The 288,358-nt window shown below is 34.9% G+C and overlaps 12 protein-coding genes across 18 annotated transcripts in view; 4 read left to right on the top strand and 8 right to left on the bottom strand.

Moving 5' to 3' along the window:
- LOC127863463 (N-alpha-acetyltransferase 50-like) overlaps nucleotides 1-724 on the bottom strand; it is an 8,860-nt gene extending 8,136 nt beyond the window's left edge. The window contains exon 1 of the mRNA XM_052402996.1: nucleotides 570-724. Coding sequence (XP_052258956.1) covers nucleotides 570-577 — 8 coding nt within the window. The 5' untranslated portion in view covers nucleotides 578-724. The remainder of the gene's footprint in view (nucleotides 1-569) is intronic.
- A 46-nt stretch (nucleotides 725-770) lies between these two features.
- LOC127863465 (G patch domain-containing protein 4-like) lies at nucleotides 771-10,149 on the top strand. Its single transcript, XM_052402998.1, has 7 exons — nucleotides 771-832; nucleotides 3,767-3,840; nucleotides 4,129-4,221; nucleotides 6,013-6,108; nucleotides 6,389-6,483; nucleotides 8,715-8,768; nucleotides 9,383-10,149. The coding sequence occupies exons 1-7, from the start codon at nucleotides 787-789 to the stop codon at nucleotides 10,023-10,025; spliced, it is 1,101 nt and encodes a 366-aa protein (XP_052258958.1). The 5' UTR covers nucleotides 771-786; the 3' UTR covers nucleotides 10,026-10,149.
- Nucleotides 10,150-19,339: 9,190 nt separating this feature from the next.
- On the bottom strand, nucleotides 19,340-23,729 carry LOC127863471 (collagen alpha-1(XII) chain-like). Its single transcript, XM_052403013.1, has 5 exons — nucleotides 23,518-23,729; nucleotides 23,091-23,170; nucleotides 22,658-22,732; nucleotides 22,083-22,287; nucleotides 19,340-21,856 (listed from the first exon to the last, which is right to left on the bottom strand). The coding sequence occupies exons 1-5, from the start codon at nucleotides 23,687-23,689 to the stop codon at nucleotides 21,300-21,302; spliced, it is 1,089 nt and encodes a 362-aa protein (XP_052258973.1). The 5' UTR covers nucleotides 23,690-23,729; the 3' UTR covers nucleotides 19,340-21,299.
- Nucleotides 23,730-35,617: 11,888 nt separating this feature from the next.
- Nucleotides 35,618-39,124, top strand: LOC127863480 (uncharacterized). Its single transcript, XM_052403028.1, has 6 exons — nucleotides 35,618-35,772; nucleotides 36,017-36,169; nucleotides 36,790-36,869; nucleotides 37,727-37,801; nucleotides 38,068-38,206; nucleotides 38,485-39,124. Exons 1-6 carry the CDS (start codon nucleotides 35,751-35,753, stop codon nucleotides 39,045-39,047), a joined length of 1,032 nt encoding a protein of 343 aa, XP_052258988.1. The 5' UTR covers nucleotides 35,618-35,750; the 3' UTR covers nucleotides 39,048-39,124.
- A 5,398-nt stretch (nucleotides 39,125-44,522) lies between these two features.
- LOC127863464 (pro-epidermal growth factor-like) lies at nucleotides 44,523-55,059 on the bottom strand. Its single transcript, XM_052402997.1, has 10 exons — nucleotides 54,932-55,059; nucleotides 54,620-54,804; nucleotides 53,854-53,994; nucleotides 53,241-53,360; nucleotides 52,052-52,127; nucleotides 51,660-51,715; nucleotides 50,572-50,656; nucleotides 49,351-49,591; nucleotides 48,754-48,792; nucleotides 44,523-46,784 (listed from the first exon to the last, which is right to left on the bottom strand). The coding sequence occupies exons 2-10, from the start codon at nucleotides 54,765-54,767 to the stop codon at nucleotides 46,644-46,646; spliced, it is 1,047 nt and encodes a 348-aa protein (XP_052258957.1). The 5' UTR covers nucleotides 54,768-54,804; nucleotides 54,932-55,059; the 3' UTR covers nucleotides 44,523-46,643.
- Nucleotides 55,060-56,821: 1,762 nt separating this feature from the next.
- LOC127863472 (mucin-like protein) lies at nucleotides 56,822-80,978 on the bottom strand. 2 transcript variants are annotated; one of them, XM_052403014.1, is made up of 30 exons: nucleotides 79,854-80,978; nucleotides 77,744-78,121; nucleotides 77,039-77,158; nucleotides 73,185-73,313; nucleotides 71,824-71,952; nucleotides 71,209-71,574; nucleotides 70,706-70,819; nucleotides 70,000-70,113; nucleotides 69,485-69,598; nucleotides 69,170-69,283; nucleotides 68,499-68,621; nucleotides 67,330-67,443; nucleotides 66,837-66,956; nucleotides 65,974-66,095; nucleotides 65,487-65,701; nucleotides 65,291-65,369; nucleotides 64,789-64,987; nucleotides 64,167-64,335; nucleotides 62,776-62,868; nucleotides 62,426-62,601; nucleotides 61,991-62,084; nucleotides 61,707-61,785; nucleotides 60,244-60,444; nucleotides 59,909-60,080; nucleotides 59,126-59,425; nucleotides 58,582-58,737; nucleotides 57,982-58,170; nucleotides 57,557-57,721; nucleotides 57,252-57,371; nucleotides 56,822-57,084 (listed from the first exon to the last, which is right to left on the bottom strand). In XM_052403014.1, exons 1-30 carry the CDS (start codon nucleotides 80,050-80,052, stop codon nucleotides 56,858-56,860), a joined length of 4,890 nt encoding a protein of 1,629 aa, XP_052258974.1. In that variant the 5' UTR covers nucleotides 80,053-80,978; the 3' UTR covers nucleotides 56,822-56,857. The 2 variants fall into 2 exon arrangements, with proteins under 2 accessions (XP_052258974.1, XP_052258975.1); XM_052403015.1 differs by lacking the exons at nucleotides 77,039-77,158; nucleotides 77,744-78,121 and having other exon boundaries at nucleotides 79,854-80,900.
- A 28,880-nt stretch (nucleotides 80,979-109,858) lies between these two features.
- LOC127863449 (titin-like) lies at nucleotides 109,859-151,283 on the bottom strand. The gene is made up of 13 exons (XM_052402977.1): nucleotides 151,247-151,283; nucleotides 149,908-150,009; nucleotides 148,712-148,981; nucleotides 147,908-148,045; nucleotides 115,024-115,185; nucleotides 114,326-114,595; nucleotides 113,803-113,940; nucleotides 112,917-113,078; nucleotides 112,259-112,528; nucleotides 111,908-112,045; nucleotides 111,389-111,553; nucleotides 111,132-111,266; nucleotides 109,859-110,569 (listed from the first exon to the last, which is right to left on the bottom strand). Exons 1-13 carry the CDS (start codon nucleotides 151,281-151,283, stop codon nucleotides 110,490-110,492), a joined length of 2,067 nt encoding a protein of 688 aa, XP_052258937.1. The 3' UTR covers nucleotides 109,859-110,489.
- On the bottom strand, nucleotides 133,692-144,908 carry LOC127863470 (uncharacterized). 2 transcript variants are annotated; one of them, XM_052403011.1, is made up of 8 exons: nucleotides 144,641-144,908; nucleotides 143,149-143,280; nucleotides 142,868-143,028; nucleotides 142,509-142,635; nucleotides 142,007-142,063; nucleotides 136,910-136,937; nucleotides 134,243-134,289; nucleotides 133,692-134,073 (listed from the first exon to the last, which is right to left on the bottom strand). In XM_052403011.1, the coding sequence occupies exons 1-8, from the start codon at nucleotides 144,885-144,887 to the stop codon at nucleotides 134,006-134,008; spliced, it is 867 nt and encodes a 288-aa protein (XP_052258971.1). In that variant the 5' UTR covers nucleotides 144,888-144,908; the 3' UTR covers nucleotides 133,692-134,005. The 2 variants fall into 2 exon arrangements, with proteins under 2 accessions (XP_052258971.1, XP_052258972.1); XM_052403012.1 differs by lacking the exon at nucleotides 134,243-134,289 and having other exon boundaries at nucleotides 134,026-134,073.
- Nucleotides 151,284-171,903: 20,620 nt separating the features above from the next.
- Nucleotides 171,904-191,373, bottom strand: LOC127863469 (titin-like). Its single transcript, XM_052403009.1, has 13 exons — nucleotides 191,252-191,373; nucleotides 185,038-185,262; nucleotides 184,487-184,759; nucleotides 183,893-184,161; nucleotides 183,567-183,704; nucleotides 183,214-183,375; nucleotides 182,754-183,023; nucleotides 181,932-182,069; nucleotides 181,361-181,525; nucleotides 179,628-179,897; nucleotides 177,888-178,007; nucleotides 177,374-177,430; nucleotides 171,904-172,688 (listed from the first exon to the last, which is right to left on the bottom strand). The coding sequence occupies exons 4-13, from the start codon at nucleotides 183,942-183,944 to the stop codon at nucleotides 172,594-172,596; spliced, it is 1,467 nt and encodes a 488-aa protein (XP_052258969.1). The 5' UTR covers nucleotides 183,945-184,161; nucleotides 184,487-184,759; nucleotides 185,038-185,262; nucleotides 191,252-191,373; the 3' UTR covers nucleotides 171,904-172,593.
- A 1,202-nt stretch (nucleotides 191,374-192,575) lies between these two features.
- On the bottom strand, nucleotides 192,576-287,919 carry LOC127863458 (uncharacterized). Its single transcript, XM_052402990.1, has 23 exons — nucleotides 287,845-287,919; nucleotides 214,028-214,098; nucleotides 213,534-213,640; nucleotides 209,858-209,947; nucleotides 209,280-209,420; nucleotides 208,813-208,928; nucleotides 207,479-207,579; nucleotides 205,804-205,895; nucleotides 204,969-205,084; nucleotides 204,209-204,333; nucleotides 202,305-202,397; nucleotides 201,520-201,692; nucleotides 201,139-201,234; nucleotides 200,254-200,382; nucleotides 199,181-199,324; nucleotides 198,636-198,720; nucleotides 197,859-197,971; nucleotides 196,867-197,023; nucleotides 196,503-196,634; nucleotides 195,347-195,523; nucleotides 193,511-193,744; nucleotides 193,250-193,363; nucleotides 192,576-192,845 (listed from the first exon to the last, which is right to left on the bottom strand). The coding sequence occupies exons 2-23, from the start codon at nucleotides 214,077-214,079 to the stop codon at nucleotides 192,715-192,717; spliced, it is 2,718 nt and encodes a 905-aa protein (XP_052258950.1). The 5' UTR covers nucleotides 214,080-214,098; nucleotides 287,845-287,919; the 3' UTR covers nucleotides 192,576-192,714.
- LOC127863459 (uncharacterized) lies at nucleotides 225,131-233,815 on the top strand. Of its 4 annotated transcripts, none has more exons than XM_052402991.1 (9): nucleotides 225,134-225,499; nucleotides 226,001-226,116; nucleotides 227,512-227,636; nucleotides 227,897-227,989; nucleotides 229,504-229,676; nucleotides 231,213-231,308; nucleotides 232,055-232,183; nucleotides 232,350-232,856; nucleotides 233,509-233,815. In XM_052402991.1, the coding sequence occupies exons 2-8, from the start codon at nucleotides 226,013-226,015 to the stop codon at nucleotides 232,521-232,523; spliced, it is 894 nt and encodes a 297-aa protein (XP_052258951.1). In that variant the 5' UTR covers nucleotides 225,134-225,499; nucleotides 226,001-226,012; the 3' UTR covers nucleotides 232,524-232,856; nucleotides 233,509-233,815. The 4 variants fall into 4 exon arrangements, with proteins under 4 accessions (XP_052258953.1, XP_052258951.1, XP_052258952.1 ...); XM_052402992.1 differs by having other exon boundaries at nucleotides 232,350-232,879; XM_052402994.1 differs by having other exon boundaries at nucleotides 232,339-232,856.
- LOC127863457 (uncharacterized) lies at nucleotides 245,642-273,762 on the top strand. 2 transcript variants are annotated; one of them, XM_052402989.1, is made up of 23 exons: nucleotides 245,642-246,293; nucleotides 247,339-247,406; nucleotides 247,849-247,955; nucleotides 249,763-249,852; nucleotides 250,466-250,609; nucleotides 250,848-250,963; nucleotides 251,356-251,456; nucleotides 258,824-258,915; nucleotides 259,182-259,297; nucleotides 261,769-261,893; nucleotides 262,588-262,680; nucleotides 264,325-264,497; nucleotides 265,419-265,514; nucleotides 266,961-267,089; nucleotides 267,393-267,536; nucleotides 268,000-268,084; nucleotides 268,478-268,590; nucleotides 270,774-270,930; nucleotides 271,157-271,288; nucleotides 272,146-272,322; nucleotides 272,534-272,767; nucleotides 272,991-273,104; nucleotides 273,508-273,762. In XM_052402989.1, the coding sequence occupies exons 1-23, from the start codon at nucleotides 246,115-246,117 to the stop codon at nucleotides 273,636-273,638; spliced, it is 2,916 nt and encodes a 971-aa protein (XP_052258949.1). In that variant the 5' UTR covers nucleotides 245,642-246,114; the 3' UTR covers nucleotides 273,639-273,762. The 2 variants fall into 2 exon arrangements, with proteins under 2 accessions (XP_052258949.1, XP_052258948.1); XM_052402988.1 differs by having other exon boundaries at nucleotides 245,644-246,293; nucleotides 247,336-247,406.
- Nucleotides 287,920-288,358: the final 439 nt, after the last annotated feature.

The following is a 288,358-nucleotide window of genomic DNA, read 5'->3' as shown; positions in this document are numbered from 1 at the left end:
ATATTTCCAATTAAACTGCCACCCAGATTCTGGGCGGCGAGTTTCTATGGAAAATCGGGTTGTTAGTTGCAACTCCCAGCGACCAGGAGGGTCCATAAATAATATACGGGAGTTGTATTATTGCAACTATATTTCAGTCATTTAATTATCCGAAATCTGTGAGTGCATTTTGAAGTTTTTGTGGTCCTTCTGAGACTGAAGCTGCATTATGTGCGGATCCCGAGTGTGTCGAACCATTCAATTTCCTTCCTAATAACTCTAAACTAACAAAAGTTGGGACAAGTGTGTTCTTATGTTGTGGGGGGGAGGATGAAGCCGGAGTAACCAAAGTTAACATAACCTATCCGGCATGGTGACCACTAACCAAACTCATATGCTTCCAAGATCGGGGTTAGACCCCGGTAACCTTAGTGTCTATCGCGTAAACAAACCACTACGCCAACCGGACAACCTTTATCCGAACTTTGCGGAGCTATCCGAAATTTATATGACACAGTAGAATTCCAAAGCGTACTGCTGACAAACAATATCAATTATTTATAGAAATACATATGGAAGCGATAACAAACCTTGTCATTTCGTTTGCAATTTGGATTTTTCAAGTACAGTACCAAAGAAACGAAAAATGTGCCAATTCAGGATCGCTTTGTAGCCAAATAAAGGTTGCCTCCCTTGACACCGCTTGTCGTCGAGGTCGAGAGGCGCTCTTAAAAAGCGTCTGTCATGATCGACAAGAAAACGTGGTTGGACCAACCAGGGACCTATTGTATAGGTCCCTGGACCAACATGGATTTTGCTGAAAGACAGCTCCAGAAACACGGCTGGCAAGCTGGTAAATATGATAATTTTTTGAATTAATCTCACAGGTGATCCCATAACTTATACTGCCATCAAATGATGTTGTTTTGTTATTGAAATAAGTTATCACATTTCTGAACTTCATTATTTTGCTCACTTTAGACAGGACTCTATGACAATCCATTTGACATTTAAGTTTTATATAATAATAAGTCATTAAATGATCGATTAATATTTGTAGAATGATGGTATTACTGTAATTTTGGATTTATAAGCAATTGAACAGAAAAATGTACTTATATTTTCAATCTATTCACAAAAAAATCAAGAGGATCCATTAGTTGCAATAATTCAACTATCAGCTTTATAACCCAATGGGTTGCTGATAGTTGCAATGCGCTCTGTCTTGGCCATAGGTGCAAAATGTTATCAACAATGCAAGGTTTAAGGAACACTGCAAGAACTTATACAAGTTTCCCTATCTAAACCACAATCTCATCCAAATGGTACCATTAAAGCAAGAAATAATTGATTTTATTGACTTAGGTTTTGTTTTGTACGCTGTATCCGCCATATTGGAAAATTGACCCAATATTGGTTAGGTCACAGTACACCAATATTTTGCACGTCGGGTTATGTGCTCCAGCCTATAAAGTCGATAACGATGTGGTATTCGATACAGAATACACTGTTTCAAATTTAAACATAAACATGTCAGCGAGAAAAGTGTGTTGAAACATCGTCGTGTTTTTATAGGGTGCATGCAAAGGATGACATCCGTAGGTTGCCATTCAGGTAAATTTAACATGTTTATGAAGTTTATTCATTATTTTCCTCAATTTGTCTCGAACGACGTCTGTTTAGTGAAGCGCGCGGATTCGCTGCGCTGAACTGCACCCATGTTTATGAAGGGGTGCATATGGACTGCCAAAGCCGCCATAGCAAAAATAATCAAAGGCTCTGCATGGGCAGTGTTTTTTTTCACTTATAGGGGAATGGTGGCGGGGCCCGTCCAAAGGGGAAAAAATGCGTCGTTTTTTAGGAAAAGGGGAAAATTAAAAATTCACTCTTTTATATGTAATATTTATTATATGAATACACATGTTTGTATGAATATAATATTCACAGCAGAATGTCTGTCCTTTTTCTGAAATATATATCAATGATTTTTTCAACATTAGTTTCAGACAGTTCAGCCTTCATGCACAGTCTCAGTTTTCTTAGCCATTTTGAGTCGAATTGAGTTTTTTTTAAATCGATTAAATGGCAAATTTGAGCATTTTTTATCAATAAAATGGACCAAATTGGAATGTTTTTATCAACAAATATTGACACAATATAGATACATCAGGCCTTTTCCTGGCCATTTTGGGAGAAAAATGCAATTCATGTGAAAAGTCCACTGATTTGGAAAAAACTAATCTAATTTAATATAACACTTTATAATAATTAAAAATCATATAAATTTTAGTTATATACTTTGTTAGTTATTTATGAAATAAATTTGAGATATATTTGTCAGGATAATGAAACAGTTCTTTCTAAAAAAAAAAAAAACAATTTTTTTTTTTTTTACTTCTGGAGGGGATTTTTTTACAAAATGGGGGAAAAATTTATACTCTTTTTTGAGGGGAATGGGGCCGAATATCGGCCCCGAAATTGCCATAAAAAAACACTGCTGGGAGTCCGTTTATATGGACTAGAGGATCCATCCATCAATTCAATAAACACATTTATCAGTTAGTTCGTTGAATTTGAAAAAATGGCAGTTGTTTGCAGACATAATAGATGGTGAGGAAGTTGTATTTCATAAGCTTTAAACTTCTCATTTATTAGACCGTCACTAAAATAATCCCAGACATCATGATCTGCCTTCAGTGGATTTATGAATAGAAGATCCCTCCATGACTTCCATATACCGCAATTACTCGTAAGTTTTATTAGATAAAAAAATATTCAAAAATTATAGGTGTTCGAATATTTAGAGACAAAAATTAATGCAATAAATCAATGTTCAATAATTTTCTTGTGATTAATTCTTCTTTTCTGTTTGATAAATAAATAAATAGGACATAAAAAACAGAAAACATACTGCTTTCTTAACCCTTGACCCCTTGGATAGGTATTTTGACACATTTGTAGTCACTTAGAAAGTTTAATTTAATTAAGGACTTACTATACACGGTGCTTATCAGTGGCCTTGCTGTCAAAATGCAGCCTCTTTGTTCATTCTTGGCTGCCTCTCTGTTATAAAGTGACAGTGAATGTGACAGTCGATTATCCATTTTCTTGTTTATGACAGAGAGGCAGCCAAGAATGAACAGAGAGGCTGCATGTTGACAGCAAGGCCACCGATATGCATCTACACCGTGCTATATTCAAGTTTTAAAGGTTTCATTTCCAACCCTTAGATACTGATGAGCAGCAAACAGCATAAAACTAAACAGACTGAGAGTTACTCGCAGGCTGTTCTGGTTTTATGCTGGGTGCAGAAGCCATTTTCACTTTGCTTCTTATGGGGGAAAGGGTTAAATGGACGACACTGTTTCAAATGCTGTTGGGTGAATCCATTACTTCTACCGGTATTCATGATCATTACATGGTTATTTACCCAATAAAGCGAATGTAATGGTTCATTGCCCTCAGGCATGCATCTGTCAGGTTTTATGACCGTAATCCGGTTATAAAAATCCATGATAGAAGTGTCACAAGATGAGCGAAAACAGGGCCGAAGTCTGTAGAATAGTGTAGTAAAATATGCTGTCTGAAAATTTAGAGACATAAATTATGGATGAAAACCCGTATGGCCGAAAATTAAGTCACAAAAAATATTTTGTTTGGCTAAAAAAGAGGGCGTCCAAAAACTTAGAGTGTCCGAAAAAATAGAGTATTTCGGTAGTCATTTAAAGTCCTGGATTAGCCCGGTAGACTGCCCAGGACAAGGCTGATATTATTTTTTTTGGTTTAGGTGATGGTCTTGGAAAAGAAAAGACTGGGATAAAAGAAGCCATCAAAGTGAAAATCAAAAATGACAACAGAGGGGTAAATAGTTTAATTTAAGTGTTCATACTTTTACCCCAACTGCATATGGAAGGTGCAAGAACTAAACGAAGTATAGAAATAAGATTGCAAAGATTTAATACTTTTGACCTATTAAAATTCATCTCTTGTATACAAGTGCACTGTAATACTTTTTTGTAACTGACATTTTCTGTTAGTTCAATTTCCAAAATAAATGGCAGGTAAAATTATTCTGTTGGTAAATCATGATCATTAAATTTGGTGTATTTGATTAAGGTCTTAATCCCAATCATTCTAATCTGTTCACAGGTTGGGCATGATTCGGGTCGAGAGTTCACCTACCACTGGTGGGACCACGTGTTTAACAAGACAGCAGACAACATACAGATACAGGAGTCCAAGGTTATTCTAGTTCAAATAAGTACTGCACACATCAGTTGTCCTATTAGCACATGGTTGGTACTTCTCAACTTGAATGCAATAGTTTGCTGATGACTCAAAGTAAGGTTGAAACCTTTACACACTAAAAAAACAGGCGGGCGTATTCTGACTCATGTGGTCATTGGCCTTCACTTAGGCCGGAGAAATGAGGCCTGGGGTGGGGGGATTTTTTTACAAGGAATGCCTTGTCATGGTAAATTAAAGAATATTTTTAATTTACCTCAGGTATTTAATATAGAGTAATTTGTATCCTTATTCTTAACAACTAATACAATTATAGTAAACCATTTCAATATTTGATGAACTGAAACAAACACATTGGGGACACTGGTTTGTTATTTATATTTTTTTTTAAGATGGATTTTTTATTGAGGGGAAAATATATATTTAAGCAGGTGGAATAAGGAAAAAATTTGGCCCCTGAATGGATTAACATATGCCCTGCCCTCAGTTACGCCAGTCAATTTTCCATCGAGCCTAAGACCACCCAAAATTGAAAATACTGGAACATGCACTTTGGGAAAAAATAAAAAGCTTTAAATTGCAGCAATTAACATTTTAGCTCACCTGAGCACAACGTGCTCATGGTGAGCTTTTGTGATCGCCTTTTGTCCGTTGTGCGACGTCAACATTTGCCTTGTTCACTCTCTAGAGGCAACATTTATTGTCCAATCTTCATGAAATTTGGTCAGAAAATTGGTTTCAATTTTATCTAAGTTGAGTTCGAAAATGGTTACGTTTGCTTGAAAAACATGGCTGCCAAGGGGCAGGGCATTTTTCCTTATATGGCTATAATAAAATCTTGTTAACACTCTAGAGGCCACATTTATTGTCCGATCTTCATGAAACTTGCTCAGAAGATTTGTCCCACTGATATCTTTGATGAGTTCAAAAATGGTAACCTTTGCTTGAAAAACATGGCTGCCAAGGGGCGGGGCATTTTTCCTTATATGGCTATACATGTATAATGCTATAGTAAAATCTTGTTAACACTCTAGAGGCCACATTTATTGTCCAATCTTAATGAAACTTGGTCAGAAGATTCATCCCAATAATATCTTAGACGAGTTCGAAAATATGCTGGTTGGTTGAAAAACATGGTCGCCAGGGGGCGGGGCATTTTTCCTTATATGGCTATAGTAAAACCTTGTTAACACTCTAGAGGCCACATTTATTTTCCGATCTTCGTGAAACTTGGTCAGAAGATTTGTCCCAATAATATCTTGTTATCTCAGGTGAGCGACTTCGGGCCTTTCAGTCCCTCTTGTTTTAAATGAGTATAACATTACATCAGATGTATTTTGGTGTCCTCACTGAATGCTCCTTCTGTTCCAAACGACCTCATAAACTTTGCAATACACACTAAGTATATATGTTGTAATAATGAAATTATTTTTTAAGGTGCAGTATTGTTTATTGTCATAGTTTTAACAAGAATATAAATGACTAGTGAAAATATTGTATCTTATACAGATTTTAAAATGTTTAGCAGACAGATGGTAACATACAAAGCATGTATAAATATTATTTGTATTAGTCAAATTTTTATGCATCTAAGACTGTTTGTCTTGTATATTTTCAGGTAACATAATAAAATATCTAAAATTAAATCATTTTAGTTTCATAAATGGTTTTCCTAGATGTTAGATGTTAGAAGCTTTGGCATAGACAATTTGGAAGCATTTTTGGTATATAACTCAAATTTCAATATGTTACTGACGTGCTATTCCTCACTCGTGTGTAATGTTTCAGGATGGTGTTGAAATCAAGAACAATAACACCACTGGTACCCAAGCCAAGGCCAAGCCACTTGCTGACAAGTCCATGTTGTATGGACAGTTTGTTAAGGTAACATAGTGAAGGATCGAAATTTGAAAAAAATGTTATTTTTGCAGTTTAGTGTCCATATAGTAAGCCCTTTTTATTTTGCAAAAAACGAATAACTTAATGTCTTAAGCAATTTTGACTTTAATTTTAAGGTATTATACATATGAGCATTATGAGGAAGATGTCAGTGTAACAAAACTGTGATGTCTTTTCAATGTGTCACCACACATAAATATCGTTTGTTGATCAGGGTCTATACAAGCCATTCACAAACTTTGGCAATTATTACACTTTGTTGCAGGGTGCCACACTGAGTGATGGTAGGGAGAACAAGCCGGAGGGCCATGTGTCAGAGAACAGTGAGGATGAGGAGGAGATACATCAGCCCTGCCTCGTGTAAGTCTTGCCTAGATGTCACACCTGTTGGCAAACTAGTACTCATGAAGTGTGACAAAAAAGAGTTGCTTATGTGACGATTTCAGTTTTTTGTTTGTTCAAGTGCACTTACTTTCAAAATGTTATCATCAAGACAAAGATAAATGACTCAATGCAAAACTGTTTTGAAATTGCAATGGTAAAAACTGTGATTTATGTAAGGGGGTTAAGAAATACTTTTAATGCCCCCAGATCGAATGATCAGGGGGTATATTGTTTTTGGCCTGTCTGTCTGTCTGTCTGTCATTGTATGTGTGTGCCCGTCCCAAAACTTTAACCTTGCTCATAAAATGTAAACTCTTTGGTATATGTTCTTTGAACTTCACATGTGCATGTATCTCATTGAGATGTACAAACATGGTTTGAGGTCACTAGGTCAAAGGTCAAGGTCACCTTTACATTCAAATTACAACCTTGTTTCTAATTTTTTTAAATATTACATTGAATTAGTCAATGGCAAACTGTTTAAGAGTTGCAAATGTCAGATATTCAGTTTTATATCAATCAAATGGTACTTTTTATGCACCCGATAGGGTGGCACATAGCAGTCTAACTGTCAGTCAGTCTGTCCGTCCGTCCGAAAACTTTAACATTGGCCATAACTTTTTTAATATTGAAGATAGCAACTTGATATTTGGCATGCATATGCATCTCATAGAGCTGCACATTTTGAGTGGTGAAAGGTCAAGGTTATCCTTTAAGGTAAAAGGTCAAATATATGGCGTCTGTCCATGATCCGTCTGAAAACTTTCACATTGGCCATAACTTTTTCAATATTGAAGATAGCAACTTGATATTTGGCATGCATGTGTATCTCATGGAGCTGCATATTTTGAGTGGTGAAAGGTTAAGGGCATCCTTCAAGGTCAAAGGTCAAATATATGGCATCTGTCCGTCCTTCCGCAAACTTTAACATTGGCCATAACTTTTTCAATATTGAAGATAGCAACTTGATATTTGGCATGCATGTGTATCTCATGGAGCTGCACATTTGAGTGATGAAAGGTCAAGGTCATCCTTCAAGGTCAAATATATGGCTTCAAAGCGGAGCAGTAGGGGGCATTGTGTTTCTGACAAACACATCTCTTGTTAGATCATAAATTGCTCATTTTTAAGACAAAATTATATTAAACTTGCACAAAATAGTTTTGTTCCTTACTTAGTAGCCCCTCTGATTAGTGACTTAGACCTTAATTGATATAGCCATTTTGGCTTAGACCTTTATTGATAAAGCCATTTTGGCTTAGACCTTTATTGATGTGGCCATTTTGGCTTAGACCTTTATTGATATAGCCATTTGAGCTTAGACGTTTATTGATATGACTGTTTTGACATAGACCTTTATTGATATGGCTGTTTTGACTTAGACCTTTATTGATATGTCTGTTTCGACTTAGACCTTTATTCATATGGCTTTTGACTTAGACCTTTATTGAAATGGCCATTTTTGCTTCAAAATATGTCAGAATAAAAATGGTCAATTAACAAAATTATGGAGTTCTTATTCACAGGCATTAAATCATGGGAGCAAATAATGAACATGTGTAATATAACGATGAAAAGAAACACAATTCAAACTCTAATAAGAAGTTATATATGAGACGCATCATGCAATTTGTCTGTTGCTGTATGGGACCAGCATAGGTCCGCATCAACACACTGTCTGCTTTAAATTACGCAAGGCCATGTGACCTCATTAGTGGACCAGGTGGCTCCTAGAGCTAAGCTTGCTGCATATAATGGGGAGAGATCTATTTTAGTTGCCTGTTTGTACTTCGGTACTTCCTTCCTTCCATCACACTTGTTACAGTTTCTCATAGCGCCTTCAATATTTTACCGATCTCTTACATATTTGGCATGAAGGTACCTTGCATGGACCTCTCCTTTTGATGAGGTTTTAGGTCACTGGGGTCAAGGTCACTGAGGCTTATAATAGATTTTCTCAAGGTCAAACAAGGGGAGCATCCATCGTTTTCAACGATACTTGTTGCATGATGCTGCTCATGTTTGGGTGCTTAGCATTAATACTTATATGCTTATGTTAGTTAAATAAATGGACGATAATATGTTTAATAAGATAGTTCAAATGTTACTGTAAAGGCTGAAAGCTGTTGACATTTTTCTGAAGTATTTTGTATTGTTCAAGATCCTATATAGGGTGGCTGATATTTTAATTTTTGTTCTTTATTCAGACCTGACAGGGAGGAGGAAGTTTTCAAAATGTGTGGCGGTCGTACAGCTCACAAGTAAGTGATTTAATGTTTTACGAAGATATTACCAGTTAAAAGGAAAAAATAAATACATTGAAAACATGTTTTGTCCATGACTTTCGGATGATGGTGTCAATTCTCTTTTGACTTAAGTCAATAGAATTTTGTGTAGCTATAGAGATTATTCAATAGAAACCAATTACGGTTTGTCTTGTTAAGCCAAGGAAATAATGCATTGCCATGTAATTGGATTGCTATTTGGTGTCATGTAATTGCTAAATATGAACTTTGTAATTAAGGTTAATGTTTACACTACAATATCATAGTTTTTAGAAAGTTTGTCTTTTATTATCATCATTATGGCTATAATTAAATATCTTTACAACTGATTTAACCCTTTCCCACTCAGAGCCAAAGTGGAAATGGCTATGTGAAAGCAGCATAAAACCAGAACAGCATGTGAGTAACTTGCAGTGGAGTGTTCAGGTTTTATGCTGTTTGCTGCTCATCAGGCTCTTAGGGTTGAAACTGAAGCCTTTAAAATTTTAATCTAGTAAGAAAGGTCTTTAAATTAATTTAACATTCTAAGTGGTAAAGGGTAAAATAACGATTAAAATAATTCATGCTATCAATGTTGTCTCATCAATCAGGGGTGCAAGACATGGCCTGAAGCTGAATGGAAAACTGCAGAGAATTGAGGAGCAAGAGAGACTAGCCCAGCTGAAACCTGCAGAAGTTACAAATGGAAACATGATTAGGAAGAAATCTAGCAAACCAAGTAAAGAGACTTCACAAGAGATCATAGAGACAAATGCTATAGGGATGGCTGATGCAGGTAACTTTGGTATGGAACATTTTAAAGAAAAATGTGGGACAAAAACTGAAGCTGACTTCGAAAACTGTGATGAAGAAATGAAAAAGAAATCCAAGAAGAACAAGAAGTCAAAGAAAAAAGATAAGACCAAAAAGGAAGGAAGAGGATCTGTTGTTGATAATGAAGTGACAGAGTGCAAACTGGTTCATGGCAACACAGACATAATAATTAAAGATACTGACACGCAAAATAATTTGACAAACGGTAAAAAAAATGCACCTCTTGCTTGTGAACTTAGAAATGCTGATGCTGCTACTCATGTAGTGGTGGAGAATAAGAGAAAAAGAAAGAAAAAGAAGAAAGAGAAATATAATGATGATGATATTGAGGTCGAGCTTGCAAATACTTTTGGGAAAACAGAAAGTGTGGATGATGCTTCAAAGTTCAATAAATTGAAACGGAAGAAAAACCGGGAGTAAATAACAGTGAATTATTTTGACAAATAAAAAAAAGTGAATTTTTAAGATTATACGAAATAAAGTAAAGATAAATAAATTTTCTTAGAAGAGCCATCATGAGGCTACACAATGATTTTAAAGTGAATGTTTGTATTTATTTTTATTTGCTCTTTTTTATCCCCTGCCAAAGGCGGAGGGATATAGAATTGGCTTGGTCTGTCGGTTTGTCAGTTCTTCCGGCTGTCTGTCACAAAACTTCATGGCTTTATCTCAGAAACTATGTAAGATTTCAGCATGCAACTAAATGGATGTATAGATATTAATGAGGAGAAGTGCCATGCACATGAGCCATAACCCTACACTTTCTTAAATAAGAGTTATTGCCTTTTGTTTTTTATGATGTAACTGTTCAGGGCTATATCTCATAGAATTCCGGATGTTTTCCCTCCAAGACATTTTCCCCCCAAGACGTTTCCTCCCCAGACGTTTCCCCCCATTTTAGTTTTAGTGCTGACGTTCCCCCCCCCCCCCCCAATGAATTTTTAATTGTTTGGTTGAAGTATAATCTTGATTTATTATCAAAATTGTTATTTTGTTTATGAAATCTTTAATTAACTCTCTCTATAAAACATCTGTTTCAACAACATAATGTATAATGGTAGTCATCTTGCACAATTACTTAGCACATAGTAATTAATATATAATTTTTACAGAACACAATATCTATAAACCTAGTCATCATGCGCTAAAACTTAGCATCTCAGTTTCACAAACACAACATCTCTAATCCACAATGTCATGCACACCACTTTTCACAATCTAGTATCTAGTATCTCATGGTCTGCTGTAAGTTTTACCTGGTATACCGTAGCACATTCACTCAACAGTTCACTCGTTATGTCTTTGGCGTCATACCTGGCCCAGAGGTCTCTAATACTTTTCTCTATCCTTCGGCTCAGTGGCCTCACTCTCCTAGTGGATTGACCATCCCTGAGGTACCGTAACTCATACTTAACATCCTCGGCCTCTGCGCATAGTGCGGGAACCAGACGGTAGAATGTCAGGTCCTGGCCTCCTGCTTTCCTATTCAGGGAGTGGTGCCAGCCTTCAGTGCCAATGTTCGTTCTCACTCTAATCCCATACACTGACAAGGATTCAATATCGACTATTGGATGGTTCAACCACTGCTCCTCCATGTATTTAACGAACCTGGTGATCTGTTCGGAGTTAGCTCTAGCAGCCAGCAGCTGAAATGCTGGCTCGATGTTGGCGGCTGGAAGGAATGGTAGCGCTATCATGTTTCGAATGTACGTATGGATAGACGCCTTCACTATGTAGGCTGGCCTTAACCCCAGGTCCCTCACCTTGCGGCAAACAGCCTGTGTGAAGTGGAAAATACATCACTTGATGGTTGCTCCCAGAAATACCAGTCATCACAACGATTTGCGCCTTTGTTTTTCGCGTAGCCCTGAATTTCCCCGCACCGTTTGCATCGATCATCGATTTGCTTACTGGGCATACAGCTAAGACCTTCGCATTTGCAGCAGAAGTTTAGCAGTGGAGATATGTTTTGGCACCTACGACACAATATCAACAAAGTAGTGTCCACTACGGTTGGTAGCATTTCTCCCATGCATCGCTGGCAAGCAGCTTTGTGGTTTCCAGCGGTAGACTTATTTTGTCTCTCTAACCATGATTAGTAACTCCCGCTCTCCTCAACACTTGCCCTCCATCTCTCGCAAGCATCTTTGTTGTTTCCAGCGGTAGACTTATTTGGTCTCTCAAACCATGATTGGTAGCTCCCGTTCCTCAACACTTGCCCTCCATCTCTCGCAAGCTTTTCGATCAGTCATTTTGCGTGTTATTCGTTCTGTGTCAGAATGCGAAATGATTCAAACACGAGCGAGTTACCTTTTTATAGTATTCTGGTATGCAGCTCAAAAGCATATTGTGTTTCAGACAGAGCTATATCGCTACTCTTCAAAACACGAAATTAAAAAAAGTCGACAAAAGCACAAACGAGTATGCAAATAATTCAAACAATAACGTTGAGCGTTGGTATGCTGCATGTATGTGTATTTGTATCAACAAGACGAATTTTGTGGAAAATGCGGTGTAATTTATCCACAAATAGATGGTTGCTTCATGAAAAAGGTATGTGCTTTGCATTGTTAATATCACAAGTAAGTACCCATTCTATACATAGATGGTGACGTCACTACGTTATTGTCACAGTAAGACCGGTGTGTACACAATGGTAAGTACCTCCAAAATGTTATGTTGTTTCATGACAGATGAAGCAGTGTATTTTTGAATGTCAACACATCTCAGTTCTCACATCATGTAGCCCAGGCACCGTTAGAAAAAGATCTATTGAGTCTTCTATATATGTGTCGGTGCATATTTCTTGTTTATCTTCTTCAGTACTAGTTAGCGGAAAAAGCATTTCCTAATAGTGTCCAAACAATGAAGGAATCGAATTTTTTTTCTTTCATCTACATCTACATCTATGGTATACTGCTGACAATCGTTAACGATTATTATTAGCAGGCGCGTTGTCTTGAAACAGTGTTAGAATTTGTGTTAAGTGCAAATTAAAATCAGAAGGTGAAGATAGGATAAAATAAATGTAGTATACAAGGATAAAAGATAAAAACACAGTTATTATTTAGAATTTGAAGTTTGGAGGAAGCTGCTCAGCAAAGATGTTTAAGCTGGCACTTGATTGGATTGAGATAGGTAAACTGTTCCATAGGCGAATGCTCCTAGGGAAGAAAGAATTTGCATGATAGTTTGTCCTAGAATGAGGTATAAGGAAGTTCAGGTTTCTGGTCGGTATTAGATGATTGTGGTCAACATGTACAAGGTTGTGATGGATCTTGAAGATGAATGTGACTTCGCTTAGTTTGCGGCGTTGTTCAAGGGTTTGCCAGTTCAAGGAAGCTATCATGTTGGACACACTGCTGGTGTAGGTGTAATCTTGATAGATATATCTGGCAGCTGACCGTTGGACCTGTTCTACCTTATAGATAAGGTACTGTTGCCAGGGATCCCAAATTGTTGAGCAATATTCTAATTGAGGTCTTACATAGGTTTTATATGCTCTTCCTTTTACTGCTTTGTTTTTGGTTTTTATGTTGCGTTTTATAAATCTTAGGGAGTTGTTAGCTTTTGAGGTGATGTTGTTGATGTGTTTGGTCCATGTTAGATCGTTTGTTATCGTTACGCCTAGATATTTTGCGGCGTCAGTTGTTTTGAGGTCTATACCGTGAAGTTTATATTAATGGAGTATGGGCTTCCGTTTGCGAGTTATCCTAAGTACTTCGCACTTGTCTGGGTTGAACTGCATGGACCAATCTGACTCCCATTTTTCGAGGCGAGTGAGGTCATTTTGGAGTGTTTGAGCGTCAATGGAGGATTTGATAGTAAGATATAGTATGTGGTGTCGTCCGCAAATAGTCTGGTTCTGCTTTTGATATTATCAGGGAGGTCGTTTATATAGGATAGGAATAAGCAGGGCCCGAGGACTTACCCCTGGGGGACACCTGAGAGGACTGGAAGATTGTCAGAGTTTTGACCTTCAACGACGACCTGTTGGGTTCGGGCTTGTAGAAACGAGTGGATCCATGAGGTAACCTGGTCATTTATGCCTAATCTTCTAAGTTTATGGATAAGTTTATGATGATCCACCTTGTCGAACGCTTTGCTGAAGTCCATGACAACAACATCTGTTTGTTGGCCATTTTCGAGACTGTCATGGACTTCCTGTGTAAAACCAATCAGTTGTGTCTCACAGCTGTGTTTGGATCTAAAGCCGTGTTGGTAAGGGTTAAGGATGTTGTTTCTGTCATAGAAGGACATGATATTAGATGTGAGGATGTGTTCCATTAATTTTGAGGCTATGCAGGTAAGGGCTATGGGGCGATAATTACTGGGATTACATTTTGGACCTTTCTTGAAGACTGGGGCTACTACTGCATGCTTCCAGTCTTCTGGGACAATACCTGTTTTGAGCGATATCTGAAAGATATGGGTGAGGACGGGGGCTATTTCACTGTGGAGTTTTTTCAGCAGTCTTGGAGGTAGTTCATTTCTGACTTCAGCATTGATAAATCTTGTGTGCTTTCTACCTTACGAGTAACAGTATCAAATTCTCTTACTAACAGAAAAAAATTATTGCATTATTTTTTAAGTCCACTCCTGCTTTTCAATTTGTACAATGTTGTGAATTTGTCAGTGATTGTTTTTTCACTTGAATTGTCAACAAGGCCACTGATGTGTTCGATTTGTTTCTCGCACATTCTTTTGTCCTGTATTCTATAGTATTTCTTTTCTAAAGTTCTGATAATGTATCATTCAATGTAAAACAGAACTTTATTGTCTTGATCACTAAATGCAGTCTGATTTTTGTCACTATGTTTTTTCTATAATTTTCCCCATTCTTTGAATATTTCTCCAATCAAATTCATCAAGCAGTCCTGGAAGAAATTGTTTAAATAATGGTCAGTCACTGATGGGATGAAATCTTTAAGTGTTTTAATGCCTTCACTTAACACCACAGGGTCTATTCTACACATGTGCATCTTTTTGAAAAAGAACACGCACTCTTTCTACAACAGTTGAAATTTAGTTTCCTGCTAAGCATTTTTCCATTACCGACTTCATGTAATTCTAAAAAAATGCGTTTTCTTCACACTCTTAAGCTATCGCAGGGGTGCTAGAGGAACCAAATATATTGCACATAGGGTCTGTTTAAAGATTCTCTTAGCTGTTTTTAAATGCCATTGGAAATACTTGATTTAACCTTTGATTTTCAATATAATCAGAATGATGTTTGTCACTTGATGAATGTGGACCCTTTTTAAAGTCTCCAGCTGCAATGAAAATGAAACTTTCATTCAAATGAATAGTATTTGACAGATGTGTTAAAGTAGAACTGTTGTCATTATGTATATCAGTATTTTATATAATAATGCATTTTCACGTTTTGATGAACCATTGCAATAGTGTTATATTGTTTGTATATAACAACTATTAAAAACATAGGAGTCAGTCTATTCTTATGAAACATTGTAATCCATTCTTACATAATTCTGCAATTTTCATATTCTAAAAGCATATTTGTTGAGCATCACATATGATATCCTTTAGTTTAGAAACATATCATATTTATTGGTAATAGTAAAATCCCCAAAGCCTGAAAGAGAATATACCATTAAATAAACACGTACTTTAAAGCGCTTGGTTGAACGTAGTATCTCCAATTGCCTTGGTGTGGAGAAGAGGATGTGTCTTTCCCTGTCAACACGCAGGTCGGCTATGACGCAGTCTTCGCAGTTCATGTAATTTTGATTTACTTCAAACTCCAGGTCAGTTAGCTCTGACGGTCTTTGGCTCTGTCGGTGACGGTTGGCCTTCTTCTGGAATGACTCTGTTGTGGCAGGTTTGGGCGGGTACCCCTGTCGGTAAGAGCAGTCCTCAGCCTTGATTTTCACCGATATTTCCTTCTTGTACAGCAGACTTGGATTAGGGGGATGACAACATTGAACATCTCCAGTTGGAGACGGGTATTTCACCATTGGAGAAAGAGGTGTGGTGGTCATGGAGAGTCTCCTCATTAGCTTATCAAGGAAAAGGTTGGACAGGATAGGAGAGAGCAGACATCCTTGACGGACGCCCACTGATGTCCTGAATAAATCCCTCTGCTGTCGGTTGAAAAGTACTTCTTTGCTGGCGTTTTCGTAGATTTCTTGATTGACTTGCACCAGCCCTTCGTCAATGTTGAATCATATAATAACATGCCATAGGCCATCATATCAATGAAGTTGCGGAAGAGCTCACATTGGTGTTGCAGGTGTTTCTCAATGATTATTCTGCAGTTGAACATTTGTTCCACTGTGCTCTGCCCAGCTCTGAATTCACCTTCGGCCAGCGGTTCCTGTGCCTTACTTTTCATTAGCTTTTGTGATCGCTTTTTGTCCGTCGTGCGTCGTCCGTCATCCGTCGTCAACATTTTGCCTTGTGAACACTCTAGAGGCCACATTTATTGTCTGATCTTCATGAAATTTGGTCAGAACATTTGTCCCATTGATACCTCGACTGAGTTCGAAACTGGGTCATGCTGGGTCAAAAACTAGGTCACTAGGTCAAAAAAAGAAAAACCTTGTGAACACTGTAGAAGTCACATTTGATGCCACATCTTCATTTAACTTTGTCAAAATGTTTGTCTAAATGATATGTTGGTTGAGTTAAAAAATGTTTCCGGTCCGTTAAAAAACATGGCCGCCAGGGGGCTGGGCAGTATTCCTTACATGGCAATAGAGAAACCTTGTGAACACTCTAGAAGTCACAATTTGTACCCAATCATCATGAAACTTGGTCAAAACATTGGTTTCATTGATATCTCGGACGTGTTCGAAAATGGTCCAGATCAGACAAAAAACATGGCCGCCAGGGGGCGGGGCTGTTTTACTTATATGGCTATAGTAAAACCTTGTAAACACTCTAGAGGCCACATTTATTGTCCAATCTTCATGAAATTTGGTCGGAAGATTGGTCTCAATGATATCTTGGATAAGTTAGAAAATGGTTACGTTTGCTTGAAAAACATGGCTGCCAAGGGGCGGGGCATTTTTCCTTATATGGCTATATATGGCTAAAGTAAAACCTTGTGAACACTCTAGAGGCCACATTTATTGTACAATCTTCATGAAATTTGGTCAGAAGATTGGTCTCAATGATATCTTGTATGAGTTCGAAAATGGTTATGTTTGCTTGAAAAACATGGCTGCCAAGGGGCGGGGCATTTTTCCTTATATGGCTATATATGGCTATAGTAAAATCTTGTTAACACTCTAGAGGCCACATTTATTGTCCAATCTTCATGAAACTTGGTCAGAAGATTCACCCCAATAATATCTTGGACGAGTTCAAAAATGATGCTGGTTGGTTGAAAAACATGGCTGCCAGTGGGCGGGGCATTTTTCCTTATATGGCTATAGTAAAACCTTGTTAACACTGTAGAGACCACATTTATTTTCCGATCTTCATGAAACTTGGTCAGAAGATTTGTCCCAATGATATCTTGAATGAGGGCGAAAATGGTTTCGGTTGCTTAAAAAACATGGCACCAGGGGGCGGGGCATTTTTCCTAATATGGCTATATATCATGCTTTAGTAAAACCTTGTTAACACTCTAGAGGCCACATTTATTGTCCGATCATCATGAAACTTGGTCAGATGATTTGTCCCAATGATATCTTGGATGAGTTCAAAAATGGTTCCGGTTGGTGGAAAAACATGGCCGCCAAGGGGGCGTGGCATTTTTCCTTATATAGCTATAGTTAAACCTTGTTAACACTCTAGAAGCCATATTCATTGTACGATCATCATGAAACTTTGTCAGAAGATTTGTCCCAATTATATTTTGGACAAGTTCGAAAGTGGTTCCAGTTGCTTGAAAAACACGGCCACCAGTGGGCGGGGCATTTTTCCTTATATGGACTTATGAATCTTCATGAAACTTTGTCTTTATATTTGTTTAAATGATATCTTGGATGTGTATGAACATGGTTCTGGTCTGTTGAAAAACGTGGCGGCCAGGGTGTTCACTAGTCATGAAAGTTGGTAAGAACATATTGTTCTAATGACATCTTGGGCTGCACAGAAAAGGTCAGTTCCTTTGAATCTCAGGTGAGCGACTTTGGGCCTTTCAGGCACTCTTGTTTGATTAATGGTGATGCGTAGCATGACTATGTTGGGAATTCTGATTAGACTGATGTTTCGGTAAATCTCGCACAACTTGAGGTTGCCCTTTTTCCTTAGGGGTATGACCCTGCACTTTCTTAAATTATAGTTAGTACCCTTTGTTGTATTTGTATTGTGTATCTTTTTGGGGCTATATCTTATATTCGCTACAAGATTTCAATATAAAACTGCATGATTGTATAAATATCAATGAGGAGAATTGCAATGCATAAAAACAATTGCCCTACACTTATATATTTTTTAGGATTATATTATTTATCAAGGGATTTGCACCTATCCAGAAACACTTTATTTGTCGGGGGATATTAATTGAACAATCTTGCTTGTTGAACTATGACTTGATTCATTACATTTTTGATATGAAATTGTCACTTTGTATTCACTTGTTAATATATTCGCTATTGAAATAAAAGGTGTAATAATCCAGCTTTTGTCATTAAAATGGCAAAATTTCCGTTTTTACAATCCAAATGTTTTATTTTCAGTAACTACAAAGTTGTTCTATGCGTAACGGGAAATGATCTCTCAGTTTGAAATTGAAATAGCATGCCATTTTCATAAAGTGTTTTCCTTGGATACATTAATATTGTGTAGATCTGTGAAGTTAACGCATATTTTTAGAGCCAATTTTCAAGCGTGTTAAACAAGTAGTTGGCTTATGTAAGGAAGATCATAATAAGGCTCGCAGATTTAAATAGATTTCACTATACCCATATCAATCTTTGGATACTTTGTACATGGACGTACCGCGACCTTTAAACAAGTTTCTATTTATGAAATAAGTAAATGAGTTTATAAATAGATTGTAATGATACGATGTGGCGTAAAATGTGACGAAGTGCAGAGCAATAGTCCTTATAAACGGACTCCCAGAGCCTTTGATAATTGTTGCTGGAACGGCTCTGGGACCCTTTGCGTTGTAAAACTGAAAGTTGAATTATTGCAACTATGCAGAGTACATAAACCATAATTCTTCAATACTTGTATCATACGCCATTTGTTTGTGTGCGATGCAGAACTTCATTACATCTTGGTTTGAAGTAACAAATATACAACTTTTTTATTCAATATACCATGACCACTTGCTTTACTAATATATGTTGCACAAATGCACGACGTTTGCGAGAAAAAAAAATCCCACCATTGTTTTTCAATATATATATATATATATTACATGTATTTTAAGAAATATCTTTACAATAGACAAAGTATTGGTCAGCTATATGTTCAACTTTATAAAAACACCAAACGCAAAATCAAATAGTCTCCCTTCGACCAGCAAAGATCTATATACCATCGCCTCTCGTGCACTGAATTTTTTTTAAAAGTTATTCAGGCTCGATTGGTCATTGTCGGCTCGGGTACTACTTAAATGTACCCCGGGTACTCTTAAGTATACTTAATTGTACCCCGGGTACAGACAATAGACCAGTTTACGCGTACCTGAGTCTTTACACCTGGAGTACTTTGGTAGGCAAAAGAAAGACACACCCAAAGGGGAGAAATAGGGCGTGAAAGTTTAAATTCAAACTATTATATTTAGATTTTATTTTTAAACATGCCAAAAAGTTGTTTTACTGTACTGTAACAAATAAGGTTGAAAACAAGCAATAGATCTAAATAGATAAATTCTATATACATAACATATCAACATAACATATAACCATAATGGTATTTGTCTCGGTAAACTAAAACTTGGACACATTATTTAATAAACATTACAATTATTTAAATCTTATTGTTTAGATTTTATTGTTTGCATTAATCTTGAAATCGTGTAAGCCTTTGTATTTCGATGTTTAATCGGTATGATTGGTAATTGTCGGCTCGGATACTACTTACATGTACCCCGGGTACTCTTAAGTATACTTACATGTTCCCAGGGTACGGTCAATATACAAAAATGTACCCGGGAATGGAATTTTTACGCAAAATCGATCGTTGTCGGCTATTTTTTTTTAATTAATTATCTTCACATTAATGTCAATTTTCTGTTAAATGGCCTCTATATTATCGAAACTCATACTCAAAAAGCATTTTGATGCAGGTTTTTTTTTAAAGAAATGTTTGTTTAAGATAAACAATATTTATGTGTACCCGGGGTACATTTGAGTAGTACCCGAGCCAACAATGACCAATCCAGCGTTATTTAGTGTAAACTGAACATTTTCAATTTTACACGCATACGCTTTCCACGAGGATGACGTTACGTTGTAAAATCAGCATATCGTGTTCTAGAGAAACAAAGGCTTTATTCGCATTGCAATTAAAAAAAAGAGAAACTGCTTTCGTAACCTTGCTTGTTATATTCATAGTCTGTCTCCTCTGACTGATTTATCAGTTATTTGCAGCTTTATAGACATTGTAAACATTTCGTGAGTAAAAACCGTGTTTTCCTTTTTAGTTTAAGCTTATTTATTTTAGCTTGATTGCATAAGAAGTACTAACAGCTTATTTTAAACGCTCTCGAGACCGTTGCCTGGGTCTAGAAACAGCACTTGGTGTCTTTGTAAGAGATCTAAAGTACGATCCCAAAGTGGGGATCGTACTCGTGACCTTCCGGTCACTAGGCGGACACCATATCCATAACACCTTTATGAAGTTGAATCCCCACACCCCATCCCGACCTCAATTTTGTTATCTTAGTGGAATGGGGTCAGAGCAATTTGGGAGCGTCGGTCGTGTTAACCCAAACAAACAAATTGTTAAGAATGGTCAAACATGCAAACATTAAATGTTGGCTTGCGTATGCAAAAGGCAATGGGTATATTACATGAACCACTGCTTTATTTCGTCTGAATGCATGACACGTTACACTAAAACTGATTCTTGTTTAAAACAAGCGTCGAGCATTTTCGAGGGACAATGACCCATAGACCGCACATAAATCTGTTTCTTACACCCCTCTAAAACGAAATCTCGGCTGAAGAAAATGTGCGTGTGTGTTCGTGTATTAAACGGCCGGATTTAAATATAACGTTTGTAACTCACAATTTTATATCTGAGTACAGAAATTTATTACATGTCAGATGCTTAAGTTCTTGTGATTTATAATAACGATACAGTTGTAAATATTTTATAGAATCTTAAGGAGGAGCTTTAGCATATACATCTCAGAAGCTCCTTCAAACCAAACGATTCAAAAGATAAGATTTTACCAAAACATAAAAATCACTCAACGATATATTTGATTGTAATTGAATGAATGGGAGTACATGTACATAGTTGCGGTCTAGTTGGTTTTCCCCACTATGCATATGCGAATCCGTTCATATTCTTGTCGTAGAAATAATGCTTTCAATTTAATATCAATAGAGATTGTCTTCCGTGGCGAACGACTGTTTCTATATGCATATATATATAAATGCATTGTTAAGAACGACACATTTATCGTGTAATAAATATCAATGAATATATTTTAGACGATTTTTGGCGTTATATGGCAACACAAATTGAATGCATATTCTAATTCTTTCAGAAGTACACACTTAACTTTACGACAGCGAAGCACACCATATCGTTCACTAACTACTTATTAGAATTCATGCAAATTAAATTGACAACTTGGTTTTGGACGTGGTCCACATCGTCCGCTTCCTTGATGTGAAACGTGTGAAGACGGTCGGTACTCAGGTGCTGGAAAATAACGGAATTCACCTCAATGACAATCACATTTTTGCTTTTGGAGTGCAGCTCGGTTTCCAAAGCGCTAAATTCGGTTGCATCGCGGGCGCCGTCATCTGTGACAATAACAACCACGTTGGGTGCGTACGGTCTGTCGCCGCCGGCCGGTGTCAGCGCGTTGTTTACGGCGTAACGTAGCCCAGCGTTAATGTCACCGTGACCACCCCCAAACCTGACGTCGTCGATCGCCGCCACAACGTCTCCCATGGACGTGTGATCGTTTAAGGCGAACCGCTCGCGAGACGTTGTGTTGAACGTGCCGACGCCGACGTGCACACCCTGTGGGCCAACCGGAAGTCGGGTCACAACGTAGCGCATAAAGTGGATAATGTCGGACCGGTCATGGGCCGTGGACGTTGATTCGTCAATGACGAAGACGAGGTCTACTTCGCACACAGATCCTTAAAACGTACAAAAGAAAAGATAACTGATCCTCTTATACGTATTGTTATAAGCCAAACATATGCTATGAGACTGAGGAAGTGTACTATTATACTCATAAATATAACAAATGTTTTTGAAAAAATAAGGACTTATGGTACAGTGTTTGAGTTCATTATAACGATTTAAAAAAAAATTAACTTTGAAAAAATGGACTGACGCGACTGAATTCTTATCATGCCAAACCGTGATCTGTTGTTATTATCGGCGCCGTTGTCGTCGAACGCGTAGCTTTTGTCGTTGAAGGATTAGCTGTTGTCGTCGTGGATGTTGTCGTGGTCGGCTGTTGCGGGTAGTTACATAGGTCCGTATCGCAGCAGGAGACCGACAGATCTCGAGAGGCCACGTCCCGACGACCGAACGAGAAAGAGAGACCGTACCCGTCACAGACCTATGGAAAAAGACGTTAAAATGAAATTCTTCAGACTAACATAAATACTTGCTTTCTATGGTATTGCATGTTGAAACTGAGTCTGACGTCTATCATTTCGCACTTTCACGTAGAATGGAATAGAGACAATGAGGTCTTTGGCGACTTGTTAACTTTATCAAAGCTTTAAGCGTTGAAAGCTTCGTTATTTAAAAAGGAAATTATTTACAAAAAGTGCAGATTCGTTTGTAAACATACGATGTTTTTACAAGTCATCTAAGTCAAAGATTTAAGTTGCGTTGTACCTCTTAAAACGCAAAGACACGAATCTAGCCGTTTCGTAGAAATCAGATGTTTACTTGTTATATTTCGTTTCCTAGCAACTACGTACCTTCTTTTCCTCACACTTCATTTCATACTCGTTATGACCGTCGAAGAATGAGCTCAGCTGTTTCAGCATGCACACCTGAATAGAAATATTCATAACGGTTTACACAGTTTATCGTTAACGTATCTTGTTCGAATAACACAATTATCAAAATTCAAAAGCAATACTGTTTTTGTCAATAAATTAGTACCTCCCACAGGAGCCCACTTGATAAGTTACGTCACAACACAGATTTCAAACATGACTTGCTACATCAGAGTACTGCGGTTGAACTAAATAAAATATGGGATTCAAAAATAAAAGAGCACATTGAGTCGTTTATTGGTTTCCATTATTCAATTTTTTACAGGTAGGCAGGTGATGGCATTGTCCGGTTCCATATCTAACATTGCCGGGACTGAACAGTAGCCGGAAAAAAGGTTGTGAAGCTCAATACCTGCTCTTCCGCACAGAAAGTAGTTTGGTCGCATTGGTGGTAGTCGAGCGCGGTGGCGTTGCAGTCATAGCATTGTAGGGCTGAAATGCGCATGAATTGTAAATACTTTGTTCGACTAGCGTAAAAAGACGAACACGATTCGGTGACTTCTCTTGAAACGCACTTTTTAAAGATATCAAAACCCCGATGGGGAGAATAATATAAGAACGTGTACACTTGCTTCAAGTACTTACATTATTTTATGTTTGACATATTCTCATGTTTGAGGTTTCAAGTAGAAGCGGTAATTATATATATGTTTTTTTTTAAACCAATCTGTACCTTTTTCGATTGCATCGAGGTAAATATCAACATCGATCATTTAAAAAACGCAAGCAACACACAAACGAACGATTGTATGGGCGAAAGACAACCAACTAACACTCACGACAAAAGTTGCAGAATTTTGGACAAGCAGTGTGGCCTACGTTGGGATCGTCGCATATGTTCGGGTTCCTAGCGAACATGAGCTGGCAGGCCGCGGTGTCAATGTCGGCGCATGCGCAATACATACTTCCGGCCAGAAGAACACAACCGGCGACTGCGAAGTTATGGTGCATATGCAAAATTTCCGTGCAATTAATTAATTGTCCATTTAGCGAACACATTTACATTTCAATAAACGTTTAAGGTTCATGGGGGGGGGGATAAAATTCATTAAAACTTCGCTTTGGTTTTTCTTCATTGAATGTGGTACAATATGGTCAAACTATATATCATTTTAAAGCTAAAGACGGATAGAATAACATAAACACATTTTTGACAGTCAATATTTGTGTGCTTTATTCATATTTTGGTTTAAAACCAATAAATTTTTACACTAATTTACAAAATCTCAATCTAAAGTTAGGAAGGATATGCACTACCTTAAGTTGAATAAATACAAAGCTATATACATATACATATTCACAGAAAATTATTGTCATAAAACAGCAAATGAGTTTTTATTCAACTGCTTTTTTTGGATAAATATCCTAAACAAAGTTCTAAAAATAACTTAAACGTAACTACTTTTTAAAAATCCAAGTATGGTGGATAATAAGAGTCACAATTCTATTTCAAAGGCGTAACAATTTTGTTATTTACCTCTCAACCAAATTGCAAATTTTAAACCATCTCAAATCAAAATAGATTGCAGACGACATATAAAATTGTAAAGGAATATAAAGAAATTGGCAAAACGATTGATTTTATATTTCGATTCCTTCTACCCATTTTGAAAGCGTGGCCATCGCTGTGATTCGTAGAAAAACGTGCAAAACAAATCGGTCGAAACCACGTGCAGTGGTGAGAAAACCGGGTATGTGTATACACAAACCTTAGAAAACACATACTTAGTTTGACAGTTGGGTGGCAACTAGTAAAACAACTATTAACATTAATCAGCCAGAGATCTCACTAAATAATAGAAATGACCACGTAGAGATATCATCATTTACCTTATTACAAACATTTTCCAGCTGAAAATTGTCCCCCACACGTTTTTTTTAGTTTATTTGTATTGTTTTTCTGGAGCCGAAGTGCATCTCACAGAATATCCACCCAACTTTCGTTGTTTTCACTTTCGTTATTAAAAACTCCATTTAAAAAGAATTATTTCTACTTTAAGATTGTTAAAGCGATGTATTATTATATATCATCGATAGAATAGTATACCGTGATGAATTGAACAGAGTTACGTATCGATCTTTCTATCAGTCTGTAAGCGTACTATTTTATGCGCAATAATATATGTCGTGTGATTCGACAACGATTGTAAACATTGGTGAAATGCTTCTTACATAGTTATTCTTTTGAGTGTTTATGAGGTCTGATCGTGCAGTTTGCAAACATCAACGGAAAGATTACAATCCAATGCATTTGTCATCGTCAACCGTTTGGAATGGCAATTAGGCGATGAGTGGGTTTTTAGCATGTTTCTTTCTATTTTATTAATTTAAAAATGGATGCCCCCATGGTGATGAAATGACATGTGTTTGAGTTTTGATATTTCTAGATATGTAAACTTTTTTTTACTATTTAAGCGTAACTTGCCCTCGTCAATGTCGATATTATTCACTAGTTATATAATTTTCCGTCGAAATACGTGGAATAAACATGATTCAGATTTTTGAAAATAATGTATATTTTAGTGTTAAAATCGCTTTGTATTTTGATTGATTTTGTGGATGTTATGATACGTTGATGTACAAAATTGGTAGCAGTTTGAAGGAAAAACATCCTTTAAAGCATATATGTATACATTTTCCATGTGGCACTCTTCCTTTAGTCAAATTTGAGTTCAATGCTAGGGGTCCCACATTTTTCAAAATGAAGCCTCTACATGAACCTTAAAAAGGGACGATTTGTTCACGAACGTTTAAAACATAATTATACATGTAAAATATGTAAAATTGGAAGGTAAAGAACATACATTACACAAAATGAAATACAGTTAGGCGTACGCTAAGTTGACTTTAATATCTTATGCATTAGGTACCTCATGTACAGTTAGTAGTGTCTTTGAGAACAAGTGTTAAGTTGAAGAGCTTACCAAGGGCCACAACTTGCATCGGAAGAGTCATTTGTTTCAGTGTCAGAAATGTGAAAGTGCGACAAAGTAAATCGCTACTTATTTATAGTGGTATGTGAACATGACCTTTTCACGTTTTGAGCACGTTATCGCTTGTGGTGAAATGTCCCGCTTTGAGATAGGGCTTTAGAGAGCAACGTACGCACTTAGGCAAAACCGATTTTACCCTAGATTCAGCTGCATGGGCCTCATAGGGTTTTAGACTTCCTAACTAAAAAATCTATACTAATCACGTGAGGAGATCTACACTAGAAATTACTTGACGTATTAACTACTACATGAAAATAACAAAGCATTATAATTGATGTTAAATTGTTAAGTTCCATAGCAAACAAAAAGCTCAAATGCAATGTTGGTAGCTTTTTTAAAACATAAATCTTTGTCCAGCTGCCAAGAAAAAAGAAAACAAAACTATTTGCATGTTTCTGACTGTAAATTAGTGTTTAACCCATTCATGCCTAGCGTCCTGAAAAAAGGACATTGCAAACAGCGTAGACCAAGATGAGACGCCGCATAATGCGGCGTCTCATCTGGGTCTGCGCTGTTTGCTTTAAGAAATTTCTGTAAGAAATATTCTAAATATAGAAATAAATATACCAGACACCCCTACTTTTGGAAATAAATTGATCCAATTTAGAAGAATGGGACAGTCCACTGGGCATAAATGGGTTAAACAAACACAGGCTACTAAACACATACACCTTTTTGTGGCTTTACCGCTTAAATACGTGTCTTGCGGAACTTGTCGGTCAAAGGTCGTTTCTACAATAGAAATTAAAGCTTCATGCACATAACGTGTATTGACGCAACATAAACTTAGTTTACCGTGTGATATTTACACATGTATGTGTCCACATTTGTTCAACTCCTTCAAATACAGACAGGTGTTGCTATTAGTGGAATGGCTTTGCCGTTACGTACCTTAGACCAGTGGACGCGCTGTTGTAAATTTTAAACATAGATGTTCATTTTTATATGTTACAAGTATTCTTCATGGTAATTACCTGACCTAGCCAGATTCATCCGAAGGTGTTGAATCCTGGCTTATAAACACTATACCGGACATATGGGGTTTCCTCCTGACCCTCTGACCCCATTAACCTCAAACACAGCATCATTGAATATCGTAAATAAAAAAGAGAAATTAATTTTAAAAAAATCATCCCAACATTCTTGATTAAAAAAGTTATTTCGCCAGGGATGCTTCGACACACTCCAGGTCCTCATAAAGTTCAGCTCCAGGCACCCAAGGACCTCATATACATGTGCTTCATTGTTGTCTTACTAAAATGATTAATTTAAGTACGTGTAATATAAAGCAAATCGCCACGTTGTTGCTCTTATGTGCCCACCATTGATGATCAAAACCGTAGACAACTTAGCACGATCTCACGTCAGAATGAAGAGGCAACAGGGCCATGTCTTCCAAACAGGTCTAAACAGGTCTAAATTTAGCTTTATCAAGGATTCACAACAACGCTATGGTAAAATCGTAGCTATATGGGTGTCGCTTCGATACGTTTGTAATACTTTTGAAAGATTTCGATACCAAAATGAGACTTTATTGGCCTTTTGAATGTTAGATTTTGTTAGGAAAAAGATTCGAAAACATTTGGCAATATTTGGTACACTTGTTGTGCAAATGTCTATTCTTAACAAAACATTCTCTTTAAAAAATGTGTGTGTGTGTTTATAAGACTATTAGAAGATGTATTAACTGATTAACATCAACATTGTTACGAAATCTTAATGTTTTCCTATCAAAATGATGACTGAACAGATGAGATGCAAGATATTAACATGCTTGCAATTGTGCCTTCGTAGCATTGGCCTGTTACTCAGTAAATATCCGCTTTGTAAAGCATGTTGTTTTAATTTTTGGTGAAAATACATGCACATTTTAATTAAATGTCAAACTTGTGTTGAAAATGTTTTCATCCAGTATAAAAGGTAAATATGACTAGTAAGGGGCCGAAATACATGAACAAAGGGAAGATCCCCGTTTTAAGTGTACGGCATACTATAACATGTAGTATATACAAGCATGGTATTTTTGTTTGCATGAATAATTGACATTCAAATAAATTTTACCAGTGTTTGAATGATTGTTAAAGTATATTTTTTTACGGATTACATAAGCCATTACGGATTGATTAACTTATATACCATTCGATAGAGTAACAGTTGTCGATTGGATACGATCATTTCGTCGAACGTTATCTCAAAACTCAATTTTAACCAATGATTCGCACCATTCCCATACCTCATATAAAAAACTTAACAATTGCTTTATATACTGGTATAATATATATACTTATGCTTGTTTAATGAACCACCATGGTTCTAATACACTTCTGTCAATATCGTTATTCATATACGATTTGTTTACATAAATACATGTTTGCGCTTTTGAGAATACATAATCAACGTTTAGAAAATTGCCAATTAACCGATCCGTGTTAACGTACCAAAAACTGGAAAACTATCTGTTGGTGAAATCCTCTAAACGTGTCTTTAATATACATGTCATTATACAACTAATATTTGGCATGGTTCTTATCTGTGAGCTGTTATAGTCAACATCACGTACACCTCGTCTGCAAGGTACTTAATGACTGGACTATAAAGATTTAATTCGCAGAAATCATTGTCTACAAATCAAGTGTCGATTGACGATTCATATGAAGAATGAAGTTTCCTTGTCAGCGCTTATTCAACGTTCATTCAGGTAGACGTCGGTGTAAGTTTAAACGTACAAAGCAATTCCGTTGATTACATGGGAAACTACGAAACATTTTCCCAACTTTGTGCCTAATTGTTTTAAGAAGCCTTTTCACGTTTTGGTAAATTGACAAATTAAAAAAATAATATCAGATTCGCAAATTTTCGATTTAGTTATGATATTTGTGAGGAAACAGTAATACTGAACATTTACCATGCTCTACTAAAGCCATTAATATATGCATCTTTTTACAATTAAAAAACCTAACAATTATAAAGCGTTGCAAAGCGAAACGTTTGAATAATTTGGAGAGTTCTGTGAAAAGACCCCTTTAAAATTCGATGTTCTTCTGTTGAACGATATAAGGGTCACTAGAGCTTGGAATGCATTTACTTTGCTGATATAGGCAATTTTGTTCAGTGTATTAACAGGGGGAAAGAGACATGCGTATACGGGTTTAGTTGGAACTGACTTACACAACTGCGTCGTATTGTCATTTACGTTAAATATTTACCAGGGAAGCCACTTAATACTTACATTTATTTTAAATGAATAACCCCTTTCGGATTTACGGTGTTTTTTTTTCTTCCCTCGGATTTATGTTTCAAGATCGTAGACGTCGGGTCAAACAAGTAATTGAAGGAAAACCGTTCACTAATTTGTTGTTTCATTAGTTGACCTTTGAGATGTTGGATGCAAGATTAGCATTTTCTCTGCTAATGAACAGGATTGCGCATGTGTACAGTAAAATATAACATAAAACATTATCGTTTTATTTTTTCTTAATAATTAATTAATTGCCGAAATATAATTGGTTAGCCCCCTTTTATGGAAATGACTATCTTTTAAAAAACAATTTTTGACCTGAATTTCAAATGACAAACACAGCTCATACCTGTGTCAGAAGTTTTATACGAACTCCATGTCATGGATGAATTCCGCATGGTTACGAATGTATTGAAGACATTTTCAAATTTAATAGTATGTGAATATGCCCAGTGCATAACGAATTAGTTCTGTGTTGATGTGTTAAGGAATGTTTCCAGTGTGGGTAACTGTTTGCGATAGGCCAACAGGTAACAAAACGTCAAAACAGGGTCTCTAGGACAACACGGCTAGTCAGCATGAGGGTCGTGCAGCGCATGCCTGCAAATGCGGTGTAGCATACAGACACACAACAAATTTTTACAGGCACAACAAATCAAGCACTAAACGTATGTCGAAACAGTTCAAACTTTGTATCTGCATTTCATATTAATTTGTATGTTTATTGGTTTGTTTTGCCACATTCAACAGTCTTGTGAATAGTCGGATAACGGCAATCCGTTAACCTACTAACTCTTCTAAGACACATGTTAATTCGTTTATGGCAACCGCCCTGGGGCTGAGATCGGGGGCGAATTGATAAAGCTTAATTGACCAAGCTGCCACAAAATCAATCTTTCTTCGAAGCTAGAAAACCCTGCTACATATAATGTAAATAAGACTTAAACAACTACGCGTGTTATCGATGTTCCTATCAGTCGCAGTCAAATTGACGTTGAAGTACCTTCCGTGTCAAATCTCTACCAAATAATTCTCCAAAATCCTTCGATGATACCGTTCCGTGACCCCTTTGTCATTCAGGGTAACTTCCGAGGAGAACGTCTCCCCGATTAAAGAGCTGAAGGCACGAACATTGTCCCATCGTGCACGAGGCCATACAGGTACGCATTGGCATCTATAAATGATGATCTGTATTTGATAGAGTGGCTTCCAACAGCTGTTGTTTGCATCCACCGACGTATCGACTTTATACTGAAATAAAGTAGCATGTATATGTATTGATTTCATGACATGATCATCGCAATCATTGCATTAATTACCATAAGCATGATCCTATTCATTACCACAATAATCATTTTCTAGTCATCACCAATATCAGTATCATCAGAATCATCATCCTCATTATTTTCAAAATAATCATATTAATATTCATCAATACTTATTATAGGAATTAGTCTTTTCCAATCCATTGCTATAAAAAGCACACCACCAAATTATAGTTTGATTATTAAGATTAATATGCGACAGCTGTCTATCTCGCAAAGGCTGTCGAATTTTGATTCGATTTACGGCACTTATCCAGTCCTGGTCTTCGGATTTTCACCAGGTTACGTACATCTCGGTAATTTGACATTGGATCTGCATTTATTTCAACCATTATTTGCGATAAGGTTTCTTCTCTTTTGCTACTTTCAACCAACCTTCATTTGTATGCATTTCTAACCCGCTTTTCACCTCATTCTTGCTAGTATGTGTGTGCTATCTATAAACTTAACTTCCGGATGATTTTGAACCAGGCTTTTTCTGGTTTGTAAAACCAATCAATTTTTAATTAACAGTAATGTTGTCCAAATGTTCTTTTCAGACATTGTATTCACACGGTCACCTGTATTAAGCAAAAAGACGTTAAGTTCTTCCTTGGTCTACTTCGAAACCGGTTTTGCAGCCAATTCTCATAAAGTAAGGACTTTTTTCGCCTGCTAACGCCAGTCAGGGCCGCATGTTTCAACCCATCTTATTTCATATAATTTTTTGACCTTAATTTTTCCAACAGTGCACGTACTTTCAGCGGGTATAGCGTTTTAATATACCTTCTTTCATGTCGACATGATAGCAACACATACAATCATCTCTGGTGTATCGCTTTGTTTTATGTGAAGTTAAAGTCTTCAGCCTTGTCATTTAACAAAAGTAATTCAATTTCAAACGACTCTTTGCGCTCAAACAAAGATTGACCCATTTTCAAAGCCTGGCAGGTAAACATCACCACTGTCCTCGGAATTGTTTGACCGTCAAAGGTAATTTAAGCTGATTTATTCTTTAGAAACGTGTTCATCCGATTAAAAGTGAACTAACGTATTCCGAGGGTCGACTCTTGACTGTGATTATACGATTTAAAACCATTCAAAACATGAACATCCGGCACCGCCAAAATTTATATCTGAAGACTTTGGTTCAAACTTTTCCCATGTAGCCATTTTAGCACATTTTACACCATTGTGTTTGAAACTTCACATGTAGTTCAGGAATCATTTTCCAAAGAATCGCAATCCTAATCCTATCTTCCAAAACATTTTTGTTTCATCGTATCTCATTTGAGTTTGTGCACCATTTAACAACGTCAATCCTCAATAGATAAACAATACTGTCGTGTGGACATTGCTTATACACGACAAGTACAAAAAGTGTAATAGATTGTCTTCATGACCTTTCATATAAGAAGCTCTTTCACAACTGTTGGAATTAGGCTGCGTAGTCTTTATCCAGTGTCATTATTCTCTTTATTTGACATGCAGTCTTTTGTAACACATAGAAGCTGTACTTCCAAAGATTCCAGCATCGCCTTCGTTTCTGGATAATATGTCGGTATTAAAGTATTTGATGGTATTCTAGGGATAACTCTTCGAATACGTTACCGCATGCATGACCTGCTTTATTTTTTTGTCAGATTTGAATTTCTGTGTTGAAGGAGATTTGATAGATTCGTGTTCAACTGTTGAGCTGAGCAAAGTTTCAGTAAAGACTATAATATCAAAATTGTTAAGATCAGCATACAGAATATTTTTCTTGGTGAGAAAGCTCTGAACGTTGTAATGAACAAATTTTAGATTATGTGCAAATGCATCAGTTATTGAAGATGAGAAAGATGTACCCACAGATGAGGAGGACATATCAAGGGAGTTGTCGGGTCCAGGATTTCGATGGATATCGCCTCCTCTAAGAAGAAGAAATGCCAGCAATTAAACTAACTCGAACATATTCATTTGTGGAAGCCCTTTACTTTTCATAGTAAGAGAGTGGAACAAACCTATCCTCATCATGTACACTCATATGTCAGTGTACATCATGTAATGACCGGGTGCAATAAATAATTTTTGGATATCGTGCGCCCGGCCCACAAGAAGTGGAAGATTGAGTGGAGGAATATTGAGAAGAGAAGAATAACAAAAATAAAAAAAAAGTTTGGCCATGTTGATGTTTTAGAGAGATGTTAAAAACTCATTTGATAAATTTACAATGTGGGCTGTCTAAATGATACAACAAGTGAAGCTTATATTCGATGATCGCGTAGTAACATAGTAGTACAATAATCTACGCAACATGGGCTTAGTACTTAGTCAAACCGAAAAATGGCAAATTATTCGTAAATTTGAAATGAAATGGAGCGACATTGAAAAGTTCTGTTTGGTTTTGGTTGATTGGAGCTGATAAGTTTTGTCTTGGTTAATGTGTATCTTGTCCACATCCTAGTATCACGTCAATTTTACACCTGATAATCATGCACTGACCTTCATTTTTCGGTTGAAAGCGGTGTCCCTTTGGGATCATCTAAAACGGGACCCATTTAGATCGTACAACCTTTAAAGTTCGTACGACTTGAAAAAAGAAACTATTCGTACACATCATATTTAACCAAACACAGAAAGAAACATTCAAAGAATAGTCGTATATGGATTTTAAATACAAATATTTCTCTGTTTGTATGTAGAAAAGTTATTTCAGGAGTGAAACCCTGCAACGGTCACAAATTACATGGCAAACAGCTTCCGCTTAGAAATTTCGCATCGGGTAAAGCGAGATCTAGGTTTCGCAATAGGTCTGCTAACAGTTCATCCACTGCGTGCGAAAAAAATTGGAGCCGCCTACGAGCTGATGTATAGTCGAACACCTGGGAACGATAACTTTTTAAACTATAATGTTTTACAATTGCTTGAAAGTAAAGTCTAGCATGGCAGTGTGCACCTATAATTACATCATTATTTACATAAAAGTTCTTTAATGGCCTATTGACCATTTCAAGCATGCTAATATTAAAACACTCATTGTAATTTTATTAAGTCTAAGTTTATTTTGTATTCTTTAAAAGTTGGTGATTGAATAATTATACAATAATAATAGACAATACCGGTAGATAATAATCAAAACACCGAACTCAACAAATATCCTAGATCTCGCATACAGTCAGATGTTTTATTATTTAGAGACTGTAAGTTGCACGTAGCATTTGTATTACCACTTCTTATGCGTAAATTATTCTGCAATAAAAATGTTGAATAATTGTATCGAACTCTCTTTGAAGTCAATGAGAACGCACACCATAGAATGAATACTATTCTTCCGTGTTTCTATAACTCTTGTAAACTAGGATATATGGGGTGTATTACAATTATTGTGCGACATCCATTGCACTTTTATTCAATAATAGTATTTTTTTGCAAATGCATATTATCGGGTATACATAGTTGAGAACGATGAGATCCCACGTCATGTCAATGTTGCCGTTAACTCTGCAACAAGATTTGATTTGAGATTTTTAATGCCTTTTGTCCAAAAAGATGTGGACGTTTTTTTGTCGTTATAATATGCTTTGGAGAGGCAATTCAACACCAAAAGGATATTAACATGTTTAAGGACTAAAGCAGATGTGTTTTAATTGCTAAATTCGTTTATCCTTTTACAAAAAATTAATTTGCATATAACATGGCATTTTACCGTCATATGTATATTTTTAAAATTACAGTTTTTTTTATTAATTGAAATTCGGACGTAAGTTTTGTGCAGGTTTACAACTCAGTGATATAGATAAAAAATTGTTTTCAGAAAATTTCCCCAGAACATTCAAGATAAATCTGATTAATATCAAGAAAATATCGGTAACATAAAAGTTTGTGTGAAGAACTGATCGAGAGGATAGTCTTTCTATGTCACCATACCAGGGTCCTTCACATACCGAAAATAAGGTCTTCTGTATTATCTTTCCTATCTGTGTCTTCCATATAAGACACGCCAGTCTATGATAACGTGTTTCTAAATATGAAATGTTAAATTTAAGTACCGCTGTATTTATGTTCTCATTCAAGTCTTACCATCCAGAAGTACGAAAACGCTTACAATCAATAGACATCACCTTCTAAACAATGCTTGCGAACAGCTGAATCAATGCTTAAAAATTACCGAGACACTATGGGTTGACTTGTTGAAAGATTTAGTCATGAACACAGTTTTTTGTACATACATAAATTCATAAATTCATTTTTAAAATTGATAATGAACCTGCAACGACAAAATGTTTAATGGTATATACTTATAAGTAAATGAAATAAAAACATATGATATTCATGAAAGTCTCATCTTCGCAAAAATCAAGTTAAAGCGGAAAGGTTCGTCCCTGATTAGCCTGTGCTAACAACACTTTACGCACATTCATTAAACCCCCTTTTCACAGAGCGTGGCTCACATAACATTTTATTAGGCGTTGTGAGTTTCAATATGTATTAAACATTCTCGTGAATCCCAAAATTGTGGAGCTGGGTGATAGAATATTTTCGGGCCTAGTTCCATCTTCTTTATAGTGAGACCGGTGTGATACAGTGAGTACGCAAACGATATTGAAGTATCATACAATAGTTATTTGATAGGGTAAAAGTGGTTTGTTTTGATAAATATTTGCTGTAAAACACCATATCTATTTTATTTGGATTAGAATTACCAAGCCACTTTTTTGAAATTTCAAAACTTGGAACACGTCGCGATAAAGGGTTGTGTCTGTAACATTATTGTCGGTAATAAACGGCTGATGAGATAACATCAGCAAACAGTTTTGTTTTGCTAAAAAAGAGCCATTTATGTTATTAGCGTTAATCAAGCATAAAATAAAACCGCGAAAAGAGCCCCGAGGTACCCCGGCAATAATCATGTTTTGATTGCGAATAGGAAAATCCAATAGCTTGCGTATCAATTGATGAACTGCCAAACATTCAATTTTGTTTAATCTGAAATATAAGATTTTTGTGCGAGACTCGACCGAAGGCCTCACTGATATCAGAACATACAATACATGTAAGTTTATATTTGTAAAATCATTTACATGTTTATATCTGCACACCGATATAAATGAATACATGTATGGATATATCAACACTATAAGAAATATGCAACTGCTATCATTAAAATACCTAAGAAACCGATACATAGGATACATTTTAGCTGTACTTTAGTTTTTGAACAATAATCGTATGTGTGTGTATGTCAGAGTTTATGTACAGGTCATCGCCGAGCTTTCACGACTACCTTATGTGCTGACCTGCCCCTGTGACCTATCGAGGGGAAGAACAATAATAGTAGTACACACGCAGCTAATAAATACACATCAGTTACTGAATAAATTATCATAGATATAGCTGTATATAGACCTCTTATCTTGTGTACTATTTGATAAGCAATCAATAACACGATTGACCTAAATATGAGTCGTTAATTAACAGACCGACACCACTTAACCATGCGAATTAATGTTATTCTGGGTAAGAAATTTATTATTAATAATAACACAAATTATCATGCTTTATTAACTGCACTAAAACACCGCTAATGAAAGCATGTTCGCTGGTCATTCATTGACTAAGCATCTTAAAACCCACACGGTCACGGCGCTTAAATCCGTTTGTTAATTTCTCTCAACAAATGGAGATTAAATACAATAATATACACTTAAGATGCGTCACTTATGTATAATTTGTGCATTTTATTTATCTTTCCGGTATTCAGCGCTCTGCGCGGGACTGCTGCCCGGAAGTGTGTCCTGCGCATGTCAAGACATTGACCCCGCCGCATGTACTCTGTTGATGGCGGCGAACCCTAACATCTGTACGGACCCGAACATCGGCCCTACGGCCTGCCCACGGTTCTGCAAACTATGTCGTGAGTATCGCGTTCATAGATCGAATCTGAGCACAATAAAAGACCCGAATCTGCTAAGAGAAAAATAAAAGTTCTAGATCCAAATACTGAATGTGCATGCTTCAATGTTGCCATGTCCGTGCCTGTGCTCTTAGACTTGTGCCCTTGTAACAGGGCTAACTATCTCTCTGATATTTCGATGTGACTAGTATCTACATTTAAACATCTTAATTATAAAGAACCTTGATATCATTGTTATAATATTTTCTTCGCGTATTTCCATTATTGTATAGGCATTGTTTCAAATACATATTATATTTAATTAAATGATTGTTATTTCATGCCACTCTATGTAGATCGGCCATCCCTCCTACTGAACAAAGAAATCATATTTATCCCAATTACTAGTTAACTTGTTTAAAAGCTGAAATAGTTAAGGGTTTTGACATTCTTATACATCGCAAATTCATTGTCTTCACTCTTATTGGAAAGTTATTAATAAATTTAAAGAGTCAACGCATTCATCTTTGTCCAGTTAATTCTCAAAAGAACGAATACTTAATGTGTTTCGGAGGGTGACATGTGAATTTTAAAACCAAAATCGACCGAGTCAACTAAAAGTGTGTGTTGAACATTTTCAGCATTGGAGTGCTACCACTGCAACTCCACGGTCATGGACTATCACGATTGTAACACAACCATGCAGTGTCCTACAGGACAGGTTATATGGTTTATACTGTAGCTATCTATATATAGTAACACAATAACGGTGATATTTTTAAAAAATATGGATTTGAAAAAGGCGGGCATACACATAGGTGTGTCGAATATTGCTTTTCAATTTTCTGTTGCCCCAGAAACGGATATCCCTCATACTATCAATTTCCTGCGTTAATAGCGACAAAATAGACTTATGTTAACTGTATGTTTTACAAATGGGCCTTGTATGAGGAAATGACACAGAAACAATAATACAAAGATAACAAAACCTCAACATGTAAACAATGCATGTACAGAGGACGGCACAAAATGTAACGTCGTTTTTGGCGCACTTTGTGAAACAGAAATTACTTGGACAATCATAAAATTTTGTTTGTTCTAGTTAACGTTAACATTTGATTATTGATTCAAATGTTAATTTATTTTTCTATGGGATTATACATTTTAAAGGTATATACTATGTATAAGACAACAAAACTTTGGTATCCCGTTTGGGCCAACTTTCGAAGTGATTGGCCCTCTGTGTCAAAACTATTAGAGGTGTGTCCATACGGGCCCATGGCACACATCGTACAGTCGTGTAATAACCTTTAAGTATTGCAAGCAAAGTAAGAATTAATGAGCAAATATAGAAATATCACATTCTTGTTCAATGAACTTAAGCGTTAGTGCAACTCTATTTTATCACGATGTTATATCTCTATACACATCTACGCTATATACTGTTAACGCATTTTCATGTTTTTGCTTAAATATGTTATTTTTACTTAACATGTCTTGCCGGTACATTTCTAATGTCATTTTTCACGTTTTTGGTCAGCCAAAAACCAAAATTTTGTTTTGTCTCTATGGTAACAGATCTGCATGCGCAAAGAGCTGAGCTCATACTTTGACGGCCATCACGAGTATGAGATGACCTGCCAGATGAAAGAAGTAAGGACAATTCGACTACTCATAGGTTCTAGGGACCAGAATATTAATCGTATAATCATATTTATCATTTATTTTTTATGAATTGTGTAATAGTGTTAATGGGTGATTTCCATGATAGTCATTGTTCTTTTGTCGAAATCGGTGTTTATAACGAAAAAAAAAATATTTAAAAAACTACAATGACATATATGTATATAACATCGCTAAGAAAGGAGTACCGGGTAATTCTAAGATGGCAATCCACGATATCACACATTTTCTTGAAGGTATGTGATGGTGCCGGTCTCTCGTTCGGGTTTGGACGGCGGGATCTGTCGGTCTCCTGCTGTGACACAGACCTTTGTAACTACCCACAACCGCCGACGACGACAACAGCCAGAATGCCGATAACCACAACTCATCAAAGTAAATGTCTCCTAAATGTTTTAACGGTTTAAGAAATTGAATTTGTTAAAATATGAAAATAGTTGTAATATAAATGGTCACGTGATGATAAACGATCTTCTTTATAGGGGGGGGGGGGAAGCTATATTGTAGTATTTTTCTGTAAATACACATGCTACTGTCATTTTTAAAACATAAAATCATGAATTATTTATCTTCATCGATTCGTTCATGATAACAACGACTCAATTTGCCTTTTATTGGCTGAAAAATTCACTTATTTATGCTATAACTTGCAGGTACATTGTGTCACGTTGACCTCGTATTCGTAGTAGATGAATCACGAGCCATGTCACTAAGGGAAAAAGCCATCGTTACTTTTCTGCACAACATCGTCATCCGACTTCCGGTGAGCGCCGACGGCGTCCATGTCGCTGCCGGAACATTCAGTAACACCGCCCAGAACCGGTTTGATCTCACCGACCACACCACCATGCAGTCGGCACTGGCGGCCGTCGACGCCATTACTCTCAACGCTGGAAGCGGCCTATCGGCGGACTTGAACGCCGGTCTTCATTACGTCATTGACCACGCGCTCACACCCGCCGGCGGCGACCGACCGAATTCGGACAACGTCGTCGTGATCATTACGAACCATGGTACTCGGAATCAGCAGGAACTGACCGACCAAGAGACGATGCTTCACGCTATGAGCCAAAACGTGATAGCCATAGAGATTGGCGCAGCGAGGTTCGAGAATCTGAGCACTGACCGGCAGCACGAGTTCCGCCTCACTGACCCAATTCAGCTTAACCAGATCCTAAGTAGAGTGGTGAGCCTGATCTGCGCACACGGCTTGTAGTCCTAGTGGTTCCGGTTGACCAACGCGCGAATGTATCTTTAATACGATTGAACGACGCAATAAAATATGTGACACATTGTACAGAATTGTTTTCTTACTTATGGTTATTCCGATTGTTTGAATTGATATTGAATGAAGCGTTGGTTTGTATCTTTGAATGTTTCTCAACCAAACTTTTCTCAACCACTTATACGCAATCCGTCCGTTGGGATGCACATTTATATAATATATTATCATACATTAATAAGTCCAATACCAGTGTCATTGTGTGGAAGAGGGAATGTGGGGGTTGTCACATGTAAAATTTCAGGCGACTGTTACTTAAAATAGAATTACACGAACTGAATTTTCAAACTCAGTACGCACATGAATCTATAATGTGATTTTAATATGGACATTTGTTCACAAAAGGCTAATCGTCTGGTAAATGTAAAAAAAAGAAAAACATCTTAATATTGCCGTGCTATACGGATTTGGTTATGATACATTATAATTGTAAGCATATATGGCAATGTGCAGGTACTGCCCATCATTCCGTTGATAGTAGGTCGTTATGTATTAGGTACTGCCCATCCTTCGTTATCTATTTGGTAGGATGCTCCCGTATTAGATGCGATTCTGTTAAATACTTGTGATACCAAGAATGTATCATTGTAATGAGAAATGCGTTATTCTTTTTTTTTTTAATTTAAATCGACCAAATACGATCTCAATCTTTCCGATCATGTTTACATCGAGTAAAGTAACCTGCAATATTCTATATGCACACACATATTGCTTATGCACTCATCAAACGGGACTTTTTAACGAATTAATACAATTTCGGTATACATTTCAAACATTAGACAGTGCGACGTAAAGAAACAGATTTTTTGTCAAACAAAGCATCAAAAGCTACTTAATTGAAATCACATGTTCTTAATCTGATGACCATATGAAGGACATTTGTCTAACCTACTATTGGTAGCTATAATTGAGATGAACAAGAATCCAAAACTCGATATAGACACATACAGTATTTTAGTTCAAATTTTATGTTAAATACCAAATAAGAGAAAATGTACAGTCTATGCAAAAAATAAAAACACTCTGTTTAAGTCTCAATATTCAACGTACACACATTTCTGAGACAACTCTCTTTTTTATTTAGATTTGTGTTTAATAATAATGTTAAAACCAACCGTAAACAATAAAGACCTAATTTTGTGCTGGTTTCGGGTGTCCAGACTATGGTAGTTCACACAGTCAATGTCGTTCTTCTGGTCAATGCCAAGACTCTGATTGTTCTCTCATTAACTTTCGATAGCAATAATATTGTGTCATTTCGCGATGGTCAACCTTGATCTGCCCCTATTGGTTTAACTTACGCAATCATCTCAAATTCGATTAACCGTAAATTATAATATGTGACACAAAACATAGTAAAAATGTATTGCACTTTTTTATTGTATTTTACATATAAAAAATATATAAATAATTTAATGTTTAATGCTGCGTTTACACCAAGTTCCCGGCGACCACGGCAATCACGTTTCGGGCCACCATGGAGGAAACGGGATGAACGTGAGGCAACGTAGGGGAACGTAATAGCCAAACGTGACACAACGGGGTTGCCGTGGTTGCCGTGCCAAAATTTTAAACTGTCAAAAAATTTGCCACAGCAGTCATGGCGGAAATGAGAAACATGATAGAACTTGTTAAACGCAACACAACTTGACAGTACGTAGCAGGCCGTAACAGAACCCGAAAAGTGTCCGTACTCTGACGGGAATCCTTTTCATTCCCCGACATGTTAAGTTTCTATCACGTTGTGTTACGTTTTGTTACGCTTTGTCAAGTTAACCACGGCAAGCTAGGATAATTGACATGACGCCGTTTCAGTGATCACTCCGCCCACTTAATCACGTGGCTCAGCGGGAAGAAAACCTAGACAAGCTAACACCAAAATGGCTTCTTTGCCTATAGACTGCATATAGATTTACGCGATATTCCGGATGATTTTATGGACTTGTTTAACACCATATTACACTTGTAAAGGGGTTGATGCCATTAAGTTATTCTGCAAATGCAAAAAAATATACGATTAAAGAGAATATCAGCTATTTATAATGGGTAAATCGGTACATTAAACACGCTCTCAAACGCTTGCGCGCTTACCGAAATCGAACCCGTTATTACGTGTAATGGTGGTATTTGCAAAATATTAACACTTCACCGGTATTTACCCGTGTTATTAACAAAGCTATTACCGAAACATTTCCCCCCTACCCGTGTATTTGACACGAAATAGCGCTTTATAACTGGCAATTCGGTGAAGTTTTACGCGCTTTCTGACGCCGGGTGGGTACCTCAATCCCACATGTTATTGCGTATAAAAGTGATATTAATCATATTAAACATTTATCAATCACTATAATTTAAAGCGCAAAAACAACACAGTAAGTTTGGACATTGTCTGATATAAAATTAGCGTTGTACGAAATGGAATACGGTCAGGCTATTATAAATTAATAAGGCTACCAATATCAGACGCTCGCGCAGGTACCGACTTCCCCGAAGTTACCGCATTTATTGGTTAAATAATATCAGTAATAATAACTCTTTTACAATAGCATTTTTCGATACGTCTTTATTAAAATAATAACAAAATGGTTTTCACTTGTTTCTGACACACACAGAGTTTCAAGTTTGTGAAATAAATTAATGTTCTATAAAGGGGATCTCGGTAATTCTTGAAGCTTCCACTCGCTCTTGTCAAGACCGCATTGCCGCGTTGGAAATGGTATAAATTTAATTCATCTAACTTATCTTTCTGGATACCAAAATGTCAGAGTTGCATTAACCCTATTTACACCGTTTTTGCCATATTTCATTTCCGTTTTTTAATTCGAACAAAATAAACGAAACTCGTTTAAAAAATGAGATCTAGGCATTCGAGCTCCTAGTGTGGATTAAAAGCGTTTATTGGTGACACCACATGATTGCAAATGTGTAGATACCGTTTATAAGATAATATATCACATGTCACCTTCAAATAACATGTATGATGTCAATTAAGTGCATTACTATCAGAGTAATAAAACACAGCATGAATTAGGCTTCATGCTGGGTTTTATTTCTCTTTAAGTAATGCGGATGAACCTCGCTTCTGACCTAGTAACTGATAAAACTATTTTTTTTAAGTGAAATATTATGTGATAATCAGATCGATAACATAAACTATTTAAATCTGCTAGTATATCCGATAAAAATATATTATAATTGTCTTTGACAGTGTTGACGTTCAGTTGTTCGTGGTGACGACCGCATGTATTTATACATCTCTTACACTTCTCAAGATCTCTTTTCGGTTTTGGAAACGATATAAATTAAATGTCACCAACTTATCTTTCAAGATATCGATTGTCCGAGTTACATAATCCCCATTGACACAGTTTAAACATTTTTAATCGTTTTTTTTAAAGAGGAAAACAAAAGAAACTCGTTGGAATAAAAGTGAACCTAAACATGTAGCTTGTCTAGAAAATGGCGGACAGGTCGTTGCTAACGAGTGCGCCCGATTAATCGATCGCTGATTGGTGGATCAATTCTAGTGGGCGAAGCGATCATAGATAAGGCGTCATGATAGCCGTTTTGCTACGTGTTTAATCCGACCCGTTACGGTGTGTTGCGTTTTGCAAGCAGATGCGTTACGGCCAGTTGAGATGTTGTACGGTCTGAAACGATTCGCGCGGTCTGAAGCTGAGTATATAAAAGCCGTGCTTTTCAGGAAACTTTCATTTCAGTCTGAACACTCGATGAGCAAACATGCCACCAAGAAAGCGCCGAACAAAAGCTACACCCCCGCGCTGCAAACGACGTTCAAGTGGAGGAACAACCTGAAAGTACTTGCCTTCCACCAAATGCCTCAGAGTCAATGCCAGTTTCAATCCAGGTGTAAGGGAGGAGCGATACTTCGTATCTTGTCTTGAGATGACTTGAGATATCCATTCAAGGATCTCGTCGAATAGTTCTGGGCATTCCTCAGATAATTCTGAAAGGTGTTGATATCTTCGTTGCGGAGTTCCCTGGTAAGAAATGCATCAAAGTGCCCCTGCTGCTGCCTTCTAGCTTCCGATAACCATGGACGAACCCACAGGGACATTGGCCTCCTTTCTCGTCTTTTCCCGGACTTTTTTGCTTCTTTCAGCTCTTTACAATGCAAAGATTTTATTAATGCTGCAAATAAGCAGGCAAACACAAAATCATCCTCGTCGTTCACATCCATGTCACTGGATTTATTTTGTTATAATAAATAATGTTGCTTGAGAGTTTTCTTTAATACCGGGAGCACAATCGTGCCCGAAACCTCTCGGATGTCCACGTTTGATCCGTACGGTACCTTGACAGAACGTGACAAATGAATGACAAACGTGTACAACGTATCAGACCTGCATGACAAACGCAAACAACGTGTGGGAACTTAACAGAACGCATCGTACCTTGAAGCAACATTTATACATCCGTGGCAGACCGTGGATGAAAACTTAGCGCACCGTCGAAGGGCCGCGTTTTCGCTTCGACGGCACATCACGGATACCTTGCTAAACCGTGAGGAAACTTAGCACAACCTACCAAACCTTGGATTAAAGGTAAAAAATTGCAAAAGACACACGGCGCGATACGTTTCGGACAAACGGGACTGCCGTGGTCGCCGGGAACATGGTGTAAACGCAGCATAAGTAAGAAAATCCCAGTTCTTTATTCGGCTTGAATAAGGAATAAGGAACTGGTTCCGTTTTCCTTATTCAGCAGCGAATAAGGAACTGGATTATAAATAAAAACAAAGATGTTTAAATGTACAAGATTGCACTTTTATATCATATACATGTAAAATATAAGTATATGCTTTAGGTTTTGTTGATGTGAAGTTAGTATTTGAATAAGAAAATATCGGTTCGGTTTAAACAAGAATTCCTATTCAAGCGTGAAGAAGAAACATGAACATGTAACGTAATACATAAAGTAATTGTATTCGAGTTATTTTGTTTTGATTTACTTCAGAAATGTTTGCTTTTTTTTCTTTAAAACCCTGTAACAAATTTGTTACGCGTGAATAATGAATAAGGAACAGTTCCTTATTCCTTATTTGAATAAGGAATAAGGAACTAGGAAAAAGGAACCAACTTTCTCTCCATCAGAAATTTATGTTTTACTCGCTATTTAAGTATTTGAATTTATCGTGTGTTACCTTGCTGATGATTATAATCTATATGCATTTGAAGCATCAAAATGCGTTTGAACAATTATCATTGGAATTTTAGATACATGCATTATTTGTACTGGGGATATACCATTCTTCTGATAATTTAAAACGAACTCATATATTCTTTATCTAACTTTTAACGCAGTGTGAACGCGATATGACGGATTTACATATTTTTTTAAAAAATTTATCATTTGGGAAAAACAACAGATTTATAATGCAAACAAAAGTTAATTTGATCAAATTTATTGCTTTAGACTTAAAAGAAAAAGGACACATATTCTCAAGCAAAATGAAACAAAACCAAAATCCGAATAAACACAAATTCAACTCTCTTTGATTAACTGCGGAATAATTTCTTAGAAAACAACCGATACATACAGATAATTATGCATAAAGTCATATATAAAGGAGAGTGATTGTGTCGAATTGAAAATGAAACAATGCAAATAACGTTCAACTTCATTTCAAATGAATATTGTCCAGAAATACATACACGCATCAATGATTTTGATTTTCATGATAACATTGTATTTTTTCAATGCAACATTCAAAATAAAATTTTCTAAAAGAGTGCATGAAATGATTTTTAAATCACACATTTACATGGGAAAAGAACAATGTATCAAACAAAAATTAGATTACAAGCAGTCTTGTTATTAAATGCATATTAGAATCAAAAGACAAAGTCTTATATACTGTAATATAGTTAATATTAGTAATGTTTTAATGTTTTGATTGACCCATGGTATTCAATGCTCTAGTACTAGTTCTTTATTTATTATGCTCTTGCCACAAGAGTAAGGTGCATGCAAAAATACAGGAACAATTCACAACACAATTCTACCTTAATACATACATGAATATGGATATAGGCTAAGCCACATGTGAAAATAAATATGTTTTCCTTAAATATTTCACATTTTGCATGCGTCCCTTACAGAAACGTATCACAGTGTCAAAAATAGCCTATGGATAATAAAACAACAACAGCAACATAATAAATTGTCATCAATTCAGCATATACATACTTTCATACACACAATTAAAAGATTAACAATGAAACAATGTGTCAGACACAAAGGATTGTGTTCTGCAAAGTTTAAACTATTGTAACATTGTAAAATGTTTTTTTTAATGAGATATTACATATTGTTAGTATTCATGATGAAATTTAATAGTAGCAACAAGAAAAGCAAATAAAGACATTTTAATGTGCTCACAATGGTAAAAATAGATTTGATGAAACAGGTGTAAACCGTAAAGATGTTTAAACTTAACAAGTACAACCAAACCATGTTAAAAGTCCATGAAAAAATGACGTTTTAAATAATTGAAAGTTTGTGAATATTGTTATTACTTTTAAATTATACACACATTATGTGATTTTCCTGTTATGCAAACTCAATCTTAAAACAAAAAGGCACATCTGTTTGGAGTGTCCAATTTACATTTTTTTCACCTAGCACTCAATAATAATTAGAGTTCAAATACAAACGAAAAAAAAAGTGGTCAAGACATCAAAACGAAAATGTTTATACCATCAAAAGCATACTTCCAATAACAACAAATAACTCGATGAAAAAAAATCTTTACATAAGGCTGAAAAACAAAACTGAACAAAAATATCAAACATAAACTATAAAGCCCTTTTTTAATACATAAAGGGTCGTTAATCAATGAACTAAGAAGTACATAACAACGTATAATATTAATCTGTTTATGTGTATACAAAAAGTGTCGCATATGTTAATATTTCACCAAACAGGTCGGTACGTGCACTTATTGAAGATAAACGGTCAATAATTCAGTATTACATAAGGGTAACTCATTTACATGAGTAACAAATACATTTAAAATCCATCGCCCAGACTCTTTTCCGGTAACGGTGTGACAAGAATCATTGTGTACGCACATTAAAATCAGAAAAATAAAGGTTACGAGCCTTATCATGAACACGTTTTGAAATGATGAACGTATTTATGGCACACTATTTTAAATTACCAAAAGCAATTGGAAATTTGCGTCTGAGCTACTTTTCTTCGCTTTGAAAAAATATGTCCTGTGATACCTTGTGTCGGCTATTATTTCTTACAGCGAGGAATAACAATAATTATACACATAATGTCATTATACTGATCATGTGTAGGTTTATTTAAAAGAAGCAAAAAAAGTGAGTTTAGTTTATGTGTTGTTTATTTTCAAATTTGATTGAAGCATATCGGTCGCAAGAAATCCGTTTAAGTATGAGTTTTATCTAACAAAATATTGTTCAGTTTCTTTTTCTGGGATAATATATATTATATATATAGTATAATTCAACACTTAAATGGACGCACTCGATGCCACGTCTAGAAGTACTCATACGGGTTTTTGGAGGCCCTCCTCGTAGAGCTGGCGGAGGCCTCGCTGTGCACAAATGACGGGTTCTCCTTGCCTAACTCCTCCCCTTCCGGTCTTCCCTCCTCCGTCAGCGGCTTGGCCTCTCCGACCTGCAGTTGAAATGCAAATACTTTGAAGCAATTGTTAACATGTTATAGATATCATGCAAACTCATTGAAACTATTTTCAATGTTATGATATAGCATCGCATTCACAGACATGACCTGAATATTGGACTGTGATATATGTGTGTTAACATTAACAGTATCGCTTTTAATAAAATGTTTGTGTGTTTTTATGTAATATCGTACAGGAAAAGAATACATGAACAAATTATAAACTTCTTTGTGATAAAAACTATGTTCTAACAAAATCATTTTTATTAATAAAAAATCAGTATTCTGTAATGAAATGTATATATAGAATAAAACCGATCTAAATAATAATAATCACCTAATACCGTTAGAGCACGCAGAAAGTGCTCGAAGAAATATGATTATATGAAGAGATACATGTATATCATACCTCTATTTCAAATTCCTGACACATTTATTACGTTTAACCCAATAAAAGCTGAATAAAATTGTTAGAATTTATCTGTAAGTAACTGTCAACTGTTTCCGCAATTTATTTTTATCAACAATGTACGTGTATATGGAAATCTTCAAAACTATTTTTAAATACATGCACAGGGAATCTTCAAAATTATTTTTAAAGACATGTCTTGTATGTTATTATATATATCAATCTTTCGTAAAATAAAGTTCACTTTGTTGAAAACATGAAACTTGTAACCTTGTTCCTATTCGGTAGTCACAGTCAGTCTAATGATTTTTTTTTATAACTGTCAGCTATAATGTATTGCAGACATTAGGATTAAAACTTAAAGTAAACTTTCATAATGACTGAATGGAAAATTAGTAAACAGTCATGCGATAGTATCATAAACATATTGATACAGTGTTATGTGTTTATTCCCGATCGGAAGACAATTTATTGTACTTCTTAACGATGCCGACATATATTTTTCTTATACAGACCCAGACGGGCAGTATAATTTTTCATCCTATGACACAATCATACTAAAGAGGGTGACTAACAGCAAATAAGTGCTTACCGAATGGATAATGTTAAAACTGCCCAAATATTAATTGATAAGTGTAAAGCATATTATAATCCATAAATGTACAGGTTTGAATTAGTGATGGAAAAATAAATAATACTTGGCATTGTATTGTTATTTAAATAAACAAAAACACTAACACAAATACAAGTTTCAAGCTTTAGTTTTTTTTACTCTGGACATAATATGTTTTCCCAGTGTTCTCTCTCCTCACATGTTTCATTTTCTTTGAAAATAATCCGAGTCACAAAACCAAACACACGCTGGTGTAAAAAATTTGCATCAAGATTACTGTACTATAAACATATTTTTTATAGTCGAAAATGTTTAAAATTTTGAAATATAAAATGTCTTCGAAATAACTATGGAAATAATATGAAACTGTAGATAGTTTAGAATTGTTTAAGGTACAAGTAAAGCTTCATCCTTTAACAGCCATTTTATTATTCTGGTTATCAAGAAAACGCTTACACAGTTTTAAGATTGCTCGATACAAATGCTAACTTTTCTATCAACCAGCAACCAAGTTTCTTTTAACTCTATATCTGAGCTAGTAGTAAGAAAGCTCCAAAGAAAAATAATGTTCACTTGAGTTAAACATTCTGACCCAATTGTATATGGTTTGTTTTCAAATGGGTTCCGTTTAGAACAATTATCAGCGAAACTGAATTATTACTGTTGACGCTAAATAAAAATTACTAGATCTTATGGTTTGGAACTTTTTCATTTTAAGGAGCTTTTTTCGTAAACACGGGCTCTACTGGTTAAATATTCAAGTTGGCACCTCTTTGTAAGTAAGCAAAACTAAAGAACGTGTGAAAGAGGTAAGCTGATAAGATATACCAAAACAAAATAAGTAGAAAAAGTAGAGATACTATAAGACCTATCACTCTAAAACACAACTCCAAAGAAGGAGGTCTAAGTATGTTGAGAAACATGCCGAGCTACGATCTCACCATGAAGGATCCCCTGTTGCTAAGAGCATTATAGGTGTACTGCAAACACAGACAGGTAAACACATACATGCACTGGTAAACAATGATACACTATCAACCCTTAGGCTAACTCTGAAAATGCAGTAAAACGTATTCAAACACTCGACCAATTAGTATTTGCTTTTATTTCTTCGTTGATCCGATTTTGCCGGTGTACGACTAATAGAACATTTCCTATAATTTAATTTATATAAGTAACACACAACGCAGGGCCAGAAAGATATACAAGACACTCAGAAGTAGTTATGTTGTTAAGTTATGGGTGTGAACATACAATGAAGACATTCTGTATTATGACAATTCATTGTATGATGTGGCATATTCACACTACACTATGCATAATGTTTGTACTGTATGGTTGTACGGCAAGCAGGGATGGGACTAAGTCTAAATTGTAAATTGTAATTACCTTTATTCAAATAATTGTCAATACGAAATATCCGTTTGCTGTTCAAATGTGAATAATAAGGCGAGATTTTACATTTTAATAGTGACTCTGTGCTCATTACGAATACATACACGTGTTTTAATGAAATAATTGTTTAGGGTTATCATTACCTTCGCAGCTTCCTGTTCCTCGAGCAAATCATAGGCAGACTTTTGGCCAACTGGATCGTAAGCATTGGTCGTGGAAACAGCAGGGCGGGGAATGCTGAACGCGGTGGATGTATCGTCGTCAATAGGGAAGTCGTCCTTCCTCATGGGTATGGACGTTGCACGCAGGTCGTAGCGGCTGTCGTCGAAATCCATCGAAAGAGGTCGCCGGGTGTAGAAGTCACCGTTCATTGCTTTGTTGCGTCTGGACAAATGAAACCATGGTATACAGTGAGGGAAACGGAAGTTTGATGCGATGGTTATAAAATAAGAATTTATTTGTTTACGGATTGAAGGCACACTGAGAAAATACAGAACAGTAAACAAAAATTTATATTTGTATTTATACATAAATGAATAATGAATGAATATTTGTGAAAAGATGAATAAAAAAATAAATAAATATATATATATATGAATACAATACAATGTAATATATAACATTTGAATGAATATATATGCATATGAATGAATATTTTATTGATGCACAAACACTAGGAATAGTGTGCAAAAAGACCATTACTTGCGGACAAAGTAAATAGTTGATTTAGCAACACAAAATAAACACGTACTTATGTACCCCGGTATGTCGCAAATTTAAGTAATTAACCCTTTCTACACATTCATATTAAAGGGACTGTCAACTGCGATTGACGAAAAAAGAAAAGTTCTAAAATACTGTATTTTTTTCTTAAATTATTAGTTTTTATTGATTAAAATATCACGACTGGTATATTACATTATTTGAAAAAAGTTGTTAAGTTTTCATATATTCAGTATATTCGGTAATAAATTTTACTGGGTATGTCAACCAGGTAACTACCAGTTAACTATAAATAAGGCAAGTAGACTGATCATCATCGTCACGTGGTTAACCCAGGAATGCAAATTGTGCATGCGTAGTGAATTGTATATATTTTATATATAAAATGATCAATCTACTTGCGTTATTTATAGTGTGTATATCGTTATGTCACCTTTTTTCGCAATGTACTTTCGATTTCACATTGCGAAATTTTATTACCGAATATACTGAAAATATGAACTTTGTTCAAGAAATGTAATATACCAGTCGTGATATTTTAATCAATATAAACTAATAATTGTAAATATATACGGTATTTTAAAACTTCTTTTTTCGTCAATCGCGGTTGACAGTCCCTTTAAAGAAAAAAACAGTCTTACCTATACATTCCAAACACAACACACAGCAAGAGCAGGCACCCAGCCCCGAATACAGATCCCACTGCTATTGCTATTGTCCTCAACTCTACAAACACAGTACCTATTGCGTCACATAACATTAACATTGAAACTATGAAACTCTAAGAATGCCGGCTTGCGCACGGAGGGATATTACTATTGAGTCTAGTGTGAGTTTCATTATGTATATGTTTATAATAATCAACATTCTACTTTTTCTACAATCTTTATTGTTCGCATTATTCCTGGTACTTAGTCCATATAAACGGACTTCCAGAGCCTTGGGTAATTTTTGCTGGGGCGGCTTTGTTAGTCCATATGCACCCCTTAATAAGCATAACCACAGTTCTCCGCAGCTGATCAGTGCGCATCCCTAATCAGACGCATTTCGTGACAAATTAAGGAAAGTGATTAATAAACTTCAAAAACAAATTAAATTCACCTTAATTACAACCTACGGACGTTATCCTTTAGATGCATATTAAAAAGACGGCAATGTTTCAACACACTATTCTTGTTGACATTTTTATATTGAAATTTTGGAACAGTGTAAATATTCGAAAAATGTTATCGACTTAGGCTTCATCATAAATCACGATTAGCAAAAGATTGGTGTACTGCAACCTAACCGAAAGCGACAGGTTAAGTCGGCAATATTGCGACAGTTTTCAAATATGGTGGATAGAGCGTACGGAAGAAAAACGAAGTTAGTAAAAAGCAATTATTTCTTGCTTTAATGGTACCATTTGCATGAATTTGTGGTACAGACAGGATAACGGTGATACACATTTGCAGCTTTAGTGTTCCTTAGCCCTTGCTTCGGTGATCAAATTTGGAACCTTTGGAAAATAGACAGCGCCTTGCAACTCGCAGCACCCCTTAGGGTTATAAAGCTGAGAGTTGTATTATTACAACTATTCTGGTACTTTGCTACTCAGCATAATGTCCTCAATTGACACATGCCTTATATCTGTTATAAAATCATAGGTGACGTGTAAATACGATTGTGTTTATGGTGATGCCGTGTATGCGTGAATCTATTATTTTATAAATATAACTACATTACTTACTTTTAGTTTCCTGATTCTCTTCATCACAGTTTTGACCTGCCCAGTTATCCTTGCACCTATACAATTATGTTATTTTAAGGTAGTATGAACATTAAAATGTGCTACTTTTAAATTATTAATATGGCAAAGGTTCTTCTTGTTTAAGTGAAATTGTATCGTGTTATTCAGTACTATCAAACAGTTTTAATTAAAGCAAGTAAGAATATTCAACTAGTTTTTTGACACATCGTGCATATTTCTACTAATCGTTGTTCATACACAATTCGCTATATTTTTTTTTATAAATCATTCTGAAAAAAAGTCAAGCTTAATTTTTTAAATAGTGTTTAATAATCAGCACTTCAATTTAAAGAAGATGGTTATTCGATAATGTGCATAGATAAGTTTCTTACTTGCAGAGGTATTGGTTTTCCTGTTCTCCATGAATGCATTGCCCATCATTCTTGCAAGGGTTAGGCTTACATAAATCTACAATAAACAAAGCTTGTTGATTTAAATACAATAATTGTTATTGACTTGCTTTTGCCCTAATGCGTGTACACCACTTAACTCAAGTAAACGAAATTACCGAAAAATTTCGTCGAAACGTGTGTGTCCATTATCGATAACAACTGCCAAGATGCCAACAATGCTAGCTATGCTCGATTGGTCATTGTTGACACAGGTACTACTTTAAAGTACTCATGGTACTCTTTAGCATTCTACAAAGTATCCGGGTACGGGAAATATAATACAGTATAAGTTAAGTAAAATAATGTATTTTGCAGTATACTGAAGAGTACCTATGTGTACTCTTAAGTAGTATCGCAGCCGACAACGACGAATTGCGCCTCCGACGATTGGTAATTATCGGTCAAGGAACTACCTAAAAGTACACAGGGTACTCTTCAGTATACTACATAACATTCCCGGAGTATGGCCGTGTGACTTCACGCGTATTTTCCGTACCTTGGGTACACTGTAGAATACTTTAAAGTAGTACCTGAGCCGTCAACGAACAATTGAGTGCTATTTAGAAAAAAAATATGAGAACTGTTCAGAAAATTAGGTTGCTTTGCTTCAATGATTTTGCCAGAGTTATGGAAAAAAATAATGAGAGTACGCGTTTAGAAACCGATTTAATTCCGGGATATTTCTCATCTTACTTACTTACATATTTAAACTGAAGTTCAATGTAAGCTGGATTACCTTGGTGATGTATGCACTCAGCAAGGCTTATCCTTCCAAATATTTCCCAGATTTATTGGACTTACAAGATTTTAAAAGGCTACACAAAATTCCATTTTCCGTCATGGGCACAGGGGCATGGAAATGCGTATTAATTTTGTTAATTACTGCTTAATACCGGTCGTGAAATTAATGGCAGAGATTGCATTTCCGTTACTTAACAATAGTATTGAAGAGAATCCATCGCTTACAGTTTATAGTTTACTACCACCCTTCGTCGTATTAAAAGCATTTTTTTATTAGTGTTACTATTGTAAAAACGTTTCTGTTGGATAATTCGATTACATAGTTCCAATTGCATTTTGTCATGTTTGAAAAGTATCAGCGAGAAGAAATAGGATAAATGACAAGCACCAGTGCATTGACGTATTCCATCGTATTGGAAGCCTGGTTGGCAGGTACATGTGTAGGAACCCAGCGTGTTGCTGCAATTTCCTTCACAAACTTCATTACCCGGAGCACATTCATTGATATCTGCGGACCGAAAAAAAACTATTATTCGTGTTATGCTGTTACGATAAATGTAAATATGCATACATGCGGATCTACACAATTTATAAAAGGAATATTAAAATCAACTTTCTACTTTGACTAAATTAATGTACATGTACCATAACAATTCTATCACTTGAATAGATGCATTTACATAATTGAAACAGTGTCCAAGGACTGCTAAACCATACCACATACACGTGTTAACAAAAACGTTTTTGTCGTTGGAAAAAATAGTAATAAGGCGAGTTGATTCATGATACCAACGTTTAATTTTGTTTGAGTGTTTTACAGTATAAACATCTTTTTTGTCTTATTAAGAGTAAAAGAGTGAACACCATTCATTGCTAAACACTATAGTGTTTTGTTTTATGTCATAATTATTCCAATGTGCGTTGCAGTTGTGCATCATTTTCGAAACACTTAATTGTGTGAAGGAATAATGTATATGAACTCTTATACCCCTTTAACTTACCACTGCAGCTAGTATGGTAGATATTAAAGCCTTCAAATCCCTTTTTGCACTCGCAAAATTGTTTTCCGTTTTCGTATTTACAAGTTGTCGTCGATAGATCGCAATCGATAAGGCTGTGGATGCTGCAGGTTCCCACGGTTTCTTTTGTTTACAAACAAAACACAAATAAATTTAGCAACATCGGTATGTTAAATCTTGTGTATAAATAAATTTTGATTTGAATCTCATGTTATGTTTATCAGACACATTATTATAAATAGTAGTTGTCGGTGATCTGTGGATCCTGTTGTCAAGAATACCATTCATATAACATTTGTTTAAAACTAACCTCGAGTAGCCTACATAGCGCGCAAAAGCCCTCTTATCGTGTGAACCAACCAGATATGTTCTTTTACAATAGCCAGTAGGACGATGAGGATACAGTTCGCACAAGTTTAATTATGGCATATGTTCAGTTGGCATTTAAATATGGCCACATATTTGGATCAGACAACACGACATTGCACACCACAGTGCTTTACGTGTTACATTGACCTTTTAGCTTAATAGGACAGGATTTTATATGCGACATGCTATCTCAACAGCATGTACTTTTGTGGTTGGTTATTATCACATTTCTCATGAACTTATACTCCGGAAATGCTTAAACAAACTGAACGAAACACGCACGAACGCACCTACAGCCCACGCCATTATGACAGCTATATCAAGCTGCCCGCAAGCAAACTGTACACATAAATCAACTGGAAAGGTTTTTAATACTTACCAGAGAAAAGGGAAGATTGGCTATCATCCACATCTATAATAACACTTAACCGTGTTAAAATCTCATCATCTTTCCTATTATTCCACATCCCTTGAAATGTTGTATAATTTATACTGTTGAACACATACACAACAAAATGAGTGAACATTTTCTTTTTATTTTGATCTTCCGTATCTCTTCGTTTTCTGCAATCAGAAAAAAATATGTTAGTATCGAAAATTCTAGTTTATAAAAATGTTAACGTATGATTTATAAGAAGGCTCGTCGTTTGAAAAACACACAACCAATAATTCATCGTATGATATTACTTACCTCCCTGGAAGAGGCTTTATATCTACTATTTCAAATGCAGCATTCAATGTTGAAAATGTTGAATACAGCTGAAATAAATTTACGAATTTTGGTAATGGACATAACTTTCCATCAAAGTTGTAGAGTTTGATTTATCACAAATAAAAAAAGAGTACATTGAAATATGTAATTATAAAGGACAATGTTACAACCTACATGTCCTACATCTTTATCTTTTTTTATTCAATTAAATGAAGTTTTACATAGCAAACACGTATGTACAATAGCACCAAATCGAGTATAAAACACACTTACATAAATGTTAATGTCCGCTTTTATTTTGATGTCCGTGGAAAAACTTGTAGCAACGGTAAAACTTAGATTTCCTCCAAAGACGCTTGAATAACGGTCTTAAAAAAGGAAATGCATATTTATCAATTAGCATAACACCATAATGCTTATTTTATCATATACTCATTCTTAACATTGTTTACTTGTCAATAAAAAAAGACTTTTGCTTGCTAGATCGGTTGGAGAGACAATGGAATAAAAGTTCGAATAAAATGTAGTATATTTAAGACACAAACATATATAAAAAGTTGTTTTAAAACATATAATTTTAAGTTTTATATGGACATTTTCACGCATTGGTAAATTGACAAAATTGTTTTTTTTTTTATCAGATTCGCAAATTTTCGTTGTAGTTATGATATTTGCGAGGAAACAGTAATACTGAAAATTTACAATGACTTAAAATATCCATTAAATGCATCTTTGACGATTAAAAACCTGAACATTATTAAGCGTTACAAACGCGAAAGGATTGAATAATTTGCAGAGTTCTGTTGTTATCGTTATATTTTGTGACACTACGAGGATTGCTTATGTAAAGTATAAAATACATTAGTTAGTGTGTGAGCACGGATTGCCGAGTGTTTTCACGGCTAGACTTTTACTCCAAGGGTCAGTGGTTCGAGCCATGTTCATGATTACTTTTGGTTTCTTTCTTGTATTTGCTTTTGTTTTTACTTGAGCTACTAGTTTTTAGTTCCAATGTTTACATTCATCAACTTGAAGCATCGAATGACAAACTTGAAAAGGTCCCTTTAACTTTACTTCTGGTCAAGTGATCGTGATGTAATTATTACAACGTCAAATGTCATATGAAACGTCATACAACAGTTTTATTAACGCCAAAAAATGCGAGTTGCAGCTATAAGACTTTATTGTTTCTTCGCCACAATTGAGATTTATTTTACTGACCACAAGTGAATAAACAACACATTTGTTTCCACCGCTTATTATCATTTTACAAGAGTTAAACTTGAGAGTTTCACTGAAATAATGACATCATGACGTAAAAAACGAAGCAATTTCACAGTTTATAGAGAATTATTACTCTTAGTTTTTACTGTTTGAAACAGTGAATTTAGGTATTTACTTCTCTAATATAACCATCTAATCCAAATCCAAATAAAAGCATTTAATAAAGGGAATTAACCTATTCTTCCATTTATATAAACGTTATCGACCACCTCTGAGACAACCATAAATATAGGCAGCTATACTACCCAAAGTAGTTGATTGAAGAAACCTCTAAGATAAGAACATATTGTATTATAGTTTAAAATAGATTGGTTAAATGCTTAGAAAACGTTCCAGAATTATCTTTTTTTTTCTTTTTTTTTATATTGTTCTCAAAGTGATCTTCTCCAAATGTTGGAAACATACAACTACAACTTTTGTTAAAATTTTGTATTTTAGTCTACACTGTTCGTCAACACTTTTATTGTATATATGTCCTCGTGGGCTTAAATGCCTTATTGGATTGAAATAAACTGTCTGTCTGTCTGTCTGTCTGTCTGTCTGTCTGTCTGTCTGTCTGTCTGTCTGTCTGTCTGTCTGTATTTGTTCCGTAATTGATATTATATATGAAATAACATTCTATTAACTAGTATGACTAGTAGAAAGGTTCACACTCAGGCTGAATGGGAAACGCATGTTGAAGTGTATATTAGACAGAAAATCTAAATATGATATTACGGTACCTTCGGAACACATGCCATTGATATTCATGTATCCGGGCCTGCATTCGCACTTAAACGAGCCATCAGTATTTATGCATACTTGGCTTGCTAAACAGTTGTCCATTTGAAGAATGCATTCATTGATGTCTGTAAATAACATAAATATGAAATAAATTTTTCTTCGGGTGTTAATATACCTGGGTCAAATAACATTATGAATTCTATCAAACTCGTACTTTAACAGTGATTGTAATATAAGCAAAAAGCTGTCAAGTAATTACTCAAAAATTTATCTACTTATCATTTCAACATACCTTCGCAAATGGTATCATTCTTGTATTGGTATCCATTAAAACACGAACACTTGTAGGAGCCGAGCGTGTTTTCACACTTTTGAGAACACTTTTTAACATCGTCGTTGCATTCGTTAACATCTGCATTACAAAACATGGGTTTGTTAAACGTCAATAAAACTATTTGACAACCAAATATTTAAAACAAGTATTCATATGTTTCCCGAAAATAAGATTGAGAAGTTAAAGTATTTTTAAAAGGAAATATACGCACATAATTAGTTGGAAGAATAATATGAGATCATATTGTGTCATAAACATTGTACCATTGCATTTTATCCCATCGCCAGATAGTCCGTCCGGACAAGAACCGCACGTTCCGTTCGTACAAGAAACGTTGTTGTAACACATTTCGCACTTAGAAAATCTTTCGTCACAATACTGGTCGGTGACATCATCTGGACAGTTGCATTTTGCCCGGTAAAATTTTTCTGAAATGTAGAAAAAAACTGAATTTAATAGAGATGACAATGTCAAAAATACAGGCTATTACGTCTAGCTGTGAAAGTCTGTAAACTTTTTATTTGCATGTAGATTAGCACATGTGTTAAAAAATCAGAACAATTGCATCAAGTTCAGTATACGTTATTTAGCAAACTTATATTAGACAAATTAGAAGTATCAAATACAAAACAGTTGCATCTATCTCTGGCCATTTTTTATAATTAATAAATAAAAGTGCAGATATTACCTGATACCTTCCCATCTTCAAGAATGAAGTCATAGTTACATTGGAGAGAATCATTGCATCCACAGTAATAAATAATTGTCTGCAGCTCCGTATAAGCTCCCATGCTGTCCGAGGCATTGAAATTCAAGTACATGGTTTGATCTCTTAGTATCTTCACGAATTCCTTTGTCATTTTAAATGGGTTCGACCCTGTAAATTTGATCATCATCATAATCATCATCATCATCATCATCATCATCATCATCATCATCATCATCATCATCATCATCATCATCATCATCATCATCATCATCATCATCATCATCAACAACAACAACAACAACAACAACAACAACATCATCATCATCATCATCATCATCATCATCATCATCATCATCATCATCACCTTCATCTTTATCATCATCATCTTCATATCACCATCACCACCACCATCATAATAATGATCCTCCTCCTCCTCCTCATCATCATCTTTATAATTATCCTCCTCCTTCTCATCATTGTTAAAGCTATCTATACAGTCATCAACATTATCATTGACAGCAACATTAACATACAAATACAGCAACATCAGTAACCAGTTTTGTAGTTGTCGTTTTGTACCTGATTCAAACGTGCCGTTAGAGATCAGCGTTGCATGAACACCAGAATCTTTATCATCTGTCACATTTACCGTTATCTCGAGGTCTTTTCCATTAGTAATGAACACAATATTGCTGCCATTGTTTCCCACAATTTCTATAAACGGAGGATTATTTTCTGTAATAAATTACATAATCATGTTAAACAATTGTAGGAAGTATTGTACTCTTTAAAGGTTTATTTGAGAAACAGAACTAGAGTGATTGCATTAAAGCACTGATGTAATGTATTTTCGTTGATGCAACGTAGTTTTTGTTTCATTTTTGGAACAGTGCAACAAATGAAGTTTCCTTCAGTTTACATATAACCATTTAATGCGTGTTAAAAAAACTATAAGATGGAAGATACTTTCCATTAATGCTCATTAAATAAGTAATCAACTGTGAAATCGACAATTGAATTTTTTTTTTATTATTTAATAGCCCAGTTCAAGTGTTAGAATTTAATTTAATATTCGAGAAGAACAGTCACGTTTGATTTTGCTGATACTATTGTGAAAACATACGTAATTGTTGTGCTGCTTTCGTTTCAACAACGTCTGTGTTCAGAGTGTTATTTCCAAAACTTCCATCGCACGAGGCTGCAGTGTCAACTAGACAAGCCGAGTTGTTTTTACAAATATATTTAGCTTCTGTATAGTTTATTTTACCGGAACACTTATCAAAGTATTTCTCCATTTTGCTTTCGTTATTCAGCGAATCACTGATGAAATGTACAGGTTTAATTGAATTGTTGTTGTAAAAATCAAACGTTTTAGATCCGCCGTATGTTGCGTTGAACAGCGATTCAGATGCATTGATGTTCCCTGAAATCAATGAAACGACGTGGACATTCGCTTTTGTGATCAATACAATTCCTCCTCAATATATTGATATGTTAAATAATGCAGTTAATACAAAACATTGGTTTTAAGGAAACCAAACCGTAACGTTTCCATTTTTTAAAAATCAAACACACATTTGTAAAAATGAATTATATTTAAAATTCGAACTCGACACTTGCTTAGTTTCCTATAATACAAAAAACACAATAACATTACCGATGTAAAGATACACATAAAACACAGGCCAGAGCCCCGAACGGTATTAAACAATTTGTAAAAAGTTCTCGTGTCCATAGCAAAACCATATACAAAAACTATTCGAAGAAAAAGTATGGTTCGCATTTACCTTTTTGATCGATCAATACAAATCTCTTCGCATAGAAATCAGATTTTGACTTAAAAATATAATTATCGTGTTTGGAGCACAAAAGCCGCAGTGAATACAGTGAATAGTTTGCTACGTACATGATGTCCCAAACTGATACAGATCCTGTTCTGTTGCATTAAGAAGAAGTTGTCGTCCATCTCTTAGCACGTAATCGTTTTCTTTACTTCCGTCGTTATTTCCTAGCAACCCTTGTGTATTGTTACTTGTAGGCATAGTTACAACAATATCTAAAATGTCACTGATTGTAACCTGATATAGAAAAATAATAATACGATTGACGAGATAATAATGACGCTGATAATTATTATGATCATTATGATTAGAATAGATTATGCTTTAACATATATTTTATAGAACAATATAATTTGAAAATTAATTAACCAGAAGAAGAAGTGTGTAGATCTACCTGTACCTTTAAAGAAAGTTGAGATTCCAAATCGATATAAAGTGTCCCAGTATTGTTAACGTCTGAATGAATTTCGAATCCCTTCGCAGAAATATTTAGTACATTTGCCGCGCTAAATGTAGAATTGTGCTTTCCATTGATGAAAATATCAGCGTGCTTATTTGTTGTGTTCAGTACAATTATCATACTGTCGCCATCAGTGCCGTTCTGAAAGATGCAAGTAAGAAACGAGTAAATGAAAATGGACTGAAACATATATTACTGTATATGACACATTAATAATAACAGGGCTATACTTGGGGCTGCAGATTCAGAGTGCTCACGTCACGTGATGAAAAAATACCCTTAAAATTGCTACCCCATACAAAAACATTCAGACAAAAAACAAAGTAACTCGGATTTACCAAAGTGTAAGGTATTTAAAACTTCAAAGACATGACTCGGTTTTAAACTCTGTTCATTTTAAGACGCATAATGTAATTAAATGACTGTGGTGGTTTGGTGTGTTTAAGAGCGCCCAAGTACCCGATCTTTACTTTACTTTAAGTTAGTAAAAGTCTCGCAGCAGCCATGTCTTCCACGTTAACACCGTTTTTATTTAAATGTGACAACGGTACTTGAGTTTTACAGAGATGATTTGAACGAGTTAGCGATTCTTGTGTTTTTTTTTGTAAAAGGTATTGCTACGCCTTATAAAAGGATCTATGCTCAATTTTCAGAATTTTAATGTTTCTTTGTCATATCTCTCTATGTGATGTCGTTTTGGATAAAATAGCTTACACAAACATGTGTATGTTTGCATAGAACGGCCATATGTCAACCCTCTATGACTAAATTATTTCTATATCACCATAAATATACATTATTTTTGTGCATGATATACAAATCATTCTTGTATGTAATCCGCCATTTTCCCGCAAATAACTTACTTTTAAATGGATCTACCAGTATAACTTAAATATTTTGAAAAGTAATAAATAATTAAAATTTATATCAAACCCGGGGCCTCTAGAAGCAAAGGCGATTGCTCTAACCCCGCAGGCTTATCAATTAGAATGGTAGTATAAACAGTATGTCAATTTGTTTTTGTTTTATCGAGGAAAAGCGTTACAAACGTTTCATTAGTTTTTTTTTATATTAGATTTGTAATAAACAATAAAATAACATTTATTTGTTTGACAGTTTTCTCAGCAATTAGTGGTATTTGGCTTATTTGAATATTATAGATACATCTTTTTAAATTATATTACAGTTTTCAAATCATATTGCCAAAATGTGGACAAGTTCTTTATATCTCATACACGAAGCGTTTATCAGTGATAGTAAACGCAACAACACCTTTTAGAGTATTGAAAACAAAATCTATAAACTGAAAAATGTTATTTTTAAATTATATACACAATTGAATTGCAATGCTTTTTTCACAGATAATCATTTGATAATTATTTGTGTGCTGAATCATATGTTACCCGCAGTGCAAGTCCTACAAATATGGACGCGTCTGTGTTGTTATTGATGTTGTCTGTTCTTACTTGAACCTCGAAAGAACTGTAAAGGTAATTCAGAAACAAAAACATCATGTCCATATAAAAAAGCTTGCCTTTTGGTAGGTAAGCGTCTTGAAATTTCAAGATACGTTTTAATTATACTCTAAAATAAGGTATTACTGCATACAAATGCATTTCCAAAATCATGGCACGATTAAAAAAATAAAACATCATCTGTTTGTTATGACTTTCTGCAAAAAACTTACTCTTGAGACTTCACCAGAATATATTCACCCCTTCCATTAAAAGTGTACTCGGCCCCATCCAGCGTCTTTATGTGAGGGTCTCCCCACGCGGATGCTGAAACAATGGTAAATCGATAATAACAATAACAACGTTTTCGAAGCGACAACTTCTGGAATGAAATATTACTCGAAAAGAATGCATTAAAGTAAAAAGAATGGTGGACTCACGACAGTACAACGATATATTTCTTAGTTAGTTGAGAACAAAGAAATATGAATACGAGGTTTTATTTTGGAATTATAACGATATCAACACTCCATATAGGAGCAAGACATTCTTTAAACTACGCCATTAGTACATTACAATAGTGTTATACGACCTGGTATTACTCGTGAGTTGTGGGTATTAATGTTATTAATATTAATGTTATAAATTATTAAAGGTATTAATCACACCTGGAGTTGGTGGTCTGTATCTAATACAGGTGTCTGAAGGATGCACGTTGTAGAACAAGTTTTGGCAGCTCGCAAGGGAGTTTGAACAACATGCTGTGTACAAAGCTTCGAAATCGGCATTGTTTGGAATGTCCAAATACCCGCCATCACTGTACCCGATAATCAAACTGCCGAAGCTAATGAAAACAAACGTCAAGGATCACACAACCGATAGCAAAGAAATAATACTTAATTTTCTATGGGTGTATATATCAAATATGTGTTCAACCAAACTCTCGCGATATTTTAATCAGAAATTACGAGTCCGACACAATACTATACTTAAATCTTGTTATATCATAAAAACTTACCTGCTGTAATGACATCGCTGACGTACAGTATTACCAGAAATTATTTGCTGGAATCTGGATTCAAATTTGTACATACCGTCATACGTCAGATATCTGCAAACATAAATATAGTAGTTGTTTTGTCTTAACATTGAAACACGATACTCGAAAAGATACTTTATACACCCTCCAAACCAATATACTTTTTATGCTCCCCCAAAATTTATTTTGGGGGGGGAGCATATAGTCGCCGCTTCGTCTGTCCGTCCGTCCGTCCGTGCACAATTTTTGTCCGGGCTATTTCTCAGCAACTAATGACCGAAATTCAATGAAACTTTATGGGAAGCTTCACTACCAAGAGCAGATGTGCATATTATCAGCGGGTTCTTGTCGGATGATTTTTCTCAGAGTTATGGCCCTTTGAAATTTTCCATTAACTGTTCATATAGTGCAATTCTCGTCCGAGCTATTTCTCAGCAACTAATGACCGGAATTCAATGAAACTTTATGGGAAGCTTCACTACCAAGAGGTGATGTGCATGTTATTAGCGGGTTCTGGTCAGATGATTTTTCACAGAGTTATGACCCTTTGAATTTTTCCATTAACTGAACATATAGTGCAATTCTTGTCCGGACTATTTCTTAGCAACTAATGACCGGAATTCAATGAAACTTTATGAGAAGCTTCACTACCAAGAGGAGATGTGCATATTATCGGCGGGTTCTGGTCGGATGATTTTTCACAGTGTTATGGCCCTTTGAAATTTTCTATAAAAAATTTATTGTCCCCCAACTACTGTGCCCTCAAGACGTTTCCTTTTATCTGAATATATAGTGCAATAATGTGACAAAAAACCCATTGGGGAGCATCACCCGTCTCCGACGGTTTCTTGTTTGAATATAAAGTGCAATATTGTGACAAAAAAAACTATGGGGAGCATCACCCGTCTCCGACGGTTTCTTGTTACTTTTGTTGAACTAGACGGTAATCACCCTTAAAATGGTTTTACATGTATTTCCAATTTGACAATATACAAATTGACCAACTTGATAATGGTTTGCATATCCTTAAAACCACTTTGCTAAAGTAGACGGACACATATTGGAAGTCAAACAAACCATACACAATTACGAGCATTTATTCATGATAGAATGGTTTATGACATAACAGCTCTCATCAATATTGTATTGCAGATTTTTAAAAACTTACTTAAAATAATTAATGTTTGGCATTAAAAACACAAACCACCCTTATGCCTTGTTTATGTATGTAAATATGTTTTGGAACAAGTCATTTAAGATGTATTTACTCGCTCAAAATGCATGCGTGAGATGATCCGAAAAAGAGTTTTTGTTCCATTTTGTTAAATGTGTCTATTTTATTTGTACAAATAAGTCCTCCTGTTACATACCGGAAACGCCTATCTCGGATAGCTTGTTCATATCTGCACGGGCACGGTTCCGCTTGTAATCGTAAGGAATCCAGTGCTTTAATATGAATGCTTTGAATTGCATTGTAACATTTCAGTTTGGAATCCGCCGTACTGGAAGTCACATTAAACAGCCATCGTCCGTTCACTCCTGTATGTTTAAAGATTCAATATCAACGTTACATATCGATTCAGTTAATGTCGAAAAGCAAACAACAAATGTAATGGTTTATTACACTGATGATACTGCGCCACTTGAGTTATCAATTGAGAAGACTGAACAGTAAGTGATTTGATTTTCACGATTTAAATATAAACAAAAATTGCAAGGAGTTACGAAATTGATGTGTATGTATGCTCATAAGTCTAGAATACATTTGTTAACTTAAATCTCTCTGTATATGTAAGTTGAAGTTAACGATACGTATCGGAAAGTCGGAGATTCACATTATTGCAATTTTAGTATTTCATTAATGTAATTGTCATTTAAGATTTTTTTTCGTTCAAACTCATTATTAATTAGTAAAAGAACGCTATGCAGGAAAAAACTATACGAACACAAACACCCGTGTTCATGATTAGCAATAAATAGAAAGCAACGAACCTATGTTGGATTGATTATTTATGTTTGTGAAGGTTTCTGTAGTAAACCTGACATCTCCTCTTGACAAGTCCTCCGTTGAGTAACCAATGGCAACATATCTTGCAAAGCCTTTCGTCCAATTAAATAACTTCTGATCGTAGTTAAACACCATAAACGTTTGTTCATTGTCAGTGGCAACAATCACTTGAAAAACCGCCGTCTGGAAATAGTACATTGCTTAAAATGTTGATACGAAAAGGAAATAAATATTTTAATTAGAAGAATTGAATACGTTTTGTTTAGCACATTTCACATGCAGATATCAAATCTTCTTCGTTTCTTTTAATGAAGACTTGGTGTTTCTTTTTTGTCATATTTTCATCAATAAAATTAAATGAGTGTTTACATTTTCCTGCGGATTAAAATATAACCCCGTCATGTATTAATAAATTTAACGGTTTGTCCTTAGGTACTTTATTACGTCCGGACCGAAAGGTATATTACGTCACAAAGAACCACTTACCTCGTGTTTGAAGTTGCGACTGTATGGATATGGTACTGCTCCTCTCCAGGTAACAGCTATTGCCTTGGTAAAATTTGAGCTGTAATAAATCACATTCAAGTGTAAAATACGTATAAATCAAAACATTCGTTAATTCTCAGATGTGTTATTGTCAAATATTCAACACGTCAAGGATTTAGGCATCAACTGTCAATACCTGATTTTCATGGCGACCGAAATTGCTTTCAAAACAGACGTGTCTGTAATATTGTCGGATATTTCAATGAAAGAGTCTAAGTTTTGGTCAGGACCCATCTGAATATCCGCCCATAGAGGCGCAATCACTGGCATGCGAGGCCAGCTCCCGGAAGTGGAAGGCGGATAGGTGCTGCTGTGTGATCGTCCAAGTGTGAGGTACCCATTAACACTCACCTATAGGTAGATATACATTTGTTGAAGTATATGCAAATGGCTAAGGGTTTCAGTAGAATTTGTAAAATAAGTATAAATGATAGTGAAGAGACAGCATTTACATTCTTTAATACGATCGCTTACTTGATTATTAATTTTAACACACGAAGGCGTAATAGTTAAGTATTCTTGTTTTGTTTATACTTAATCAGTTATTCTGAAATATTATGAGGAAATGAAACTGGATTTACTAGTTTTAAGTGTCTTATTGATAGTGTTAAAGTAATACACACGTAAAATGTGTCGTAGAATTGGCCAAAGTAGGCTAAGCCACCATTTATGGTAAATGGGCCATATACGTTGTCATCCCCATATCGTTTTGGAGGTGAAGATGTCACGGTAATAAGAACCTCAACTGCAATAATATTAATGAAAGAGCTAAAACATGCATTTTGCAGGGTGTCTGTATTTCTTGAAATTCCCAATATACCCGTTAGTATATATTATATTATTTTATCTTATATATGATGTTACGACAACGGTTGGTATTTTGAAATATGAAAGCAGTCGTTTTAATATAAGTATATTCTGTTTAATTCCATGTGTTTAAGGTAAGTGATATAAACAAAATCAACATATTCATGATTAAAATGATAAAGTAATATTGCGAACATGTCAAAAGTTGGGCTAACTTAAGTTACACCATGTTCTCGATACAAACTGTCAAATTAATTCTGCGACGATGTAACATGTAGAGACGAAACTGAAGTAACATCATGTTATCCAGACCCACTTTATCATTAAGCGCAATAATGGGCAAATTTTCTTATTTTCATGAAAATCGGTTAATTAAGTGCACCTATCCTTTCTCTCAGCCTTTTTGTAGCATGCTCTATAAAATAACAAATTCTCGTACTATAGCAGAATGAAGAAATGTTAAGTAAAAGTAAACTGTATTATTCACAGTACTACACAGTGGCAAGTCTGGCGTCAATATCTAGGAGTGTTCTTAACTACATGTATCTATTTCTTCATCTTATGTTTTCTTAAAAAAAACTTACTTGATCGTCGATCTGCTTAGAAACCTGGTAACATTAAAATATACAACAATCTATTTACACTCCATCAAGAACCGAAGTTATCTTTTTTATCTTACAGACGCATTCGTGTCCGTCACCCCGGTAGCCGTCTAGACATTGACAGGTGTAATTGCCTTCTGTGTTGCTACAATTCGCATCTTTACTACATGGCTTGGTTGTAGAGCACTCGTCGATGTCTGTATTAAATATCTATTGTATTACTTTTTTATGACTTTAAATTAAAAAAAATCTACAGTATTTTCTTAGCCCTGTACTTTACTAAAAATGCATATGCGTATATGATATTTTATTAAAATATGTTTATTACAGATGTTTGTACTTGTTTTAGTGCATTAACCGCTTGTGTAAATGTATGACTTATATTAACTGATACTCGTTAACGGCAAACGTACACGCTATTTCAGTTTGATATTGGTTCCATTCATAACATGTTGGAACGCTGTTTAATTTATATGTAATATATAAATATGCTTCCATTATTAATGATGAGAACAAGTCAAATATGGACATACTCTTTTTTATCATTTTGAAAGTAAATAATCTCGGTACCTTGTGTACAATTGTTTCCAGTCCATCCAGGGCGGCAGAAACAGCGATATGTGCCAGGAACGTTGAAACAATCTCCATTACCACAAGTCCCATTTGTGGCACATTCATTTATATCTGTGAAGGCATAAACGAACATTATTACTCACAATAATGTACTATGCATATGGTATAATGATAAGTCAATTATGAAATGGAATTAAGCTGTTTTCAATTATTATTATCTTTACTGGAAAAATATGCATCCAGGCATATTACTTGGAAGATAGTGTAGTGGTTTAGTTCTCTTTAAGCAGACGTTCATATAATGAACCTAATTTAATTTAATGTGAAATTAGTTCTTAATAATAATGGTTACAATCTTATAGCGTTGTCTTATGTATAGTTTGTGGTGGTTTTTGCATAAACTTATTTTAATTGACTCCTTCTTAAAAGCATAAATTAAGTATTTTATTTCAACGAACACATGTGAAATAACGACTGTATAAACTTGGTCAGGTACAGGACATTTTACCTGACCTTTAGTTGTCAATATTTCGAACAAACCGATGACTTTATCTTGGATATATTGATAGCTTATCTTATTTTATAACTTATATTACATATTATTTACAAATTTACAGTGTTCCATGAACTAATTTTAATAATGCCTATTTAAAGTGAGACTGCACGATTTTGTCAAATATTAATGAATTTATATAAAATGTGTAAAAATTAATTATACATGTATTTCAATATAAATTAAAATAAATGTTAAGAAGAACATGTGTCGAAAAATACAAATAAGCCTGCTATTTAATTCTGAAATCGAAAATGTCTGTACATTCAAAATCGCCAGCATGTATATCATGTACGATGTGAATCTAAATTTAGTTTTACGGATCATTTTAATTTCCTGCAACGATAACTATTCATACGACACACGAACGCTTCGGTTATTGTAGGAACATATGTACGAAATATCTTCGTCACAATCGGCTCGGGGCGCTTATTTGTCTGCTTCATTTGATAAAATTCGTATTGAATGTATAATTTTTCTTGCCTATTTTGTGTTATTGTAACATATTTTTATCAATTTATTACAATTTAACACATATTGAAATTGTGCAGTTTCACTATCATATGAATGCTTGGTTGTGACACCAATTAAAATAGTTGCAAAACCGCCTCACCTTCGCATTTAAAACCGTCTCCTAAAAAGCCATGTCTGCAGGAGCAACTGTAATTTCCAACGGTGTCAGTACAGTCTGCATATTTATGGCAAGCGTGTGTTTTTCTTTCACATTCATTAATATCTACAATATAAAAGCAATACAATAGCGATTGTATGTTAAATATTTTCGCATTCTTCACATGTTAATTGACTTTTGATAATATTTATTTGCAATTGCAAATGTATATTAAACTTAGAGATTTGATTTTGTCTCAATATATACATGTATATACTTTGAAATGGAATTAGTCCATTTATACATTACACAAGAAATTCGGTTCAAGTCGATGTTTGACTTTATTTAAAATTGCTATGGATTTGCAATTTATTGTTGTACTATATCCTTCGTCCCTTAACAACTTATACGCGTGATGATCAAATAAAAAGCGAACCCTGTGAGATTGACACTTCGTTTTCGTGTCGACGAAGATAACAAGACTATGTGCCAATAATGTGTATGGAAACTGATGGAAACAGATAGGAATAGGGATGTTTGTATTCACTCTATCATATATCACTTTTCACAACAAAGTTGTGTTTCGTTATGCATACTCAGACAAAATACTTGTAAGAACAGACACCTTCCTGAAGAAAAACAAATACAGTTTTATGAAGTATTCAAATGCATACTTATATTACAGTTCCTTCCCTCATAGCCCGGCGCACACGTGCATGTGTAGTTGTTGACGCCGTCATTGCACGTGGACCCATTTTGACACGGATTAGAGAGGCATTCGTCAATGTCTGAATAATGAACACATGATACTGAGTTTACTTAAAAAGCAAAAAACATATGCTTTCCAAAATACTACGAAATTTTCAAATATTATTTAAAGCGTGGAATGAATAATCGCATTCACATTTCCACGTACAAATGTGTTGATCCGGACAAAACTATATACATTATAAACACAGTCTACAAATACACAAACAAGCAACACTTACTGATATCACAGTTCCCTCCAGCCCAGCCCGGTGCACACGTGCACGTGTAGTTGTTCACTCTGTCGCTGCACGCGCCTCCATTTTTGCATGGATTGCTTGCGCATTCGTTAACATCTTAAAGATATACCCATTGAATTATGAATACTTTGGTTGCAAATGAACCCACACAATGAAATTGATATTAGTTCCTAAGAAAACATATTACAAATTAATAAAATGCCTAAAATTGTGTCTTAAATTTAATAAATTATTAAAATGACAAATGGTAAGCATATGTCAATTATGTTCATATATAAACGATCACCAACACGAATTTATGTCATCTGGGTGTCAACTTGAGCACAAAAAATGGAATTGTTAACTGTTTGCACTACTTTTGTTTAAACTAAAACTATAACGGCGTTTGCCAAACGTTGGCCTTCAAACGCAAAGCTTTTTGATGCCCGGTAAACATAACACAAGTCAACAATATATCAATTTTAAGGTCTATTGAGCAGCACAAAGTGGTTTCCTACTCGTTTCGCAACGGACTCCAGTGTATCCCGCCACGCAGGAACACGTGAAGCCGTTCGTTTGATCCTGGCACGTTGCTCCATGTTGACATGGACTACTTGCACATTCGTTTATATCTATAAACATTCAAAGTGAACCACATTTAGCCCAGGTTCGCTCACATTTGCATTTATGTAAGTATACTTGGTTGTCACCATAACAAGCGGCTAAGCAGGTTTGTCCCATGTTCATATTACCACCCTCACAAAATAAGTGAACACAATTTAAAACTATAGATATCACAATAAAGCTGGCGAATGTAACATTTGTTGAACATTCAAACAGATTTATTATATTATGATAATTACATTACACATAGAAAATCTACATTCTAGGTCGTTCGAGAAATTCAAATTTGATGTTTAAGCTTGCAATATGCATTCAACGAACATTTTGATATAAAGACGCGAAACATATAAAACATAAATGAGTTCAAACACATATCTTTGCCTTCATTTTTTTAAGTTTACTTATTTTTAAGACACAAGCAAAGGATACTCAATATCATATTAATTTGACCGAGAGTCATATAGTATAACGCTTAAAAGTCTAAGACGATAACATCTATTGTCGCCTTTTGTTTAAAAACGTTTGCGCGTCGTAACTTATACTAGAGAAGATTAGATGTTAGTTAGAAATATGCAAGACGTGTTTAATATATGAACTTACCCTGATCACAGTTTTGCCCCGCCAAGCCCGGCGCACACGTGCATGTGTAGTTGTTAATGCGGTCATTGCACGTGGACCCATTTTTACACGGATTACTCGCGCATTCGTTAATGTCTAAATCAACAAAAATATGAAGTAAGAAATAGTGTACATCGATTGATGTATACATTAAATGGGCTTCTAAATGTTTATTGATATAATTTATTTTTGTAAAAGAAAAACGAAAAAAAAGGACACAATAAATCTTTAAATATTATCTTTAAGTTGGGATTGTCAAATTTAGAGCATCAAATAGATATTGTAAAAATTTAGACAATAGTTTATACTTATATATATATATGACATGATTCCATATAAGATCGATTGTGCATGTATTTATAACTAGCAATCCGGGGCTCTTACTGACTTCAAAATATAAACGCACATTCAGTAATCAGTTCTAATCATACAATGAGGCGAAAATCTATTCAAAATTTTAAGGGACGAAACGTGCTCGTCCGTACCTGTCGTTGGAGTTGGTGTTGTAACATTAGGAGACACTGTTGGAGGCAGTGATGTTGTAGTTGTGGAATTGATTGGTATGGTTGACAAAGATATTGATGGTAAGTTTGTCGAGGACACATTAGCTGCCGTGCCGGTGGTTGTTGATGTCGTCTCTATCGGTGATGTTTGCATTGTAACATTAGGAGACAATGTTGGAGGCAGTGTTGTTGTAGTTGTGGAAGTTATTGGTATGGTTGACAAAGATATTGATGGTAAGTTCGTCGAGGACACATTAGCTGCCGTGCCGGTGGTTGTTGATGCCGTCTCTATCGGCGATGTTTGAATTGAAGAGGTTGACGTGGCCGGTGAGGCAGAAGTGGAGCTCACTAAAGTGTAGTAATACAGCGTTATGTATTGCTCGCTTTTCGACTTCACAATAATAACATGCACATAATCAACTGAATATTTACTTATGATCACACTTTTTTTAATGTTTTAAACCTATGGTAAACCGTTATTAATGTTATAATTTTGGGAAATTGTGTCATAATAAAAAGTGTGTATATTAATTATAAATAAACATTAAAAACATCAGCAAGCTGTAAATTTTGATTGCTCCCCGTGCTTAAACTGACCAGTATCAATGGTGCTTGGTTCGGGCGAAGACGTTGCTGAGGTGGCCATTTGTGAAGTTGCGACCGATGAAGACGAAGAAGTGATGGACGGCGATGGGCTATAAGCTGGCGTAGATGCTGTCGTAGAACCTATTGAATCGATGAAACTGATAATGTGGCCATTGCTGGGTAGTTAATAAATGCATAATTGTAAATAAGCGTTAAATAGCATTTGTTGACGTGTTTTCTTCAAAATATATGCTTTTAATATTGCAAAGATGGCGATTGTATTACAACGCATATAATGTATACAATATATGAATGTCAGTAAAACCATTTGCAGCAACGAGCAAGTTTGCAATCTTATAACTAATACATACAATGTACCAGAGTAACTAATATTCGCATGTACATGTAATAACCGCTAATATCAAACGTAGAAATGAAGGGCAAACAAGTACGATAGTCACGGTGATGAAATGTGTAAGTGAGGGACACACGTATAAAGTTTTTATTTTTTATTTTAGAAAAATATACATTATATGAAATATTTCCTCGAGGCAGACAGGACATTTGCTAACGTGTGTGTACAAGTGTTCTAGTAAATGCATAGGCTTTGACAATACACCGGTCGGACAATGACTATTCAAATTATTCGTTATTCTAAACTTTCACTATTTTAACGAATTTTCAGTTTCTTTAAACTTAACACATGCAGAAAAAATAAATAAATAAATGTAAAGCTCCCCACTAATATTCTTGCTAAATTGCTTAGCCTTGAGTTGGTCAGCTTCTTTTGACTTGTATACATCACACAAACCTGTTATTTGTGAACTCTACACAATGAATTACAAGCTTAATATTTTAGTTTTTTTGCTGAGCCTCCTGCGTTATACATGGCAAACGTGAGCCAAATTTAAAAATTTACTACCCTCTATCACTCCATGCGGCGTCAGTAAAATATCTGATGCCGAATTAACTTGACCGACAACACATCATTTTCACGCATAACAGTTTTAACAAAGGAAAGTAATCTATCAAGTATTTAATGACATCATCGTGTGTACTTTACTGACGTAGTTTAACGTTGCTGACATAATATCTGCCCGAGAACACTTCTTTCTCCAGCATATGTTATTATAAAAATTTACAGGAGAAAAGTAACATTTACAGTATTTAAATATGTCTTCGAGTTTACTCCCCTGACATCCTTTACCGTTTCTTCCCTAACATGACAAACTCATAATACACTGTGTGAAAATACACGGTCAGTACGTAACCTGGCTAAGTCAATGAAAAACGAGCATATTATCTATAAATGTAAAGATAAAACCCCTCAGCAAACTGTAAATTTGTATAACCCCTTAATGCGTACAACTTACCAGTATCAGTGGTGCCTGGTTGGGACGAAGACGTTGCTGAGGTGGTCATTTGTGAAGCGGCGACCGATGAAGACGCAGAATTGATGGGCGGCGATGGGCTAGATGCTGGCGTAGATGTTGTCGTAGAACCTATTGAAACAATGATACTTATAATTAAGCTATTTCCGGGTAGTTTATATGTGGCTTTTTCTGTGTATGGCTTATTGTAAATTAGTTTTAGCATTTGTTGACGTGGTATCTTTCAAAATGTATTGTTTTTAATATTGCAAGTTTGTCAAAAGGACATCATTACTTTAAAAATGGCGATTGAGTAACAACGTATATCATCTACACACTATATGTATATCAGTGAAACCATTTGTTGCAAAGAGCAATCTAATAATCAATACATACACTGTGCCAGAATAAATAATAGATACTATTCGCATGTACAATCCTGCTTATATCAAACGTAGAAGTGAATTGAAAATATACTACGATAGTGTTGAACGATGTAAACAAGGGGCATAAGAATATAGTTTTATGTTTTATATTTTTAAGCTATATTAAGATAGCACATATTGAATCGGTGAATATTGGAAATTTGCTGACATGTAATACAAGTATAAGAGGAAATGCATATATGCATTTACAATACATCGTTCGGATTATGACATTCATGATGCCGAATTAATCTGAGTGAGTACACTTCTACATCGACGTAAAAACGAGAGAAAAATAAACTATCAAGTATCTAATGACGTCAACTTCCCTTCCGTCATTTGATGTTGCTGGCCTTTTGATCTTTTATCGTTTGAATCCCGTTCCAGTATGAAAACTAATGCATTCAGTATAACTGCACTTTAATATAATCATAAATAAAAGTTAGAGTCAGATTGGTGGTTGCGAACTGATGTTGCAAAGTTGGTAGCCTTAATCATATGAAACATGTATTTAGTTTAGAATATCCAAACACAAATAGTGCTGCGACAAATAGGCACTAAAACATGGTATATTGCTTGTTTGTCTTACATCAAACATAGATTTCTAAAAAGCAGCTAAATACAGTTTTATTTTATGACATCTCTTATCTTTGGGTGTGTTAAGTTTTGTGTTTTTCATTTACAATTATCTGCATTGGTATTGCATTGTTTATTTAACCCCTTAAGGATAACCCGTTCTGACATGATTTACAAGATAACAACGATTGTTCGCTAGCCAATAAGTACATTCCTTAGACTATTTCTGTATTAAGAAATGCTTACCTTCATCTGGGATGGCATTTTTGTAGTGAATGCAAATTAAGGACCAATAAAGTGGTACTTGGTGGACACTGTGTTGACTTCAACGAGTATTTAAAGATTATTAATGTCTTCTACAGACTGCTTTCTATGCAATTAAGTACATGATAAAACATCGTCATCTTAAAACTGAGATGGAAAAACAATGACAGTACAAATGACCAGGGGTTCCGCTGTCGATCGCCATTGGCGCCAAATGGCGCTAAATTTTTTAATGTGGCTCCAATTTTTTAAAAGTGGCGATTTTCAAAAAATCGGTAAAATCCTATCCGAAAATGTACTGCGAATCAAAAGCACGAGACCGAGCATTAGCGGCCAGCGTCTGTCAGTTGTAAATATTGATTTACGACGATGTAAGCGACCTACAGTGCAGAGTGATTTAGAAATCACCGAAGCGTGTAAGTGTTACAAACGGTGTTTTTACTGCTATTGTCAAGTTTTATGGGGGTTATTATCGGATTAACGGCTCCTTTATGATATTGAGCTATAAGTTAAGTAACACGGGGACAAACTGTCACGACGATCAATAATTATAATGATTATTAGGGCCGCTATTTCTTTGTTAAAATCAAAACCATGGGGCTGGCAAAAGCATTTAATTTCTCCACATCAACAAATAAAAACTTGCTTCAACAGGTATTTGTGAGCATTTCTTTTTAATAGATTCATTATTGTAATGTTCTGGGAAGGATATAAATTGATTAAGATAACAACAATTTCTGAATTAAATATAAAACATTCACTCGGTGTACTATATTTCGGATATGTTAAATTCGGACATTTAAAGATAGGGACATTTATGTGTTGGTTTGATGTTTATAGTTTGTAAAAATATGTTTTATGTTATTTCAGGCAACTAGAATGGATTGTGGCAATTATCTGGGCCTTTCTGTCAGGAAAAAGGCGTAAACAACAGTCATTTAATTGAACCTGGAAATCATCCACCACGAACAGAAAACTTGTTAACAACAGAAGCTGATGTATATCATGTCCAAACGACCAAATATAACTGTTAAACAATTTGAAGTGAGATGCTTTATTTTCTGATTCCCTTTCAAATGATGAACATTGGTGTGATTTTATGTTTAAATAATTAATTTCGAAACATTTATGCAGCATACTGTTTAATACATTGATGTTAACATTATTATATTATTTTGGTTATCTGTGTTGTTTATCAAGTTGAAAAAAATGTTATTTATATACAAATAAAGCTTATTAAGACTTATGAAGGTATGACTAATGAAGGTACTTATTGTTTTTTTTATGAAAAAACATACTTTTTAAAGTGATAATATAGTCAATGACATAAATGTAGTAAGGTTTCTTAAAATGATTGTTCTTATTAATAAGGTGGAATAACCGACAGTATTCACGCCGCGAAAAAGTGGCGACAACTTTTTTGGGGCCAGTGGAACCCCTGCAAATGACCATACATCAAGGTAATCGCGTGTAAGTGTAATATTCATCAACAAGATGACGTTCTGGTGTTGTAAGTGTAATACTCAGCAACAGTTTGGAAATACTGGTGTTAATTAATTGGCAAATGGTTTATTAGTGAGGTACCAAATAATTACACGTTTCAGAATATATTCGTTTTCATACAAACAGGAATAATTGCTGTTTACCCTATTCATTGTGAAACGCGTTTCTAATTAAAAGGTGTCTGGCTAATTCAATTCACAAACAGTTGACTACAACAGACACCAAAATGCATGCGTAATTCGAAATGGAGCAACCAAACACAATTTACCTGAAAGAAAATGGACAACTATATTCAAAAGGTCGTGGCTAAACGAGTTTCACGATGTATCTGAATTTAGTTTATATTATCTAGCAATTAACAAAGATATTTGAAATGACAACCATAAAACAATTTTCTATAAGGATTTGTTTAAAATAAATAGTAAATTGAAAGACTGACTTGTTCGTAGAATTTCCTCTTTCATCGCATTTCAACTGCATGTTGTCTTGTTGATATTGTCATTAAAGTGTTTTATTAAATAAATCAATATGTACTCTGATATAAATAAATATAATTAAAAAGGAACGAATATTTAGATTAATAAGTACAGTTCTTAAATTGATATGTCTAATAAAATATTGCATACAATTTAGAAATGAAAAAAACGCACCAGCAACAGCATTTTTTTAATTAAATGACTGGGAAAAATGAAATGTTCCAAATACTCTCATAACTATGTATTTTCATATAAATTAAGTTAATTAACATAAAATTATACATATACGCATATAGAGTATACATTAATATAATTAGTCATTCCGCACCAAAACCTTTCTTAATGACCAAAGATTACATAAAGCTTTTCAAATACACCATCTTACATAATGTTACTTAATTATATGTTGATTTTACTACAACAAATATGCGTATATGCGACTTTTTCAAGCAAAATGATATTTTAGAGGCATATGCAACGTTAACCCTAATGACATAAATACAGATGTGTTCGTGGAACGACACAATTACATACACCCATACGAAAATGCAGTATACCTGTAGAGGCTATGTGGTTGAAATAACACCCGAGGTGGGAATAGGAGGGAGGGTACCTGAGGAGGGAGAGGTTGAGGAGGGTTGATCGGTGCTTGGGATAATGGTTGACGTAGAGGTTACAGCGTATGTAGAAAAGGTGCTGCTGGTACTGTTGTCCACCGGTGCTTGTGTTGACGCTGTGGAAGGGTGGAAAGTATTTACAAATAAAGGCGTCGGTTGGGCGGAATAAATTCCATAGAAACTTATAAGATCTAAACAAACGGTCAATATCAAATACATAATTAATATGAGATAAACTTGAATCTATTTATTGAAGCTTGATTGCATCGAAAGCCTAAGGCTTCGCTTCCCTTTACTGGATAGAACCAGTACTTGGTATCTTTAACGGCCGATGTAAAGAACTTTTCTGGTCGCTAGACGGACACAATCAATATGACATTTAAAAAATATATATTTAACACTTTTCGATAATACGATTATCAAAAACAAAAATTGTAAGAAACAGATAATGTTGCAAAACGACTTGTTTAACGCGATGAAATAAGATTTGAGTGTTTAAAATTATATAATATTGATTGACCGACGAGTAAAAGAAAAGTAATTGTCGACTTCTATTAATGAGTAAGTAAGAGCTTTATCAACATCAAGTACATTTATATCAGTGTATTTGTTGCCAGTTTTTATACCACGGCATAAGCCCTGAATCTATAGTACGTTTTCCATTTTCTTCATAAACAACAGACTCCAATTATAATATATACCCATAGACGTTGGACTGATTTCAAGTGTTGTGGTGATTAAGTTATCCGACGATGATGTATCGCTTGGTGATGAGGTTATACTACTGGAGGTTGGCGTTCCGTTCACAGTTGGTGAGGTGGTACCAGACAACGTCGGTATATTCGTTGTGAGGGAGGTTGGATCAGTTGTCGATAAGTCGATGGCTGCAGTGATGGTGGATACTGTTGTATTAACTGCAGCGGATGCGGTTTCAATTGTGATGGAGGCTGTATAAGCGGAGGATGACTCTGATGCACTTGGATTTGTGCTCAACCCATCTGTCGTGCTGCTATAACTGCTACTGGAGCTTGTGGAAATACCGCTTGTGCTGTTCTCTTGTATTGAAGTGCTAGATTTTTCTAAATCACGATAAGCATACATGGGTGAATCGACAAAGGTCAAAGGATAAACGTAGGGAAACATTGTGCATGAAAGCGTCATTACATTGACATACTTAATACGATATTCACAAAGGGATGAGAGAAGGGATAAGAGAATGCGGACATTATCCAGCCTGGGAAAAAAAGCCGTGTCGTTGTTTTTGGTTTTCGGGTAGAAGGGCTCTAATATTCAAATTGAATTAATATGTATTCATAATTTGACATAAAGTGTTTGTTATGTTTATCAAAAATGACCTTATCGGATACATATAGGTTATTGGAAGTTATATCAATATGTATATACCGATATACTGAGTAGACGTTCGATTGTGAATCATTTGAAAGGCGTCCAAACCAGTGCAATTTCTAATTCGTATTTGAAAAATAATAAAAATAAAAATGGTGCATGCCCCCAAATTGTGACAGTACATTATGTTTTCAACATGACATAGGATAATTAAACAATTTGAAATAGCCGTATATAACAACTGAACAATGTAACATTAAGAAGAAGTCGGACTTTTTAAAACCACAATTTTTCCACTTTGACAAGTTACATACATAGTGGATATGAGCTAACTGTATTGAAAAACTTCCGAAGACAATTTTGTATGTCCATTAGTTTACTGGTCTTTTATTTAGTTTTATTTAGTCTTGTCGTTGCGTGTTAGTATGCCTGGTGCATTTATGCTGTGTGAAACTTTTTATCAATTAGCTACTTGTTTTAATAAAGCAGACAATTGAACTCCACGCTCGTTCAGGACACAAATTCTTGTATTTATCCACTTCTTTTATGTTAGAAAAAACACTATAAAATACAATTAATAAAACTAGGATCACCGTCTTGAAAATTCTTTAACATTGGCGGTTAAGATCACATAAAATAAACTATTTTCCGCGTTGTAGGCTGGATAAGGGATGGATAAATGCACCAGGTGAAAAAACGTTAGAGGTTATGTATTATAAAAAAACCAAACATGTTGTAATGGTGTTTTAGTCTGACCTGATAACTTGATTTTTCTGTTTCAAAACACATCGTACATCATTCATATTATCGGGTTCACAAATGTAAACAACCAACAATTTCTTTTGAGTGAAAATTTCATTACAACAAGTTAGGACTTTCCTTTCAAATAAGTCTTTTTTAATAGTAAGAATTAATTGTATTCGTCTGATATATGACGATTCTTGGTTGTGAATTTTTAAATAATCAATATTTCTTTAACGTAAATGTATGCTGTTATCAAGAGGCCTAACATTGAATTGTTGAATTGTTAAACTATGAACGTTGGTTATACGTACACAAATACTGAACTAAACCTTACAGAAGGAAATTATTTATACACAATGAAAATAACTACGGCAATGATGTTCTATATACTTGTCGTCGGATAATTGCGTATGATTGACCGTTATCAAGTAATGACTGAGACTCAAAATATATGCACATGTATTATATGGAGTCATACATGTGCTTCACACCACAGTCATCATTTTACTGTTTTGGACCAGCCGCATGTGGGCTACAAGCACAATAACCGGAAAAGAAATTTATGAAATTTAGTAACAATGTTTCGTAAATATATTAAAAATTGTTAGTGTTACAGACTAATAAACAACTTTTGCAGTAAAGTAATCCAAATGGAACGTAATGTTCCATTATAATACATTATAACAATTAATTAAAATTGCAAATCACTTGTACACTCACCTGTATAATTAAATGTTGCTGTTGAAGTTTGCGTTGTGGGTGTCGTTGTAGTGGTTGTAGTGAAGGAAGATGTTGCTGTGCCTGTTGTTGTGATTGGCGAAGACGTTGGTGAAGTTGTTGTTGTATTTTCTGCTATTATTCCATTACAAACAAACACCATTAATATCAGCAGACTGATCCTCAACCGAAATGAATACATGTTATATTTTAGTATATTAACGCGAATGTTAGTTATGGTATAAATCACACGATTACGTCTTGTTTTTAATTTAAAAGTTTAAATATGGTCAATTCCTCCACCTTCCTCTTATCAATTATAAAATGTTTATCAGAATTTCATAACGGAGTCATCACGAAACCCAACGCACGGGTAACACGAGGAGTCTGATAACAGCGACACACCTATCGTTCATACAGAAATCAAACACCTGCACCATACAAACGTTGAAATAATGTCCTTGTCAGAGGTGTGTATCTTCTTTACGTGATTTACAACTAATTTCTTCCTCGATTTTGTTCAACCTAAAGCAAATATACTTTTTTTAAACACGGATGGAATTCATATAAAAATGTAGACAATTGGCGTTCTTCAATTCATTTATTGAATACGAAATTTATTTAACGATAAAAGGAATGAACTCAAGCCAACGTGTTCACAATATCTAGATATCCACGATAACAAAATGTCCGTAATCGCAATAAGCGAAATTTACAACTATGCGTTACGCTGCCTTTGCACAAATAACTGAAACGATCTAAAGGGGAAATACGTTCCTGTGTGTTATTTCACCGATAGGTGAAATGAAAAGTTTTTGGTTTCTTTTCAAACTCGCATTAAGTATTTCGAATATAATATACATATTACGAAAAAAACTAAACAAAAACAAATCGAGCTAGATTTTTGTTGACTTAACAAGTCTAACGTCAGTATATAGATCACAATGTACCTATACATTCTTTAATGGGATGAATGTCAGATGCCCCGACGCAGAGATATGAAGAGCAGTTCAATGATAAACACTATCGCGTTCGATGCTATCTGTTTATACCAGATGTCGCATTGCTATGTTCTAATTACTTTACAATACAAACGTATTAAAATCATTGCTTTAGCGATCTGTATGTCAACTATTTACACAAGCTGACAAACAAAAACGTCTCAATGCTTAAGAGCAATGTTTTTGGACAAACATATTTTCAAATGAGTTTCCTGAAAGACAAACCTATAGAACCGTTTACCGATATATTATATCTATTATTACTTATATTATATTTTTAAGTAAAAATTTAAATTAATACCACATACACTAAAAAAGAATTATGACACAATTGTGAAAACTTGTTGAATGCGTGTTTAGAATGTTCAGTCAGGCAATCTCTCGTAAAAAAGACAGTTTGCTATTAAATAAAACAATAATTCATAAATAAGAAATAGGCGCGGTCGACATATTAGATCACACATCCTTCTCATTATCGGTTGTACCGATGCTATTCAGGTTACAGTATACTAAATAACCGTTTCATGTAGGGTTGTACTCTCTAAAAAAAATATCATAGTTGACAGGAAGGCATGTTTTACACTTTTAACTATTATTCGGGTGTTATCTTTCGGAGATAATGGTAGGGCATGAATAGGTGTTCACTATTGATTCCCTGAAATATGATAAACTTGAAGACTATAGTAAACCATTGCACTGAAAAAGGTTACATTCCACTAAGAAACGGTCGAAAAAAGTTGCAAAAACAGTCGATTTTGATTTCTGTCAAGTTCTTTCTTGCATTGTACATGACATATCTTTTTTATTGCATAAATCGATTCCGTTTAGAATGGCCTTTAAGAAAAGGTATGGTTATGGGGGTCTCTATGTGCAAAATGTTGCATTTATTTTGGCTTAAAGTTGTCGCTTTTACATTGAATTATATAGGGAAACTATTTAGTATATTCTGACCTAAATTCAGCTACTTAGCGTTATTAGGGACATGCGATAGCGTTTGAATGGTTTAAACTATTCGCTGGCCGATAAACAGCCTCATAACAATGTGTTTACACTGCAAATATTATACGGTCCATGCAATCGAAACTGTCATTAGTAGTAATAAAGTGGACTTAACCGACTTTATCATTCATCTTACACGTTTGGTCTTACAATAATTCGCAAAACTTAATTATTCTAAAGACTACCAAAAGAATATATTATTTTTATGATTTTGTGTAACTGCATTTTAATTTTGATGATGTATTTATAGTTTATCAAAAAAAATTATGATTAACAAATATAACCATGAACAATATTGGAAGGTAGTCACGCATTCGAACGTAATCATGCCTTAATTCTATAGTATGTTTATCATTTATGCAATATACTATCTAAGAATGAACGCAATACTGGTGCCTTTGCAATGTTGAAGACAGAACAATATATGTTTAATATATGATTATTAGTAACGTTAAAAGAAACGTTTACATTGTACAATACACTTAAATTGAGAATGGGGCGCGAACGTGTCATATCGTGTTATCACGATCATGAAACAAATATTGAGACAGATTGCGCCTCATGCAGAGTCAATAACACTGTTTATTATTTGACAATATCGAAACGACCAAACGCTGAATTCCAAATTCCACATGAATAGCAGATAAGAAAAGTGGCTTGATTTTATAGCAACCCTAAAATAGTTGGACCAATCAGACGCGTCGAACGTTATCAATAAAATGATAAAATGTGACCGGAGTCCATTTGTTAATATTGAAAGTTAAAGGGATAGTTTACTTAAATATGTAAACATGAATTAACATGGTATAAAACCATACAGTCTCGCTATAATTATTTATATATATTGTAGCGAGAAGAGTAGTAATTACAATTAATAATAGGATTATTATACGTAGAATTGTTGGGATGTCACCATCCTAAATCTACTTTTTATAGAGCTTGCAATGTGTTTTTCCTAAAAAACAATGAGTAGGACGAAATTGTTGAAAACAGCAAACGGCAATTATATTTATATATGACCCTATGATTGTCAAGAGATAAAAGAGATAAAGATTCATCCCTTTCATATCATATTAAATATGTGTCAATGAAGTTGTCAACCATTTCCCATTGGTCTTAAGACTTACAGTGTGTATCGAGTATCTCAAACATAAAATTCTTCTGATCGTCTTAGCCCGTCAGTCAGTTTGACATATCAGACGTTGAGATAACATCTTTTTTTTTCATGTAAAAAAACGTTCAGCAGATGCACTATTTTAGTTTTAAACCCTCGATAGGACTCTTTCATACGATATGTGTATAAATCATTGCTCAAATCAGGGGGTGAAATAACATCGTTTAAAACATGCAATAAGGAAGATATCTACTATGGAGCAATACGTGTTAACATATTTTACACTGACAGCTTCTTTGTTTGCACAATGACAGTTTTCACATTGCACCTCCTGCTTTAATAAAGAAACAAAATATGCTGCTACGTCTTAACGAAAGCATGTCATTCGTGATTTGGTATAGGTGTTTTAAACATAATACAATACTATTTATTAGAATCCGTTCCATCAGCGTCACGTCTACAGGTTTGACACAGTCCGTTTAAAAAAATACAAAGCTAATTATACAATACCAACTTTGTAATTTTCATATTGCTTATTACGATTATGTTACCTATATGTTTCATTTTTGGCTGCGTCTTTACACAATAAGATGGTTGTGATTTTTTTTTAATTAAATAATTTTAAATTATTTAATTATTATTAATTTTGGTATTTTTGAATGTATAGACAATGGTCACTTGGTCATTTGCCTTATATAAAAGACAAACGGATGTCAACGAGAATGTCTTTGCTGATAAGGTTTCTTGGGTTCCATTATTACTTCATTTTATATTTATTTGAAAAATGAACTCTATTGGTTAAATGCGGTAATGCTGATGTTTGTTACTATCAATATATTTAGGGCAAACCTTCTATTTAAATGTTAGACATATTGTCATTCAATAATTTCTCAATCGCAATGAACTACACTAAATTTATAGCAGATATTACTTTATGTGAAGGAAGAGCCTAATCAAAGAGTCGGCTTTCGTGTATGACTTAATATTTTCTTGAAGCAACCGGGTAGGATTACGAATAATCGTAAGACGATGTTTATTGAGTTTGTAATATTTTAATCGCTATAATATCGCATCAGAGATTGTTTTCTCCAACAATATGCCGGAGAAACATTTAGAATTACTTAAACCTTCGGTGAGCTTACTAACGAATTTCCTGGACAAGTCTAATAAAATATGGTATGAAATGAAAACGAGTGTCAGATCTTTTTTATCACATGCTTCTAAGTGAGAAAATTAAATAAATATTTACGCAAACATAATGATAAATCCCGAATGTTGTTTACATTTCGTGACGCCATTTGATGTTGCAACGTCATTTCAGCAAAATAACAAAATGCGATTGGTCAATTGAACGAAAACTAAGCCAATGAAAACGCTTAAAAATTATATAACACACGTGTAAGATAACAATATTCGTAATGGTTATATTACATGGGAAATATTGTCTTATCTTGAGTTTTCCTACCACTCCACATACTGAACAACAGAGCAAAAAAATGTTTTAAAATGTCGTTTAAACTTTAAGTGAACATATTTAGGACTTGATTTATGACTTTCCGGTCGAACCCATTAGGAATATTTAAATAATTATATAGAACTATGACTGGTCATCAAATTGTTTTCGTATGTACTCACATAAACTGATTATGCATAGACTTCATTCTTAGTTTAGATTGTGTGCCAACGTTGCACAAAATTTGATGCAATTTTAAGTGATTCATTCGTAGTTTTATGGGCCTTTACTGTTTGCTTTTAGGTTTTATTGTCTTGTTTATTGCTGTTTGCTGAAACAATTGATATTAAACTCATTAAGTAAACAGCTTAAATATAAACTGGCGACCAATCTAAAAGAAAAGGCTATCGTGACAATCTTTTTATGTGCCATGCCCAAAACATAAGACGTTAATTTAAAAGCATCTTAAGAAAAGCCCATGCAATAAAACCTAGCGTTCATCCACACATTACATGGGATTAAAAATACCAGTATATGAAGTTAAGTATTTTTGCATGGTTGTAAGCATAAAATACTTTTGTTTCATTTGCTACAAAGCGGTTTATTAAACACTCCTTACTATTCTTAAATACAATACTTCAGGAAAAGAATATTGCATTAACTGATTAGTTTTTTAAAATTTATTTCCATTCGCTAATTAAAGTTAGATTTTTTCTTTATAATACAGAACATCACAATTTCAGCATTAGCATCAGGTTATATTTGTTTGCTAATTCAGTATCATTTAATATGGCCCATTCACCTTAAATAAACCTGATATTTTGTTGCCACGTTGACATGAAACACAAGGTACTTGTTATCGACCTCACATGGTATTCATGTTCCAAGTTCGTTTAGGCTATTAATTATAACAACCCTGTCGATTGTTTATCAGGTAGAAAAGTGCAGTATCCACGAATAGAACACAACGATATGCATAATGCAGAGAGACGTCAGACATATAACTAACAGACCATCTGCTGCAATTCAAGCTATCTAGAATGATGATTACAGTCAGATAATTATTTCTTGAAACGGGTCTTACGAGTCGAAAGTACAAATTAGAGGATACCTTCACACTAATATCGGCTCGATACAATCTGTGCGAAGCAATTTTTTATATCAGGTTATTAGGCTTGCATATAAGTCCATGTTTGGATGTACGCGATATTACTCGGAATCGATTGAACAGTCGTAATTGGCGGTAGAAATATACCAGACTCAACAAGACAAACAATTTGATACACATATGAAGTACATTTTATAAACATTAAGCATCCAAAATCTAAAGTGTTTTTATTCTTAGCCTCATATTACACAAAGATAGGGCAGTTAATATCTATAAAACAATCTTGCAACGACCCCCCATACAAAACTATTCATATATGACATATACAGTAATGTGCTAACATTATACAATAACACGTTCATTATCATACTTTTATTCAGAATGGATTGTTTCAGAGGGTGTGGCATGGCATAAATAAAATATTAGTCATCTGTTCAAAGGATAATATCTGATAAAGAAAGCTTTCTGTATGTAATGCATTTTCACGAACACATGATATTATACAGGATTTTAGTCTTTTTGAAAAGTAGGTTTTAAATATAAATACACCACAATCTCACTCCATCATTGGCAAATAATGCATTAAACTAAATATGGTTCTCTATGTCTACTGATATGTATACTTTTATTACCACAATACAATCCTAGAAGATATAAATGCTACACACAAGTAGCAACTTTCGAGTGGCTCGAATAAAATTGAAAAATGAAATTCAAATGTTTCAATTGCCAAAAAATGATTATGCAATAAAAAATAATAAAAACGATAAACTTGTTTTGAATCAATCGGTTAGCAAAGACCTAAAAAGACAGTTTCTGTCATTTTGATACCGCACATTCTGGAAGGACATGGGCTACATGTATGCAAATAAATCGGTAAATATCAAAGAGGTTGATGCGCCTTTCAATGAATGTTATTAGTGATTGTGCGAAAGATATGAAAGATATGTATCTATTATAGACCGGCACAACCGATTAAAAGTGTACAGTGAAGGACTTATTTCTGAAAATTTAATTTGATAATGTTATCAAAATTTTTTTGTTTTATCATTTTTGAAATGCACAACTTAAATTGAAAACTGCATACAATCAAATCGTAACTCTTCTTAATTCTTCGTAACGAATTGTACGATTGACCTTTTACGCAGCTTGATATTACAATTATTATTGTCCTCATGAAGTTTGGGACATCAAGCCAATAGTAGGGAATCGTCAGTTTCAAAGCTTCTTAATAATTCATTTCCTCGTATCTATAAGCTTTTTTAGCTTATTGTATTGTCCATTTTCTCTGAAGTCTGCACTACTATGCGTGCATGTACATGTATACATAAGGCCTATTTAAGCGTTTCGACAATTTTTACCTTCTTCACAATCTGCATGAATATTCGTTCATTTCTGTGTTTGTAAAGTGACACACACATGGTAAAAATTGCATAACACAGAGGTAACGCCCATGCAATCGGACAGTGATAACTTATGTGTCGTATTATATTTCCGAAAGCACTTCATGCATTATTGACATTATCTGACTTCATATTTTAGTGTTTGTAAAGGAAGATAAAAATGTTGGACTAAACTATTCTATGTACGAAGTACACGAATAACATTAAATTGGTATTGTGTCTTTTAAAATGTTTAAGGTTATTATGTGACCATTGATGAAATTAAAGTAAGACATTTCAACCCTAGTTATTCAAGTATCACATACAGTATAACACGTGATGGTCTCTTTTTTCCGAAGATGTACAATATACAGCAAAGATACAAACATAGCACAAATACAAATGACAATCAAGGTCAATAATAAAGATTAAGTTAAATGGTACTATATATAAATACACAAATAGTTTCCGAGGGTGATTCTTAGTTATCTCAAGGGTGTACTTTATTTCTTAGATCTTTGAACGCGTCACCGTGATACCCTTGCGGTAGAACGAAAACATATTATTTAATGGTTATTATTTAAAAAAAAATAGCAAGATTTTCTCATGAGGGCTTCAACTTGAAACGCAATGTTTGCGTAGTGACTAGTTTGTACTAATTTGTAATTTATTCAGTGAATTATCAATTCGATAGTGACATTTAAGAGAAAGTAAAAAATAGATAAAAAAAATCAGACGTGGTATATGCCCAGCAGATTTATTTTAGCTTTCAAACAAAAAAAAGCCGATAAAAAGCAGTATAAAAACATTGGATTTCTTGTCAACTTTATAAACATTATAATCGGTTAGAAGTCTAATAAAAATCAGTACTTTAGAAGTGCATATAATAACAAAGTTTCACAAGTTCAATACGTTGTATACTACAAGGGCAATCACCAGACTCTAAAAATAAAGACAGCATGTGTTCACTAGTATAATCAACGCGCTGTAGGCGCTGAAGGCCTTGGGCTAGTTTTAGTGTGACGTAAAATGCATTTACGATGTTTTGTCCGAATTTCTCTCTTTGTCCGAATTTATACGGATTGACCCTAGCGGTTGAGTGCAGAAGCTCAAGGACTGTAAGACAAGTCAATAGTTGTGTATAAACTACAGTGTTCATAGACGGTGGAGGACAACAATATACTGGTTGTGGGAACCATAACCTTTTGTGCAACTCTGACAAAAACTGTCATTGTTGGCGTCAAATAAATCACTTTCAATAGCCTAAAATAGCTTTTTATTACATACTTAACAGATCAGGAAAACAGGCATACTTCCTTTGTAATGTGTATACAAAAGAAAATCCACTTAAGTCCAAGTCTCACTTTTGCTGGTAGTGCCTCGGTCCATCCCAGTTTGCTAACGCCGGTCGACCGGCGAGGAACGGGGTGATTCGTAGATTTTTTTTAACGCAGTCACACTATTTCCCGGTGCCGCCCCGGTTGAAGCCGGTCAACAGCCCAGCAGAGTCCCGGTCAACCCGGACTGGCTACGGTTTATCCCGGTGAAGCCCCGGCAGAGCCCCGGTTGTTGCCGGTAGTGCCCCGGTGAAAGCCGGCAGCGTCCCGGCAAAGCCCCGGTTGTCGCCGGTAGTGCCCCGGTTGAGCCCCTGTGAAAGCCGGCAGAGCCCCGGTATACCATAACACCGCCGGCACTCACCGTGTCTATATCGGTTTCAGACCCCGGCAGCGCTACAGCAACTCCCCTGTTTTACCCCAGTCGTCGCCGGTAATGCCCCGGCGGAGCCCCGATGAATGCCGGTGGCGTTCCGGCAGAGCGCCTGTTTTCTTATATACCGTAGCTATACCGGGACTCTAACGGCATTAACCGGGGCGTTACCGTAGCTCTGCCGGGGTCTGTATGGGCCCCGGTGGAGCTACGGTGCCGTCCCGGTTGTTCCCGTCGCCGTCCCGGTTGTTCCCGGTGCCGCGCCGGTCGTTGCCGGTCCTTCCCGCTGACTTCCGGTTCATCCGGTTAAACATTTTAATACTTTCCCGGTAGAGCCCCGGTTTTCCCCGGTTCATCCCGGTCGTCCACGATGGAGCCCCGTTTCATCCCGGTAGAGCCCCGGTTCATCCCGGTAGAGCCCGGATCACGCAAAGAGGCTCCGCCGGCATCATAGTGAGACTGGGCCTTTACCCTGATAAAGAACGGTGTACAGAGTGTGTACGTTGTCTCACGTAGAACTTTTCGCGCTCGATTTGCGCGCTCGATCTGCGCAGTCAAATATCATATCCGGTAACTTCATATATTTCCGAGAATGATCATGAATATTTTTTTTTCATTATTAAATATGCAGATGGATATTATTAAATCCTTATAAGCACGCATGACTTTACCCGTAATAAGTTTGACTGTCTATTTGTTGTCACTTGATTTAAGATTTGCGAATGTCTGCATATCGTCGTAATTAATCTTTGGTGTCGATTTCAGAATCATGTTCTATATGTGATACTGGTGAGCTTTATGTTGCGTTTTAGCGCTGATTTGACCTGCAAACACGATAATGGTTATGTTTTAAGTGTTTTTAAAAAGTAAAGAAATTGCTATGTATTACTTAATTTGTACTTAACAGAGCAGGTGTAAATTTCACTCGACAGTTACAAAATCGTAGTTATATGATAACTTATCGGGGTAATGCGATCACATTAAGGAGATCATTAATTGACACATGTATTTAAATAATTTTTTGAAGTATATCAATGATGAAACCATTGAGCATTATGTATTTACTATCAAGAGGGTATTTAACAGAAACTACCGTTTGCGTTCATACAGCATGTTGTGTATTCACTATAAAAGAACTGTTACTCGCCAGAATATAATGCCTAAAACTCGTCACATTAATGTTTACTATTTAAATACCTATAGTAATCTCTTGTTCGTAATGTTCAACTTTTTGGTCGATTAAGTTGTCAATTAAATGCCAGTGGTTTAAAGATATGGCGTTTTTATCGAGTAACTCCACAGTTATTTATTAATGTTATCTCATATCAACTTTGACAAAGTAATGCATGTGTGTCATTAAGACATATTGAGTATACCTGATAAAGAAACGTTAAACAGTTGCACCTCTTGAACTTTAGATCCCCGATATGACATCTCATTTGGATAGGAAGGCTGTTCAAATCATGGCCCAGACCTGGTGAAACTAGTTTTGTTTCACGCATTTCATGTACAATCACGTGTCCATACATTTCACTAAGTTACGACTTCTATAGTTGCGATAGAAGGAATTTTAACATCACATTGCCTGTTTCGTTGATGAAACGGAACCCCTTTGCACGATTTAATTGATTTAAGTAAATATGAATACTCTACAGGCTCTTACATTTTATTTCGTATTAGAGAGAACTTGCGAGCTATTGAAATACTGTTTAGTTTTATATTCTTAAACATTTGCAAGTGGATTTTGTATTGCTCTTTATATTCAATAAACAACATTTGCTTCATTTGAAAAGTCGGTATCAGCGTATATTATTGTTAATGTTTATTGTGACCGAGCCACCTTGTTCTATTGTGTTAACACTCGTTACAATTTTTCTCCATTTTATACATGTATGTGAAATGTTCTCTTATACTGAAGTCACAACGAACGAGTGAATGAATAATACGGAAATAGTTATTGTTTGACTAGCGGTCTCCCTGCATTTTATACTAAGATATAATAAATAATAAATTGTACGCATTTAACTTTTAAAATTTTAATCACCAGGGATTTTGCTTCCGCCGAAGCAAACTTTTGATTCGGCGGGAAAATATATTGTCTGATGCGGCAGACGTCAATGATTTCATGACGTCATTTTCACGCCAACCCGTCAAACAGACCAACAATGGTGACGAAAAAAGAGAGAGATAAGTTTTGTAGAGATCGCATTGTTAGCGACTTTTTTTTACTAATTTGATTTTCACACCTCCGTTGCGTTATCATTGAATAATAAATGAAAAAAATAATTATATTTTAGAAATGCGTTTTTTTTTCTAAAATTTGATTCATATTGGAAATATGTTCATAGCGTGAAAACTGGCCATCTCATTGCCATTTACAATTGTACCAAAAATGTCACAAAAATGACAAAAAATCAAATTTTAAGTGTTCAAAAATTTTGAAACAATATAGTTCGCTCAATATTGAAAATTTTGGCAAAATAAAAAGCTTGAGGCATGCGTTTTTTGTATGAAATCTTCCTGCGAAATTTCGTCTAGATAGAGTTATCAATGACTGAGTTATTCAAGTTTTACTTTGTGCCAACAGTATCACGTTTTTGTACAAAATCCCGACTTTCGACGTTGCAGTTGTAGTCTTTTTACGCGTATACCGTGATACGGGTCATGATGAGCGATCACAATTTATTGTATATAAATTAATTAATTGTACAGTACTTCACAAATGTACAGTGTATAGAGTACCTTGCAGTAACATAAAATAATTAAGTTCTGATTAAATAAGATGTGTTGTTCAGCGCAGAGTTGAAGATCAAATCTTAACAGATGGCGGTCCAGCTTTGTCGCAATTTAATTGAACAATACTTCTCAAACGTACAGAACAGTACCGTAACATAAAAATAGAAAGTTATGAGAAAGTGAGAATCGTTGTTAAGTACAGAGTTGAAGATCAAGTCTTAACAGAAGGCGGTACAGCTTGTCGCAATTTAATTGAGCAATACTTCTCAAACGTTCAGTACAGTAACATAAAATAATAAAGTTCTGAGGAAGTGAGATGCGTTGTTCAGCGCAGAGTTGAAAATCAAGTCTTAACAGATGGCGGTACAGCTTTGTCGCAATTTGATTGAACAATACTTCTCAAATGTACAGTACAGTAACATAAAATAAAAAAGTTACAATCTTGATGGTACAATAAAATTGTTTAGTTTAAAGGGATATGCAACAGAGTATTGAGCGTGGACGCATTTTCGGATGATTATGTTTTAAGAACATAGTAAAATTAACGCATATATTTTTTTATCCCGTAGCTATTACGTTCAATTTATTTTACAGATAAGCTCGAAATAGCAATACGGCTAGCTAACGCAAAATCTCTGAGTTTTCAAGTTTTTGGAAACGATTTAACAGAAACACTGAAATAAGATTCGATCCCGTTGATGAAATCAGAAGCGTCCACCACGGACGCGTACATGGAGACGAGCCCGGTGTCGTTCACGTGAAAGCAATGGCATGCTTCTCCTGTGATCAATGTAGTATAGGTATGTAACAGAAGAGAAAAACGCGTTACCCAGTACGGGACTTAAACCCGCGACCTCCTCCATGCAAGTTAGACACTCGAACCAACTGAGCTAATCGGGAAGCTATAATATACGACTTATATTTACATTTATAAAATATACACACTATGCCCCAACTGCTTACAGAGGGTAATTATACAGTAGTTTTACACTCTCTATTACATTCCTCTCACCTTTCTTATTAAACATATAATAATAATTATAATAAAATAATTACAACAACCTTCGACGTTTTAACTAACCAAAAGCTAATCACTCTTACGGCACCGAGAAAAAACTTGTTGCCTACCCGCGAACTGCTGCTTGAAAGTCAGGTACTCTAATCAACTGAGCTAACCGGTATACAACTCATAGTTATATTATATATGAGTCGCGTTCTGAGAAAACTGGGCATAATACATGTGCATAAAGTGTCGTCCCAGATTAGCCTGTGCAGTCCGCACAGGCTTATCAAGGACGACACTTTCCGCTTTTATGACATTTTTCGTTTAAATGAAGTCTCTTCTTAGCAAATATCCAATTTAGGCGGAAAATGTCGTCCCTATTTCTCAGAACACGACTCGTATAGAAATTGTATATATATACACAGTTATTATGCATTATAACTGTTTACAGCGGCTGATTATAACTAGTAATTATGCACTCTATTACAGGAAATTACCCTTACTGTGAAAATGAACATTTCACAGGAGAAAGCCGCAGAGTCACCATGATTCCAGAGACTGTCCGAATTCCCGACCTTGTATCAGAAGGACAAGTGGTGGCATTGTTCACTGATGATGAATTATGTGAATATTATTTAATGAAGGTAACACATCCGTTATCTAGTTCCACAAAGGTAACCAAGGGCCAGTGGGGAGCGGTAATACCACAGAACACCGAAGTGTTTACTGGGTTATACTACGACAAAGTCGGAGAAAACAGATACTCTTTGATAAGGAGTCCATACGCAATTGTTCCCGCAGCATCAATTTTATACATTTGCGCACAGATTGACAGTAGCAAAGATACAATTAAAGTGTCAGAATATCTACACACATCAATACTCGAATGCGTGAACATGTCAAAGGATGCTCGTTAAAAACTAACTGTGTGACTGTCATTTTCGTTGTAAATGCAGTTTGATAATATAACATAATATATCGAGACGTTGTCAAACGTCATGTGTTGAATTTTCGCCGAGTTGTTAATTTTTTTACGTCGTTTTCATGTTACAAAGTGTAGTCGGACTTTCTGACGTTACGTCTTAGCATTAAATGACCGTCACTTTGAAATTTACCAAATATGTCCGAAATATTCACGTCAACTTTTTAGCTCACCTTATCACACAGTGTTGATGGGGGAGCTATAAGGATACCGTGATATCAATTGACCGTCACCCTATACATGAGAACGAACACATTTTCTGTTAACGATATCTCCCTCTTATTTCTGAGACAAATTTAATCACAACTTCACAGGAATTAACTATTGGTGACCCTCGTTCAAAGTTGTTGAAATCGTTTTGGTGTATTGTATATTATAGCCACCAGAGAAGAACATAATTAGGAAAACTTCAAGAAATTTCTCTCTGAAACCACAATGTTCAGACGTCAAATTTGAGGTGTTATATCCGTTAGTAACCTATGCTTTGTCCAAATCATGCCCATGAGTCACATTATTGATATAGACTTCCAAAACAGAATAACCGTGGAATTGTTTTGTCTCTATAATCATAAAAACCAGAGGTGTAATATTTAGCATACATAATCGTATTGTGGCCTTTTATCAAGTTTGTTTAATCATGCTCCTGGTAAAAATTTCCCCGCCCTGGAATTATTTGTTTTACTTATATGTATATTTTTGTAAACAAAATCAAATGAAACAGAAATGCCGGAAAGTTTGGTATTGGACATGTCGCATCGCACGGTGGTCCTCTCCAAGATGTGTTTGAGTTATGTCCCTTTAGTCAAAATTGAACCCGCCCTGTGTTACGTGTTTCCTTTATATATTTACAGAGGTTTCTTTTTAAATTTTTCCTGTGAAACGGCAAGCCGACAGTTTTTGATTTTTCTTCAAATATCCCCAAGGGGTAAAAACTTGTCATGGGTAGGTTTAACTTGCTTCCCATATAGTTATAGTGGCATACATTAAAACATTAATTTTTATCAACATGATAATACGTTGAAAAACAATGCTTTTAAACGCATGATAAGCTTGTTATAATCACCAACGTATTAGTTTTCTAATGTACATATTGAAATGTTACCGTGAAAGGTTTATTTGCGTGTTTTGTATGAATTCAATGTATATTCCGTGTTTTTTAAATATAAATATTTCATGTAAAAGGTTGCTCATACGCACACATTAAAGTCTTTTTTAATTGTTAATTATATAATAATGAACCTATAATAGTAATTATATTATGGCTGATTTAAATATGCCAAGCTAAATGTATGTTTGCAACTATATTTATGATAATTGCGTTTCAAAATAAACCTATAGACGCATAAATGTTTTGTGTTAACAATGTACTCATACGTTTTTCACTTGAGCGTTTGGCATGCTGGTTGTTATTGTGAAACCTTGAACCATCTGAATCATATCCTACAGTGTAATTGTTACCGCACGGACATAAAACATGGTATGATAGTTATCATCATGGATTCTATTCACGTGTAAAACTCGTGCAAGGATGTTAAGTATCGTAACACCGCTTAAATGCGCAGTTATTGTATACTACGCACACATATTTATGATACATGTACGATATAGTGATGTTCCTAGCACACACGATATTGCAATTCGAGCAGTAACCGTGTATTCAGATATTTGTATCAGAAAGCTTTATAGTAAAAAATACTTAGCCAATATATTAACTATGTCATCAATTATAAAACAATTTATTAGTTGGACGCGTTAGCGGCCAGCTAAATTTACAGAGCATATTTTGCAAATCAGTATGTGCTTAGAAGCCTTAAGTACGGCAAGAACCACAGCTCACTCTGCAAGGGACGATTACCGCTGCCTGTCTGCAGCAGACGACAAATGATTCTGCTCTAGCAGTGAGTGTATATACCCTCTAGCAGTGAGTTTATATACCAGCTTGTAAGTCGACATTGGCCAGTCTAGTGTTTATTATTGAAATCTGTACATATTGGCTGCTTTCAGGGAAAACGGGGCTTAATGCACGTAAAATAAGATTAACATGTACACACTGATTAGCCTGTGTAATGCGCACACGCTAATCAAGGATGACAACAGCGAACAACTGCAGTGACTTCAGCGCTTTGATTGACCTAAGCATTTGTTCGTGTTCCCTTTAAAATTGAATAATTTGCTGTGGTGAAATAGATGCTTATTTTCATGTGTGAAACCCAAAACAAGTGTTTTCATATTAGATTGAAAGATATATTCACATTGTAACACGTTTCTTGTCATTGTTGAATGCAAAACAAATTGTTTAGCGCGGATGTTACATGCATGGCATATGAGTCATTTAGTTAAAACACAATATCTGCTAAAGAACACGCTCGTTTAGTACTTTATGGACTGTCACAGACGATACGCCCTGCGATTTGATATGGAGATGCACGTATTTAATTCATATTAAATACTATTTAAACACAATGCATGAGTTATCAATGCAGCAACAGTAAATGAAACCTTATTATTTTAGCTTAGATAAGCAACCAACTGCAATAACATGAGAGATATAGACATGCTCAACAACACGACATAAACGTTCATATTAAAGGAACATTTAAACATATAATTGCCTATTAAAAATGTAATAAAAGCGAGCACATGAATATAAAATTGTAGAGTCAATTTTATTTTCTCCATTAACATCAGGTTATAATATTTGTTTTCTAATTCAGTATCATTTAATATGGCCCCTTCACCTTACATAAACCTGATATATTGTTGCCACGTTGACATGAAACACATGGAACATGTTATCGAACTGACATTGTAGTCATGTTTCAAGTTCGTTTAAGGCTATTAATTATATCAACCCTGTCGATTGTTTATCAGGTAGAAAAGTGCAGTATTCACGAATAGAACACAACGATATGCATAATGCAGATAGACTTCAGACATCTAACTAACACACCATCTGCTGCAATTCAAGCTATCTAGAATGATGATTACAGTCAGATATAGCTTTAAACGGGTCTTTTGAGTCGAAAGTACAAATTAAGTGAGTCAAGTTTATACGCGGCAAAATGCTGAAATCTTATGTTACCTTTACGCTAATATCGGCTCGATACAATCTGCGTGATGCAATCGCTTTTATCAGGTTATTAGGCATGTATATAAGCCTATGCGTGTACGCGATATTACTCGGAATCGATTGCATAGTCGTAATTGGCGGTAGAAATATACCAGACTCAACAAGACAAACAATTGGATACAAATATGAAGTACATTTCATAAACATTAAGCATCCAAAATCTAAAGTGTTTTTATTCTTAGCCTCATTGGCATATCACACAAAGATAGGGCAGTTAATATCTATAAAACAATCTTGCAACAAAACCCCCATACACAAATATTAATATATGACATATTAAGTAATGTGCTCACATTATGCAATAACACGTTCATTATCATCCTTTTATTCAGAATAGTGTGTCTCAGAGGGTGTGGAATTAATATCATATTAGTCATCTGTTCAAAAGATAATATCTATACAAAGCTTTCTGTACGTAATGCATTTTTACGAACACATTGCGAAACGCCTTAAATTTGTATATGATTTTTTTTACAGGATTTTACTTTTTTTTTAAAGTAGTATTTAAATATACATACACGGCAATCTCAATCCATCATTGGCAAATAAGGTATTAAACTAAATATGATTTTCCGCGTCCACTTATATGTTTACTTTTATTACCACAATACAATCTTAGAGGATATAAATGCCACACACAAGTAGCATGATAAATCCAACAAAAACACATATTTTTCTTTCCTTTTTTATCAACGTTTCGGCTTACGCCTTCATCAGGATAATACAAATAATAACAGAACGCGGATGTTACGTCATTGACTTAACGTACATTAAAATGCGGGAAAATGTACGTCAATAAAATGAACGTTAATTAAATTAAGCTTAACTTTCGGATTCAAGAATACACAATTTCCTATAAAATTATATATAAAAATACTAATAGGAAAAAACAAAAGTAAGCTTAATTAAATTGAAGAGCTAGTCTTTTATGTTAAAAAGAACTTTGTTATTCATACCATTAGGGTGTAATGTTTTAAGTCTATGTATATAGTAAGTTTCTTTACATAGACGATATATGTTGTTATTAACAACATCAATTGGCATAAAGGAAAAGTCATTTGCGCTGTGGTGATCTTCATTAAAATGTGATGCGACCAAAGTTGAAAATTCAGGGTTAGAAAAGTTTCTTATGTCAAATCGATGACTGTTCATTCTTTTTGACACCGGTTGCATGGTTTGTCCAACGTACTGTTTCTTACACTGTTTACATGTAATGAGGTATATTACATCTTTAGATGCACAATTCATATTCTTCTGTAAATTAAATTGCTCGCCTGTTACTGTACTTTTAAATTTTTCTCCAACGTGTATGGATTTACAATGGGAGCAACGTGTTCTTCCACAGGCACTGGACGCACGTGAACTGTTCAAACTGTTCGTAAACTGAGCACGTGTAATGAAGTTTCCTATATTATTAGGCCTTTTAAACGCCAGTATGGGCTTATAAGTTTCATGCACACTTTTCACTTCTTCTTTCTGTGACAGGTTAAGTAAGTCCCAATACTTGTTTATTGCGGCTCCTATGTTTGGCAATGACGGATTATATTCCATTGTAAATGGGATAACTTTTGTTTTTGCTTTATTGCAGGACTGTAATGCGTCTTCTTGAGATAGGGCAGAAACTTTTTCAAATGCACAATCGATAATTTTTTCCGGATAATCTCGCTCTTTGAAATGATGCTTGAGGTCTTGAAGTGACGATTTAAAACTGTTGTCATCCGATATAATACGTCTATATCGCTTCGCCTGACTGTATGGTATTCCGTCCTTACACTGTTTAGGGTGGCATGACGTATAGTCAAGATATTGGTGGTTATTGGTCTCCTTTATGTGTATATCTGTTTGAAGTGTTAAGTCGTCATTAATAGAAACAGCCACATCGAGAAAAGACACGATTTTCTTAGAAGCAGAATACGTAAACTTCATGTTGGGGTGAAAACGGTTTAATGCTTCAATAAACAATTCAAGCTTCTCTAAAGAGTGGTCCCAAATCATAAATATATCATTTTTACACACAAGTAGCAACTTTCGAGTGGCTCGAATAAGATTGAAAAATGAAATTCAAATGTTTCAATTGCCAAAAAATGATCGTTCAAATCGTGTATGCAATAAAAAAAAAATTGTTTTGTATTTATCGGTTATAAAAGACCTAAAAAACAGTATCTGTTATTTTGATACCGCACATTTGGGAAGGGCACGGGCTACATGTATGCCAATAAATCGGTAAATATAAATGAGGTTGTTGCGCCCTTCAATGAATGTCATTACTGATTGTGCGAAAGATATGAAAGGTATTTATTATAGATCAGCACAACCGATTAAAAGTTATCAGCGAAGGACTTATTTCTGAAAATTTAATTTGATAATGTTATCAAACAATTTTGTTTTATCATTATTGCTGCAATGCAAAACTTAAATTGAAAACTGCATAAGGCGCGCTTAAATCAAATCGTAACTCTTCTTAATTCTTCGTATCGAATTGTACTACTGACCTTTTACGCAGCTTGAAATTACAATTACTATTGTCCACGTGAAGTTTGGGACATCAAGCCCATAGTAGGGTATCGTCCGTTTCCAAGCTTCTTAATAATTCATTTCCTCCTATCTATCACGCTTTTTTTTAGCTTATTGTATTGTCAATTTTCTCTGAACTCTGCTCTACTATGCGTACATTTACATGTATACATAAGGCCTATTTAAGCGTTTCGCCAATTTTTACCTTCTTCACAATCTGCATGCATATTCGTTCATTTCCGTGTTTGTAAAGTGACACACACATGTTAAAAATTGCAAAACACAGTAGAAAAGAGGTAACGCCCATGCAATCGGACAGTGATAAGTTATTTGTAGTATTTTATTTCCGAAAGCACTTCCTGCATTATTGACATTATCTGACTTTTTATTTTAGTGTTTGTACAGGAAGATACAATTTTTGGACTAAACTATTTTATGTACGAAGTACGTTTGTAACATTATATCGGTGTTGAGTCTTTTAAAATGTTTAAGGTTATTCTTCTGTGACCATTAATGAAATTAAAGTAATTAAGTTCAACCCTAGTTATTCAAGTATCACATACACTACAACACGTGAAGTTTTTTTTTCCGAAGATGTACATGCTACAGCAACGATACAAACATAGAACAAATACAAATGACTTTCAAGGTCAATAATAAAGATTATGTTAAATGGTACCATATATAAATACACAAATAGTTTCCGAGAGTGACCCTTAGTTATCTCAAGGGTGTACTTTATTTCGTAGATTTTTACACACGTCACCGTGATACCCTTTCGGTAGAACGAAAACATGTTATTTAATGGTTTTGATTAAAAAATAGCGGTGTTTTCTTATGAGGGCTTCAACTTGAAACGCAATGTTTGCGTAGTGACTAGTTTGTACTAATTTGTAATTTATTCAGTAAATTATCAATTCGATAGTGACAATTAAGAGAAAGTAAAAAATAGATTAAAAAATCAGACGTGGTATAAGCCTGGCAGATTTATTTTAGCTTTAAAAAGCCGATAAAAAGCAGTATTAAAACATTGGATTTCCTGTCAACTTTATCAACATTATAATCGGTGTGACTTCTCATAAAAAGCAGTACTTAAGAAGTCCATATAATAACAAAGTTTCACAAGTTCAACTTGTATTATCTATTTAAAAAATCGTAACATACTCACTTGTCAATTGAAATCTCGACTTCCTTTCGTGGACAATGTGCTTAAGAAATGAGAAATAATAGACTTCTTTGATTTGATATCTTGTTAAATCATATACACGGTGTAAGTCGGGGTAAGACCTGAGAAGGCGTGATATAAAGTAAATAGAGATACGTAATTTTGTTTTGGCCTATTTGATTCATGTGACTTTCATAAAAAAGAGAAATTTGTCTTATTAGAACGGTCATCCATCCGAAGAGAATTGAAAACACAGTTACACATGTTAAAACATTTTCTTGAAAATATACCTTCTTTCTTATTCACCACCGCATGCAATTTACCACAGCGACGATTATGATAATCAATGTGTGACCGACAACCACTTCTGTCACTCCCCGACAATCTCGGCAGTCTGGCTGGCTTGGGCTTTGGTAGATAATTTTGCAACATTGCACTGAAAGTTGTTATTATTTTACACACCGTATACTCATATATGGCTAAAATTGCGACCTACTTAATAATATTTCCTTAATATTTGCAATGAAACGGTGCACAAGCGTAACCTTCTGTATAGAATATAAGTGAAGTTAGTAAAGAACTTGGCGTTGGTTGAGCGCATCAATAGGGTTATTAAACTTCTTTGTTTAGATTTCGCCAACATTTCCGTCGGTGTTGTATTTTATATTGTCTGGTAGCACTTCGAAATCGAGTAGCTCACCAATAAAAAAAAGTAAACAGTGTATATATCACCGAACAAAATTACTGCAAATGTTTGAACTTCGCCATATCACTGTTTATTTGACTGATTTAAACGCACTCAAGTATGGTGTCAAATTTTTTATTTGCTACAAAGTTCTCTGAGAGGTCACAGCGACTTCCAAGTGTCAACCACTTGAGAGGTCACAGTGACTTCCAAGTGTCATCCGCTTGAGAGGTCACAGCGACTTTCAAGTGTCACCCGCTTGAGAGGTCACAGTGACTTCCAAGTGTCAACCGCATAAGAGGTCATAGTGACTTCCAAGTGTCATCCGTTCGAAAGGTAACAATGACTCCAAAGTGTCATCCGCTTGAGAGGTCATAGTGACTTTCAAGTGTCATTCGCAAGAGAGGTCAAAGTGAATTTCAAAGTGTCAACCGCATAAGAGGTCACAGTTACTTCCACGTGTCATCCGCATGAGAAGTCACAGTGACTTCCATGTGTCATCAGCTTAAGAGGTCACAGTGACTTTTAATTGTCATCCGTTCGAGAGGTCACAGTGACTTTAAAGTTTCATCCGCTTGAGATGTCATAGTGACTTCAAAGTGTGATCCGCATTGATAGGTCACAGTGACTACCAAGTGTCAACCACTTGATAGGTTACAGTGACTACCAAGTGTCATTCGCTCGAGAGGTTACAGTGACTCAAAGTGTCAACCGCATGAGAGGTCACAGTGACTTCCGAGTGTCGTCCGCTTGAGAGGTCATAGTGACTTCCAAGTGTAAACCGCATTGAGAGGTCACATTGACTTTCAAGTGTCATCCGCTTGAGAAGTCACAGTGACTTCCAAGTGTAATCCGCATTGAGAGGTCACAGTGACTTCCAAGTGTCATCCGCTTGAGAGGTAACAGTGACATCAAAGTTTCATCCGCTTGACAGGTAATAGTGACTTTCAAGTGTCATTCGCATGAGAGGTCAAAGTGAATTTCAAAGTGTCAACCGCAAAAAAGGTCACAGTGACTTTCACGTGTCATCTGCATGAGAGGTCACTGTGACTTCCAAGTGTCATCCGCTTTAGAGGTCACAGTGACTTCCAAGTGTCATCCGTTCGAGAGGTCACAGTGACTTCAAAGTTTTATCCGCTTGAGAGGTCATAGTGACTTCAAAGTGTGATCCGCATTGAAAGGTAACAGTGACTTTCAATTGTCATCCGCTTTAGAGGTCACAGTGACTTCCAACTGTCATCCGTTCGAGAGGTCACAGTGACTTCAAAGTTTCATCCGCTTGAGAGGTTATAGTGACTTCAAAGTGTGATCCGCATTGAGAGGTCACAGTGACTACCAAGTGTAAACCACATGAGAGGACAAGTGACTACCAAGTGTCATCCGCTTGAGAGGTAACAGTGACTTCTAAGTGTCAACCGCATGAGAGGTCACAGTGACCTACAAGTGTCGTCCGCATGAGAGGTCGCAATGACTTCCAAGTGTCAACCGCATGAGAGGTCAAAGTGACTTCCGAGTGTCGTCCGCTTGAGAGTGTCATCCGCTGGAGTGGTCACAATGCCTTATATGTGTCGTCCGCATGAGAGGTCACAGTTATTTCCAAGTGTCATCCGATTGAGTGGTCACAATTCCCTTCAGGTTTCATCAGCATGAGAGGTCACAGGGACTTCCAAGTGTCATCCTCATGAGTGGTCACAATGCCTTCCAAGTATCATCCTCATGAGAGGTCATACGGTCTTCCAAGTTTCATCCGCATGAGAGGTCACAGGGACTTCCAAGTGTCATCCACATGAGAGGTCAGAGGGACTTCCAAGTGTCATCCGCATGAGAGGTCACATTGACATCTAAGTGTCATCCGCATGAGAGGTCACATTAACTTCCAAGTGGCATCCACATGAGAGGTTACATTGACTTCCAAGTGCCATTTGCTTGAGAGGTCACAGTGACTTGAAAGTGTCATCCGCATGAGAGGTCACATTGACTTGCAAGTGTCATCCGCATGAGAGGTCACAGGGACTTCCAAGTGTCATCCTCATGAGAGGTCACAATGCCTTCCAAGTATCATCCGCATGAGAGGTCATAGGGACTTCCAAGTGTCATCCGCATGAGAGGTCACAGGGACTTCCAAGTGTCATCCACATGGGAGGTCAGAGGGACTTCCAAGTGTCATCTGCATGAGAGGTCATAGGGACTTCCAAGTGTCATCCGCATGAGAGGTAACATGGACTTCCAAGTGTCATCCGCATGAGAGGTCCCAGGGACTTCCAAGTGTCATCCTCACGAGTGGTCACAATGCCTTCCACGTGTCATCCGCTTGAGAGGTCATAGGGACTTCCAAGTGTCATCCGCATGAGAGGTCACATTGACTTTCTAGTGTCAACCTCTTGAGCAGTCCCAGGGACTTCCAAGTGTCTTCCGCTGGAGAGGTAACATTTCCTTCAAAGTGTCATCCGCATGAGAGGTCACATTGACTTCCAAGTGTCATCCGCTTGAGAGTACGATTGACTTCCAAGTGTTATCTTCTTGAGAGGTCAGAGGGACTTCCAAGTGTCAACCGCATGAGAGTTCACAGTGACTTCTAAGTGTCATCCGCATGAGAGGTCACATTTACTTCCAAGTGGCATCCACATGAGAGGTCACAGTGACTTCCAAGTGTCATCCGCTTGAGAGGTCTTAGTGACTTCAAAGTGTCATCCGTATGAGAGGTCACATTGACTTGCAAGTGTCATCCGCATGAGAGGTCACAGGGAAATCCAAGTGTCATCCGCCTGAGAGGACACAGGGACTTCCAAGTGTCATCCGCTTAAGAGGTCCCATTGACTTCTAAGTATTATCCTCTTGGCAGTCACTGTGACCTCTCAGGCGGATAACACTTGGAAGACATTGAGACCACTCAAGCAGATGACACTTGGAAGTCTCTGTGACCATTCAAGCGGATGACACTTGGAAGTCACTGTGACTTCTCAAGCGGATGACACATGGAAGTCACTGTGACCTCTCATGCGGATGACACTTGAAAGTCAATGTTACTTCTTTACAAAGTTGGCATCAGCGAATAGGATTGTTAATGTTTACTATGACTGAGACACTTTGTTCCATTCTGTAAACACTCATCATTTTTTTTCCATGGTATATGTGACACTTTCTCTTATTCTGAAGTCACAACGAACGATCGAAGTTAGTAATACGGAAATAATTATTGTTTGACTAGTGGTCTCCCTGCATTTTATACTAAGATTTTTCAATAATTCATTTTACACATTGAACTTTCCAAATTTTGATCACAAGGGAACTAGAAAATGACAGTGTAGATTTTCCCACTTTAATTATGTTGACTAAGATTAGATTTTCCCACTTTAATTATGTTGACTAAGATTAATATGAACTTTAATGTTGGTACATGTATATTCATATTTAATTATTATTTTAATATGGAAAGGGGTATTAATTCATAACCATTTAAATGGTAAGCCTTTTAACCTGCCTATTGAAGGGATCTTTTCAAGGTTATGTAAATTGACGAAATTGAAAAAAGTTGTTTCAGATTCGCTCATTTTCGTTTTAGTTATGATATTTTTGAGATAACAGTATTACTGAACATTAACCATAGTCCAATATAGCCATTATATGTATTTTTTGGCGATTTGAAAACCTAAAAATTATAAAGCGTTGCAACGCGAAACGATTGAATAAATTGAAGAGTTCTGTTGTTGTCGTTTAAATTTACGAAACTTCGAAGATTGCTTATATAAGATATAACATACTTGAACTGCGTATGCCCGGCGGAAAAGCCGAGAGGGCTATCGGTTTTTACTTCAGACTTACTCCAGGACTCCGGGGGTCACTGGTTCGAGTCCTGGTACCGGCTACTTTTTTCCTTTTTTTATTTTTATTCTTGATTTTTTACTGGAGCTTTTAAGATCCAATGTTTACATTTATCAATATAAAGCATTTAATGAAAAACGTCAAAATATGCCAAAATCTGTGAAAAGGCCCCTTAAATATATGCGTGTTCTATATACAGGCAAATTATATGTTTTGACATGCTTGTTGTCTTATCTTGGTTCGTTGCACGTTTTGTCGTTATATTTACGCCTGAAATAATACATTTTATGAATATTTTATTCCACTTAAATGCAACTGCAGTACTGAACGAAACAGCAGTGATAAACGACGTTTCCAATACGTCTTCTAATTTTATACAACTTCAGCGTGACAAAAGGCATGAAAATGCATCTAGATGCATCGGACGGCTGTGTTAAGGAATTAAAACTGTATTGTACATGGTGTTTATTTATTTAATTACCGTGACTTTGAACTTTACCAAACTTGTCCAAAAAATTGATCAAAACCAAAACAAGATAGCAGTCCCATTATGTGACACCTAAGTAAAGAGGCTTACCAATAGAGATGTCGGGTTCGAATGCCGCGACAGGGCCTTTTTTGTCAACTTTTTAGCTAACATTATCACATAGTACTGATCAATTGACCGTCACCCCATGCGTGAGAAGCGAAAAGTTTTTTCTATTAACGATTTCTCCCTCTAATATCCGTGACAAATTTAAACACAACTTCACAGGAATGATCTATTGGTGACCCTCGTTGAAAGAACTCTCTGAAACCACAGTGTTCAGACGTCAATATTTGAGGCGTAATATCCGTTTATAACCTCTGCACTGTCCAAATCATGCCCAGGAGTCACTTTATTGATGTAGACTTCCAAAACATAATAACTGTAAAATTGTTTTGTATCTATACGCATAATACCCAGAGGTGTAATATTTAGCATTTATAATCGTAGTGTGGCCCTTCATCAAGTTTTTTTTAAATCATGCTCCTGGTAAAAAATTCCCCGCCCTGGAGTTTTTTGTTTTAGCTATTTGTATATTTTGTTAAAACAAAATCAAAGGAAACAGAAATGCCGAAAGGTTTGGTATTGGACATATCGTATCGCATGGGGTCCTTTACAAGATGTGTTTGCGTTATGTCCCTTAAATCAAAATTGGCCCCGCCAACATGATAATACGCTGAAACATATTGCTTTTAAACGCACGGTAAGCTTGTCATAATCACCAACGTATAAGTTTTATAATGTAAATATTGAAATGTTTCCGTCAATGGTTTAATGGCGTTTTCTGGTTGAATTCAATGTTTATTCTGTGTTTTTCTTTATATAAATATTTCATGTAAAAGGTTGCTCATATACACAGATCCTTTTTGAATTGTATATTATATAATAATGTACCTATAATAGTAATTATATTATGGCTTAATTAAATAGGTAAAGCTTAATGTATGTTTGCAACTATATTTATTATTATTGTGTATTATAAAGAAACTATGTTTTGTGTCAACATTATATTCATACGTTGTTCACTTTAGCGTTTGTCATGCTAGATGTCTTGGTAAACCTTAAAACATTTTAAACATATGCTAAAATGTAATTGTTACCACAAGGACATACAACATGGTATGATTGTTATCATCATGCATTTCTTATCACGTGTAAACCTCGTGCAAGGATGTTTAGTAAGGTAACAACGCTCAAATGCGCAGTTATTGTATACTAAACTAGCGCATATATAATACATGTACACTCTAGTTATGTTCCTCACACACACGATATTGCAATTCGAGCAGTAATCGTGTAATCAGATATTTGTATCAGACAGCTTTATAGTAAAAAATATTTATCCAATATGTCAAATATGTCGTCAATTTTAAAACAATTTATTGATCTAAGCATTTGTTCGTGTTCCCTTTTACATTGAATAATTTTCTGAGGTGAAAACGATATGAAAACGCATGTTTTTAATTCATATTAAATACGATTTTAACACAATGCATGGGTTCCTATTGCAGCAAAAAAAATGAAGCTTAATAATTTAAGATTAGATAAGCAACCAACTGCTATTCTTAAGCAATAACATGAGAGACATAGATATGCTCAACAAGACGACATAAACGTAAATATTAAAGGAACATTTAAACATATATTTGCCTTTTAAAAATAATGTAATTAAAGCAAGTACATGTATATAAAATTGTAGAGTCAATTTTATTTTCTACATCATAAACCAATATATTAAACCAAACAAGGGATAAATAAAATGCATAAACTATTGTATACTGGTTCAATATATCAAATGCTGTTTACTTCAATGAACATAAAAGTCCAAGTTTACGCTCATCCTTAAACTACGGAATATTAATAGTGACACCGTGGTTACACATTAAAATCCAAAGGGCGACAATACGATAGTGAGATAGTACGATGGCGATACTGCGATAGAACGATGGCGAAAATGCGACAACGCGATAGTACGATGACGACAATTTTACAGTGCGACAATACGATGTCGACAGTGCGATAGTGCGACGGCAATCAACGTACTATCGCGTTATCGTACTGTCGTCACCGTATTATCGCATTGTCGCCATCGTACTATCGCATTGTCGCCATCGTATTTTCGCATAGTCGTCATCGTATTATCGCATTGTCGCCATCGTACTATCTCATTGTCGCCCTCTGGATTTTAATGTGTAACCACGATGGCACTAACGGTATTCCGTAGTTTAAGGATGAGCGTAAACTTTGTTCTTTTAATTTCATTTAACGTGGTATTTTTTGTGTTTAAAAAGATCGTAAATACTCGCCGTATATCGAAAATAAAGAGCTCATGTATAATTATATGGATATAAACAAATGTACCCATGATATTCCCGAGCAAACCCCTTAACATATTTTATACTGCATTTTCAACTAATCGCACGATTTGCAAATAATTTTAACGCAATCAATCGTAAAATAGAAAATACTCATGATCTCTAGCGTTGTTAACCCTATTAAATCAAATGCGTATCGTTCGAGAGCAAAACGTCAATCTGCATCCAATACAAAATAAAAGTATGATTTACAATAACTGAATTGTATTTTTAATGAATTTCATAAATGCACGTGTATTCACATAGCGACGTAGATACCAACGCGTTTCATCGTATAATATGTTAGTTTGCTGAAGAAACAAAATTGTGTCGTTAAAACACTTAAGCAGAGAGTATTAGTTCTGTTTAGAAACTGTTTTACGGCAGCAGCTACCAATTAAGTGTAGCCCTTTAAGTGCAGGAATGTCATGTTGTACCTTTTTAACGTGTTTACTATATATAATAGATAAGCGTTTTTTCAGCCAGTGTATGAACTATCTTAAAAGTAACGCATACTGTTTTAATTAATTGACTTATACAACAGTTTATTTCCAGTCGAAATGCAGGAACAAAAGCTTATCAATTCTTAAAAATAAAAATAGTGTAGTATATATACCACAATCGAACACATATTTTGTGCGTTGCTACATTCTTTCAAAGAACTGAAATTAAAATAATACAAAGGGAAATAAATCTTACTTACAGTGAACTTTGGACTGTATCAAGTTGAATGATTAAAATAGAATATAAATGATTTCAGTGGCAAAATAGTATTAACTACATATAAGAACCGACTTTGATTTCGTTTAATTGCTGTTAAACGACCACATAACAACTGACAGCGCACTGTTGTGAATGGTCTATGTATCATGTATGTCGGGACTTGAATGAGATAATGCCAAGGTTGAGATTGCGGCCTTCAATGTAGAATAATGACTGGATGTAAGATATTAATAATATTGGTCAATTATGAACACGAAAAACCAACAGTGAATCAAGATAGGATTGATTTCCGAAAAATTGACGATTACGTTATCTGACCTGTTTATTGTTTCTCAATAGCTGAAGTGCTAAACAAAATATGAAAAAATAAAAAATAACACTTCCTAGGACAATAACGAAAAGTCTTCTTTACTTAACAAATAAGCCAATAGTCTTGAACCGGAATGTTCTAAACTTTCTGAAAGCCTCACTAATTTGCACTTTCAAAAATAACCTATGATATTTTTTATTTCAAATTCACATACCGTGTCAACATATATTATTACTTGAAACTGCTATTGGCTCAACTGGGGATTGGATTTTTTCTTTTTTTCCCCATTTTTTTAAAGAGGCATACCAACTGTTGATCTACCACGAGCTTAACAATCTTATTAAACAGTACAAAGCTAGGGCATTATGGTTTGACTGAATTCCGAGGAAATTGCGTCACTGATCAGGTTTTCTGGAATGAGTGGTCGTTTTATCACTCCCATGTAAGCGAATCTTTTGTTATCAATCTCACATCCGCATGGCCATTCGTTTGTTGATTGCCGAGTTTGAAAAAGTGGACTATTGCCAAACACGAGGTATAAGTATTATAACCTACTAGGCAGGGGTTAGCAAGTAGAATGAGGCGTTTTATAATTTAGTGTATATTATTTCCGTAGTATATGTCGTACATTTGATATCAATTCATTTTTCCTCTCAATACTGCAGTGTTAACAACGTAGGACACTAGACACATTTTTTATCAAATCAGCGGCATACCATTCGTGATAAAAACACGTTGCCGATGTAGGAACAATTATTTAACATATTGTTCAAACATCTTTTGTGACCACAACGGCACTTTTTATAAAATATTTATTTACTTGCTTAATGAACGATCACAGTAATGACAACATTTGATATTCAATATTAACAGAGGATAGCAAAACGATTACAGCGATTACACAGATTACATAGAGGATATTTGTTGGATTCGGTGGATTATCGATTTTAATTCACGAGTGATCATAGAAAATAATATTTTCACGAGTGGCGCAGCCACGAGTGAAAATATATATTTTCTATGATCACGAGTGAATTAAAATCGATAATCCATCGAATCCAACAAATTTTCTTTTTATTTTATGCTTTATTTCACAGTTTATATACATTGTTAAAGAGTTTAACTAAAGAATTTCGTTGGGAACATGACGTCATTTCGTCAAAAAAATGACGTCATTTAACATAAACAGTGAAAATTATCGATAATTTTCACTGATAATTTTCATTGTTTGAAACAGTGAAATTATCAGTTTTAATTCACTGATATTTCTCTATAAACCACCGGAAAGCATAAAATAAAAACTGATACACAATCCCATATAACTTAAAACCTTTGATTCGCATTAAGGTCAATTAAAAGGACCACCCTTTAAATCAAAATACACAATATGTTTCATCACGAAATGGCATTTTTTCGTAGCTATTTGTGGTTCGTTATTTAATCAGTATGTAATCAATTCAATGCAAACGATAAAGTTGTAAATGATAACAATGATATCTTCACGGCGCATACTTATGCTATAAATAATACATAAAGCAGGGATAAAAGCAGTATTAAACTATTTCGTTGCTTGGCAACGTGGTAGCTATAATTATCGATAATTTAATAACAGGTAAAAGCTTAACTTTTGAATTTCATGCAAATATAGTGTTACTTCACCAAATCAATATATGTTCTGCAGGTCGCGCACATTAGCATTGTACGTTAATTTAAACGTGTTTACCTCAACGACTGAAGTATTACCTTGTATAAACATATATTCAATTATTTGAATTTAATGAGCTAATGGCTTCATGCCTAAATCATTATTTCAATGCAAACGATGTAAAATTGCAAAAAATGGAATTAGAAGAATTTCCGTCCGATTAAAAAACGTTATGCTTGAAGGACCCAGGTGAAGTTTTCCGAGGTGAAGCACTCTGTCCTTACTTTTCCGAAACCGAAGCATCATCGTATCTGTACCTGTGTGGCTCTGCCAACACTGTCTGCTGATTGAGTGGCTCATCTGTATTAAACCAAACACATAGTCAGTGTAAACATTACATGTTATGGTATAGGTTTAATTTATCAAATATGTTACATAGGATTGCTTTTGAAAGCAGTACGAACGTCTTCGTTTAGTTTATTTTATATAAAGAACCGATGCATGATAGTTCCGTCTGAGAATGAAACAGCTTTTATTTAAAGTATGTTTTACATAATCCCTTGCCCACTTGCAAAAATAATTTGTACAGTTGCATCAATTAATGCCCCTTTGAATATGGCACCCTCCTAATACAAATTGGATTCCCACTCTTGAAGTGTTCGCAACATTTCTCAAGACACTATTTACTGGTTTTACCCAGGAAACGTACTCAGGAGTCTGTTATTTTAAGATGTAGGCTTTTGATTTAATCGAACGTGAATAAGTACGTTTTTAGTCATTATATCATTGTAAATGTATGTACACATAAATCGGAACGTCCCCTTTGTACTTGTAATAAGACATACTATCGCATTTTCAGGAAAATCCTAATGGCAGCTTCTTTTGATATTATACGGCAGCTTCTTTTAAAATAATAATATACCTTCTTCATCTGGCTTTCTCCATCGCACACACTTGACGAAGAAGATGATGATGATCAGTATGAGACCTGCCACTCCACCTGCTACGCCTCCGGCTATCTCGGCAGTCTTGTTGACTGGGGCTTTAGTAGGGGATGCTGAAAATAAGACATAAACAGGTAATATGTCATCTCATTTATCTATGATTGAAGATATGTCTTATCGGATTTTTTTCTTTTTATGTGCTCAACATTGAAAAAAGTGAATGAAAAAGAGAAACCTTCTGTAGAAAAGGTCAGATTTCCAGTAGAGTTGGTAGGCCCCTTCAAATTGTTTGATTGCATCATTATGGTGTATTTTTCTGCTTCTCGTAGACCTTGCAACGTGCATGTTTGCATATCGCCACCCGTACCGTTGGTGTTGTCCGATATATTGCCGAAAAGCACTGTAAGCATTTAGAACCTTACTTAACTTGTACAAATTGCACTTAATATATAAAATTAAATGGAACATAATTCATCAGTAAAAGACATAGCACATGTGTATATGACTTTTTATTTGTCTATATATAATCAAATTAAACATGAAAATAGGTTCCTCAAGTATTTCAGCGTGTTTACCTTGTGCTCAAGAGTTCTCATATATGTAACAGTGACTTCCATGTGACGTCCGCTTGAGCAACTTAAGGTATTCGTGTTTTTATTCCATTAAAACATCTTTCTAAATATATAAATAATTTAAGGAGAAATTTCGATAAATCATTTATAGCGCACACAACTCAAATCCTACATCAATATACCTGTCCATACGCCTTCATTGATTTGAACAATTGCGAATTTCTGCGTACTGTTGTAATTAAACCCTGGTTGGAAGTTTAGAATAGCGGTACTGTCTGTGATATCAGTGATATTTAAGTGGCTTATTGGTGCTGGTGGACCTGCAATATCAAAGATGGTCATGTTCAAGGATTTATTAAAATACAAAAAAGATATTGACATATATTGAATTAGTACTTGAAGAGCCAGTGTAAAGTGAACAGCACTTCTTCCTCGACAATATCAAATTCACACATTCACTAACATATTTATATGAATGAAAAATGTAAATCATACCAATGATAATACCGTAATTGTGGAGTATAAGAACCTACCGTCTGCCTTAATACGGAATTTGTGTGTATACACCCCGTAAGAATTGTTCATCGTCAAAATATAGTCCCCAAAACTCGGCACATCAATGGCTCCTATCTCAATGCTCGTGGTCATCCCCGTTTCTTTATGATTTATTTTCTTGTTGTCATGTGTCCATAAAATGGTTGGATCCGGGTTCGCCAACCATTTAAGCGTAAATGTTGTTGTTTCACCTAGTCTGGGGGAAGTTGTATCGTTAAACGGCATGCCGGGGTCAGGTATAGGCTCACCTAAGAATTAATTAAACACCATGCATGTCTTTTCGTCAAAAGCTATGTTTTTAATACTTATGAATATGTCGAAAACGTCATTATACTTTAAAGTTCGCAGGACAAACTCCTCTCATCTAGCAGGATTTTTTATTTGTAACTTTGTAATAATTTAATCACTGCTATTGTCTTCGAAAATAGCAACTTAACATATGGTTTAAATAAAAAAATGAAAAAGTTAAACAAATATTTAGATAAGACAATATTAATGTTTCAATCATTAACATCCAGCATCCACGTGACTTGTTATGGCGGCTGTTATTTTGATACGAACTATGCTAGGAAACCAGTTGAATCTCGAAACTTGTTAGAAGGTTGATAGATTAGTTTGTACTAAGACTTAGCCTACCGAAAGTTGTGAATGATAAGAACTCCGTTGCGTCAGTAGCCCCTCTCGCGTTTATTGACCTGACAGTTATATTGAAGAATGTTCTGGGTGAAAGGTTATTTAACACCAGCTGAAGCTGCTTGCCACCAGGATCACTACTGTTGTCGGGTACTTTCGTTAGAACTAAAACAGTAAAATGGAAGCGCTGCAATTATAAATAAGCATCGAAACAATATACAAACAAGAATATTCAAATCCAAAAATTGTGATAATTAAAAAAAGATATGTAAAGAAAAAAGTAAGTTAGTGTTAGTTTATCTATCACGATGAATAATATTCATTGCTAAAGGTTCACATTAAGATTCATTATACAAGATAATTACATTAATACAATTGCCTGTATGCAATCAACTTAAATTTGAAAAAGAAACACACATATTTTTCTTGGAAAAAAATCGTATTTGTTATGTATAGTAATAATACAATTAACATATGAAAAAGAACAATGATAAATGCATAAAATAAATAAAAATATTGTACATTTTGCCACAAATTAAATGACGTGTGATAAAAAAAAATTCATTACGACAAATTATTTTTAGCGCTTTAACGAAACGACGCGTTTTATAATATGTGTTGCAAAACAAATATTATGCTTATATGTCTTATGCACCAATCTGCACAAAATGTTGGATATTTGTCAATAGTGTTCATGGCTTTGGGTTTACATGAATCAGTTTTCACTGTATACAACAACAGTATTTTAAATGTTTGCAACTTTAATATGCGATGGTGGTCTGGTTCCCTTTCTTCTCTGACAAGACATATGATTGAATGTAATGTGTAAAACACAATGTTACATAATGTAGCATGTATGATTTTTACATTAATAAATATATACACTTACTTTCAATAATCCCTTCTGAATAGTTATAAACCATAAACGTCTGATTACTTTCATAATCAAAGCCGGTCAACAATGATAATATTAAAGATGAATTTTTAATGTCCGTAATAACAAGTTTGGAAACTGGATCCGGAGGACCTGAAAATATAAGTGATATTAAGTCAACTGTGAATGTCAGTCTTCATGTTTTATATTATTATTGATTATATAGTAAAATCATATATGTCCTTTGTGAACAAGTACATTGATGTGATTATAAACTTAATAATACGTGCATAATACGTGATAATACGTGTTTGTTATTATTTAAAAATACAACTCATCTGTAACTCTTAATTTCAATAGTATTGTAAAACATCGGTCTCACCCTTAAACATATATTTGTCAAGTTAATTTGAATCATGGAGGCGCATACGTGTTCATAGAAAACTACACGTATATCAAGATAAGAAATAATGTATGCAATTTTCAGCACGATTACGAATAAGACAAATACTAAAGTAATTTATGTCAATTTTCTTACCGTCTGCAACCAAAACATACGTGTAGACGCTTCTACCCACTTTGTTGCTCATTATCAGAGTATAGTTTCCAAAATCCTCTGCGCTTATGTCGCTTATTGTAACCGTACTGGTAGAGTTTTCGTCCGAGCTGTTCAATCGGACTCCCTTGTGTTCCCAAATAAATACAGGTGTAGGATTTCCAACAGCATGCATAACCAGATGTATTGTCTCTTTTGTTCTTGGAGTAAATTTCAGTTTTGTTGGACTGTTTGGGTCCATTTTCGGCGTTTCTGATTAAATTGGAAAATGAATGACCCGAACAAATAAAACGATATAAAACCAATTTTACTTTTTACAATATATTCTCATATGTTTAAGGTTTCCCATATTTGTTTTTATTGTTTAGTCAAGTGTAATTCTGCATAGTATTTGCGAGATGGTTCATATTTTATAGCTAATAGTGATAAAAATAATCAAACATGCTGAAATTAAAAAGAAATGCGCAAGACATTCTTACTTTTTTATATTTAAGTATGATCATTGACGAGTTTTAAATATCGTCTATCAGTTAATTTGTTTTTTTTTTGCTTTCATTGTTGTTGTTTTCTAAAATTATTTTTAATTCCAGTCAAGAACACAGCATCATAATAATATTGCATCGAGAATAAATTAGAATAATTGTATATTCATCATTTGCTTGATAAAATAACTTCAGTACCGTATGTAATAAATTGCAGGTAGTTGTTTACGGGAGAACTGCCGTTTTTGTTCATCGAAAAAATTGTAAGATTGTATTCCGTCCCCTCGTCCAAACCATCGATGGTTTTTGTGACGGTTGTGTTTCCTTGATCTTCAGACGTATCAGGATATGACTTGAAATCTGTCATAGTGGTAAATTAATTTAAAAAGTACAACATTGGACTAGAATAATTTGCGTATTTGATAAATTGTGTTAATTTAATTCAACTCAGGTAGCATGTATGTCATACAGCAAGTGCATGCTCTACTAAAACAATACTTTCCCGAGGTTATCATTGTTTGTATGGATAACGAAGACATTAGGTTAACATGTTTAACTAGCTGTAATTTGTATAGTATGCCGTTGTTGAAATTGTTTCTGGGTGATAAAACTTACGTGTTCCTTATTATTGTCTATTCTGTCATTTTTATTAGATTTTAATCGTAGCCATGATGGCATACTATTCGAGCCTTTAACTAACCTTTTATTTTACCCTCAACTATTCTACCAATAACAAAGGTCTGTGTGTCGTTGTAATCATAGCCCGTTACCCAGGACAACGTTACATTTGTCGCGCCGATGTCTACAACAACGAAATTCTTGGGACTCTCCGGAGGTCCTGGAATTATTATGGTGATATTTTTATGAATGTTAATTTTTTATAATTGAAAAACTAAAACGAGTTGAATTAAAAAGAAAAGTTACCGTAATTACTCTATGTTTTCGGACACTTAAAAATAATAAAAAAATTTCGTGTCCGTAAACTTAGATACGAAAGATATTCACAAAATACATGTGTCCGAAAACTTAGAGTCGAAAATTGAAGTGTCCGAAAATAGCGCCAATTATATCAACGACTACCGGTAATAGCACGCGCTTGTAAAATACCATGCCGTATAGTACAAATTACAGTTATATATGTTTGCACTGCATTTTAAATAATTTTAAATGCTTAATTTTTTGACAGAAAGTTACTACAAGGTTGTACTTTGACCAACGAGTTCCAAGATGAGCGTTTGATGTAACGATACTCGCTAGTATGAACCTGAATTAACGAAATAAAAAAGCAAACTATAAATTATTTGTTTGTTCATTTCCTATAGTTGTTGTCGAACAGCTTCCATTGCTCGTAAAACTTGCAATCCTGAGTGCATCACACTTTGAAGCGTTTAGTATTTTCCACAGTTATTTTACTGAGAAGTGGGAGTACCATTACGGTAGATAATTGAACTGTTTATTGGCACTACCCCCGGTAATTGTCATAACGCTTATGCTTTCGGGCGAAACCATTGTTTAATACCGGTTTACAAGGTTATTTACCCAATAACGCACATGTAATGGTCCGTTGCACTCAGGCATGCACCTGCCATGTTTTATGATGTTAATCTGGTTGTAAAACCCCATGATTGAAGTGTCATTAGATATCAATAACAGGACCGAAATTTGGTAAAATAGCGCTGTAAAATATACTGTCCGAAAACTTAGAGACATTAATTATGGACGAAAACTCGTGTGTCCGAAAATTAAGAGTCACGAAAAATAATTATTTTTGCTAAAAAAGGGGGTGTCCGAAAACTTAGAGTGTTCGAAAACATAGAGTAATTACGGTAAGGCCCGGTGCAAAGTGTGATATCAATGTTACATTGAAATACACTCATCACACTTATAATAACTTTATTTATCTCCAGTCCACCAAATTAACTGCGTCGTTCGGTACCACTTACTGCCACTTTGATGTATATCATTTACATCTACTCATCACACCAAATGGCATTCTACACGCATCATCGACATTAATAATTTGTGAGCGTCGTTATTGATTGTCGAGTGACACATTGTGTTGCGTAATGCACGTCGTGCTTTGTCCAAAATACACAACTTTTAGTCTTTCACTAATAGTATTCTTTAGATGAGAAGGACAAGCATAATCCATTTGAGTTGTGTTAATGTTGAACGGTCTCTAAAGATTCGAACCAGAAACATTCCAAAAGCAAGCATTAAAAAGCCACCTAAATTGACGAAACGTAACATGACCGTTTCAAGTACCGCAAATCAATTTATGTGGAGAAGTACAGTGAATCCATATTTGTTAGGCAAGGGACAATATGACAAAAGCGTTTATAATAATGATCTGGCGTCATGTATGTTAGATTCGCCTGTGCATAAGTTTACTTAAACTGATTTTGGATTACCGTATGCAGCAACGAAGAAAATATATATGCTAGTTCCAGCTTCGTTGGTCATATTAAGTGTGTAGTTCCCGTAGTCTTTCACTGTCATGGACGTAATGATGACCTCACTTGAATAGGTTTCATCGGAGCTGTTGAGTTTCTGACTATTGTGCAGCCACGTATACGAAGGAAACGGATACCCTATAGCGTGCATTTCAAGGGATACCGGCTCATACAGTCGGCTTCTTACGATGAGCTTTACGTCCTCCTTTGGGTCAATTGTTGGTTTTCCTAAAACATGTCATGGTTTATATATAGAGACAAATAATACTGTGTGCAAACTCATGATTTAAGTCTCTGCAAAGGTGTTGGTTTTGTAATTTACACAATAGTCTGACCTGTATATGAAAGTCAACGTAAAATGTTGGCACTATGAAAACCATTTTGAATGAAACAATTCAGAGTCACACATTGATCATATATTTGTACATTGAATATTAAAATACATATAAAAACATACCGTAAGGAGAAAATACTAAAATGTCAGATGGTGGCGACGTTCCATTTGAATTCTTTGACACGATGGTCAAATTGTAGATTATATCCGCTGATAACTCGTTGATGGCATATTCAACTTGCGTGTTGCCATGACCATCAGATGTATCATTTTGTTCGTGAAAAACTGTGTAGGTTTGATATGTAGGAAACGTTTAAATAGTAAAGATATTGGCAAGGTTTAATTTATATTTAGCAAAACAAAAAAACAACAACAAAAAACAATCATTATTGTTACCCAATTAATGCAGTTGAATGTAAGGTGAAGTATTTTAAGCATTATTTTTTAGCATTGTGAATTCAGTAAAAATTACTTCATACCTGTGCTAGTTGATTCAGAGTATTGATATATAATGAAAGTCTGTGCCCGATCGTAATCGTATCCCGTTTTCCAATTAAGAGTGGCGCTTGACTTTGTTACATTAGTAACCTTGAAACCAGTCGGTGTGTCCGGAGGTCCTTACGTAAATTGTCAAATTTTAAATTGATTAACTAACAATCAATGTAGTATATGTGTATATTTAATCAAAAGTAAATTGAGATTGATATTAAAACTGATTTTTGCGATTAAGTTAAGTACATGAACATTTCATCGGAAGGTGTAAACTATATATTCCTGTTTGCAATATCTAGAACCATTAATACAGACATATTGAAAATACCTTCGGCCAACAAGGTGAATACTTCATTATTTTTCCCGTATTCGTTGTCCATTTCAAGAATGTACTCTCCAAAGTCATCATAAGATGTCACTTTTACTTCCACTGAAGTGAACGATGGGATATCCGTATGTGTGACGTTTTTATCATTGTGAGACCATGTGTATGTAGGTTCAGGGCAGCCAAGGACATGGGCTCCCAAGGAAACAGTTTTTCCAATCCGAGGAGTCTGTGTATGTGAACCAGGATAAGCTGGATTGAGTCTAGCAGGACCTATAATTTTACAGTTTTGGGTTGTATTCCTCATATGATCAAATGGCAAATATGAATACATTGAAGGTGTGTTTTATGTACTAGTGTTCAACATAATTATACATTAATGTGCATATTAACAATACATGTACATTTTTGTCTAACCCATCGGAACGTTGGTTTGATTATTGAACAACAGTTCACAAAAAAGTAGCACATTTTCGACGCTCTGTTTGCTAGAGTAAAAAAATTCGCATTGGGAAAGCAATGTAGATTTCAGGCGGGTCATTATTATACAGTTGGGCAAGATGTGAATAAGCATTTACATTCACAATGTTTATATACTCTAATGAAAAATTCAATAACCTGTGACGTTGATGGATATCGCCTTGAAATCCTTTCCAACAGTGTTTGATGTAGATAGGTTGTACATGCCCCCTTCGATGCAAGATATGTCGTTTATTGTTATTGTGTATGTTCCTCGCCCCGTGAAGTTAGCCACTATTGTATTGGTCTCCATGTTTGTAAGTTGTGTTATTGGATCTGGCTTTCCATCTACTTCAAATACCATAGAGAAGTTTTGTCCGTCTTGAAGGGAAGGCGTTGTTACATTAACCCACAATATCTTAGCTTCCGGACCTGAAGTATTTATAACATACATTAATATAAGTGCAATCAACTATGAGCGGAATTCTTTTAGCTGAACCCGAAGCAAATAAAACACGGCACAAAATGGGCTTAAACATGTGAATAAATAAATGTTATTTCTATGTTAAACATATTCACTTAAAATGAGAAAAATGTAGTTTAACTCAAACTACTGTTGTAAACGAAATAAAGCACTTATAATGTATTGAAAATGATACACACGTTTATAGTGCATTTTGCTGGCTAATTGACATGATCTTACCATGTACATTCAAGCATATGACGTTCACCGGCCAAGTACCCGACGAATTTTGTGCGTTGCATGTGTAATTTCCAATGTCTGCTTTAGTTAAATCGTCGATAGTGATGTTTTGACCTACTCTTGATTTATTGTTTGGCATCTTCCAGACGAATTGGAATATGTCAAACGTTTTCGTGGCGTTACATCTTAGTGTGACAGTGTCGCCTTCATGGGCTTCCATCTCTGTGGATAACAGATGTAGGATATGTATTAACGAGACCACAAACACAAGTTAATTTCACACGGAAACTAAAAAAAAAACGTTGATTTATTGCAAAATAATACAATCATAATAATGTGTAGATCGATGGTTTGAAAGTGTTTATTGGGAATCTGCGGTGTGCTTTCGAACATAACCTTAAGAACATGCACTTCCTACATACGAAACAATTTACAACAATTTAAACGCTCTCTCTCGGGCAGAGGAGGAGAGAGAGAGACGCAGGCGAGAGAGCGAGTGAAGAGAGAGCGAAGAGGCACGAGAGAGAGCGAGGAGGAGGAGAGAGAGAGAGAGGAGAGAGGGAGCGAGAGAGCAGAGAGAGAGAGCGAGAGAGAGCGATCGCAGAGCGGAGCAGAGCGGCAGAGAGCGAGAGAGGAGCGATGGAGAGCGAGAGAGCTAGAGCGAGCGCGCGAGCATCGAGCTCTCTCTCGCTCTATCTCTCTCTCTTATCCCGCTCTCTCTCTATCTTCTCTCGGCGCTCTTCTCTCTTCGCCTCTATCTAGTCTCTCTCTCTTTCTCTCTCCCTCTCCCTCTCCCTGTCCCTCTTCCTCTCCCTCTCTCTCTCTCTCTCTCTCAACTGAAGAAGTGAATGAAGAAAATGAAATAATATGTTATACATACAAACCATACCACACGGCAGTGCTAGACCGGACTTCTATAATCGGCCCTAGCCGCATAATGGCCATCGGGAAACAGAATCTCGAACCGTTATGTTGGAACGGGCCGTTAAAAGACGTCCGGTCAGCACTGTCATGTTTTATGTTTACTCGTGATTTTATTCTAACGCATCCATTTCCATTCCCGTTATTTAATATAGGATGCTGGTGTATGCAGCCTGCACTTACATTTTATGAATTTCCCGGATGCGTTTGACTGTGTTGATTTATAACGGGAAAATGTTTATATAAATATAAGACTATAGAAAAGCCAATAAACATACACACTGCTTCATGTAAGGTCTGTTAAAGCATATGTATGACATCAAAAATTTGTATTTGTTTGGTTGAGAAACCAACAACACCGGAATTCGAATAAAAAAAATAAGCACACACAGGCTGTCCGGTATGCGCCAAAATTCGTACACGCGCTACTCACATAATGTTACCATGTTCATTTCCAAAGGCGAAGTTTCCTCCGGGTTATAAGGTTTCCACCCTCAGCACAGGATAAAAACAAAACTAACTTTATTTTGGTTAAAACTAAATAGATGGACATTTCCTGCTATATTTCATAATTCAACCGACATTTTGTGAGACTAAATAACTTAGGTTGGAGTCGCGAAAGGCCTTCATTAACTTATAAATACACACCATGCAACTTATATAAAAAACGTATGATAAACATATTTTTTTCCATAATGATACTTTATTTACCTAATCCATAGGTATGTGCAGGTCGAGGTCATCCTGCTCCATACCGTACATACATTTGTGTTAGTATGAGTAAACAGTGTTCTAATCAAGTGTTAGAATATAATATCCTTATACATACATATACACTATATCATCTACAAATGTTTAAACATCTTAAAAAAGCAAATTAAGTATATTATAAAAAATCAAGAGCAAATGTACATGTAGTGTTATGTAAAGCATATGCACAAACTATTTTCATTGTGGAAGTTTAAAAAGGCTTCGGACTAGTGACAATTTTAGTAAGTACTGCTACTTGGGATCTTTCAAATGGTTGATTGTGGAGTTTTTAAAAGATAAATTATATTCATATTATGATAGTGGGTCAGCAAACAAACTTACAATTGCCCAAAACTGTAGTTCTGTCTCATGACACTTAAGATTGTTTTGGATTTTAAAAGACATAGTCAGGCTCATTATTAGCCCTTGTATGGATGGAACTATCCCTTTTCTCTGACAAAGGTATAGGTATATATACATATATATATATATATATATATATATATATATATATATATATATATATATATATATATATATATATATATATATATATATATATATATATATATATATATATATATCTTCAATTCTAGCATAAGAATATTTATATCAGTCATATTACTTTTTGTACTTCCCAATATCATTGTTTTACAACTTATTTCTGAGTGTTTTCGCACATTATGTGCACATAAAAACATTACAACAACAACATAATTGACAATTCTCTGTGTAAAACAGCAATCCCAAAACAGATGTTTTATAGTTTCCTCATTTTCTTTACAAAAAATGCACAGATTATCCTGCACAATATTCATTTTATACAATAGAGATTTAGTTCCTAGGATTCTATGTATTATTCTTGTTTGACACCATTGAGTGTAAGTATTTTTGGAAATATGGAAATAATAAAAACGAGACTATGTACTTTTTTCTATTCAATGTTGTTGAAAAATGCATTCCACTTTGTTTGGCAAGTCGGTATATCAGAATTGATAATAAAAGTTTTATAAACATTTTGGTTTGAGTTTTGCATAAAAACTATGCTATTCAAGTAAGACGATAAAATTGCAATGCAATAACATATTTGTTATTGCTACACGTAAGTTATGTTCGTTCTTTGATAATTTCGAATTCTCATCTATGCATTTCTCTTGCGTTCTCGTTCGCTAACGGTGGTAAAACGCGTTGCTTGAGATCGCATTATTTCGTTATCCTTTCGCTATAAATTCCTAATTTGTCGCATTGCGATTCTCAATTGATACTCGTATTCGGTTAAACCTAGTGATTAAGTAACGAATATGTAACTTCAAGTTCAGATAAAATGCGAACAGAAGGGTTGCTATTCATGTGATCAATTTCCAAAGTGTTAGTACACTATAGTACTTCTCAGTTCACAATAGCATATCTATAATCTACAATCTGCATATTCGCACGGTACACATTATGGTAAAATAGAAACCAACATATGTATCATCTTTGCTGTAATTTAATACCTTAGTGGAGCTCTGAGGATAAATGCTTCTTTGTCTGGTGAGATTTAAACTACAAATTTTCGCTCAATAGGTACTACATATTATCGTCGCAAAATAGAATGTGGGCGTTTGAATTGGTCCGATATCAAGGAAGGATTGATTTAACTCGAAAACAAATAGTATCCGAAATTTGACATTCTGTTTCCCGCACAGTTGGTGTCATTAATGGCAAAGAAGTCTCTACAGACTGTCACATTTTAACTATGGCCGATATGATGGTATTCTGTTTTAAAGTTTCGATGTATAATGAAAGGCAGTTACAAGAAGACATGACAATAAGATTTACTTAGGGACGATGCAATCCCCCCTCAAAACATTTACCAAACCATATACCACATACAACAAGGATGAGTAGACACACACGCATGATAAACGACGAATTATCTCCAGTTCAGATAGTTGCTGCTCTCGCATTAGGTGCTCGTGTATCGCGTTTCCACGAAAACCATAGCACACGAAACATAATATCAGAGACAATGGACTCTTGGCGTACAGGTGTCTTCACAACCTCACTCGAAAAGATACACAGTGCAGCAAAACAACTACAAGACAATGATGTCCATACGTACCAAAACTTTCATTTATTACCGGCGTGTAAGCACTTGGGAGATAGATATGCTTATGGTTCGGGTGTGATGATATTATGATATGTTTCGATTCCGTGTTTGTTTTAGCAATTCATGCCATCCAAGAGAATATTCAAATGACTTCAGCAGTACCGTCGAAAGGCCGGAGAGTTATATGCGGCATAAATGGCTATAAATCAATTAAAACGTACCACATATGAATTAAAATAATTGTATATGTCGAACATACATCGTACATTTCGTACAATATTATTTTGAAGTGAAATCTGAATGGCAGATGCCAGCATTGTACATCTTGGAACGAATGTCTGCGAATTTCTTGCACACAAATACAACGTTTGTTTTCCACAACTCTATTAAACGCAATTATTTTTTTATGTTAGCAAGCAAACGTATTTATTAGGCATTCAGAGATGCATAAGTGATCCACGGTTGAATATCCAGGAGTCGTTGTAGTTTTGCCCACGGTTGATTATCCAATAGACGTTGATATTCGAATTGTGTGTAGTAGATATTTTAGATAGCTTATACAGATTTTTAAACTTGAATGAGGAAATGTTCCTTATTTTGTTTTCGAATAAAGAATTCGTAACTAGCAACAAGAAAGCAACTTAATTTCCATGCGATCGCTACGCATACCCAACATATTGTATCTCAAACGCCACACATACGTGACCAAACTGTATTAGTTCACTTCTATTTGCATGTATTCAATCTTGAACAGAAGCAAGATTAAGCGTTATATGAATATCGCATCATTGCATACGATTTTGATACGGCATTATTCTTTACTTAATGATCCTGATTCAAAATCACTTTCAAACAAGATCGCGTCAAATACTCTCGTTATAATGTAATGTTGAAGCGAATAGTAGCGTTTAATGTATAGTCCATTTAGGTAAACAGGATATAGAACATGTACTATATAATCAATTGGTTGTGGTCAAAACATCGCTCTATACTCAAATGTTAAACAGTAGGAAGGCGCGTGTGCTACGAGTACTAGTAAACAGTTTACAGCCTATACAACAGTGTTTCGATAAAACTAAAACGAAGGTCTTTGGTAGAAATTATAACTTCCTGAAATGTTAATGTAAATAGTTTTTGTTCAACATATCCATGAATGGTAGTATTTCATACACCCGTACATTACATTCCATTTTTGCAGGCATATAGTGAGATTCCTACTGATTACCTAACATAATTAAACTTTAACCATAAACGAATATATATATTGAAATTCCTGTTATTATTTTGAAAATAAAAAAATAATATAAAACTATCGAGTTTTCAATATCTTTCATATTTAACATTTTTTACATATACATTTGTAAATGCACAATTATACTAACTTAGTTAATATCAGTCCAATTTAAATGCATATGTACTCATAGTTAACCGAAATAATTAAGTATCACGGTGTTACGATGCCAATGCAATTATCTTGGAACTTCATATTCATGACAAGCTTATATTTCAATACTCATTATAATGAACTACGTGTCATATGCAACTATACATACAACTAAGATGTTTTAAATACTGAGATAACCATTTGAACGGTTAAAGGCGACCTGAAGTAGTTAAGTCTTACCTGTGCACCCTTCATTCCCATGTAATTGATAACAGAATCCAAAACACAAAAATAATACAATCAACGTGGTTTTAAACAATATAGCCATGTTGAACATATTCAATTTATTTTATTGAGAACGATTTAACGAATGAACATTACATGTGATAACAATATTATCTTAGTTGTACTATAAGATAATAGATTGTGTCGAGCTTGCTATCGCCGATATATGATAAATGCTACGGTAAATGCCACACGAATTCATTATTTGATTTTAATTGCACAATGCACAATGCATTGAAAATTAAAACTTGACATCGTTTAACATTGCCATCTATAACTTAGGTTCTTTCCAACAGTGCTTATAAAGTCATCTCTACAATTTTTGAAAACAATTAGCTGGCGCTCAATCAATTAAAATACATATATTTAACTTGTTAAAATCGTGTTCGGCACAACTTTAACAACACCTATTCATTAACACTTCCCTTATCAAAATTAACAATTAAACATTAATAATGCAAGTTTGTAAGTGTGTAAAAGCCCGGTCACACAGCGATTTACGTCTTAATCACAGCCACAACTCGTCACAAAATGACCTCCCATGAAGAGACGATGTTGTTCGCGTTGATTTCGATTTTAAGACGAGCTTATGTCGATGTTCAGAAGTGGCAGGACGCGGGGAAAATTCGGAACGGCGTTGGAGGCGGATACAAGTTTTGAACTGCTCAAAACTTTATACCGCGGACAACCACGGGTGATACATGTGTGAAACACACGTGATAATTCGTGTTCCTACAGTGATAAGAAATTTGGAAGACGCAGTAAGACGTGAATGTTTAGCGGGCTGTCACGGGCAGAGCACGGCAATCGGACAGGTGTTACGCGTTGGTATCAAGGGAAATGGCATGTGTTTTGCGGGTTATCAATGAGGAGTGGGGTTTTCCGCGCACATCGCACTACCGATAACCGTTTAAGCGACGTCTCAAACAGTGCTAAATATGCATGTTCACTACCTAATCACGACTGTATCACATCGGATTTGCGGCACATAAATACAGCTATTTCTCAGATTTGTGCACTCTCTCTCTAGTATCAAGTGGTGCACATGAACCTTCAACACAATGATATTCTCATCTTTATGCTTCAGCACCAGCATAAACAACAAACCCAACATATCCTTGCGAAGAGAAGTAAAAGGAGGAGGTTGGTAAGGAATATCTAGGATCGTGACTAGATTGCGTGGAGACCTTAGCTGGGGCTTAACGACTGTCTCATGGTCGAGGTGCAACACGAAGACCTAAAAGCCTTTCAGAACTTTATAAGAATGCCTCGTGCGATGTACGATTTCATTTTGCAGAGTCTGACACCAACCCTTACCAAGAACACCTCTAACTGGAGAGCATCCCTTGCATCAGAACCCAAGGTTGCTATCACCCTGAGGCCAGTTGCGTTTGGCTTCAAGAACCGTAAGATGCAATATGCCTGGAGGATCCCCCACAACACCATAAATCTGGTTGTGCGTGAAGTCTGTGCGGCCATCGTGTTGGCAGGTGGGATTGAAGCAGGGGTGGCGACAGGGGTAGCTACTGAACATGAAACATAAGTTTATGAAGTGACAATTTATTTAGTTACTTGCTTCTAATTTTCGTTTTTAATTAAAATTCGATGTATAAATTTAAAAGTAACAACATTTGCAAATAAAAAAACAGTTAATTGATTAAATTAAAATGTACTGATCATCAACAGCTGCCTCCGCTTCTCCAGGAGAAGCATGGCCAGTATCAGCCTGAGGGCCAGGGCCTGGACTGGCAGCATCAGCAGGACAAGCATGGACCTCAGCCTGGGCATTAACCGTTACCTGGGCCTGTGATGCTTGAAGAGCCTCGACCTCAGCTGGGACTTTGGCATTGATCTTCGCATACTTAGTTGGCTTCTTCTTTTTAATGGAACTCTTATTTGTTGGCATTATAAAATTGAGAACAGCGAACGAACTTGGAATGTAGAAGATCGGCAACTGTGAGGACCAGCCGTGCGCGGCCGCTTTTATACGTGGTTAGCTGCGCTTACGACGAGACCGAGCCTTGATTGGGCAGTTCTATGGCAGTGGAGTTCCCGTTTTACGGTCATGCTCAACACGTGATCAGCAGTGCTCCAGACACGATAAGGCCGAGGCTATCCCCTTGGTAACTTGCTCTTTTCTCTCGCGTGTTTACAACATATGTCTAACCTTACACGCGGATGGAAGTAGTCAGCCATGTGTAGGCATTGTTTCAGCAATTGAACAGCCGGCGACGGCCAGATCAAGTACAAAGCAAGACCAAGCAAACTTTGACTAGATATTACCACTTACGATCATGTACACCAGCTTTTCAGACATTTTTGTACATGATTAAGCCGAAATGCGCTGTGTGACCGGGACTTTAAATCCTCTACCAATTTTTACATCTCCGCGTCACTCGAATTAACAGGACATATTGTTAATAAAATATGCATTTAAAAATAGTATTCCAATTTAAAAATAATGAAAGCGAACTGATATTCTTACTTCATGTACAACAGCTTTTGAGTTGCTTGAATTGATTTCCGAAATAAAAAAAAACAAGGGTTTTGCTCATTCCGAAAAAAGCCAGTACCTACTTTGAACGTCCCAAAACTTCATCTTTCACTTTATTCTTTAATGAAATGCACCAAGATTTTCCATTCATAAACATAACATAAGAAATAAAAAAAAACGTTTGCGAGTGTTTTATTGATTTTACATCATAATGGAAAACAGACTATTTAGACAAAGGCAATACTTTTGACAGAGGTTGAATAAATAATGATTTAATGAAATGAAACCTTCAAGAAATCTCTTAATTTTACGAACACGTTAAACACGGTCATAAATAAACCATATGTACGCCATGTGCAACATTTTAAGTGGATCCGACAAGTAGAAATGCATTCTAAACGCACTTGAGTAAAACACAATATATACGATCTCGCAAAGAAGTCTTCTTCATCTTAAAGGGAAGGCGTTGGTATAATGGCACAATTAACTATAGCTTCCAAACCTGAAATTTGCAAACACATAAACATATATATGTATTGCTCCTATAAGATGACTGCATGTTGATGAGCCAATATGCTATAATTATCAAATTTGGATTCTTCATAAATCAATTTAGTTTCAGAAATGTTAATGTTTAAAATAGTCAATGACAATCAGAAACTATATATATTCAAATTAAACTGTATCATGTGTATGAAATGTAAAAATACCATTGCAACATTACACCTACAGTTTTGAGTACGTATCGCAGGTATACTTTCCAATGTTATTTAATTGCAGCGAAAATAGTTATGTTTCAACATAATTAACGATTTAATGTTAATTGTCACCCAGAATTAGTAGAATGTATAGATGATGTGTATTAATTGTGATAATACTATGGCCATTTAAGGGATACATATGTTAAGTACAAATAGGTGTTGTTTTGTTTTCTTCGCTGTATCATCATTTTCCGAACATTGTTATTCACACACTTGCGCAGAACCACACAGCAGCAGGTGTACATTCTAATATTATTTAGTTCCAGCGTACATAGTAATTTTGACCTATTATCGATTAAGTGTTGAGCATCAACCAGACAAAGTAAATGTTGTCGATTGTTTTCGTGGCGTCGCATTTTAGTGTCACGTTGCCCCACTGTCCACTTTCGATTCGTCATAACCTTAAACGAAAATAATACAACAAGTATGCATAGAAATTCACAAAACATCCACATCGTTGCAAGAGGAACTTTAAAACTGTTTTTACTTATCAGTCCAATTTGCAGCATAACGTTGTTGGCCCTTTTATTAATAATAATTTTGGCGAATTAGGAAGGGGGAAGTGGACAAAACCCAAGTTCAACAATATTAATTATAAAATTGTTTTCTAAAAAAATCGGCAAAATATTAAGGTAGTGTTTAATTTAATTATATTGTTTTGAAACACGGTCATTAGAGGAAGCGACATCCACGTAGTGCATATAATTAGATTACATGCGGACAAAGCAATTATAGTTTAAATTCCATACGCAACACTTTCTAACTTGACTATCAATATTCTTACATATAACTCAATATTTTTCATGAAATAAACTCCATGTTTGTGTGAACAATTTTCTGAAACAAATACACCTATGTAAGCATACAATTACAGTTATACAAGACGTGCATGTTATTGAAATTTACGGTCAACTTGTGTTTATAAACAATGTTGTTGATTCAAATGCATCTGACGTGAATCCGGGTGACGTTATTCGCACGTAATTATCCGTCGATGCATTTGAAAGCGCGTATCGTATAAAGTTGTGAGGAGATTTAGAAAAAAAGTTATCTTCAATAGCTTCTTAATACAGAATTCAATTGCGTTATAGTGTTTTTGCGATACCGAAGGTAATGTCAAACTACAGCAAATATATAACTGCTTTGAGATTTAAGCAAACATGTCATTGAATTTAAATACTACAAAAAATATAATATTTGTAATATTTCAAAATTATTATAATGGCAAGCAAACATAAAAACATATTGAGTTTCGAACCAGGGAATTCTACAACTATACCACGCAGGCTTTCAGTAATGAGTGTGCATGTCATTATTTCGTAATTTGTTATGTATATAATGCACTTGAAGATTGTAAATATTTACGCAAACCTTTTCAAATCGGGTTTAAATTCGGTTTATCGTCATATCGCTTCGAACACGAAACAAACCATGATTATAGATATCATTTTTTATTGATATCATTAATTTGAATTGGTTAAAATTTCTAAAGTGTGTGTCCATATTTAAGATAACACCAAAACGTCGTTGAAAATGGGACAAGCGCAGTAATAATAGCATAATGTCAAGCTCCTAGCGCAGTTGTCGTTCGTCCCTCACCCGATGTGCACAAGTTGTATACTGCGACCTAACAGATAGCGACACTTGAAGTCGGCAACTTTGTTACAGTTTTCCAATATTGTGAATATAGAGTACGAAAAAAAAAATAAATAAATAAAAAGCAATAATTGGGTAATTTAATGTTAACATTTGCATGGGTTTATAAATGTTGATAAGTTTTTGCAGTTTCAGTGTGCCTTAGCCCTTGCATTGGTGATCAAGTATAGCACCTATGGAAAATAGACAGCGCATTGCAACTCTGAGCAACCCTTTGTGTTATAAAGCTTTGTGTTGAATTATTGCAAATAGTAGTGTTTGGTTCCGTGAGGTTTATAATACAGCAATATATTGATTATAAAAATATTTGACTATTTTAAAAAACGCATTCATATATTTAATTGTAGATTGAATTCAGTGAACCTACTAACCAATATATTTGCTCAATATTTACAATGTACATACAAAACTTTATTAATATCAAACACAGAACAGAACATAAAGTTTATTTGCGAATTAATAATATACAGATCATCGTTGTAAAAACAGTGAAGAAATAATTCCAACGTAATACACATACGTCAAAATTAAAACAGCAAACAACAGACGAAAACATTGAAATTAAAAAATACGATACATAAATTGTTACGAGAATGTAATATGTATGAGAAGTATATTATATGTTTAACAAAGTTAAAAGAATGTTGGACATACGTAATTTATTGAAGAAAGACACACACGTGTATGAAACATGGGTTAATCGCAAACTCAAGGAATTAATCATACATGTACACAAGAAATCAAACTGATAACATAATCTAAAACATAAGAACAATACATTACATTTATTTTTTGAGTACGTGATGTACTATTTTAATAGGCTGTGTAAAATTCGATATCGGTGATGTATGATTTAAGCAAAGATAATCACATAGCATATTAGCTATTTTATTTTGATTGTAAAATGTTTTGAAAAACTGGCTATCGTATAACAGTGTCAATAACAATGTCCCTATCAACAACGCTGTGGAAATTCGACCCAGCGATAAGGTTATTCAGAACTTAGGATAATAATATTGTTTTTTCTCTAATCGTTTTGAGATGCAATATTAAACTTTTAATTCACCACAAATGAAAATGTACACACATTTAAATATGAATCCACACATAACCCTATACTTCTTTGAAACAAAAACAGTTTTTAAGAGTATTATTACGCAACACTCAACGCGAAAATACTATGACCATATTGTGGCCCGAATAACCCTTGTTTGTTAACGACTGAAGTCAAAGGCTTAAAATAGAACAGATAGTTATGCGACTGTTGCAAGTTGAAAAATTTCAGTTCACTTAAACGGCACTTCGGTCATTCAAAGTAGTTTTTGTTCTACGGATATTTTCTAGATGTTCGAAAGCAAGTTGTGAAAACATATTCATAGGTATTCTGTGTTCATTCGATGTAGACAACGGCCAATTTAATTGAAATTGCTGAAAACCGCCTTAAACTGTTTGCGAGAATTTTTTTTTAAACAAAGTGAATCATGCAGGTGTTTTAGGTCTTTTAAATCATCAATATATGTGGTATCTGGTGTAACGTTATTCGGATCACAGACGGAACTGAAGGCAATAGTATATTGTTGTCGAATTTAAATATATAGATATTGGAATCATTATTGTTTCATTATTTTCTACATATTGACTGGTGGTATTCAACTGCACTTTGATTATTATACATAGTGTGAGCGTAGTTTTATATGCATATAGACGAAACACACTCCTCAGTGACGTACGGGTTTAATTTATCTGCGTGCAATGTTTCTCTTATTTGGAATAAATGTTAGAAGTTAAAATAACTATTTGTGTGACTCATAATTAATGAGCATCAGGAAGAAATGCTTAGGAAGACAAATGAAATTTGCTCATCTTTGTAATCATTTGAAAGTGTTACGTCAAATATATTAAAGAACCAATATATCGATAAAAAACTAAATGCTTAATGTTAATAAATCACCTAAATAAATATTAATTGCTTATTTTATTTACATATGACATAATTTATAACAACAATACTAGTTGGTGTTTATAATTGAGAATTGAAATAAGACAAAAGTGCATATTTTCATCAAAACACGAACGTATACACGGCATGTAACGCAAACAGTTTACTGAGTTCAGTAAATGTATCGGACAGCTACTTCCGCATACCATTCCACCAAACACCATTGTGTTGGTTAGGTTTGCCCTGCAAAAATAAACGTCATCACACACAACGTTTAATGCTTATTTTAAATAAATATTGTATCTAGTCAACAATTATTTTATAAAAAGTTTCAGTTTGTCCGCAATGTCCTTGCTTCTAAATTTTTTTGATTAAACAAATCATAACATTGTGGTTTATTTTAAATGATATTAATGTCTATATACTTTCAATTTAAAACTCAAAGGGCATCATGCGACAAGCAGATGACGACAATGATAACCCGTATACGTACATATTAAGAAATGAACTCAAACACATATTTTTAAACATTTCAACGTATATATTTATATATATTTTATCCGTGCTTACATCGATAAATAGTTTTCATCAATGTGTACGTCCATATTCCAGCGTAACAAACTCAACATTTATTCTTATACTGTAGAAACATCTTATTTGTGTTAAAACTGTTTGGCCTTACCTTTTAGGTAATTTCTACACGCCTTCAATAAGCGGATTCTATGACCGATGGTGGTTATACCCAGCGACGCCATATCGTCATTGCTCAGATCAAGAACTTCATTTGGTCCAACCTTATATATATAAACACACATGATTTACACTTTAGTGTGCATGTTTTAATATTTGTTTTCTCAAATAAGTTTTTTTAACAAATATTACTAACAAATTATAAACAAAAACAACTTTATGCCAACGGCCCTGTTTTACTTGAAACTACGGGTCTAATATGGATTTTTGCACTAAAACAGTAAATGCATGTTCTTTGTCGAAAATATTTAAATATCCAAATAAAGATGAATGAACTAAGGAATATACAATGGCTAACAATTTCATGAACATTTTTAAAATAATAAAACAATTTGACCCGGCTTCTTGCATGCAATCATTTCAATGTTCTTCTTGTAAAACAAGACGAAAATGATAATTATCGCAGTATTATATAAATACCCATTTTCAATGTGCATCTATTTTATTTGTATAAAATACAAGCATTTAATACAATAAAGCAGATTTTGGCGTGGTTAGATAGACTAAGTGTAACAACATATCAATGTTCTCAATACCATTATAACTAATTACAAAGTAAGACGTAATAATACTTACACTCCTGAAGTATATACATGTTAACATTTTGACGAATATATGTCTTATTGTTAACTTGGACATTTAATTTACCTATTTCGGGGTAGCATTTGTGCAATTTCTGACACATTTGATTAGACATTGAATTCACATTTTCTCGACAGTCTTATCCTTTGAAGAAAAAAAAGGTACTGAATGGAGCCTGTTAATATATTAAGAAGTTCAACATATCACCAAATGCTTAATAGTAAAGACAGTGAGAGAGTTGCAATGTACTGCGTTTAAAATTACTACTTAAAGAGCTTTTTGCCGCTTACACTATCTATGTACGAAACATATGAATGTTCTTCAAATGTGTATTTTAACACCGTCTAACAAAACTGATCTGAACTAGTGAAATTGTCAAATGACAGGGAATATCTTGCTTATTTCACTGATCTGTGTGGTTTGATTAATGCATTTGCGCTTACCGCTTGTGTTCTGAATTTCTCGACCAGATGTCCCAGATCTATTCCTTTCAGGATTATTTCCACTGCTGCAGAAGATACAAACATTAAAATACACTTGATAAAACTTACAGTGCTTAAACATATCAATACAGTATTGATGGCATTAGTGAATACATATTTTATTTAAAAAAGAAAACAACATCACGGCGTTTAGAACATTCACATATTAACAAATACAACAATATTAGTGTAAAGCGACTCGCTACAGCCAATACAACCAATACAAGGCCAAAGAATACACAATAAAGGTATATTAAATAATATTGAATAACTAAACAAGTGTACATTAAAAATGTCCATGACATATCTTCATCTAGGCTAACAGTTAAAAACAATATTACCGATACTGTCTTTGTCTAGAGTAATCGATGAAGTCGAATCACTCCCTGTTAATCAATAAACAAGATAGTTTTACACTTAAATCGTAGACAATAATACATATATGATTTGATCTTCTATGAACATAAGTTAATATGGATCATACCGAAATTGTTATATCATAATAGTATGTTAAAGTTAAAATGTAATACATTTAAACGTATACACAAGGAATACCGTTTGAAAGTGACGCATAGTCGTTGTGAACACTTTTCAGGCTCGTGCTGAAAATATTTAATACCAATAAATGGGTGTACATAGATATAAAAAGCCATTGAACGTTGTTTGAAAATTAGCTGTTTTAAAAAGCCCGCAATTGGTCACATATACAAAGTACGTATCGAATAAGGTATAGAAACACATTTAATTTTTAAAACGATATGAACGCGGTTTATATGTCATTATATCATTTTATTTTAAATATGCATTATGTACACATGTCATATATCTTCGTGTATGTATCATTATCAATGATTACCAATGTCTGTTTAAGTATACGAGTATATAAAGGTATATTCATGTTTAAATCAATAATTCATTTCGTATTTCTTAAAATGAGAATATTTGTCGGTAGTGGTAAAATATTGAACGAGTGTTTAAGACATTGATAAATGAAAATGTTTATTTTTTATGACCACAAGTGTACACAAAATTGATAATTTGTAAAAAAAATTATTCTTTTTAAATTCTTACCAATCGTATGTTGATATTTTAAAATGAGTTAATTGAGAATTGTGCCGAAACAAACGGTGACGTTTCACAAACGTACTGAGACGAATGTCGATATATTGTCACATCGTTACTAAAGTGATTCCATTCGTGTTGATATATACCGTTCGAGTTTAGCAAACACATAGGCATTATTTTGTGCACTAAATTGTTCATGTACATTAGGTGGTCAAGACACTCTATTGTTATAAAAACTCGGGTTTAATTTGATTTATTATTTCATTTGTTTATAAGCTTCTCCATTTCAGAAGAAAGATGTTTCGATCTTTAATTAATTGTCTTTTTATCCACCATTTATCCAACGTGTTCCCGTTAAGTAAATGCTAGTTTGTCGGTAGTGCCATAACATGACATTGACTTGTTTCTTTCGTTTCAGAGCATTACTATTATTTAGATTACTTTTTATAAGCTACTTACATTTACTGCTGGAGTCATTGTGAATTTGTTTGGATGCTTCTTAAATCGCACTGTTTTAAGCTTTGCGTTTAAATACGCAAACAACAATATCGCGTGGTATGTGTTCTTACTAATGATTAACAAGCAATTTTTTCAACTCCGTACATTCGATAAATAAGAATGTCATCAAAGGTTTTGCGTCAGATTCATATATCAAGGATATTTTAACCCTATCGCCGGTTTTATACAGTTTTATAAGTCGTATTATTTTTATATAATCACGATTTCTCACCAATAGTTGCAATAAAATGCATTTTATTTGCAATGTGTATGTCTCAATTTAAAGAAATGTGTGTACTAAAGCTAAAAAGCTACAAAAAAACAAACAGATTTAACGTTTATTCGTGATTATTCGTGAATAAGTTTTAATACAAAAAGTTCATGTTCATCAATCGGATATAAAAACAAAACAAGGCCGGTAACCCGATGTTCTTATTTTATTCTTGATATAGTATGTGTATGTGTTATTAGCAGACACATTTTCAAAAATGTATAATATTAGAAAAAATGCCGCAACATCCCTTACCTATTCACATTTTGGTAAATTGACCAAATAAAAAGAAATGTTTCTGATTTGCAATTTTTGTTTTAGTTATAATATTTGTGAGAAAACAGTAATACTGGACATTTAACATGCTCTCAAATATCCATTTAAAAACGTGAAAATTATAAAGCGTTGCAACGCGCAACGATTGAATACTTTGGAGAAAGCTGTTATTGTCGTAATATGTTGTTATACTACAATCCGAGGATTGCTTATACATGTATAAAGTATATAATACACCATTCATTTTATGAGCATGGATGGCCGAGTGGTCTAAGAATTAGACTTTAACTCCAGCGGTCAGTGATTCGATCCAAGTTGAGGGTTGCTTTTTATCTTTCTTTAATTTTATAATTGCGTTTTCATGGAGCTTTTTAGATCCAATGTTAACATTCATCAATATAAAGCATTTAATGACATTTAATGACAAGCTTCAATACATGACAAAATCTGAGAAATGGTCCTTTTAATTGTATAAACTATTTGCAAAACGTATTATAAGCGTCTAAGTGGTAAGAGTGTACTCCTGATAATATGGAGTTTGACTTAAATTGTTCCTGTTCAAACTTAAACCATATGGCATGAACTCTTTATGTTACTTAAAAGCAAAGGTTTGTTTCGACGTAAAAATAAACTTCGTGTTATATGTAAGGAAAATATAATCGATTTAAAACAATTTTTAAAAAAGATTATTGACGCGAAATATATCATGAATGCGTTAGAATTTTTCTGTGTCTATAATCTATTTTTATTACTATAACATTAATCTAATCGATTGAGTAAGATCAATATATCGCAAAGAATAATCATACCGCATGACATTGTCTTGCATGATTGCACTATTTAATGTCATACACATTAAAAAATATTGTCTAGAGCTTTTTTTATAAGTGTATAATTTACTAAGTAGCTAAATAAAATGTGAACATATATCTAGTTCACTTAACAATAAACACAGGTAGTATGCTATGGTTTGAAATTATGGAGTGTTAATCCCACATACCGTCAGGTGCAAGCAATTCTACTTATAGAAAACAATACACGCACCTATTTATCATGTGTTTTTCCCCATGTAAATCGGCATAAATTTTATGAGTTCATTACAGTATACATACCTTTCGTGCATGAACTCAGTATTTGGATCTGAAACGAAATATGAACATTCATTCCAAATACATGCAACACAAAACTGTCTTGGAAATAACTAGACATCGTTATATGAACACGACTTCCCGATATTTAAGTATGTCCAACGAAATTCCGAATCTAGACAATTTGTTACGTTTAACATAATCGAAAAGTGGTTTCATTTTATCACTTTTTTCTGGCCTTTTTTAGAAATGGTATCAGTTTATTATTATTAATATATCATGAACCAGTTTTCGTGCCAATAAGCATTATTATTTTGTTTACTGTAAGTGAAATGTACACCGAATTTTCAACAAGATTATGTTTCAATAGCTTTATCCATAATTAATACAATGTAAACTGATATAGTGCGCTGCATTTTTATATTACTCGGAATAAACTTCGAGGTAAACCTTTTCAGTTTCATTGAATCCATTTCAACAGAACAAAAATTGATACTTAAATTAATATAGTCCATTATATTGTTTTAAATCTAAAAACAAATAAAGTAATTTATTAAAGGGAAATTATACGAATTTGTCAAATATTTATGAATGTATATAAAATGTGTAAAAAAATTATTATACATATATTTCAATATACATTGAAATAAAAGTTTAGAAGAACATGTGTCGAAAAATGCGAAATAAGCCAGATATGTAATTCTGAAGTCGAAAATGTCTGTACAATCGAATTCGCCAGCATGTATATTATGCATGTACGGTGTGAATCTAAATTTAGTTTAAGTGAAGATTCGTTCAAACGACACAAAGACACAGGTTTGTTGTACGGATCATTTTTATTTCCTGCAACGATATCTAATCATACGAAACACAAATACTAACTCCGCTCCTAATAAAAAGACGAATGCTTCGGTTATTGTAGGAAAATATGTACGAAATATCTTCGTCACAATCGGCTCGGGGCACTAATTTGTCTTTGCTGCATTTTATGACATTCGTCTTTAATGTATAATTTTTCTTGCATATTGTGTAAATGTAACATACTTAAATCAATATATTACTATTTAACACAATTTAATTATAAAAATCGTATAATCTCCTTTAATATTTAAACCCTAACCCGCCCTTTGGATAGGGTTTAATTGTGAATCAGAATCCATGGGTTGTTTTTAATTTAAACCGTAAGCAGTTACAAAAGTATACAGTTAATGCATTTTCAGATAAATGCTTTTATACTAAAAATCACTTAACAGGAGCGGCTTCTGTTTTGCTTAAAATTATTTGTATAACATTTGACGATTTGTAGCGATCTTGGAAATCTCAAATTTTAATACACAATTCCGATGCCTGGTGTCGACAGCGTGCATTGTAGACATTATTTGAATCAAATCGTGAATCATGTAAAAAAAAAGGATATTGGTGATAATGTTATAGCAAGTAAAGCACAAGGATTACCCAACCGCCTTAGACGGCTGGACACAATTTTGATTGTTAATATATACAGTAGTTTTTTCAAAACATGAAAAAGAAAATGCTGACAATCTGTGATAAACACGTGCATAAACAACATACAAGTTAATCAGTTCGCAATATTGATCGTTTGTGCGTATACATGCCGCAAGGTTACAAGTAAAACCAAACCGCGTTCAAGACCCACCGCCCTAACATACTAACGGCTTGAAGCAGGTGCCGCCGTTCACTTATAAATACTCCCTCTTGTACCATAATGACAGAGATGGTGTAGAAGACGACGTAACCAGCGAGTCACCAGTCAAAAGCTACCGAATAAATACGGCGATGATAATCTGATAATCTGGAACCTACATCTCTTCCAACGGATATCGTGCAAGAGGGGCGAAATCGTGAACGTTGGAGGTATTAAACTAATATATAACAAAAATGTACATGGTAATCGAAGGTTCTTTTGAAGATAGAAGGTGTAGTTTGGTTCTGATGGCTTTATTTGAGCTGTCCGTGCCCGATGTACACTAGGTGTGACAGTGAAACAAATTTCCAAGCTGTATCCGGTTGAGTTAAACTAAGTTTACATTTGTGTATACATACTCATTGTTTGAGATTAGACAGATTTATTTCGAAAATCAATATATGACATTTTTAACTTATAATTTGTTTATATGAAGCTTTTCCTTATTGTTTTATTAAGTATAATGTTGTTTCTATTTGGCGCCAATGAGTGATAATGATCATTTTAATGAATAAGCACGCTCATTTGAGCGACATGGTTGAGTGCATTACGTTAATGACGTCTATTTTGTTACATAATAGATTTCCGTTATTATAACGTTTTTACCTCGCTCGCTCATGATTTATTTAGTTTTTTACACGAATGATCATTATAACTTACAAGCGCGACAAAACGTGAGGGTCAATGCGCGCGCTCAAACGTTACAGTTATAAGTAACGCGCTGCTTTTCTAATGTAGCGAACTATGAAACTGCTGAAACTATTTTAAAATAGATATTCTTGTTCTTATCCTCTTCATTTATAACAGAACAACATTTAAAAGCATACCATGATTAAGCTGGGATTAACGCATTGGAACGGTCAATACAAATAATTGGGGGTTCGAACCGGTTGGAGGGCTAGTCGAACCGAACACTTAACCAAGACTTAACCATAAACAAAACGCTCGTTTAAAACGTTTTCATCCATAACGTACTACGAATCGAATACTAAACACATTATATTGGTGTATAAAAGTTGTAAGCATTGGAAAAATATTGAAACGAGTAGGTGATAGGTTTTAAAGTGATAAACTATGAACTTTGCGATGTATCCTTACAAAAATGTCCAACAAACAACAACATATGAAGAGTGAAATATGAAGTTATTATAGATATTTAAAGTTACATTAATACTCAAAAACAACGAATATTTCGCAAAATATTTCGTAAAAGAAAGTTAACCTATAAACAAAGCAGTATTCCTTAAGGTTCATGGGGGGGATAAAATTCATTAAAACTTCGCTTTGGTTTTTCTTCATTGAATGTGGTACAATATGGTCAAACTATATATCATTTTAAAGCTAAAGACGGATAGAATAACATAAACACATTTTTGACAGTCAATATTTGTGTGCTTTATTCATATTTTGGTTTAAAACCAATATATTTTTACACTAATTTACAAAATCTCAATCTAAAGTTAGGAAGGATATGCACTACCTTAAGTGGAATAAATACAAAGCTATATACATATACAAGGTCAAGTTAGCAACATTTCACAGAAAATTATTGTCATAAAACAACAAATGAGTTTTTATTCAACTGCCTTTTTTGGATAAATATCCTAAACAAAGTTCTAAAAATAACTAAAACGTAACTACTTTTTAAAAATCCAGGTATGGTGGATAATAAGAGTCACAATTCTATTTCAAAGGCTTAACAATTGTGTTACTTACCTCTCAACCAAATTGCAAATTTTAAACCATCTCAAATTGAAATAGATTGCAGACGACATTTAAAATTGTAAACGATTAAAAAGAAATTGGCAAACGATTGATTTTATATTTCTATTCCTTCTACCCATTTTGAAAGCGTGGCCATCGCTGTGATCCGTAGAAAAACGTGCAAAACAAATCGGTCGAAACCACGTGCAGTGGTGAGAAAAACGGGTATGTGTATACACATACCTGAGAAAACACAATACTTATTTTGACAGTTGGGTGGCAACTAGTAAAACAACTTTTAACATTAATCAGCAAGAGATCGCACTAAATAATAGAAATGACCACGTAGAGATATCATCACTTACCTTATTACAAATATTATCCAGCTGAAAATTGTCCCCACACGTCTTTTTTAGTTTATTTGTATTGTTTTTCTGGAGCCGAAGTGCATCTCACAGACTATCCATCCAACTTCCGTTGTTTTCACTTTCGTTATTAAAAACTCCGTTTAAAAGAATTATTTATACTTTTAGATTGTTAAAGCGATGTATTATTATATATTATCTATAGAATAGTATACCGTGATGAATTGAACAGAGTTACGTATCGATCTTTCTATCAGTCTGTAAGCGTACTATTTTATGCGCAATAATATATGTCGTGTGATTCGACAACGATTGTAAACATTGGTGAAATGCTTCTTACATAGTTATTCTTTTGAGTGTTTATGAGGTCTGATCGTGCAGTTTGCAAACATCAACGGAAAGATTACAATCCAATGCATTTGTCATCGTCAACCGTTTGGAATGTCAATTAGGCGATGAGTGAGTTTTTAGCATGTTTCTTTCTATTTTATTGATTTAAAAATGGCCTCCCCCATGGTGATGAAATGACATGTGTTCGAGTTTTGATATTTCTAGATATGTAAACTTTTTTTACTATTTAAGCGTAACTTGCCCTCGTCAATGTCGATATTATTCACTAGTTATATAATTTTCCGCCGAAATACGTGGAATAAACATGATTCAGATTTTTGAAAATAATGTTTATTTTAGTGTTAAAATCGCTTTGTATTTTGATTGATTTTGTGGATGTTATGATACGTTGATGTACAAAATTGGTAGCAGTTTGAAGGAAAAACATCCTTTAAAGCATATATGTATACATTTTCAATGTGGCACTCTTCCTTTAGTCAAATTTGAGTTCAATGCTAGGGGTCCCACATTTTTCAAAATGAAGCCTCTACATGAACCTTAAAGCAATATCCAACATTTCAACGCTAGATGTGGTATAATGATACAGATTTGACGATAAACAAAATGCTCGTTATTATTTTTTTCTGGCACAATGTCTTCAATTCTAATTTCCCGCAATGATATCTTTTCATAAGAGATACGAATACTAACTTGTGCTGAATATATTGTCCCGCAAAAAAACAAAGAAGAGCAATTTGTACCTTGTTGAATATGTGTTACAACACCACATTTAGCTTTGAAATTTTTGGCTATTGCTATTAGACACATTGATTTTTTATTGTTATCGTTTCTGTTTCAAAATATTGTTCGAAATATTCGTTAATTTTGAAGGTTTATGGGCTTTTAAGTGGATAAGTTATCTACTCCCACAACACACATCGATCTGTAGTAGTATCGAATAAAGCACACTATAAAAGTCCAGAATCTCTATCGCCATGCAGTCTATATTGAATTTACCTTTACTGTTTGTACGACCACCTACTTCACCAGAACTCAGATATGCGACTTGTGCATCTAGAACAAATGTTAAACACAATAAGAATATTCTCTATCGTCAAAGGGGCTAAAAACAACAAACATTTGAACAAAATTATTTACAAAGCACTATTATGGGTATCAACGGCTTTTCTGAGAAACCGGTAAACCACGAGCTAATATGCATTATTTCAATGTATATGAAATGATGCAAGACCATTTACTTTATGAAACTGATTATTCGGGTCTGTTTTGATTGGATATAATTAGTCAAGGCTTTCGTCTGGAATGTGTTCATCATGATTATTTTTGAGTAAAAAAGATGTTTGCAAAGTTGTTTATGATGACCATATACTATTAGTGCAATCTATAGAATCTGTTCGAACATGTTATTATAATCACATAAATATAAAAAGGTTGGTTAAAACTTCGGTTATTCTGTGTCGTTTTATGACGTTTATTCATATTTAAAACTCCAGCTTACTTGATCGTTTCCTCTTCCTGTATATCAGTACTGTAAACATCGATATGATGACCAGTCCAGTACACACACAGACAGTGATCGTAATACGTATGTTGATAGGAATGGAGTCCGTCATAGTTGCTTCTTCAAGTGCCAAGAATATGCAAAGTATTTTTGCAAACGGCTTTTTATTTATTAATCAGCATATAAAACAATCCACAATCATTAAATACCATGTATTCCTACCATATAAATGGAAGTCACCAAATTAGTTTATTGCCATTAACCAACATATCAATCAATTAAAAATGTATCAAACCAACGTTATTTTAAGCAAAAAAATATGCATTTTTTAAATTTAATTGCATACTTATAACTTCTGTGCGAAAATGAACTGTTGGTGAATTATTTGCAAATCCGTTTATGTTGATTGCAAGGATATTTAGTTGATAATCCGTGCCAGATTTTAATCCTATTAAAGAATAGTTCTGTTTAGTGTCTCCTTTTCCATCCGTGGTGTCTTCAACAATCATGTCCATTTCTAAATGCAATATGATAACACGTTAAAAAAACTTGTCATTTTTGTATAGGAAGTAAATGTGTATTCAAAAATATAAATCTAGCTTTATTGAAAGTATACAAACATGTTATTTCCGTTTACCTCTGTTCGATGGTTCAATATGAATTTTGAACCATTGTGTATTGTTGTAATTAAATCCAGGCTGATATTCGAAAAGAGCTGAAGTTTCGTTTATATTGAGCACTTCAATGTCAGAAACTGGATCCGGTGGCCCTGAATGTGAAACATTACTCTTAAACGAACCGCTATGCATAAGTGATCGTTAGCATAGAAAGCATTTAGATGGACATGTTTATTACAGCTAGTTATTGCTTTGAACACAAATAAACAAATATACTGTACCCTTCCAAGACAATGTCATTTACAATACATTTAATAGGTAAACACTTAAGAAAAGACCAAGGCAACGAACGGCTTGATTTCTACACGTTTAAAGGAAAAAACAAACCTCACACGTCGTTCGGAATAAATCACAAGACACTCTCTTGCTAATAAGTATTGCTGTTTTGATCTCAGATTAAGCATCAATAAAAACATATATATTATTATTCTTATGTATTTCAGCGAAATGACTGAACAGTTTGAAAATTTGCAATATACCGACCGCCTGCATATGAAATGTTTTGTTCTTACTTTTTAACTTTGTAGAAAACATTCAGTGTAAGTCGACCTTACAATTAATTTCATGTATAATATGCATATACGGGTACATAATCAATAAAGCAATACAACTGGCCCCTAACTCCAGATTTTAATAGCATTACTATACATCGATCTTAGGCTAAAATGTATACATATCAAATTAATCCGATTCAGATGGCAATGTTACAATATTTTTGGACATAATATTGTGTTCATATATTACAATCGATAAATCAAGTAAATTTATAGTATTGCTACAGTCATCATGATTGCAAATAAATCAAATAATAAAGCAAATGTTGTCCATTTCGTACTTCAAGTCTCCAAAACATACGTGTACACGCTGCTACCAACTGTATTGCTCATTCTCAAGAAATAGTTTCCGATATTGTCCACCCTTACGTTGTCAATTAATACCGAGCTTGTTGAGTTTTCATTTCATTTTACATATTGCCTTTCTGAGCTGTTTAATGCGACACATTTGTGTTCCCAAAAGAATATAACCAAATTTACTGGATCATTCGGTACCACACATTGCCACTTTGATTCATATCACCTACACCTCCTCATCAGACCAAATGGCATTTGGCACGCAAACTCACCACTAATCATTTTTGAGTGTCGTTGTTGATTGTCGAGTGACAGTTGCGGTTTGCACTTAGTGCTTCGCTCAAAGTACACAACATTCAGTGGTTCACTAAACGTACGTTTTAGATGAGAAGGACAAGCAAATGCTATTTGAATGTGCCAAATTTTCAGCGGTCTATAAAAATATTCGAACCAGAAACTTAACCATTCCAAAAGCCAGCATCCATCATATTGTCTACTTACAAGCACATTAATTTACTTATATATAAATACGTGTGAAAAATGTCGATCATACATATGATGATAGGAAAGTACTTCCAATAGAGTACTTAATACAACCTACCGTCTGCTTTTATGCGGAATATATGTGTATACACCCCGTAAGAATTGTTCATCGTCAAAATATAGTCCCCAAAACTCGTAACATTAATGTCTTCTATTTCAATGCTAGTGGTCATCCCCGTTTCTTTATGATTTATTTTCTTGTTGTCATGTGTCCATAAAATGGTTGGATCCGGGTTCGCCAACCATTTAAGCGTAAATGTTGTTGTTTCACCCAGTCTGGGGGAAGTTGTATCGTTAAACGGCATGCCGGGGTCAGGTATAGGCTCACCTAAGAATAAATTAAACACAATACATGTCGTTTCGTCAAAAGCTATGTTTTGAACACTTATGAATATGTCGAAAACGTCATTATACTTTAAAGTTCGCAGGACAAACTCCTCTCATCTAGCAGGATTTTTGATTTGTAAGTTTGATATAATTTTATCACTGCTATTGTCTTCGAAAATAGCAACTTAACATATGGTTTAAATAAAAAAATGAAAAAGTTAAACAAATATTTAAATAAGATAATATTAATGTTTCAATCATTAACATCCAACATCCACGTGACTTGTTATGGCGGCTGTTATTTTGATACGAACTATGCTAGGAAACCAGTTGAATCTCGAAACTTGTTCGAAGGTTGATAGATTAGTTTGTACTAAGACTTAGCCTACCGAAAGTTGTGAATAATAAGAACTCCGTTGCGTCAGTAGCCCCTCTTGCGTTTATTGACCTGACAGTTATATTGAAGAATGTTCTGGGTGAAAGGTTATTTAACACCAGCTGAAGCTGCTTGCCACCAGGATCACTACTGTTGTCGGGTACTTTCGTTAGAACTAAAACAGTAAAATGGAAGCGGTGCAATTATAAATAAGCATCGAAACAATCTACAAACAAGAATATTCAAATCCAAATATAGTGATAATTAAAAGAAGATATGTAAAGAAAAAAGTAAGTTAGTGTTAGTTTATCTATCACGATGAATAATATTCATTGCTAAAGGTTCACATTAAGATTCATTATACAAGATAATTACATTATTACAATTGCCTCTATGCAATCAACTTACATTTGAAAAAGAAACACACATATTTTTCTTGGAAAAAAATCGTATTTGTTATGTATAGTAATAATACAATTAACATATGAAAAAGAACAATGATAAATGCATAAAATAAATAAAAATATTGCACATTTTGCCACAAATTAAATGACGCGTGATAAAAAAAAATTTATTACGACAAATTATTTTAAGCGCTTTTCCGAAACGACGCGTTTTATAATATGTGTTGCAAAACAAATATTATGCTTATATGTCTTATGCACCAATCTGCACAAAATGTTGGATATTTGTCAATAGTGTTCATGGCTTTGGGTTTACATGAATCAGTTTTCACTGTATACAACAACAGTATTTTAAATGTTTGCAACTTTAATATGCGATGGTGGTCTGGTTCCCTTTCTTCTCTGACAAGACATATGATTGAATGTAATGTTTAAAACACAATTTAACATAATGTAGCATGTATGATTTTTACATTAATAAATATATACACTTACTTTCAATAATCCCTTCTGAATAGTTATAAACCATAAACGTCTGATTACTTTCATAATCAAAGCCGGTCAACAATGATAATATTAAAGATGAATTTTTAATGTCCGTAATAACAAGTTTGGAAACTGGATCCGGAGGACCTGAAAATATAAGTGATATTAAATCAACTGTGAATGTCAGTCTTCATGTTTTATATTATTATTGATTATATAGTAAAATCATATATGTCCTTTGTGAACAAGTACATTGATGTGATTATAAACTTAATAATACGTGCATAATACGTGATAATACGTGTTTGTTATTATTTAAAAATACAACTCATCTGTAACTCTTAATTTCAATAGTATTGTAAAACATCGGTCTCACCCTTAAACATATATTTGTCAAGTTAATTTGAATCATGGAGGCGCATACGTGTTCATAGAAAACTACACGTATATCAAGATAAGAAATAATGTATGCAATTTTTAGCACGATTACGAATAAGACAAATACTAAAGTAATTTATGTCAATTTTCTTACCGTCTGCAACCAAAACATACGTGTAGACGCTTCTACCCACTTTGTTGCTCATTATCAGAGTATAGTTTCCAAAATCCTCTGCGCTTATGTCGCTTATTGTAACCGTACTGGTAGAGTTTTCGTCCGAGCTGTTCAATCGGACTCCCTTGTGTTCCCAAATAAATACAGGTGTAGGATTTCCAACAGCATGAATAACCAGATGTATTGTCTCTTTTGTTCTTGGAGTAAATTTCAGTTTTGTTGGACTGTTTGGGTCCATTTTCGGCGTTTCTGATTAAATTGGAAAATGAATGACCCGAACAAATAAAACGATATAAAACCAATTATACTTTTTACAATATATTCTCATATGTTTAAGGTTTCCCATATTTGTTTTTATTGTTTAGTCAAGTGTAATTCTGCATAGTATTTGCGAGATGGTTCATATTTTATAGCTAATAGTGATAAAAATAATCAAACATGCTGAAATTAAAAAGAAATGCGCAAGACATTCTTACTTTTTTATATCTAAGTATGATCATGGACGAGTTTTAAATATCGTCTATGAGTTATTTTTTTTTTTTTTTGTTTTTATTGTTGTTGTTTTCTAAAATTATTTTTAATTCCAGTCAAGAACACAGCATCATAATAATATTGCATCGAGAATAAATTAAAATAATTGTATATTCATCATTTTCTTGATAAAATAACTTCAGTACCGTATGTAATAAATTGCAGGTAGTTGTTTACGGGAGAACTGCCGTTTTTGTTCATCGAAAAAATTGTAAGATTGTATTCCGTCCCCTCGTCCAAACCATCGATGGTTTTTGTGACGGTCGTGTTTCCTTGATCTTCAGACGTATCAGGATATGACTGGAAATCTGTCATAGTGGTAAATTAATTTAAAAAGTACAACATTGGACTAGAATGATTTGCGCATTTGATAAATTGTGTTAATTTAATTCAACTCAGGTAGCATGTATGTTATACAGCAAGTGCATGTTCTACTAAAACAATACTTTCCTGAGGTTATCATTGTTTGTATGGATAACGAAGACATTAGGTTAACATGTTTAACTAGCTGTAATTTGTATAGTATGCCGTTGTTGAAATTGTTTCTGGGTGATAAAACTTACGTGTTCCTTATTATTGTACATTCTGTCATCTTTATTAGATTTTAATCGTAGCCATGATGGCATACTATTCGAGCCTTTAACTTACCTTTTATTTTACCCTCAACTATTCTACCAATAACAAAGGTCTGTGTGTCGTTGTAATCATAGCCCGTTACCCAGGACAACGTTACATTTGTCGCGCCGATGTCTACAACAACGAAATTCTTGGGACTCTCCGGAGGTCCTGGAATTATTATGGTGATATTTTTATAAATGTTAATTTTTTATAATTGAAAAACTTAAACGAGTTGATTTAAAAGTAAAGTTAAGGCCCGGTGTAAAGTGTGATATCAATGTTACATTGAAATACACTCATCACACTTATAATAACTTTATTTATCTCCAGTCCACCAAATTAAATGCGTCGTTCGGTACCACTTATTGCCACTTTGATGTATATCATTAACATCTACTCATCACACCAAATGGCATTCTACACGCAACATCGACATTAATAATTTGTGAGCGTCGTTGTTGATTGTCGAGTGACACATTGTGTTGCGTAATGCACGTCGTGCTTTGTCCAAAATACACAACTTTTAGTCTTTCACTAATAGTATCCTTTAGATGAGAAGGACAAGCATAATCCATTTGATTTGTGTTAATGTTGAACGGTCTATAAAGATTCGAACCAGAAACATTCCAAAAGCAAGCATTAAAAAGCCACCTAAATTGACGAAACGTAACATGACCGTTTTAAGTACCGCAAATCAATTTATGTGGAGAAGTACAGTGAATCCATATTTGTTAGGCAAGGGACAATATGACAAAAGCGTTTATAATAATGATCTGGCGTCATGTATGTTAGATTCGCCTGTGCATAAGTTTACTTAAACTGATTTTGGATTACCGTATGCAGCAACGAAGAAAATATATATGCTAGTTCCAGCTTCGTTGGTCATATTAAGTGTGTAGTTCCCGTAGTCTTTCACTGTCATGGACGTAATGATGACCTCACTTGAATAGGTTTCATCGGAGCTGTTGAGTTTCTGACTATTGTGCAGCCACGTATACGAAGGAAACGGATACCCTATAGCGTGCATTTCAAGGGATACCGGCTCATACAGTCGGCTTCTTACGATGAGCTTTACGTCCTCCTTTGGGTCAATTGTTGGTTTTCCTAAAACATGTCATGGTTTATATATAGAGACAAATAATACTGTGTGCAAACTCATGATTTAAGTCTCTGCAAAGGTGTTGGTTTTGTAATTTACACAATAGTCTGACCTGTATATGAAAGTCAACGTAAAATGTTGGCACTATGAAAACCATTTTGAATGAAACAATTCAGAGTCACACATTGATCATATCTTTGTACATTGAATATTAAAATACATATAAAAACATACCGTAAGGAGAAAATACTAAAATGTCCGATGGTGGCGACGTTCCATTTGAATTCTTTGACACGATGGTCAAATTGTAGATTATATCCGCTGATAACTCGTTGATGGCATATTCAACTTGCGTGTTGCCATGACCACCAGATGTATCATTTTGTTCGTGAAAAACTGTGTAGGTTTGATATGTAGGAAACGTTTAAATAGTAAAGATATTGGCAAGGTTTTATTAATATTTAGCAAAACAAAAAACAACAACAAAAAAACAATCATTATTGTTACCCAATTAATGCAGTTAAATGTAAGGTGAAGTATTTTAAGCATTATTTTTAACATTGTGAATTCAGTAAAAATTACTTCATACCTGTGGTAGTTGATTCAGAGTATTGATATATAATGAATATCTGTGCCCGATCGTAATCGTATCCCGTTTTCCAATCAAGAGTGGCGCTTAACTTTGTTACATTAGTAACCTTGAAACCAGTCGGTGTGTCCGGAGGTCCTTACGTAAATTGTCAAATTTTAAATTGATTAACTAACAATCATTGGTGTATATGTGTATATTTAATCAAAAGTAAATTGAGAATGATATTTAAACTGATTTTTGCGATTAAGTTAAGTACATGAAACATTTGATGGGAAGGCGAAAACTATATATTCCTGTTTGCAAGATCTAGAACCATTAATACAGACATATTGAAAATACCTTCGGCCAACAAAGCGAATACTTCATAATTTTTCCCGTATTCGTTGTCCATTTCAAGAATGTACTCTCCAAAGTCATCATAAGATGTAACTTGTACTTCCACTGAAGTGAACGATGGGATATCCGTATGTGTGACTTTTTTATCATTGTGAGACCATGTGTATGTAGGTTCAGGGCAGCCAAGGACATGGGCTCCCAAGGAAACATTTTGTCCAATCCGAGGAGTGTGTGTATGTGAACCAGGAAAAGCTGGATTGGGTCTAGCAGGACCTATAATTTTATATTTTTGGGTTGTATTCCTCATATGATCAAATGGCAAATATGAATACATTGAAGGTGTGTTTTATGTACTAGTGTTCAACATAATTATACATTAATGTTCATATTAACAATACATGTACATTTTTGTCTAACCCATCGGAACGTTGGTTTGATTATTGAACAACAGTTCAAAACGAAGTAGCACATTTTCGACGCTCTGTTTGCTAGGGTCAAATAATTCGCATTGGGAAAGCAATGTAGCTTCCTGGCGGGTCATTATTATACAGTTGGGCAAGATGTGAATAAGCATTTACATTCACAATGTTTATATACTCTAATGAAAAATTCAATAACCTGTGACGTTGATGGATATCGCTTTGAAATCCTTTCCAACAGTGTTTGATGTAGATAGGTTGTACATGCCCCCTTCGATGCAAGATATGTCGTTTATTGTTATTGTGTATGTTCCTCGCCCCGTGAAGTTAGCCACTATGGTATTTGTCTCCATGTTTGTAAGTTGTGTTATTGGATCTGGCTTTCCATCTACTTCAAATACCATAGAGAATTTTTGTCCGTCTTGAAGGGAAGGCGTTACTACATTAACCCACAATATCTTAGCTTCCGGACCTGTATTTATAACATACATTAATATAAGTGCAATCAACTATGAGCGGAATTCTTTTAGCTGAACCCGAAGCAAATAAAACACGGCACAAAATGGACTTAAACATGTGAATAAATTAATGTTATTTCTATGTTAAACATATTCACTTAAAATGAGAAAAATGTAGTTTAACTGAAACTAATATTGTAAACGAAATAAAGCACTTATAATGTATTGAAAATGATACACACGTTTATAGTGCATTTTGCTGGCTAATTGACATGATCTTACCATGTACATTCAAGCATATGACGTTCACCGGCCAAGTACCCGACGAATTTTGTGCGTCGCAGGTGTAATTTCCAATGCCTGCTTTAGTTAAATCGTCGATAGTGATGTTTTGACCTACTCTTGATTTATTGTTTGGCATCTTCCAGACGAATTGGATTATGTCAAACGTTTTCGTGGCGTTACATCTTAGTGTGACAGTGTCGCCTTCATGGGCTTCCATCTCTGTGGATAACAGATGTAGGATATGTATTAACGAGACCACAAACACAAGTTAATTTCACACGGAAACTAAAAAAAAACGTTGATTTATTGCAAAATAATACAATCATAATAATGTGTAGATCGATGTTTTGAAAGTGTTTATTGGGAATCTGCGGTGTGCTTTCGAACATAACCTTAAGAACATGCACTTCCTACACACGAAACAATTTACAACAATTAAACTCTCTCTCTCTCTCGCGATGCTATCTAGGTCGAAGATACGATATTATAGCGAGTATGAGAGAGAGCGCTAGAGCTATAGCTCTCTCTAGCTCTCAGCTACTATCTCTCGCTCTATATCTATCGCTCTCGTATCTCTCTATCGCCATCTCGACTCTCTCTCTCTCTCTCTCTATCTCTCTCTCTCTCTCTTTCTCTCTCTCCTCCTCTCTCTCTCTCTCTCTATCTCTCTCTCTCTCTATCGATCGAACCGTTATGTTGGAAACGGGCCGTTTAAAGACGTCCGGTCAGCCACTGTCGTGTTTTATGTTTACTCGTGATTTAATTCTAACGCATCCATTTCCACTCCCGTTATTAAATATAGGGTGCTGGTGTATGCAGCCTGCACTTACATTTTATGAATTTCCCGGATGCGTTTGACTGTGTTGATTTATATATAACGGGAAAATGTTTATATAGATATAAGACTATACAAAAGCCAATAAACATACACACTGCTTCATGTAAGGTCTGTTAAAGCATATGTATGACATTTGTATTTGTTTGGTTGAGAAACCAACAATACCGGAATTCGAATAAAAAATAAGCACACACAGGCTGTCCGGTATGCGCCAAAATTCGTACACGCGCTACTCACATAATGTACCCATGTTCATTTCCAAAGGCGAAGTTTTCTCCGGGTTATAAGGTTTCCACCCTCATCACATGATAACAACAAAACTAACTTTATTTTGGTTAAAACTAAATAGATGGACATTTCCTGCTATATTTCATAATTCAACCGACATTTTGTGAGACTAAATAACTTAGGTTGGAGTCGCGAAAGGCCTTCATTAACTTATAAATACACACCATGCAACTTATATAAAAAACGTATGATAAACATATTTTTTTTCCATAATGATACTTTATTTACCTAATCCATAGGTATGTGCAGGTCGAGGTCATCCTGCTCCATACCGTACATACATTTGTGTTAGTATGAGTAAACAGTGTTCTAATCAAGTGTTAGAATATAATATCCTTATACATACATATACACTATATCATCTACAAATGTTTAAACATCTTAAAAAAGCAAATTAAGTATATTATAAAAAATCAAGAACAAATGTACATTTAGTGTTATGTAAAGCATATGCACAAACTATTTTCATTGTGGAAGTTTAAAAAGGCTTCGGACTAGTGACAATTTAAGTAAGTACTGCTACTTGGGATCTTTCAAATGGTTGATTGTGGAGTTTTTAAAGGATAAATTATATTCATATTATGATAGTGGGTCAGCAAACAAACTTACAATTGCCCAAGACTGTAGTTCTGTCTCATGACACTTAAGATTGTTTTGGATTTTAAAAGACATAGTCAGGCTCATTATTAGCCCTTGTATGGATGGAACTATCCCTTTTCTCTGACATAGGTATAGGTATATATATATATATATATATATATATCTTCAATTCTAGCATAAGAATATTTGTATCAGTCATATTACTTTTTGTACTTCCCAATATCATTGTTTTACAACTTATTTCTGAGTGTTTTTGCACATTATGTGCACATAAAAACATTACAACAACAACATAATTGACAATTCTCTGTGTAAAACAGCAATCCCAAAACAAATGTTTTATAGTTTCCTCATTTTCTTTACAAAAATGCACATATTATCCTGCACAATATTCATTTTATACAATAGAGATTTAGTTCCTAGGATTCTATGTATTATTCTTGTTTGACACCATTGAGTGTAAGTATTTTTGGAAATATGGAAATAATAAAAACGAGACTATGTACTTTTTTCTATTCAATGTTGTTGAAAAATGCATTCCACTTTGTTTGACAAGTCGGTATATCAGAATTGATAATAAAAGTTTTATAAACATTTCGGTTTGAGTTTTGCATAAAAACTATTCAAGTAAGACGATAAAATTGCAATGCAATAACATATTTGTTATTGCTACACGTAAGTTATGTTCGTTCTTTGATAATTTCGAATTCGCATCTATGCATTTCTCTTGCGTTCTCGTTCGCTAACGGTGGTAAAACGCGTTGCTTGAGATCGCATTATTTCGTTATCATTTCGCTATAAATTCCTAATTTGTCGCATTGCGATTCTCAATTGATACTCGTATTCGGTTAAACCTAGTGATTAAGTAACGAATATGTAACTTCAAGTTCAGATAAAATGCGAACAGAAGGGTTGCTATTCATGTGATCAATTTCCAAAGTGTTAGTACACTATAGTACTTCTCAGTTCACAATAGCAATCTGCATATTCGCACGGTACACATAATGGTAAAATAGAAACAAACATATGTATCCTCTTTGCTGTAATTTAATACCTTAGTGGAGCTCTGAGAATAAATGCTTCTTTGTCTGGTAAGATTCAAACTACACATGTTTGCTCAAAAGGTACTACATATTATCGTCGCAAAATAGAATGTGGGTGTTTGAATTGGTCCGATATCAAGGAAGGATTGATTTAACTCGAAAACAAATAGTATCAGAAATTTGACATTCTGTTTCCCGCACAGTTGGTGTCATTAATGGCAAAGAAGTCTCTACAGACTGTCACATTTTAACTATGGCCGATATGATGGTATTCTGTTTTAAAGTTTCGATGTATAATAAAAGGCAGTTACAAGAAGACTTGAGCATGACAATTAGATTTACTTAGGGACGATGCAATCCCCCCTCAAAACATTTATCAAACCATATACCACATACAACAAGGATGAGTAGACACACACGCATGATACACGACGAATTATCTCCAGTTCAGATAGTTGCTGCTCTCGCATTAGGTGCTCGTGTATCGCGTTTCCACGAAAACCATAGCACACGGAACAAAATATTAGAGACAATGAACTCTTGGCGTACAGGTGTCTTCACAACCTCACTCGAAAAGATACACAGTGCAGCAAAACGACTACAAGACAATGATGTCCATAGGTACCAAAACTTTCATTTATTACCGGCGTGTAAGCACTTGGGAGATAGATATGCTTATGGTTCGGGTGTGATGATATTATGATATGTTTCGATTCCGTGTTTGTTTTAGCAATTCATGCCATCCAAGAGAATATTCAGATGACTGCAGCAGTACCGTCGAAAGGCCGGAGATTTATATGCGGCATAAATGGCTATAAATCAATTAAAACGTACCACATATGAATTAAAATAATTGTATATGTCGAACATACATCGTACATTTCGTACAATATTATTTTGAAGTGAAATCTGAATGGCAGATGCCAGCATTGTACATCTTGGAACGAATGTCTGCGAATTTCTTACACACAAATACAACGTTTGTTTTCCACAACTGTATTAAACGCAATTATTTTTTTATGTTAGCAAGCAAACGTATTCATTAGGCATTCAGAGATGCATAAGTGATCCACGGTTGAATATCCAGGAGTCGTTGTAGTTTTGCCCACGGTTGATTATCCAATAGACGTTGATATTCGAATTGTGTGTAGTAGATATCTTAGATAGCTTATACAGATTTTTTCAACGTGAATGAGGAAATGTTCATTATTTTGTTTTCGAATCAGGAATTCGTAGCTAGCAACAAGAAACCAACTTAATTTCCATGCGATCGCTACGCATACCCAACATATTTTATCTCAAACGCCACACATACGTGACCAAACTGTATTAATTCACTTCTATTTGCATGTATTCAATCTTGAATAGAAGCAAGATTAAGCGTTATATGAATATCGCATCATTGCATACGATTTTGATACGGCATTATTCTTTACTTAATGATCCTGATTCAAAATCACTTTCAAACAAGATCGCGTCAAATACTCTCGTTATAATGCAATGTTGAAGCGAATGGTAGCGTTTAATGTATAGTCCATTTAGGTAAACAGGATATAGAACATGTACTATATAATCAATTGGTTGTGGTCAAAACATCGCGCTATACTCAAATGTTAAACAGTAGGAAGGCGCGTGTGCTACGAGTACTAGTAAACAGTTTACTGCCTATACAACAGTGTTTCGATAAAACTAAAACGAAGGTCTTTGGTAGAAAATATAACTTCCTGAAATGTTAATGTAAATATTTTTGTTCAACATATCCATGAATGGTAGTATTTCATACACCCGTACATTACATTTTATTTTTGCAGGCATATAGTGAGATTCCTACTGATTACCTAACATAATTAAACTTTAACCATAAACGAATATATATATATTGAAATTCCTGTTATTATTTTGAAAATAAAAATAATATAAAACTATCGCGTTTTCAATATCTTTCATATTTAACATTTTTAACATATACATTTGTAAATGCACAATTATACTAACTTAGTTAATATCAGTCTAATTTAAATGCATATGTACTCATAGTTAACCGAAATAATTAAGTATCACGGTGTTACGAAATAATACCGAAAGCCAATGCAATTATCTTGGAACTTCACATTCATGACAAGCTTATATTTCAATACTCATTATAATGAACTACGTGTCATATGCAACTATACATACAACTAAGATGTATTAAATACTGAGATAACCATTTGAACGGTTAAAGGTGACCTGAAGTCTTACCTGTGCACCCTTCATTCCCATGAAATTGATCAAAACACAAAAATAATACAATCAACGTGGTTTTAAACAATATAGCCATGTTGAACATATTAAATTTATTTTATTGAGAACGATTTAACGAATGAACATTACATATGATAACAATATTATCTTAGTTGTACTTATGATAATAGATTGTGTCGAGCTTGCTATCGCCGATATATGATAAATGCTACGGTAAATACCACACGAATTCATTATTTGATTTTAATTGCACAATGCATTGAAAATTTAAACTTGACATCGTTTAACATTGCCATCTATAACTTAGGCTCTTTCCAACAGTGCTTATAAAGTCATCTCTACAATTTTTGACAACAATTAGCTGGCGCTCAATCAATTAAAATACATATATTTAACTTGTTAAAATCGTGTTCGGCACAACTTAAACAACACCTATTCATTAACACTTCCCTTATCAAAATTAACAATTAAACATTAATAATGCAAGTTTGTAATTGTGTTAAAGCCCGGTCACACAGCTATTTACGTCTTAATCACAGCCACAACTCGTCACAAATGACCTCCCATGAAGAGACGATGTTGTTCGCGTTGATTTCGATTTTAAGACGAGCTTATGTCGATGTTCAGAAGTGGCAGGACGCGGGGAAAATTCGGATCGGCGTTGGAGGCGGATAAAAGTTTTGAACTGCTCAAAACTTTATACCGCGGACAACCACGGGTGATACATTTGTGAAACACACGTGATAATTCGTGTTCCAACAGTGATAAGAACTTTGGAAGACGCAGTAAGACGCGAATGTTTGCGGGCTGTCACGGGCAGAGCACGGCAATCGGACAGGTGTTACGCGTTGGTATCAAGGGAAATGACATGTGTTTTGCGGGTTATCAATGAGGAGTGGGTTTTTCCGCGCACATCGCACTACCGATGACCGTTTAAGCGACGTCTCAAACAAGTGCTAAATATGCATGTTCACTACCTAATCACGACTGTATCACATCGGATTTGCGGCACATGAATACAGCTATTTTCTCAGATTTGTGCACTCTCTGTCTAGATATCAAGAAGTGAACATGAACCTTCAACCCCAGGATATTCTCATCTTTATGCTTCAGCACCAGCATAACCAACAAACCCAACATATCCTTGCGAAGAGAAATAAAAGGAGGAGGGTGGTAAGGAATATCTAGGATCGTGACTAGATTGCGCGGAGACCTTAGCTGGTGTTTAACGACTGTCTCATGGTCGAGGTGCAAAACGAAGACCTAAAAGCCTTTCCGAACTTTATAAGAATGCCTCGTGCGATGTACGATTACATTTTGCAGAGTCTGACACCAGCCCTTACCAAGAACACCTCTAACTGGAGAGCATCCCTTGCATCAGAACCCAAGGTTGCTATCACCCTGAGGCCAGTTGCGTTTGGCTTTAAGTACCGTAAGATGCAATATGCCTGGAGGGTCCCCCACAACACCATAAATCTGGTTGTGCGTGAAGTCTGTGCGGCCATCGTGTTGGCAGGAGGGATAGAAGCAGGGGTGGCGACAGGGGTAGCTACTGAACATGAAACATAAGTTTATTAAGTGAAAATTTATTTAGTACTTGCTTCTAATTTTCGTTTTTAATTATAATTCGATGTATAAATTTAAAAGTAACAACATTTGCAAATAAAAAAGCAGTTAATTGATTAAAATAAAATGTATTGATCATCAACAGCTGCCTCCGCTTCTCCAGGAGAAGCATGGCCAGTATCAGCCTGAGGGCCAGGGTCTGGACTGGCAGCATCAGCAGGACAAGCATGGACCTCAGCCTGGGCATTAACCGTTACCTGGGCCTGAGATGCTTGAAGAGCCTCGACCACAGCTGAGATCTTGGCCTTGATCTTCGTATACTTAGTTGGCTTCTTCTTTTTAATGGAACTTTTCTTTATTGGCATTATAAAATTGAGAACAGCGAACGAACTTGGAATGTAGAAGATCGGCAACTGTGAGGACCAGCCGTGCGCGGCCGCTTTTATACGTGGTTAGCTGCGCTTACGACGAGACCGAGCCTTGATTGGGCAGTGCTATGGAAGTGGAGTTCCAGTTTTACGGTCATGCTAAGCACGTGATCAGCAGTGCTCCAGACACGATAAGGCCGAGGCTATCCCCGTGGTAACTTGCTCTTTTCTCTCGCGTATTTACAACATATGTCTAACCTTACACGCGGATGGAAGAAGTCAGCCATGTGTAGGCATTGTTTCAGCAATTGAACAGCCGGCGACGGCCAGATCAAGTACAAAGCAAGACCAAGCAAATATTGGCTAGATATTACCACTTACGATCACGTACACCAGCTTTTCAGACATTTTTGTACACGATTAAGCCGAAATGCACTATGTGACCGGGACTTTAAATCCTCTACCATTTTTTACATCTTCGGGTCACTCGAATTAACAGGACACATTTTTAATAAAATATGCATTTAAAAATAGTATTCCAATTGAAAAATAATGAAAGCGAACTGATATTCTTACTGTATGTACAACAGCTTTTGACTTGAATTGATTTCCGAAATTTAAAAAAAAACACTAGGGTTTTGCTCATTCCGAAAAAGCCAGTACCTACTTTGAACGTCCGAAAACTTCATTTTTCACTTTATTCTTTAATGAAATGCACCAAGATTTTCCATTCATAAACATAACATTAGAAATAACAAAACGTTTGCGAGTGTTTTATTGATTTTACATCATAATGGAAAACAGACTTTTTAGACAAAGGCAATACTTTTGACAGAGGTTGAATAAATAATTATTTAATGAAACGAAACCTTCAAGAAATCTCTTAATTTTACGAACACGTTAAAAAGCGTCATAAATAAACCATATGTACTCCATGTGCAACATTTTAAGTGGATCCGACAAGTAGAAATGCATTCCAAACGCACTTGAGTATAACACAATATATACGATCTCGCAAAGAAGTCTTCTTCATCTTAAAGGGAAGGCGTTGGTATAATGGCACAATTAACTATAGCTTCCAAACCTGAAATTATCGGACACATAAACAAGTATTTGTATTGCTCCTATAAGTTGACTGCATGTTGATGAACCAATATGACATAATAATCAAAGTTGGATTCTTCATAAATCAGCTTAGTTGCAGGCATGTTAATGTTTAAAATAGTCAATGACAATCAGAAACTATATACATTCAATTTAAACTGTATCATGTGTATGAAATGTAAAAATACCACTGCAACATTACACCGACAGTTTTGAGTACGTATAGCAGGTGTACTTTTCAATGTTATTTAATTGCAGCGAAAATAGTTATGTTTCAACATAATTGACGATTTAATGTTAATTGTCACCCAGAATAAGTAAAATGTATACAGATGATGTGTATGAATTGTGACAATACTATGGAAATTTAAGGGATACATATGTTAAGTACAAATAGGTGTTGTTTTGTTTTCTTCCCTGTATCAACATTTTCCGAACATTTTTATTCACACACTTGCGCAGAACCACACAGCAGCAGGTGTACATTCTTATATAATTTAGTTGCAGCGTACATATAAATTTTTGACCTATTAACGATTAGGTTTTGAGAATCAACCAGACAAAGTAAATACTATCGACAGTTTTCGTGGCGTCGCATTTTAGTGTCACGTAGCCCTACTATTCACTGTTGATTCGCCATAAGAAATAATAACGAAAATAATACAACGAGTATGCATAGAAATACACTATAAAATCCACATCGTTGCAAGAGGAACTTTTAAACGGTTTTTACTTATCAGTCAAATGGGCAGCAGCACGTTGTTGGTCGTTCTTTAATAATAATTTTGGCGAATTAGGAAGCGGAAAGTGGACAAAACCCCAGTTCAACAATATTAATAATGAAATCGTTTCCTAAAATTTCGGCAAAATAATGAGTTAGTGTTTAATTAAATTGTATTGCTTTGAAACACGATGGTAAGAGGATAGCGGTATCCACGTAGTGCATATAGTTATATTTCATGAGGAAAAAGCAATGATAGTTTATATTCCATACGCGACACGCGTTTTCTAACTTGACACTCAATACTTTTACAAACTCAATATTTGTCATGAAATAAACTCCGTTTTCGTGTGTACACTTTACTGAAACAAATACACCTATGTTATCATACAATTACAGATATACAAGACGTAAATGTTATTGAAATTTACTGTCATCTTGTGTTATTAAACAATGTAGTTGATTCAAATGCATCTGGTCGCCGTGGTGTAATGGATATGGTGTTCGCCCAGCGACCGGGAGGTCACGGGTTCGATCACCACCGTGGGAGCGTTCTTTAGATCTCCCCCAAAGACACCAAGTACTGGTTCTAAGCCCAGGAAACGGACTCGAGAGGATTTATATAAGCCTTAGGCTTTCGATGCAATCGAGCTAAAATAAATAGGTTTAAACTAAATGCATCTGACGTGATTACGGTTGACAACTCTTGTATCAATTTGGCGTTATTCGCAGGTAATTTTCCGTCGATGCAATTTGAAAGCGCGTGCCTTATAAAGTTGTGGGGGGATTTAAAAAATATAGTTATCTTCAATAGCTTCTTAATACAGAATTCAATTGCGTTATGATATTTTTGCGATACTGAAGGTAATGGCAAACTACAGCAAATATATAAATGTACAGATTTAGTGTACTAAAGGACTAAGCAAAATTGCATTGAATTAAAATTATTAAAAATTATTAAAAAACTGTATTATTTGTAATATTTCAAAATAATTATAATAACGAGCAAACATAAAAAACATATTGAGTTTCGAACCGGGAAATTCTACAACTATACCACGCAGGCTTTCACATTAAAGAGGCTATTTAAAACGTTAAATATGTCATGAAAGTGAAAAATGTTAAAACCGCTTTAACATTTTGCCGATTTCGATTAATTTAATTTACAAAAATTGAAAGTATTTATTTTTCAATTCGTATTTGTCAGTAGGGTAATTTCTTTCTTTAAATATAAAGCATGTATTCGTTTTTGAATGTATGACAATAGTTTGGAACAATGACATGTTGTCAAAGTTGTAATAATTCCCTTTTAAATTACTAACATATTTAGTATCGCATTACAATCACTTGCATAGCCTCCCAATCGTTCCTTATTCACATCTATGCGTTTTCCATACGATCCTGTTTGCTGAAATTTGCTTTCACTACAACCATTCGCTCGTTGAGACTTGAACTTACCAATAAAATGTGAGCGATTGTGATCCGATTAGGGTAAGTGTGGATTTAAAGAAAGAAAACCGGCCTCTTTTCCAGGCGGGGGTTCTTTAACTGCAGAAATAACGTGTGTATTGTGAGGTCAGCCATGATATCGTTGGCGAATATCTTGAGGACATATATTTATTTAAGAAAGATTGTGATAACTGAGAGACATATTTTACATAGACGTAACTTTCCAACACAATTGGTTTCATAGACGAATGAGCAGCAAATAAGCCCATAGTGTTGATATTTATTGTTATTTTACTTGTGCCAAAAGATACGATATGAACACGAGTTAAAGGACAACATTATAATATAGTTGGCATTTCACACACAGAACCATATCGGAACGAATCACCTCTCCAAGCATTCCTTTTATATCAAACGCCGATAGCTGAAAATTGTTGGTGAATAGATATCAATTAGGAAAAGTGCCATGCACAAAAACATTACTCAACGTTTTCCTAAACAAGATTAATTGCCCTTTTTTATTTCTGTATGAGACATTTTTCAACATGCAACTTCATGGGTATATTATAGCATATATATATATATATATATATATATATATATATATATATATATATATATATATATATATATATATATATATATATATATATATATATATATATATATTGCATAAAGTATATGTATATATATATATTATATATAGACTTTATGCAAAATGAAAGGGTGGCAACAGCTATTATTTCCATCATCTCACAGATGGAAAGTGCACGAGAAAACCAGGAAGATATAGACTCGATTTATAGCAATTTGTGTAACGCCATCACAGACGAAATGAAGGCTCATATTCCAACCTATGATGCCAGTAAAAAGACTAATAAACGGCGAAAAGTGTCTAAGCCATACTGGTGTGACGAGTTACAGCAATTATGGGACGTTTTGCGCATCAAAGAACGCTCGTTTCTGAAGTACAAGGGAAATAATCAACAGAAATCGATACTTCGGTTAGATTATGTTAATGCCAGAAACAGGTTCGACAAACAATTACGACAATCAGAACGCGTATATAGAGCGACACAAGCATTCGAAATAGAGGATATGTCATGTAACAATCCTACGGTGTTTTGGCGAAAAATACAAAATCTTGGGCCTAGAAGAGACAATTCCATACCAATAGAAATAGTGGACAATGGTAACATAATAAGAAATGAGCGAGCAGTGTTTGAGAGATGGAGATTAGACTTTAGTAATTTGTACAACGGGGATAACAACGGCGATTTTAATGAGAAACAATATGACCGAGCGAAACTTCATAAACATTTATTGGAAATGAACATGCAGGACCCCCTATATGTGTCTAATGAACAAATGAACCGTAACATAAGTATTGAAGAATTAACGACTATTTTTATGCACGCACGGTCTGGTTCGGCGTGTGGTCATGATAACATACCATATGAAGTGCTTAAATTCCCGGCGGTCATAGTTACATTGCAACACTTATTTCAATTGATATTCGATAGCAGTTTAACTCCATCCTGCTGGAGAAAAGCCATTATTTGTCCTATACTCAAGGACCACAACTCTGATAGACGTGTGCCGCTTAACTACCGAGGAGTAAGCTTACTGACATGCACAAGCAAACTTTATAGTACTTTCTTGAACAAAAGAATTACAACATATCTGGATAACGATGATATATTGGCGGACGAGCAGAATGGATTCCGGGCTGGGAGATCTTGCGAAGACCACATTTACACTTTGAATAGCATGATAAGGAACAATAACTCTGTATTTGCTTCTTTTATTGACTTAAAAAAATGCTTCGATTTTATAGACCGCGATATGCTGCTCTACAAATTGCTGCTACATAGCAATGATGGAAAGGTCTATAACTCCATACGAAATATCTACACAAGTGCCACATCGTGTATACGTATAAATAATAAATTAACAGACTGGTTCAGCTACAATACAGGGGTCAAACAGGGGTGTTGTTTATCGCCGACTTTGTTCGCTATCTTTGCTAATGACCTTGTGAAAGAAATCAATGACCTTGACCTAGGTATTTCAATGGGAGATGCAAACGTGTCAATTCTTATGTATGCGGACGATATTGTGCTAGTTTCAGACAACGAGGAAAAGTTACAAATCATGCTTAATACCCTCCACGACTGGTGCAAACGTTGGCGCGTGGTAATTAACACCAATACGTCGAAAACCGTCCACTTCCGGCGGGGCAGAACATCGCAGACGGATACGGAATTCCGAGTTGGTAAAAACATCCTGGAAACAGTAGCGCAGTACCGATACCTTGGAGTGATTTTCGATGAACGAAACGACTTCAGTGCGAACTGCGAGGCATTGGCAAAGGGTGCAGGTCGGGCGCTTGAAAGCTTAATTAGCAAGATCCATAACATGAAACACTTCCGGTTCCAATCGTTTGAAAAACTATACACCGCATGTATTACACCAATTCTTGAATATAGTGCTTCGGTGTGGGGCGCTAAGACATATCAATCACTTGACAATGTACACAACCGAGCATTAAGATATTTCATGGGCGTGCATAGATTTACCCCACTACCGGCACTTAATGGAGACTCTGGCTGGAAACCAACCTTGTATGGAAGATGGGTATGTGTCCTCAGGTTCTGGAATAGGCTAATTACAATGGATGACAATAGACTCACCAAAAAAGTGTTTTATTTTGATTAAACCAAATGTGTGAATAATTGGTCAAGCGACGTTAAGCAGATACTATCAACGTCAGGGATTATCGATCGGTTTCACGCTAAATCATGTATCGATCTGGATGCAGCAAAATCTTTGATAACCCAACATTATATAGCCAAATGGTCACAAGACGTGTTAAACATGCCAAAACTGAGAACATACGCAACATTCAAAATGAAATTTAAGTGTGACGACTATGTGAGGATGAACCTCTAAAAACATGAACGCTCATTACTATGTCAGTTTAGATCGGAAATATTACCACTGAGAATAGAGACAGGAAGATACGTTGGTGAACCAGTTGATAATCGAACATGTAGGTTTTGTGATCTAACGACCGTCGAGGATGAGAAACATTTTCTACTTGTATGTGATTTATATAACAATTTCAGGACTGACTTGTTTGGTGATATTCTCTTAAATCACGACTTTATCCATCTTAACCCAGAACAAAGGTTTTGTCATATATTGAATGTATACCCCAGGAAGACTGCAATGTTCATTGTTAAAGCATATTTGCTCAGGCAGTCCGTAATGTATCCACTGTAAATTTTAATCTGTTTCAGTGCTATAATTCTTATGGATAAAAGTATATTAGCTTTTTGATATTACAGTATACCCAATTGTTTTATGCTGCTTTTGCTATGAATATCTATAATATTTTAAACATTGACGACATAATCGGGACCACTTGAAGCTGTATATATTTGCTGTATATATGCTACCTGTTTTCTCAGTCCCACTCGTACATCACTTGTTATGACATAGAACTGTATATATATGCTTTACGTGTAGATTGAGCTCAACAGCTAAGGTGACTTATAGGTCCAATGGGCCGGGTGCTTTTTTATATGTATATATTATAGTTTATACCATACGAAATGCACATGTCACTATAATAAACTTTTTACCTACTAACTTATATATATATATATATACCATTTAGGGGAATTGCAATTCATAAAAACATTGATTTTACACTTTATTACTTAAGAGTTAGTGCCTTGTTCAACTAGCTGCTCCCTATCAATTAAAATCTCCTCAGCGGGAGATATCAATTCAGCGAATTTGTTGTTAAATCAATATTGCACATACATACAGGAAGAGTACAGGAAAATATTACTTTTAACAACTTTTTTCATGGATGCATCTATGATGTTGTAAATGCCTTCGGTTTTCTCATAACGCTTTGGCTTAACTATAAAATCATAAAACCCAACGCAGAGACCGTAACTTTCCTTGATTGTAAAGGCCTACACTATACTACACAATCTTGTTCGCAACGGTAAGGTACTAAGAGATCAAGAACCAACTCAAGAACAGTGATGTCCACAATGATTATGTAGTGTCTCTTGGCCAAATAAACGGACTCCCATATGATTCCCTTCATAGACACAACAGAAGCTCTCATCAGCTGATCAGTGCGCATTCCTAAACTGACGTCGTTCGTGACAAATTAAAGAAAGGAATATTAAAACTTCAAAAACACATTAAATACACATGAATGGCAACCTACGGACGTTATCCTTTGCATGCATCCGAAAAGGCACGACGATGTTTCAACACACTATTCTTGGTGTAATGACATTTTTATGGTGACATTTTGGACATTGTAAATCTTCGACATCGTTATCAACTAAGGCTACATGACACTTTGTTCATGTCACGGCCAACGAACCTCTTAACACGTACATTTTCTTGGGGGGAGTTCTACAGCCCGAAATGATAGTTATTACATATTTTATGATATTATGTTTTCATTTCTCATTTTGATTGCTATTACAAGCAGACTATCAGAATATCCGTAATATAACTTGATGAACAAAAGAGGTCCTTGATTTAAGCTGTACTATACCTTGCAACAACTGTATTAAACTTCTCATTAAAAATAAAAAAAAACAATACTGGCAGAGGCATGCACATTTCAAACACATAACGTACTTAAACATATTTTTGCAAAAAAATTATATGGTGACAAGAATTGATAACTTATTAAATAGTATTAAAATAGTTCAGTCCGCTTGTAAATGCCTGTACAGTTTGGGTATCCGAACACAAAGTCGGTAGTTAAACGGAATGAGTGTGCGTGCCATTTGTAATGTATATAATGCACTTGAAGATTGTAAATATTTTCGCCAACCGTTTCAAATATTGTTTTAATCTGGTCTATCGTCATATCGCTAAGGACGTGAAACAAACCATGATAATTGATATTATTTGATACGTATTTTGAATTTATTTAAATCTCTCAAGCGTGTGCCTTATTTGACAGAGAAAAGAGCGCTGGAAAGCACGTGAAATGGGCCGGCGCGAAACTACTATCCCGCGAAAACGCTAGCAGCCAGTTCAAAGAAGTCACGAAATAGGACAAAGAAGGGAAGTTACGTACTTAAGCGTGGAATGTTAATTGACTCGTTCGGAAAATCAATGATGTGGACTTTTTATGTTATGTAAAAAACTATGACCTTATTCTATTATCTGAAACCTGGAATATCAGCAAACAGCAGATAAACCTCGAAATTGACGGATACGCCAGTTTCCATTTACATGGCAATAAACGTTTCGGAGCCAAAAAAGGTCGCTACAGTGGCGGGCTGGCAATATACTACCGAAACGAACTATCGGACAATATATCAATAGTAGAGGTAAATCAATATGAAATAGTCTGGGTAAAGCTAAAAAATGATTTGTTTGCCCTAGAATCTGATATGTATATATGTCATACATATATTCCACCTGTTAATTCAAAAGTTTTAATTGAGAAAGATTTAGATTTTTTGATGAAATAAAAAAAGGAATTTAAAAGTACGGGTTGTTATGTAAAACATGTATCACTGGTGATCTTAATGCTAGACCAGGCAATTTTACAGATATCTTAAAATTCGACAAACATCTTGACTCTCTAGAATTTACAAACACAGAAAATACAAACGATATTATATCGATCGTACGAAATAATCCAGACAAAGTCATTGATAGCAATGGCAAAAAATTAATTAACTTATGTAAATCCACCAACCACATAATTATAAATGGTCGTCTAAACAGTGAACAAGAAAACCAGTTCACATTTTTCTCAACACATGGCTTGAGTGTAACTGATTGCCTAATTATAAATGCGAACGATGCTGAAAGCATAAGCGAATTTGAAATACTCGACTGGACATGTTTTACCGATCATGCGGCCATTCATTCCTCGTTTAAATGTATCCCAAGAAACAAAGATAAACAACCCGAAAGCACAGAAAGGACTAAAATTGTGTTCAATTCGAGTCTGGTTGAGCAATTCTAAACCTCTCTTAGCGAAAATACAAATATACTAATCAACACTCACGAAAATATAAATGACGAAATAAAATGTATCACAGATCTCATATCTAACAATGCGGTCAAAGTATTTGGCAAAACTATTAACCGAAATGAGAATTATAAAAATGAAAATAAAAAAAAAATCTCCAAAATGGTTTGACAGTAATTGTTATGTAACAAAGAATAATTTCAAACGAGCAAGAAACACGTTCAACAAATCAAAAACAGATGAAAATAGACACCATTTCGTAAAAACGCGCACACTATACAATACAACAAGAAATAAAGCAAAAGCGAAATACAAAAAAAAAGCGAGAGGAAAAAAGCTTGAAAATACCGCATCAACAAATCCAAAACACTTCTGGAAATCTATCAAACAGTGCTATAAGCAGAGCCCAAATACCAATAATAGTACAAAACTAGATGATCTATACGCACACTTCAATCAATTATTAGGTACAGATCCTATAGATCCTACCGATCCTACCGAAAGAAACGCTAATAATTAGATTTCGGTGAAATAACTGACAATGAATTAGATGGAGAATTCACTTTAGATGAATTAAAAGCAGCCGTTTTCAAGCAAAAAAATAACAAGTCATGCGGCCCGGATAATGTAAGCGCAGAGATATTTAAATCGTCTTTTGACATATTAGCACCGCAATTTCTTTCAATATACAATAAGCTATTTAGAAATGCTGAATATCCTGAAAGCTGGGGCCTTAGATACATAGTTCCAATATTTAAGGGTGGAAAGCCAAACGAAGCTAAAAACTACAGAGGTATAACTTTAAATAATATTTTAGCCAAAATATATTCGCAACTACTTCTCAATCGTCTTACAAAGTGGACAAACAAACATGATAAGATTATCAACTGCCAATTCGGATATCAAAAAGGAAAAAGCACATCAGACTGCATTTTTATACTTCATGCAATAATATCAAAAGTAATTAATTCAGGTAAAAAATTATACACATTTTTTATTGATTATCAACAATGTTATGATAAAGTCGATCATACACTACTATGGCAAAAATTCATGACCGAAAATATAAGCTCCAAAATGGTTAACGCCTTAAGAGCCATGTATAGTGTCGTTAAATCAATAATTAAGTTTAATCAAACATTGTCAGACCCCATCAGTATTCAACAAGGCGTGAAACAAGGCGACGCCAGATCATCTTTGTTGTTCATGATGTTCGTAAATGACATACTAGAGCACATTGACACGAACATAGATGACTTATTCACCATAAACGAGTTAAAACTCTTTCTAATATTATACGACCAAATTCTTTTCACAACCACACAAGTAGCGCTGCAAAAGATGTTAACCAACATAGAAACGTACTGTAACACATGGAAATTAAAAATCAATACAGCCAAAACAAAAGTTTTAATTTTTGATAAAGGAACCAGATATACTGATATCGATATTTTCCTTTACGGTGAGAAACTCGACGTCGTGACTTCCTTCAAATATCTAGGAGTATACCTTTTTAAAAATGGCAGTTTTAACAGAACACAAAATGTATAGCAGAGCACGCTTCTAAGTCAATGCATCGATTATTCTCTATCTTCAATAAATACGATTTCAGTGCAAAAAGCAAACTGAAACTTTTCGATATTTTAGTTGCATCAGTCTTAAATTATTCATCCGAAATATGGGGAATAGCGCGAACAACCGATATTGAAGCCGTTCACACGAAGTTCCTAAGGAAGATATTATGCGTTTATCAGTCAACTAATCTCAGCGCCTTGAACGGTGAATAAGGACGAATTCCTTACAAAGAAATACAAAAAATAAATATTGTCAAGTACTGGTTTAAAGTACTATCGTCAAATGAAAGCAGCGTGATACGACTTATATACAACATGTTAAAAAACGATGCAAATAACGGTAATACTTATGGCAATCAAAACTGGGCTTGGCACGTGAAAAGCATTCTGGAAAGCATTGGGATGTCTGAACTATGGGTCAATCAAAACATGACTAAAGTACAGTTACAGCTTTGTAAACAAAGAATAATGGATATTCATACACAAACATGGCATAGCGAAGTGATAAATTCCCCACGTCTCTCATCGTATTGCATATTTAAACACCATTTTACACTTGAATCATATTTAGATAAAGTAAATGAAACAAAATATAGAATCGCACTAAGTAGGTTCCGCTTATCATCACATAATCTCGAAATAGAAAGGGGGCGGTATAATAATATCGAACGAGAAACTCGGAAGTGTAAATTATGCACCATGAACGTAATAGAAAATGAATATCATTTCGTACTAGTATGTCCAATATATGCACACCTACGAAATAAAAACTTTTTAAACCGCACTATTGCAGATGGCCAACAATAAATATATTTACAAGATTAATGTCCAGCAAAAGTAAAACTGAAATGATACGTACTGCAAAATTTATTTACGAAGCAAATAACTTAAGACGACATCTCGATTCGTAATTCTTTATTTAATCAGTAATCAATAAGTTATCTTGATGTTAATCATTATGGTCAAATTGAAACATAAACATGCTAGGAATGTGTACCTTGTGTGTTTTGCCATCACTTGCAAATATAAAATTAATGCTCATTTTCAAATGTGAGGGCTTTAAACCTGTATAGGCTTTATAGATAAATAAATGTATGTTTGTTGTTGTTGTATACTCACATATATATAATAAATGCTCATTTTCATATGTGAGGGCTATAAACTTGTATAGGCTTTATTGATGAATACATTTTGTTGTTTGTTGTATTCTTGTATATATTAAATTAATGCTCATTTTCATATGTGAGGGCTATGAACTCGTATTAGCTTCATTGATGAATTGATGTTGTTGTTGTATATATATCATAACATACACAAAAAAGAATTGTATTATAATATGACGAAACAGTGCATTACGTAATTTACTTAAATGTTTAAAGTAATTTATTTAAAATATTCCACGTAGATAAGATTCTTAAAATTGTTATTTCAGACACACCCAAATATAACATTCGTATCCACAAATGTTTATTTCTCCAAATAATAGTTAAAATTCTTCCAATCGTATGTCTTGTAAGTAATTAGTAAATATAAGGTGTGCAGTTGCAATATCAGATGCAATTATGTATTCCCTTCATAACTAACCATGTTAGTTACGTTTAAAACACTATCTGTTCATAACACTATCGTCCAATTTCTATCTTCTACCATTACTTATAAATTGTATAATGCATATATAATGTAGGCTATGAGCTTGTATAAGCTTTACTGCTGAATAAATGTTGTTGTTGTTGTTGTTTATTTACCATTCGAGTTTACCACACTCATAGGCGTTATTTTGTGCACTATACTGTTCATGTACATTAGGTGGTCAAGAACCTCTATTGACATACAAACTCGGGTTTAATTTGATTTATTATTTCATTTGTTTATAAGCTTCTCCATTTCAAAAGAAAGGTGTTTCGAGCTTTAATTAATTGTCTGTATATCTACCATTTCTCCTATGAGTTCCCGGTAAGTTAATGCTAGTTTGTCGGTAGTGTCATAATTCGACATTGACTTGTTTCTTTCGTTTCAGAGCATTACTGTTATTTAGATTACTTTTTATAAGCTACTTATATTTACTGCCGGAGTCTTCCAACTCCGTACATCTGATAAATAAAAGCCCCAAAATGTTAACAAGGGTTTTGCGTCTGATTTATATATCAAGGATATTTCAACCCTTTCGACGGTATTATGCGGTTTTATCGGTCGTATTATATTTATTATTATATTATCATTTTTATTATTTAATATTATTATATTTATATAATCACGATTTCTCAACATAGTTGTAATTTAATGCATCATATGTAATTTTTGTATGTCTCAATTTAAATAAATGTGTGTACTAAAGTTTAAAAAACTACAATTTTTGTTTACAGATTTAACGTTTATTCGTGATTATGTTCAGTTTTGACACAATCAGTTTCAATACAAAAAGCTCATGTTCGTCAATCGGAAACAAAATCAAAACAAGGCCGGTAACCCTATGTTTTTATTTCATTCTTGATATAGTATGTGTATATGTTATTAGCAGACACATTTTCAAAAATGAATAATAAAAGAAATAAAATGCCGCAACACCCATTAAAGGGACATTTTCACGTTTTGGTAAATTAACCAAATTAAAAAAAAATGTTCCTGATTCGCCAATTTTTGTTGTAGTTATGATATTTGTGAGAAAACAGTAATACTGAACATTTATCATGCTCTAAAATATCCTTTATATGCATATTTTGACGATTTAAAATCGTGACAATTATAAAGCGTTGCAACGCGAAACGATTGAATACTTTGGCGAAATATGTTATTGTCGTTATATTTAATGGCACTACAAGGATTGCTTATATAAAGTATAAAATACAGAATTCATTTATGAGCATGAATGGCCGAGTGGTCTAAGCGTTAGACCTTTACTCCAGCGGCAAGTGGTTCGAGTCCAGTTGAGGGTTACATTTTTCTTTCTTTATTCTTGCTTGTTAATGGAGCTTTTTAGATCCAATTTTTACATTTATCAATATAAAGCATTTAATGACAAGCTTCAATACATGCCAAAAAAAATCTGTGAAAAGGTCCCTTTAATTGAATAAACAAATTCGCAAATCGTATTTTAAGCGTCTAGTCAAACAACCCCACTCTCACACATAGTCTAAGGTAAAAACTTCATAGATGTGATAAGTTTCAGAGGTTCATTTAAACATGAAATTTCACAGTTTGGAAATGATTCATTATTATACTTTCAATACTTAGTTTCGTTTGCCAGTAGAGATAATAATTTTCAAAATTTCAAACTTTCACAGTTTGTCAACGTTTGTTTTTGTAATGAAACTACATTTTCATTATGTTACTTAAAAGCAAAATTTCGTTCGAGGCGAACATATCAGGAATGCTTGAGAATGTGTGTGTGTCTAAAATCTATTTTTATTACTATAACATGAACTTAATCGATTGAACAAGATCAATATATCGTTAGGAATCATACTGCATGGCATAGTATTCCATGATTGTACTATTTAATGTCATACAAATTAAATAATATTGTCTAGAGCTTGTTTTGTCAGTCATTATAATTTACTAAATAGCTAGTTAACATTTGCACACATCTAGTGCACTTAAAAATAAACACAGGTAGAATGGTATGGTTTGAACTCAATGAGTGTTTATCCCAAATACCATCAGTTGCAAGCAATTGTACTTATAAATAACAATACACACACCTATTCAACATGTATTTTTTTCATGTAAATCGGTATTAATTTCATGAGTTCACAACAGTATACGTACCTCTCGTGCATGGAATCATTATTTGGAACTGAAACCAAATATGAACATACATTCCAAATACATGAACATCAAAACTGTGTTGGCAATAACTAGACATCGTAATATTAACACGACTTCCCGATATTTAAGTTCATTTATGTCCAACGAATTCCCGAATCTAAGACAATTTTTTAGGTTAAACATAATCGAAATGTGGTTTCATTTCATGTCTTATTTGTGGTCTTTTTTTAGAAATGGTATATGTTTATATTATTAAGATTTCATGAACCAGTTTTCGTACCAATAATTTGTATTATTACTTTTTAATGTAAGTGAATTTTATACCGACTTTTCAACAAGATTATGTTTCAATAGCTTTATCCATAATTAGTACAATGTAAACTGATATAGTGCGCTGCATTTTTTTATTACTCGGAATAAACTTCGAGGTTAACCTTTTCAGTTTCATTGAATCCATTTACACAGAACAAAAACTGATACTTATTCTTATACATTATGCTAGTACATTATTTTGTTTTAATCTACAAACAAAAAAGTAATTCCTTAATATTTAATCCCCGACCCGCCACTTTGGAAAGCGTTTAATTGAGATTCATAATCATTATTTTTGAAAATTTCAGCACTAAGCAGTTGCAAAAGTATACAGTTAATGCATTTCCAGTTAAATGCTTTTATACTAACAATCACTTAACAGGATCGGCATATGTATCGCTTAGAAGATATTTGTGTAACAATATGATGATATGTAGCGATCTTTGCAATCTCCAATTTTAATACACAATTTCGATGGCGTCGACAGCGTGCATTGTAAACATTATTTAAATCAAATCGTGAATCATGTTATAAATATAATTGGTGATAATGTTATAGTAAGTAAATAACAAGGATTTCCCAACCGCCAAAATGGCTGGACACAATTTTGAATGTTAATATATACAAAAGTTATGAGAACACAGAACAAAAACTGAAACTGCTGACAATTTGTGATAAACATGCGTGTATACAACATAAAAGACACAGAGTTTGCAATACTCATCTACGTGCCGCAAGGTTAAAAGTGAAACCAAACCGCGTTCAAGACCCACCGCCGTAACATACGGACGGCATGAAGCATGTGCCGGCGTTCACGTATAAATACTTCCCTCTTGTACCATAATGGCAGATATGGTATAGAAGACGACGTAGCCAGCGATTCAGCAGTCAAAAGCTACCGAATTAATTTGGCGATGAACCAACGGATATGCAGCAAGACGGGCAATATTGTGAACGTTGGAGATATGACAATAATGAATAACGACAACCTACTTTGAAATCAAAGGTTCTTTTGAAGATAGAAGGCGTAGTTTGGTTCTGATGGTTTTATTTCAGCTGTCCGTGTCCGATGTACGCGAGAGATGACAGTGAAACCAACCTCCAAGCCGTATCCGGTCAAGATATACTAAGTAAGCATTCTTATATACATACTGATGTATTGGGGATTAGACAGATACTATTTTTCCGAAAATCAATATATGAAATTTTTAACTTATATTTTGTTTATATGAAATTTGTTCTTTTTGTTTTATTAAGTATGATAGTGTTATTATTTGGTGCAAATGAGTGATACTGATCATTATGACGTATAAGCACGCTCATTTGAGCGACACGGTTGAGTGCATTACGTTAATGACGTCAATTTTGTTATGTAATAGATTTCCGTTATTATAACGTTTTTACCTTGCTAGCGTTATAGTGTTAAGTAGCGCGCTGCTATTCTAATATAGTAAACGATGAAACTGCTGAAACTTTATTAAGAGAGATATTTTTGTTCTTACCCTCTTCATTTATAACAGACCGTTCATTTATAACAGACCAACATTTAAAGGAAGATTATACGATTTGTATATGTGTTTAATTGTAATATATTATTAAAACTTTGTTACAATAACACAACATAGGCAAGAAAAAATATACATTGAAGACGAATATAATAAAATGCAGCAAAGACAAATTAGCGCTCCGAGCCGATTGTGACGAATATATTTCGTACATATTTTCCTACAATAAACGAAGAATTCGTCTTTATATTATGATCGGAGTTAGTGTTCGTGTGTTGTATGAATAGATATCGTTGCAATAAATTTAAATGATCCGTAACACTAAATTTAGATTCACAACGTACATGCATGATATACATGCTGGCGAATTCGACTGTACAGACATTTTCGATTTCAGATTTAAATATATGGCTTATTTCGCATTTTCGACACATGTTCTTCTTAACTTTTTTTTTACTTTATAACGAAATATATGTATAATAAGTTTTTTACACATTTTATATAATTTCATTAATATTTGACAAAATTGTATAATCTCATAATTAAAGGGACCGTCAACCGCTATTGACCAAATAAAAGTTATAAAATACCGTATTTTTTTACAAGTTTTGGTTTATATTGAATAAAATATCACGACTGGTATACTACATGACTTAAAAAAAGTTGTTAAGTTTTCATATTTTCAGTATATTCGGTAATACATTTTACTGGGTACAGGTACCAGGTAACTACCAGTTAACTATAAATAACGCAAGTAGATTGATTATCATCGTCACGTGGTAAACCCAGGAATGCAAATTGTGCACGCCTAGTGAATTTATATTTTTTAAATATAAAATGATCAATCGTCTTGCGTTATTTATAGTGTGTATATCGTTATGTCACCTATTTTCGCGATGTTCTTCCGATTTCACATCGCGAAATTTTATTACCGAATATACTGAAAATATGATTTTTTTCAAGTTATGTGATATAGCAGTCGTGATAATTTAATCAATATAAACTAATAAAAGTAAAAAAACACACAGTTTTTAGAACTTTCTTTTTTCTTCAATCGCGGTTGACGGTCCCTTTAAGCTTGTATCAAAGCATTCTTACGGTAAATACAAATAATTGGGTGTTGAACCTGTTGGAGGGCTAGTCGAACCTCACACTTAACCAAAAACAAAATTCTCGTTTTAAACGTTTTCAATCCATTTTGTACTACGAATCGAATACTAAACACATGCTATTAGTGTATAAGAGTTGTTGAATGTTATTGAAACGACTTGGGGATAGGTTTCAAAGTGATTAGTACATGTATACACAGAAATATGGTCAATCTATAAAAGTTGATAAACTATGAACGTAGCGATGTAACCTTACACAAATTTCTAACAAATGTGGTGTAAGTCGGTTCGTTGATATAATTCATCTAGAATGAACGATACTGCTTACAACCTATGAAGAGTAAAATATGATGTTATTATATATATTTTAAGTTACATAAGTACTCAAAATCAACGAAAATTTTGCACATTATTTCATAAAAGAAAGTTTACACATAAAAAAATCAGTATTCCTTATAACAATTTCCAACATTTCAACGCTAGATGTAGTATGGTAACAAAGATAAACGAGAAACACAATGCTCGTTTTTATTTTATTTTTATGGCTTTTTTTATTCAATATTAATTTCCAGCACGATATCTAATCATACGACACACGAACATTTACTTGGTACATGTGTCGAATATATTGTCTCGCAATAAAATAACAAAAGAGCTCTTTGTATGTTGTTAAATCTGTGTTGCCACACCACATTAAGCTTTTAAATTTTGGCTATTGCTATCAGGAACAAAGATTTTTCATGTGTTATCTTTTCTGTTTCGAAATATTGTACGACATATTCGTTGATTTTGATGGTTTATGGCTTTTTCAGCGAGATTATACGATTTTTATATGTGTTAAATTGTAATATATTGATTAAAATATGTTACAATAACACAAAATAGACAAGAAAAATATTACATTGAACACAAATTTCATAAAATACATCAAAGACAAATTAGCGCACCGAGGCCATTGTGACGAAGATATATCGTAGATATTTTCCTGCAATAACTGAATCTTTCGTCTTTTTATTAGGATCAGAGTTAGTGCTCGTGTGTCGTATGAAAAGATATCGTTGCAGGAATGTAAAATGAACCGTTAAACTAAATTTAGATTCACATCTTACATGCATGATATACATGCTGGTGAATTCGACTGTACAAACATTTTCGATTTCAGAATTACATATCTGGCTTATTTCGCATCTTTCGACACATGGTCGTCTTAACTTTTATTTTATTGTATATTTAAATATAAGTATAATAAGTTTTTTTTTACACATTTTATATAAATTCATAAATATTTGACAAAATCGTATAATCTCTCTTTAAGTTGATAAGTTATACTCTACTCACACAGCACACATCGAACTGAAGTAGTATCGAATAAAGCAAACTATAAACGTCCAGAATCTCTATCGCAATATACATTATACGTATGCACTTCTTTACAACAAAACACCAACTATCACAATAAAAGGATTGAATTTTGGATCACGCATTGAAACAGTCAATTCAAATCAAACCGGTCTTAGAGCTAGCCGAATCTCACAACTGATACAGACGTAACACAATCCGTACTATCCGTAATATCCAGAAACTCTTTCAGGAGAAAAATTATATTTTTTTCTTAGCTTCATATTATATATACACATGAACCGATGATTTGCTGTGTATTAAACGAGATCATAATATGTCGGGCGTTGACAGGTTTTACAAAAAGCAATCATTTTGAATGTACTTTAATCAGTAAAAATATTAATCAGTAAAAATAACAATACAGTTGATATTTATATTGAATTTACCTGTTCTATTTGTACGACCACCTACTTCACCAGATCTCAGATATGCGACTTGTGCATCTAGAACAAATGTTAAACATAATAAGAATATTCTATATCGTCAAAGGGGCTAAACACAACAAGTATTTGAATATAATAACTTACAAAACACTATTACGGGCATCAACGACATTTTTAAGAAACCGGTTAACCACGAGCTGATACAATCAGTTCAATGTATTTGAAATGATGCAAGACAATTTACTTAATGAAACTGATTATTCGGGTCTGTGTTGATAGGATATTAATAGCCCAGGGTTTCGTCTGCAATGTGTTCGTCGTGAAGATTATTGTTGAGTAAAAATGGATGTGTACATACTCTTACAAAGTTGTTTATGATGACCAGATAATATTAGTAAAATCTATCGGATCTGGTCAAACATGTAATTATATTCACATAAATTGAAAGGTTGGTTAAAACATTCGGTTATTCTGTGTCGTGTTATGAGGTTTATTCATATTTAAAACTCAAGCTTACTTGATCGTTTCCGCTTCCTGTATATCAGTACTGTAAACATCGATATGATGACACCTGAACACACACAGACGGTGATCGTAATACGTATGTTGATAGGAAAGGAGCCCGTCATAGTTGGTTCTTCAAGTGCCAAGAATATACAGTTTTTGCAAACTACTTTCTATATAAAAACAGCATATCGAAGAATCCACAAGCATTAAATAACATGTATACTTACCAAAAAAATGGAAGTTAGCAATATTTTATGTTTGCTATTAGCCAACATATAAATTAACAAGAGTTCCGCGGTCGGAGATGACCGCATTGAAGCCGGATTTTTGATTTAAATGACAGGAAAGTACCTTTCGTGTTTTTGTCAATGCAATACTTAAATTACTGAAATATTGTTCAAAGGTCAAAATGAAATGTAAGTACCAGTGGTCATCTAAGTGTGCTTGCAAACCTTCATGTCAAGTTTGAAGACTCTATGTCCAAGCATACCAAAGTTATAACAATTTTAACATTTTAACATTTAAGGTCACAGTGACCTTGACCTTCAAATGAATGACATTGAAATGACCAGTGGTCATCTTCTAGTACTGGCCAATCTTTATTTCAAGTTTGAAGACTCTAGGTACAAGCATACCAAAGTTATAACATGAAATAAGAACTTTAACATTTTTACATTCAAGGTCACAGTGACCTTGACCTTCAAATGAATGACCTTGAAATGTCCAGTGGTTACTTACTAGTTCTGGCCAACCTTCATGTCAAGTTTCAAGACTCTAGGTCCAAGCATACCAAAGTTATAACAACTTTAACATTTTTACATTCAAGGTCACAGTGACCTTGACCTTCAAATGAATGACCTTGAAATGTCCAGTGGTTACTTACTAGTTCTGGCCAACCTTCATGTCAAGTTTCAAGACTCTAGGTCCAAGCATACCAAAGTTATAACAACTTTAACATTTTTATATTGAAGGTCACAGTGACCTTCACCTTCAAATGAATGACCTTGAAATGACCAGTGGTCATCTGTTAATCCTGGCCAACCTTCATGTCAAGTTTGAAGACTCTAGGTCCAAGCATACCAAAGTTATACCATGAAATAAGAACTTTAACATTTTTACATTCAAGGTCACAGTGACCTTGACCTTCAAATGAATGACCTTGAAATGACCAGTGGTTACTAACTAGTTATGGCCAACCTTCATGTCAAGTTTCAAGACTCTAGGTCCAAGCATACCAAAGTTATAACAACTTTAACATTTTTTATATTGAAGGTCACAGTGACCTTGACCTTCAAATGAATGACCTTGAAATGACCAGTGGTCATCTGTTAATCCTGGCCAACCTTCATGTCAAGTTTGAAGACTCTAGGTCCAAGCATACCAAAGTTATACCATGAAATAAGAACTTTAACATTTTCGAGCACGCCGCCACCCCGCCCGCCCGCCCGCCCGCCCGACAACATCAATCTATAAGCCGAGATTTTTTCGAAAAAAATCCGGCTAAAAAGGTATTTTATACGTGGCTATACGTGTATGTTATCAATACGATTTATCTCATTATCCGAATGTCAATATCATTTTTGTACACCGAGGTTTCCTTTTAATATATATTTGTCAATTTAATTTGAATCACATAACATTATTTTTAAATAATGTTACATGTAAATAAAGTAAACAAATAATGTGTGATTTAAAAAAAATGATTATTGTATTTATACAATTATAAAGCAATTTATGTTCATTATCGTACCGTCTGCCTCTAAAACATACGTGTAGACGCTTCTACCCACTTTATTGCTCATTGTCAGAGTATAGTTTCCAAAATCCTCTGCCCTTATGTCGAAAATTGTAACCGTACTGGTAAAGTTTTCATCCGAGCTGTTTAATCGGACTCCCTTGTGTTCCCAAATAAATATGGGCGAAGGATTTCCAACAGCATGCATAACCAGATGTATTGTCTCTTTTGTTCTTGGTGTAAATTTCAGTTTCGTTGGACTTTTTGGCTCCATTTTCGGAATTTCTGTTTCAATGAACAATTGAAAACAAATGACCGGACAGCATAAAACGGTGTAAACAAATTATACTTGTTTCAATATTTATCTATCTGTTTTTAGGTTTCACATGTTTTCTTTTTGTTAAGGTAGCGCACCTCTAATGGGCACATATCCAAATATAATCTAAGTAATTATTTTCTTAATCAGCATCATTTCACTGAACTACATGCAAATTTGTAGGTAGGCTTTCCATGCTTTTTAAAAAAATATACCGATTTTTTCAAAACCACCCCCACGCTCGGCTTTTGTCCAGTTTATTTTCACTCCTGGGGTATATAAAAGTTCCATAATTCATTCAAATTTCCAAATATGGGCATGCAGTTGGTGTGTACAGATGCTGTAAAGGTGTTTAAAGTTTAAACAAGATGAAATAAGTATTCTTTTACAGACATTTATTTTTTACAAATTTTTATCTATGGAAGAGCGCCATGAAATGTAAGTGATTTCAGCCAAGTAAAAATTTGGTCGGTTAAAAACAAAGCGTCATAAAATTCAAAATAGTATCATTTAAGTCATATTTTGAACTTAGTTTTATAGAAACACTATATACAGCAAAAATACCAAGAAATAGACAGATTTACCGTTTACTTTTTTAAATAAAAATTTAAATGCAACATGCATGGTTCGTATTTACAACAGTAAATCACCCAATTTCGCCATAACGTTGTTTTAATTTTAATAATTGAAGAATGTGCATAAAAATTGCAACATATTTAACAATAAATATAGCTTATATGCCATATTAAATCAAATAACGTTAGAAAATAAATAAAACGCGTCGCAAAAAAGTATACGTCGTCGGCAGGATTCGAACCTGCGCGGGAATATCCCAAAAGATTTCTAGTCTATCGCCTTAACCACTAGGCACCTAATAGTAGGCTCTTCATCCTTCGAAGAAATCGCGGGAAATCATTAGAGGTGCGCTACCTTAAGCTTAGTGTAATTCTGCATTGTCTTTGCGAGAGGGTGCATATTTGTATAGGTAATAGACATGTAAAACATACTGAAATTTGAAAGTACGCAAGACATTCTTATATTAATGTTTGTTTTTAATCTATGTATGAGCATTTTCGGAATTTCTGTTTCAATGAACAATTGAAAATAAATGACCGGACAGCATAAAACGGTGTAAACAAATTATACTTGTTTCAATATTTATCTATCTGTTTTTAGGTTTCACATGTTTTCTTTTTGTTAAGCTTAGTGTAATTCTGCATTGTCTTTGCGAGAGGGTGCATATTTGTATAGGTAATAGAAATGTAAAACATACTGAAATTTGAAAGTACGCAAGACATTCTTATATTTATGTTTGTTTTTAATCTATGTATGAGCATTCCGGCAAAGAATATAATACCATAATAACATGTTCGTCGCGCATAAATTGGAATTATTTTGTATTCATAATTTGCTTGATAAAATTCATCAGTACCAAATGTAATGAATTGCAGGTAGCTGTTGACGGGAGAGCTGCCGCCGTTTTTGTTTTGCGAAAAAATGGTAAGATTGTATTCCGTCCCCTCGTCCAAATCATCGATAGTTTGTGTGACGGTTGTGTTTCCTTGACCCCCAGACTTATCAGGATACGACCTGAAAACTGTTATAATGGTAGATTAAAGGTAAAAGTTTAACACTGGACTAAATAAACTAACGTGTTTGATTCATTGTGTAAATGCAATTAATTTTTTTTTGTAATGGTTGACTTATGGCGTAATAACTCAACTTTGGCAGCATGTATCTTATACAGCAAGTGCCTTTTAAATAAGAACAATCCTTCGCTGAGGTCACAGCATATGATTGTTTGTAAGGACAATAAAAACAGGTAAGTGTGTATAACTAACTTTATTGTGTATAGTATAACATCGTTGAATGTATTTCTTGATGATAAAACTAACTTGTTCCTTATTATTTTACTTTCTGCAATTAATTTTTAAGTTAAACTATATTGCCATGTGTTTTAAATCGAAGCCATGATGGCATAATTTTTTACCCTTTTAACTTACGTTCTATTTCACCATCAGCTATTCTACTAATGACGAAGGTCTGTGTGTAGTTGTAATCATAGCCCGTCACCCAGGACAACGTCACATTTTTCCCGCCGATGTCAAAAACTACGAAATTCTTTGGACTTTCAGGAGGTCCTGAAATTATTTAAGTGATATAATCAGGAATGTTGATTTTTTTGTTATTGAAAAACTAAAACTAGTTGTATTAAAAAGTAAAGTTAAAGCCCGATGTATGGTCTGATATCAATGTTACGTTGAAATAAACTCATCACTTATGACTACTTTATTTATCACCAGCCCATCAAATTTACTGTGTCGCTCGGTACCACTAATTGCCACTTCAAATCATATCACTTAAATCTACTTATCACACCATCTAGCATTCGACACGCAAAATCGACATTAATAATGTGTAAGTGTCGTTGCTGACTCTCGAGTTACATATTGAGTTGCACGTTGCCCTTCGTGCTTTTCCCAAAGTACACAACATTCAGTGTTTCACTTAAAGTATTCTTGAAATCATTTGCCAAATTGTCAGCGGTCTATAAAGATTCCACTCATAAACTTAACCATTCCAAAACTAGGATCCATCGTGCTTTTTACTTGGGATACCGGTCAGACTTTGTAAATTGATGGAAGGTTACATGACCGTTTCAGCTACCGCAAAAAATGTATGTGGAGAAATACAATGAATCCATATTTATTTGGCGAGGGGCACTATGACACAAACGTTTCAAAAAGTTATTAATTACAACCTGGCGTCATGTATGTTAGATTCATATGTGCATACCTTATCTTAAACTGATTTTTGAGTATTACCGTATGAAGCAACGAAGAAAGTATATATGCTTGTTCCAGCTTCGTTGGTCATGTTTAGTGTGTAGTTGCCATAGTCTCTAACTGTCATGGACTTAATGGTGACCTCACTTGAATACGTTTGATCGGAGCTGGTAAGTTTCTGACTTTCGTGCACCCACGCATAAGAGGGAGGCGGGTACCCTATTGAGTGCATTTCGAGAGATACCGGATCATACAGTCGTTTTTGTATGATGAGCTTCACTTCCTCGTTTGGATCAATTCTTGGCTTTCCTAAAACATATTATGGTAATTATATTAAAAAACAATCAGATGTTTAGTATCTCAAACAAATTACGATTTAAGGCTGTCAAACGATAGAGTTTTTGGTATTTACGCATTAATCTGACCGATATATGAAAGTAATACATTTCTCATTACTGTGTTCGTCAGTTAAAATAATTAATAAAAATACATTACTTACCGTAAGGAGTAAAAACAAGAACGTCCGATGGTGGGGACGTTCCATTTACATTTTTTGACACGATGGTCAAATTGTAGATCATATCTTCAGTCAACTCGTTGATAGCATATTCAACTTTTATGTTGCCATGACCGTCAGATGAATCATTTTGTTCGTGAAAGACTATGTGGGTAGTTTATGTTGAAAACGTTTCAATAGTTAACATATTGGAAATGCGGCAGTGTTATATAGCCAAATTTACCAACCAAAACATTAATTTACATAACCAAATTAATGCAGTTAAAATGTATGATGACGTTTATAAATGTATGTTCTTTGTAACGCTTTAAATACAGTTCAAAACTAAGTCATACCTGCGCTATTTGATTCAAAGTGTTGATATATAATGAAGGTCTGTGCCCGATGGTTGTCGTATCCCGTTATCCAATTTAGAGTGGCGGTTGATTTTGTTACATTAGAGACCTTGAAACCACTCGGTGTGTCCGGAGGTCCTGAAGACAATTGTCATATGTTAAATTGATTAACACACAATCATCGCTATAAATTTGTATTTTTAAGATACAGTAAATTAAGATTGAAATTGACAGTGAATTATGCAGACATGAAGTAGTTTTTGGGAAGGTGAAACAATATAACCATCTATGCAAGATCAAGAGCCTATATAACAGACACAAAATACCCTGGGCCAACAAATTGAATACTTCGCAGATTTTGCCGTATTGGTTGTCCATTTCAAGAATGTACTCTCCAAAGTCGTCATAAGATTTAACTTGTATTACCACTGAGGTTAACAAAGGGATATCTGTATGTGTCACGTTTTTATCATTGTGAGACCATGTGTATGTAGGTTCAGGGCAGCCAAGGACATGGGCTCCAAGGAAACATTTTGTCCAATCCGAGGAGTGTGTGTATGTGAACCAGGAAAAGCTGGATTGGGTCTAGCAGGACCTATAATTTTATATTTTTGGGTTGTATTCCTCATATGATCAAATGCCGAATATGTATAAATTGAAGATGTGTTTTATGTACTAGTGTTTATCATTATATTAATGTGTATATTCACAAAACGTATCTGTCTACCCCGTTTGAACGTTGATTTGATTATTGAACAACAGTTAACAACAAAGTAGCACATGTTCGACGCTCTGTTTAAATCATTATCAGCGGTCAAGCAATGTAGCTTCATGGCGGGTCATAATAATACGATTAGGCCAGATGTACAATAGCCTTAACATTGAAAATGTTAATATACACTTATGAAAAAATAAATAACCTGTAACGTTGATCGATATCACATTGAAATCCTTTCCAACAGCGTTTGATGTAGACAGATTATACTTGCCCCCTTCTTTACAAGATATGTCGTTTATTGTTATTGTGTATGTTCCACGCCCCGTGAAGTTGGCCACTATTGTATTAGTCTGTATGTTTGTAAGTTGAGTTATTGGATCTGGCTTTCCATCCACTGCAAATTCCATTGAGAAGTTTTGTCCGTCTTGAAGGGAATGCGTTGTAACATTAACCCACACTATCTTTGCCTTCGGACCTGAAGTTTTATAAAATACATAAATATAATTGCAATGCTACTATGAGAGGGATTCTTTGAGCTGAACCCAGCTAATATGAAATACGACACAAAGTGGATTTATACATGTAAATAAATTAATGTTATATCTATGTTATATCTATGTTTGAAATATCACTTCAAATGAGAAAACATTAGTTTAACTCGACCTAATGTTGAATGCGAAATAAGACACTTATAGAGTATTGCAAATTGATACATACGTTAATAGTGCATTTTGTTGGCAAAAATGATCTTACCATAGACATTCAAGCATATGACGTTCACCGGCCTCTTTGAACCACTCGGATGTTGTGTTAAGCAGGTGTACTGTCCACTGTCAGCTTTAGTTAAATCGTTGATAGTGATGTTTTGACCTATTCTATAGTCTTTGATTGGCATCTCCCACACGAATTGGATGATGTCAATTGTTCTCGTCGCGTTGCATCTAAGTGTGACAGTGTCGCCTTCATGAGCTTCCATCTCTGTGGGTAACAATGTAGTATGTGTATAAACGATACCGCAAACAAGTTCATTTTACACGAAAAATAACAAACCGTTGAATTATGGCGAAATAATACACACTGTAATAAATCAAGAGGTGTTTATTCTGCAATAATAATTGATTGATTGATGTTATGAAAGTATTTATTGGCAAATTTGCGGAGTGCTCTCGAACATAACCTTAAGAACAAGCACTTCCTACACACGAAATAATTTACAATGATATAATACTCATTTCCTTTTTCAGATCTTACGACCTTTGAAGATACGGGTCTAATTAATCGTGCACTGGGCCTTAAACAAACTTACGCGGTCTAGGAAAAGTGTTTAGACTGTTAGTGTATAATGTCTTGAAACATACATGTTACAAACACAGTTGCAAAAAAAGCATAATTTGTTATTAAATTTTATGCTTTTTGGCATACACTGAAGAATCAAAAAGCTTTATTTATTAAAATCATTTATTATTAAAAAAGTGCATACTGTGTTTGAATCTAACGTCATAATTATGGTTATATCATATGAATTATTTTCATAGTGTATTTTATGACTAATTGACGTCTTTTGTTTGCACGTTTTATAGAAAAATTTAGCAGAATATAAACAATTTTATTATGATTCACACGCTTGAAACTTGCTAATTTGATGAAACGCCTATTTATATAAGTATATTCAATGGCGTTGTACAAAACATGTATATGTACATAAAATTGATAAAAAAAGTGTGATTGATAATATTATGCAGCATTAATTAAAGGATTAATAATCTAAAAATGTGTGATATAAATAAACATGCTGTAAGAAACTTAAGCAATAAAACAATACCGGCTACAATATTAAAACACAGTAAAAGTAAAATATTATGTAATAAATTGATATAACTAGGGTGAAGACAATAATTATAATGATATTATGAGCAAATTTTTGGCAACATAAAGACACTGTTTTTTATTTACTAAACGGATACGTGAAAGGTTATTTCTGCACTCTGGCTGTCTGATCCCACAGCTACCGGTCACATGTCACCCTCACGGACACTTCTTTTGGGTTTTAACCTAATTTGAACTATCGTGACTACAAGTCACAAATAGACTGACCAAGTGTGACTACAAGACACAACTTAAAGGTTAAAAACGTTTTGAAATAAAGACTTTTGTAATAAGAGAATATTAACCATTATTAATATTTAAAAAATATTTGTTGAATATATATAAAGTAACAAAATGACGTCGCGAGCGGGCAATTATACATATCTAGCTGGCAAATATAATCATATCGGTCGTAACACGAGTAATTAAAACACAAAATTTAAAATCTATATCGAAAAACAATAGCAGAAGTGAATGATGAAAATATAAGGATATGTAATGAAATATTTAATGAAAACCATAACACACGACAGTACTTGACCGGACCTCTATATCGGCCAAAGCCGCATAATGGACATCGGGCCACAGGTCCTCGGGCCGTTATGTCGGCAGCGGGACGATTAATGACGTCCGGCAAGCACTGTCGTGTTTTATTGGCTTAATATAGTTATACTACGCACTATTGATTTAATTCTTACGCATCTAAATCCGTGCGTTGTTAAAACTATGATATAACAATATTCAATATAGAGTGCTGTTGTACTCAGCCTGCACTTACATTTTATGAACTTATGGATGCGCTTGACTGTGGTTATTAATAACGGGTAAATGTTAACATAGATTTAATACTAAAGGAAAGCCCATTAACAAGAACACGACGCTTCGTGTAAGATTGTTTGTGAATGGCATCAAACATGTGGACTTGTTTGGTTGAGATACCAACAACACTGGAATTCAAACCTAAAAATGTAAGCACATACAGGCTGTCCGGTACGCGCAATGGTTCGTTCACGCGCTTTTCACATGTATCCATGTTCATTTCCAAAGGCGATGTTTCCTCCGCGTAATAAGGTTTTCAAACTCAGCACACGATCACAACAAAAGTAACTATCTTTCGGTTAAAACTAAATAGATTGACATGTCAAGCTTTACTTCATAATTCAACCCAAATTTTGCGAGACTAGCTGATTAGGTTGGAAAAAGCGAAAAGGCTTCAAAATAAACAAATGCAACAAATAACATTTTAGAAAAAAATATCTTTTACAGCGAAGCGTTTGACAAATGACAAACATATTTGTTGCTGCAATGCATTATGTTTATTCGATCTAAAATCGTGTTGTATTCGCATCAACGCAATTCTCTTGTGAAGTTAAAGGCTTTGCTCGATATCGCTTTAATTTGTTATGTTTTCCCTATACATCGCGAATGTGTCGCCTTGCGCTTCTCAATAGATACTCTTATTTGAAACTTGAAACTTTGAAACTTTAGCATTTTATTGAACGCATATTTCTACGTATAAAACATATTGAATGGCGTTGTACAATAGAAATAAAAAAAAACACTTAACACAAATTAAATACATACAATAATATGGAGTGAAACAGCGACCGATCCACAACAAGCGAGCGAGGCAATCCATATTCACAAGTCATTAAACGAACACCACTTATTTAGTGATACTTAGTGATTTAGTAAGGAGTGTTTGACTTGAAATACAAATAGTAGCAGATATTGAACTTTCTCTATCAGGCAAAGTCGGTCTCATTGATGACAAAGAAGTATCTACGTATGACCACTTTTTCACTTCGGTCGTTATGACGGGACTTTGTTCTGAAGTTACAATCTTTAATGGCTTCAATTAAACGAAAACTCCTACATTACAAACCAAACCACATCGGGACGATGAAATTTCCCTACAAAACATTCCTAAAACATTCCTACAAAACATACCAGATACAACAAAAAAGAGAGGTCAATACGGGCAATAAACGAAGAATTTCCCGAGTTCAAATGGTTGTGGCGTTCTCGTAACGCGTGTTCGTACCTACCATAGCACATTGGAGCACGACTCAGAGACAAAGCACCTTAGGCTTTGTATTCGTCTTCACAGCCTCGTTCGGAAAATAACAAGAGTTGCAGAAAAAACACAAGACAATCACGTCCGTACTGAAAGCGTCGTTCCTAGTGCATTGAGACGTGACCGCGATTAACATGTTGGATAGAAACATACAAAAATGCGTCAACAGTAGTAACTGGTTCAAATAATGCATTCGATATGCAGAGCCATGTTCATCAAAATATTTGTTAAAAATATATATAAAAAGTGCACCATAATCCATAATGGTGTGTGTGGGTAGGGGTGTGTGCATGCATGTGTGTGTATTACGAGCTGTGGTGGTAAGTGAGCCATACAATAATAATAGCTCCGTTACGATATGAAACGACAATGATGTTAATATCTTACAAAAATCAATCGGATATATTCACCATGACTGTTCCAAAAGATGTGAATGCTGCCGGATTCCGGATTGTCTATCGACTACATTTGTTCCAATGATCGAACCAGATCGTAACAGAACGTGACGCTTTTTATTATTTTAGAAAAATTGCAATTATTGTGATGTGGAATTACGATAAGCTAACATTTGTTGCGCTTGAAACGATGTGATAGGATTTGATACGATGAATCATAAAAACTATTGATCGCACTTGAAAGCACTAATCATTGACTTGTTAGAACCTTTTCAACGCTGTTCACATTACCACGATAACCATAACTGTCCAGATTTACTTCTATCGTCTTATAATACCCGATAGTATCTTATAAGATAGCCACGATAAGTTCAAGATTAAGACAACGATTTAAAGCGCGACGCAAATCGACGTAATTCTCACGCCGCATGCGGTAAGAAAAATATCTGCCATGATGTGTTATTATCAGAGGCATAAATTAAGTTGATAGTAAGTGGAGCTATATTTTATCATTCATTTCCAGTCGTGTTAGTTTAAATCCGGAAATACACTACAACCACAATCATAAAGTATCACAGCAGCGTGCAATTTATTTCAAACTAATAAAGGAAATACGATTATATTATATTCGTTAGTACACATATGGTTATCGCAGTCAATCAAAGAAAGGGAAACGAGTCCCTTTCTCTTTCGATCTCATTACTAAATAAAAACAATATTAAACTGAACTTTTTTATTTGATTCTGGGAAAGTCGTGGCTCCTACCGTAATTATTTGTATTATATGGAAATCAGAATCGTCTGGTATCGTAACGGAACACATTGATTCTTGATAATCGTAAGGTAGATATTATCTCACAACAAAACATACTTATTTGTAAAATTATATTTCAGAGATAACATATTTCCAAAACTTAACATTTGTTAAATCTAATTCGTGTATGAGAAGATAATTCAATTTCATATCAAACACATCCACGGCTATCCAACTTAAACATTAATTTGCCCGTACATTTGTCGGCCCCAAAGTATCAAGTGGTGTTGATTAAATTGACTCTTGATTACGATGACGTAAAGTGATATTATTGGCATTTTTCACTGTTGAATTGAGCTGAAAAGAATTAACAGGTCAAAAGAGTTAGTTAAAATGTGGTTACTGACCAATTATCTGCAAGTCATCTTGCTACCAGTTGTTCATAAAAATATATTTTATATTTATATTCTTACATGACCCACCCAGTCCTGTAAGCCAAAATGATCCGTAAAACAAAATTGTGTCTTTGTGTCGTATGAACGAATCTGCACTAAAGCTAAATTTAGTATCACATCGTACATGCATGATCAGTTGTCAAACGAAAGTACGGTTGATATTCAAATGCATTATTTTTTCTCTTTCCGGGATAATGTTTTAGTATGTTGATGCTGCATTAACAAATACAAGTGTATATGAAGTGAAAACACCAAAAATAAACTACGGTTGCGATAGACACCTATAAATTGTTAGATGCCCAAAATATCACTTTAACTAATACTGAAACTGTTCGACCCACTGTTTATTATAAAGGAGCTATTTAAGTCTTAAACGTATGCATTAGATATCTCAAACATGTGTTAAGCTTGAATGGTCCTTACTTCTTATTCGAATAAGGGATAAGTAACTTGGTATACGGAACCAACTTACTTTTCATCCGATCGCTTCCCATACCCGACATATTTGCACACAAACGTGGCTTAAACTGTATGCATTTACTTTGTACCGTATGTATTCATTCATAGCTAGAAACAATATTGAGCTTTATGGAAATGTTGCCCTTCTACAGTTGTTTCCTTACGGTATCGTTCGCTACTTAAATAATCATTATTCGCAGTCCAATCTCGTTCACACAGGTATATTAATTTGCTCTCTTAATCATGTAATGTTTGAGCGAATGGTAGCGTTTAATGTATAGTCCATATACTTAAAAAGATAATAGAAAAACTAATGAAATATAATTTGTGTGTGTTAAAAAAATCGCGCAAAACTCACATGTGTAAAACTATTATTTTAAACGTAATATTTATCAGTACACAGTTAATTGCACACACAACAGTATTTCCATTGGCTAAACCGAAGGTATGAGGATGCAATTATTATATTTTAAAAATGTTCATTTATATTGATTTGTCTTAACGAATCCATGACTGCAAGTAGTTTATAACCATGGACATGACACTCAATGCTACAGGTATATAGTCAGTAATCCACATGTTGAAAGTTTAAACATCTAAGACACTAGCTTGGACTACCAGTATTTATTGACAAAATGAATTAAATATCAAACGATCGTGATTTTAAATGATTGCTATTTTAAAAATAAACATACACGATTATACTAATAATTAAGACATTTTAATGTACATATAAGTGACCGATATTATTTAGTATAATGATGTTGGGGAATAATATCGCAAGCTGATGCAACTTTCTGAGAACTTAATATTCATGATACAGCCTTCATTCCATTGCTCATTTTGTTTTTACTACATATACAAAACAAAATTAACCTAAATAAAATACACGGCAGACCTGTTTCAAACTTGGTAGACCATATTGGAACGATGAAAGACATACATTAGTATTTGCGTCATACCTGTGCACTCGTCATTTCCATGTAATTGATAGCAGAATCCAAAACACAATAATAATACGATCAGCCTTGTTTTAAACAAGACGGCCATGTTAAATTTATTTGAATTAATTTTTATCTCAAACGATAGAACAAATTAATATAAAATGTGATAACAATTTTATCATAGTTGTACTATGATAATAGATTGTGTCGAGCTTGCTATCGCCAATATGTGATAAAGGCAAAGGTAAATACCAAACAAATGAATTATTTTATTTCATTTTCAAAATGTATAGAAAATCGAACTATATATCATATTAAACGTCATTTAAAACTAATGTCCCTTATGCAAATATGAACTTATTTTTCTATTCATTGAAACCTTTCGAGGTTTGTTTTTTAAAGATTCACCTCAATCGAGTTAACAAGACAATTGTAATAAAATATAAGTTTTAATATGATAATTTTGCAATTTTAACAGCAGGTGACCAAACGGATATTCTGTCGACAAAATAAGCAGTATTTTCAGCAGCTTGAACTGATTCACATACTACTGCGTATTATTTCAAACCGCATTTCACACAAATACCGTTTAAACAAGACACCCGTACGTGGATGATTGCAGTATATTATAATTAGATGACTTATCCATCTTATCGAAATAATAATATAATAATCTAAGATGCATATGAAATCAAAGCGTGATTAAACCATTTTCTTTATTCAATATTCATAATTAAATTAATATTTAAATGTATCAAACATGCAAGATAATAAGGTAATATTACATCAAATCCAATTCCCATGGAAATCTAATTCCCATAGATCCCAATTTTAAAACAGAAAACTATGTAAATATTGTTTATGATCATTTACAATTTAAGATTATGCAAGCATACTATCCATTTGAAAGAAATTTAAGATTGAAGATGCACGGCTACACTTCAACAAATCAAAATGTTTTCTTCTGAAAATATCAAACACAAAAGTCCCGTAAGTTCTATGAAAATGCAGTTGTGTGATAAACATCATGTGTTTATCACAGAGAGTGTCGGTCATTGTGGCCTTGCCTAGGCAATTAAGTATTGAAATAACATTGTGTTCCCCAAATGGAAATGCCAAACTACGACAAGAGTGAAAAGTATACTCAATACATATATTTAAATAATTTGTATGAGCATCGTCGTTTAATACTCTTGAATTGGCACCATGATTTCATGATCCGGTTTTAAGGACCAGGATGTACATTTCGGACTTCTGGGGGTCGCACGGTGATAAGAAGTAACCCATTTTTTAACAATATTTATTACAAGGGCTGCATAAAATCACAGCATATTTCCCCACATATTTTCAAAATATGTTTATTTTAAAACACAACAATTAAAATCCGATTTGTGGAACAATGTATAGGCATATTTTCATGGAAGTTGTAGGATACACACCATTCGTTTGCCACCGAGTATGTTCTATCATTGTGACAAGTCCTATGCAATTGCCGGGTAGGTGTGGCTGGCAGTGGAAGGCCGGAAGTACGCCGTTACTGGGTAGGCGGGGTCCGAGCCGCACTTCCGCCAGTAATAGACGGCCTGTCGTAGACACGCCTCTTCGATGTCGTCTAAATCAGAATTAACATCAACGCAATGCCAAACAATTATCGGTTCAGCAACACAATATAGTGAAGTTTGATAAACGTTATACGGACATGTAGCCTGTAGATGGGTTCTTAATTACACGAATACTTTGACAAGTAAAAAAGAAACGAAAGTTCAACACAAAATTAGAGTGTTAAGTCTCCAAAAATACAATTGTGTGCTGCTGAAACTTACATTATTGGAAGAAGTACAATGGCGACATAAGTGTTACACGAAGTGAACATGGTAATTCTGCTTTATATTTTGTTCTTCAATTGCATTAAACTGTATTAAACTTGTTCAATCAGACTTAACGAGGAAAACACTTTGAAAATCTATGTTTGTGATGCTAAAAAAGTTATGTACAAAATGTAAGTCAAAGACCAACCGGTATTCAGATTTGCCGCTCCCCAAGCGTCATAAAACATACTGCGGGGTTTGGGGATCATGTTACACTGCTGGGCGTGGATCCAACACCCGGCCCCTGATGTCCTCACAGCACCTGTCGTAGTAGAGACGATTAATTATAAAGAGAACTGTGTTAATTGCACTTGAGTAAGGTATATGTAAAACACTCAAAAGTCAGTACTCAAGTTGTTGAAAAAATAGACAACATAATTATGGAACATAACTGTTCATTTTTCCTCACCTGATGGTCTGTAAATAGATGTCACAGGATGATTTGCAAATGATCCGCAGTAAACCCACTGTGCTTGCGCCCTTCTCAAACATGTCTCTTCGTTATGAGCAGCACCTTGACTCTCCGCGTACGAGTCCCGGTAGATACTTCCGGTTGTGAGCGCGTGGCCGTCCACCGGGCCGCCATGATTTGGGCAGCCATACGTCGACATGAAGCACCCGTCACCCGCCAGTGTCATCGCGCCTAGCAGAAAAGAAACAATAGGATTGTTTGTACAACTTCAAATTATTGGAGTAAATAATATCGTTTTAAGTTAAACCATGTCAGTTTATATATAAGAATAGATTCAAATCGAACTGATGTCGATTTATCATCCAAATATTGGTCCGGCATCAGTAAGATCTCTCGAAATAGACTCATACTCAGTGAAACATGAATGGTACCGGCATGAAACTACAACACTTGGTGAGTTTACTCAAAATATCTTAAAACTTGGGTTCTGTTTATGTATTTAAAAAAAAATTTTGGTTGTATCATTAAAATAAAAAAAAAACAATACTTTATTGTACTAAGTTTTTTTAATTGTTTTTTGTTTGGAAAACCCAAAGATGCTTTATCACACTTCTTCTCCCTTTGCTTTAAAAAATAACGAGAATTATCAAACCTTTATCCATCCTTTTTCATTTGTCTTATAAAGTTGTGTTGTTAAATGAGTTCACGCGGATCTTTGCTGGATAGTTACCGGAATGCAAAAGTAAGCAGTAACATTTTCTTGAAAGCTTTGAAGTTGCATATTTTTCATATTTATTAATGTATCATATATTTTCGCGACCATGTAATTCGTTATATACTCCTGTGATCACCACCAGCCGAAGTAAGTCATGGGACCAGATCTGATCGGATTTTTTTAGCACATACATTGTGTGCCTGTCCTTTGATTCTGTTTGTTTAAACAATGTGTTCATTAATATATGTTCATATATGTATTTAATTTTATAATAAATGCATTATGTTTGAACGAGAATGTAGATTGAAAAAAATATGAGCGCAACGTTTTAGTCGTTTGATTCCACGACTACTCGGTATTGAAGCAATCCCTCCTTAAAATCATTCAGCTCAGTACAAGTGAAAAGGGTTGAAGAAAGGCAGTAGGAGACATTAAATATGGCTCTATTTGCGAATGAATTGCAATCATGCCGTTGTCGATATCGGTATGACGTCGCGCCGCGATGCAGGTTCGATATCGTGTCGAAGTTAACCTCAGATATCGGGCCGATGTCCACATCTTACAGCAGAAAAAGACGGGCCGAATTTTTTTTAATGTTGGGACAATCCGAATTGCCTTATGCCGACGTCTGACTGACGGTTTCGAAGTCGGGTCGAAATCGCGTCATTTTACTGGCCCGGGCTCGGGTCAACGTAAAGCTTTGAAATAAGACCGACGTATAATTGCGACGGTACGACGGAAGTATGCCGATGTCGATATCGGGCCCGAATAGCGCCGTGTTGAAGGTCCGACCTCGGACCGATGTAAATACCGGTATCGGACCGATTTGCAAATCTAGTATAAATTTCCAGTATCGGGCCGATATACATTTGTTTTCTGGAAACTTAATTTATGGTCCGTGATACTAGTGACAAAGGTATGACATTAATGCGATGTGGGGATTTTTGTAATAAAATCAAGATAATAATGTATAATAATAATATAACGTTCAAACAAATGTTTCTATTAGAAAAATAAGAAGGGTTTTACAATCGCATATGGAATATTGACCGCCCTTTACATATCAGAAAAGTGCTTAACCTTTTTGTAAGGAAATGGGTGATGTCAATTAAACTTACCAGACGGTCCATATATGGCTACGACCTGTTCGTTTTCATGGTTACCACAGTCATACCATTGCTGCACAGCACGTTGGAAGCACGCGGTCTCATTGTCGTTTGCGTGCGCATACGTGTCGCGGTGTGTGCCCACGTCGTTCGGGTGTGCCGTGCATTTTGACACCACCAGCCAACAACCTGTAACCATTGATTTGTTGGGGACAATTACATAATCACACACCTTGGGAACATTGCACTTACATGAAATTATCGCTGTTGGGTTTTGTGTTTCGTTCGGCCGTTTAACCACTTGTTCGGCCGTCTGCTTGTCAAATGTTCTTTGTGCAATCATTTTAAGCCAATAGATTGAATTTTTCAAATATTCACGCCCTCAATAAGCATGCAAACTTGGACATCCTTCTCCTGGACTGTATATGACCAATACACAGATCAATTTATCACATTCCATTCCCTGTTTCCCATGTAATATAACCATAACGAATATTATATGTTACACATGTGTAATAAACTTTTTAAGCGTTTTCATTGGCTTAGCGTTCGATCGACCAATCGCCTTTTACTATTTTGTTGCAACTTCACGAAATGTCAACAAGATTCGGGATTTATCATAATCACCCCAGGAAACCCGAAACCTTGTGAGCAGTGTAAAACCATTGGAGTAGTGTTCGGTATTTTACCATAAACTTTCATAGGGTAAGGAAATTGGAAAAATTAAAAATGTTCAAGTACAATTTGAAAAAAATACTGTGCATGAACATTGATAACAAAGGTATTGTCCTTTGCCATTTTCATCTTTAACGTAAAGTGTCTATTCCGAAAGCATCCTTCATGAAAAATTGACATTATTTCAACTATTGTAACTATTTCGGATCTCCGAAAACGCGGTTAAATAATTAACGTTGTACTGTACTATACATTAAACGGGATAATGCAAATAACTGCAATAATATTATAGGTATGTTATACAATTCTGCATCGATGTATTTGTACTCGTACGCAGTGGGAATACTATATTGCACTTGTCTATCGGATCGTCCGATATGGCGTGTCAGATGTGTAATCGTCAAATATTGCACCTTATTGTACTTAACGATGTTAAAAAATGACCATATGTGACATTTATTATCTATTAATACACAAACAGCAGTTTTAAAACCTGAGTCGGAGACGTTGTACAGGTTGTTAGTTCGAGCTCCATCCGGGAGATATGCAGGAGCCGGCGATGTGGTCAGAGGCGCCTTTGTGGTGCAGGGGCCTGTGGATGGGTTCGACCTCAAGGTCGCGGGAACTGAGATATCCAAAGTTCATAATTGATTAGGTTTTACGTCAATAAAGATATATAAAAGCTAAAAAAACTATTCCATGACATGGATATACTAGATAAAGCATATAGATTAAATTAACCCGACCGATGTGCTTTGAAAACACAGTCTTTTTGGACAAATTCAATCGTTTATTTTACAGTTTGCTTATATATAATTTTTACAGCACATCTTTATCGCTACTCGTGCTGTTCAAACCTCTGTTCAGATGCACTGGACCAACACTCCCTTTGCAGCCGTATTCGCCAGGGGGCGGCACCTGTACGAAGCCCACTTCGTTGGCCAAGTTCTTGGCAAAACACCGCAAACGGAAGTCGGCATTTCCGACGTCATAGAAGTCCGTACTGCCAAATGCCTAGTTTCGTTTAAGAAAAAAAGTTTTAGTTTTCTTTTTAATCGTATAACACTAAGGAAATACTTACGAGATGATGCTTGCTTTGTTTATTTTATTTTAAAAATGGGTAGGCAAACCGACTTACCCACCAGTTTACGAAATTAATTACGCTAACGAAAAGGACATCTTTTAGTAAAAAAGCTTATCGCGATAATTCACTTTCCTTCCCTGTTGGTGCAGACTTCTAGAAAGCAGCTGCACTTACGGAATAACCATTTGTGTCCCAACGTTCGTAAATGATCAGAGACAGTTAATACAAACAAGTGTAAAAGTTAAGTCCGAAACTATTTTTTAAAGGAAATGTGATCAAAAACTAGAAAACAAGTTAACACTTATTATCACGGGTTTTAACAGCCTCTGTTAACAAATGCGCGTATGAACTTAAATGAGCGAGTTGATTTTAAATGTAATACAAGTAACAGCCGTTAAGGTGGCTTTTTCACGTTTTGGTAGATTGACAAAATACTAAAAAACATGTTTCAGATTGGCAATTTTCGTTGACGTTATGATAATTAAGATGACACAGTATTACTGAACATTCACCATGCTCTAAAATATCCATTATATGCATCTTTTGAAGATTAAAAAAACAACAACAGGAAATTATAAAGCATTACAATGTGTATAACACATTCCGTACTATACAAATACATCTCCAAAACACAAAGAGATAGTATATACGCTATACAGATATTGCCAAACATATATACGCAAGGCACTTTTTGGAAGCTCTCTACGTACCAAGCCAATATAAAGAAACGTTATAACACAGTCTCATCAATTTGGTCTTACTTACTAATATCGTGTCCGTCTCGTTAAACAGCTTTATGTTGTCTAACCACCCTCTCTTGGTCGGTATATATCCGACCGTTCCACTATTATATACAACGTTTTTGTGTATTTGGTTGCCTGAAAAAAAGTGGTTAAATGTTCAAATGCTCCCATAAAAGTATGAGTATGCAATGTGTATTTACTAATTCTAAACTCAGCATAAGTAAAAAATGACCCCATTATTTAGACGTAGAATGAACAAACTATGTCTTGTAAAGTATATAAAACAATCCGTCAATGCATTCTCATGATAACACAAAATATAAAGTGGCGAGCGCAATCGTTTTGATTTTCTGTTTCTTTGTAAATATTTCGTTTGATAATGGTTTTATTAATAGCTATTGATTGATTACTTTTTCCTTGAGTAAAAGTGTTTTCACAATTTTTGGATGAGATCACATGCGATCCCTGTAAACACTGACACGAACGCGAATTGAAACACCAGGTATACTCGCAATAATTTTTGCATCGCTTTTGTCATTTTCATGACGTCTGGATGAAATTATTGTCGTTACTAGCCATTGTACAGCGGATTAGTTTGGGAAGTTATACAATCAGAGGCTTATTGGATATAAGATTTTATCAGATTTATCAGATTTAAGCAACAAGCAACTTCAGTCGCACGTGCAGGAGATGATAAACCTAACAAGCAGGTGGGTAATTATTTATGTTAAGAAACCGATTGCTAAATCTCGTGACACAAAAGAGAAGAACTGGACACGACAAACAAACAGAGCGTCACCTTCCGGTAGGCTTTTATTGCGCTGGTCTATGATGGCCAGTTCCGGGTAGCGCATCGACCAAAGAGCGGAAGTGTACGGCATTTGCTGAAATGATAGGCCTCTTACAGAGCCCCGTCTCAGCGTTTTAATAACGCATATAGAAGTATCCGATCTTTGTACGTTCAACATGACCTATCGTTTTTATTAAAGTAACTGTTCGTTGTAAACACATTTGTTTGTTTATTGACTTTACCATTCGATTTCATGTGTGTGTTTATGTGTTTCTGTGCTGAACTGCAATATCGAGCCATCAGTATATTGTAAGAAACTTGTGAAACTAAAAACATGAATTCCAACCCACTAGTCCTGTTATGCCAGCTTAGGCAACAGTTCAGTCAAGAGCATGATTCCTCGGCGGTCCTATAATATGATGTATATCTAGGTATCGTAAAATATATTTATACAAAATCTCGCCTACGGAATATATTAACAAGTGTCCTCGTTCTAAAATCAGCCAATCACAATTGCAGCATCAGTGAACCATAACTTAGAAATGTTTACGTACGTGAAGCCTTTCCATAAGATCTTTATCATTTGGATGGCCAACGCCCCTTCCGTCTACCTGCATACTGTATCGAGTTGCGCCATAAAACACATTGTTTGCCACGATGTTGTCCCGCCCACCACCTATATTCACATGGACCTCGTTCTGTGAAAAAAAATTTTTTTTTATTGTCCTTGCCCAATTTAGAATATGTCACGTTTTTGTACAAATAATCGAGTGTTTATATAATCAAAGCGCTTAAGTTGTTCGCTATTGCATAATCTTAGATGCAACTCATTTTTCAAAATTATCTTATAGCTTTTTAAATCGCAAGTTTGAAATAAACACAACCCATTCAAATTTATAAAGAGTGTGTCTTGACGCACAGGTCGAGATGCGTGTGCACTGTTTATCATCATATTTATGTTATAGAGATAACTTAAACAAAATAACAACAACATGTCTCTTTTTATACGTTAAGAAAGCATTATAAATAGTATGAAAATGGTGTAATGATAACCATTTAATATAAAATAAAATTTGCCATCACCATCATATTACATGAATATCGTGGTAATATTGAATACCTATCACAATAAGAATAAAAGTTCACGATAAAAACTTTTTTTTGACACCAGATATAGAATTACAAATAAACAATAAGATAATTGATGAAATCAAAAATCTGCGAGCAGTACGTTTTACACATTTTTTATTGTTTTTTTTCTATATAAGCTCCGTTAAAATTATGTTTCCATTTGTAAATGAATATAGTTGAAGAACTCAACCCTCTCGCATAAATTATACAACTCTTTCTCGGCGCGGATGCGGCAGATGCGGAAGTTATCAGGTTTATCGTAGTTCGAAAAACTGGATTGAAACGCGTGGTATTAACCTTAGTTGTTCGCAAGCGAACTAAAAACCACATACAATTAAAACCCATACGATCGTGTGCATTTAATTAAATTGCAACTAAAGATAATGCAAGTATTGATCGATGTAGGAGTTTTACTGACTATTGTTACTATTCATTAACTACTTTAAAAGAAACAAACGTTAAAGTAACAAGAGAACATTATAATAAAAAACATTACATTTGAGAAGACGTTGTTCACAATCGTGGTACTTGAAGACTGGTCATCCAGCATGACACCCCGAACATCCGCTCCGGGGACCAGTCTAAGTGTGTCTGTCACGAGGTTGTAACGGATTTTATTCCCGCGCTAGAACACGAGGAAATACCAAGCTTTACTTGTTGGCATCGACATTTCAGCAAATGGGATACATACCTCGTCAATATTTACCTGGCATAAACATTTATGTATGCATATAAAGTACCGTTTTATGGGATACTCAAGTTTGTTTATTAACACATAATGAAACAAAAACAATAATATTACTCTTTTTTCGTTATGTTGCCAATTGTCTAAAAGACACGGGCACGAAAAAACCGAGTATGCACACAACACTCGTCAAGCTTGTAATATATGTTTTCAGAATGAATTGGTAGCATGTTAATAACTTAGTATCTATGTAATAGACCTGCTCGTAGCAGCGAAATAACATATACAATGTGCATTAAATGATATATTAAATATTATTGTGACACAGTCACGAACAAATCAAGTTTGGAGATGAGGACATACATCGGGCGTGTACTAGTAATTTATACCCTTAGGTATGTAGTATCCGGATATCGAGGGTCATATATTGCAAGGCCTAACGTATAATGTTTAAGATAAAGACAACACGTTTTCGATCCTCTTTTCGGTCGTCTCGCAAAGCTGCGGTCTATGTGGTAAGAGAAGCTCTGTATTAATTTGATTCTGTAAGAGGCTTTTTGAGTTGACATAAAAGCGATTGAGTGTTAAAACGGAATTAAATTATTTAGATCAATAATTTTGTGAGACGAATAATATATACAGTTCTTTATCCCGTTTTAAAAACGATTCACATTTAAAGGGGCAATCTTTACGTACCGTTGTCCAGTCTCTGCCTGTGTGCAGAGCCCCACAGTCGGATGCGTTCACGCACGTGTGGTGCACGTGGTTGTATTCCATAACAATGTCATTGCCCTGAATAATTATTGTTGATAAACGTTAACATTACGACGATTCCGCGCGTTTGCTCGGAACATAAAGTGACATCATGTTGTGTGCATTCAATACTTTGATCCACATGTATGCACAAATTAAACAGTTTTTAGTTGTAATATTAGCGATCCGTGAGTGCAAATGTTGAATAAACGGTGTTGTTTATCGAAAACAAAACTAAACAGTTTTTATCATAGCGATCCGTCAATAAAAAGCTGTTACATATATTTGACATACAAATTAAAAAGTAAACATTGCAATCTGTACATGGTACATTATCCCTGTGTACTGCCCGTTGTAGATCGTATTGTGCCTAACCAAGTGCCCCACACCGTTTATAGTAATCGCGTTGTAACCAACGGCACCGAGGCGGGAAAAGTCGTATATCTCGTTGTTCTCGATCACTGCTCCAGACGACTCGAGAAGCGCACGCTTACCGCCTATGGTTAAAGAGCTGACAGCGTTGAAAGAGCGTTGGTAAAAAAATAATTAAGTAACATTACTAGTGCGTTTGATGTACAAAAAATATATTCTTGTTAGATTAAAGTAAATAATGAACTTGCACTGAAAAGCATTGATTGTTTATTTAAATGACATTATCTTGCTAGAATAGTACCACTTTAAGATAGCCATTGGCTTCAATAAGGGTTTCTAGTATATTAAATTAACCAAGACTGATGTATGTAAACGAATGATTAAAATCTTAAGTACGTATATCTTGAAAAAAAAATCACAATAATTTTTTCTGGACAACGTAAAATAAATTGTTATTCGTTGGTTGGCGAAGTATAACCGTTCAATACGTAGCTAAGTATCGTTTCATGCTTTGACCGCAATATGTCAGTTATTTTCATTATAGCTGTGGGTAAACACCTATTATAAATTACAATTATTACATACACATCACATGTAACATCTTTAAAAGTCAAATAGAGACATTTTACCATTGTTTAGTGATACTCATTTATTCCACTCGGTGTATGCCCAGACGGGATAAAGGCTTGGAACAGACATGTAGATGATAGAGATATAAAAAGTTATGAAAAAGTTACCGTAAACAGTTATGCCGCCTCCAACGTCATGAATCATACACTGGGAGATTGTGACGTCGCGAGAGTCTCCAGAAAACAAAGCACCTGTTAAACCTGCATAATCAATAAATAAAATCTAAAATTGGAGTATTAATTAAACAGAAAATTATTTTAAATATAAGACGAGTTCTGAGACGTTTGGTACTAATTCTGCAAAACGTCGTTTGCAATGACATAATGATTTTGCGTCGAAATTCTTACAAAATTACTTTAGTTTGCCCAGTTAAAGCGTGCATAGTATTAAAGAAACAATAATTTTTACTATCCTATGATTAAACAATGTAAATTATAAATGGATTGGCTGCGCTTGATCTATCAACAATTTCTTTCATTTGGATTACTGCCCTTTTACATTCGTATGCTATTCAGACATTTACAAACTTAACGATTCTCGATCCACATTTCGATGTCGATTATAGCCATAAATGTATCGCTTCAGCGTGGATGTTACTGATTGTCGATAAAGCTATAAAGTTAAGAGTTCGTTTTTGATACGCGTAACTGTTTTATGAGACCCGATTAAAAATTATTGCAAAACCTGATTATTGAACAAAACGGAAATGAAAACTAACTTAAAATTAATGTGAAAAAATGGCGACAGGGACCTTTGGTATTTATCTGTTTACATTAACATATTATTTATAATTTTTCGTAAAAAAGTGTTTGCAATTAAAGAGAGTCAGTTATCGTGTGCTAGATGTAGCACTGTCACCTCTGAACTTACCTGCCATCAACACCCGGACTTTCGCGAACAGTTATAATTAGTTCGATGAAAATAACATTGACAACAATAAAAATGTACAGGGTATAATGCTGTTTTTTTTTATTGTGATCATTGTCCTGATAGCGATTGCAATCAAAAGAAAGAATTCTTTGAATGAAAGTGATTCTTTAGATGCAAAAAGCATAAAGCAACATTATATTAAAATTAAATTGGTTGTGGGCACACATGTTTTTTAATCAAACAAATAATGTAGCTCAGTTGTTACATGGAGAAGTCTTATTTTATATAGGCTTCCTTGATTGGAAAAATCAAAACAAGAATTAGATATGATTGTTAATTACCAAATTTTCAATCATAGACTTTTTCAGAGTGGTTTGGTAACAGTTCGATTGAAAAGAAAAGCAGTTGATCGAAACTGACAATATTTGACTTTGACGAACAATCGGTTATTCGCAATTAATTTGCGTTTGTTCATTGTTTGTCTAAAACATAATTCATTCAATTGGTCACTCCAATTATGGTCTTGAAGCAAGGTATCATGAAAATAGTAAGAAACTGCCTAAACACACACTTACATTACCGAAAGTTTATTGTGTAACAAAATTGTAATATTAGTTATTTTTTTAGAATGGTTGCTATGGTAACCGATTTTTTAAATGTTCTTTTTAACTTATCTAAATTAAAATGTTATATGTTTTGTCTTTGTAACAGGACCATTAGTAAGTGATTTTCTTTTTCGATTATAAATGTATTGAACCATCATGCAAATGACTTCCTGACAGGAAAATAAATGAACAGCATGTCAAATTTTGTGTTATGATGTGTAGTTTTACATTTTTGAAATTAAATAGACGAATATAGTTAACATTACATTTACTTACTATACATTGAGGCTTCGGAAAATGTTATAAGTAAATTTCGCCCATTTAAAACATGTTTACAAAAATCTCTGACAATGATTCAGAATATGTACCTTATATGCATGTTTATGTTTGCTTAACATTAGGAGTATTATATTACAATTCGATCTTTTTTTCATTAAATCAATCAATTGAAGATATGAACATCGTTCGACTGACAACATTAGCTCAAACTATTGAAATTAGTGTTTGTATTAATCTTCTGCATAAATCATCTTCACCTGTGTTTCTTATCTCCAGGTTTTGTATCTGGATGTCGTGAACGTTTACCCCAGAGATCCCATGACCTCGGCACGCCTCAAGGGTGAAGTCGGTCAATGTTATGTCGTGGACATTTTGCGCTATACTGGATGCGAAGAAATTATTAAGTACAACCACTTTTCTAGAATGAGGAAGATCGTGCAAGTTGAAATGATCGCACAAAAGTGTATTGTCTGTAGTATGTGTTGAAATTTTATTTTTATTTTCCTATCGTCCGATTTACAACTTTACTTTGCTGTGAGGTTCTACAATCGAAATATTGTTTAGGCAACATTTCATTGATATAAATTTGGTATATAGTTCATTTACAATTATGTTATTAATTTAGGTTTATTGTTACTATATGTTTTGCAAATGGTATGCAGTATAAAAATTATGAGAGCATACTGTATGTGAATTGTTTCGAAGCCTTTCGAGTGAGCCGCTGAAATATTAACCGCTACGCTTAAGTAATTCCTTGTAAGTTCAGTAATTTCACAATAACATCCATAGCTGAAAAGCGCATTGAGACGAAAATGAGAATTCCCTTTAAAATCATGTAAATGAATAAATCCGGGGCTTTGGGATTTTGATAATGTGACCACAATGTAATTTAAGCAGGGTGTTGTTCGTAAATATCAGTTTCGTGATTTAAAATAATAAGTTCCCTTTGTTTTCATGTTGCCAATCGTGGCATAGCAGCTTTTAAAGACATGCACACAGTAGCTTTGAAAGACATACTTGATACAGTCGTTGATGAGGGAAACGTAAGTAACGTCTGAGAGACTGATATTTCCGTCTTGATTTGGCATCCACACGTAGAGATTACCAGAGCTCCTGTCCATGTAATATTCACCCTAAAATGTATTGCAACATATTTCCTTCGCTTCCTGCAAAGTTCTTACGAACATTTATTATGAAATTATAAACATTGTAAACAAGAAATTGAAAAACGTTAAGTTGTATATTTTTGTGTATATTATCTATTCTTAAGCCTACACATTGGTTGGTTCAATACGCGTCTGAGGTTGTTGAAGCGTATTATTAATTACACCGTTAGTAACTGATGGTGTATGGGATACACACCCTCAGTAAGTTCATACCATACGAGAGCGAAGCTCGAGTATGCATTATAATACTAAGGTTGTATACTAGTTTCCCATACACCATCAGTAACTAACTGTGTAACGATTATATCTCAACCGACTACTCGATTACTCGGGGTGTATGGAAATTACTCGGGGTGTATGGAAAATACACAATGGGCACGTGACCGCTGTAATCCAATCGGATTGGGTAATTTTTGTAGGATTGAGATATACCCTTATATCCGTAATATTCGTCGGCATGACAAAATGATTCCCCAAAATGGTAATTAAAAAAACATACATAAGACGGTATTTTTTTCGATCTGATCGCTCAATGTGTGTTTTACCGGTACTAAAAATAAAAGATACGTAAATATAATGCTTGTCCCTACAATGTTGTCAAAGAATTAAAGCGGGTACACAAATGAACAATTGCAATTATGTGTAACTGTGTGCGTTGTAAAGCGATACAGCTCGTGGTGACTCACCGAGGAGTCCAGCTCAGAGAACACGTTGTAGAAGCGGAAGTAGCCTCCTTGATCCGCAAAGCGAACTTGTTCTGGAGGCCCTCCAAAATGACCTTATTGGCAAAGAAAATATTATTAATGATGTCAAACATAATGACAGCTCAATAGCTGTGATGTTCGATTTAAACCATGACACAATACTTCCTTTTGTTGTCAAATTCATCTGTTATTGGCGTACGGTAGATAAAAATTGGTCTGCTGAAACGGATAATAAAAACATAAAATAATAAAAGTCTTCATTTTAATGTTGTAAATTAATTCACTTCTCAGAAATCTACCGAAAAGGACATCAACTCATTAAATATAAAAACACAGCTATTGTTCTAATTCTGACCAATCAGAGCAACACAATACAATAACAAGTTTGAAATTTTCAGTCAAACACTGGTGTGTGTCTTTTTAATGATTTCTAACAATCATGCCCAATAAAGAGGTAAATATATAACTCTTTCTAATCAGATACTGTTAATGGTTTGTATTTTATTGTTATTTAACAAAATTAATTCATTTGATGAATAAGATATTAAATTAGGGCATAGGCATTTCACAGTTTGTCAATAGTGGGTGGGGTAATGGTCAGTGTTTTCTTGAAAAAAATGTCATAAACTAAATATAATAATTGGTAAGATGTATCTATTTTATTAGATAAAATAATGATATATAGTTAAATGACATTCGTCTGACTAATAAAATGTTGTCTTGCTTTTGAGTTTTTTCGTTTTCAAGAAGGTCTATATGCGCGCGTGACATATTCGTTACATGTAAGAAATCTTAAGTGATGTAATTGATGTTTGATCGCCCGTTAAGTGACACTTTCTATTGTAAGTTATTACTTCTTGTCTAAATATATTTTAAACTTTTATTGGTTGCAATACACTTGTTGAAGGCTTACTATCTATTTTGTTATGTAACATTCAAAGCATGACAACTTGAATAAATGGAGTTTATGACAAAACACTTTTTGACAGGTTCCTCACCCACTTGCAGGTGTGATGACTCCTTAAACCGATAACGCAGAGAACATTTATGTTGCTTTGACGGGTAAACGTTTTCCGGCATATGCCGTTCTTTAGCACTACTAGCCGAAGGCCAAAGGAACTTATAGGATGGTATGGTTTCCGTCGTCCGTCCGTGGGTTCGTGCGTCCGTATAAGCGGCTTATATGCAAACTGCTCAATAACTTTATAGTGTGCTTATAAACCGCATATAAATCGCATATAACTCCCTTATACCCCGCTTATATGTATCAAATTTTTATATGCGGCTTATACTTCGCTTACATCTCACTTGCATGTAAAATCCCAACATGCGACTTATTAGCGACTTATATGCGAAACTTGTAAACTGCTTATATGCGACATATAATTTTGTTCGGTAAGGGAAGAAACGTTCTGGTTAAGAAGCTAAGGGCAGGTGTCAAGGGGTTGTGACATTTTCATGTAATTTTTCAGAATGTCAGCGTGTAAATTTAGAAAGCGTTTAAATACAAGTTTTCGGAAAGCGCCTTTTATGAAATATATGTGTCAACAAGAGTTTTGAATACGAAATTCCCTTTATATCAAAAACATATTACTGTTGCTGTTAAGCCTCTTTTATCATGTTTTTTTTAATTTAGAGTAAATAGCTATACAATTACCAATTTTAAGTCCGAACTGTGGATTCTTCACCAAAGTGACGATGCCCGTCGAGGCATTTAGAGTTGCCACCTTCACCGACATGTCCGCCCAACTCCAGAACCTGTGACAGAGGTTCTAACGACATGCATTCTAAAATGTATCCGCTCTTATGATTTACCATGGATAAACAATAACGCTACGAAGAAAATTCGATAAAGAAAAGATTATATCGAAGATACGTAAACACACTTGTCAATTTTTCGACGTGTCAGATATTAAGTAAAGATTCTTTCAAACAACCCATATTTTGAAAATTTGCAGGCAAACTGAAGTCTTCTGAAATCTGGGTCACGAACGCTGGAAAATTATACGGTCTTCCGTTTCTTTAACTCGCAAATTCACATTCCACCCCTCTTCGATAAACACGCGAACACTTTCGAGGCGCACAACTCAAGCAAAGCTTAAATTAAAATTATTATGTTGCTAGTAAATATTGCATAAATACAAACATCCTAGGTACCCAATGTAAACACTGACAATTTCTGAAAACAGTCTACATAAGAGGAAGAGGCCAACGACTCGGTTGAATGTTTGAAGCTAGGAAAATTCTCCTGGATGGAATGTACCAACTTAGTTATCACATTTGTGAACAGTTTAATTCGTGTTTAACTGCTCGCAAAATGGCGTCTTGTTGGAAAAATGCAAATGTGTGTCCATTCTTTAATAAGGGCGACCCAGCTCTGACATCCAAGTAGCGTCCGATATTTAAACTTAACATTACCAAAAAAGTCTTTGAATGAAGCAAACATTTACACATACATAACTTCCTTAGTTCAAACTCAGATAACCCACATACCCAATATATCTATTGTCATGCCTGACCTTTCGTCATGTACCCCATGCAACAGTTTTCTGTCGACAAACATGTTCGTTTGAAATACTGCACCCTTAATTTAAGGGTCAGCAGCAATACTTTTCAATACGTTGGCTTTTGTTCTAATACCGTGCAATCATGTAATTGGTATAACATTGTTTAATGTATGTTTGAGCAATAGATCATCTCCATTGAAATACATATATTTTAAAAATTTAATAGATGCCCAAATGCCGCCTCCTATTTTTAACAATAGTACACGCTTATATATCACAAACATGTGTCATCTTAAATACTTTTCTGTAAGTCTTCTTATTTATGCAAACAGCGTATTCTTGCTTTAAACTAACAGTGTAAAAACAACTTATTAGTGTACACGTAAACTAAGTCAAATATGCAATCCTTGCTTTCTATATAGAAAAGCTTAACACACATATAAATTCCCCAAACCAATAGTTTGCGTTTCCACGCAATTCTTACCAGTAGCCGTAAACCCAAAGGTCCGTCTCATTAACCCATCCCGTCGGTACCGACGAGTTGTACTGGAATCTGGTACCGTTCGGACCGGCCGGAACCTCAATTATGTTGATGAAACCCTGGTGATGCAAATTTAAGGTCCAATGTGTGTAATTTGGTAGTGCACGTTTACCCACATATATAAGATATTAAAACAAGTATTTTGTACTGAATGGACAGCTCGACAGCGCTTTATGTTCAACTGCAAGAACCTTATATCTCGTTCACTGCTCTACTTCTTGAAAGCGATCATGGGATTGACATTGTAGAACGTTAAAATGTGATTACTGATTCATTTCCAACATACTTACATACTTACCCTTATATATTTATTACTTGAGTCTTACATGATAAACCACGTAAATCTAAACGGCCAACACTTAAAACCCGAAAGAACCGAAAAGTTATTCTTTTAAATCTTTCCAACTTGCCTCATTTGGCCACTGCGCAACGTGTAGTGGTTTCCCGTTAAAGAACATTTCTATAGGCGCAGGATTTTGACGGTAAAATCCGAATTCGTTGATTGTTCCGAAGTTTGTGATACCAACATCCGGCAAATGAACCACGCGGACCTATATATTGATTCATGTTTATATTGTGGTTTAACGGTATTTGTAGATTTAGTTAATATGAGATTATATCGACACTTACATCCTTAACAAACAGATCTGGGATTTTCCATGAAAAGTTGACATTCTTCAAACATACTGCTAAAGAATCTGTTTTCATTATTTCCGAATCATAAGCATCAACATGCGCTCGTTTTAAAATCAGAAAAAACGCCTATTTATTATCTTGTTTAACATTAGTTTGGTAATATCCATAAGCGATTATTGGCAATAATTGAATATTAATGTTATATATTCAAATATGATTTGTGTTCGAATATTGTGCACATAATGATTTTCATCGGTTGCGATTGATTAAATAGTCACAAAATGTTGTAACAAAAATAATGTCCTTATATGGCATTTCATTTATCCAATGATGGTTTGATAGAAAGACTTACGTGCTGTCGTGCAATATGTGGCAGCGTAGCAAGAACGTCATGGTCGGTCACGTGCTTAAAATAACGGCTTTCGATTGGTTTACCGCCCGTCTAGAAAGGAATCATTCCATTATATACGTATCTCTACATAAGAGTGTTTATGATAGGAAAACTTAAATATAATTTGATTTATATTAATTTAAACAATCATGGTTAGTAATACATTTACTGAAAATGTGGATCTGACATGCACATCAAATAAAAAAAAATATAAAAGAATATTAAAGTTTATTTCGACGTACGAATATATACAGCTCATCGATATTAATAAACATATGCAATAACCGCATGCGTTTCAATTAAATAAAAACAAAAATCAATTCAAAGAATAATCATTTAAAAAAGGAATGAAATACACCATGTTTTCGTAGATGAGGTTCATAAATAGAACCCACATAATGCCAAAACGTAGTTTACTAATAATTGCAACAAATATTACATTATTCTGTGCTTATACTAATCAGAGCTCTTCCCCATTCATTAAGGGCGCACTGACACAACCTTTTACTGAAGTTCAAAAACACTCAAATTTCATATATTAAATGAATTATTTTTTTGTGTTTAATACCACGAATATTTGATCTTTTGGGAGAGATTATGTTTTGGGTGTTTTACTGACTACATTATTTTATTGATGGCATTGCAAAATTTAGATACAATAACGTAATCTTAAATGCTTCGCTTCAGATCATACGATAAAAAAAATCTTACGATCGTTAACACTCATCACTAACTAGTTATTAAACTCGCTTGATCATAAAGTTCGTAACGGGATCGCTCGCTTACAAAATGCTTAAACTTTTTCTATACCAAGATGTGTCTAAAACATGTATGCCGCCCGCATTGGGGTGAAGTCTACCGTGTTACCTTAAACTTTGATCGCTTGAATAGAATATTATTATGGAGTTTCTTTCGCCAAAAATATCCAGTATATTAATTCATATTGTCTTGTGAATGCTAAATATATTGTGTGGAAGCACTTTTCATGTTACATACCCATGTGTATTGATCTTTGACCTGTTGATCATAGATTCAATATGAACCTGTCTTTTTCCTAACTATTCAGCTAAGCAACATTGATGATTATAGGTCAAATCTTTCTCTAGATATTGTAAGGAAACAAATTTCTTTCATGCTGTTATTTGCATTCGGAACACTTGATTCTTGTCAAAATTCACGTGAATGGTGAATTATTTGTATGATATACCCCACAGATCTTTGACAAGAAACGAATGTTCCGCATGAAAAAAACGCCAACAACATCATAGCGAATAAAAAGGTCATCATGTTAGATAACCCAGCTGCATATCATCACACACACATACACAGCATATCATCATAAACACACATCATACCATCGCAAACACACAACATACCAAAACAAACACACAACAGACTACCACATCATTTCGATGAAACAGCCGATATAATAATTTCCAGAAGAATACAGACGAGGCGTTTCATAACCGTGACACTTCACTTGATGATCTCAATCTTTATAGACTTCTTTCGTACCTTTCAAATAACCACTATTTCAATGTGCATGACCGTACGTCAAAGCGTCCTTACAAAATTTTCAGAAACGAATGTCATGTAACTATTGCATGTGACTTAGACGAGTGAGTTGTTCAACGAACTCGTATCAAACAGTGCCATTATAAGCGCTCCTTAGAGTTAAACCTGACACCGATTTCTTAATTTCTGCTCATGTCGTTATCTACGAATCACAACTCGCTATTTTTTCATTCCATATAACCACTTTAAAAACTTGAATTGATGTTCAATGCGTTCTCAACAACATAATTATAATGATAAATTTCTTTTTGTGACGTCATACGACCGACTTTCCCAGTTGTAATCTACATGCATAGGTCATTGGGTTTATAACGTTCCATTTTATTTATATTTTCTCTCTGATAGGCGTTTCTTGTTTGATTTAATTATTTTTATTTTTTTAGCAGTCACATAAACAACCAAGCTATGTAATATGGAATTTTTACACCCATTATTGCTACTTCTTCCTGTATTTGCGCGATGATTATCTGAGATACTAACTCCATGACGCTATATTCTCAAATCTTTTTCTATAAAGAAGGAATGTAGTTGACAATTGTTAATAGTTTTATTTGATCGTTCTTCAAAAAAGTTGTAACTCTGTTACTCTTGTATCTTCAATGAAATTGAGTAATTAAATAGTAATTAAATTGAATGCGTTTTAAGTCCCTTTTATTATTGTTTAATTTGAGTTACAATGCTATGACGTTAAATTTAATAACACTTATATGTATTAATGAATATTGCTGGGCCAAGTGTGAGGTTGAGCGCTCTATAACCAGGTTTAAACCCCAATGCTTTGCATTGACCGTTCCAAGGCGGTGACCCCAGCTTTATTCATATTTTGTGTTTATGTTGGTTTGTATTGTGCTGTATTGTGCTGTTTTGTACTGTTTGGGCAATCGGTCACTTGCCTTAAATAAAGGACCAACTAATTGTTTTAATGAAAATTCAATACTGCTCCAGCAGCTGGAGTTTCACTTCTTTATATTGTTACAATCTCTGACTTTTGACTTGATGACCAAAGCAAATAGGGATAAATCCTTTCGCCCAAGCAATCTTTACACCAATGTGTATGATGATATGTCAAAGCGTTCTCAAGATATTGTGCTGAAACAAATTTTACTGTCTCTACATGAACACTTAGCTCCTTAAACCTTGACCTTTGAGTTTGACGCGTTGACATAAAAACGCTAGTATTTTTCCTCCAAGCATTGATATGAAATAATATGCAACCGCGTTTTACAAGTGTTTTTAATGCTTTGCCGTGTCGAAGATCCATTTCTCAAATGAAAGCACCAAATAGTCAACTACATGTTTATAGTAGCAAAGCAACGCATGCGCAGTGTTCTGTCTGTCATGTATTCGCGCAATTCAATGGCGTCGTCGTATGATCATATGACATGTTTTGTTATGATTCGGGTATTTAATGGAGCTAACACTGCAGAGTATACTCTTTATTTAAACACGTTTATAAACAAATCGTATATCGTTTGGACCATGACGATGGGAAGCATTGACATTGTATAGTAGAAATAAATGTAATACAGAGTCTGTACATCTGGCAAGCAGGACCAGGAGATTATATCCGCCCTGGTTATCATTTTAATAATTAATAGTGAAGTATTTCGTTAAAACGAATGTGTACATACCCCTGAATATGACCTGACGTGAATACGAGCGTACTTCAACTACCACGTGTACGGCCTGACATAAATACAAACATACTGTGCATGCCACAAATATTGCATAACTTAAATACTAACGTACATTGTGACAACACGAATATGGCTTAATGTTGTTGGTATAAACGTCTACTGTTCATATCATGTTTACGGCCATGAGTCGTAAAGAACGTATTGAACCTAAAACGTATGAAGCTCGGCGTTGATACGAACATACTGAACCTACACAGTATATGGACTGACGTGGTGAGAACGTTTGTACATTCTACGTTTATGGCCTAACGCGGATGCTAATGTAATTTTCCAACACGTATAATGACCTGACGTTTATATGAGCGTATGTACGTTTATTATAATACTAATACGGCCTGACGTTGAAACAAACGTATTGCACATACCACGTATACGGTCTGCCGTTGATACGAACGTATGACGACGTTACTGATGTTAATTTGCAAAGTTGCTTCAAGATCGTGATGACCTTTCAGTAACTCGATGTAGGCCGCTAGAGGTGTGGATCAATCAAAAAATGTATTTATTAAGCATTCTATACATCAGAGAAAGTCCTAGAGAATATTGCAAGTAAAGCTATCGATTATTTGAAGATGTAGACATTATTTATCATCAAAATTTGTAATATCCTTTACAATTGTATACTATCAGAGATCCATAAACAATAATTCTATAAAATGGAAAATTAATCATTAAGATTATAAAATCAACTCACTTGAAATGTTCTTGAAATAAAACAAATTACATGTATACCATGTTTTACTTATCGAGTGCCCATGTTAAAAAAAAAACATAACAGTAAATATAAACAACAGTCATGAAGTACATCCAACAGTCAACAATTTAGTATTTGCAAATTACATAAAATAAATGTACGCACTGTCGTACTTAAATCCCTTGAGGATTGTAATCGCATGTTGAATCGTTTTCATAGGGATGCCTTCGCCTGTACTATAAATATAATGTTGATATAAGATAGTATTTCATTGTTATGAGAATTCTAGTAAAATTTGTGATGGCTACAGTAATGTTGATGGTTACTGATGTTAATATATCTACTAGCCATAGATGTTCTACGTCTAGATAAAGATGCGGCATATCTATTTAATATAATTGTGATACATAAAGTACCTATAGATGTAGTACATATTGTTGCTATAGATGTGGTACATAAAGTAGCTATAGATGTGGTGCATATAGTAGTTGTAGATGTGATATATCTTGTAGCTATAGCTGTTGCATATCTAGAAGACCCAGATTTGGTTCATATAGTACCTACATATGTCGTAAATCTTAGAGGTATATATGTAGTACATATAGTACCTAAAGATGTTGCGTTTCTAGTAGCTATATGTATTTTCTATAAGTTTACTATGCGGTATATTTAATATTAGCGCTATTTAAGTGTATACACATGCATATATTGATTGAAGCTTACCCGTTGTTGAGGTCAGAGCCCGTGGGACTGACATACAAATGAACGTCTGCAGCTGTCACCAACGCCAGCAGTCCATTGCAGCTTAGTAAGAAAGCTACGCTGGTTAACATCTCAACATGGACGTTCCAATACGGACAATGATCACAATGGAAAGAATTATGTTTAATTAATATGCAAACATACTACAGAAACTCAATTACGGACGTGTTGATAAGAAGCTACCAGTATATCAGTACTAGGTGTACTCAATACCGAGTTGGTTTATTCAGTACAATGACATTTCAGTGGAATGTAGGACAAAACGGACTTGTCCAAACAAACAAACACAACGAATAGTATACATGTATCGGCGTCGGACTGCCCTTTCTACCAAATTCTGGCGCGTCATAACGAACTAAAGCTTATGTAACAAAATAATGCAACATGTGTCAAACATAGAAATATGTTTGATTTCCATTCTGACAACAACAAAATAACAATTTAGTATTTTTACCAACGTCAGCATAAATCTAGAACGCCATATGATGCAGTGATAACGGAATATTATTTATTTTGAAAAAAAAAACAAAGAATACCACAGATAAAACACTTGCTTGATATCGGTTATTCTTAATGTTCTACTACCATCCTTGGCGGTGTCAGGTAATTAAATTTAACTTTCAATAAAATTCGAGTAAGGATATTTGTGAAATTTTAAATATCGATGTTGACCTCAAATGATACTGCGTTTAGGTTTAGGATTTAACGTTAAACAGCTGGTATGTGGTATGCCATGGTAGTTAAACGTGTGCAAGATTGACTATAGCATTGAATAATTTCAAAAAAATGGCAAATAACGACATTAACGATTTGAATCGCCGCCAAATAGTATCAGTGAGGGCATCAAACGCCGTCGTGTCACATTTGGTTTGGGGTTATCGTGTAGTTCAACTGCTTTCGTTGACTTCCAAAATGTCCCTTGAGAAGTTTTTAACATCTGATTTATTTAAACGAACACGTCTGCGTTTGGGTTGATTGTGCACGTTTTCACACATATGTTGTGCATGTTATTACCTTTATGTATCTTTCACGCATAATATTCTTACAAGCAAATCGGCTTTTATGACGCAGGAAAATGTTAAAGGCCCTATAAAGGTGACAAATCCAATTATTATGCATATCAACTTGTCTAATTTTTAGCGGATTTCTGTTACTCTTGCATAAAAAAATGCTAATAACACAGCTGAGGTGCAACGTTGTCAATAAGTATTGAAGATACTCGTTTCATAATTGGAAGAAATGTTTACAACTTTGCAACTAATGTGATATGTAGCCCCAAAGCTGTGACGTATGCTAAAAATAGCCAAAAGAACATTCACTTTTAATTCTATTTTAAACAACATTTTACCAGCAAAAAGTAACTAATTAAATCACTACAAACGTTTTGACCATTATAAGAAGAGGCATACTTTGTGAGTGATACCGGAAAACATTGAAAATCACGATATATATTTTTGGTGACCCGAGTCTTCACTTTTCCGAGTAAACAGTGATGTATATAATCTGATTGTTTGTAAACACGATTGACTTGGAGGACACTGTATTTTGAGCTCAAAACAAGTTGTATTGCTCATATTTTTACGGTAATGTCCAATAGCAAATATATATTGTTTTTGATAACCTTTATATATAAAATACGGAAAAAATATTTAAAAATCGGTAAATAATTACGGATCTTCACCTTTATAGAGCCTTTAAATATATGGGTTGTTTTATTGTTCGAAATCGGTAAAAAAAGGACAAACGCCACCACAAAAACAGCGCGCTCGACCATTCTTCCGATTTGATTTAATAACGTTCATTTTCTGTCAGTCATCTTTTAAAATTATATATTGCATGTTTAATATAATTTGGATGTACTAAAAAGTTAAATTTAACAAAAAACTTAAAATAAAATTGTTGACAACACAAAATGTTGCCATGCCACAAAACTAAATTTTATCTTTTTACAATTAATTTATTTTAATTTAAATAACTTTCTCAAACAATGTCTGCTAGGGCGGGCGTGAAACGTCGTTTCACGTTTGGCGGGTTTCTTGCTTGCCCAGCAGGGTAGAAGGGAACTTGTCATAAATCTATTGGATTAATTTAGATGTTTTGTTTAAGTTTATGACTTGTGTACTTGCTTCGTTACTTCGTCCTAATCCCTTGGTGGTGATAAGTCGCAATTTAAGTGGAAAGGCGATTCATAATTGAAATTGTATGCACACATAAAAGGTTTTATGAATCGAACTTGGTTAAAAGTTATGTAAAGACGCGGGGCGGGTTGGAATTGTGCCAAAAGGTTGCCTAATGTCGCTTAACGCTCATCCAATCTGGTGCCAGGGTCCGAGTCACGTGACCACGCGCTTAGCGTCCTTTCGCAGACAAAGCAAAGCGCCTTTTTCTCAGTCTTAGAGAACGCTGTTAGCAGAAAGTTGCTAGAAAAATTATCGTACCTCCATTCAGACTCCGCGTAAAACATTTATATATATATATATATAAATTTTTTTTGCTCATTCATAATACCTTCTATGTGTGTTTTTGACTAATGCCTTTTACATTGTCATGCATATTGATGCAGTTATAAATATGCCTTTTATTATGTACCTTCAGGTATGCTTTGCCTTTATATGTATTAAGGCGGGTTTCTTGCTTGCCCAGCAGGGTAGAAGGGAACTTGTCATAAATCTATTGGATTAATTTAGATGTTTTGTTTAAGTTTATGACATTTTGCAATAAATGTCCTTTTCATTCAGACTGGTTTTCTGTGCTTTCTTCGTTACTTCGTCCTAATCCCTTGGTGGTGATAAGTCGCTATTTAAGTGGAAAGGCGATTCATAAACATCATAAACACGCATTTCAAGGCAAAAACCTCAATGCTCTATTTATTGAGCGGAAATCTTATGTTTAGAAACAATGAAATTCTCCGTGACCGCACGGTCACCCCAAGCAAAGTATACATGTGACAGAAGATCATTAGAATAAGTTAGTGTTACCATCTTTCACCACGAGTTTAAACTAATAGGATAGCTAAGTTTTCACAATAACTTTTTTATCATACACGTAAATTATATTGTTGTTTTTTTAAATAATAAGTGCGAAAAATATGATTAGCCTACAACAAAACATGCAAGATGATCTCAACAGATTATGATTGGGTGACCTTTCAAGTTATGTGTTAAAACAAAAAATCGCTTTGTGGAAACTAGTTTTTGCGGCTTAAGTGTTTGGCGGTTATGAAATTCTGCGGACAACAACGGTCAAATCCAATATCTAGAATTTTCTCGAGCTAGCAACTGCACTCGTCCGCAGGTTGAACAAATAATCAACCCTCTGTAAAGTATGATAGTGGCCTTGTTACATGACTATGGAATTATTCGGCAAGCTCAGTCAAGCTTGGACCATCTACAAACACCACAGAGCCGAGCCTATATAAATAGTCAACCCTGAGAACAGCGGTCAGTTAAGGGAACTGACCAAAGTGACCGTAGTCCGCAGGTGACCGTTATTTTCGGATCACAATTTTAAGATGGTTAGTCAGTAGGTAGTATTGATACGTCGTTACCCCACCCAGTCGTTTGAATACAGTGTTAAACAAAGGCTCATAGCCGATAACAAAGCATAATAAGAGAACTAACTTACATTTAATAATACAGAATAATAACTTATAGATTGATTTAATTTCATATTTTTAAACTAAAGCAATGACTTAATCAACGCTAGTATAATTGTTTACTAATGCATCTCGTTCATTCAGTAAATAAAGCTTATCACGTGACATTGACGTCACCTCCGAACAAGTGTAAAAGCGGATTCGCTGTCATAAACCGATAGTACGATGTATCTGTACCGTTCACATTCATAGAAAAAGACGCAAAAAATTGGTTAACATTTATTTGTACGCAAACATCACACAAACAACATTTTCATGCAACACCCTCATACCAACTACAAACATTCATTCATTCTTTATCAAAAAACATAGCACATTATGCACAAAAAAGATAACTTATCACGCAAAAAACTTCAAAACACACACAACCATTCTCACTCACAACAATCAAAACAATTCACTCCAAGCAAAAAAAACACTTTCATATATGCCTGAAGATTGTTATAAATGTTGCAAATCAGTGTATGGTGTGCCTTTAAAAGCCGATCACTTATCCTCTTATCGCCTTCTTTTAAAACACTCGCAAGCTTGATGTTGTTTTTTACACTTAATAAGCGATAAAGATCAATTGACTTTGTCACGCGCTCATGCGTTATACCCGCAGACGATAATTGCTATTAATACACATTGTTGTTGTTAATTTCACCTGTTTCATGCAATCAAAATGCAAAATTCAATACTAATGGTGAGACTATTAAGCTTACCAGTCATGGATGCACAAACGGCGATCGTTATCCTTTGTTTCGACCGTTTCTCAACGCTATGTTATTTGTTTACTCGCAGCGGGCCGCTTTTATAATATCAAAGGAAATACCGCTATCAGACTTTTTACCCGCAAAACAGACGGACAAATGATGTGCTGTGTTTTCAATTTTCGCGACGCGAGGCGACTGACGCATGACCGTTGTTTTCAGTTCAAACACATGAATTTCGGAGAGGAATATAGTGGCCGTTTGCCATGATGGACAGGTGACCGTTATTCAGCATTAAATATAGAGTGATTTTCGTCGGTGGGAATTCAGACTGACAGTTGTCTGCATGTGACATATTGTCAGGTGGCCGTTAGGTCAGTTTCGACTGTAGTATTTTAAGTGCAGGTTACAAGTTAGGAATATGCTTTTTTGCACCGCACTCCTTCCAGAATATAAAAATCAAAGTACTGAAAGTACTGGATGTGGCCATTTTGCTCAACTTTTGTGGTCGTAAAAACACTATACAACATGATGCCAACCACCTTTGTTGAATAATACAGATAGAATTAAGGAAGGGTGGCAGGCTGTTAACATAATATATGAGTGAAAGTATATGCTGCTTTTTAAAACATGTCATTGTCGCACGTGTCTATTCATAACTGCGAAACGTTTGTGAATACAATTTTGATTATATTCATTTGAACTGGTAACCTAGTTTTCTACTCTGACTTAGTGTAATATGTATCTGTGATTTCGTTGTCGTAAGGTTTCTGTACATCATGTAGATTCAATTATTATTCATATATATATATTCAATTAATTTATTTTCTGGATGTTGAGTTACACCGACACAGTGTAGGTCATATAGCGACTTTATGAGAACAAAAAATAAATGTTGATAATGTTCTACTGTTAGGACGGACATATGCGAGATTGTTTTGATTACTTGGAAAACATTAACGCAAATTAATTAGCTTATGTGAAAGTGACAACCACAACATGTATTTTGTGTGTAAGGAAAAAGTTAAAAACTGGCATGAACAGCACGGGCAAATTGTCATATAAAAACTGTGTAGCGCAAAGACAATTGCAATATCTTGCACGACGGTTACATTACATTCACCTCTGTGTTGGGCTCAGAACGGATTATTGTTATGAAAGCGTCTCATTTATGTCATGATCATTCCAAGCGTTCATCATTGAGGTTACAGAATACTAAACAATCTCTTGCACGACGGTTACATTGCATTCACTGCATTAAAGAAAACCATATTATACCATGATATCTTATATCAGTCTTATTCATTATTATAAAATTGATATGTTTGTTTATGTTAAGAAATCAACATACATACACACGTCGAAGCAATTCCTAACGTCACTCAAAAAAATATGTTCAATTGTTTACACTTGTGAAGTGCGTGGAATGATTCCATCTGCGTAAATGGGCAATAAATTAGTTCCAAAGAGTTGCATTAAAACTCGCAAGTTTTTGCACGATTTATCGTACATTTACAAGTCATATTTCTTAATTTAATGCATGCGATCTTAAATATCCAATCAAATATACATTGAGTGCGTTTGTTCGGTTTAACCTATTTTATAGACAAAATGGCAAGCTGAGCATTTCGCAGAGTTGTATGTGAGAGCAAGGAACGACAACTCTGCATGAATATTGAGACAATTGAGATGTTTACATTGACAGTAAAAAATGTAGCGCGAGGTAATTACATTTGTCGCTCATATCGCGAACGCATTTGATTTCTTAAAACGAACGAACATAAATGCGCTGTATCGGTTATGTGTAGATAGTTTAGTATTGAACCAATATTTCGTCGCTGTATACACCTTCCATGAGGGCTGCGTGTTCCTCGGGTGCAAATGCCAAAGTGAAAAGACGTTTCAATGGATTGAGCAGGCGCTCATCGGAGCTATTTTGTTCGCGAATGCAAAATCTGGATGCAAAGTGTTTAAATGCAGTAACAGACTACATTCTTCGGTAAACGTTTATTATGTAACCTATAGGGCGAATTGCAGAAGGCAATCGCCCCAATAATAATAACTATTTTCACCCACCCACATCCCCGAAAAAGTTCCTACAACGAAATCAATTATTTACCCCTCTTTTTTATTGTTTCAGCAAACAACTTTAGGAACAATTGAACTAGTTTGATTGACGTGTATGTATTATGTAAGTTACAAGCTGATCGAGCGTTGAATTGCGTTTGGGGCAAATCGAATCAAGAGCAATGTTACTGAAACGAGAGAAACAGATTCCGTTCAATAATTTTGATGTTAGTATTCTGCTGTAGTTTTATGAAAGGTGCCGTACATGCAGACCCTACAAGGGGATTGCATTTGCGGCCAGTTGTGTCGAGATCACTGTTACACAAATACAAAAAAAACAGTTTTCCCTAAATAACATCACTGTTCAATGAGAAATTATGCTGATATTTTTAGCGGTAAGTTAACATACACGTAGACTTTGCTTCAAACAATGTCATTGTTTATAAACATAGGAAAACAATTTCCATCCTAGAATGTTGGTGTATTAAGCTTATATGATAGTATTTTTGAAGACATTAATTTTTATATATATATATATATATAATTATTTTAAATACATTTAATTCTCAAATGTGCAGTGTACAGTTGCAAACAAACATCGCTGGAATAATAACAAACTACAGTAGAATCAGTCATGTTGCAATAATGTATGCCAAGGCTATACAAAATAATACAAAAGTACTAATACTTATGAAGGTAAATTAGTCTTACAAAGAGATTCGACCAATTCACACGAAATATGTGTTAAATGCGTTTTTTCTATAACTGCAGTTTCTATTTTCCAGCTAATTCGGAGACCATGAATTGTAGGGGCTACAATTCGACGTCTACAGTTATAAAAGCGTTTTATTTCGAGACATTACATTTTATACTTTTTAGATTGGTTACCAACTTTTCTTGCTATGATCTTTATTAAGGCGTAGAACTGATATTCAACATAACGTATGAGCCCACAGTTACTGTTTTAAACGACTGACAGAAAATTACTCCAATAGAAGAATAGTCGAGCGCGCTGTCTTGCGACAGCTCTTGATTGTTTTACCGATGTATTTTTATGTATAATCCAACCGATATATTTTACCATTTGCCTTAGTAAAATTGAAACGTTAATTCTGTTGTTCATCTGTCTTTTTATTCACCGTTATTGTTAATTTGTCACACATTTGAGACGCTTTTCAGAGAAATGCCATATACGCATTTTATTTATTGTTAGATCATTTTGTGATTATCTCAGTTATCGCCAACGATCAAAACCATTTAGTCAAATGTCTTCCTAAAATTTCATTTTTAACAATTAAATCGAACCGTTAGCAATAGGTGGGGAACTGTTTCATGGCAAAACCGCATACGTTTATTGAATAGGTTTGTTTCGACATATTTACATATTTAATATATAACTATTCAACATTGTGAGACTATCGCACCGTAATTAGAACGTGTATACATGTAAAGGTCCGCGTTGTACATTTGCCGGATGTGGGAATCGACAACTACGGAACAATTCAAGAGTTCGGAAATGGCGCTCAAAATCCCGCTCAGATAGAAGTGTTCTACAATGGGAACCCGCTACACGTTGCACAGTGGCCAAATGAGGCAAGTGGAAAAGATTGAGAGAAATACGTTTTCGGTTGTTTCGAGTTTTAAGTGTTTAAGTGTATATGCTTATAAATTGAGATTTAAACATTTAATTTAAAAAATGCAGTTATATCATATTGGTAATGGTTTTCTATTTGTTTTGGCAATGAAGTTGTTAGTTACACATAAGTTATGTTTGGTATATTGCGTTTTACGTAAATATCAATAGGTGTTAATCATCTCTGACACCGAGTGCCAAATAAGTTGGTCAAGCATAATGTTAAAACGACATTGGCAACAAGCATTTGTCACAGAAAATAATAAATATATTAAGTCAGTGTGTTGCCTAAGCTTTAAGTAAATACATCATAATCTTAACCTTGCCGATCCCATAAACGCTTTCCAAAAGTAACGCCGTGACCAAAATGTTTAGCGCGTTTAGGTTTGGCATAAAGAGCTTCCGCAAACGTCCATTGCGAACTTAATTTGAGCTTATAACATAGTCTATATATTTCGGTAAACGGGTGCTGACAAATGCACTTTGACTGGCCTTTTAATTGCATCGCCAGTGTTTCATCAACATAATTGAGCTTCCGGACGGCCCTAACGGTACCTGGTTCCGGTACAACTCGTCGGTACCGACGGGATGGGCCAATGAGACGGACTTGTGGGTCTACGGCTATTGGTAAGAATCGCACAGAAATCCCAAGTATAGTTTTTTTTAAATGTATACATGTGTTCAACCAAGCCAGTTAAGAAAGCAAGTACTTGAATGTTTAAAGGAGGTAACTTTCATTAAAAAAAAAACTATTTCACAAGCAAAAGTTTCATTATTGCCAATACTTAAAGCAAAGTAAATAAGATAACTGCTTTTGCTAAAAGTTCCTGAAACATGCATGAACTTAAAAACAATTATGTCTCTTTATATAACTCGTTTCAGGATATAGTAGGTGTGAAATATACCGGGTAGGTTGATACCGTCGTTAAAGATATAAGGCAGCACGGGGTCGTTTCGTCTTAGTAGTCTGGGCCATCTCATAATATATTAGTGATAATAAGACGTATATGGTTCACTACCGATAGTCCTTTAATTCATCTCAAGTACTTTTAGTCACGGTTACAGGTACTGGAGTTGGGCGGACATGTCGGTGAAGGTGGCCAGTCTAAATGCTACGACGAACACCGTCAGTTTAGTGAATAATCCTCGGTTCGGACTTAGTATTGGTAAGTTGGATTTTAAAACACTGCACTTGTATATGTTTGTTGCCTGAGGTTTATTCTTCGTCTAGTTCTTTCGTAGCATTTGACTTGCCATTAATAAAAGCCCACGTGCTACAATCTCTTTCTGCATCAGCTTAACTTTCGCTATATTGGGTGGTGCGGTGGTCGAGTGGTAACACTCTGGTCTACCATTCCAGAGGTCCCCAGTTCAATACCCGGCCGGGGCACTGGAAATTTCAGAAATGCTTCAAGTGTTTCCCACCCAACTAGAGATGTACTGGTATGAAACCCAGGTAATTCTCGCGTGTATCGGTGCTATACACTGAGCACGTAAAAGAACCAAGATATCTATTCGCAAAGAGCTAGGGTATCACACCCGGATTTCTTGTATCCCAGTCTTCTCTGCTTGCTGTCTCTTCAGCAAAAACCAAAGGACCCCATTGCACTTTCATGGGTTATCCTTGACTGGAAGGTCAAAATAAATACATACATACATATTTATATTTGAATAAGAAAATTTGCAAAATACCGCAAATATTTATTAAACCTAGTTTAAACGAGCATATATAAACTATTTCAAAATTTTGAAAAAGATCAATGAACAAAATCTAGAATAAAGGTTCAGTAGAAGTTGTACTAGAAAATCAACGGCATTTAAAATCATTTACATATACATTGCGCTTTACATACGGGAATAGCTATAAGTATTGATATTGACTAAAATTATAAATTTATAGAGGAAATTGGGAGAACGTGCAGTATAAAACAAACATACTTGTTTTCTTAATAGTTTTTGTAGTAAACGGTTGAACGAATAAGGAAAGAAAAAAGTATCAAACGTCTTCATTTTAATATTTAGATCTGCTAAATGTTAAATATACTCCACGAGGAAATCTAGAGAATACCAATAGGTGAAGAATTTTATAATGCGAGGTAGGATAATGTCATTGGTTAAACACGAATATCCAAGCTGTTGTGCCGTAGTAGCGACACATATATAAATAAACTCTATGGATAGTTTTTTGCTCTTTATTCAGTTGTTAACATAAAGTTTCCAAGTCCGTATGATTCTTTACATTAATTGTTAATGCATTATTTCTAAGTCTATATAATTCTCCAAGTAACTAACAACATTTCCAAAACATGACAATATCCTTCCACATCCATCCTGATAGGACCCCACCCCTCCCCACCTGGGGTTGGGTTCTAAAAATAAACCTCTAGCGTTTCTTCTATGTGTTAAATCCTTATTGTTGTTTGTGACCAAAACGCATTGCTTATTTACATATATCGTTACATAAACATGTCAATTTGATGGATCAAACCAATTTGTTGAAATGTTTATACAGGCGTATTCTTATCTGGTAATTGCATCGACATGAAAATAAATATCATTCAAACGGACTGACCAGATTTACGAGCGTGCTTCTAGTGTCAACAAACTAATGAGTTCTGGCCGTACTGACGTAAACATAAAGCATGAATTATTGCCAACAATACATATACATCAATTATGCGACACTGTTGAGCACAATTCTCATCATGGATATCTGTATGTTGCTTTGCCTATAAGGTCACTTTGGAAAGCCTCCAGAGCAAGTTCGATATTTGGAACAAGGAGGCTACTTCCGCTTCTACAATGTGTGCTCGGAGCTGGACTCGCCGGTGAGTTACCGCGATTTTTTCTCTTAAAAACGCGCTAACGGTAAACAAAAGACATAGTGCATGGTTGCTTCGCCTTTCTTTTTTGTAAAATAGATCCTTTGTTACTTGAGTAACACCATTAAAATGCCCTGATAACATTCAAAACTAACACTATTGTTAGGTCACTGTAAGTAGCATGCTTATTACGATGTCAGATCGAATAATTTCTCCGTTTAAAATGTGCGTTGAACAAAAAGTCCATTAATGAAAAAGTACTTTTAAAGCGAAATCTATTAATGATTTTGGAGTATACATTATAATAAACCCCGTGTCCCTACTATAAACCAAATCATTTTTATTCTTAAGAATAAATAATATAGATTAAACATCAACAATCAATTTATTAATGTATTCATTTTGTGTATTACCATATTCTTTGAGTTATTATACAAATCAATTTTTCTAAAGCATTTTTTCGAAGATAGCGAAAGAGTAATGTTACAGAACAACGTTATAATTTAGGGGGAATATTACATGGACAGGAGCTCTATTAATCTCTATGTGTGGATGCCAACTGAAGACGGTAACATCAGTTCCTCAGACATCACTTATGTCTCCCTCCTCGACGACTGTATCCAGTACGTATCTTGCGTCTTTTAAATATTCTACGTCTCAAATTACACGAATTAAACAAATAAAAAAATCTCAAAAATATTATACTATTTAAAATGATAGATTTCAAAAATACTGTTGACATATATTCAAGGTTACTAACTCCCTTGATTAGTTATTTCCAATCATCCTGTAAAGGCAACCTCAAAATTGTCTCAAGACGCTTTTCAGCTTCTTATAACATACTGGTTGTTGTAAGATGACGGTTTGGGTGAAATGACCTATTGCATTCATGTATGGTGCCCTTTTGTTTACAAACAATACCTGAAAAATAACGATCTAAACTGAAAATGACTATAGCGTAGCGGCTAGAGTATCCGCTAAACTGAGAATGACTATAGAGTAGCGGCTAGAGTATCCGCTAAACTGAGAATGGCATAAATGCATTCGTATTGTTTTGCTAAAATATTAGTTTCTATATAGTACTTGTATTTTTGTATATATCTATGCAAAATGATACAATTAACACACGTTCGGATGATGTGTTGTTGTTGACTTTTTGTCGCATTTTACGTTCACGTTTTGCGCTTATGGAAAATGTTTAAGTACATAATGTATTACTGTTTGTGCAAATGTTGTCCTCTGTCAAATGTACATTCATCGAGGTAGGTTGATGCAACATATGTTATGCCAAATCATATTAATAAATTTCTCCGATGGAAGATTCTTAATGGTCCTTTAATACAATCTATGCTTATTTTGTCAAAATGTACTAAACACGCTTTTATTATTAAATTGCTAAGATCTTCTCCTGGACTTCCAGTATCGTGGTTAACAAATATTTTAACCGGTTGGGTTATATTGTTCTTATCAATAGAACCTTTTATTTAAGTGTATCATGAAATGTGTGCGAATTAGTGTTAAGTTCATTTATATTTCATAGTATAACAATGCAATTCTCCGTTTGTTAATTACAATTATTTTTTTATAAAGTTCTTTTCTTTATATAACTATGGTGGCCAAAGTAAACAATATACGTTTGTACAAACATTCAGGGACGTTTTTGGCAAGAAAGCCCGCTCTCCACCCCACCAAGAATAATTTAAATTAAACATGCATTTTACATTTCAAAGTATAATCAACGTATTTTGTGTTTTCTTTCTTAATTTGTGCTCCGCGTTTTGCCTTATATTGAAAAGAAAAAAGAATAAATCGTTATAAAAGCCTGAAATAAGTATTGTATCCAGTAACACACAAACACCATGTACATTCATGTTATCAAACGGACAATTAGTGTTGAAACCTATCTTATACATTTCAAACACACCATACAGATTTTCAACTTGTGTGCAATTATTTCAACTAACACGATCAAGCCTCTCCTGCAAACGCAGAGTTGCTAAAACTTTCTTCGCATACAGTGTACCTCAAAATGTCCACGACATCACCTTTTCCGACTTCACCCTTGAAGCCTGTCGAGGTAATGGTATCTACGGGAATAACGTTCACCACGTCCAAATACAAAACCTAGAGATAAGAAACACAGGTAACGATGAATTATCACAATAACTGTAATTATAATTATGAAAGCTAAATTATCAAATGTGTATTTGACGTTGTAAGGCGTACATTGTTCATACTATCAAATAATTGGTCTTGTGGATTAAATAAGCATGTATTTTTTAAATACCACACGATGAAACAAACATTTCAATGCATATCATTAAGAAATTGAAAATCATTTTATGATTAATTGATGCTGATTTTTGTTGTTGTTGTTTTACTTAATTCGTAATGATTGTTCAGGTTTAGCAGGTGCTCGGCTCAATGGAGACACTCGTGACGTCACGATCTCACAGTGTATGATTCATGACGTAGGAGGTGGCATTAAGCTAGCCGGTACCCTTTTTTTTTGCTTAATACTTTCATTGATTTGTTATATTTATTTCATATAATCATACATTTTGCGTGTATACAACGAAAGGTGTTGTTTTTACCTGTATTCAAAATCCACTCCATTTTGCCTTCTATGCAGACAACGAGTCGAATTCGAAACGATTAATTACTCATAATAAATAAGGGCAAAATGTCTGTATTCGACTGCTTAAGATGCTGCATGTGATATATATATGTAATAATTGTGATTAATTATATTTGTCTTATAGTTTAATCAGAACATCAACATAGGCTTTTTTGATCGAAGACGTAATTTATCTTCTTATTCCACGGTTATAATAGGTCCAAATGGGGTAGCACAATCATTGAGTTGTGTCAGAAATAGAAACTATATGAAACATGGTAGACGAGAAATGGACAAATGATAGTCATCTTAGTTTTAACATTTGCAAATGAACCAGCATGGTGTCTGTCAATATACTAGTAATCCTTATGAAAGTACAAACACACATCTTCAACGCCATAGAATACACACTAGGTAATATTGTTTTCAACTTGTATGCACGCATTCAACAAATAAAAGAACACTGTACGTCAGGGAGTGATATAACACCTATAACGTAAACTCATACATAAACTACATGCACGTTTATGATAAGTCATCAAAAGGAATTGATTAACTTGTAAATAATTTTCGAGGCGAAACGATTCAACACTTTGGAGTGCCTATGTTGTTTCCTGTTGGGTTATACTTTGAAACAATGCAACTATTAATTTTATAAATCATCAAAATTTGGTATAACGTTACATTTAACATGGTTCTTGTCATTATTTATTTGTATTTGTGTCTTATACTTGAGTTCGTAAGTGCCTGTATGTATATGTATCAATCAAAATGTGAAACTGTACATTTTATTAATAATTGTATATGCAAGTTATATACGACGATAAATTTGTTCATGAATTTCATAACCACAAACATACGACATTCTTAGAATTTCAAAGTGAACAGTACATTATGGAAAATAGGTTTAGTTTGGACACTTTTCAGATTTAATTATAACAACTAATGAACGAGTGAACTTAAATTAACATTAAATGCAAATTCGATACAAAGCTGCGTTTTGTTGCGTCATTCGCGGTAAAGCAAACGTCATGATTCCTGGGGTCTAATACCCGGGCGAAAATGAAAATGAATTCCTGCTAACAATGACCTTTCGTTTTGCATGCTACGAAATCATCTGGATTACTTATTTGATTTCCCTTATCAGATACGTTTTCTATTGCATTTTAGCAGGCAATATTTAAATACATGTTGTCCAAAATAAAAATGAAAAAAACAACAAAATGAAATTAAAAGTATAGCAACCACGAATTAGAAACGAATCGGGAAATTACCGACGCAATTGTTTTTTATTTTAACACCAGATATGGTTTCACAGTTTTTACTTTATCATTTAACTATAGTTTATTTTCTGTCCGACATTCTTTCTATATCGTCAATGCTTTGTTTGAAGGCGGTAAGCGCGGGCTTCTTGAGTCGTCTGGAGCAGTAATCGAAAACAATGAGATTTACGACTTCTCCCGCCTTGGTGCCGTTAATTACCACGCGATTTCTGTTTACAGTGTGGGTCACTTGGTCAGGCACAACACGATCTATAACGGGCAGTACACTGGGATCTGGTTTATGGTAATAAATGATGCTTGCAACGTTTCGGCCAATATTCGATCGGACAGTATCGTGATTTGATGTGCCATTTACAAGACGCTATGCGATTTTATAAGATCCTCGTCATGCGAAAATGGGTCTTGTGCAATATCCTGACAGCGTAGCTCCAGCCCATCATGCGCATCCGCATCATCCACGCAGTTTTGTCAGAGTATGCATACTGAGGTGGATACACAGGAGTTACCACGAAACCTTGCGTGCCTTTTCATAGAGGAAATTGTAGCCCATGAAAAGACTGCGTAAGTGCGCATGCCGGCCTTTAGCTACGCTGTCCGCATATGCCATAAGACTAATTTTCGCATGACGCGGATGTAACAGTTTTATTTGAATATGTGGGAAGATACCTGCGTCTTAATCAAATATCAACATATTATATGTTTCGATCAATAAAATAAAAATAAAAATACTAGTAAGTCATGTGAGGGCACTAATTATGTGATTTTCATGAGTAAAATATGTATCTACGAACACTATTATATACGTGCAACATTTTATTCGGTTGATATGCGACTATTCAGTGAAAAAACACAACACTACTGAAACCTTTGTTTTATCTATTAACGTACATTTTCTACCTTCATTTTGAAGTCAGTGTATACGCAGAGTATATTGGTAACTATATTTCGTGTGTATATTAAATTACATTGTTTGTAACAGGTTCCAAGTAATGGATGGCTATTATTAAATGCAAAACTGCTCAAGTTAACGTTCGACAAAAAACCCGTTAATTTATCAAAGATGCAACATTGTTGGATGCATACAGAGAAAACGCAAGAAATAAAAGCAAAACAGAATTTATCGCATATAAATGTGCATGAAATAACTTTAATTTAGAACTTAAATAAAACTTGAAACTTGAGCATTTGATTGAACGCCTATTTCTACGTATAAAACATATTCAAAGGCGTTGTACAATATAAATTTAAAAAAAATCTAAACACAAATTAAAAACATAGACAGGTACATCACGTATTACCTTAAAAATATGCAAAAAAAAGTCACCGAACAAGTATGTCTTAAGTGTTTATTGAAGTACATTGTCTTATACTCAAAGGTAGGTTGTTCCATAGTTTTGGACCTACAGTGCTGAAGCTTCTATCACTAAATGATCTTTTCTTGTGAAAAGGTACATTGAAACAGCCTTTTAATGATGCTGATGATCTAAGATTGCGTTTAGAAATCGGCGTGGATAGAAGTTCGGTCAAATAGGCAGGGGCATTACCAATTGAACAGTTAAACATGTATGTAAGAATTTTGAATTCAATTCTAGCCTTGATTGGCAGCCAGTGAAGGTCATAAAGTGATTGTTTTGAACTGTCACTTTTTCTACGGCTCAAAACCAATTTTGCGCACATATTTTGAATACGCTGTAATTTTGCCAATTCACTCTGGGAGATGCCGTACAAAATAACGTTGCAATGACTAGTATCGAATAGTAAAAACATATTAGATCAAAAACTTGCAAAACATTATTTAAACATGATCATACTATTGCAGGGCAATGACATAGTTATGGAATACAACCACGTTCACCACACGTGCATGAACGCATCCGACTGTGGGGCTCTGCACACAGGCAGAGATTGGACAACGGTATGCAATCCCCTGACCAATTGTCCACGTCAATAAACGTGCGTTTATAAACTGTTTATAGGATGCGTGTAACAAAGTGTTTTAATAAATATTTTAAATCAGTATGAATACTATGCAGGTTTTATGTTAATTCAAACAACCCCCTGCGCAATCTAAATATGCATATAGCTCCTGTTTCGCAAACCAACCAATCAGACGCAAGCAAACTTATATGAATTACCTATGGTGTCCTCATGTTCAAAAGCTGAGTAATGGCAAAATATCAGCAGTAGCATAATCATCATCGGCTTCATCAGCAGCAGAAATATTAGTAATATAAGTTGTTGTTGATAATCTATTGGTAGCAGTGTAAGCTACGGTAATAGTAATGGCACCAGTAGAAAAAGTATAGTGTTTTTTTCAAATTTCGGTGGTCTCTCAAAATATCCCATGTACCGCTGCTACTCGGGGTCATCGTTTACAGATTAACCTGATATTGATGTATAATATAAGCATAATTTATACATGTGACGAGTGTCCTATTTTCATACTCTGTTTGTGCTGGTTTTTCAAAATTTATTACTACGTAACAATAAGATTGTTGGAATTGTCTTTACCCATCTCGCCGTCACAAAACAAACTACTGATTTCATAAAAAAGGTTCTTACCATCTGTACAATTTACCGTCAGGATTTCGTTGCGAGCTATATAGCCTATTTGCTGTAAGTTCGAGACTTGATTAAGCTTGACCTTCCCCGACGTTCCAGCGCGGGAATATAATCCGTTACAACCTCGTGACGGAAACACTTAGACTGGTCCCTGGAGCTGATGTTCGGGGTGTCATGCTGGATGACCAGTCTTCAAGTACCACCATTGTGAACAACGTATTCTACAATGTAGGGATGCCTTTATATGATAATGATGTTGTGATTCTTCTGGGGGGTTTTAAATATAAAAACAAATTATGATTGCTAGTAGATATCTTATGAAATATCTTTAGATGCACTTGACCCACGAGACTGAGAACAGTCAAGAAAAATTAAAAAAAAAGATTGTTCACAGAATGAGGTCCATGTGAACATAGGTGGCGGGCGGGACAATATTGTATCCAACAATGTGTTTTATGGCTCGACACGATACAGTATGCAGGTAGACGGAAGAGGCGTTGGCCATGACCACGATGGAGATCTTAAGCATAATCTACACGCGCGGATACATTTCGATGTTATGGTTTAATGATGCTTCGCTTTGATTTTGGGAATGATTTTAGGAATATGTTTATGTTTATATATTAATACCCCCCCCCCCCCACACACACACACACTTGAAATCGAATGGATGGCCAACAAACGAATGTGCGTACATCGAATAGCTGTTATCATTATAAAGATGCTTCATGTTGAACGATCCGACATTGTGTATGATTTAATAAAACGCTGAGATGGAAGGCTTTGTTATATACCTATTGGAGTGTCATATTTCAGCAAATGCCGTACACTTCCGCCCTCTGGACGATGCGATACCCGGAACTAGCCATTATACAACAGCGTAACAAAAGCATCCCCGAAGGTTACGATCTGTTTTTGTATACCGTATGTAGTCATTTGACTGGTGTAATATTGTTATTAAAAAGTTTGCATGGGGTACATAAACGCCAACATGCTTGTATTTGGTTTATTTAATATATAATCATATGTTTCTCTTTGTTTATATGTAAATGTGATTTGTAATAGCCCAAACTACTCCTTAGTCATTTGTTTTAATTTGATATGTGGCAGGGAAATTGATTTTCAGGTAGTAACGGAACCTGCTTGAACAAGTCCGGTCGTCAATTAAATCTCAATAAATATAAACACTCAATCACAAATGTATTGGTGAGTTTTCCGCGTATCATATAGCTATTTACAGCGATCTGCTGTCTAGTGTCAAACTGTAACGAAACATTTACTAAAGGGAAATATTAGTCTGGAACTTGCAAAAATGTTCAAATTGTTTTTAATTATGTCAAGTAATGCTTATCTACTTTCTGTGCATACATTTTAACAATATATATATTATACAAATTGCATTTATATTAAACATAATTATCTTATACATTAAATAATTATATTTTTATCTTTTATACAATTATATCATGTATTATACATTATTATATACGTATTTGTCAATATACACGTAACAAGTTTAGATAATTTTTTTATTTTGCTAGCGACTTTTTCAGGTAACCAAATACACAAGAATGTTGTGTATACTACTGGAACGGCCGGATATATACCTACTAAGAGAGGATGGTTGGACAACGTTGAACTGTTATCGTGACGGACACGATATTTGTAAGCAAGACCACATATATTATTACCACAATATAGGCATGTGTTTCTGTGTATTCCAAGACCACATACTTTATTACCACAATATAGCCATGTGTTTCTGTGTATACGCGTGAGACCTTTATAGAATTGTCATGCTCATGCATGCTAGGAAATATATGTGTTTATTCAATATCAAATAAAATAATCCAATGGGTATTCTTCATATGTACCACGTGACCGTCCAATATATGCCGGTATTGGATCCAAAATGTCTGTGTTTTTTTTCCATATTGGACAGTTGAGTACAAGTGCACTAAGCAATTTTTTCTATAACGATAAAAGCCGTAACCGAGAAAAAGTATATTCAAGCATAAAGTATATTCAAAAAGTTTCACATGATATCGTGCTGCAAATAACGAGTATACATGCATATTTCAGCATTAAAATCAAACACAGAGATTAAGAAAGGGATATAGAATAAAAAGCATATTAGACGTTTAAACTGTACAATACGTGATATATTTGGACTCAGAAACAGTTTGAAGTCATATTCCAGTAAAAAATTGGCGGAGTTCAATGAAATTGTAAATGTGAGCTTTCATTTTTGTTTTGTTTGCCCTTTGCTAGAAGTATGTAAAACGATGACCCTTTTGAAAGAGTGGTATGTGTCCCTTCAGCCGTATGTGTCCCTATAGCCATATGTGTCCCTATAGCCATATGTGTCCTATAGCAATATGTGTCCCTATAGCCAAACGTGTCTCTATAGCCATATGTGTCCCTATAGCCATATGTGCCCCTATAGCCATATTTGTCTCTATAGCCATATGTGTCCCTATAGCCATATGTGTCCCTATAGCCATATGTGTATTACCACAATAGATTTAATTTAATGCAACTTTTCTTAACCATCAATGTGACCCGCAATAATCTTCCAAGGTATGTCATATATTTTATTTAAATGAACGTTTATTTTCAAATCACATATGTGCACTGCACTATAACAGGTGCTTTAAGGACCTCAGGGGCCGGAGGTTGGATCCACGTTGAGAAGTGTAACATGATCCCCAAACCCCGCAGTATGTTCTATGACGCTTGGGGAGCAGCAAATCTGCAAACCGGTTGGTCTCTGACTCTTATTAATGACACTCGTGAAGTAGAGATTTAAATGTTTAATTAAAAAAGTAGTTGTGCATTCGGATAGTGAGCAATTACACCTCAATTACATTTCTAATGACATTCGAAAAACGAAGTATAAACAACCGTAACAATTAACCTAGTTTCAATGATACGTATACCGCCTTTATAGTTCCTTGATGTTAATTGCAGGTTTGCTCACGACAGAACTGCATAAAACGTTATGTTCTGAAAAATGCACTTTATTCTATTCCTTAACCAACCATTTCCTTACGTATAATTAATGCTTATTCGGATCCAAGATGAAGCCGAAGATTCGTGTCTTCGCCAGGCTGACTTTTACTGGCAAAAATGCGGCTCTGATCCCGCCTTCCCGGTAACGGTGTACTACCGGCCCTCCACTTCAAGCCGCACATACCCGGCGTCTGCATAGATCAATCCACAATGCCTTTAACATCTTTGTGTTTAACATATGGTCTATATAAAAATAAAAATAAAATAAAAAAAATTGATACATGCAAATGTCCAAGAAGTCTTCAATAAATCTATTATTACTGATCGTATTTTGAAACAAACATGTTTTGAAAATCCCCAGTTTTAATAAGAAAGGATAATTAATCCGTATGATAGGATTCTTTCCACTGCTTGAGCGTCGAAACTAACCGTCTGGCGTTTAAAAGTGATAATTCAATCATGTTGCCTGTGTAGCGTGAACTTCGTCAGATCGTGAAAACCTTCAGATAAACCGAACATCTTAAGATTCTCAATGTACCCCCGTGAAATTCAATAGATCAGTGGTCGTGAAAATAGTCAGATCGATGCAAAATAATAATTAACGCTTATTTGTTCAAATACAAGCCGATTCTGCGATAAACATAGCGTTATTATGATCTTGCAGTAATTTTCTGGGCCGGGTTGCTCAAAGCACCGTTTAGTCTTAACGGACCGTTAAATGATAACGGGCCTGTTTAAATCAGCGTTAATGTTAATGGCTTTTAACGGCCGGCAGCCAATTGTATAAACCTCGGCTTATAAATAAACCACAGTAAATGATTAACCAAGGTTAAAATCGTAGTAAAGATACCATGGTTAATTTTAACTTGTATAAAGCTTTTAACCACAAGGTAAGTAAACAATGGTACATACTCATTTTTAAGCGAAGTTATGTTTCCCATGATTCCGATTTTCTATCTGTAAACAATACCAAACGATATCTCGTGAAAACAATAACAATGGCGGACAGCGATTGCGAAAGCAAAAACATCTAAAATGATGAGTTCGATGGAGGTCGACGTAATACGTGAATTCATGTTCGACCATGTTCATGAAATACACGAATCCCATAGCACCAGCGGCCCAGAGCAGCGAGGAATGTGCGTCTGCTGTTGGAGCAATTGACGGAAAAGGTGAACGCATTCGGAAACGGTCCGCTGACAGTAATCCAAGTAAAGATGAAGTTGAATTACATGGTATTCTTTAAACGTTATATATACTGTCATTGACTGTCGCAATTATTACTTCATTTAATTTTAATTATATTCACTGTGCAGTATAATAATTCGATAAACACATGAGTTAAAGCCGAGATGCTGTATTACCTAGTTAAATTTCCTTCAAAGTGTAGTGAATTAAATTCAACAAACAATTATTTCTTGATTTTACCAATACGAGTAATCGGGAGTTTGTCATTATATCTTGTAAGCTGTCATGTTTGCGTCACACAATATTTATATTGTACAGAAAAAGAAGGCATAGAAAGAAGTTGTTGACCAGAAGCTCGGGTTGGCTGGTACTTGCGGCGGCAGAAAACTGCCAGAAATGACAAAGACGTCGGCGGCAGTGTCGGAGCTCTTCGAGGCCTCCGCCAGCTTTTCATGATGATGCGATGATGCCGACACTAATATATTTGAAGGTGTGTTGTTCAATTAATTTTGATATACTGTAATTACAAAGAAGTCTTTAATCCAAGTTTCTAAAACATCGTAGCATTAGGTAAACACTTGGATTCATTTGTTTCAGATTTATAATCCCAGTCTGCTTACAACGCGATTGCGGACTTGGTCCCGACTATTGAAGGTGCAAGAGTTGGGTCTTCCTTGTTCTAGGACCGCCAGGGCAGCAATGGCCACGCAACGGAGACGATGCAGATCTCGGACGAACCAGAGATCGACCCGGTGATGGTATACACACATAAATTCCACCTTACTTCGATTCGAAAATATGTTCATGTCAATACATTATAATCCTTCAATATTACTGATGTCATAGAAACAGAACTGTCATACATCCACATTTTTTCATGTGTACACATCTACAATTAATGCTCCTTTTCATTGAAATAATTAACACTAAAATTTCCCCACACGTGAACATATTAATATTAAATCACAAGATTTGACATGTTCCCTTCTGTGGCACTTCTACCCTTATGTGAATATATTGGTGTTCAATATCTACCAATTTTATATTTCGTGCGTGGACTGTTTGTTCAGATCCTCTTGCAACGTTTTAACTCTAAACGTAACTGGAGATATCTGTTCAATTATTCTGTAATACGGCTTATAATAGCTGTCTAATTTATTAGTGCGATTATGATTCTTTATCATAACGGCTTGACCTACCTCTATTACTGGTTCCTGTGCATCTGCGTTCTCTGGTTCCGTTTTCTTTTAGCTTTTTTCATATAACTGTGAGCCTGTCTCATGGCCCTATGTAAGTTTTCTATATAATACCTTGAGGTGTCTTCTCCCATGTACTTCCGGTGCGGTTGTAGTAAACTATCTAATGGTAAAACTGGATCTCTTCCGTACATTAAGTAAAATGGACTAAATCCGGTCGATTCTGTAGGTGTTGTCCTAATGGCTGTCTAACACGCATTAACATGCAAATTCCAGTTAATTTCTCCTTCACTTATTCTCTCAGAAATCATGTCATTAGGTGTCCTGTTAACCCTCTCAACTTGACCATTAGCCTGGGGGTTATACGTTGAGGTAGTAATTTTGCCTATAGAGTAGTATTTACAAATGTAGTCTATCACCTGATTGCAATATTCTGTACCATTATCCGATCTTATCTGATATGGGAAGCTAAATCTAGGGATACTTTCGTCTAGGAAAAGGTGTGCTACTATTTCTGCTTGCTTATTCTTGACTGGAAATGATTCTACCCATTTAGTGTTTTCATCAACAAATGTGATCAGGTACCTAGTTCCTGCCAAAGTTTCCTTATATGGCCCCGAAGTGTCTACGGACCATGTAATACCACTTGAATGAGATACTCTAGTTTCTTGAATCGGAATTTTGTTATTGGATTTGGCTCGTTCTTGACAAGTAACGCATGAACGAATATACTTGTATAAATCTTTGTACACATTAGACCAAAAGTATTTTCTCCTGAACGTGTCAGAACATTAATCAATCCCCATATGTGCCAAAGTATCATGATAATGCTCAACTAAGCTTGTTTGTAAACTGGAAGGGATAAAAAGTCGTAAAATTGGTTCCTCGTCTATGTCACTAAGATAGTATTAAATCTGGTCAATAAGAATGTACCTTGTAGAATTCCCTTCACTCGCGCCCCTTTCTACTTCTGCGATCCTTTTCTGGACCTGCGGGTCTTCAGACTGTACTTTCTTTATGTCGATTCTGTCATCGATGTACACTGGCGGCGTGATTTTCTGAGTTTCACTGTCTTCACTTACGTAAGAATCTTTACTTGGATTAATTAAATTTAATTTTACAGCGATTACCTCCATTTTCTTGTCCTCGGAGTCCCTTAACTTCGTGTCCGGTTCCTTTGCAACATATGCATGCTTTCCAATGTCAAAATGTTGAGGTAATTCATCTTCACTTACCTCGGGTATTGTCTCATCATGTCTGCATCGTGATAACATGCCTGCAACCTTATTTTTACTTCCAGAGATATACTGTATGTCTACATTGTAGCCAGAAATAGCGAGTGCATATGACTGTAACTTTTTATTTGTCAGATTTGCTGTCAAAAGGTACATTAAAGGTCGGTGATCTACGAAACACGTAACAGATGCGTCTTGTACGTATATTTGTAGTTTGTCAAGAGCGTATTTTAGAGCAGAGGCCTCTTTTTCTATAACTGAGTATTTTTGCATTGCGGCGCTTAATTTGTGGGATAAAAAAGTGAATTGGTCTTTCGTTAGGTATTCCTGGAATAATGATTTCTTCTTTGTCACATTCTTGGCATAAAACAGCCCCTATGCAATCATTTGATGCGTCCATATAAAGTCGGTAACCTTTGGTACAATCGGGAAAACCTAATAAAGGGATACTTGTCAGTCGTTCTTTAGCATGTCAAATGCGCTTTAACATTCGGGTGTCCAGTTAAAACGTGCATATTTCTTTGTTAGATCAATCAGTGGTGCCGCTATTTGAGAAAAAATTAGGTATTATTCGTCTATAAAATCCACACATACCAACAAATGATCTAATTTCTTTAACCGATTGCGGTGGAGGAACAACTTTAATTGCTTTGACCTTTTCTGGGTCATGTTTGTTACCATGTTTGTTTAATATATGCCTAAATAATTTGTTTCTTCCTCAAGAAAGCTACATTTTGAGAGTTTTAATTTTAGAGTATACTGTCATAATCTATCAAATACAGTTTGAATGTGGGTCAGGTGACGATTGACGTCAGTGCTGAACACGATAATATCATCAAGATATGGAATTGCAAAAGATTCACAGCCCCTCAAAACTGTATCCATAAGTCTTTGCAATATTGATGGTGATATTTTTGCACCAAACGGGGTCACCCAAAATTTATAAAGCCCTAGCCCTGCACAACTAAAAGCTAGTTTTTCGCGTGACTTTTCGTCAACAGGTATTTGCCAAAAATCTGATTTCATGTCTATTTTTGTGAAAAAAACTGCATCCTCCTAATAATGGTAAGATTTCGTCTAATGCGAGGTAAAGGCCAGGCATCATCTTTTATTATTTTGTTTAACTGTCTAAAATCTACACAAAAACGAAGACTACCATCTGATTTGTTTACTAATACTACTGGACAAGACCAAGGAGAATTTGATGGTTCAATAATTCCTGCTTCGAGCATTTCCTTAATTGTATTTCCTATTATTTCCCTATGTTTGATTGGTGTAGGATAAGGTCTTAACTTAATAGGTTTATGATCGCCTGTATCGATAGTCGCTTTTATAGCAGAAGTCGGAGTTAAATCTGTATCTGTCTGTGCGAATAAATCGGTATTCTTTTTTAATATCGGCTGAATTAAGTGCGTATATTTCGGATTGAAATTAAACTTAAACTGTTCATCATTTTCCTTAAACTGCTTATCGTAAGAAGATTTAACGGTGTTTACTTCAACTTATCTATCTAGCTTTCCGATAATATAAACTTTTTGTAACTTTATTGTCCGTCCGGTATTGTTGACAACTCAAATTGGTATTTTATTGCTATTTGACACGGTCACTATCGTATCCATTAATTGAAAACCTGGTTCATTATCTATGCAGTCTGCTGTCGGTGTTAAGCTATATTGGCCTTCAAGCGTAGAGTTAATGATTTTTGATCTTTCCATTTGTAACAAGCGTTGTATACGGCTAAATGGTTATAGAACGACATGTGCGAACTAATGAGGCTATATGTATATCGCTTTCAATTGGAATCATTTCGTTATTAATTCGAATTCTTTAAAAAAAATAATAAATTCGTGCACTAAATCTCTTCCTATTATGCAGTTTCGATTAATGTTCTTTACAATAATGAAATCGTGTATCAGTGTCTGTTTTCCTATTGTAAATGAAAGTGTTTATAAACCTAAAACTTTAAGTCTGTCGCCGCTTACAGATTGAATATTAAGTGAGTATTTACGCATATTTTTACGCGGAGAAATTTGTTTGAATATATTTTCACTTAAAATAGTTATATCACTACCTGTGTCGATTAATCCCCTAGCTTTAACATTTCCTAATTTAATTTAGCACGAGTCAGGATCTTCCGGCATTCTTAACTATGTGGCCCCTAATTTGTTCCCTTCGGTTGGCCTGCGTCGAAAGGACGTTGCCTGTTCTGTTTAAACGTTTCGCTTTTAAAGTTTGTGTATGAAAATGGTGAGCTAGAGAACCAGTAATAATCATTGGTTTGGGGCAATCCTTAATGAAATGGTTGGTTGAAAGATAATTAGGACATTTGTTTCTGAAATCATCTAATTCCAAACGTGGTTGCTGATAAACCGCTCTAACTGTCCTGCAATTTTTCGCGATGTGGTTTTTCTTCCCACCTTTAAAACACCTGCGTGTCAGGACGCGCATGATCTACTTCCATTGGCTGTGGATCATTATTATTTAATTCATATCCCCCGTGACCTTTTCTTATGTTCACCCTTTTTAAGATATTGACGGATTCCGTAAAATTAACCGGATTGCTTCTTATTAATTTATTTCTCACCGAATCATCGAGCAACCCATCGATGAACTGACCTACTAAAATACGTTGCATCGGATCCCTCTCGTCGATTTCACCTTCGCATGCGTCCCTAGCTAACATCAATGAACGTTCCCCATAATTTGCGACATTTTCCCCTGCGCGTTGCTTGACATTCCTTAATAGCTTTAAAGCGTATTGCGGGTCTGTTATTTCCCCGTAACGCATTTTCAACTCAGCTTTTAAGTCAATATATCTTACTTCAGGGTTTGTGGTTAAAAAACGTTTTAAGAATTCACAGACTGTGCCTGCAGCCGTCTGAAATACAATTTTAATTTTCCTGGCCTCATCGCAATTGTGAATCATAAAAAATCGTTTTAGTTCTAACGTCCGATCATGGAATTCCGACGATTTTCCCGAAAATCGTGGTAACTGTGTTAAAGCTGTGTTTGCATATAAAGTATCCGGTACGTTAATTAAACTTTCCGCCAGTACTTGAAAAGGTGTTTGTTGTGATCATGTGGCCATCTTTAGATTATTTTCTTTTAACCGTAACCTTATTTCTTTATCTTAAAATGTAAATACACAGCGCAACCTAAAATGTAGGTATTAACCAGCTCAACCTTAAATATGAGTGCTTAACAATTTGGCAACCAGGTCCATGTACTGAGATTAAAAAAAGGTTCTGACCTGACTTCGGCTTGCGTGACAAAATGCCCTCTCAGCTATGTGCTTCCGGTGAACGTTTCTCAGGAGAGCTCCACCGATATATGCGTGACCTGTAATTATTAAACTATATTTAGAATATATAGTAAGAATGATTTGTGTATCACTTAACAATTATTAATTAAATCTCTATAATAATAAACATATAAAATGGTCGTCGCCGCTGCTCGTCGTTGTCTTGATGGTTTTCTGCTGCTCCCGTCGCCCGTTGTCTTTGTTGCTGAAAGAGAGTTTATCAATGTCGTCGCTGCTTCCCTAGCGTGTCGATGAAATAATGTTCTGTAAAAATGAATGGTTACTGTTGTTCGTCGTAACGCCCCACTCGTCGTTAAAATAATGTTCTGTAAGAAACATGAATGGTAACTGTTTTTCTGGCCCCTTTTCCGGTGTCTTGACTGCCTGCAAACTTTAAGTATCCTTCGTCACGGCACCAAAAATAGATATCCACATGTGGCACTTCTACCCTTATGTGAATATATTGGTGTTCAAAGGTTCGTTTGAGTCGCGTTGTGTAATTTTTTTGTTTTGACTTAAATGTTCCAGGTCCGTTTAACTGATCATCAGTTTGCAAAATAAGGCAACAAGTCTTTTTCTAGAATATATCAACTTTTATTCTTGGTTAAATGATCGTATAGATTGTATTGTTCTGTATATTATACTTATTAAATAATTGAAACAAGATAGAAGACAAGAAATAAACAAGATACTCCAACTAACACAAATATAATCCGTCCAAAAAGTAAATGTCCGTCTCTCCTGCACTTTTCCCGTGAAGCCGCTAAATTGGGAAGTTCACAGTGCGATTCGCTATCAAAGTGGCTCGATCTTTGAAAAGATACCCCTCGTTTCTTACTACTGCTTTTATAAATGCTTATATAAACGGTCATGTTCCAGAAAACGTGATGGTTTTAGTAAGTAAACAAAACTTTCCATCACCCTGTCAAATTGGAGTATTTGTGTATCCTAACCCCAGTGAACAAGCAGTTCGTGACCGTTTTAACATCGGTCTGACCGCCAAATAACCAAGGCTAAGAGCATCCCTACATGTATGATAGTTCGAATTGAGTTCAGTCAGCTTACTAGGACAAAAGTGTTACACTTCGCAAATTCAAATTTTGAAATCAGTAAGCACATGCCAGTCGTTCCGTTAGGTTTGAATGGACCGTTTCAAAAACGGAGGGGGATGCCTGTAAATATTTAAAAAATGCCGACTAGAACTTTCAAGACTGCAGTAATAATTTCAGATGGATTTGTTGTAGATTTTTTTGTGTTTATAATTGTACATGAAGCGTTAATAACATTTTTGTTTTATTGAATAATTAACAAATGTGAAATTTTGAACTACACTGTGTGCCTTATACCCTATGACATTTGCAGATGGACTCGTCCGTTTAGGCCATGAATGCGCCAAGAACATTACAAAACGGGGGCGCGCAAAGGGTACTTCTTTATTTCGACATGTATTTTTCAACACCGGTTCCAGTGTCTGATCAGAGGTTCGGTGCAACTAAAGTTAGTACTCCGACAAAGAGTACGTAGAACCCAATCAAACAAATAAATGATCTTGCAGACCCAATGACGACAACTGAACATTTTAGAATCATGTAATAGACCGAAAATTCGGACACAATGTGTCACAATAGTTATAATAAAAATGTAAAGTGTAGAATGCTATCAATGTTATAGACCAGTCTATATCAGTTGATAATGATACTCTTTAGGAATGTAACATTTATAAATATTGTGCTAAACACAACAACAATAACATATACTGTACTGTTGGTATGACACATTTCTTATCAATAACATTTCTATTTGTATACATTCAAAACAAGCTGTCACCACCCCCTTTGAAATTTAATATACACTTGATTGATATGAAAATCATGCGTATGTATGTGTACATATATGTCTTTCAGAATCACAAAATAACGTTGCAACTGGTACGACTTATAAATGCACGAGTATGCTCCAGAGTGAAATTTGTACATTACATGCAAGAAGAAGAAGACTGCCTAACCGATAAAGCTTTCAACAGTTATTTGAGACAAGTAGCCAAATGTATTTGTATTGTTCTTATTAATCCCGACCACCCCCTTAAAATCCTAAACCTTTCAGTTGGAAATGAAATAATAATAATGAAATAAATGCACATGTACTTGTAAACAATTTTCAGATCCTTAAAAGAAATGCAGCTGGCGAAGTTTCAGCTAAGGTGTTTGAGCCAGTGTAAGCCAACATTCGAAGGTGGCAAATAGGCGATGTATGCATGACACGCATTATTTTATTATAATAAGGTGTGTCCAGAGAATATGTCCGATTACATTTAAAATAATTGAAATTCTCTTAATTAAGACTCGTGCTTGAAATGAAAAGAGCATGATACTGCAAGACACAATTTATGAGAACAAGGCTAAAATCTCAGAAAGATGTAAACGACAAGCCGCTATTGAATAATACACTATTCATAGATTTATTAGTGTTTTTTTTCAGAACCAGATACCAGATAAGTAATGTTGAGAAACGTGTAACGTACATGTTTAAAGTTTGCTATCTTGTTAAAATAGGTCTAATACTAGTACCACATCGGGCCAGCGTGACTCTTGACCAGCCTACGTTTTCGCGCAATCTGGTTGGGACATACCGTGTCCGCTAATGATACCACTTAACCTTGCGTTACTTTAAAGCGGACAAGGTAGCGCGAATGCACTGGCTGGTCGGGGACTACACTTGAATCATATTGCATAAGACCCATTTTCGCATGAAGCGATAGGTTTTGTCAGTGGCTTGTACATACACTGTCATTGCAAACTTAAAATAGTTAAAACAATAAATATCTTTTAAAAAAGATATACGGCGTTGATTGTGGTTGGAGTTTGCGAAAGGTAAAGAGTTCAATGAATGAGATCAAGGATAGCGAATGTCTTTTTCTGTGCAGTTCTTAGCTGCATCACGCGCAGTACTGCATGTTACGCGGAGTTTTCGCGGCTTATTTTACATTATAACATATTGCTGGTCATAAACCTATAGATACAAAACAGAAAACCAAAAGAAGAATGGAATTGAAATTAAAGCATATGAGTAAACCGGCCACACGCGAAGTATCCGTACATATTTTAAATATTTATACGCGCGTTCTTCGAACAAACCTGTTTTAGTGGTTTGTCGGGCATTGCTATTTGATTTGATTATTAACAGTATCGAGAATCATCGCGCTCATGCTTAATACATTAGTCAATATTGTGGAATAATTCTTGTTAATTAATTAAAAATAATATTTATCATGGTATTGTTGAAAACACATTAAGAATCTATTATTGACATACCATAATCATATCGCTGAATATCTTCATTGAACATCTTTCTGGTCTTAAGAAAATTCAAGTTCACCTAGTTCACGCGATAGTGTCTTTATTATATAACGATTATTTTACTGGCCACGAACTCAGGTCAGCACATAAGGTAGTCGTGAAGACGCAGCGATGACCTGTAAATAAACTCTGACATTCACACACACTGACCGCGAACTGACCCTGATACCTCGCGGGTTGAAATGCATACATTAAAGTGAGGCCACGCTTCCACTGCTCTTTATACTTTTACATGTTAACATGTTGACAGGCATATGGAAGTCAGTACTAGATATGAGAACATAGCCTTTAATTAAAAACGCTATCGCGCTAGCAATCCTCTGAAAATAAAAGGTGCACGCACAAACTGTATTGATGTCAAGATTGAGTGTAAAACTGTTCTATCTATTGAGCCTTTTCATTCGAAATAAAATTGTTTCATGCTGAACACGCAGTAAAACAGTGTTACAAAGACGCGGACATGTTTCCAGTGTTCTGTCGGTATGCTCAAATCAGCCTATGGGATAAATAAAGTGTATTCATTCTGACCTAGCCGCGGGAAATTATATTTGAATTTTATTGGACAGTTACAAAGGTCAGGTAAGGTGAAAAGCTGGCGTATACAGCTACGCCAAAAAAACATTCACATGTTTACGCAGATTTCAAATATATCATACGTGAAATTGATTTGTTGTTCTTAGGTATATTCAGTACATCGTTCGCTGTACTGGAATTTTTCTTACCATGGTATTGAATGATGTCTAGTGGGTCGATCAATGTGTGTGTACTACATATTACAGAACAGTAATCAGAACGGGCATTGTGTACACCAAGTACACATCTACTGGCATCTTCTTATCTCTTAGTCCTGAATTATTTATCTCTAGTTTGTATGTCTATAAATTTAACACGCTTCCTTCACAATTGTGTTACTTGTCCGTCGTGGAGTGCCCTCGTTGAAATGTTAACCAGTGTGGCTTTCCTACTAAGCTGCCATGGGCTGCTGGCTGTGGTGACAGCTGCAGACGTTCATCTGTATGTCAGTCCCACGGGCTCTGACCTCAACAACGGGTAAGCTTTCATCAACTTAAATTATGCTACTATAAAATAATCCACATTTATAGCTAATAGTACTTTCCCTTCTGTAGCAACTCGATATTCAGCATTTATAGATTATATATATATATATATATATATATATATATATATATATATATATATATATATATATATATATATATATATATATATATATATGTGTGTGTGTGTGTGTGTGTCCTTCTCGTGCTCTCTACTGTCGTTCGCTGGGGCGTAGCACTGGATTATTTCCATATTGATCATCGTCTTCTTTGTATAGGCTTTTATTATCCTTGGTCCGATTGCATTCCACCCGAAGAACGCTTTCTATGCCGATTTGATACGCACTATGGCTTTTCCCTTGGTGTGTCCTGCTCATTCCCGGAAAACAGCAGATACTCACCGGAAGTCAGTCGCTTCTTGCAAAAAAGTCTATCTAGATTCGCTGATTCCTAGGATGGGGAGGTTGGCCTTCCTCATTTCTGCGGTCACTTGAGTTGTCTTCCCGGTCTCCCCGGTCTTCCACATCTATAGCTCCTAGATATACACCATCTTTAAATACTAGATAACCGCATCAATACAGATAAACTATAGTTTTTCCTCATAGCTATAGAAAATATATACTATTATACGTACACCATCTACAACTATAATTGATACCACATCTATAGCTGCAATATATACCACATGTTCTCTGTATACAGCATCTATAGTTACTAGAAATACTGCATATATAGCGTCTAGATATACCGTATATTAAGCTTCTAGATATATCACATATATAGCTACTATATGTAGCTACATTATTGCCACTACAATATTGCCACTTGGTATACCATATATATATATATAGCTGCCAGATAAAACACAGCTGTAGCAATATAATGCACCACATCTAGATAGCAACTAGGTACACTTCATTGGTATATCTACGACATATACCACATCTGCAATTACCGGAAGTGACACAATCACTACATCTACTCGCCTAGTATTATAAATTAAATCATTCCGTATATTTACATCCTATTTTTAGTAGAGATGCAGCAACCCCCATCAAAACGATACAACATGCGATTGCAAGCCTCATTGGAGCTCAGTATTCCAGTGCGTATACAATTGTATTTGAATACTTGTGTACATCAAAAAGAATTAACTGTTGCTTGTACTATGTTGCAGCAGTTTTTTTCATAGTTGCTGCTATGGTTTTGCTGAATAGGCGCACTCATTCGTCAGACAACGCAGAATGATTTTGTTTTAAATAAATTTCAAGTGAGTTGAATGTCTTATAAAGTCTTATTGAATCTAAGTATCTCATCATGTCCTAAGTTTTTATTGAATACTAGGATTATTGTCATTATATAGATTTATTATCGAGTATTATGAATAATATGAACAAATATGGAAAATATTTGAAAATTACAATGCAAAATAACACAAAGGCCTGAAATACAATTTGGCTTCACTTTTATTTTTCTTGAGGATTTAACCTAAGAAAATGAATGATAAATGAGATGAAATACCTTTATCGTTTGATCCAAACTTCCAGCGGCCTACATCGAGTTACTGAAAGGTCATCACGATCTTGCTGCAACGTTGCAGATTAACGTCAGTAACGTCGTCATACGTTCGTATCAACGGCAGGCTGTATACGTGGTAGGTATACTACATTCGGTTCAATGTCAAGTTGTATCCGAAACATCTGCATACGTTCGTATCAGTAGGAGGCCTCATATAAGAATGTGCATTACGTCCGACCAACGTCAGACCATTATACGCGGTAGATTGATCTTAGGGTAATATACGTGCTATGGGCATATACTCTTCATAACGTCAGCCCATATAAGTTAAATGTATATTATATTGTCGCATTAATGTCAGGCCGTATTTGTGGTATGTAAAGAACGTTCGTATCAAATGCAGGTCAAATACAGGTCAAATACGTGGTAGGCACCGTATTGCTTTGAGGTAAACAGGTAAAACTCGAAGGTCCATGTTAAATGGGCGTCGTGTCAGCAGACTATATTGATAATGCTTGGTCCTATGATAATACAATGTTGTTTTTTTATTTCTTGGGATAACGATAAAACGCCTATTGATTTTGGAGTCATCAAGTAAAAGGTCAGAAACTGACACAGAAAATTCGTTTAGGCACTATTAGTATAGAACGCTATAACCTACAATGAGACTTGGTATAGTTGTTACATGAAAGAAAAGACGAAATAGTAGGGTTATACTACAGATTTTAAATTCAATGTCACATGAACTGAATCAATAATTATGTTTCTGATTGATTTCTAGAGAACGCTTTAACCTATGATCATCTAAATTGGTAACTTGGGGAAAAGAATGAATCTTTTTTTTGTGTGAAACAAGTCAAAAGCCACGGTTAAAGTTTCTAGTTTCAGGGTACATGTTTCCGCACAATATCTATCATTGACATACCGTTGTAAAGTGGGTATTTGGTTAGCAATGAATATGCGTATACATTTTGAGGTTATCATGTTCAATATCAAGGTCATAGGGACTTGTATCATTAATATGGTTTCCTCGCAATATTTACATCTGTGGATCACTCTGTGACTCGTAGTAATCTTAATTGTCATTATGGTTTCTTGTGAGTAAATAAAGATACCTACTGATTTTGAGATCAACAGGTCAGAAATCAAGGCTACAAAGGCTTGACAAAACAAATTCCTCATCTATGATCATGCAAATAAGTATAGTGGTTACTGTGTGGAAAGGTTAATGCCTTTTACGTTTGGGATCATTAGGTCAAAGGTCATGTTTCTAAGCTGGTTATTGGGCAGGAAAGGAAGATGCTCGTTGATTTTTATGTCAAAAAAGATCACAAAGGCTTGCAACATAGAACTAGAATCCACACAATATATAGAGCATTCACTATATCATACAAATAAGTAGTCCGGGTGGTATTGGCAAAAGATAATTTAGAATATTATTTCAAATGAAGCAATCAAATATCAAGGTCACAAAAAGGGTTTGCCGTAATTCGGGAAGCATACATATTTATCGAACATCTACTTTTATATCGAGTTAAAATATTTTGCCAGCAAACGATAGCGTAAAGAAATTTATTCATAAGCGAGTACAATAACATGTGGTTTGTGACGATTGTCAGACTTGTATGTATGAAATGATCTTACGCGTTACACATTTTACACTAAGGTTAATGTAAACAACGTCATCGGATCGTTTTTCGCCATCCACTTGGTCCATCCAATTTTGATTTTAAGGTTTTTGAAAAACAGAGATAGGTAGCGTCAGTGCTCCCTTAGGCGTTCGATGAATTGGATAGAGTACTGCAGCATCGTATTGGTCTGTTTGCATGTAAGATCCGCATTTAATGTCGATGTTTTGAAAATATTTATCAACACGACAATATTCAATTATTAATATTAAGCATATTGTAATTCTGTATTTATAATGGAATGTTTCCCTTCAGACGGGCGGTAAACCAATCGAAAGCCGGAATTTTAAGCACATAACCGACCACGACGTTCTTGCCAAGTTGCCACCCAATGCACGACAGCACGTAAGTCTAGTTACGTTTAGTTAAAACCTAATTTTTTAAGCTCGATTGAACGCCTCAGGCTTATTAAAACGATCTCGAGTCCGTTTCCTGGGTCTAGAACCAGTACTTGATGGCTTTGGGGAGATCTGAAGAACCCTCAGTGGGGATCGAACCCGTGACCTGCAGGTCGCTAGGCGGACACCATATCCATTGCACTTCAGCGACATAAGTCTACATAATTAACCATTATTAATGAATGTTTAGATGAAATGCCATGTGTGATCGCAGTTATCGCCTCCGATCAAAACAATTTTGTTCAAACAATGGTCATACTTGAAAGTATTATCTTTATATGCAATAGAAGCCAATCATTGCTTGTGGATGTTAAGTAATTAATTTAAAACGAGTGTATTCAAAACCGCACGTTTATCGTGTTACGAATTTTCAAACAAGTGCATTTTGATGCTTTCGAGGTTGGATGAATAGACATAGAGCCTTTACCAATAAGTGTTTAGGTGTTTAACTGTTCATGGCAAAGCCTGGTTCCGTTTGTTAAAGCGGTACGTTTCGATATATTCATATATTTAGCGTATGATACCGTTACACCACAATTGACGAGTGAATCAATGTATAGATCCGAGTGGTACATTTGCCTGATGTGGGTATCACTAACTACGGAACAATTCAAGAGTTCGGATTTAACGGACTTCAAAACCCAGCGCAGATAGAAGTGTTCTACAATGGGAAACCGCTTCACGTTGCACAGTGGCCAAATGAGGCAAGTTGAAAAGATTGAGAGATATAAGTTGGTGGTTGTTTTGATTTTTAAATGTATTAAATGTATGCTTTCCAGATGAAATACCGTGACCGAGAAGTTTGGTACGTGTATGTACAACATAAAGCGCCGTCGCAAGCGTCCGTTCAACACTTAATAAGCGCTCTTTAAATACTGTACACATTTCGGTTAACGTGTGCGATGAAATTTACTTTCACCGGTCCTTAAAATGCATCGCCAGGGTTTCATCAACATAATTGAGGTTCCGGACGGTCCTAACGGTACCAGGTTCCGGTACAACTCGTCGGTACCAGCGAGATGGGCCAAAGAGACGGACTTGTGGGTATACGGCTATTGGTAAGAATCACACAGACAACCAAGCTATTGGCTTTTGGAATGTACATGTGTGTTAAGCTATGCAAGTATAGAAAGCAAGTACTAAACTGAAGTATCTTGTATAATTAATTTTACTCGTTTTTAATTCAAAGGTTTTTATCACAAACAATACGCTATTTCCTGGCACATTCATAAACAAATATACCAGTGCCGTTATGTGATTCACACGTTTTAGGCTATATAAATTGTGATACATAGGTTTATATATTTGTGAAAATATCAGGCGGCATGAGGTCGTTAAGCCTTGGCTATCTTCAATTATTTCAGGGTTAATTAGACATTGATTGATATAAGGTTCCCAACCGATAACGTTTTAGTTCATCGTACAGTTGTAGTTGTAATCTCTGTTACAGGTACTGGAGTTGGGCGGACAGGTCGGTGAAGGTTGCAAGTCTTAATGCCTCGACGAACACCGTGACTGTGGTAAAGAACCCACTGTACGGACTTAGGATTGGTAAGATAGCTTTTCACTTTTCAAGAATTTATATTCCCACACATTTGAAGCCTGTTTTGTGATTCGTTTACTTCTTTGGTATTGTTTAATTTGCCATAGAGAAAGGTCCACCTGCTACAATCTTAAGCTGGTGAAACTTAAGGTTTACTTTGTTTATGCTAGAATTGAGAAACTTATGCCGCAACGGGTGTCTTAGAAGAGGTTATATACTATCTTACTAAAAAAGATGTTTACACAAATAGTATGTTGACGAATTAACATCTAGAAAAATATTATTTATTGCGACCATTTTCAGACATAAAGTGATTTATATATCATTAAACATTCTTCGTTCATCATCACGATTTCGTTTAAGATCTAGAAAATACGACACTGACGTTTAAATCGCTATAACGTGCTTTAAAACATTAATATTTAAAGCTTGTTAGACCTGATTAACAGCTTAAATAATAATATTGAGATATTACATAAGCTATATCAAAATGAGTTTTCGTGATCGAGATGTTTACCAAGGCGTGTGGTGATGTGTTCTTCAATGTACGTAAACACATAAAATCCTTGCCGAGGTAAAAGACAAGTATGCACTGGTGCCAGTTTATGGAGAACTATGACAATTGCAAAACGTGTGTACACAGCGCCCTATCGCATTTACCTGGGTCCGGTTTAATGAAAAACTACAAAACCCGACTGTAGTCGGTTGACTGTGTGGTCGACCGACGCTCGTCGGCCGCCAACTGACCACTCATCGCGTTCAAGGAGCAAGTTGCCGCGACTGTGGTCGCACGACGGTGTGGTCAGTCGACTGCGGTCGTGGTAGTCGCTATTTTTAGGAAAATTACCACTTCCGCCATCAACATCCGACGGCGAAAATACACACGAAAAATGGAAGACGAAGACAGCAACGATTCGAGTGTCATTCGTGGTCCAAAAAAGAGATGGATATCCTTTTAGAGCTTGTTATCGAGAACAAGAACCTGCTGCAGGGAAAGAACGGGCAATTGGTGACCGAGGCAAACAAGCGGAAAAAGTAGCAGGAGATTGTGGCAGCCATAAACGCGTGTGTGGTGGCGTTGAGGACAGCAGACACATGTAAAACAAAAACTACGGGACATAAAGAGGAATGCACTAGACTGACCACTCTTCGCGTTCAAGGTACAAGAAGTAGATCCCCAGACAGTCTGCGACGGTGCCAAGACCGTCTGGGTACCTGCACTAGACCTTCAAACAGTCTGCGACGGTGCCAGACAGTCTCTCAGACATGCGGGGCACCTACAGGGGACTCCCAGACAGTCTGCGACGGTGCCAAGACAGTCTCCCAGACCGGCGAGGCACCTGCAAAGGACTCTTATACAGTCTGCGACGGTGCCAAGACCATCTGGGCACCTGCAGCACCAGTAGGAGACTCCCAGACAGTCTGTGACGGTGCCAAGGCCGTCTGTGCACCTGCAGGAGACTCTCAAGCGACAAACAGTCGTGGTGTGAGGGGTGGACTGCGGTCGCTCGACAGTATGTCGAACAACGCGCGGTCGGTTAACGATCGTTGCTCTCTATTAAACCCGGTTATCGTCGCACGACGATTATTCGCTTGTACAACCATAGTCGCCCGACCATGGTCGCTCTCATTAAACCGGACCCTGGCCACCGGACTCCGATACGAGTCTTCAGTAGTTAACAGTTACAAAGAAATATACACCATTTAGTTATATAATTTGTAATTTCGACCAGTCAAATATCTCCACACATAGTAACAATGTTGAGAGATTATGCACCTGCTTATTTGAGCTCGGAAACGTGTATATGTCGTGCATGGACTCCCGTTAGCAAAACGTATATGTACATATTTTTCTTTGACGTGTTTGTTCGATTATCATCAAAAGGCTTTTTTCACGTATGCTTGAGTAATCTAGACAATTGTTGAATACTTGAAACTTCACAGAAGAAACAAGTATCATAATCATAATATTTTAGTCACCTACTCATTCGTGTATAGAAGGCATAAACGTTTAACTCAGACAGCAAACATTTCATTGATATTACAAATATTATTATAGCGATTATAGTAATTATTCTTATTGATTTTAATCTTGAAGATCTTTTTCCCCGAATATTTAGTCCTTATGAAGGCCTTAATCTGTGGATAAAATTTGTGACATAACTTATTGCTTTGTTGTAATATATTTAAACGAATAAACTATACACAGTCCACTGAAACAATAGAACGTGCCGTTATAATATGATCTTTATCCTCACACCCTTAAACATATTAACTTTTTTTATATGATAACTGTATGTACAATAATAATGTTCAAGCCTAAGGACTAACTAATGTTTCGTTTAAAATAGGTAGTTTTCAACCATGCTTTACACAGGTTTTATTAACATCTACCTCACGCTGTATAAAGCTGTAACAAAAATCATTATACTATTCTCCCCGAGATTGTTTTCTATCTCTTAAAATGTGTTAGAAGTACGACGTGTTGTAACAAATATCTTTTAGACTGATTTTCAATCAAAGTTTAATGAAAAAAAGCATCGAGCAATTTTGTACAAGAACACCAATACATCATTCTAATAAATTAATTCCATGCAAACAAATAATAATCAAGATGGAACATTTGAAGTTGAAATACACATTCATAGCGCAACATCATTGTAATAATAAAGTCGCTTTTCTATAATAATGCTAATGTTATTTCTGCTTATTTCCATGTTCCTTCCTTATAACATGTAACTAATTTCAAGTAAGTGCATTGAATAATCTGCTTGACATCGATTACGTTTATCTTCGATGTTTTGATTCTGGACATGATTGCTTTGTCATATTCTGTTTATTTCAACATACCTTACATAAGCAACTTTTGAACGCTGAGGTCACACAACATATCTGTGTGTCAAGTATATCTTATATATCCTGACATATAAAGCAAATAAAAAAAAATGAGGGGTTTAAATATCCTGTATATAAAAGTATATAGTATATGGCAGATTTAACAATACGTGTACGATTCAGACACATGACTGTATGTTAAAGACATCACTTAAAATCGTTCTGATGAAAGCAAATATTTTGAAATAGCTTAGTTGCTTCATAACATTAGGATATGTGCCATTATATGTGACCCTAATGTATATATGATATTAAAAGTATAAGCATGTTATTCTAATAAAATAACTCCACATTACAACAGTTGTCATATTATAACATTACTGGTGGTGTATGTTCTTTACGAACTTCATTATGTCTTGCACGCGTGTTATGTATTTTGTAGATGCGATTAACTTTTATGTGAGTTTAAATCGCCTCTTGAATTCTTCTCCTTTTTATGTTCGAGTTTATCGAGAACAAGATGTCATAGTAAAGCATAAACTACAATTAGTGCATACTTGCGACCTAGGGCATATTTTCTTGATCCAGGCTACTTTACACTTGTTATAATATAAAAGCTATTTTTAAGTTTCAAAGCACATTTTAACAGAACAATGTAAGCTACAATAATGTGCCTTTAAACGCAAAGAATTCCAAATCGCAAACGATGTTTTGATATTTCAATTGCATAATACACTTTTTTATTAAAATGGTTTCCACTGTACTTGTTTAACAACTATATACAATTTAACGCCGACATAGTAAAGCATTCAATACATATTTCGTTCGACCTTAAATCCTTACTTTAATGTTTCTCGACTTGCTTCTGCCGAATTTTTTCTGAAGATATTAATCATCATGGCAGAACCTTATTAGCGGATCTCATGCGGTTGCTTTACTTTTTCGCACTCCCTATGTGACTGAACGGCTGCACATATTGATTAACACCTATCAACATGACGTTTTACCACCAAAATATGTACTGTGAATAACGTATGACCAGTGATGTCTTCCATTTTAGCCAAATGCCTATTTCTGTGAACTAATAACGCTTCTAAATTCTAGTGGGTCAGTTCTGCCTACCATTTTCATTTCTTAATATAATTTTTCAATTGAATCCCTTGGTTACCAGCGGTCCGGATTCTCTAGCTCAACGACTGTTAGACAAGGAACTTGCCAGCCCATTGGATCTTTTTTCACTAACTGTTATTTAGTTATATTTTCACTTAATGTTGATGCTGGATTTGGTCATGCACATTTTAAGTTAGGTGTATCATTCCGATCCGTCCAAATAATGGCCAATCTCCCTACTCAGCTGCTTGGGGAAGTAATGAATCGTTGTGTTCGTAAACACGGGTATAATTATTTTTTCACAGAAACCGTTCTTACAACTGTTTATTCCGAATTCGTAAAAGCCGACCCTACAATAAAGAAGCTAGCATACCTGTATGAAGACACGACAAAGGAACATTATGACGATAAAGAGACCCGCCCGGTCTTTAGCGATAAATAAACAGCATTAAAAAGGTATGTCATCAAGATCGAATTGCTGAATTGTCTTCTATTTTTATATTTGACCCTCAATCTTGTGCTTGTTTTAGTCCTACCCTTGTGAATGAAACAATGCGTTTTCTTCTTTCTGGTCGTCTATTCCTGTCGGTGTTTATCATGGATCAATTCCAGGTCCGTTTCTGTTTAACATATATAATAGTATATAGAATCTATTGTTTTTCAGCTAAGTCTTAATGAATAATCTCTCGCAAATAATTGCTTTGTCAAATGCAATCCGTCTTAGTTTTACGAAAACGAAATAAATAAAAGCATTCAATGACCGTCCGGTTTTGCAAGGTCATCCTGTTAGGGTCGCACATATCGGAGGCGAGTTTGCAGTCTTGGCCAAGATCGAAAATGACGTTGACATCATCACAAACAACATCAAGAAAGCCATGTGTCATCGGCCTGAACTAGTCAAGTAAAATCCATGATTTACGACCGAAATTATGGCCCATGCGACAGAAAGACGGGCACTTAGGCATTAGAAGTAAACAGGGCAGATTACCAGAAAGCCGAAACGAAGGTGACGATTGAAATGAAAGAAGCAAGGAAAATTAGGTTCAGGAGCAATGTCACAACATTAACCAATCGAAAATAATTCGAAACGGCATTCGAATCCGCCATCTTGGATGTGGATGTGATCTGACACTGTATATTTTCAAACCCATCGTTAACAGCAATAGTCGGGAAAAACGTGGATCATGTCATATAAATTAACACTCAAACGAAATTTAAGTTAATGTCTTCATTAACCCTTACTATTAGTCTGTCCAATTTGCAGGTTTACCCTACCAAATGGCGGACAATATAATTACAATTTTATGAATTTAGCGGATCTGTAGTCAATATGTAAGATGTTGGCACCAAATTAAAGAGGCGTTGGTTTGATTTCACTATCCCTTGTAACCACACAATCGAGTGTCAAGAGGGCGATGGTTATACATAACATGTCGGCGCCTTGCACAATCTAGTAAACGCACAGTCAAAATGCTAAATATGACCTTAAAAATCACAAAAACAACTTAAACCCTATTTCTATACCCTCAGGAGAGCCCAAATTGTTATATGTTACGTATTTTATGCCCCATTCAGCTTTCAAAAGCCACCTAGAATTGGTTTTATGGTGGACAATGGCTTTGGATAAAATCGTGTAAAAATCAGAACAATGTTTAAGCGAATTATATATTATTCATTCGTCCGTCCTTCTATCTTTCCGTTATTATATTCGGCCGCCCACCAAGCTTCATTTGCGAAGATCGAACCTGGAGGTATTGAAGTAATTCAAATTAAACTTGATATTACGATAAAGAGCTTTAATGGATGGGCAGAGTTATTGCCCTTTAGTTATATGTGTTGAGCAATGCATGACTCCTTAAAGACTAGTATTAACGGGATTAAATACAACTGTTCATGCCCCATGGTAGGGTGGCATATAGCAGTAGAACTGTCCGTCCGTCTGTCTGTCCGTCCGTCCGAAAACTTTAACATTTGCCATAACTTTTGCTTAATCGAAGATAGTAACTTGATATTTGGCATTTATGTGTATCTCATGGAGCTGCACATATTGAGTGGTCAGGGCCAAGGTCATCCTTCAAGGTCAAATGTAAAAAAAACAAATGCAAGGGAAGAAATAAGCTTTAAAGGGAGATAATTTCTATTTATCATTTTGCAGGTACAGATCATTTTTACAAGATTAGAAATATTGTTATTATATCCCTTTAAACAATATTACTTCCCTTGTAAAAAAAATAAAAAATATAATAAATCAAAGCGGCGCAGTAGGGGGCATAGTGTTTCTGACAAACACATCTCTTGTTTAAACTGATATTAAAAAAAAAATGCATAGTACACAATGAAAACAAGAACCACACGTTTTATCAGTTTTGTTCTTGTAAAAAGTGATTTTAAAATTTAACGTTTTATATATGCATGTATGTTTATATATATATATAAAGAATAAATGTAAAAGGGACTGTCAACCACGATGACGTAGAAAAGAAAAGATGTAAAATACCGTATTCTTTTACAATTATTATTTTTTTATTGATTAAAATATCACGACTGGTATATTACATAACTTGAAAAAAGTTGGTAAGTTTTCATATATTCAGTATATTTGGTAATAAATTGTACTGGGTATGTCTACCAGGTCACTACCAGTTACATATAAATAACGCCAGTAGATTGATCATCATCGTCACGTGGTAAACCCAGGAATGCAAATTGTGCATGCGTAGTGAATTGTATATATCTAATATAGAAAATTATAAATCTACTAGCGTTATTTATAGTGTGTATATCGTTATGTCGCCTATTTTCGCGATATACTTTCGATTTCACATCGCGAAATTTTATGACCAAATATACTGAAAATATTAACTTTTTTTAAGTAATGTAATATACCAGTCGTGATATTTTAATTAATATAAATAAATAATTGTAAAACATACGGTATTTTAGAACTTTTCTTTTTTCGTCATATTGAAAGTGTTTTGATTTTAGTCTTGGTATTGATCTTTTCGAAGTCCCATTTCATAGTGGACGTTTAATGTGCAGGCCATAACTCAAAACGAAGTTCAGGTATACACATGAAATTTCGTAGAGGACGTTTTGAGTTCAAGAACCATATCTCTGTTTGATTTTTTGTTATTGAGTCAAAAACTAAAATTTTTGCTTGAAGCAATGCATAACTTTTGGATCGAAACAATCATTCGGGGCAAGGGAATTAGCCGGGTGGTACAAATAAGGTACGAGGAACTTATCAAAGGTCTTTATTTTCTTATTGTTTTCTTGTAAATCAAATAATTCACCACGACTAAATCTGCCAGATACCAAGAAGTAACGAATTATACGCTATGGGCAGTTTTGTGTCATTTGTTAACATGAATATCAAAGCTATCGAGAACAATGCTTATTTGAAATAATTGTATTTTTCTTTGCCATTAAGGTCATTTTGGAGGGCCTCTAGAACAAGTTCGCAGTGATGATCAAGGAGGCTATTTCCGCTTCTACAACGTGTTCTCGGAGCTGGACCAGCCTGTGAGTCACTACGAGTTGTATCTCTTTAATCAAGCATTGATCTCTTTTTCTTGTTTGATAGGGATATTGTGTACGATGGTTTTGGAGTAAACGTGTTCAACCACAATAGATCTCTACTGACCAACCAATTGTTATTTTTCAGAATAAACAATTGACTAACATCAAACATCTATTAATATTGCGATTACCATGATCTTTAAGACATAATACATTTTTTGTAACGCATTGTTTACGAAAAATGTTGTAGTACACAATTCGCATTTTAGGGGGAATATTACATGGACAAGAACTCTGGTAATCTCTACGTGTGGATGCCAAATAAAGACGGTAACATCAATTCCTCTGACATCACTTACGTCTCCCTAATAAACGACTGTATCAAGTAAGTACCGATATGCGTCTCTAAAAGCTGCATACACAGATTGCGAAAACAAACAACAACAAAAAACAATTGTTTAAAATCCTCTCAAATAAGCTAATAGTTGAAAGGACTGCTGTTAATAAGATTTATGATATATAATACAAGTTCCCAGGATTAGTCATTCTCGTGCATTCTAATAGGTCAACCACAAAAGCGCTCCAAAGCACTGTTAAGCTTCTTGAAAGGTGTTAGTTGTTATTATTTAACACTAGTGACCACTTTGGTGAACTGACCTAGTGAATATACTTTCTGAGTTCCTGTGTTAACAAACACTACGTTTAAAATAACAAGCTAAACTGAATGTATCCGCTCCTTACGCGGAAGACATTGGTTCAATCCAATTATGATTTTAAAATGCATTAAAATAATATTATACAACCACAAAAAAACTCAAGTCTGTTTAAAGAAGAGCTTTTCCCAACATGTCGTTTAGGCGAATATAATTATTGTATGCGTATCCTATTAAAAGATGCTTTATTAACTGATTTGGGCGAGTGAAGTAGTCGTGCTATTGCTATAAATTCTCTTTGGTCTTATCTTTATTTTACTCACCATTTATGACGAAGCAATTTAAATTGTTTAAAATATATCCATTCGTGTTGTTTTGCAATACCATGAGTTTCAATATAGCACTTGTCCTATTTAATATGTATGCAAGAATATACAACTAACAATTATTCGGATAAGTTAGAATGATTTATTTTAGAATGTACATTTCACGTATTGCGTTTATGGAAAATATGTAGAAAATGTCAATTGACCAGTTCACGCGTGACGTCACGTGCACCTGCGTGTTAACATCCGGACTGCATTGGTAGACAAAAGAAAGACACAATCAATGGGGAGAAAAAGAGCGTGATCGTTTATATTTAAACGATTATATTTAGATTTTATTTTTCCATATGCCAACAAGTTGTTCTACTTTTAATACTGAAACAAACAAACAAAATAAAACAAGCAATAAATAGGTCAATTCCAAATAAAAAACATATACAAATTAACCATAATGGTAGATCTTATTTGTCTGGGCAGGGACCTATACCCTGGTCTGGGAAAACTAACACGTGGACACATAAAATAAACTTTTAATTTAATGCAATATTTTTCATTTTATTGTTTGCATCAATCTTAAAATCGTGTAAGCCTTTGTACTCCGGTGTTTAATTGCCCCTTTGTTCTGCATAATCCGATTATCTCGTTTCGATCAGATATTGTCCAACTAACAACATGTTGTCATCAACCACACTGGGTGGCAGATGACAGTCTGGTCATTAAACACAATTGATGATGCAACCATGTCTTCACTTTCTGGTAGTATTAAGTAGTTATTTGGTTGAATAATTTACCGCCGACATACTTAACAGTTGCTTAAATTGATGTTTAATACATATTGATAAAATTTAATGTCTATAGATTATCGAAAATTTTACACCGTAAAGATACTAGCTCGTTTAATTTATAAAAAAAAAAGTATTTATTAATTATAAAATGTGCGTAAAAACATTTAACGTATTTAGCATGTATTGGTTAATTAAAACTACGTCATTCCGTATGAAGATTTAATTTTACGGCAATGCACGAACGACATCATAAAAACAAGAAATTACGTTTGACACCAACGGGGGTAAATAATGTTTTCAAAAAAAAAAACAATATGTATGTGACGTTGTGTTTTTAAGTTGTGTGATAATATTCCTCAATAGTGTCATTCTCTGTAAAAAAAAACAAACATCCAAATTAAACTTGCACTTTGCTTGTAAAAGGCCTTTGTAGTACGTGTATTTTCAATGAACCCCTGACACATTCAATCACCCATTTTTTTTTTACTCTAGTGTACTCATTCAATTGATAATTATAATTTTATAATAAGATGTTACATTATTGTAATTTATTGAAGCTTTTCTGCAAATAATAATACGGATAATGCATAGAGCTCTTTGTTGTGTCAAATTTTACTTTGATGCTAATGACGCGTTCTCTTAAGATGCAAATACATGTTTTAATAAATCTTTTGGCACTAATTATTATATTTTTGAAATAGGTGTTGTTTTTTCGGAGTTTCTTTTCGATTTATTGACTACACAAGTGTCGTTATCCATATGTTTTGCGTTACTGTAACCCATGCTTTTGCCTACCAGTGCATTGCACATGCCCCACAATCGGGAATCAAAACAATAACAATGAACTGGTCTATTTATGATCTCAATTTAATGCTATATACATTTCGTTTTGTGGATACTATGTCGTCTTTTATGGATCCGATGAAATATTCGCATTGGTCATTAAATACAAATGTGATCATTTTCGTCAAAATAAAGTTGTAAAGCTTATCGTATAATTTTATGTATGCACTTGTGTGCTATATTTTCAACTCACGCGACATAGCACCAATATGCAAACGTGGTGCTGCTAAATATTATTTTCGCATCCAGTATAGTTCAAAATGTTCACCAAATAACATTGACCGACTTCACCCTCGAGGCATGTCGAGGCCACGGGATCTACGGTGTAAACGTGCACGACATTCAGATACAAAACATGGAGATCAGAAACACGGGTAAATATGGATTTATCAAAATTACATTAATTTTAATAAATGCTGAATTATCTAGTTGCAATAATCCAACTCCCAGCTATTTACCCTCCGGGTCGCTGGAAGTTGCAACTGGTAACGGCATTTTCCATGTCAAGTCCTCCGCCCAAAATATGGGCGGTACTTTAATCGGTAATATTAGCAACATAAACTATTTTCTGGCATATATAAACACAAACATATCATATATATAGAGAGAGAGAGATCACTTATGCGCAAATTAAAACAACTTACGTGATGTGGTGTGCTCGCATAATAATGATATTAATCCAAAGTTTCAAACACGTCAACTTTTCATGAAATTGTGTTAGTTTTTGTAATAGAAAAGCCGAGTATTGCGAAATTCCGAATTCGATAGACAAACTTGAGACTTATTATTTTGACATTAAATTTGGTTTAATCAAGACGAACGATGAGCTGTACATATGCACCCATATAAGCTCAGGGCACTCAGGAAGAACTACTGAATTATCGAATTAGTATTAGCCGCTTTCAGTCGTACTTTGTTAATAATTTCCTATCACTTGAATGATCTGGTGATAGAATCTTTATTGCATTATAATGTATTTACCATACGGTAAAGCATACATAAGTGCATATACAAAAATTATTTGCTATGAAGTATTGTTGCTATACTAAATTCCTAAGGATTGTTTAGGTTTAACAGGTGCTATGTTGACTGGAGACAGTCGTGACGTCACAATCACACAGTGTATGATTCATGACGTAGGAGGTGGCATTTTTCTATCCGGTACCCTTTACTTTGCTTAAAACATAGTTGTATACTATCAATAAGTCATATAAACTATCGTTGGTTTGCAATCTATATAGTATATGTAAATTAGCGTGTTCAAATTAGAAGTGGCATATTTTCTTATACTTAATTGTCCATTCCATGCAGACAAATAGTCGAATTAGCCAACTTAACAATGTAAGAATGTACATTTTTGACTGCTTAAGATGTTTGATGTGGTGTGTTTGCAATAATTGTGATTTTTTGTAGTTTGTCGTTTCATGCTTTTTCATAAGTACATCAGTTATTCAATGACCCCACAGGTCAAGTGTAAAGAACTGATGTGGTGTGTATGTAATAATTGTGATTTATTCAAGTTGTTTCATACTTGTACCGAAGTATATCAGTTATTTAATGAACCCACAGGTCGAGTGTAAAGAACTGACATATTGACAAAGGACAATAAACATTGATGAAACTACATGAGAGACATTCTTGTTCAACTACTTTTTTAGCAGAACACCAACAAGGTTTTTTTAATCGTAGACAAAAGTACAATCTTCTGCGATCGACTGATATTTTTGCGCAACAATCGCTTTCGACTTCTCTTAGACATTGTTATTTCGCATCGTAATAGAAACTTAAAATGCAGACGCTTTACAAATACATGCACAGTGAGCGACGGATTAAGGTAGTGCACCTCTAATGGGCACACATCCAAATATAATCTAATTAATTATTTTCTTAATCAGCATCATTTCACTGAACTACATGCAAATTTGTAGGTAGGCTTTCCACGCTTTTTAAAAAAATATACCGATTTTTTCAAAACCACCCCCACGCTCGGCTTTTGTCCAGTTTATTTTCACCCCTGGGGTATATAAAAGTTCCATAATTCATTCAAATTTCCAAATATGGGCATGCAGTTAGTGTGTACAGATGCTGTAAAGGTGTTTGAAGTTTAAACAAGATGAAATAAGTATTCTTTTACAGACATTTATTTTTTACAAATTTTTATCTATGGAAGAGCACCATGAAATGTAAGTGATTTCAGCCAAGTAAAAATTGGGTCGGTTAAAAACAAAGTGTCATAAAATTCAAAATAGTATCATTTAAGTCATATTTTAAACTTAGTTTTTATAGAAACACTATATACAGCAAAAATACCAAGAACTAGACAGATTAACCGTTTACTTTTTGAAATAAAAATAAAAATGCAACATGCATGGTTCGTATTTTCAACAGTAAATCACCCAATTTCGCCATAACGTTGTTTTAATTTTAATAATTGAAAAATGTGCATAAAAATTGCAACATATTTAACAATAAATATAGCTTATATGCCATATTAAATCAAATTACGTTAGAAAATAAATAAAACGCGTCGCAAAAAAGTATACGTCGTCGGCAGGATTCGAACCTGCGCGGGAATATCCCAAAAGATTTCTAGTCTATCGCCTTAACCACTAGGCTACGGCACCTAATAGTAGGCTCTTCAACCTTCGAAGAAATCGCGGGAAATCATTAGAGGTGCACTACCTTAATTCAGATCGAAGACGCATGAAGAATTTAATAACGATCCTTCAAAAAATGATACTTCATATGAATCGTGTTTATTTTTTCTGCAGCTCCTTTTTAACGCAGTCAGCGTTTTGATTATAGGCGGTAATCGCGCGCTTCTCGAGTCGTCTGGAGCAGTGATTGAGAACAACGAGATATACGACTTTTCTCGCCTTGGGGCCGTTGGTTACCACGCAATGGCTCTTTACGGTGTGGGACATTTGATCAGGCACAACACAATTTACAACGGACAGTACACTGGGATCTGGTATATGGTAATAAATACAGATTACCATGTTTATTTGTTTACATTTAAAGTGCATAATGAAAAGCAGTTTTTTTTAATTTACGTATGATTATTATTAAAGGCTCTATAAAGGTGACAAATCAGATTAATATGCATATCAAATGGTCTGATTTTTAACCGGATTTCAGTTACTCTTGCATAAAAACTGCTAATAAAACAGCTTAGATACAACGTTGTCAAGAATTATGGAAGATTAACCCGTTTCATAATTGGAGGAAATGTTTACATTTTTGCAACTAACGTGATGTGTAGCCTCAGAGCGGTGACATATGCTAAAAATAGCCGAAAGAAAATTCAATTTTAATTCTATTTTAAACAACTTTTAACCAGCATAAAGTAACTTATTAGATCACTACAAACGTTTTAACCATTTAGAAGAGACCTACTTTGTAGGTGATACCGGAAAACGTTAAAAATCATTGTTTTATTTTTGGTGACCTGAGTAACTTTCACTTTCTCTTTTCCGAGTAAACAGCGATGCAAATAAACTGATTGTTTGTGAACACAATTGACTTGGAGGACACTTTATTTTGAGCTCAAAACAAGTTGTATTGCTCATTTTTTATTGTAATGTTCAATAGCATATATATATATATATATATATATATATATATATATATATATATATATATATATATATATATATATATATATATATATATATATTGTTTTTTGATAACCTTTATAAATAAAATATGAAAAACATATTTAAAAATCGGTAAATAATTACGGATCTTCACCTTTATAGAGCCTTTAAAACTCAAAAGTTAATTTTCGACAAACAATAAGGTTTGTTAAGCATCGACACACTAAACCAGGTGGAAACAAGTATTAGATGCATACAAAACCAATGACGAAAATAATAATAATTTTAATATTACTGTTTCAGGGCAATGACATAGTTATGGAATACAACCACGTTCACCACACGTGCGTGAACTCATCCGACTGTGGGGCTCTGCACACCGGTAGAGACTGGACAACGGTATGTACTCACCCGAAACAATAGACCACTCGCCAGCTGTCAATCAAACTCACGTAATAATCAATCAGATTTCGTTTATTGCGGTCACATGTCCCGACAAACAAAGACTGTCGGAGTAATGGAATAAGCGTTTTATGAAAACACAACTCAGTGGGCGGAGCGATCGCGTATTTGGCGACTGGCCAATTGTCCACGTCAATAGCCATGTGGTTTCACAGAGGCTCAAAATCTGTATATAAGAGGCGTCTCATAAAATTATTTTTCTGAAGATATTAATTCAGTATAAACATTCAAACAGCTCCCTTCACAATCATAATATGTATATAGCTCATGTTAGACCAGCGCTTTTGCGAACCAATATAGCAGAGGCAAGAGGGAAGGTTATTTTAATCCATGAGGTCATTGTACGTTTATTGAGGAGTAAATACAATACAAAATAAGTTTTTAGTTTAATATACTCTTATCATGTTTTAGATGTAATTAATATTGTATTAATTTAAGTATATTAAGAATCTCTTTATTTTTTATTTTTTTACTAGAATTAAGAGTCGTACCATGAAATCATGGATGATGTTTTAGTAGTTGTTGCTGTTGTTCAAGACGTAAACGTAGTAAGAATAGCAGCAGAAGTAGGAGCAGCAGTAGAAGTTCTAGTTGTAGTGGTAGTAGTATAAGAAATAGTAGCTGTTGTTGTACAATTTCTAGTAGAGAAATAGCAGCAATTGAAGCTATCGTATAAGTCGAATTTATTGTTATTTACATGTTTAGGCAGCCCACGATTATGTTTGTCTTTTTTTCCTCTTTTTGTGTTTTTTTTTTTCAACTGTCGCGACTATTGAAAAGTGTGTGTTTTCTTTCGATAAAATGACATGCCGTTTTTTTCTTCACTTTTTAATAAAGCTTTTAACGATATAACGCCAAATTTTTTTAAGTCACAAACGTCTGATTTATCTAAATTGCTAAATCACAACTAATCAAAACGTATCTGTATGAAGTTACTATTGTATGACTACCGGCTATATTATTTTCTCTTGTATTATATCATATGAAACATTTCGCTTGTGTTTGCTGTTATTGTAAACTAAATTTGTTTATCGGTCGTCTTATTCAGATGTGCCGCTTCAGATGTGCCGCTTCTTCTTTTGGTTTATCCGAAACAAATTACCTTCATATTTGTGAATTATATAACCATTCAGTACTCATTCGATGTGTGTCATGTTTTCATACTCGGTTTTGTTATGGTTTTGCACGAGATGCATGACAACTTAAAAAAAAGACTGATGGATTTTCTTGCTTCAAGTTCACCATTTCCAGTACAAAAACTAATATATCATTAAAACGTTCATGCATAAAGTTTAATGTCATATTAATGTTGACGAGATATATAGCTCCCTTGCTGTATTGTCGATGCCAGCAAATAAAGCTTGGTATTTCCTCGTGTTCTAGCGCGGGAATATAATACGCTACAACCTCGTGACAGACACACTTAGACTGGTCCCTGGATCGAATGTTCGGGGTGTCATGTTGGATGACCAGTCTTCAAGTACCACCATTGTGAACAACGTATTCTACAATGTAGGGATGTTGTTATATTATAATGTTGTTGTGTCGGAGTTTTTTGTTTTGTTTTAGAAGTACTTAGTTGTAGTTATAAATATACAATTGCTAGTAAATGGATCAAAACTTGTATGCACTATATTAAGATACTTTGTTAATAAAACACACACACACACACAAACGCGCACATTCGTATGACATGGTTTATTGCATTACATGTGCTGATATATATTATATTAAACATGTGTGTTGAATAAATTGGCATCAGGCATGTTTGATAAAAGGAAATAACAATGAAAAAAAATCGTGTTTTTTGCTCAGAACGACGTCCATGTGAACATAGGTGGCGGGCGGGACAATATTGTATCAAACAATGTGTTTTATGACGCCAAACGATACAGTATGCAGGTAGACGGAAGGGGCGTTGTCCATGAAAACGACCGAGATCTTTTGCATAGACTACACGTGCGTACACATTTCGATATTATGGTTTAATGCTGCTGCTCTTTAATTGGAAGATTGGATGGTGAGGTAATACAGTTTAATTAAAAAAATATGATGACAAGAAGTCTGTCGATGATCGAGGAATCAGTCACTAGTTTCAACGATAAATGTTGCCAATGTTTAATGTTTTATTAAAGGAAACAACAGGATGGCAGAATATGATAAAAGTCTTTACTTGAAAACTTCCATACAAAATACTTTAGGCATATTCCTGCCGTTAAGCATTACCGGATAATGCACATACATACGCATGCGATCAATTTCTTAAGTAATTATATAACCAAATACGTGGACAAGGTATTTAAACTATTATAATAACGTTGCGACACTTGCATGTACAAGGATCGGACGCTCCAAAAGTGTTTTTTTTTAATATCTGAGATGTTATACTCTTTCATATACTTGTTAAACGGTCACATTTCAGCAAATACCATACAATTCCACGCTCTGGACAATGCGGTACCCGGAACTTGCAATAATCGAGCAGCGCAACAAAAGCCTTCCGGAAGGTAACGGTCTGTGTTTGTGTGCCGTGTCAGAGACGTATCTGGTCGTGTCTTGTCTAAGTTTTGTTTAGAGTAAACCGTTTTGCGATTGGTCTATTGACATTAATTAACGGCGATGTGATATATAAGATTGTACTAATTCTGTTGGAGCAAACGTTTCTCTTTGTTTAAATATAAATAATTGTGTATCGTAATTTGCAATGGTCCGCAACAACTTATTCAACCAGTTGTCATTAGAATGTCAATAACAATAAATAGTCTGTCACGACCATACTTGGTGCGTGTTTTTCATATTTCGTAACAGTGATCGGCTAACAAAAGTTACAATAAACATATAATTGTTTCCATGAACGTAGCGGCAAAATTGGATTGTTTGATTTTCACTCATGACTTCAGGTAACCAAATACACAATAATGTTGTATATAATACTGGAAAAGTGGGATATATACCTACAAAGAAAGGATCGTTGGACGACATTAAGCTGTTTAATGTGACCGACACGATAACAGTAAGTAAGATGACACACATGAGACTAAGCAATTACCAAAATTCGAGAAATATGTTTCCGTGTGTAGGATTGGTACGAGACTTTACAAAAAATTATATGTATGTGTATTTTTTTTTCAGTATCTGTGTATTTTATGGAACATGGTATTGTTTTTATGTATTAAGGCATGCCGGTTTGTTTTCGTGTGTTCATAAATATCCAATATAAATATGCATACGAATACCCATAGTACGAAGCTTCAACATTAAATATTGTGTTTACGCAAAGACAAGTACTTCAATCACACTGGTGCAGAACGTCACCTTACACACAGTGTAACGAATGTTAACTCGGCGCACGTAACAAACACTATTCCAGTAAAAAATGATTAAGGTCAATTAAATGTCTAATGTGAGCATTCATTTCTGGTTTGTTTGTGCAAGAAAAGTGTAAAACGAACACCGGCCCCATATATATACTATTTATACGTTTTATTATTGCCATATTACGTAGTGCGATGTTATTAAAAAACACCATCCAATTGTATTCACGATCCAATTAGTCAATATGACAATACAAGCAAACACTAGACGAACGAATAAACTTACAACAAGAGCAAAGTTAAAACCTATGTAACACGATTGTGTTTTCTGTGAATCTATATGTCTTTTATATTGTGTTATCGCCATAACATCGGGACTTTTAAAGGGATCTTTTCACGGTTTGGTAAATTGACAAAATTTAAAAATAGTTGTTTCAGATTCGCAAATTTTCGTTTTAGTTATGATATTTGTGAGGAAACAGTATTACTGAACATTTACCATAGTTCAATATAGCCATTATATGTATCTTTTGACGATTTGAAAACCTAAAAATTATAAAGCGTTGCAACGCGAAACGATTGAATAATTTGGAGAGTTCTGTTGTTGTCGTTTAAATTAACGAAACTACAAAGATTGCTTATATGAGGTATAAAATACTTAACCTGTGTATATCCGGCGGAATAGCCGAGAGGGCTAATGTGTTTTTACTTCAGACTAACTCCAGGACTCCGGGGGTCACTGGTTCGAGCCCTGGTACCGGCTATTTTTTTTCCTTTTTTAATTTTATTCTTGATTTTTTTACTGGAGCTTTTAAGATCCAATGTTTACATTTATCAATATAAAGCATTTAATGACAAACTTCAAAATATGCAAAAATCTGTGAAAAGGCCCCTTTAAGAAAACTGCACTGACTTTTTACAAGTTGATAGATCGATAGAAAATCTTCTTATTTCTGTCTTGAAAAGTATCAGTCGCATCGAGGTTAGGATACCATGTTTGTACATACCAGAACCATACTTGTAAAATGAATGAATATGTGTATTTCAGCCAACCAGCTGCTAACGACTTATACAATTATATTGATTATCAATGAGTTATATATATATATATTGGAAGGCATTCGATTCCATATATGCTAAAATCTTCTGCTATAAATTAGTTCTTATTTTAGTAAAATTTCATCTGTGCTCAGAAGCTGGGCTATAAAGTAGTTCGTTTGAAGCCAAAGGAGGACATTAGAATCCACTAATAATTAGTAATATTTGTCCTAGACGTTTTTATGGCCATTGTATATGTTTTGTATAATTGAATGGAATGCCATGCGTTGCATATTTAACGGGATTTAAAAAGATCGTTCATTGTTGTTCAAACACGCAATTTTAAAACCCAATCGAAACAGACGTGCGTATCAAAGGGATAATTGAAAGCGTATTTATGTGTGGCGACAATGTGTTTTTTCTTTCGTTATGATCACATTTTCTTGGACACGTATTTTATTTCTCTTTTTTTGGTAAACCTTAAATAATTTGTATTTACTACATTTGATCGAACGTAAAATGGACTAACGTTGAGACACATATGGTCATTCTGTACGGATAGCCGTTTTGCAGAATGATGTGCAATCGGGAAAGAAAAGAATGTGAATGTTGAAGCTCAAAATGTCATCTTTTTTACTGGGAGATGTTCGTTACGTTAGCGAGAATTGCTTTGTTAAACGGGCGGTAAGTTGGATTGTCTACCCAGTGTCTACCCAGTGTGCATATAAAATAAATAAATCGCTTCCTTATTTAGTAAGTATTCCCTCAGTAAAATACTATTGAACCAAAGCTCAAACTGAGTACCGGGGTATTCCGTTTTACTTTTTTACCTCAACAATATCAGGCCTCTGGAAGTACGGACTTCTATGACGTTGCAAACTCCGACTTCCGGTTACGGTGTTTTGCCAAGGACTACGCCAACGAGGTGGGCTTTGTACAGGCGCTACCCCCTAGCGAATACGGCTGCAAATTGCGTGTCGGACCAGTGCACCTAAACAGAGGTGCGAGTGAGAAAAGATTTCCATGTGAACCATACAAATAAATGTGATAAAAAATCTGTAAATTAAACGCTCAACGAAGTCACACGAGGCTGTGTTAACAAAACGCATATGTCGGTATAATTAGTAGGTTTGTCCTGGTATATACATGTCATAGAGACTGTATCTTTTATTAAATGTAGCTATATAAACGTATTCATAAATCACTTAAGACATGTGAACCTCTTAGTGCCCGCAACTCTGAGTTCGAACCCGGCCACAGCCCCCTGTACCACAAAGGCGCCTCTGACCACATTGCCGGCTCCTGCATATATCCCTGATGGAGCTCGAACTAACCACCTGTACAACGTCTCCGACTCAGGTTTTGAAACTGCTGTTTAAATATTGTTTATGTTAGTAATGTTAGCACTGTATAAAAATTGACTATAAATGCCACATATTAGGTTCCTTAACAGAGTTGAGCAAAATAATGTGATATATTTTGACGAGTACGTACCTAATATACTATAGCGGACGATCCGATAGGCGTATGCAGTATGCGTATGCCAGATGTGTGCGAGAACAAATACTCTGCTGCTATCCGATAAGCTTGTGCAATATGAGTATGCCAGATGTGTGCGAGTACAAATGCTTTGCTGCTATCCGATAAGCTTGTGCAATACGAGTATGCCAGATGTGTGCGAGTACAAATACTTTGCTGCTATTAGGATACATTTATCGTATAGCATTTATATGTGTTCAGATATTTGTTCAGATATTTTCATAATCACGTTTAAATACTGTAGAATAATTGTCTATATAATTGATGCAATGGCGAAAGCTGATTGAATGGTTGCTTAATTCGGTAAAATGATGACGCACACAACTGACCATTTAATATGTTATTCAATCAAAGCGGACATGCAAACATAAATGCCTTTGCAATTTGATAATCTTGTCAACAATGGTAACTTATTACGCACAAGATTATATAATAACGTATATCATAATTATATATATTGCACGGCTGTAAACACTAGTGAGTGAATTAAACATGTAAATGTTGTTACCCAACGGATTGAATATTTAACGTTGTTCAATAACATGTTCATGGTAAAGTGCTTTATAGTGATTTATTCGCCAAAGGAAGCAATACCCCAACCCCAATACCTTCATGTATGTGCGTTGTTCTAAAATACGTTGGTTGTGTAATGTTTGCAAACGTAGAAATGTTATCAGGTTGCTGGCTTGTCGTGTCAAAATGCACGGCACACCCGAACGCCACTGGCACACACCGCGACACGCATGCGCACTCAGACGACAACGAGACCGCGTGCTTCCAACGTGCTGTGCATCAATGGCACGACTGTGGTAGCCATGATAACGAACAAGTTGTGGCAATATATGGACCTTCCGGTAAGTTCAACACGGTCACACATCAGAAACTGCCGAAAAAATGTTTATAGCACTTTTATATGTTAAAGGCGAACTTTATTCATTGCGATGGTTAACCCTGATACATTTTCTGATTACTTGTTTATGCAGCAATATATTATCCTCTGGATATATTTATTTGCTTAAAATATTTGAAGTTTTACAACTGATCCACTTGTTTCGTTTCCGCCAGGCGCGATGACACTGGCGGGTGACGGGTGTTTCATGTCGAGATATGGGTGCCCAAACCACGGGGGCCCAGCAGACGGTCACTTGCTTACAACCGGAATTATATACCGGGACACATACGCGGAGAGTCACGGGGGTGCCAATAGCGAAGAGTCATGTTTGAGCAGGGCACATGGGACGTGGACTTACTGCGGATCTTTTGCAAACCATCCCGTGACATCTATTTACAGACCAACAGGTAAATATTGTGAATTCATCATGTCAAGATTTATGTTCAACGATTGTTTTTTTATATGTTTTCAACAACTTGGATAGTTATTGTTGAAAGTTTGGTATAAATTAATGAGAACGAGTGAAATAAGTGTAACTATTCTTTACAATAACTCACAATCGCAATATCAAACGTGTCCAGATATTTTATTATACTGATTAAATCACGTGTATGCACTGCACTATTACAGGTGCTCTTAGGACATCAGGTGCCGGATGTTGGATCCACGCCCAGCAGTGCGACATGATCCCTAAACCTCGCAGTATGTTCTACGACGCTTGGGGAGCAGCGAATCTGCATACCGGTGGGTCTTTAAATTTGATTGTGACAATACATATTTTACTTCGTTTCACATTTAAATAGTGATTTATAAGGTAACTATTTCTATTTAAATATGATTTTAACAAATTGTCTTTCAATAATTTTGTTAGCAATAACACCAGAATAACATGTCTAATGTCAGTCGTAGAACTAAGTATAAGCAAGCATAACCATGTACCGTTTTTGTTGATACCTACACCGCTTCATAAACTCTTTGATGTAAATTTTTGCTTAAGGTAGTTCAAATTAATATTGTCACCAAGCACCGTTAAAGTATGTCTCGGAGTGTTCAGCTACAGACTTCATAATACGTTTTGTTCCGAACACGTTATAATTTTGCACAACCAATAAAGTTTGACATAGTATTGATGTAAATATTGATCCAGATGACGTCGAAGATGTGTGTCTACACCAGGCCGTCTATTACTGGAAGAAGTGCGGCTCGAAAACCGCCTACCCAGTCACAGCATACTTCCGGCCCACCACTGCCAGCCGCACATACCCGGCGACTGCATAGACCACAACACATGAAACAACTTTGTCTTAAATAAACAGCTAACTTGAATACGTTTTTTGAAAATCGTTTGATTTTGTTTGCAAATATAATCCCCACTTTCAGTAAAAATGTAAAAATGGTAAAACATAGCTTTTATAATTATCTTTGCCATTGCGTATCACCGTTAGACCCACGGTAGCCGTCAATATATCTGTCACTTTTATTGTCAATTGCAATATTCTATTTTGGGAAAAACAAATTAATATTTTTCAAAGACGATTAAATTTACATGTTTTACATATAAGGCATGACAACGTTCATGTTATTGCTCCTCGATTATTGAATAAAAGACAAGGCTCGAGCGAACAAAGTTTTCACAAATATTTGCTTTACACAAATACGAAGAAAATTATCATTTTTTTCAAAAAGTAAGTCGTACAATACTATTTCTCTAAGACGAGACATTCGATAAAATCTCATGATACTATGATTTATTGGCATATGAAAACAAAAAATGCAATCCAACACAGGCCATGTATAACTAATCACTGAGTGAAAAATATGATTCATTTTTGTGAAGTATGCGCTTACGGATTTTAAAGGATAACGTGTAAAAATAGTGTTAAAGAGTTCATTATAAAGTTTCATAAATATACATTTGTGTTTTCGAGAACAATGTTAGATTGGATACTACGTTTATCTGGTTGGTATATCTTGTCGGCGTGTTATATTTGCTAATTGTTATCTGTTGATCAGTCCCAAGAGTTTCAATACGATCAATAATTTACTTATTATTTACGTACTCGTTATAAATGTCGGAATAGTCTATGTAAAATACCTTTCAGTTATGTATTTAATTTCTGTTTTGCCTGACTAAGATATAATGCCAATGTACTGTAAGAGTGACCAGGGTTGGCTTTGCCAATGTACTCCTATATAACGTTATACGGACTGCTTGCTAGGAAACAGTGTTAGACACGTAAGGATGTTTCGTTCAACGTATTATATTTTCCTCGTTCGTCAAGAGATTTGGGGTAGAGCGCAACCCACGTCACATCATGCAGAGTTTGCACAACATTTTTGCATTTTAAACACATGTTTATACATTTTACCATTAAAAGCTTTTACATTAAAATATAAACAATATTTTTAAGAATAAATTGACAATACAGGTCTTTAAAAAGTCCAATATCACAACTAACTGGTAAAGAGGTAGCTATCGTTCTCATTCTTAAATTCTACGCATATGATTAAAATAATAAATATTATTAAGTGCATGTAAGTGCAATGACAGGTACGATATAACAGCTTTCAGAATGTTTCTTGTTTTGTTTATTTTACAATTATAAATAAACATGTTTACAAAAACAAATTATACATGCAAAGGCCAATTAGGTATGTTCATGTGCTAGGATAAATGAAGGTATATTAAAAACGTGCGTAAAAGGAATATAACAAAAAATAGTTTTACTCTCTGACATGCTTAAATTCATAAATTATATGTTGAATAGTTTCACATTTAGTTTCATAAAAGGAACAGTTGCATGTAGCGGCATATCCAATTAAAAATAAGAAGAAGTTTGTAACTATGATTATGTATGTACTATAAAAAAAAACACTATACATTTGTATAACGTGTAACACGGAAAGTAACATAACAATACATCGTTATTCTTTTATTTCAATATAATTAAACATCTTCGACCATTTATATATACACACTGGCGTAGAATCGTTTTTGGTAAATATACCACACATAGGTTGTGTACACTTCTTGATTATTAAGATGGAAAGTAGGCTTGAGGGGATAAAGGCTTCACAAAACTGATGTCATTTAAGCTTCTGAGCTTCATGTTTTATGGCACTGCGTAAATAATATATTGGAAAAATGAGTAGCTTAGATGAAAGTTAAATACTTTGCACAAATCTCATAACACCTGCTCAAAGTTAAGTATTGTGCATTAAGTCCTCTACAAAATGAACGCCTATTTCGAACCATGATTTAAAAAATGCGATTCGTAACCAATTGTTGTGTCTGGTATATAAAATAGATGATTTTGAAGCAAAATCTGAAATTTAAATGGTTATTTTCTTCAACAAAATTCAATAAATGCTTTCAATGTATCTTTTCAAAGTTCGTTTATTAATTTGTCAAGTTTTCAGGAAAGTGACTGCCACGTGTTTATAATTTATGAAAACCAATTATTGTATTTTAATTTAATAATAGTTATCCATTTATTTTGCCAGTGACAAATCTACGTATACATGAACACTTCAGAGAGACAACAAAAGAAAATGAATCTATTATGTTTTAAACCTCCTTCTGGATATAATTTTGTAATAATAGTCAATACATTCATTAACACATTTAAAAAATATAACACATCTAGTGAAAAAAATATATGATATTTCTATACTTTATTTTTTAATCAATTTGCACTCTGTGATAAAACAATTTGTTAAATCTAAATGGATCTGTATTTATTAATTTTTTTCTTATGTAATGTTTACTAGTAAATTACAATCTGTGACGATTTTTGCCGGTTCTTTATCCTTTAGGTTCATTATTCTTTGAGTTCTTTCCTATTATTTACACCAAAACGAAAGTACATTTCTCGCGGGCAAGCATTCGACTATTCGGTAAGTTCCACGCAAATAGCGTGTGTATTCTGGATTGATCATTGTATTTTTATGTACATAATTTGATGATTTAATAATACAAGTCAATTGTTAAGATGCACAATATGTATTTCATAATATAGCCACAGTATTATACAATTACTGTTTAAAACGGTAGGGTTGTGTTAACATGAAATGAAATAGTAGGGTGATGTCTTTTAGCAAGCGGGTCACGTGGTATATATATCAGTATTTAAAGCGCTGCTCTTATGGGGAGCGGGCAGTTCAGGTCGGACCTCAAAGACCTCGTGAAGAGACCGGTAGGACCTGTAAATAAACTCTAATTTAAAAAAAGGGGAAGCGGGCAGTTTTGACCTACTTTGGCTCTAAATTAAATTTTCTCCCCTGAAAGGTCACAGGGGCAGGTCCAGCTAAAATGACTCCGTGAAGGGACGTGGGACCTGAAAATAAACTTAGAACAACAACGGGAGCGGGCAGTCTGCGTTCGATCGTCGAACAGAACACAACGTTTAATACGTTACAGTCATTAGAGACCATATACTATTGGAAGTATCTGTGGCTTTGGATACTTTTGAGTGGGGGTGACCCAGGCAACTTTGCGCATAACATACCATAGCTTGCTGTGTAATCTTGAGACTCATACTAGTCCGGGCACAGGTCTCCTTTGGTAATATAAGTCAGTGCACGTTTCTCGTCTCTTAGGTCAGCCTGAGCAAGGGAAATCTCTGTGACTTTGGATGCTGTTTAAGTGGGGGTGACCCAAGCAACATTGCGCATAACATACCATAGCTTGCTGGGTAGCTTGAGACTCATATATAAGTCCGGGTCGCAGGTTTCCATTCCAGTTATTGCACGTGTCAGGTCTCGTAGGTCAGCCTGAGTTTGTCAAGCTACTTATTGTCGCTTGTACTACACTGACCAATTGTCTTCCTTGCGTAACGCAGAGGGGAGACACTGCAGACTCGTTGCTATAAGTGAAAGACACCCGAGGTGACCCAAGTCAATCAAGACATCCGAGGTGACCCAAGTCATTACAAGACACCCAAGTCAACCCAAGACAACCCAAGTTGACCCAAGTCGACCCAAATCAACCCAAGTCAACCCAAGACAACCCAAGTCGACCCAAGTCAACCCAAGACAACCCAAGACAACCCAAGTCGACCCAAGTCAACCCAAGTCGACCCAAGTCAACCCAAGTCACACATGGCATATGAAACCGGCTTGTAAATTGATTAAACGTTCATCATACCAATGATACAAAAATTACAAATCATTTATAGTGTAAATATTCATTGATTCCAGTCTAAATTGAGGCAGTTGATTATCTAATCAAACGGCTAAGGAAAGCCCCAGGAAAAGCTGTGTGTTGAAACATACCACTGGTGTTTGGAGCCATCGTATATATCCCGAATAAAAGACGAACACGTTACAAATCTATACTTATTTTCACATTTTGAAAATTTAATACATCCAAGGAAACACATATATGATATTGCTTAACACATAATTTACACTCTTTAATATAACAAACAATGAATTAATAAATAAATATGTACTTATTGTTGTTGTTGTGTTATGAATTTATGGTTTACAATTTAAATCTATTAAATTAATTATTGTTGTCTTAAACACTATCAAATATGAACAAATTCATTTTAGCACATATATGAGTTATATATATATATATATATACATAAACACCAAACAGCAACAGCAACTATACTGGGCATTGCATATGTCACATCGAAAGCCTTCATGACCACACTAGTTCCACTGCACTGTTCATGAACAAAACGCCCACAAACATCGTAGTTGAGCCACTTATGTTTTCCTCTGGGGTAAATAAACTCCGGGGCATTACATAAATATGTATGCCTGTCTCCAGAGGCCAACAGACGTCCCCTAACATAGTTGCGGAAAAATGCTGCTTGTGACTGTAGCAGTGTCAGGGCTGTTTCATTTTTCACAAGACATTCAGCTGTCTGCAAATTATTTTTTTATATATTTTAGATTGCTCTGTCAGCATGTTCTTAAAGAGAATCGTGGCAAGTCTTTGGTAACTATCCTATACAATTGATGATCCGGTTATTCAAAATAATTATTATCAATCAAATTCAAAGTGCCCAATTTATTTCATATTGCACTTCAATGAACTTAAAGCCTCTATAACGCTCCAAATCAACGAAAATTTAGTAATGTTTTGTAAAATTATGTTAACACCTAAACAACCAGTGTTCCCTATTGCAATAGCCACAATTTCGACGCTAGTTGTGATATGATTACAAAGATTTTTGTACATACAAAATGCTCGCTTTTATTTATTTGTGACACAAATAATTCCATTTTAATTTCCCGCGAATATAACTATTCATACGACACACGAACAATAAAATGGTTCCATGTATCATAGGAACAGATATCGTTGCGGGAAATTAAAATGGGATTAAACTTGCAAAACATTAATAAAAACGAGCATTTTATATCTATTTTACCAGACCACATCTTGCGTTTAAATTTCGGCAAATGCCATAAGGAACACTTATTTTTAATTGTTTAACTTTCTTTTACGAAATACTTTAAAGCGAGACTATACGATTTAATCAAATATTTATGAATTTATATAACATGTGTAAAAACCTTATTTTACATATATTTCAATATAAATTAAAATAAAATATAAGAACTTGTGTCAAAAAATGCGAAATAAGCCAGATTTTTAATTCTGAAATCGAAAATGTTTGTACAATCGAATTCGCCAGCATGTATATCATGCATGTACGATGTAAATCAAAATTTAGTTTAACGGTTCATTTTAAATTCATGCAACGATATCTATTCATATGACACACGAACACTAACTCCTATCCTAATCCTAAAAAGACGAATGCTTTGGTTATTGAAGGAAAATACGTACAAAATATCTTCGTCACAATCGGCTCGGGGCGCTAATATGTCTGCTGCATTTTATGAAATTCGTCTTCAATGTATAGTTTGTCTTGCCTATTTTGTGTCATTGTAACCTATTTTTTTCACTATATTACAATTTAACACATATAAAAATGGTATAGTCTCGCTTTAAGAAATTTTCGTTGATTTTGAGCGTTATAGAGGCTTTAAAGTGATATTATGGGCATCTAACAGTTTATAGGGGTCTATCGCTACCGTTGTTTATTTTTGGTGTTTCATTTCATATACACTTATATTTGTTAATGCAGCATTAACATACTAAAACAATATCCCGGAAATAAGAAAAATAATCCATTTGAATATCAACCGTACTTTCGTTTTGACAACTGACGACAGAAATGAATCGATGTACGATGTGAGTCTAAATGTAGCTTTCATGCAGATTCGTTAATACGACAATGAATCAATTTTGTTTTACGGATCATTTCGGCTTAGAGGACTGGGTGAGTCATGTAAAATATCGAAAATAATATATATTTTTTATAAACAACTGGTAGCAAGATGAGTTGTAGATAATTTGTCAGTTACCACATTTTAACTAATTCTTTTGACCTGTTAATTCTTTTCAGCTCAATTCAACAGAGAAAAATGCCCATAATATCACTTTAATAATTACTTCCAAATACTGATTGCACAAAAGTTTGCACTTAAACTTTAAAGTTTGAATCAACAGGTAATTACACTACTTAAACATATACCTCTCTAACTGTGTATACTGACAATGCAAGCTAAATGTATCCATGTGTTTGATCCGAGTTTCTCCTGTTTTCAACAGTACTAAGTCGTACTACAATTATTTTACCAACATTTTCCCATGCCAATGTATCCACGGGAGTAACCTCGGGCGGGGTTTTCCTATTCTGAAGGTTGAGAGGGGTGCTCTTACCAACTAACCCCTCAACCATTTGACATGTCCTCCCGGTATTGGGCACGCTACTACCGGGTGAGGCATGTTTTGGTGGTGACTTGGAACCGGTTGTGGTGGAGGTGTCTCCGGTGCCCACTCTGAGGCTCTCAGTATCATGTGCAAATAGCCTGCTCGCCGCCTCGGACCTGGTGACGCCATGGCAACTGGCATGAGTAGCTATTTTTCATAGCTCTCTTATAGGAGGGGCAACCCTGGTAGGGTGCGGAGTGCTTGCTGCCGCAGTTGGTACACCTTCTTTGAAAATTGGAACCTATACAGCGACAACATAAGTTAGGGTACTGACATTTACCCCTGCTAGCTATGTGCCCAGAGCCCTGGTAATTGTAATTGTAAACACCTGGCCGGTTTGGACCTCAGGACAGATGTTTTGACCAGTCTCAGAAAGCCAGATGGAGCGGTGCGGGAGGGTACAACTCTTTCCAAATTTGTAATAAGAAGGTTTGAGGTAGGTATTGCAAAGCTGAATATAAGACATGTTTTAAGTTCTTTTAAAGCCTAACTTTCCGGAATTCCTGCTATATAACCAGTTACTGACCTCATTTTCGACGGGGATAAGGCCCGGACCGCGACTTTGCCTAGTTGGAATATCCCTTTAGAGAGAAGGGTGGCAAGCGCTTGAGCGGACTTGAGCTGCAAGAGAACGCAACCAGACGCAAAAGGCACAGTCCGCTAAACAAGCCCGGGGAGTTCCTTGGCCAAACAGGAGGCCAGTTGGAAAATAGAAAAGAGGGACAAAATACTGCCTACACTTCCAACTGACTTAAAAAGGCACCTAAATGGCATGGTGTTATGAGTCAGATGGCGCGTGTCCAGCCCTGAAATTGCCTCTCCCAGTAAAGGAGTCAGGTTTTTACTCGATATCCGGACAATCGCTCTTACGGACAATGGCTCCTATGCTAGAATTGACAGGGCGGACAGTCGCTCCTACGATGTTACAAAGTCCCCCTCATGTATACAAGGGTAAGTCCAGTAAAATCGGGCTAACCTCAGGCTTTAAACGGTTTTAAACCACAGTGATTTTATGTCAAGCAGCGTTTTCAACCGAAGTTCAGAGGGTAAACAAACCCATTAAGTAAATTTGAATGTCAGGAATTGTATGAAAAATATGATAAATACATCCAAAAGTATTTAAATGTCTTGTACATGTAGAGTCACACATAAATTGTAATAAAATATACACTGTTATAAAGAAGTCATTGTCTTATTGCTTATTTTGAGTTCCCTGCTGTTGTTTTTGTGAAAATGATAGAGAAAAGAAGAGATATCCCAATTTGTATAAGAAGGGATGGTGGAAAACACACACTATTGTGTGTGGCATCATCATATCTAGACCCATTGTTCAGCATATGCTGCAATAAAGTTGTTGGATTCTTGTAACTTTGTGATCTGTGTTATTACCACGTGGAATTAGTATGCCCACGGATCGAATGATCGGGGGTAAATTGTTTTTGGCCTGTCTGTCTGTCTGTGCTGTCTGTCCTGTCTGTCCTGTCGGTCTGTCTGTCTCCTGTCTGTCTGTCTGTCTGTCTGTCTGTCTGTCCTGTCTGTCTGTCTGTCTGTCTGTCTGTCTGTCTGTCTGTCTGTCTGTCTGTCTGTCTGTCTGTCATTGTATGTGTCTGTCTGTCATTGTATGTGTCACAAACTTAAGCATTTGCAATATTGAAGATAGCAACTTGATATTTAGCATGTCTGTGTATCTCATAAAGCTGCACATTTTGAGCGATGAAAGGTCAAGGTCAATGTCATCCTTCTAGGTCAAAGGTAAAATATATGGCTTAAAAGCGGCGCATTAGTGGACATTGTGTTTCTGACAAACACATCTCTTGTTTTTAATTCTAACTTTATGGCAGTAAGTTGATCTTAGCTCTTTATGACAGGTTCATGTTTTTTTCAACTTCTCAGAATCCATGTTAACGAGCTCATCACTTGATATGTGTACCCCTATGACAGGGTCCATTTCCTGTCTACTGATCCGGATCAATGCGTGTTAGAATGCAAACAAAGATTTGTTATTTTAAATAACAAGATTTCAAATGTTTGCATTTCATTTTGTATCAACGATAAACAGAAAAAAATGATAATAATTATTATCATATTCACATCCATATTACCTATGAGAATTAACAATCTTTCAAATCAATCCAAATATATGTCTTTTGTTGTATTTTTGTTGGCGAATTAAGAGCCTTTTTTAAGTAAATAAGCAATTAAATGTAATCCTTTTATGAATATATATTTAACATAGTACTATAACCATAAAGTATACATGACTGACAGTTATTATTATATTATATTTTGGTAATGGACTAAAGATGAACCAAATTTTATACTTCTTAAAGTAATTTTTTTTCAGCATTGCATTTACCGTATTTCCCCATGCATTATACTACTTATTCATAATGTCAAAGCTTAACAGGCACTTACAACTAGTGATGATTTAAACATATATTTAAAAATAAAAATTCACCAAAATTTACTTCCGTATTACACAAAAGTCGATCTAGTTGTTTAATACCGAACCAAATAGAAAACGTTTTAATACAACAAAACTGCATTTATTAATGTGCAATAGTTCGCTTTTACTTTTTATGCATAGATACGGATACATTTAAATATCGAAACAACCACCAACTTATTTTCCTCAATCATTTAAACTTGCATCATTCGGCCACTGTGCAACGTGAAGCGGTTTCCCATTGTAGAACACTTCTATCTGCGCTGGGTTTTGAAATCCGTTAAATCCGAACTCTTTAATTGTTCCATAGTTAGTGATTCCCACATCCGGCAAATGTATAACGCGGACTTTTACATTGATGCACTCATAAATTGTGGTGTAACGGTATCCTATATAAGTATATGAGTATACAGAAACGTACCGCTTTACCAAACGTAACCAGGCTTCGCCATGAACAGTTAAAACACCTACCCACTTATTGGGTAAAGGCTCTATGTCCATTCATCCATCCTTGAAACCATCAAAACGCAATTGTTTAAAAATTCGTAACAAGATAAACGTGCTGTTTCGAAAACAAGCGTTATGAATTAATTACTTAATATTCACAAGCGATGATTGGCTTCTATTACATATAACGATAATACCTTGAAGTATGACCATTGTCGAAGTGTTTGAACAAAATTGTTTTGGTCCGAGGCGATAACTGCGATCACATATGGCATTATATTTATCCGTTCATGAATAATGGTTCACTTTGTAGACTTACGTCGCCGTGGTGCAATGGATATGGTGTCAACCTAGCGATCTGGAGGTCACGGGTTCGATCTCAACTGAGGGAGTGTTCTTCCCAAAAACACCAAGTACTGGTTCTAAACCAAGGAAACGGACTCGAGAACGTTTCAATAAACATGAGGCTTTCGATACAATCGAGCTAAAATAAATAGCTTTTAACTAAACGTTACTAGACTTACGTGTTGTCGTGGCATTGGGAGGCAACTTTGCAAGAACGTCCCAGTGGGCATCAAACGTTGTGCGAACGTTGCTGCAACGTAATATTTAGGTCGCAACGTCGCAACCATTACCGAACGTTGCCACAACGTTGCATACAAAACATTACCCGGACGTTTCATCAAACGTTGCAGTTTGGTTGTCACAATGGTGTATATGAAAGTTTTCCCGACGTTTTTTTTCCAACGTTGCTGCAGCGTTGTATTAGGTTGCATTCAAACGTTGCAGTTTGGTTGTCACAATGGTGTTTATGAAATTTTTCCCGACGTTTTTTCCAACGCTGCTGCAACGTTGTATTTAGGTTGCCCTTCAAACGTTGCGTTTGGTTGTCACAATGGTGGTATATGAAAGTTTTCCTCCGACGTTTTTTTTTGAACGGTTGCTGCAACGTTGTATTGAGGTTGCATTCGAACGATGCAGTTGGTTGTATCAATGGTTCTATATGAAAGTTTTCCCGACGTTTTTTCCACGTTGCTGCGACGTTTTTTCCCAACGTTGCTGCCACTTTGTATTTAAGTCGCCATTAAAACGCAGTATTTTAAAAATTCTATTTTTTTTATTATATAAAAATAAAAAAATAATATTTCCTGCCAACCGCTCTTTCGAGTATTATCGGCAGATATGCACACTGTCGAGTCCGTTTCCTGATAGAACCAGTACTAGGTGTCTAAATAGGAGACTAATAACACGCTCCCGAGTAGGATCGTAGCATCATGAAAATATGATTTCTTGTAAATTTTAGAAATTCATTTTTTTTTTTTACAGATCAGTTGCTTAAACTTAAAGATCTAAAGATGAACTTTAATTCAAAATCGCCGGATAAAATATTTTGTTTAAGTGGTGTATGCATTAAAATGGTAGAATCTCTATAACATCAAATATTGGTTCTTTCTAATGGTTTCATTCCATTATAATTACAGTAACAGAATTACAATATGCTTAATTTTAATAATTTAACCTTTTCGTGTTGATAAATCTTTTCAAAACATCGACATAAAAGGTGGATCTTAAATGCGAACAGACCAATTGGATGCTACAGTACTCTATCCCATCATCGAACGACTAAGGGAGCACTGACCGCTACCTATCTCTGTATTTCAAAAACATTGAGATCATAATTGGTTGGAACCAACGGTCATTGCGCAATATAGATCCAATGACGTCGTTTACATTAACCTTAGTGTAAAATGTGTAACGCTTAAGATCATGGCATAAAAGTCTGGCAATCGACACAAACCACATGTTCTTGAACTCGCTTGAGAATAAATTTCTTTACGCGATCGTTTGCTGGCAAAATATTTTACTCGATATAAAATTATATGTTCGATAAATATGTATTCTTCTCGAATAACGGCAAAACCTTCTATGTGACCTTGATCTTGATTACTTGATTTAAAAAAGTATTCTAAATTATCTTTCGTCAATACCATCTGAAATACTAATTTATATGGTCTTGTGAATTCTATATATAATGTGAGGATTCTAGTTTTATGTTGCAAGCCCTTATGATCTTTGAACTATTGACATACAAATCAACGAGCATCTTCCTTTCCTGCCCAATAACCAGCTTAGCAACATGACCTTTGACCTAATGATCCCAAACGTAAGAGGCATAAACCTTTCCGCACAGTAACCACTATACTTATTTGCATGATCATAGTTGCGGAATTTGTTTTCTATGTCAAGTTATGTAGCCTTGATCTCGGACCTGTTGACCTCAAAATCAGTAGGTATCTTTATTTACTCACAAGAAACCATCATAGCAATTAAGATTAGTACGAGTCGCAGAGTTATCTACAGGTTTAAATATTGCGAGGAAACCATATTATGAATACAAGTCCCTATGACCTTGATATTGGACATGATGACCTCAAAATGTATACGCATCGTACTTGCTAACCAAATACCCACTTTACAACCGTATGTCAATGTTAGATATTGTGCGGGAACATATACCCTGTTACTAGCAACTTTAACCGTGACTTCTGACTTGTTGAACACACAATCAAATTAATTCATTATTTTCTCCAAAGAAACCAGCTAGCATACAAATTCAGATGATCATGTGTCAAAGCGTTCTCTAGATATCAAGCAGAAATCTATTTATTGATTCATCTCATGTGACCTTGAATTTAAACCTGTAGCCTAACCATAATATCTCGTCTTTTCTTTCATATAACAACTCTACCAAGTCTCATTTTAGGTTAAAGCTTACTCTTATTATAGTGCCTACACGAGTTTCCGGTGTCAGTTCCTGATCTTCCAAAATCAATAGTTGTTTTATCGTTAACCAGGCAATCAAGATACAACTTTATGTATCATAGGACCAAACATTTTCAATATATTCTGCTGAAACGACGTCCCTTTAACATGGACCTTCGAGTTTGACCTGTTTACCTCAAATCTATACTGAACCTACCACGTATTTGACCTTTCTTTGATACGAACGTACTTTACATAGCACAAATACGGCCTGGCATTCATGTTAATATACATATAATGTATATGGGCTGACGTTATGAAGATATATGTTCATATCACGTATATTGCCAGAAGTTCAACCTACTTTACCTACCGCGTATAACGGTCTGAGGTTGGTCGGACATAATGAACATTCTAATATGCGGCCTTCCACTGATATGATCGTATGAGATGTACGGATACGACTTGACGTTGAACCGAACGTAGTTTTCCTACCACGTATACGGCCTGCCGTTGATATGAACGTATGACGACGTTACTGACGTTAATATGCAACGTTGCAGCAAGATCGTGATGACCTTTCAGTAACTCGATGTAGGCCGCTGGAGTTGTGGATCAAACGATACATGTTTGTCTATTCATTAATCATTTAATTCCTTAGGTCAAGTCCACAAGAAAAATAAAAGTGAAGCCATTTTGTATTTTAGGCCTTTGCGTTAATTTGCATTGTAATTATCATATATTTTCTATATATGTGCATAATATTAAAGCACTTGATAATAAATCTTTATAATGACAGTTATCCTGGTATTCCATAAAAACTAAGAACATAAGGAGATACTTAGATTCGGAAAGACTTTATAATACAATAAACTCACTTGAAAGTTATATAAAAAAAGTCTGCGTTGTTTTACAAATGAGTGCGCATATTAAACAAAACCATAGCAGCAACTTCAAACAAACATATTTAACCAACAGTTAACTATTTTTTGTGTACAACTGTATTGAAATAAAATGGTATACGCACTGGAGTACTGACCTCCCTTGAGACTTCATGTTGTATCGTTTTCATAGGGGATCCTGCGTCTGTACTACAAATAGTATGAAAATATACTGAAAAATGATTTTAATTATATTATTAGATGAGTAGATATTGTGGTTGTGTCACTTCCGGTAATTGCAGACGTGTTATGTGTCGTTGATATACAGATGTAGTGTACCTAGTTGCTATCTAGATGTGTTCCATTATATTGCTACAGCTGTGTTATATCTGGTAGCTATATATATGTGTGGTATATCAAGTTGCAATAATGTAGTGGCAATAATGTAGCTACATATACTAGCAATATATGGGTTATATCGAGTAGCTAAATATATGGTATATTTAGAAGCTATAGATGTAGTATATATAGTAACTATAGATGTTGTATACAAAAAAACATGTGGTCTATATTGTAGCTATAGATAACTGTTTATGGTGTGTACGTATCAAATTATATTTTTTCTATATCTATGAGAAATATATATATAGTTTATCTGTAAAGATGCGGTTATCTAGTATTTAAAGATATCTAGAAGCTATAGATGTGGAAGACGGGAAGACAACGCAATTGCCCGCAGAGATGAGGGAGTTCAACCTCCCCATCCTAGGAATTAGCGAATCAAGATAGACTTGTTTTGGGCAGAAGCGACTGTCTTCCGATGACTAACTGCTGTTCTCAGAGCATGAGCAGGACGATGCAGTACGCACCCAGGGAGAAGCCATGGTGCTTACCAAATCAGTATTGAAAGCGCTCATCGGGTGGAATGCAGTCGGACCAAGGATATTAATAGCCTCTTTCCATACAAAGAAGACGATGATAAATATGGACATAATCCAGTGCTACGCCCCAGCGAACGACAGTAAAGAGGACGAGAAGGACATATATATATATCTATAAATGTTGAATATCTAGAAGTGAAATTACTATTAGCTATAAATGGGAATTATTTTATAGCAGCATAACGTAATGTTGATGAAAGCTTACCCGTTGTTGAGGTCAGAGCCCGTGGGACTGACATACAGATGAACGTCTGCAGCTGTCACCACCGCCAGCAGCCCATTGCAGTTATAGGAAAGACCACATAGTTTACATCTCAACATGAGCACTCCACGATGGACACGTAACAAAAGTGTAAAAAAAAGCGTGTTTAATCTATAGACAGTCAATTAGAGATAAATAATTCATGTCTTATGCCATATGATTCCAGTGTAGCCCCGACCAGACGCGGTGCATTCGCGCTACCGTCCGCTTTAAAGAAACGCAAGGGTTGTGTGATCTCTATAAGCGGACAAGGAAATGTCCTAACCAGATTGCGCAATACGCAGGTGGTCAAGGGTCACATGACGCGGCTCAGAGGCTGGATAGCAAACTGAAACATATACATGTACTTTAAACGTTTCTCAACAATTTGTTATCTTGTATCTGGTTCTAAATTAACCGATATGTAAGGGTTGGTGCAAATTGGGGTTCCTAGTGCAGCGGTTTATAACGGCACTTA

The sequence above is a fragment of the Dreissena polymorpha genome, unplaced genomic scaffold (assembly GCF_020536995.1).
Source record: "Dreissena polymorpha isolate Duluth1 unplaced genomic scaffold, UMN_Dpol_1.0 chrUn009, whole genome shotgun sequence".
In the NCBI taxonomy this organism is placed as follows: Eukaryota; Metazoa; Mollusca; class Bivalvia; order Myida; family Dreissenidae; genus Dreissena; species Dreissena polymorpha.
Note: the sequence above shows the minus strand (reverse complement) of the source record. Positions and strands in the feature narration are given on the sequence as shown.

What these genes read in the sequence shown, in the direction of transcription:
- LOC127863465 (XM_052402998.1), top strand. Translation starts at nt 787, where the DNA reads ATGGATTTTGCTGAAAGACAGCTCCAGAAACACGGCTGGCAAGCTG. An exon ending in ATACATCAGCCCTGCCTCGT is followed by an intron (nt 6,484 to 8,714) that starts GTAAGTCTTGCC and finishes TTCTTTATTCAG; the next exon opens with ACCTGACAGGGAGGAGGAAG. An exon ending in GGCGGTCGTACAGCTCACAA is followed by an intron (nt 8,769 to 9,382) that starts GTAAGTGATTTA and finishes CTCATCAATCAG; the next exon opens with GGGTGCAAGACATGGCCTGA.
- LOC127863471 (XM_052403013.1), bottom strand. Translation starts at nt 23,689, where the DNA reads ATGCACCATAACTTCGCAGTCGCCGGTTGTGTTCTTCTGGCCGGAAGT. An exon ending in TGAAGTGTGAGGAAAAGAAG is followed by an intron (nt 22,288 to 22,657) that starts GTACGTAGTTGC and finishes CTTTTTCCATAG; the next exon opens with GTCTGTGACGGGTACGGTCT. An exon ending in GATAATAACAACAGATCACG is followed by an intron (nt 21,857 to 22,082) that starts GTTTGGCATGAT and finishes GTACGTTTTAAG; the next exon opens with GATCTGTGTGCGAAGTAGAC.
- LOC127863480 (XM_052403028.1), top strand. Translation starts at nt 35,751, where the DNA reads ATGCGAATTAATGTTATTCTGG. An exon ending in ACGGTTCTGCAAACTATGTC is followed by an intron (nt 36,170 to 36,789) that starts GTGAGTATCGCG and finishes GAACATTTTCAG; the next exon opens with CATTGGAGTGCTACCACTGC. An exon ending in TGCAGTGTCCTACAGGACAG is followed by an intron (nt 36,870 to 37,726) that starts GTTATATGGTTT and finishes CTATGGTAACAG; the next exon opens with ATCTGCATGCGCAAAGAGCT.
- LOC127863464 (XM_052402997.1), bottom strand. Translation starts at nt 54,767, where the DNA reads ATGTTCACTCATTTTGTTGTGTATGTGTTCAACAGTATAAATTATACA. An exon ending in GAAAACCAATACCTCTGCAA is followed by an intron (nt 51,716 to 52,051) that starts GTAAGAAACTTA and finishes ATAATTGTATAG; the next exon opens with GTGCAAGGATAACTGGGCAG. An exon ending in AGAGAATCAGGAAACTAAAA is followed by an intron (nt 50,657 to 51,659) that starts GTAAGTAATGTA and finishes CTGTGTTTGTAG; the next exon opens with AGTTGAGGACAATAGCAATA.
- LOC127863472 (XM_052403014.1), bottom strand. Translation starts at nt 80,052, where the DNA reads ATGTATTCATTTCGGTTGAGGATCAGTCTGCTGATATTAATGGTGTTT. An exon ending in CAGCGATGTCATTACAGCAG is followed by an intron (nt 62,602 to 62,775) that starts GTAAGTTTTTAT and finishes TGTTTTCATTAG; the next exon opens with CTTCGGCAGTTTGATTATCG. An exon ending in CGATGGGATAAAATGCAATG is followed by an intron (nt 57,372 to 57,556) that starts GTACAATGTTTA and finishes TTTGTAATGCAG; the next exon opens with ATGTTAACGAATGCAACGAC.
- LOC127863470 (XM_052403011.1), bottom strand. Translation starts at nt 144,887, where the DNA reads ATGCCGTTTAACGATACAACTTCCCCCAGACTGGGTGAAACAACAACA. An exon ending in CAACAGTTCATTTTCGCACA is followed by an intron (nt 142,636 to 142,867) that starts GAAGTTATAAGT and finishes TTCTTGGCACTT; the next exon opens with GAAGAAGCAACTATGACGGA. An exon ending in CAGGAAGAGGAAACGATCAA is followed by an intron (nt 142,064 to 142,508) that starts GTAAGCTGGAGT and finishes CATTTGTTCTAG; the next exon opens with ATGCACAAGTCGCATATCTG.
- LOC127863449 (XM_052402977.1), bottom strand. Translation starts at nt 151,283, where the DNA reads ATGGAAGCCCATGAAGGCGACACTGTCACACTAAGAT. An exon ending in ATTCGCTTTGTTGGCCGAAG is followed by an intron (nt 148,982 to 149,907) that starts GTATTTTCAATA and finishes GACATGTTTTAG; the next exon opens with GAAAACCAACAATTGACCCA. An exon ending in CCTGCAATTTATTACATACG is followed by an intron (nt 114,596 to 115,023) that starts GTACTGAAGTTA and finishes CAATTTAATCAG; the next exon opens with AAACGCCGAAAATGGACCCA.
- LOC127863469 (XM_052403009.1), bottom strand. Translation starts at nt 183,944, where the DNA reads ATGGACAACCAATACGGCAAAATCTGCGAAGTATTCAATTTGTTGGCC. An exon ending in AGCTGATGGTGAAATAGAAC is followed by an intron (nt 181,526 to 181,931) that starts GTAAGTTAAAAG and finishes CCATTATAACAG; the next exon opens with TTTTCAGGTCGTATCCTGAT. An exon ending in CCTGCAATTCATTACATTTG is followed by an intron (nt 179,898 to 181,360) that starts GTACTGATGAAT and finishes TCATTGAAACAG; the next exon opens with AAATTCCGAAAATGGAGCCA.
- LOC127863458 (XM_052402990.1), bottom strand. Translation starts at nt 214,079, where the DNA reads ATGAAAACGATTCAACATGCGATTACAATCCTCAAGGGATTTAAGTAC. An exon ending in CACATATTGCACGACAGCAC is followed by an intron (nt 209,421 to 209,857) that starts GTAAGTCTTTCT and finishes ATCAATATATAG; the next exon opens with GTCCGCGTGGTTCATTTGCC. An exon ending in CCTGGAGATAAGAAACACAG is followed by an intron (nt 202,398 to 204,208) that starts GTGAAGATGATT and finishes TTGATTATGCAG; the next exon opens with GTTTAACAGGTGCTTTGTTT.
- LOC127863459 (XM_052402991.1), top strand. Translation starts at nt 226,013, where the DNA reads ATGGACAGGAGCTCTATTAATCTCTATGTGTGGATGCCAACTGAAGAC. An exon ending in CTCCTCGACGACTGTATCCA is followed by an intron (nt 226,117 to 227,511) that starts GTACGTATCTTG and finishes CTTCGCATACAG; the next exon opens with TGTACCTCAAAATGTCCACG. An exon ending in AGGTGGCATTAAGCTAGCCG is followed by an intron (nt 227,990 to 229,503) that starts GTACCCTTTTTT and finishes CTTTGTTTGAAG; the next exon opens with GCGGTAAGCGCGGGCTTCTT.
- LOC127863457 (XM_052402988.1), top strand. Translation starts at nt 246,115, where the DNA reads ATGTCTATAAATTTAACACGCTTCCTTCACAATTGTGTTACTTGTCCG. An exon ending in AACGGCAGGCTGTATACGTG is followed by an intron (nt 247,956 to 249,762) that starts GTAGGTATACTA and finishes GTTTCCCTTCAG; the next exon opens with ACGGGCGGTAAACCAATCGA. An exon ending in CTAATAAACGACTGTATCAA is followed by an intron (nt 259,298 to 261,768) that starts GTAAGTACCGAT and finishes TTTCGCATCCAG; the next exon opens with TATAGTTCAAAATGTTCACC.